Below are 255000 nucleotides of genomic sequence, written 5' to 3'. Positions count from 1 at the left end.
CATGCAAACGTCCAGCTGTCAACAGCGACGGTGTCAATACGAGGCTAAGCTCTTCGGCGAGGCGTCTGGGGCCTGGATCAAGCGTATGAGTGTCTAAACGTGTGTGTGTATGTGTGTGTGTGTGGACGGTGATGTATGGCTTCAACCTTGATTCCACCCAAACTGTGCTGCTGCTTCATCCCCATGCAGCTCTATCATACGTCTCACACACTCTCTTTCTCTCTCTCGACCTGATTTATTGGAGTGTGAGACGCCGCTTCGCTAGACCTTGAATCAAATCACTATTGCGTTTTGTACCAGAGCTCAAACACACACACACACACACACACGCACACACACACACACACAGGAAAGAGAGAGAGAGAGCATTCAGATTTCAGCAGAGACTGTATTAATGTCTTTATGAGAAAAACGGTGTAGGCGACACACACACTGATTTCATTTTGACTGCAACACATTTTCACATTGCAAGCGAGAGTTTTGTGCGCTGATTAGTTCCGTCTCCACATCCTGCTGGGGGCTGTGACCTCTTTTTACCTGTGAAACATTGATGCCGTCATGTGGCGAGGTCCTGTCAGGACACACACACACACACACACACACACACACACACACACGTATAAATAAGAGATATTTAGTGGAGCATTAATGGAGGAGAGATTTTCCTACATTATTAAGGAACTAACTCAGACTCCACACGTCAGATTTGTGCGTTGACCATCTGGTGAGGATTCACTTTCCCAGAGAGCTGTTGTCGCCCACTCGCAGAGCTCGGCGCGTTCCCTTTTCGCTAGCCGACTCTTTCAAATGTACTGCATGTGCGTGTTGCTTCTCTGGATAACCGCCGCCTTAATGCAACAATCTGAGCAGCTTGTTCTGGAAGCTTTCAAAGATCATATCTGATCGAAAAACCGGATGAAACCATTTCGGGGCCAAGCTTAGCCTGAGCCCTGAGAACCGGAGCAGAGGCGGGTTATGCTCTTATCTAAGGGGGCCCCCCCCCCCCCCCAACCCCACTCCTGGCATTTAAGGCACATGTCTGCGATAACATCATCGGTTTCTTTTCTCCCTTCTCTCCCTGGCCTTCGGAGGGGGAATTTCGGGAGCATCTTTAAATGTCACGTTAAGTGCCTCGCCTGTCCCGCGCCAGCTCCAAAGTGAAGCGCTCGCTGAATGTAAAAGAGGCGACGGGCGAGCTGGATGGCTGCCAGAGCTCAAAAGAGGCGGCGGCGGCGGCCTCTTTCCTGCTCTCTCCCTCGTTCGCTCACACAGAAGGAGGTAACATTTGGTCCCTAATAGGGCTACCCAGCGGACGGAGCCCACCTCCTCTCGCGTGCTCGAGTGCTGCACAACTCATCGGCGCTCTGAGGGTTCGGTTTCAAGATTGTAGTCGACACAACTCCAATGAGTTACAGTAGGAAATAAGTCTGAAAGGCGGCGAAGGCAAAAGCAGTGTCATAATTGTCCCTGTAACCTTAATAGTAAAGGGAGAATATAATGAGGGCCTCCAGGTAGGTAATCAGGAGGGCAATGGCGTGGAAACGATGAGTCCCTTTTAAATGCTAATGTCATAACAACGTGTTATTTTTGCTACCTGGAGCTGCGCCTGAGCCAAGGCGAGATATAAATTACATTCCTCCGTCGCTGGTTTCCTGTTAATGGCAGCTTCGGCGAGGCTGTTTTCATCATTGTTCACACCCGGGTCATTAAAACACGAGGTGGATGAGTCAACCTGGGGAAGCGAGCAGAAATATACTTCCTACATTACTTCACACAGTGCAAAGAGAAAACTGTCTGTTGTTCTCATGATTATTAGATACACATTTTATAGCGCCGGTTCTTCAAATGAACCTTTTTAAGGTTGCAGTCACAACTCAGTCACTCAATCGACCATAAACTACCTCTCAGACCTGCTTGTGTTCACACGACGTTGCCACTAGATGGTAGCAGAAAAACACAGTCAGATTAGAGATACACAGAAATACGCAGCCTGGCAAGGTGGAGGGAAACGTTCGGCCTTGGTGGAGGGTTTGGGCTCTGGATTTGGTAAATTTTGTTCTAAGAATCGATTCGTGAGATGAGAAGTATGATGTGTAATATAAAGGAAGTACAGCGCTGTACATTAGCACCACGCTGTGCTCTCTTCCCCCTACAGGAGCCGATGCTGCTGCTGAACCTGAGGCCTCCTGCTCAGGGGAGGAGGAGGAGGAGGTGGAGGAGAGAAAGGGTGTGAAAGTCGTCATTTGTCTGCTATATATACAATTCTTTACTGCCTGTACCACACCTGACCTGAACAACAATGCATGGGGACCATGAAAGGAAACAGTGGGATGCTTCTCTCTCTCCCTCTCTCTGTATCTTGCTCTCTCTTTCTCACTCACTCTCTCTCTCTGCGGTCTTTCATCTCTCCCTCCCACAAGGCTGATTCACCGCTTGCATGACCCCTGCGACGGGCTCGTTGAAAATAGACAACAAAGCGTCTGAGATGAAAACTGTTGGGCAGCTTCAAGATCACCCATCAGCTTGGAAGTTGGCGAGTCGCGAGCGCTCTCTCTCTCTCTCTCTCTCTCTCTTTCCTCTCTCACTCTCTCTCTCTTTGTCCGTTTGGTTGTGTAAAAGGAGCAGGTGGACAAACGCCTTTTTGACAGACCTGTTTTCCTCTGTGGAAACCACTCAAATACTTGGACAGAGCCGATGTTGTTGTTGTTGTTGTTGTTGTCTTTGTGATGCGAGTCGCTGTGGCAACCTTTCACTCTGCCCCGCGTCTGTGAAGCTGTGTCTCGTTGAACTGTTTGAAAGATAGAAAAAGTTTGAACGTAGCCTTACTTGATTGCACGCACACACACACACACACACCTTTATCCGGGTAAAGACGACATCATCTTCATAACTGCACAGCGTTTTTCACTACACAGAATGATGAGAATGTCCTTCATGCATAAAGATATTGGTGCATCCTCCTCTTTCTCTGTGTTGGATGTGTACTCGCCGTTATTTATAGTCCAGCAAAGACAGAGAGTGGTGTGAGTGGGTCTCAGGGGGGATTGCGAAGTGGAGCCACCACTACCTATAGAGGGAAAGATATACCACCTCGCCCCCACTGAGAACTTCTTGCAGGAAATGAACTCATAAATCAAGCAGTAAATTGAGTGTAGGGCCGCGCTTACTCATCTTAAGAGGTCCGCTCCTCTTCCTCCACACACTTTTTTGCCGTGTGACTAATGCAACAGTGTTATCCAAAAAAGTGTGGATTTTATCTTCACATAAACATCGACAGCTCCGGCCTCCAGGCTTCAGCGTAGGAACAACCAGTAGCCGCTCCAGGCCCACAAACAACACGTGACGCCGTACCGTGTTGTCCCGCAGCTGAACTTGGCCTCCTCATTGGGATGCCACCGGCAAGAGCTGCCTGTCTTTGTGCGGACACGGCCTGTGAAGAGAGTCTCCCCTGTCCGCCTCAGGCTATCCTGACAGTCACAGTCCCTGTCCAGAGGAATTAAAATCTGTATTTATCAGACCTGGCCCAGCGCTGTTTGATGATTGGCTGTGGAATCGGAAACACTGCCAGCCTGCACACAGCAGTGGGACTACGCCGAAGAACATTACATTTTCCCCAAACTTACACCAGTAAGTAACACCCGACCTCCATCCAAGCCTCGGCCCCTTCACACTTTGTTTCTTATTGTTTTTAGTTCCAACTCCAGCACTGCGCAGAATGTGAATCATCCCTTAATCTTCTGCTTTCACAGAACAAAAAGCACCCAAAGAACAGTTTTAGACTTAGACACACACACAGACACACACACACTGCGTGAATTGAAGGATGTGTGTGTGTGTGTGTGTGTGTGTGTGTGTGTGTGTGTGTGTGTGTGTGTGTGTGTGTGTGTGTGTGCGTGCGTGTGTGCATCCACCCCCGCTGAGCTCTGCTCCCTATTAAAGCTTGAGACTCCGCCGGCCTCCTGCAGCCGCGCTCAATCACAGCAGTAGTAGGCAGCATTTCCTCTGACAGGGAGGCAGGAGGACTCACCATCACCATCACTCGCCTTCTGTGGAGAAGCTCTGACAGCCATGTTCAGATCTCTGCTGACCTCTATTGGTAAAACACTGTCATGGAACCCTCATCTCAAGCCCTGGCTGCACTTCCCACACGTTTAGATAGATAGATAGATAGATAGATAGATAGATAGATAGATAGATAGATAGATAGATAGATAGATAGATAGATAGATAGATAGATAGATAGATAGATAGATCGATAGATAGATAGATAGATAGATAGATAGATAGATAGATAGATAGATAGATAGATAGATAGATAGATAGATAGATAGATAGAAATTCTTCATCTGATTTGGATCAAATCTGGCACGTTAACAGTGTTTTGTGTATAGACTCACAAACACTAATTCGCCAAAGAAAAATAACCCTGGAGGCTTTGATTAAAATTAGCTTGTTTATTTTCCTTCTTCTCCATCACTTCAATGCCACAGCAGCCGATCAGCAGGTCATGTTTGTGACTGATCCGTCCACAGGAGGGTGCCATATACGGAGCTAACACACCGACTTTGTTTTAGCCTCAAAGCTTATGGACCGTGTGCTTACGTCCTTGGGGCTTAATAACCTTTAACGTTCGTTATTCTTTGATCTACTGCATTACCTCCTCATATTTATTTGTGTTTATTCTGTTTAATCCATTCTGTTCAGATTGTCGTCGACACCCCATCTCCCTAATCCATGTTTGTAAACCCCTTTTTAAAACCCCAAATACCGGAAATATATAGCTTTGCCTTCAACATAAAGGTTTACCATAGCGCCTAGTCATAGCTACAGCAAAATGTTACAGAAAAAATGCGATTTTAATGTTTGCAACAATTATGATGATAAATTAAGAAATGCATTTAACAATAACATGAAATATAGCTGTTGAATTAAATACTTCAGTTAATAACAAAAAAGGCTACAAACAGCAAGCTTAACAACTAAATTGAGTGTGACTGGAAAATATACAGATGTGTATTCGAGAACAATATTCAAACCTACATTTTCAGCCTAGGTTTTAAATATGGAATGAATTTAACATTTGCATTAACAATTTGTACCATACATAAAGGAACTGTAAATAAGTCATTTTACGTCGTAAGTAGCAACCGGAAGTGATGATTTGTCCGCTCGCGCTTAACATCAGTGTTTGGGGATTTTGGAATGTGGGGTCCCGTCGTCAGGAAAACTTTTTAAAACTGCACCTTTATTACATTTATACCTCGGTAAGTCGCTTTAACGGAGTCCTGTAACTATAATTCAGCATTGAACGACATTCCGAACTGTCTGTGACGTACATAAATGTTTTAGTTCAACGCACCGGTCAAAGTTTTCCTAAAGATGTCCGTTAGCTAGCAAGGAGTTTGAAAAGTCGGGGCGAACCATGACGAGTTAGATTTTAGAAAAAGGGGCTAGTTCGTGTTTAATGTGTTACTTCTCGAATTAAGTCCTCAGATAAACATTTTATTCAGGACGTGACAAGACATTGAGCCGTCCCCTTCTGCCCAGGCAGGCTCAAACATGCCCGTTATTAGAGGGGTTGAGGTCAAACAAGCGGATCCCGACTTGAAGCGATTGTTTCGGGAAACGTGATGCCTGCAGATTAGCATTAGCTGCGTTTGTTATCGATACATTAACAACCATAGTTACTGTGAAATGAAGCGTGTCAGCTGACTGGCTGTGAGTTACCGAGGCTTTCGTTCGGTTTTATACATTGACGTCGTGTGCGAGGGCTCTTTCTGTTCTATAATATGCTCTAAAATTCATTGTTGTCTTTCCATCGGGACACAACTCATCTCCCACACGCCGAAAGGAAACATTAGCTGATTGCACGCCGTGTTTTCACAACATTTCTTCCCCCAGGGACGCTCGTTTCTGTCTCCATGGCGATGCTGTCGCGTTGAGCAGCGAGGGGCGGAACCCTACGAGGACCGACGGCTCGGCGGTGTCTTTCTTTCTCACATAGAGGCAGAATCAAGCGAAGATGGTAAGGACATCACGGCTGCATCGAGACAACCGCGGCACTAGGTAGATGGAGCTCCGCGGTGTGGGCGAGTGTGACTCGGCAGTGGTGGAATCTGTTCTCTGCGCCTTTCCTGCAGATGCTGCTTGTGCTCGTGTGCTGTTTTTCTCACTCTGTGTTTCTGTGATTGTGTGGTGCGATTGAGGCTTTTGATATTAGTGTGAATGACACATTTCCACGTGATGTATCTGATCTGAATTCTCTCTGATCTCTCTCTGATCTATATTGAAGCCATTTCAGGACGGAGTTTACTACCCCTATTCCAGCGATACCCAGGGGACCCACTCATCAGCAGGGATCCCGTCCCTCCTGAATTCCCCACAGAGCCAGCCCTCTTCAAATGGTCACTCTGCACCTACACCAGGCATGACTCCATCCAACGGTTCCCCCACCATCCTGCCCTTCAAGTTCCGTCCGCGGAGGGAGAGTGTGGACTGGCGGCGCATAAACGCAGTAGACGTGGACCAGGTCATCTGCCAGTTGGATGTGGATGTCCTGCAGGAGCACATCAACACCGTGACCTTCTGCACCTTGGATGGGGAGCGATGCCAGCGGTGTCAGAGCCCAGTTGATCCAGCTCTGGTCAAGCTTTTGCGTCTGGCTCAGCTCACGGTGGAGTGGCTCCTCCACTGCCAGGAATTTCTGACGCTAAACCTGCACGCGAGCGAGGACAGAATGGTAGCTGCGGGCAGGGAACGCGAGCAGATCCTGGCCCAGCAGAAGAAGCAGGAGGAGAAGGTGAAGACACTCATTACAGAGCTTAAACAGAGGAAGAAGATCATTCGCACTCAGCAGTCTCTGCTCACGCCACGGATCATCAGCAACAGCAAGGTACTGACAGCACACTCGACATTTGCTCTCTTGAGGATATCGGTTACCATTTACACTCATCATACACACGGCCAGCAGACAGCCAGCACCATCACACCCACCCACCCCCCCTCGCTCCTCCTACTCAGGGCTCCCGCTCCGTCATTGTTCACGAGCTCTATTCACAGCTCCTGCTTTGTGCATTTGACACAAGGGGTTGCAAAGGAAAACATAGTGTTCAAAGTATTTAAAATAACCAAGAGTTTTGCTTTTAAAACATTTATAACGTACAGGAAACACTGAAATGCCTGAGCTGTTTTGGTGTGGTTATAATAGGCTTTGTGTCCAGACTGGTAGGATAGGATTGAGGCGTGCAGAGCAGATGGTGTTGTGTGGTGGCAATTAGGTTTTTTTAATCCACTTACAAAAGGGTGACAAAAGCAGTAATCAAGAGGACAGACAGACTCACACCAAAGCCAAAGCCTCATACATGCTGTTCCTTCAATGGCTTGTTGTCCGTTTAAATATGTTGTTGAGGATATGTTTGTAAATCTCTTCATGTAAGATCCTTTAAATCTTTTTTTTTGTTGCCTGCAAATATTGCTTGAGGAGACGACGGAGCTCCAGATTATTTTTAGCACAAATCAAAACCCTCTCCCCCTCCTCCCCTCTCTCTGGAGCGTGGCTGCCATTGACCGGGCCAAGCGGTTGCCAAGACAACAGCTGTAGAGTGTCATGACAGCGTGTGTGGTTGCTAGGTGTGCACGAGTGGCTCGGCTAACACACGGCGCTAGCTGAGCTCAGCCCGGGTCAATAATTGATAAGAGTGTGTTCTTAGATGACTTTTGGCGCTTGTTGCGTCTGGCTGGTGAGGTCACTCTTTCCCTCATTGTATTTCAGTTCAGCCCGTATAAATGCTCCTCAGATAGAGATACACACACACAGCTCTTTGTTTGAGTCGCAGCACTGAGACTAATTTAATTTCACTCCCAATTTCCAGAATTATTCCAAGCCAGTAATATAATTGTCCCGCTGATAGACGAGTCACACCTCTCCAGATGATGAGACATGATAACACCAGCAGCAAGAAAAATACATTAGATGATGGTCACAAACACGATGTGCGGCAGTGTTAAATGTAGTGCGTGTGTGTGTGTGTGTAGCACATGTAGCATCAGTAAGCTGGAGTGCTGATGGCTGCTGCTTCTACTTCAGACATACATGATGCTAGTCTGTCTGTATGGAGCAGAATTAGCTGATTGGTCATTGATGAAGTCACCACCAAGCACATCAAGAGTGACTGGCAAAGATCATACCTTATTAATTTCACATCATTACAATCATTGTCCTCTCTATAGAAATGAGTTTGTGTCATGCTAACGCACGTCTTCTTTGTGTTTCCTCTAGTGTCTTTATTGTGATAAATCCTTCCTCAATGCCACCTTCCTCCAGAGTCACATGCAGCGCCGTCACCCGGATGACCATGAGAGCCGTAAGTCAAACAGGGGAGAACTAGGTCAGATAAATTGCTTACACCAGAAAAGAAATAGGTGAAAGAGAGTGACGGCTCATGGAGGCAGAAGATACATTTGCTTTTTCGTATTATTCCTCCCACATTTTTCCTCTTTTGCTTTGCTTCTGTAACTATTTTCCAGAATTGCAGTCAGAAAGTGAAAAGAAATCTCAACTCGAAAGCCTCAAGACGGAGATCACTAACCTGAAAGGGCAGATTGTGCAGCAACAACAGACCCTGGTAGCTAAAACGGCTGAGGTAGGAAAAGGAGTCCTCCGTTACAGTAAACTGAGTCTCCAAGGTGCTCTATGGATGAGGTTTTACAATGGTAACCTATTATCTTTACAGGAAAAGGAGCAGCAAACCCTGCACAAGGGCCTGCAGAGTGAGCTGGAGCGCTTCAAGGCTGAGGAGATGTCACGCATGGATAGGAAGATAGAGGACAGCAGAGATGGCATACGCAGGGAGATGGAGTTTCTTTACAGCCGGAACATGCAGTTTCAAAATGTATGAAACTGATCCTTTCATAATAGCTTCAGCAGCTCCTGATTACACACCATGAAGCATCTCGCCACTGTTGTGTGTAACAACATTAACATTTGATTTTCCTTCACCCACGCATTCATAGGAAGCAAATCAGACGGCCAAGCAGGAGAGAGCAGCGAGTCCCGTTCGCGCACAGCCAGAGAGAGACCTGGACGCCTACAAAGAGATCCAGGCCCAGGCAATCCAAAAGCTGGAGCACCAACTGAAGAAACAGGTCGGGCTTGGCAGATTTTAAAACCTGGAAGAGAAAGATTCCACATGTATCATAACACGCTTTGAATATGCTCCTCTAGGATAAAAAGTGGGAATCCAGACTGCAAGACATTAAAGTTCTACATGAGTCAGAGAAGAATCAGGTATTTGCATCATTACGTTGTGTGTCATGACGGTGATTGTGGCATTACAGCGGCTGTAGTAAATATCCATTCACACAACTCCTCTTGTTCCCTCCAGTTACGAAACGAGCTGAGCAGGATGCAGCTGACGGTGTCCGAGCAGCAGGAGCGCAGCCTGAGAGCGCGGGAGGAGATGGGAAGGAAGCTGCAAGAGAAGGAGCAAACCATCAAGGCTCAAAGGGAGCAGGTCCTGACACACACACACACGCTATAACCGCTGTAGAATGTGATTTCTGTCGGGAGAGGAAATAAGCCGGAGGGTCGGCCCTTGTTGAGGATATCCTGTATTTAGTCATTGAGCTGCTGATTGTGTTGTAGTGTGAAATGATGATACAGTATATCTGACAGGTTCAGACTGCACACTTTCCTGTACATTCATCCTTCCTGGCATTTCCTCACGCTCCACATACAGCTGTGTTCAAGTGAGGTCTGTTGTTTTTCCTCTCATCTCACAGATTAGGACCATTTCCTCAAATCCACCCACCAGAATAGTTGAGGTTCCAGGTATGAATCCCATTTAGCTGCTTTATGCTGAGCTTTGTTCTTCTCAGTAGGACACTGAACCTAACACAGTCATCATTTTCTGTTTTCAGTGAGCGTCGCCGCACCAGCACCGGAGCCCAAACCAAAGAGAGTTGTACTGGGTAAGTTAGGAAACCGAGCTGTTCAATTGTAGTAGAAAAGCCACGTCACTCCCACGCCATCCGAGCATGTGCTTAAACACACGGAAAGTTTACGTAATGCTGCAAACATCCAACTCCAAATAAATAACTGTCCCTTTATGTGACTCGCTGACCTCTCACCCTGTGCACTGCACAATTAGAGGAGCCCCCCTCTGCTCCTAAGCTGGATCCTATACAGGAGCTGTCAGAAGAGGACAAAGGTAAAATGGAGGCTAAAGCCCGCAGATTCAATCGACTGCATGCCCTCTGCATGGATGCATCAGTCTGTTGGAGCGGCCTTCTTTAAGTGCATCTGGACTAAGTCTCTGTCCTCACTGATACCAAAGGCATTGAGATGACCTCAGACTGCTTTCTGGAGAGTCTGCTCCTGGTCTGTGGCGATCCATGAGCCGTGTCGACATCAGTGGTCATTATGTGAAATCCATCTGCTGTCTTTTTGCCGTCTTTGTGGCAGACATGTAGACGTTCTCCTCTTCTGTCTGCTCCAATGCATTCATTATTGCAAATCACTCCATTCTGTCTGGCTCGACCTGTAGCATGGAGCTTGCTGTCACATGTGCATGTTAATGTCCTCTCTCATTTTCACAATCGTCTACTGCTTTGAATCGGCACCACAATGGCTAATTGAGTAAAAACAAAACAAATCAAAATGTGTTTTACAGACTCAAGCAGCGTCTCTGAAAGGAGGCCAGTGGAGAAGAAACCGGTTCTCATAATAGAGAAGAAGCAGAGGGCGACCATCAGCAACGGAAAAAGGAACACTGAAATCAATAAAAACATGCGGCCGGCCGTGGAGCAAACGCTTGATGAGAAGCTAGAAAAACTGGGGGTCAAAATGGTACGCAACATATTGAAAGTTCTACTGAATGGAGAAAGTAAATCCTTGAAGTCCTCTGCAAATGTAGTTTATTTCTTGGCTGAGTTCTCTCTTCTCCCTCTCAGGGTCAGGCTGGTCTGGCAAAGAAAGAGCTCAATTCCATCATGGCCAAGGTGCAGTCAGAGCGGAGGAATGTTGTCAAAGGGATGCCCAACTATGGGCGGCACCGGGAGGATCTGACCAACGTCATGGAGCAGCGACTGAGAGGGCGGAGAGACGAAAGTTCTCCCTCAGAGCTGCAGCCAAGAGCCAAGCGCTCAGTTCAAGGTGCTTTCTAGAGCAGAAGCATCAAAAAGCTGCTTCACACATGAGATTTCTAAACCCGTACTCTGCTCAAATCACTACCATCCACATACTCATCGCAATAACATTAAATGAGTTTGAAGTAATTGTATCATCTGTCTAAAGCTTTAGCTGTAAGCTCATAAGATGTTCGCTGCACGAGCCTCGATCACGTAAGCCGAGTTTAACTCAGCGACTGATCCGCTAACTGAGTATCTTTTTGTTCTGGCCTGTAGTGGTGCAGATCAGACCTCGATCCAGTAGCCTCCCCTCCAGGGCCACCCAGGTTTTGTCTGGACCCTCGGTCAAACAGCCCAAGACGCCCCAGCCGGCACCGAGGACGAGGACCAGCACCACGCCCAAGACGTCCACACCCAACGCTAAGTCTGCTGCACAGGTCTTCACATCTAAGTATGGAAAATTATCCAATATATGTCAAATGAAATAGTCTGATTAGTTTGGGGTGGAGACATGTACTATTGTTATTTGTAAGCATTATGTTGTTGTTGGTGTATCAGATCACAGAAATCCAGACACTTTAATTTTTAGTTAATTTGGTTTCACCCGTCTGTGTTTCCTCAGAACTCCGCCGTTCAGTTCAGATGGCGAATCTGATGAGGATGATTCAGACAAAGAGGAAGAGCAATCGCAAAAGCCCCAGCACTATCCGAGGGCCAAATCTCCGCAACCCAAACTAATCCAGGCCACGCCGGTCCAGATGAGACCCAGCATTTTCAGTCAGAAGCAATCCTCCCCTTCCGGCTACCTGAAGCCAAGTTCAACGAGCAAGAGGACCATAACCATGATGGACAGCGATGACGACTGGTCAGAGGTCAGCGAGCTGCAGGAGATCGACCCCAGGCAGCTTCAGAGTTACAAAGACCATAACGGTAACACGGACAAGACAAAAGCTGGCAAAGGTGAGTGAAATCAACATAAGATCCATATTAAGTTATGATTCACCTGCCTAGAAATTTAAAACCTGCAACACTTAGGCCACATTTCCGTATTCAAGCAATTGCCTTCTGGTTTTAGAGAATAAAATCAATGGTCTGGTCAGAAAAATGGAGAAGCAGTTTGCAGAGAGATCAACAAAGAAACCAGCAGGGGGCGTGAGCATCTTAGCGGAGAGGAAAGACGAGGTTCAGGAACTCACGGTGAGATGGCATTCTTGTATTCTTGTATAAAGCGTCTATGCGGTCTCATGGCATACTGGTATAGTCAGACTTTCCCTGCTCCATGTGGTGACAGAACACAGATCTGGAGGAGAGCAGTGACTTTGCCGTCTCCTCCTTGGAGGACGGTGTGGGACAGGATATGTTTAAACCGGTGCGGGACTCTGGACCGCTGAGGAAGAGCCTGGACTCACCAAGCACCAGCGCCTGGGAGTCTTCCACAGGGAGGGAACACAAACCAGGTCAGCGGCAGACACGGGGGCCCTGAGCTTTAACATACACACAGGGGCCGATGCTGCTCATGAACATACAGTGACATCTACGCTGCTCTGCTGTCTTGTGCCCGCAGGTCTAACTGAGGCAGGATCAGGCAACATCGCCCTCAGCGACTTCAGCGACGACTCTGAGGGCTTCTCGCAATAAATGCCACAGCTGATATCAGGTGATGCAGGGCAACGCCAAACAGAAAGACTGACTGACCTCCACATGCCAAATAAGCACATTTTCTACAGTTAGAATATGGAAGGCATAATACACACACAGCAATATTTAGCAAAGGGATTTACTTCAAAGATGCTGCATCATAAACATGTTAGACTTTTCAATCTGAAACATATTCCTTTTCCTTGTCACCATATGCCTTGTGCCAACCTTTTGCTTTCTTTTTTCAGTCTTCAGGACATAGAATGTCGTTGATACGTTTTGTATTTTCACTGAAATATAACCCTAAAGGTACTGTATGTAGTCTGTAAAGGTTTATCATATCATATTTTATAAAGGCATTGTGTTAAATGAGACGCTGGGATGTGATCTTTGTATAGAAAATATTTATACAAGCAATAAAATGTTAGTGAAAACATAGAATGGTTAATGTTTCTCATCTTTTGTTGAAAATTGTTTGATTGAACATCCACTACAATGTAGAAATCTATGGCCTCGTTTATTACAGAAGGGTCAAGTTGTCTTTTCTGCGTTTCCTTTCTTAATTGCAGGATGTTTGATTCCAGACATGCAGGACTTCATTAAGTCTTGTAATTCATGTTTACATTTAACCCTTTCATGCACGAATTATGATGCCCCAGTCAGGATTTTTTCCCAAGTGTTTTTATTTATCTTTAGGCATAAAAAGAACAAATACATTTTATTTATTTTTTACACCAATTATTATAATATTATTATAATATTATTTAAGGAGTTACTGAAATGTCCACTTAAGTGGACATTGTGCATGTGAGGAACAGAAACAGAAAACGTGTGTATTTAACAAATCAATGAATAAAATGATAATTGTTTTGATATAAACATTACAACATACATAAATTATAATTTATTTATTCTAAGAAAATCTGAAAACATTTATTTATATCATAAAAAGTTACTGTAGATGAAACATTTTCAAGAAGATAAATTCTTGCATGAATTGTAGTCACTGACGCATTGCAATGTCCACTACAGCGGACTACACTCAAGTGGACATCGTGCATGAAAGAGTTAATGTGTTCAACTTTGGCCTACTTGAAGGTAAGGGTAAGAAATAACAGAAAGGTCACATTAACTGACTATTCACCTTATTAAGGACAATCAAATGCAGTATTGTGAGTGCTTCACACACACTCACCCTGGGAACAAAGAAGAGATCTGCACTGCAGCTGGCACAACCATCCGGTGGTAATAATGCACTATACGACGTTTCCTTGCTGGTTAGCAAAGTCCCTAAAGTGGAATGTGACAAAGTGTTAGTATGGATGTAATGTTGGTGAACATCCCACGTGCCAGTTTTCAAAAAAAGGTAAGAAACTAATTTCCTTTAATTTTTACGATACAAACATAGCTAGTTATCAAATGTAGTTTGTCAGAAAGCGTCTTTCATACAAGAGAACACCGAAATCTTATAATGAATGAACCGTTTTACGCTATTAAGTCTTAATTAGCCCATCAACATCTCTAATCATTGTAAATGAACATTCAATTAAATGTTTTACCACAAGTGACGGCTCTGCAGTGGGCCATACAGGATTATTTGATACGTAAACCATGTTTTGCATTTATGAAATTGTAGAACTACAACAAAGACCACTTTTAAAAATTGTATTTCTCTTTCCCTCCGGAGCCACAGGTTGCCCACCCGTGATTTAGACCAAGCGCGCACAAACGAGAACGCGCTCACCTGGGATGTTCTCTCTTTTAAAGCGGTACAATGTGAAACGTGCCGTTCTGTGACGTCAGGGGTCATCTGGCGTCAGGTCAGGTAGGGCTGATAGCCGTCAATCTGTTTGACGTCACATATTTCTTAAATATAAGCGCGCTGTGAAAGTTATGAGCGCGTTCGCGTTTTCTGTTCGACTCGGTAAGAGTATTTACTAATGAATGTGGTCAAGCATGAAACGCGATACTGTTGTAACTTAAAGATAGATATCCAATAAATATGACTGATTGAATTAGTCATTACTTTTCACAGTAACACACGATGAAAGGAGTTTGTTTTTCAGAACAGGATATAGTGGATTTCCACAGATTCGAAAAAAGCTAAAGGTTCTTCCTAAAAGGTTCACGCACTCTGAGCTTGATGCGGGTTTGGACCGGATCGCACAGATTTCAATGAAGCGCGCTGCCCAGAGAGCAAAGGAACCGTGTGTGTGTAGTTTGTCTCTTCCGCGCTACTTTGTTAACACGGGGCAGAGGGACGTAATCACTGTTGGGTCAAAGTAAGACTTAGATGGTTGAGTAGAGGTGAGATGCAGCAGCTGCTGCTCTTCGGTGTTTCCCTTATAAACCAGCTGACCGCTTTCTGAAAGGGGCGTGGCCTCTGCATGTAGCTGTGTTCTGAACACAAAGTGGAGCTGCAACTATCTTTCTCCCGCTGAGCTTTTTGTTTTCATTTATTTTGGTTTGGTTGGGACTGAAAATTAAACTTTGTTTTTCTCATTCATTTGACTTAGGCATGAGCCATATACTGGTAGGGTGTCCCTGTTGAGTCAGCAGGGATCTCCACAGAGCCATCCCTCCTTTAAGGGAGCATGCCTGCTCCTCCGCCAGGCACTACTCCATCAATCAGTTCCCCTTCCATCCAGCCCTTCAAGTTCCGTCCACGGAGGGAGAGTGTGGACTGGCGGCGCATAAACGCAGTAGACGTGGACCAGGTCATCAGACAATTGGATCTGGATGTCCTGCAGGAGCACATAAGCACTGTGACCTTCTGCACCTTGGATGGGGAGCGATGCCAGCGGTGTCACACCCCAGTGGATCCAGCTCTGGTCAAGCTTTTGCGGCTGGCTCAGCTCACGGTGGAGTGGCTCCATCACTGCCAGGTATCTAGGACCCATGACCTGCATGCAAGCGAGGACAGACTTGTAGCTGCTGGCAAGGAATGCGAGCAGATCCTGGCCCAGAAGAAGAAGCAGGAGGAGAAGTTAAAGGGACTGAGGGCTGAGCTCAAACAGTGTAAGAAGATCATTAGCAGTCGGACGTCTTTTCTCACACCACCGATCGTCGGCAACAACAAGGTACTGACAGCACACTGAGCATTTACTGTCTGCAGGGAGCAAGTCTACATCATATGTACATGCTGTTAGTCTGCCTGGAAGGAGCAGAATCAGCTGCTTTGATTGGTCCTTGAGTTGTGGGTGAAGTTACCATCAAGCACATCAGGAGTGACTGAGGAGTGATTCTAGTTTGTACTTGTTCTTTCATGAATTAGTTTGTGTTGTATTACTAACACAGGTCTCTTTTGTGTTTCATTTATAGTGTCCATTTTGTGATATCGCTTTCCTCAATGCTGCTTTTCTCCAGAATCACATGCAGCGTCGTCACGTGGACAAGTATGATATCCGTAAGTCAAGCAGGAAAAAAAACTAACCACGGAACGAAATAAAGTAACAGATGTATCTGTGCTTAATTCTGGCTTTTGTGAACGTTGCCTTACAAATAGAACTAGTTCAATTTGCTTACATTGATGTTGATTAGAATGCTAATGATGTGTCAGAAATCTCATTTCCTAGTGACACATGAAGATCTCTTTCATCTTTGTGTATAAAAAGTGTAAAAGTGGTGATTAATGGTAAAAGAAAACTGCAAAACTTGCCGCAAAGTTCAGGAAATTTCAGCTGCAAAATTTGGTGATTTTCATCGCAACAACAACATTTGCTCGTTTTGCTACTGTAACCATTTCTAGAAGTGCAGCCAAATGGTGAGGGGAAGTTTCAACTTGAAAGCCTCAAGACGGAGATTATTTACCTGAAAGAGCAGATTTTTCAGCAACAACAGACCCTGGTAGCCAAAACGGCTCAGGTAGGAAAAGGAGTCCTATGTTTCAGTATACAGTACCTGTGAGCCTCCAGGGTGCTGTATGGATGAGGTTTCACAACATTCTCCTATTTTGTTATCAGGAAAAAGAGCTGCAATCCATGCACAGAAAATTGCTGAAAGAGATGAAGCGCTTCAAGGCTGAGGAGTTTTCACGCACAGACAGGAAGATGGAGGACGGCAGGGAGATGTACAGCCGCCATGTGCAGTTAGAATATGTACGGAACGGATCCTGTCATAATGCCTTCAGTAGCTTCATAATCAGTGCAGAAGCATTGAAGCATCTTAGCACTGTAGTGTGTAGAAACATGGCATGTGTTTCACCCTTACAAGACCTTACTACCTTTCTAATGCTGAATTTTAGTCATCCACATATTCACATCCCCACAAGCCAAACAGACGGCATAACTCACTTTAAATATTCTCTTCTAGGATAACAAGTGGGAATCTGTGCTGCAAGAACTGAAGGGTCAACATGAGACTGAAATGAATCAGGTATTTATGTTATTTAATTGTGCAGCTATATCACAAGCAAATATCCATACACGCAAAATATTACAGCCCCGACACGCTCCTCTCATTTCCTCCAGCTGAGAAAGGAGCTGGGCAGGATTCAGCTGTCTGGGGGCAAGCAGAAGGACCGCAGCCTGAGAGCGCAGGAGGAGATGGAAAGGAGGCTGCAGGAGGAAATGGAAAGGAGACTGCAGTTGGAGATGGAAAAGATGCAGCGGGAGGAAATGGGAAAGAGGCTGCAGGAAGAGACGGAAAAGAGGTTGCAGGAGGAGATGGCAAAGAGGCAGCGGGAAGAGACGGAAAAGAGGCAACGGGAAGAGACGGAAAAGAGGCTGCAGGAAGAGACGGAAAAGAGGCTGCAGGAGGAGATGGAAAAGAGGCTGAAGGAGGAATTGGAAAGGAGGCTGCAGGAGGAATTGGAAAAGAGGCTGCAGGAGGAGGTGGAAAAGAGGCTGCAGGAAGAGATGGAAAAGAGGCTGAGGGAAGAGACGGAAAAGAGGCTGCAGGAAGAGACAGAAAAGAGGCTGCAGGAAGAGATGGAAAAGAGGCTGAAGGAGGAATTGGAAAGGAGGCTGCAAGAAGAGACGGTAAAGAGGCTGCATGAGGAGATGGAAAAGAGGCTGCAAGAAGAGACGGTAAAGAGGCTGCAAGAGGAGACGGAAAAGAGGCTGCATGAGGAGACGGAAAAGAGGCTGCAGGAGGAGACGGAAAAGAGGCTGCATGAGGAGATGGAAAAGAGGCTGCAGGAGGAATTGGAAAAGAGGCTGCATGAGGAATTGGAAAAAAGGCTGCAGGAGGAGACGGAAAAGAGGCTGCAGGAAGCGACGGAAAAGAGGCTGCAGGAGGAGACGGTAAAGAGGCTGCAGGAGGAGACGGAAAAGAGGCTGCATGAGGAGATGGAAAAGAGGCTGCAGGAGGAGATGGAAAAGAGGCTGCAGGAGGAGATGGAAAAGAGGCTGCAGGTAGAGACGGAAAAGAGGCTGCAGGTAGAGACGGAAAAGAGGCTGCAGGAGGAGACGGAAAAGAGGCTGCAGGAGGAGACGGAAAAGAGGCTGCATGAGGATATGGAAAAGAGGCTGCATGAGGAATTGGAAAAGAGGCTGCAGGAAGAGACAGAAAAGAGGCTGAAGGAAGAGACGGAAAAGAGGCTCCAGGAAGAGACAGAGAAGAGGCTGAAGGAAGAGACGGAAAAGAGGCTGCAGGAGGAGACGGAAAAGAGGCTGCAGGAGGAGGCGGAACAGAGGCTGCAGGAGGAGACGGAAAATAGGCTGCAGGAAGAGACGGAAAAGCAGCTGCAGGAAGAGACAGAAAAGAGGCTGCAGGAAGACGCGGAGGGGAGGCTGCAGGAGAAGCGGGAAAAGAAGCTGCGGGAGGAGATGAAAAGGAGGCCGCAGAAAGAGATTGAAAGGACGCTGCAGGTGGAGATGGGAAAGAGGCCACAGGAGGAGATGGGAAGGACGCTGCAGGTGGAGATGGAAAAGAGGCCACAGGAGGAGATGGGAAGGACGCTGCAAGTGAAGGAGCAAACCATCAAGGCTCTGAGGGAGCAGGTCCTGACACACACTCATCCTCGCACAATTATCGCTGCAGAATGTGTTTTCTGTCGGGGAGGAAAGGAGCTGTGGGGTCGGCCCTTGTTGAGGATATCCTGTATTCATTCATTCATTGAGCTGCTGATTGTGTTGTAGTGTGAAATGATGATACCGTATATTTGACAGGTTCAGACTGCACATTTTCCTGTACATTCTGTAAATTCCCGGTAGACAGCAGATGGTTTCCTCACGCTCCACATACAGCTGTGTTCAAGTGAGTCTGTTGTTTTTCCTCTCATCTCACAGATTAGGACCATTTCCTCAAATCCACCCACCAGAATAGTTGAGGTTCCAGGTATGAATCCCATTAAGCTGCTTTTGCTGAGGTTTGTTGTTCTCAGTAGGACACTGAACCTAACACAGTCATCATTTTCTGTTTTCAGTGAGGGTCGCTGCCCCAGCACCGGAGCCTAAACCAAAGAGAGTTGTACTGGGTAAGTTAGTGTACGGACAGATATTATTAGTATCTTTGAGGCTCTTCTTCTTTGGGTTGGTGTCAAGCAAGGCACGGGACTACTTCTCCTTCTTTTGTCTTTATTAACTCGGCATTAACCGTGCCTTGCCTAAAATACTCCCCCGTCCTTAGCACTCTACAATTAACGTTCCTATGGACAGATCACTAGTCCCTTATAAATGTATTAAAATAACTTTCACAACAGGTATTCAACCTTAACGTCAGACCTTCCCATAAACAGAAGACAATATCATTACTAGATCAAGTTCCAACAAGTTAACAAAAACACCCGGTTTTCAAACAATACACACCATAAACATTTCCACAATACATCTAAACCATTAAGAGTTTCAGAATATATTTGTTGAATTGGAAATAATTTTTACAGCATTAATCGCTGTGGCTGCCGAACCACCTGGGCAGAACGAGTAGATTGTGTCTCAGAGTACTGTGCCCGATCAGCTTGTAAAGGAGTGACTGCTGGGGCCTGTACTCTAGGGACCCCATCTGGGGGTCTACGCAGCAGGGGCAGTGAAGGGCAAACAGGGGCAGAGTCTGGCCTTGTGTCAGGAAATCTGTGATTCAAGGAGAGAGAACCTGATAATGCTGAATATCTGGGAAGATTATCCCTTGGCCATCCACCGTAGTGAAGAGTGGAGGATTGTCCACCTGAAGAAGGGGGAAGCATTTCAAGTGTGTACCACCAGAAGACCGATAGGGCTTCAAACGATCATAATGAATAGTCTTAAAATCCAATTGGGGCTTCCTCAAATCCAATATCCTGTGAAGCAGTCCACTGTCATCTGAAGAGACAACTTCAAAAGGTCCACTCCAGTTTGGTTCCAGTTTTCATCTTTGTGTTGTGGGGACCTCCACCCACACAAGATCCCCACACTGATAGGGTTTAAATCTTGTATGTGCGTTGTAGTAATGCTCATGCTTCAACTGCTGCTCATCACAAGGAGAGCAAACCATGCGAAAAGCAGTGTCAAGTCTCTCCACCAGTTCTGACCCATAGTTTTGACAACGCTGGTGTGGAGAGATGCACATCTGCAGGTAAGCGAGGCTCTCTACCATGGGCAAGGAAATATGGTGAATAGCCTGTGCTGGAATGGGGTGTTGCGTTAAAAGAAAGTCCTACAGATGGTAAGTACTGGTCCCATTCGCCACCTGAGGCATTTATGACCTGAGCCAACTGTTCTTTGAAAGTTCTGTTAAATCTCTCAACCATGCCATTACCACAAGGATGATATGGCGAGGTCCGTTTCTTTTTAATATGCAGTCTCTTCTCCTCTTCTGTCTACTCCAATGCATTCATTATTGCAAATCATTCCACTCTGTCTGACTTGACCTGTAGCATGGAGCTTGCTGTCACATGTGCATGTTAATGTCCTCTCTCATTTTCACAATCCACTACTGTTTTGAATCAGCACCCCAATTTCTAATTGAGTAAAAACTAAACAAATCAAAATGTGTTTTACAGACACAAGCAGCGTCTCCGAAAGGAGGCCAGTGGAGAAGAAATCGGTTCTCATAATAGAGAAGAAGCAGAGGGCGACCATCAGCAACGGAAAAAGGAGCTCTGAAATCAATGAAAACATGCGGCCGGCCGTGGAGCAAACGCTTGATGAGAAGCTAGAAAAACTGGGGGTCAAAATGGTACGCAACATATTGAAAGTTCTACTGAGTGGAGAAAGTAAATCCTCTCCAAATGTAGTTTATTTCATGGCTGAGTTCTCTCTCTTCTCCCTCTCAGGGTCAGGCCGGTCTGGCAAAGAAAGAGCTCAATTCCATCATGGCCAAGGTGCGGTCAGAGCGGAGGAATGTTGTCAATGGGATGCCCAACTATGGGCGGCACCGGGAGGATCTGACCAACCTCATGGAGCAGCGACTGAGAGGGCGGAGAGGAGGCGGAAGTTCTCCCTCAGAGCTGCAGCCAAGAGCCAAGCGTTCAGTTCAAGGTGCTTTCTAGAGCTGAAACGGCATCGGACTCTGCTCAAATCACTACCATCCACATTCTCATCGCAATAACATTAAATGAGTTTGAAGTAATTGTATCATCTGTCTAAAGCTTTAGCTGTAAGCTCATAAGATGTTCGCTGCACGAGCCTCGATCACGTAAGCCGAGGTTTAACTCTGCGACTGATCCGCTAACTGAGTATCTTTTTGTTCTGTCCTGTAGTGGTGCAGATCAGACCTCGATCCAGTAGCCTCCCCTCCAGGGCCACCCAGGATATGTCTGGACCATGGGTCACCCAGCCGGCACCAAGGACGAGGACCAGCACCATGCCCAAGACGTCCGGGCCTAACACCAAGTCCGCTGCACAGGTCTTCACATCTAAGTATGGAAACTGGTCCAATATATAAATAAAATGAAATAGTCTGATCAGTTTGGGGTGGAGACATGTACTATTGTCATTTTTAAACATTATGTTGTTCTTGATGTATCAGATCACAGAAGTCCAGACACTTTGTTAATATTTTTAGTAATTTGATTTCAAACAAATAATGTGAGTGTATTGCATCATCGCCTGTCTGTGTTTCCTCAGGACTCCTCTGTTCAGTTCAGATGGCGAATCTGATGAGGATGAGTCAGACACAGAGGAAGAGCAACCACAAAAGCACCATCGGTATCCGAGGGCCAAATCTCCCCAACCCAAGCAAATCCAGGCCACGCGGGTCCAGATGAGACCAAGGATGATCAGTCCAGTCCAGTCCAGACGGGCTCCTCCGGCCAAGCAATCCTCCATGTACCGCCGCCTGAAGTCAAGGGAGCGCTCAAGTGTCCCTACCAAGACGGCCGCCAGAATGACGGACATTGATATCGACTGGTCAGAAGTCAACGAGCTGCAGGAGATCGACCCCAGGCAGCTTCAGATTTACAAAGACCAGACAGGTAAAATGAACAAGACAAAAGCTTGCATCAACATAAGACGATCCAAATGAAATTTTGTTACACACTGAACCAATATGGAGGACTAAAAGTGCCAAAATTAGATAAATAAATACGCCATTAAATAATTAATTAAAAGTGTCAATAATTAATTAAATGTGAAATAATTTATTTAATAAAACAAGTCATACAATTTAAAAAAAACATTTAATTATTTCAGTGCACATTTAATTATTTCATAGTTCGGTGTTACAGCGAACCATGAATTAATTTTATCCGTCAACCTCGCCCATCAAAGTCGGTGGGCGGGGCTAACGCGAATCTAGTCTAATCCACTGCTTTGGTCTGCCTTGAAGCAGAAAGTAGAAGAAGTTTTTTTAAACATGGCGGCTGTGTTGATGGAGGATCTCTGTGAACTTCTTAGAGAGTTGGTGAGAGATATTTTAGACCTTGCACAGTATGTGGAAGCAGGACCTGCTGACCCCGAGCATGTAGCGTGTAAAGCATTTATTAAAGCTTTGCGTCAATCCATTACCTGGAATCGATTTGCCTTGACTTGATGTGCAGGGTAACCGATCAGGCGTAAGAACCCGCCCTCTAACTTTGAAGGGGTACATTTGACAGATAAAATTAATTCATGGTTCGCTGTAACAACGAACTATGAAATAATTAAATGTGCACTGAAATAATTAAATGTTTTTTTTTAATTGTATGACTTGTTTTATTTAATCAATTATTTCACATTTAATGACACATTTAATTAATTATTGACACATTTAATTAATTAATGACACTTTTAATTAATTATTTAATGGCGTATTTATTTATTTAATTTTGGCACTTTTAGTCCTCCATAGAACCAGATCTAAATGCTACAATTAATTTAAATAAGACCTCAAAGATATGTTCTATGTGATCAATTATATAAAATCTGTAGAGCGTGCCTAATGAATCTATTTCAGTTGACATTTCTACATTTGGTAAAGGTGTTGCATTTATACTTTTGTTCATTTTGTTTAAGCTTCCCAGCAACTCATTCAAACCACACAAACTCATTTAAGCCATATTTACATATGTAATCAATTCTCTTCTGCTTTTGGTCAAAATCAAAAAATCAATGCTCTAGTCAGGAAAATGGAGGAGCAGTTTGCGGAGACGTCAACAAAGAAACCAGCAGGGGGCGTGAGCATCTTAGCAGAGAGGAAGGACGAGGTTCTGGAACTCCTGGTGAGATTGCAGTCGAGCCTTTTCATTTGCTGCATCTGTGTCGTCTGCAGAGCAGAAGAAGTTGGGCTCAGTCGTGTTGATTTCATTACAAATGTGGCACTTTCCTTACTGTGTTCTTGACAGAACACTGATCAGGAAGAGAGCAGTGAGTGTGTGATCTCCTCCTTCGAGTACTCTGAACCGCTGAAGAGCCCGGAGTCTAGCACCAGCACCTGAACATATGATGTGAGGCCATGAGATGGGATTTTTGTAGAGAAGATATTAACAATCATTTGCAATAAAAACTTAGTGAAATACATAGAATGTTTAATGTTTGTTTTATTATGGTGAAACTAATTTCAATGACCAGCCTCTTCAGAATTATAATGATGCATTTTTACATCATTTTGGACCATCAGCAGTTCTTTCTGCACTTCTGCTCGTAGTTCAAATGTGTCATGTTGAAGGTAATAACTTTTTGCTGATCAAATGTTTAACCTGTAGCCATTAAGGGCGGAGACAACACGGCACCTGGGGAAACAGCTGACGGGTGAGTAACCGCCTGTGCACCAGCCAGACAACACTCAACCTTATAACCATTTATGATTTATACACAGAGATGGCAAGAAACAGAAAATGTACAAATTTTATGCCGATTTTATGTCAAGACCGCTTTCGTCACAAACTGTCTCAGAGATGAAGATGAAACAAAGGGGAAATTTAGAGAATGCATCTAGCATCTCAAATGGAACCCAAGAGAGCCAAACCGAAATGGCTGCCACGGGAGTGAGTGTTAGGGACTGACATCAGCATTGAAACGAAAAAAAAAACCGTCATTGGTGAATAAGAAACAACCCAACTGAAGCCTGCAGGCAGTGTGCCTTGGTGTTGGTTGTATTGACGTACATACACGAGGATTGAACGTTGACAAAGCCCTAAAGTAGCCACAGCTCAAGGCCGATGATGGAAAGGCCAGAATCATAAGAAATTAGTTTAATAGTTCATGGACATGGACATGGTAACATCCAAAGATGAACTATATTTAAGAGTGTAGCGATGACATTTCCTTGTGAATTTAATGACATCACCTTGTAAGGTTTTATGACATCAATAATATTTTGATGATATCCATGCTGTGCTATCGATATGAAAGTCACTGTAGTATCTATATTATGATAAATGTGGATAGGAGACTGCAGTCGGAGATGGAAAAGAGGATGCAGGAGGAGTTAGAAAGGAGGCTGCAGGAGGAGATGGATGACATCAATGTTATTTTGATGACATCACTGCTGTATATAAAAGTCACTGTAGTATCTATATCCTGATCAATGTTCCCTCCACCATTTTCCTTCTTAGGCACAGGCGGCGGCACCACCCGATCCAGCATGAGCTATGTAAGTCCAGCAGGCTGAGGGGGAGAATATGAATAAATGAGGAAAAGTAGGATACATTATTTTAAAAAAAGAAAAAAATGAAAGCCACAGACACCTCATGGATGTAGCTTTCAGCTAACCTTCAGACAACACTTTTCCCTCTCACATTCCATGAATAATCTCTTCTTTCTTCTTGTTGTTGTTCATTTTGTGTGTATGTAACTGTTTCCCAGCTGTACGAGCGGGACTTGGATTGGAGATCTCAAATGAGAGTGGTCAAGACGGAGATCACTAATCTGAAAGAGCAAATTGTTCAGCAGCAACAGACCCTGGTAGCTTTAACAGGACATAGATGATGACACCATGACAACAAGATCATGCTCAGTACTATTCATAAGCTTCTTTTACTACATTCACAAGCTAGAAAACTGATAAGACACTGTTTTGTTAGTGGATCTGCGACGATGTGTGAGCCTGGTAGGTGCTATGTGCGGCATGGATGCGTTTACACAATGTTGACCTATTTGTTCAGGACAAAGGGCAGCAATCTGTGCACAAGGACCTGCTAAGACAGCTGGAGCACTTTAAGGCTGAGCAGAGCTCACGTGCGGATAGGAAGGCAGGTGAAGTCAGGGATGGCATACGCAGGGACATGGAGACTCTCATCAGCCGCAATGTGCAGCATCAAAATGTATGAAACTGAGCGCAGGAGTACACACACACTGAAGCATCTTAGCACTGTTGTGTGTATTAACATGCCATTTGTCTATTAACATTCCATTTTCATTCATAGGATGCAAACCGCACCTCCAAGCGTGCCAGAGCAGCCAGTCCTGTTCAAGCACAGCAAGAGAGAGACCTGGACGCCTACAAAGAGATGCAGGCCCAGGCCATCCAAAAGCTGGAGCAACAACTGAAGAAACAGGTCGGTTCAGCAGATAAATCGTATTTTACAACCTGCAAATTTCCGCATGTATCATAACACGCTTTCAATATGCTCCTCAAGGATAAAAAGTGGGAAACCAGAGTGCAAGACATGAGGTTTCAGCATGAGGCGGACATCAATCAGGTATTTGTGTCATTACATTGTGTGTCATGGCAATGATTGTGGCGTTACAGCAGCTGTAAATATCCATTCACACAACATCTCACAGCCCCAACATCTTGTTTCCTCCAGCTAAATCTCAAGCTGAGCAGCACGCTGGAGCACAGCCTGAGAGCCCAGGGAGATGGGGAGGAGGCTGTGGGAAGAGATGGGAAGGAGGCTGCAAGAGAAGTAGCAAACCATCAAACCTTAGCTGAGGTTACTGTGTATTTGACAGGTACATCTTTGCCCTTAGATACGCCGTTTCTGTACTTACCTGCCAACAGCAGATGGTTTCCTCATGGTCCACATACAGCTGTGTTCAAGTGTTGTTTTTCTCTCATCTCAAAGATTAGGACCATTTCCTCAAATCCATCCACCTAAACAGTTGAGGGACCAGGTATGAATCCCATGGTAGCTGCTTTATGATGATGTGTGTTGTTCTCTATTGGACACTGAACCTAACACAGTCATCTTTTTCTGTTTTCAGTGAGTGTGGTGTCACCAGCGCCTGAGCCCAAACCAAAAGGCTGGGATTTGAGATTTTGTATTGGAAACGTCTATGCAACCAATAAAACATGCATGCATAGCAAACTTGATTTTTGTTTTATTATGTTGAAAATGTCAACATCCACTTCAATCTAGAAACGAATAACCATTTCTCAAATCAATATCATGCTTTGTTCACATGAACAATCTTTATATGATCTTGCTTGCTAGCTGTTTATATTATAATCACAGTTCTATAATGGAGATGGGCCCAAGGCCCTGATAAGGATTTCACTATTGTTTAATAGAAATGCATCCTGAGTTTCATCACAAAGTCACATTTAATTCCCACAAAAACATTTTTATGTCTTCAGAATGGCTGTGTAAGCAATTAGATAAATCTGCATTTTTGCTTTTTATTTTAGAAATATGTGATGCAGTATTCGTCTATTCTACATTACTGAATGTCAAAGAATCACCACCTTAATGTGATGGAGCGGGAGGTGGAACGATACCAGCTAGATATAACCAGAGTGGTGCTTTGTAATTGGACTTCTCTTGGTCTGGTCATAACGAACATGTTTGAACATAGGGTGGCTCATAAGTGTACCTGGTACCGGAACACCCTACCCCAAACCTGGTTGATCGACTTTCATCTTCATCTGTGTCTCAGAGATGAAGAAGAAACAAAGAAATTTCGAGAAAGCATCAAACTAAAATGGAACCCAAGAGAACCAAACCAAAATGGCTGCCAGGGGAGAGAGAGTGTTAGGGACTGATACCAGCTTCTAAAGTTCATCAGTGAATGGGAGCAGGTGAATCTCATCTCCCGCACAACCCAACTGAAGCCTGCAGGCTTGTGCCCTGGTGTTTGTTGTATTGACGTACATAAATGAGACAAAGCCCTAAAGTAGCCACAGCCACAGAGAAGTGTGAGGAAGATGAATTCAGAAGAAAAAATGAAAGCAAGGAAGAATCACAAGAAATGAGTTTAATAGTTCATTGACATTAAGAGTAGTTTTGCCAAAATGTGATGGTAACAGCCAAAGATTAATCATATTTAGTCATGCGTGTGTAAGCATGACAACACAGATGAACTTTCTTATCAGATGACATTTCCTTGTGAATTAAATGACATCACCTTGTAAGGTTTTATGACATCAATGTTATTTTGATGACATCACTGCTGTATATATAAGTCACTGTAGTATCATTATCCTGATAAATGTTCCCTCCACCATTTTCCTTCTTAGGCACAGGCGGCGACACCACCCAATCCAGCATGAGCTACGTAAGTCCAGCAGGCTGAGGGGGAGAATATGAATAAATGAGGAAAAAGTAGGATACATTATTTTCACCAGAAAAGAAATAGGTGAAAGACAAACACCTCATGGCTGTAGCTTCCAGCCATCTGAGGATATATCTTCCAAAAAACACTTTTCCCCCTCGCATTCCATGAATAATCTCTTCTATCTTGTTGTTTTCCAGTCTTACGTGCGGGACTTGGAATGGAAATCTCAACTTGGAATCGTCAAGATGGAGATCACTAATCTGAAAGAGCAGATTGTTCAGCAGCAGCAGAACCTGGTAGCTTTAACAGGACATAGATGATGACACCATGACAACAAGATAATGCTCAGTATTATTCATAGGTGCTATGTGCGGCATGGATGCGTTTACACAATGTTGACCTATTATTTGTCCAGGACAAAGGGCAGCAATGCATGCACAAGGACCTGCTGAGACAGCTGGAGCACTTCAAGGTTGAGGAGATCACGCGCATGGAAAGGAATGCAAGTGATGTCAGGGATGGCATACGCAGGGACATGGAGACTCTCATCGGCCAAAATGTGCAGCATCAAAATGTATGAAACTGAGCGCAGGAGTACACACACACTGAAGCATCTCAGCACTGTTGTGTGTATTAACATGCCATTTGTCTATTAACATTTCATTTTCATTCATAGGATGCAAACCACACCTCCAAGCGTGCCAGAGCAGCCAGTCCTGTTCAAGCACAGCTAGAGAGAGACCTGGACGCCTACAAAGAGATGCAGGCCCAGGCCATCCAAAAGCTGGAGCAACAACTGAAGAAACAGGTCGGTTCAGCAGATAAATCACATTTTACAACCTGCAAATAAAGAAATACATTCTGCATGTATCATAACACGCTTTCAATATGCTCCTCAAGGATAAAAAGTGGGAAACCAGAGTGCAAGACATGAGGTTACAGCATGAGGCGGACATCAATCAGGTATTTGTGTCATTACATTGTGTGTCATGGCAATGATTGTGGCGTTACAGCAGCTGTAAATATCCATTCACACAACATCTCACAGCCCCAACATCTTGTTTCCTCCAGCTAAATCTCAAGCTGAGCAGCACGCTGGAGCACAGCCTGAGAGCCCAGGGAGATGGGGAGGAGGCTGCAAGAGAAGGAGCAAACCATCAAACCTCAGTTGATACCGTTTATCTGACAGGTTCACACATTTTCTTTTAAATACGCCGTTTCTGTTACAATTCCCGGCGAACAGCAAATGGTTTCCTTATGGTCCACATACAGCTGTGTTCAAGTGAGGTCTGTTGTTTTTCTCTCATCTCACAGATTAGGACCATTTCCTCAAATCCATCCACCTAAACAGTTGAGGGACCAGGTATGAATCCCATGGTAGCTGCTTTATGATGATGTGTGCTGTTTTCTATTGGACACTGAACCTAACACAGTCATCGTTTTCTGTTTTCAGTGAGTGTGGCGTCACCAGCACCTGAGCCCAAACCAAAAGGCTGGGATTTGAGATTTTGTATTGGAAACGTCTATGCAACCAATAAAACATGCATGCATAGCAAACTTGATTTTTGTTTTATTATGTTGAAAATGTTAACATCCGATTCAATCTAGAAGCAAATAACCATTTCTCATTTGTCTATTCTACATTACTGAACGTCAAGATTTTTGTCCTTTTGAAAAATGAATACTCATCACCTAGAAGTTTGAGCTGCAAAAAAACTCAACCAACACTGCCCTCTATTGTACATAACTGCTATTACTGCGATACTGAGCGAGAGGAACTGATCAAGAGGACGAGTAAAGTTATACTACAATGCGTGATCTTGACCACCAGCAGCAGTCAAACCAATGCAGTATCAGCTCTGATGCAATACAAAGATCCTTCACTCTGTTTAGGCCCATACAAAAACATTTATTCGGGATACAATTATAGGCATAAATTAGCAGAATAGACAAAAACACCCCCAAATGAGAGTTGTCCTTTACATATGTACAAAGTCTGTTTCTGAGTTCCTCTTTGGTTCAGACAAAGTCATCCCTGCTGAAGGTCCTGCTTGTTTTTGTCGTTGCTCTGGTCGCTCGGCTCTTCCTGCCCTCGTAAAAGAGGGGTGGCACGAGGGTCACGCGGGACGACGAGGGCGGCAGCATGTAGGTCCGTCTGGTCCGTCTGGTCCGAGCCGTGGCATAGGATACCGTCCTCCCAGTCCTTTTCGGCAAACTATAACACAAAGCAATACAACCCCACAAGATTCATGAACACGGCCTATAATGTGTCCAAAATGTACATGCTAGGATAAGGTGCTGTGTGAATGTGACGCAGGAGGCCATGGGGCGACACCAACCTGGAATGGAAACCTTCTTTTCCTGAGAAATAACAAAGCACCGCCGCTCCACTGAGGAGGAGGCTGGCGCCTCCCCAGCCTATGAACACCGCAGCTCCGATTTCAAATCTGCAGGATGATATTGAGGTAAAAACAAGTTATCAACAGTTGTAATAACGCGTAATTATATCCAAGAAAAGTAAAAGTCCTCACTTCTGAGCCCTGAAATGTGGATCCAAATATTCTGCTATGATTCTGTGGCCCCACCATGAATACGTGATCATACCACAGAATCCTATCAGGAAACAAACAAGACGAGCCTCCTCAGAGATTTGTGTGATGATAATTCATATTCTTAACCATCAAGACTGTGTTCCAAACATTCTCACCTGAAAACATGTATGTTAAGCCACCAGAAAAGGTCACCCGGGCATTGGCGAGCTCTGAACCTCCTATCTTGGTGCATTTCATCCCTATGAGTGTGAGGACGCCGCCAAAGAAGCCAGTGATGACGGCAGTGACGGCCAGAGCTCTGCAGGCTTGTAGGTACCCTGAGGGAAACAGTAACCAGGCCAGACCAGATCTTAAGAAGACAGATCATTTGCAATGTGAGATTTAACTCTTCCACGCGTCACATTCTGCTTTCCTACAGTCGGCAGATCCTTGTTGTCAGGACATCATACAGAGATGAATCTCATACCAGGCAGGCCCAGCATGGAGGGGTAATCCTTGCAGTCGGAGACCCCCGTGGTGTCCGAGATGCAGTCCTTCCACAGGTTGGAGTAGTAGTTGGACGTGGTCAGCACGATGCTCCCCACCTCGGAGAAATTCCAGTACTCGGTGGGCAGGGTGGAGCAAACCAGGACCCAACCACACAGACAGGTCACAAAGGAGCCGATCTCCATGTACATCACCAGGGTCCTGTACTTTGTGGGATTCATGGCGTCCCACTGTCAGGAGCAAACCAAACCCTCCAGAAGCTACGGGAACAAACACAAAGATCTGCAGCGAGGGGAGATCAACCTGTGTGAGTCACTCCTTCTGTCCCTGCCTCTATAAGGCATCGCCTCCGTGCAGGCGTTGGCCCCCAGTGTTTGTGGCACGTTGGGCTTATATGTCACCTTATCTTTGGAGTAGTTTTGCCAAGTAAGCGTTGTCACTTTCCCAGCACTGCGATGGGAAAGTGTCCATGGTTGCACATCACAGGTAACCATGACTTACATCATCATTGTTTTGGTAACACTTGCTTTGACTCACCTAAGAGTCAAAGCATTCAAAACAATAAGGCAATTGAAAGGAGTTTTATTGCTGTTTATTATTTCATGTTCAGAACTGATTTGACAGATCCGTTGGGCCTTGTGGGCCCGTCTAGCCCTGTGAATTACACAATTACAATTTCAGTCGAAGATATGTAGAAGTTGTCGGAGACACTTGACTCTTCTTTGCCTCTGATAAAGGGAACCGTTGGATGTCTACTGAGGGAGGAAACACAGTAAGCAGCACATTAGTATGAGTGTGGTAGTTTGCTGACATGTGAATAACAACTGCAAACCTGTTTTGTTCCAAATGCACATACAGGTCAGAGGAGGAGAGGCGTGAAATAAAAATAGATTCTTATGTAAACAAACCTTTTCGGGTGAGGTACACTGCATGCAGATGCGCAGTGAAGTGTGGAGCCGAGTAAAATGAAGAAACTCCCCATCAACCCAAGGTAGAGCGGCGCTCCCATGACGTAACTGGGGAGATGAGAGAGCAAACGGGGTTACTGCCTTGTTTGTAATCACCTTGATTGATCTGTTACCCAGGGATATACTTAGATCAAATCCTACCTCAGCTTTAAAGGATCTGCTTTGGCGTGTAGAAACGCTGTGGCAACTCTGTTTACATATAAACAGTATCCTGCCATATCTGAGACGCCTGCATGAGGGAGAGCAGAGGGTCAACAGAAGACAACAAAACCACCTGGCTTTCACCGACGTTTCAGGGCGTGTAAGCGCAAAGAAGCCGCGTACTCACAGCTGACCAGATGGAACGCCGACGATGTTAGTAAGATTTTGTCGTTGGTTCTCTGATCCGCGCCGATATGCGTGCACTCCATTCCAAAAAACGTAAGCACTGTACCGATCAGGCCCAGGCAGAGCCCGATCATCAGGAGCCCCCGGACAGCCTGGATATACGCTGCTCCATGACACAAGCACACATCCAGAAATGACTTGCAGTTATTCATAGTGATCTGTTTTTCAAACCCTTAAATCATGGATCCCCTTGTTGATGTACCCACATTTGACGCTCCACAGCACTCCCAAGTCTACACAGTTGACCAAAGCGGCAGAGTCCTCGTAGCAGTCCTTCCACAGGTTGGACCAAAACCAGGCCGTCACCACCACAGAGGAGCCCCCTTGGCCTCCAAACTGGGCCACCCTCAAGTGAAGACATACATCATCAAAGCGTGTGTCACACAAATCACATCTGTGTGTCTGACAAGGGAAACATTGATCGCTACATTACATGACATTGATCTATTTATCCATGTGTGGCCCCTGTAGTCCTCTGCAGGGTACATTTGTTGTTAGATAATGACCAGATGTGTTTCCTGCTTTCTATTTCCCATTTGCAGTCCACAGTAGAGCTGGTGTGGGAGGCGCTCTACTTCACATACCTCCAGTGGTCCATGGCGAGGGTACAAGCCACCGAGCCCCAGCCCAGAATGCACAGCAGCAGGCCCAGGATCTGAGCCAGTCTTCTCCACATGGCTTCAGTCTGGCACATACAGCAGAAGCTCCATTACAGAGATCCACTACTTTCAAAGTACAAGTAGGCAAAGCAGTAACCAAGAAGTACACAAATACATACTTACAAAGGAATGATCCAATGCTAATTCGGGTCAATTAAAGCCAAAAGCGCTCTGTGTGTCCCTTGCTGCTGCTCGGGTGGTGCAGAAAGCTTTGAGTCACTACAGTAAAGCAGGAAGTGTTTACTGTCAACCCTGATCAGGCTCGCTCTGCCTTTATTTGTCGTCTCAAACGCCAAGCACAACCAGACAACCATAACAGATTTGATGTGACGTTAAATTCTATTCATGATTTATTTAAATAGTCATTTCTGTGTATATGTGTTTTGTTTTATACGCTATTCAGTCACGATATTGCTCCTCAATCTCATCTGGTCATTCAATAATTGGCTCAGGTGTTGGAAAATAAGGACATAAAAAAACTTTATTGAAAAAGAACAGATTTGTCATTCTTAACCCCTACAAGAGAATCTGCACAATAAACAACAGAAAAAAGGAATACAAATCTTTATTAACACACACACACCACTAAACTTCATTTGGCCACAGAGCTGTAATGTGACGTTGATTCAGATGTAAGAGTTCTTGATGAACGGCTCCGTGTCTCCTCGTGACCCTCCTGAGTACGACGACACCGTCCGGCTGCTGCTGCTGCTCCTCGACTCAGACCGAGTGGACACGCTGGCCCTCGACGAGCGACCAGATTCTGATCCAGACACTGCACTCGACCCTGACCTCAACCCGGACCCTGACCCGGAGGACCCTGAGGACCCCGAGGACGCGACGCTTCGCCCCGACTTTGCGGATCGCTTCGACTTGGCCGAGCGTCCGGTTTTGGAGGAGCGCTCCGACCTTGAGGAGATGTCGGACACCTCTGAGTAGCCAGTCTTGGACGAGAGCTCGGAGACAGACGACACTTTGGTCTTGGAGGTGATCCCGGACACTGTGGACAGAGCCGTGGTGGACTGATTCTTATCTGGTTCTGGCCCTGCTTGAACGTTGATCAGTCTGGGGAGAGATGCATTTCATTTCAAAATGCAGCTTCACTCTCTATGCGCGTGATGATAAAGCTGTTGACCTTTGACCTTCTGGGTTGATTCCAAAACTCAAATCCATGCTTCCAAAGAATTTACATACAGTATGTGTGCACTCACACGTCCTCTCCTCCACACAGCGGCTTGGACACGGACCACACATAGAAGGCACCACCGGTCCCTCCAAAGGCAGAACCAACCCAGCCGAGGAACAGCGGGGTACCAAGGTCATACCTGCAGACAGAGACAGAGACAGGGACAGAGACAGAGACAGAGACAGAGACAGAGACAGAGCCAGAGAAAGGAACAGAGACAGAGACAGAGACAGAGACAGGGTTTGGTTTGCAGGTGTTTTGTTAGTTGTTTTTGTTGGCACAGTTTACTGAACTCACTTGAGGTCATCAAAGTCGGGGTCAAAGTATTCTACAGAGACATACTGGGCATAAACAGCATATCCACACGTGGACAGCAAACCTGGGAGAGAAAGGAGAAATTTTAGATTACAATAACTTGTGTGATCCCAGACTGTGATTCTACAGCCGCATATCAACATTTGAAATTCTAAACTTTCCTTTTCGAAAGTTTACACATTGAGTCTTTCCTGTTGATATTTACTGCTGACTATGTGGCACCATCCGCCGGCGTAGATCTTCTTCTGCTTCGGCCTCTCTTTCCCCCCGAGGAATGTGCACTCCATCCCCATCAGACTTAGCACGAAGCCCAACATGCCTGAGCTCAGCGCGGCCATCAGCAGGCCTCGCACGATCTGGATGTGGCCTTGAAAGACACCGTGACATATTTACCTTCACATGTAGCAAACATCCGCTTGAAAGACGCAAAAAACGCATCACCTACCCTCCACAGACCAGAGCACGGGGTAGTCGTAGCAGTTGCTGACGGCGGTAGAGTCTGTGAAACAAGATCTCCACAGGCTAGACCAGTACCAGGCCACCTTGATGATGGAGGAGCCCCCCATGCCCCCAATGGAGGTGATCTTCCAGCCTTCCATGGCCATAGTGCAGGCTACAAAGATCCAGCCCAGCACCGTCATGAGAAAGCCCCATATCTGGACCACACGGATCTGCATCGTTGCACGTCTGCCCTGTGCGTCCACACTACCAAGGTCCGCAATCACTCAGCCACACTCCAGCTCCTCTAGAGGTGTCTTGCTCGTGCAGAAGCCAAATTCATCCTTCTTGGTGTTGTTCTCAGATGTTGCGCTCTCTCTCTCTCTCTCTCTCTCTCTCTCTCTCTCTCTCTCTCTCTCTCTCTCTCACACACACACTCTTTTATAAATAATAAGGGACAAGCAGGAGGGTTTTGTTGTTCACAGGGGTTGCATGCAGGTGAGAAACAACTGTCCCTCGCGTTCCCAGGAACACGGCTGAGAGTTGTCACGTTTTGATCTCGTCTGAGAGTGCTCACCTAAGCACGAGTCTCCAATTACAAGCCACTACATCTCCCCACTGGACACTGCAGGCCTCGTTCCTCACAGCTTAATCCTGCAGCTCCTCTATGTCGTCTAAGGTCAACTGTACTTTCATTTTTCAGTCCTTTTACTTCCATAAAGATTACAGGGATTGTAAATCGATAACACCTCACAATATAACTCCATTTATTTGAGTTTAGATTAATAAGTGCCTGATTAAATTGTGAAACATCTAGCCCACTTCTAATTAATCTTGTGTACATTAACAGATATCACAGGAAGTTCATAAACCAGCGTACATTTCCGCATTAGTTAAGTTTATGTGTTCCATGAAATATGTAATAACACAGCGGTTGTGCCTCAAGCTATGTCAAGGATCATGTTTGACTTTGCCTTAGGACATAAGCTGGTTATTAGTCATATCACCAAGACCTCACTGTGCCACGGGTCTCATAATTAGAGCATAACGTCTTTGTGCTCTTATAATGAGCTTTTAAATCCATTACCCTGAGATTATGAGAGCTCCGGGGGAGTGATGAATGCTCTCATGGCAGGGATGAAAGAGCTCCTCTTTGCTGTAAAGTCCAAAGTTATTTGGTCGTGGTAGGGACATATTGAAAATGGTGGAGTGCTGGGTGGCTTTAATTTGTTTAGTGAGTGTGGGTTTAATCAATTTTAATTAGCAGAAAAATGTGGCTAAAGAACAAAGACCGCTTGTGAACAAGAACTGAGCATGAGGCTCTCTTCATTAAACGGTAGAAGACAAGGATAGTAAGGTTTAAAACTATACATACATATACATATATGAAAGTAAATAATCAATCTTATTCTCTACCTTCTCTTTTATTAGATTTGTGTGATGTTAAAGGTTAAGGCCTTGTATTTGTTTTGGTGGAGTTCCTATTAAAAGTGTGTGAAGACTGCCCTCCTGTGGTGGGATTATAAACATATTAAATTATTAAGGCGATCAAGGTCCAGGGTTTGTTTTCTCCACTTTCATTGACATTATGAGAAAGATTGTTTTGGCAATTTTTGGCATTTTTTTGGGTTTCTTACCCCGAGGTTATCTTCCTTTAGGAGAGATCTGGCACCTACACACCACAACAATTTGGATCTGGTAAAACTGAAATATGCTGATTCAGTAAAATGCACACACTGAACACAGTGATTACACAAAAATACATGCATCCTCCATTTTTTAGTTAGAAAGCTATAAATTGTTCATTTCTTGCCAGCAGAGTTTTCTATGTGTTGTTATAATAAGGACGCTGCCTCTTCTTCTTGTTTCTGCAGTAATGGCTGGCAGCAGCTGCTTAATCTGACATTGACCAGGATACTGCAGAGGAGCTCCTGAGTCAAAGGTACCAAACAACTTGTATGTTTTTATTACTCTAATAAGAAAAGATAAGAAGTTTATTATCCCGAGAGAGAAATGTGTATATGTGAGTAATCTCACAGTGAAGTACAGTTTGATGCAATGTAACTGCTTTGTCATCCCAATAGGTTTGCTAGTTTAGGCAATAGAATACATGTATAATTATATTATTGACCATTCTCAGGGACTTTGGACACCCGACACTTTTTTATGGATGCGAGGTGCCGGAAAAAAGCAAAGGGCAACTGCTCCCTGCCAGCTGGTTCAAGTATCCAAACCACTGGGCCAAGAGGTTTTGCGTAACATAGCCTTGAGTTCCTATTGATAATAATTCCTAGGTGGGGATGGATGGCTGATTGCTCCGGTCTGGCCTCCAAATCTGCGTAACCATCTCTGGGGTCAGACGTGCCCTGGTGACCCCTGGAGGTCAAATCAGGGAGAAAGACCTCCTGTATGTGACAAGGACGCCTCTCTGTGTGAGACATATGAACCCATGAGACTTTCAACTGAGAGGTGTGCAAATATAAGAGGAGGATTAACAGGGAGGATGTTAAAACTATCCAGTGTTTAAAAGTGATCTATTTCTTAGTTCAAATAATAAAATACAGAACAAATTGCAGATATCAGTTGGATGAAGATCATTCAGTACCATGTTTTCAATCATTTGGGACAGGAATAAAAAATACAAAAATACTTCGATTACATAACCAACGAATTTCCAAAACATCTCCTCTGTGAGTTCTATCTAGAATGTTCCATGGGGTAGAAACCTCGTGAGGGATTAGTAAAAAAAAAAACATTCCAGATTGTAAAGCTTAGCAGGTACAGGTATACGTCTTCTTCTTCTTTTCTTGGGTGTGAGTGAGGCGCTCGGTGAAGGGCAGAGCTCGGTGAAGGTGACCGGAGAAGTCTGAACAGTGTTTTGTGCCAAACTGAGTTTCCTGCTCTAAAGGGAAAAAAATCAATCTTATCTGATGTATCTTCGATTATCTGTGCGCTCTTGACAGCAATGACCCTGTAAAGTTACAACATTTAAAGAAGAATCTATCTCTCCTCCTGACCTGTGACACCTTGATTTTCACATTGCTTACTTACAGTTTTTCTCCCTAAATCATTATGTGACACTAATAAAACGTGCACTTTGCACCACTTTTCTGTTCCAGGAAGGCGAGAACATGAAGTTCTTTCAACGGTGCTGTTTGCTTATGAGCATTGGCCATCATCCTCTGCCTTCACTTGGCATGACAGTGTGTGTGTGGCGACGGTATTGCATACATCCAGGGTCAGCGGCTCCGTGTGATCAAAGGTTCAATCAGATTCTGGTTTCACACGTAGGCGTTCCGTCCAAACTGCCTCGCCGGTTCCCTCTCCGGCTCTTTGTGGAGGCCGGCGGCCGCCTTGCAGTGCTTGTTGCGCGCCGTTGCGAAAGATGCAGCCCCGGTGTAGGAATACTCGGCCCTGTAAAAGAGGAGGACAAGAGGGGAAGATGCCCGGCTTTAAGTACAAAAGACACTGAAATACGCCTTTAATAGAACAATGTGAAGGAGATGTGGTCAACAGCAAGTTATTTACACACACACACACACACACACACACACACACACACACACACACACAAGGATTTTAGAGTTTAGCCCCTTTGTTCCCTGTTTCACAATAAAGCAATTAGCCAGATCTCTGCACCCAGATCCCTGCTTTGCTGGGTTGGGATCACATTTCTTCAGTTCACTTCTTCAGTTTTCATAGCTCTCTAAATGAGGAAACTAAACAGGGTTGATTGACTGGTTTTGCAACTGATTGGACTGATTTAAACTAGTTTATAGATGCCCGTGTGCAAGGTGACTTTCACTTAGAAAAAGTTCTCATTGCTCGACTGCAACAAAGGAAACATTCAGCCCTTTCATTACTTATCTGAATCACTACCATACAATTTCCCTTGTAGGTTCAGCGATTATGAGACAAGATGTTGAGAGAGATTACTGAATGTTGTGGGCTTTAAATGTCTCCAACGCAGTTCAAGTCATTATTTAAATTGCCTGAATAACTCTTGAGTTCATCCAAATCAGATTTCCCTCAAATCAGCTTGCCCTGGTGGCTGACGACAGACGTAGGATCACGTTACCGAGCGTCAGAGCGTGTCAGTGAAGGGGAAAACTGCATGAACCAACTTGCCTGATAGTGAAGCCCTCAGACAGGGAGAGACAGAAGACGAGTCCTCCTAAAATACACAGCACAGATCCAGCCCAGCCGATGAAGAGGGCCGCTCCGAGCTCAAACCTGCAGAAAACCAAGGGCACCAATGCAAACGTGTCATTAACAAGACTACATTTGACACGTAGAATGCACACATTCCTTGCATTGTACTTCATTTTCATTGTGTATACCCACTTCTGAGCAACAAAGAGGGGGTCAAAGAAATTTGTTGTGATCCTGCGAGCATATATGGAGCATGCAGTCATGGAGCAAAGCCCTGAAGAGAGAAACAAAAGGTTTCTCATTTCAATTCTCACTTTAAATGAATGCAGAATTGATCCTGTAGCTTAATGGAACAAGTTTTACCAGTGAGAATGAAGTGGACGCCTGAGATGACGGTCAGGCGAGCTTTGGTGGTCTCTGAGCCTCCTATTTTTGTGCACTTCATTCCCACCAGGGCGAGGATGGCGCCAAAGAAACCCAGGCACACGGAACTTATCATGAGACCCCGACACACCTGGATGTAAGCTTCAGAGAAGAGACAAGAGAGCACACGGGCCACTGTCATCAGAGTTCTGTGCATGTGATGTTTTTCCTTGTCATCAACCAGTGACCTCTGTAAGACTGTATGACTTTCTCAGATTGCTTCATTAGGAGCCATTAGCAGGTCGTATCCGCCCAGCTCGGCTCCCTCACTGAAACGTGCCTCTCTCGGCCTTTAGCTCTAAATGGTGGCGGTGCTTCGCCGGTAGCCCAAGTCGGAAAAGCCAATATCAGGTTCATTTGTTTACAATGGGAGTCATTCATCCAAAGAAAACAGGTGTTCGAGATTTTGGGCATCGGTGTTTAGGTTGGACCGAAACGAAAGCAGTTGAACTGTTCAACTCAGAAACACACACATACACACACATAAGGAGTCTTGACTCTAAGTCTCCCTGCTTTGGTAACACAAACACAATACGACAAAAACTTCCACAGTCTCCACGCCACTTTGAACTCACCATCCAGAGCGAGCATTGACGGGAAGTCCTTGCAGTTGGAGACACCAGTGGAGTCGGTCACACAGGTTTTCCACAGGTTGGACCAGAAGGTAGCTGTGGTGATGACCGTCCCGTCCACAGAGGACACTTTCCAGTAGTCTGTCGGCAGCGTGGAGGACACAAGGATCCACCCGGAGATGGTGAGGAGAAAGGCCGTGATCTCTGTCGCCATATTCCCCATTTTCCCCACCTCCTCGTCCCCCCCTAGGTGGTGTGGACCAGGACAGGAACGGAGACTTTGGAGGTGAGACGAGCACTCTCTCTCGGTCTCTTTCTTTGTCTTTCTCTCTCTCGGCTTCTGCCTGTGGTTAGGGATGTTAAGTGAGAGATTTCAAGAGAGCGGAGACCCAGGAGAGAGGAGGTGGGAGGGTTGGGTCCAGGATAGGTACGTCAGCGTAGTTCGGTCCTCTTTGTGTCCAAGCACCTACGCCTGTCAGCCTCCTCTTGATACACACGGTCATATTGTGTGTGTGTGTGTGTGTGTGTGTGTGTGTGTGTGTGTGTGTGTGTGTGGGTGTGCGTCAGTCCCCCATCACTCCACACAGTCTGCATTTGGGGTCTGCAAGGGGATCTGCAGGAGAAGGAAGTAATTTGAAGGAACAAAAAGATGAGGAAGAGAGATAAGAAACCTGTGTGGTTGCATGAATGAATGAGTGAATGATGTTTGACGCTAGATCTATGCATCAAACCTTCTATTGCATAAGGTTTTTATTTCTAGGGCCTCAATAATTGAATTAAAAGATCCTTGCGTTATTTAAATAGCTTTTTATGGCATTATAGCGCCATCGTGTGGCTGGAAGGAGTAACGCACGCTTCTCATTCGTGCTGTAAATAGTACGAGATTATAAATTGACACTACTTGTTCAGATTTGTGAAGATTGAGGCAGCGAGCTACTTCATAGTTAACTACGCTCTTTATCGTGCAACAGAACTCCTTTCCACACACGATGGCCTCCCTCGTTTTATTGCAGAGCTTTTTAAGCAAGGACTAGCCTTCATATAAGCTAAGATCTGTACGTTGAGGGTGTTTCCCAGGGGTAAATAATCAATCCCAAACACCTGAACACTGTGGAGTGCATTGTGACCGTGTTCACACTGTCTGAGTCACACTTTCTTGACTAGGTCATAAGGGGGCACGTGAGGGACCTTTATGCTTAGTAAGCGTTTGAGGAAAGCTAGACCCATGAGTTTTACTGATAGCAGACAGTAGTGATAGCGTAAGCTTTGTTCTCCTGAGAGCTGAATCCTCCACGGGTGTCTGAGTGTGTGTGTGTGTGTGTGTGTGAGTGTGTGTGTGTGCGTGTGTGTGTGTGTGTGTTTCCACGGCTGCTGTTGCTGAGCAATCTGGACCTCCACTGCTTTGCATTGATTGGATGGTTAAAGTTGTGTCAGAGGGGACCTGAACCTGTAAACATGTTTATGAATGTGAAGCAGGTTGCTGCTTGTGTTTCCCTGCAGATGACACCTGACAGTGAGGCATGACTTTGACCATCTGCTAATTGGCGTTTTAGAAACTTGATTAAGAAGGGGAAATCAATCAGTACGGTGACATCATCAAAGCCATTACCGAAAATGAATCATCAAAGCCTGGCACGAGTGTTAACGTCTAACTCTAGAATAGAATTTGTATATCCTGATTTGTAGTAATAAATTACTGAAATACAGAGGTGTGATGCTGCAAATACAAATCTGCAGAAAAAATACCACACACTGCTTAGATTGTAGTAATAATTTGAAATGACATTAAATCATTTCAGTGACTGATGGAAAAATAAGGCCTATCACGCGGCTGTGTTGGCGTGGGAACGGAGCGCTGATCCCTCACAGATGAATGGTATTTGAGTTGAGCTGCTGTTAATAATCTCCTGCTGGCTTCTCCCTTATAGTCCTGGTCTCAGTCGGCACTGGCTAAACATCGACGGGGGGGAGTGATTAAATAACAGCGAGAGGAACAATGCTGCTACGTTTGGTCTGTTATGATAGGGTGGTCTGTGCCAAGACAATATGTTACAACACGTGACTTGATTCCTGAAAGTTGCCCTTGTTGCCGAGACAGGGGGTGAGGGTCTTTTATGTCAGTGCAGGAACCACCTGGACTGTGCCAGAGGGCATCTGTCATCTACAGCCTGCCTGTTATTTATAGGATATCCTGTCTCTGATGGGTGGGGAGCAGGGGTGTGACCCTGACAGAGAGAGGCACAGATACTCTGTGTGGGTTTTGGGCAAGCAAATAACACACACGACTACAGACGGAAAGATATTTTGAAGGGTAATTCTCTTTCTTGACACAAGACAGGAGTTTGTTGTCATGAAATGAGATCAGCCAGTAAGGCTGCATTACCTTCAAACTCAATAAGGTTCTTTTAGAGTGTGCGTGTGCGTGCGAGAGCGAGAGCGAGAGAGGAAGTGGGGAGTTCCCAATAAATGTTAACTCTATAATTACCACGAGAGACTCATTATAACAGAGGGAAATCTTGGTTAAAGATTAATTAGAGTCAAATATTGACCATTTCAAAAAGCGATCTTGTTTTACAACGAAAACAATCTGTGAATATATGTGAAATTTGTATAACAATAGATGATTTAACTCACCTACGATCTTACTTTAAATTGATGATAGATAATAGATAATAGATAATAGATAATAAATTACACTGCAGGATCCATTGTTAATTGTTTATGATTCCTATTAAAGCTATGTGATGGGAGTTATGGTACATTCTTGTATTCTTCACCACTATATCCTCGTTGGCTATCATTTCAAATGTTGCGGCTGATGTAAATGGAGCACAACATTACAATAGCGCAAAACATCTTCTCTACCTTTTTCCAAGTAATTCCAGACTCATTTTCACGTGTAACCTCTCTACAAACGTTTCATGTTGCGCAGCCAATACAATGTGATGCTACATCCTCAGCCAATCGGATGGAAGAAAGGGCTGGGCGAGACAGCCAATAGCGTGTCGCAATGGTGATTTCGCAGCCAGTGAGGTGCCTCGGAGGCGGATACAGCCAAGATGTCTCGTTTCTTTTCGGTGACTGTAAGGCAAGCTCGTGCACCCGTCCGGCTAAGAAGCCTAGAGTGTTATCGCTGTGTGAAACTCCCCGCGAAACATGTGTGAGCCGCCGACTTACACAACATAGCCAAGAGGAAACACTTTCCGGCGGCCAAAAGTTAGGGGCGAGTCACGCTGGGAGCGAAAAGCAGCATGGAGAAGGTCGGCAAAGATGTTAAAACCAACCCGGCGGCTACTGCGAATGTTTTCTCAAAGATATTCTTCTGGTAAGTCGACAAATTACCCGGATGCTGTTGCGGTAAGCTAGAGAGCGGGGTGATTTAAACAACACGGGTAGGATTTGGCTATTGTGTGTTGCGTTTAGCCTGAAAGAATTGAGACAAAGTGAAGGCTACAGCGTAAATGAAACGTTAATTTGCTAAGTGGAACCTGTGAGCAGTCCGCCAAGAAAAGTGGGACTGTTTTACCACTTCACGTTTACAATTCACACGGTCTTTCACCTTGGAAAAGTTGTTTTAAGAAATACATCGCTGCTGAACACTGATAAGCGTTGCAAGGCGATGGTGAAATATAAACACTCCATGCCTGTAACTTAAGCCTTACATCAAACATTACCATATGTTATTGTAGTTAATTATACTATGTTTACTTTACTATGTCTACTTTACTACAACTACTATTACTTCTATCATTGGAGTGTAAAGAACGACGAACACATTTCCTCCATGGCCTCCAAACTTGACAGAAACATTGTTCAGGGTATATGGTGAATAATGTGGTTCTTATATAGCAGTATTATTTTCTATTTGCTTCAAACAATTATGTTAGTGGGAGGCATTAATGATACCACACTAACAGCTCCCATATAACATACTGAATGATGTCACAGTTGTAAAAGGCCCAATGAATGATGTCACAGTTGACACACACACTATTTTGTAGACATGTCGGGTAAAATGGTTAAAGTATAAACCTATCCCCATTCCTTTTCAAAGGTGAACCATTTGCATCATGTGACTGTTTAGCGATTGTCGCCATCAGCAAGCCACAATGTCAAAGTTTCTCAAGAGGCTCGTGTGACCGAATCCCCACAGTTAGTTTGACCACAGGTCAACGTGATTTCCTGTATGACACAAGGCTGGGGTCAAGGGTAAAGAGAAGAGGGTGAAATATTGACTGTTTACTATTACTACTATTACTATTACTTATTTTCTATGTTAACAAAGGTCAAGGTTAAAAGAATGAGCGAGTTGCCGTCCACCTCCCTCAGCCTGAATACACGTCAGCTCTACTTAGCCTTCTCAAGGGGAAAGAGAGAAGGATGGAAGGAAGTGATGACGAGTGTTAGAGTGTGAGAACTGAGATTTATTCAGTATGGGGAAAGAAAACAAACAGTGCAGCATCTTCTTCACCCGAATATTTTACTTAAGAACAAAATCCTTGTGGGAAGTGAGAAGGCTGTACCCGGAAGAATCCCATGTCTTAGAGCATGTGACATCTTTCATGAACAGATTGGCAAGAGATGAAGGACTTGGGCCACTAAAGTGTAATATGATCTCTGCAGCATTGAAATGAGAGTAGATTACATTACGATCATTTTGGTGGTTACGACAGGTTCTCCCCTTTTTAAAAAAACAAGCATGTTTGTGGACATTTGTACCATTATTTTAAAGACTGGACCAGCTACAAACACCCAATTGATGGCAGAGAGTGAATTCTACTCAGCCTGGCAAAATGTGATGTAGCTGCACAATTCGATAAAGCGGACATCGAGGTTTCGTACGTTAAGCCATTGAAAAGCTAAAATCTTTGATGTGATTCCAGTGACTTAATTTTGCCTCTTTTATTAAACCAGAGAGATATGTCCCGCCAATTGATGGTATAAGGAGCACAGCAAGGCATGTAACTAGGTACTCCATATGCATTGATCCTAGTTTGAGGGAAAAATGTGTCGTTCTTCTTAATACTGTTTCTTGAACACTTATTTTGCCCTTTGCTGATGATCTTGACTCTCATTCATTCAGAGTTTTGCCTGGAGATCTGAATTTGCCAAGCTAGAGATCAATAAAGGGTCTGTTTGTGTGTAAACTTAGATCTTGTCTGTAGAAGTGATTATATATACATATACAGTATATAGTTATACACTTTATGCTGAAGGGATCTTTCCCCCTCATTTTTTAATCATGGGTTTTATGATTTATGCAGTTTCATGCTCAAAAGTGCCTTGTCATGTTGCTGTCAGCAGAATCTCTCTGCTGTTCTTTGCCCCCTGCCTTATTTTGGAGCCACTCCTCCTCCATTCACATCATGTGTAATCTCAAGAAACACTCCTGTCGGTGAAGATTTACCATCATAGTTACGAAGCACAAGTTACTGATCAAGACAGCTTTAAGGGTTCTGTGCCATATTTCTCTGGCAGACAAATGCTCTGGGACAATTTTATTACACCAGCCCAATGTTAGCTTGTGGTAAAAACACTTTAATATCTTGGTGGTGATAGTGACAAAATCTCCCCCTCCCTGCACATTTAAGCTTCTCCACAATGTTTCAAATTGTATGTCAATACATGTAATGGCTATTAGGAATGAATAAATGAATGGAGCTCATCATTGACATCATCATCTTCCTCTTCTTCCTCCTACAGGTGGTTGAATCCCTTTTTTCACACTGGGTCGAAACGCAGACTGGAGGAAGATGACATGTACGAGGTGCTCTCAGAGGACAAGTCAGAGAGACTCGGACAGGAGCTGCAGAGGTATGGAGGGGTTATGACTAACTTACAGCTCAATGTAGTTACCATGGTAACTTATAGATGTTGGATGGAGTTATGGACAAATGGGAGCTATTTTGGAGAGAGTGTAGGTCATTAGGTCAGGTGCTTTAGTTATCATTGTAGTTATAAATAGCAGATACAGTTACGGATAATGAAGTTGGAGAGAATGCATGTTCAATTAAACTGTGGACTAGTCCCAATGTATTCATAAATGTTTGGAATTGTCAGACAGACTAATGAGTTTCAGTCGAAGCAGATCATCACATCCATGCGGGAAGATTGTACAGACTGTGTTGTTTTGTTCTTTTGTGTGGAGATAAAATGTACAGTTCTCACGTCCATGTCAGGAAACAATCTCAGTGGTTACGCAATCACAACGACTCACTAGAAAACAGAAGTCACACTTCCAAATCCAAACACAGAACACAGAAGTTGGAGTTATTCCTCATTGGTTGCTCATTCCTGAGAAAAATTGACCAGTTCTTCATGAGTCTGGACAAAACAAAGAACAAACAAGTCCCTCTTAACTTAAAAGTGGTAGCATAACAAACCTACTGAAAGTGAAAGGAGTGAATGATTAAAAAATGGAGAGATTAAAATCTGCAGCGATCAAATTCCTCAAATGATGATCTCCTTGGAGAAAGACAAAGACCCAACTGTGCAGTCGGATTGATTTGGGGCTCGGATTTATAACGTCGGCGACAGCTCGTTGTTTTCCATCTACTACTCATTAAACTAAATGAACACAACTTCGGTCAAATGTGGTTGCAGATGATTTTTCACTACAGGAAGGGAACAGACTGGTCATTAGGTGTTAAATCAGGCCAGGAACATCTCTCTGTGGTTACCAAAGAGTTGGCATTAGCAACCAGTAAAGGTAACAGTACTGTATGGTAATTATCACTACAGGTTTGGACGTGTCTTTACCAATCAGATTCTGACTTTACATGGGATGGGAGACATTTCTTTAATTACCTTAAGTAGAAAACAAATTCCTTAACTACTCCCTCAGTGGATGTGGTTTTGATCTCAGATTCTACAAACGAATCTCGACTCATCTGGCTTTGAATTCAGGCCCTTGCAATGCTGAAATACATCAAATAACACAACATCTCCCTCTTGGACAGATGCTGGGATCATGAAGTTCAGAAGTGTACCAAAGAGCTGCGAGAGCCCCGACTCACCAAAGCCATCGTGAAGTGCTACTGGAAACCATATGCACTGCTCGGTCTCTTCACTCTCATCGAGGTCAGTGGCTGGAGAATGAATCCAATACTTTGAAACCAAAACGCTAACTGCAGTAGTTTCATATCCTGCGTGAATTTTCCCCAAATTCACCATCTCGTACTCTGCATATCAGGAGGTCATTAAAGTCATCCAGCCAGTCATCTTGGGGAAAGTGATTACATACTTTGAGAGTTACGACCCAGACAACATGACTGCGCTGTACGAGACTATTGGCTACGCGGCTGGGCTGGCTGTCTCCACCATCAGCCTGGCGGTGCTCCATCACCTCTACTTTTACCACGTCCAGAGAGCGGGCATGAAGATCAGAGTGGCGATGTGTCACATGATCTACGGGAAGGCGAGTAAGAGGGCATCTTCCTGTGGCCGTTGGTATTTGAGCCATTGTTTGTTTATTGCTTGGTGCTTTGTTCCATCACTGATTTGATTCTTGTCTTTCTCCAGGCTCTGTGCCTCAGCAGCGCAGCCATGGGAAAAACCACAACGGGCCAGATTGTCAACCTCCTATCGAACGATGTGATCCGCTTTGATGATGTACGTGAAATTACAGGCAAATCAGGCAAAGTGAAAGAAATTGCATGAATGGTGTTTCTGTTGTTGTACGTGAGAGGAAAGGTGACATCCTGTGGCCATGACGCAGTTAAGGGAATGAGATACTGTAGTTAAGCCAGCGTGGCACAGAGCCCAGTAATCTCACTCGAGTCGAGGTTTCACTTAGATCAGTGGGCCAGAACCTGCTGTGAAAATCGTCACAGATGTTGAATGTGACATTAAACAACCCATTTTAATTAAATGCAATGATTTGTAGTGACGCCTCTTTCTAGTTTGTTCTACGGTGTAGTGATTCCAGCCCTGTGTTGTTAAGAACCAGGGGTAACGGCTAAATCTTCCTTATAGTCTACCTGTTAACGTCTGAGCTGTACTGAATGTTTGAGCTGAGACCTCTAAAATAGACACAGATAGTTATGGCCTGAATTGATCAAAAGTCTTGTCCAGAATAATTGATCCTTACCATATGAAGTAATTGCGATCCATGCCTATTGTTTTCCTGATCATTCACGGCGGGGTCTCTTTAACAGGTCACTATATTCCTACATTTCCTGTGGGTAGGGCCTCTCCAGGCGGCGGTGGTTGTGGGGCTGCTCTGGGTGGAGATTGGCCCGTCTTGCTTGGCAGGCATGGTGATCCTCATGTTCCTGATGCCTACACAGACAATGTTTGGACGGCTGTTTTCAAAATTCAGGTAATGCAATATGAATGTAACCCGTCACCTCAGAACACCTTTGAAAGTGAGGCAGGCAAACTGAGCTGCAGAGGAAGTAGATCACCTGTTGTGCCATCTGTCTGGTTATTGAGGAAACCATTGATTTTTTCCCCTGTTCCTGTGTAGGAGTAAGACCGCCGCTCTCACTGACAACAGAATACGCACAATGAACGAAGTGGTGTCTGGAATGAGGATCATTAAGATGTACGCCTGGGAGAAACCTTTTGCTGCACTGGTGTCTGAGGTGCGAAGGTAAACATGAACGCATTTGTACTTTAGTAGCCAGATATTTTCTGAGGAGTTGGGGAGACAAAACGCCTTGCAAAAGATAAGCAAATGTGGAAACAAAGCCATCATGTTCATCTTAAACCAACTTTCTCTTACTGTTCCACTCAGTCTGCCATCAAATTAGCCTGACCCTGATCTTAAACTGTAAATATATAAACAAAGTACTGAGTTGTAATAGTTTAAACTGTGTTTGTGTAAACAGCAAGGAGATCTCCAAGATCATGATGAGCTCCTACCTGCGAGGCCTCAACATGGGCTCTTTCTTCTGTGCCAGCAAGATCATCCTCTTCGTCACCTTCACCCTCTATGTTCTTCTTGGAAACACCATCTCAGCCAGCCGTGTGTTTGTCACGGTGTCGCTGTACAGTGCCGTGCGACTCACTGTCACCCTTTTCTTTCCGGCTGCCATTGAGAAACTGTTTGAGACCCGCGTCAGCGTACAGAGGATTCAGGTAAGCAAAGTGATGATGCAGGCCTGCTGTTCTAAAGGCATTAGTGATTATGAAAGTGGGTGTTTTTAAAAAGAAATTCCATCTCTGCAGTTATTCAATTGTGTTTTTGTATTCATGCTGAAGGAGTTTTTGATGCTGGACGAGGTCACAAATAGTGGCTCTGTGCTGCCAAAGGAGGAGAAGAAGGACGTCTCTGTGGAGATCAAGGACCTGATCTGCTACTGGGACAAGGTTAGAGAACCTTTGTGCCTACTACAGCACACTGATGAATAGAACACACACACACACACACTAGGATAATAACAAACGTAAAAAAAACACTTCTGTGTTTTGAATCACACAAGGATAACAGGTTCATTTTCACTCTTGTTTGTGATTGATCTCTATTTTGCCTCATCTTTGTGCCCTTGCAGAGCCTAGATGCACCATCTCTGCAGAACATCTCTCTCTCCTTGAAGTCACCTCAACTCTTGGCTGTAATTGGACCAGTAGGGGCTGGAAAGGTCAGAGCTCTCTTGATGCAGCCACTACACATGAGAGAAGGAGAACTGGTCGTGGAATGATTTATATACTTTCATGTTTATAAGGAGGAAGAGCACTGAACAGGACTGATGATGTTTCTTTATGCTGATGTTTCTATCCAGTCATCCTTGTTGAGCTCCATCCTTGGAGAACTGCCTTTGGACAGGGGGGTGCTGAATGTCAAAGGTCAGCTGACCTATGCCTCCCAGCAGCCCTGGGTGTTCCCTGGAACCATCCGCAGCAACATCCTGTTTGGGAAAGAGATGAACCCTCAGAAGTATGAGAATGTGCTGCGGGCCTGTGCTCTGAAGAGGGTGAGTGGTCATCAGATTCAAATTGCTTGATTGCTTTTTATTGTAGTCATTTAATCTGTCTTATTGACTTTTTAAAGTCTTTCTGTGTCTGTGTGTCACTTGCAGAGTGGTAAAGGAACAGCTGCATCAGCAGTTGTTCTACATTACAGTGAAGTTAAAGATGCTGAAATAATGTGTTGCGCAAAGATAGTTACTTCAACATTGGTTTTAAAGGTTGAATCTGCCTTATTTTTCAACTTTACCATCCCAAGTGACTCCCACATTGGAAGCAATCGTACTATGACATGAATGTGAAAGGCCACAGCCGTATAGATAAGATCACATGATAAAAGATTATAAGTCCCCAGGCAGGGACATTTACAGTGTTACTGCAGCAGAGGATAAAAGATAGTATAGAGCAAACAAGAGTGTAATGCGCGTCAAACAAGAAATTGTAGTATCAAAAGAGGAAAGATAAGACAAACAAATAGATTTCAGTTCCTAGGCAGTATTACAGGTGAACTGTCAACAAATTAGGCATCCTGGTAAGGAAAGACCCTGCAAGAGGCAGAGGATAAACGAGTCGGGCACAAGTGTATCTAACCTGTCTGACACATAGGTTAGTTCACATAATTGCCCAATTTGAGCCTAAATCAACCAAAAATATAAATTCGCCAAAATCAATCAATCAAAAAGAGTACATGCATTCACAGTGCCAATTCCCCCTTTAGTTCCAGTTTTTGTGTAGAAATGAAAAAAGTTTTCTTGATGTGCCAGTAGAGGGGCAGTACCTACTTTCTATAGCTGTGTCCTCTGTAGAGCCCAAGTACTTCTTGTTAATTTTGTGTTTTCTATCGGGATAATATTCCAGTAGTAGAGTTGACACGTATCCATTATTGATATACAGATGATCATTGTGGCACCTTTAAGGTTTGTAGGAACACATTGATGCCTGTGAGTGATGCAGTGTTGTCCCTCTGATACAGGACATGGAGCTTCTCCCAGATGGAGACCTGACACTGATCGGCGACAGAGGAGCCACACTCAGCGGGGGGCAGAAAGCTCGTGTCAACCTGGCGAGGTATGAGGACCATCCAAACATTCAACATTTATGTAAATACTGCAGGGAGATAACACACTTGTCTTTGTTTGTGTGTGTTGTCAGGGCTGTGTATCAGGATGCCGACATCTACCTGCTGGATGACCCCTTAAGTGCCGTCGATGCCGAGGTTGGGAGACATCTGTTTGAACAGTGAGTGACTTCCAAGCAACAGAAAAAGTGATGGGCGCTGTTGTGGAGAATTTGTGTCTCTTCAGTAGCAACGTTTTCTGAGGTCATCAGTGAAAGCTCTTACCTCATCCAGCTTATTAGATTTAACAAGAAGAGGCTCTTTACTAGACTTCAAATGTGCCTGTATTTTGTTAACTTTTGTAAGTGCAGAATTAATAGCTTAGCAGAAACATCCTGCTCCATGTTCGCCCTCTGTCACCATAGCCCCAAATTTGTCTTAAGCATGACATTACATTACATTACATTACGATCATTTGGCAGACGCTTTTATCCAAAGCGACTTACATTACATTACCACCCTTCGCAGAGGGGGGAGCAATTGAGGATTCGGTGCCTTGCTCAGGGGCGCCTCGGCAGGGGCTCGAACCGGCAACCCTCCGGTTGCCAAGCAGAAGCTCTAACCACTAAGCCACTGCCTGCATGAGCAGATCAAACTGTACTATACTATACTGTAGCGAGGTAAAGTGTTATTCTTATTAAATACAAACATGTTTGGAGTGACGTGTCGATGTAAATCGACTGCTCGATTATGTGAATACGTCGACTTGCATAACTGTGGGCCGACGCGTCATAATGACGTAAGATGGCTGCACCAGGTGGAAGCATGCAGGCAACCAGAGAACAAGCTGCAGGGGAAAAAAGTCGCCTACGGTCTAATGTGAAAGCATCGCGGAGCACGTTGTCAAGGCAGCAGCACTTTGTGTCCCCCCCCCCGTTACACTAGGTCTAGGACAGGGGCAGCAAACACGTGGCTCGCGGGCTGCATGCGGCTCTTTGCTGGCTGACGTGCGGAAGCGCAAATTGACCTGCGTCTCAACCCCACCCCCTGTCCGACCGACTGATGGCGGAGCAAACTGACCTGCGTTTCATGTTTTTTTGTTGTTGAATGTAGATTGCGCTCTATCACTTTGACTTGAATTGAATAAGCAATATGTTGGATTGTAAAAAAGAGATAATCAGTCACAAGGTGGCTAGTTGTGGAATAATGCATTGCAAATCTTTGTTACATTTGTTTTCAAGAGAAGATGATTGAAGAAAATATTGAAATATTAATGAAATAAGTTTGATATTTATTTTGGGGGAAATCATTGCTATATTGCGTAATAAATATAATCTACAGATTAATCGACTAATCGTAAAAATAATCTTTAGATTAAAAAATAATCGTTAGGTGCAGCCCTAGTTTGGATACAGGAAGGGGAGCGGTGCTGCTGCTGTCAGGCACACAATGGAAACTGGTCCCACTCTTCCTCTTACAGTCCTCAGAGGTGTGTGCAACAACAGTGATAAAGGATAGGAAGCACAAGTCAAATGAATAAAGCCTGTTTGAAAATGTTGGCTTTGATTTCTGGTGTTTGTTTGTATTTTTTCATGTATTCTTGCTGAATCCTCACATGGTCTTGATGAGCTGTTTTGTGTCCATATATCAGGTGTATCTGTGGCCTGCTGAAGAAGAAACCTCGTATCCTGGTCACCCACCAGCTTCAGTACCTGAAGGCAGCTGACCAGATAGTGGTCCTGAAGGAGGTCAGTGAGAGCAAAATGATCCCCTCTTACCTGAGCCTGACGTACGATGGAGTGTTACGAGGGAAAAGAGACCTCATTTGTGTGTGTGAATATGTGATAGGTATGTTTTCCAATGAAGTGAATGTGTAGCTCAATGTGCACGTTAGGGTCACATGGTGGCAAAGGGGACCTACGCAGAGCTGCAGCGCTCCGGAGTTGACTTCACCTCCCTGCTGAAGAAGGACGAGGAGGAGGAGCAGCAGTCGTCTCAAGAGGTCTCCTATCGGAGTCGGACTCTGTCGGAGAACTCTGTGCTTTCCCAGGCTTCCTCTGTGCACTCACTCAAAGATGGAGGCGAGCAGCTGCCGGTTTGTATTTTGCCCCATCTTTGTCTATTGTAGATGTTGTTGTTGAGAGAGTGGCAGATTGATTTCACTATGGACACCATGCTCGTCTTTAATCTGGTGTCATCGACGCAGGCAGAGCCAGTCCTGAAAATGTCGGAGGAGAGTCGAGCTCAGGGATCCATCGGAGTCGGCCTGTACATCAAATACCTGAAAGCTGGAGCCAGCATTGCTGTTCTGCTGTTTGTGATACTCATCAACATTCTGGCTCAGGTATGCTAAACAAAGCCCAGTGCAATTTAGAGCACTAATGGCCCTCACTGACATATATACAGTGAAAGGAGCAACTGAATGAAAGGAAACACGCAAAGGCGAACATATTACTTTATAATGTACTTGGACCTTCATGAAAAGTTTCTGATAGAGGCTTTTCAAAGTGTTCAGGGGGTCCATAGGGGTCCATTCAAAAAACAATGGAGGAGTAAATAAAATGAGGAAATTGTAAAATCAGTGGCATATCATTTTAAGATTCCCTTTTTTAACCTGTCCTTAGAGAAAACAGTCAGAAGGAGGCAGGTCTCTTATCCATCTTGTTGAACTATTGAATTTAGGAAAAAGCTGAATAACTTGAATCGCATAAAAAACGTGCTGAGTGTAGCTGTGTTGCTTGAGTTAATTTTGAAAACACACCAAGACACTGTCTGCTTGTTTTGTAGGTGGCATACATCATGCAGGACTGGTGGCTAGCTTACTGGTAAGATTGAAAACCAGTAGACTGTCAGATGACCTAGTGTTTTTATTTCACCTCTATCTCATTGTTGAAACTGTATAATTTTGTCTCATCAGGGCCGACGAGCAAGAAAAGCTGAATATCAACAGCACCGTCATCCAAACTGCACAGAATGTCACCACAGAGCTGAACCTGGGGTTCTATCTGGGCATTTATGGAGGTAATCTGCTGTTAGCGTGTTCATGCTGCAGCCATGTAAACAACATGTCGGCTGTAGTGGGTTGGAGAATATTCTGGTTGTTTTACAGGTTTGACTGCAGCCACCATCGTCTTTGGCTTTGCCAGGAATCTGCTCCTATTCAATGTGTTGGTGAGGTGTATAGAAAACCTGCACAACCGGATGTTCAGCGCCATCCTGCGCACACCCGTCCGATTTTTTGACATCAACCCAATAGGTAAGATTTATCACCACCAGTTTTACATCTGTCTAGCACAAACATCACTTCTAACCAAAACCTTAAAGAAGGTATAGTATAGTATAAGAAAATGATTAATGTTATAATATATATATGTTTTATATATATGTATATATATGTATATATATATATATATATATATATATATATATAATTATAACATTAATCATTCTCTTAACCAAAAGAATTTCTAAATTGGCTCTTCCAGCTGCAATGAAACATAACTAAGTTCTTATTCCAGATTAGTATTTCCTCACACAGGCTTATGTGTTGTGTGACATAATCATGCATCTAGGACAGAATATTCACTGATTATATTCTCTCATATCTCATCAGGGAGAATTTTAAATCGATTCTCAAAAGATGTTGGCCTGCTGGACTCCAACATGCCATGGACATTTGTGGACAATATTCAGGTGAGAGACAGATCTCACATGTCTTAAAGCTGCATGAGTTAAGGATGTTTTAAGCGTGTTTTGGCATTTTATTCATGCTTCTGTAATGCTCATATGCCACTGTCACTGCCACACCTCAAAAATGTACAGACCTTCAATTTTTGGTGCACAGGTGTTACTGCAGATTCTTGGCGTGGTCGCTGTGGCTTCATCAGTGATCCCTTGGATCCTCATCCCTGTGGTCCCCCTTCTCTTGGTCTTCATCTACGTCCGTCGCTACTACCTGCAGACTTCCAGAGACATCAAACGCCTGGAGGCCACCAGTGAGTGTTCCACATCGCCATGGAGACACAGAGTAACTGTGTCTGTTTGATGTGCTTATATTAATTATATTCTGAGACTTTTGTGTACATCTGGTGTCACGTGCTCCTTTTCCTGCAGCTCGGAGTCCAGTCTTCTCTCACCTGTCTTCAACACTTCAGGGTCTGTGGACAATCAGAGCCTTCAGAGCAGAAGAAAGATTCCAGAAAACCTTTGACGCCCATCAGGACCTTCACTCAGGTTCTTCTTGGTCTGACCACCTCAAGCCAATTTAGTTTTCAGCCCAGTACTCACTAATAACAGCAATGAGAACCAAGAGATTGAAGTTCCCAGGATGTCACAGAATTAGGTCTCCCCTCGGGTCAATTATGTCTTATTTGCAGCCCTGCTTATACAGTAACTCGTGGTGATGAGGATCACATGATCTGAGCAGTTTCCCTCATGAGGTTTCTGTAGCTTTTTGCATTGTACGATTACGATACCATTGTGTTCTACTTGACTGTCTTTAACAGAGTCCTGGTTCCTGTTCCTGACCACCTCTCGCTGGTTTGCTCTCCGCCTTGACGGCATGTGCTCTGTCTTTGTTACCGTCACCACTTTCGGCTGCCTGTTGCTCAGAGACCGTGAGGAAGATTTCATTTTCATTCAATGAGTCAATAATGTGAAGAAGATATGAGTAAGAAGGCAACCCAAATCAAAACATGCACTTGAATATCTTGTGTCATTCTTTCTGTTGGCTCTGTTAGAGCTGGATGCTGGCTCCGTGGGTCTGGCTCTGACCTACGCCATCACACTGATGGGCATGTTCCAGTGGGGTGTAAGGCAGAGTGCTGAGGTGGAGAACATGGTGAGATGTTATCTCCAGCATTTTGGTTAAACTTGTAGGATTCATAAAAAATGTATGCACTGGACCTGATACATGCTGAGAAAGCCAATGGTACAAATAGAAGTCTCTGCCCTCAGATGACCTCAGTGGAGAGGGTGATGGAGTATACAGAACTGGAGAGTGAGGCACCCTGGGAAACCAACAAGCGTCCTCCTCCTGACTGGCCCAGCCAGGGCCTGGTGACCTTTGACCAGGTCAGCTTCTCCTACAGTCCCGACGGCCCGCTGGTCCTGCAGAACCTGAAAGCAATGTTCCGCCCCAAAGAAAAGGTCAGACAGTTTGTTCTCCAGAAGTCAAACTTGTTCTTTTCATTTCTGAATCAAACTTGAGGTTGCAGTGACATTTTGTTTTCTGTTGTGCAGGTGGGCATTGTGGGTAGGACGGGCGCTGGGAAAAGCTCGCTGGTGTCCGCTCTGTTCCGTCTAGCAGAGCCACAAGGAAAAATCTACATCGATGGAGTTTTGACCTCTGAGATCGGCCTCCATGACCTGCGGCAGAAGATGTCCATCATCCCTCAGGTGAGTTTGTACGTAGAGAGAAGAGAAGAGAAGGAGAACTGGAGGTAAGGGAGGGAAGGGTAGAAGAGAAGCATGATTAAGGACAGGAAAGAGAGACAAGTGAAGGTGAAGGAAGGCAAGACGACAGTGAGAGATGCAAAAAGGAAAACATGGCAAATTAGGAAAAGTGAAGAGGCGTGGAGGTAAGAGGGGCAGGAAGTAGAAAAGAAGGCAGAAAGAAGAAATTAGAGCAAGGCGGAGATGGCCATGAGAATTGTAGCAATGTGAGAGGAGTTGGAAGGAGATGATAAAGGAGCAGGGTAGAGGAAACCAGATTCTTTAAGAAGCACTGACCTCTGTCCCCAGGATCCAGTGCTGTTTACAGGCACCATGAGGAAGAACCTGGATCCTTTTAACCAGCACACTGATGAAGACCTGTGGAACGCTCTGCAAGAGGCTAGTAACACGTACACACAGTAACACACAACTTAGACAGCACTTAGAATAACACAAACCCAACACACATGTGAGAACAATCTTGTGTGTGTGTGTGTGTGTGTGTGTGTGTAGGTCCAGCTGAAGTCTGTGGTGGAGGAGCTGCCTGGAAAGTTGCACACGGTTCTCGCTGAATCGGGCTCCAACTTCAGTGTTGGACAGAGGCAGCTGGTGTGTCTGGCCAGAGCCGTCCTGAGGAAGAACCGCATCCTCGTCATCGACGAGGCCACGGCCAACGTGGACCCAAGGTATCTGGTTTAGAGCTTTCAGTTCATTTTGTGTCAGAAATGTGTTTTATACTGGTGCCCTACATGTTCCTCCTTGTGCTGTGACGTCAAAGGACAGACGAGCTGATCCAGCAAACCATAAGAGAGAAGTTCAGAGAATGCACCGTACTCACCATCGCTCATCGCCTCAACACCATCATAGACAGCGACCGCATACTGGTGAGTTACCATCCGTCCAATTTCTACCTTTTGTTGCTGATCCTCCCGTAACATGACATGTGCTGGGACATCATTCATGATTCTATTCATGTCTCGTTAATGCAAATAAAACTTGAATAAAATGTAAATGACATGAAAAGCACCTCATGCAAATGCTGGACTCCTGAACTGATCCAGTTCGCGCTCACACACACACACACACACACACACACACACACACACACACACACACACACACACACACACACACACACACACACACACACACACACACAGCCTCTTATTATAGTTGTAAAATGAAGAAACATCTTCAACCTAAAGAACACAGTCAAATTGTTGTTTTTGCTAAAATAATTCCACAACTAGATTTCTCTTTGTTTTTGTCTGTAGGTGTTAGATGCAGGAAGCATCCACGCCTACGACGAGCCTTACACGTTGCTTCAAGATCAAGCTGGGATATTTTACAAAATGGTGCAGCAGACAGGCAAGCAGGAGGCAGTCGCTCTGCTGGAGGCAGCTAAACAGGTAAGATCTCTGCTCGCTCACAGCCACATTCACAAACTCTGCCTTTGTCTTTCTTTACTTTCAAAGCTTATTTGATTGCTTTTTCAGGCTTATGAGAGCAGAAGCCGTCCCAACATACCTAATGGACACACAGACACGGGTGAGGTCAACTTTGTGATCTTTGAGACGGCTCTTTAACCTCAACGAGGCTCTTGCTGCTTTGCCTCAAAGCTACAGAAAGTGCCTTGGCTCACGTAGTGGCCTTCAGCTTGTGATGGCGGAGTGGACAAGAAGCCACAATCCCCTCTGGAGCGTGGAGGAAAGGATCTGCTAGGAACCTTGGGTGTGCCTGGCCTTAATCGCCTCAGCCAATTTACACACACTACGCTTTACACCCTGGAGTTTGAAATTCAATGGTGTAAAATGTATGTAAATTATTTATTTTCTGTAGTTCTTATTTATCATACATTGAACACGTTGCTGCTCGATATGCTGAGCTGACAGTTGATTGTTAAATGTTTTGACTGAACTATAAATTTCCTTAAATGCAAGAACAATCTACATAATCCTCGACCTTGAGTGCCTTTTGAGATTTAATGTTTCTTTGCTGTGAACACACCAGAATGTGCTTTGTTTGAGAACGATTAGAGTATTAATATCCAAATCTAACAATTTTCACAGAGGAAGACTGAAGGGTTCTGAAAGAATGTTTTGAATGTTTGCACCTTGAAAGTTGTTGTACCAAATATATTAATGTTTGTATTCCTCACCTTTAGGAACAATATTAAAGGGAAATTTTACTGCTACTTAAAGAAGTTTTTTTTGAGTGTGAGTGTATTTAGTGTAACTTCTCAAATAACGGCCAGGGTACAACTGAGTTGTGACCCTGTTTTCTGCCTTGGACTCACCATCTCTTTGCTCATGAATACATTCAGTTAATCCACTTATGCCACCATCTGGTAGAGTGATGCTTCACTTTTCTGTACAAGGGGTGTCCCCACATGTTGAAGTTGACCAAAAACGGTAAGTACTAAGTTCAAATATTATGGGCCAAATACAAAAGTGGTCATTTCAGTTACTTTGTTTTATATTTGTTTTCATGGTCATTTCATGGTCATTATTATTTCCATACTGTATTGTCACGTCTTGCCTTGATGAGTCACTTCCTGGATTACCTTGGCAAACGGCGTTCCTCACGCGCCCAACGATACCAGATGACTTGCTTAAAATGTTAACTTCACACATAAAAGTACAAAGTCCACGGTATATTCAGCAATACTTTCCATGGTTCCGTGTGTCACTAAAATTCCATTGTGCTTCCAATTCCTATATTTCTACCCAACTACTATGCTCTTAAGCCTTTCTGAAATAAACGTGTCATCAACAACAACAATTGATGAATGAATCGAAATACTACTAATCTGAAATACTTGGTTCATATAGAAATGATGTAATATTGAACAACTTCAGATTTCACGGTTGCGTGTGAAGTTTGCATCATATCTCAAGAGTAGCGTAATAAATGGACCCACGCCTTGTTGAGATGAAGAGTCCACCTGTAACCTCACTGTAACTGCACGCCGAGCAGAGCCAATATAATACGGCTATTACCACTCAGCCAATCGTGTAAAGGACGTTTAGGGAGAACCAATAGCGTTTCGGGGGCGGGGTTTGCATTGCGCGTCACCTTGGTAATAAAACTGCGCTATTAAGACAAGTTTTACAATATTCTCGTGAACGGAGTCTTCACAAAACATGTGTCAGCCAGAACAAAGTCGAGTGGAGACGGAAGAAGACGGTAAAGACTACAGTCCAGCCCCCTCGGGAGTGTAAAGCAGCATGGTAAAGCCTAGCAAAGATGCTAAAAATAACCCGGCGGCTACTGCTAATTTTCTATCCAAGTTATTTTTCTGGTAAGTCGACGAAGTACCCGGATAATAGGGTTGTTGGGTCCGGTTCAGAGCGGGGCTATTTAATAACGAGACTTGAGCTTTTTGTCTCGCTTTTGGCCATAAACCAATTACAAACTGAAGGCGACAGCTAAAACATTTAAGTTATTTGCTAAATGGTCCCCGTTAGCAGTTATTAAGCTGAGATATACTGTACATAGACGTTTACAAAATTTGTGGAATGTTACATAGTATAACCTATTTAGTTCACAAAGCTGATAGAAATGTGGTGTTCTCTTTCATGAACAAACTTGTTTCTGGATATTTGTACGTTTTATTTTGTTATGTTATTGAATGCTCACATTGTTGTCAATTCACTGAAAAAGTGGATGGCGCTTATCATGGACTTCCTCTTCCTCTTCCTCTTCTTTTTCCTACAGTTGGTTGAATCCCTTTTTTCGCATTGGGTCCAAACGCAGGTTGGTGGAAGATGACATGTACGAGGTGCTCTCAGAGGACAGGTCAGAGAGACTCGGACAGGAGCTTAAGAGGTATGGAGGTGTTATGACCATGTTACCATGGTAATTGTAGATGGCATGTGGAGTGATGGACAGTGAAGTTGAGAGAATGTATGAATTAAACCTCAGTCTAGTCAGAATGTATTCAGAGATGCTTTGAGTTGTCAGTCAGAATAATCAGTTTGAGTTGAAGCAGATCACATCCTGCTAGAAGATTGTACAGATTGTTGTATGCTGTGTTGTGTGTAAGGAGATAAAATGTGCAGTTCTCACTTGTCATTCTGACTGGTCACACCTCTTAATAACTCAGCAATTACCAAAACCTGATTCCGTTTATGATCACAATACAATTAATTTTCATTACAATTCCTTTGCTACTATTTCAGTGGATATATATGTCAGATTCTACAAACGAGTCTCGACTCATCTGGCTTTGAATTCAGGCCCTTGCAATGCTGAAATACATCAAATAACACAACATCTCCCTCTTGGACAGATGCTGGGATCATGAAGTTCAGAAGTGTACCAAAGAGCTGCGAGAGCCCCGACTCACCAAAGCCATCGTGAAGTGCTACTGGAAACCATATGCACTGCTCGGTCTCTTCACTCTCAGTGAAGTCAGTGTCTGTACAATTAACACTAATTAATACTCAAAATGATTAATTATGCAGTAGTTCCAAGTTCTTTTATTTATTCATCAACTTGTACTTTGCATATCAGGAGGCCATTAAAGTCATCCAGCCAGTCATCTTGGGGAAAGTGATTAAATACTTTGAGAGTTACGACCCAGAGAACATGACTGCGCTGTACGAGACTCTTGGCTACGCTGCGGGTCTGTCTGTCTGCACCATCTGCCTGGCGGTGCTCCATCACCTCTACTTTTACCACGTCCAGAGAGCGGGAATGAAGATCAGAGTAGCGATGTGTCACATGATCTACGGGAAGGTGAGTAAGAGTAAGAGGGCATGGTCCTATGGGAACTATGGGAGGCAGTAGCTCAGTGGGTAGAGCTTCCGCTTGGGAACCGGACGGTCGCTGGTTCGAGCCCTGCCGAGGTGCCCCTGAGCAAGGCACCAAACCCTCAATTGCTCCCCCCTCTGGTAATGTAATGTATTGGATAAAAGCGTCTGCCAAATGATTGTAATGTAATGTAATGTAACTGGTGGGTTGGTATTTGAGAACTTCATGTTAGGCCTGACCCTGAGTTTCAATCCTGTTTCCCATCCTAAGTCAAATAGACAGTGGTTCATTTGATTATTGGACATTTGATTATTTCCAAGCTACAGAAAGAGCGACGGGCACAGTGCTGGAAGATTTGTGTCTCTCTTCAGTAGCAAATTGTTCTGAAATCCTCAGTCAAAGCTTACCTCATCCACTTTGTCAGGTTTAACAAAGAGAGGCCTCTTTACTCTGTACTAGACTTCAAATGTACCTGTTGGAGTTGTCATCCAAATGTTATGGGCTATGGAAAGTTTATGTGTGCTTGCTTATACCTTATTACTTTTTGAAATATTTAGTTGGAACTCTTTTACCGTCACTGATATGATTCCTCTTTCTCCAGGCTCTGTGCCTCAGCAGTGCAGCCATGGGAAAAACCACAACCGGCCAGATTGTCAACCTCCTATCAAATGACGTGATCCGTTTTGATGATGTACGTGAAATTTCAGAAAAGTAAAGAAATTGCATTAAAGATGCCATTTTTGTACAGAAGAGGAGAGGTGACGACTTAAAACACAAGGGAACCAGATCAGTAAGTGGAGGCAATGACATAAATAGCTTGATCCCTTGTGTTAATGGATAGAGGTGAGTTCCACACTTTTGCTAGAAGCCTTGTATACATCTGTTTATCTCTATCTCTTTAACAGGTCACTATCTCCCTGCACTACCTGTGGGCCGGGCCTCTGGTGGTGGCAGTGGTTGTGGGGCTGCTGTGGATGGAGATTGGGCCGTCTTGCTTGGCAGGCATTGTGGTCCTCATGTTCCTGATGCCCACACAGTCTATGTTTGGAAATCTGTTTTCAAAGTTAAGGTAAGAGAATATAAATGAAACGGATCAGGACAGAACATCTTCATCAGTGAGGCAGTCGATGGCTGTGTAACATCATGCTGACTTGCAAACTCGTGCACAGGGAGAATATCTAAATTGGGTCCCATCTTTTAAGCGCAAATCCAATTATGTTTTTTTTGGTAGGGGAAGCAAACTGAACAACATTCCAACAATCCATTTAGAGAATCTCCAGGAGTTCAAAGAACACTGTGACACATGCAGGCTTTGATATCAATAAATGAGCATGCCAACAGCTGTGCTGTTGGCTGCTTAAGAAGTCCATGGAACTGAAAGCACATGGTCTTTGTTTTGACAGCTCATTCTCACAAAAGGCTTTTTTCCCTGTTCCTGTTTAGGAATCAGACCGCTACTCTCACTGACAAAAGAATCCTCACAATGAATGAAGTGGTGTCTGGAGTGAGGATCATTAAGATGTACGCCTGGGAGAAACCTTTTGCTGCTCTGGTGTCTGAGGTCCGAAGGTAAACATGAATGTATTTGTACGGTAAATTAGTGGCCAGATATTTTCTGAGGAGTTGCAGCAATCAAAATATTGCAAGAGCAAGTGAATGATTGTCTCCAAGTGCATGCTAATGTAGCTCTGTGTCTGCTGATGAGGAAAGAAAGAAACTCCTTGCCAACAAATTCATCTTAAACCAGCTTCATCTCACTGTTCAACTCAGTCTGCCATCAAATTAGCGGTCTTGATTATTGATTACATCTTAAACTGTAAATATATAAACCGAGTACTGAGTTGTAATAGTTTAAACTGTGTTTGTGTAAACAGGAAGGAGATCTCCAAGATCATGATGAGCTCTTATCTGCGAAGCCTCAACATGGGCTCTTCCTTCTGTGCCATCAAGATCATCGTCTTTGTCACCTTCACTGTCTATGTTCTTCTTGGAAACACCATCTCAGCCAGCCGTGTGTTTGTCACGGTGTCACTGTACAGTGCCGTGCAACTCACTGTCACCCTTTTCTTTCCGTCTGCCATTGAGGACCTGTCTGAGACCCGCGTCAGCGTACAGCGGATTCAGGTAAGCAAAGTGATGATGCAGGCCTGCTGTTCTAAAGGCATTAGTGATTATGAAAGTGAGTGTTTTTAAAAAGAAATTCCATCTCTGCAGTTATTCAATTGTGTTTTTGTATTCATGCTGAAGGAGTTTTTGATGCTGGACGAGGTCACAAATAGTGGCTCTGTGCTGCCAAAGGAGGAGAAGAAGGACGTCTCTGTGGAGATCAAGGACCTGATCTGCTACTGGGACAAGGTTAGAGAACCTTTGTGCCTACTACAGCACAATGATGAATAGAACACACACACGCGCACACGCACGCACGCACGCGCACGCACGCACACACACACACTAGGACAGGGGTCGCCAACACGTCGCTCGGGAGCTACCGGTCGCTCGCAAAGCCTTTCCGAGTCGCTCGCTTAAAGGTTCAAAGAATACGTACATCGTCACTTGGTATAGCTTTTTAAATTTCTATCCAATCAAATTCAAATCCCGCCTCCTTGGTCACAAAACAATTATAAGCCAATCAGCTGTCAGTTCAACAAATGACGCTGCTGTCAGGTTTGGTGACGTGACACCGTAACATCCGGCCAGCACGTGCGCGCCGAATTTGCCGATGACTGCCACGAAAACAGCCCCGATAAGAGGCAACAAATTGCAAATGTGAATGGGAAGTGTGTGCGTGTCTCATTGGCGGTGCTAACGCGTCTTTGGAGCGCCACTTCACCAAAGTCCACGGCAACTTTTCACGGGACTTTCCGGCTGCCAGCAGGGCGTCATGTGTCGTCAGCGAACGTACCGGCCCCGTAGTTCCCATATCATCCTTTTTAGCTCTTTTAGGTGAACGATGGGAGCCGGCTCCCGACCGAGAGCTGTTTTCATTTTTTTTGCAACTTAATACAAGACAGAATGATAGGATGGTCTCGGTCTGCAGTGCGCGAAAAGATGAGTGACAGCTGGGGGGGAAAGCAGCAATTGGATGCATTTAACAATTGTGATAACATAAAGGCAAAATTTGCAGAATTAAGCTGTCATGTGGAGCAGGGTCCACAAAAAACCTTCACAGACATGAGAACTGTGCATCCAACAGTTCAGTTGGAACTTGGAAGGAAAAATAAGCTCCACCCAGGCTCTCAATCCAGTGTATGTTCTTCCAAACAGGAAAAGACTGTAGGACAGAGAACGTGCTTCACTGCAAGAACATTCCGACATTATTTTAATTCCTTGTGAAAACAGTACCACACTCTCTGTCATCTCACTAACATCAGAACAGACTGAATGCATGTGAAGCACAGATGAGATGGGAACTGCAGGGATTCCCTGAATTACAGGGAATGCGAAGAGATATTGTGACTGATATGTGGAAATACAGAAAATGAGAAATATGAAAGGTAAAGTAGTAGTTAAATAGTAGAATAAGTAATAACATTGTTTTGTTTTTTATGAGATTAATATGATGTGAATTTATTGGTGTGAGCTTGACACTGAAAATGTATACATAAAAAAAACAAGCTGATGTTGCTGAATTGAAGTGCATTTTGATACAAAATGTGAGTGTTGAGTGTTGGATATCAACATTTTGTAAATGTTCTAGCAAAAGACTCTTATTCAGCTGGTTTGGGTGGAGAATCAGCCATGTGGATAAATGTTACGAATAATATAAAACATGAGTAGCTCTCCGACACTTTTATTTGTAAAAGTAGCTCTCCGAGGCAAAAAGGTTGGAGACCCCTGCACTAGGATAATAACAAACGTTGTGAAAAAGTTCTGTGTTTTGAATCACACAAGGATAACAGGTTCATTTTCACTCTTGTTTGTGATTGATCTCTATTTTGCCTCATCTTTGTGCCCTTGCAGAGCCTAGATGCACCATCTCTGCAGAACATCTCTCTCTCCTTGAAGTCACCTCAACTCTTGGCTGTAATTGGACCAGTAGGGGCTGGAAAGGTCAGAGCTCTCTTGATGCAGCCACTACACATGAGAGAAGGAGAACTGGTCGTGGAATGATTTATATACTTTCATGTTTATAAGGAGGAAGAGCACTGAACAGGACTGATGATGTTTCTTTATGCTGATGTTTCTATCCAGTCATCCTTGTTGAGCTCCATCCTTGGAGAACTGCCTTTGGACAGGGGGGTGCTGAATGTCAAAGGTCAGCTGACCTATGCCTCCCAGCAGCCCTGGGTGTTCCCTGGAACCATCCGCAGCAACATCCTGTTTGGGAAAGAGATGAACCCTCAGAAGTATGAGAATGTGCTGCGGGCCTGTGCTCTGAAGAGGGTGAGTGGTCATCAGATTCAAATTGTTTTAATTTCACTACATGAAGGATGATGACAGCCTAAAGCTCATTATATGTGACTGGTGCTGCTGGAGCATGTTTGTCTTTCCCCCTCGAAGGTTTGCCTGTGGGTTATGCAGTGTTAATGCCCTGTTGTCCCTCTGATACAGGACATGGAGTTGCTCCCAGATGGAGACCTGACGCTGATCGGCGACAGAGGAGCCACACTCAGCGGGGGGCAGAAAGCTCGTGTCAACCTGGCGAGGTATGAGGACCATCCAAACATTTTATGTTTGGATGGTCCTCATACCTCGCCAGGGAGATAACACACTTGTCTTTGTTTGTGTGTGTTGTCAGGGCTGTGTATCAGGATGCTGACATCTACCTGCTGGATGACCCCTTAAGTGCCGTTGATGCCGAGGTTGGGAGACATCTGTTTGAACGGTGAGTGACTTCCAAGCTACAGAAAGAGCGACAGGTCGTAAAGATTCTGTGTCTCTCTTCAGTAGCAATGATTTCTGAAGTCATCAGTGAAAGCTCTTTCCTCATCCAGCATATCAGATTTAACAAGAAGAGGCTCATTAATAGTTACTAGACTTCAAATGTGCCTGTATTCTGTTAACTTTAGTAAGTGCAAAATTAATATTTGTTATAGCAGGAACATCCTGCTCCATGTCTCACCACAGCCCTAAATTTGCCTTAAGCATGAGCAGACCTGTGGGGAGGTAAAGTGTTATTCTTATTAAACATGTTTGGATACAGGAAGGGGAGCGGTGCTGCTGCTGTCAGGCACACAATGGAAACTGGTCCCACTCTTCCTCTTACAGTCTTCAGACGTGTGTGCAACAACAGTGATAAAGGATAGGAAGCACAAGTCAAATGAATAAAGCCTGTTTGAAAATGTTGGCTTTGATTTCTGGTGTTTGTTTGTATTTTTTCATGTATTCTTGCTGAATCCTCACATGGTCTTGATGAGCTGTTTTGTGTCCATATATCAGGTGTATCTGTGGCCTGCTGAAGAAGAAACCTCGTATCCTGGTCACCCACCAGCTTCAGTACCTGAAGGCAGCTGACCAGATAGTGGTCCTGAAGGAGGTCAGTGAGAGCAAAATGATCCCCTCTTACCTGAGCCTGACGTACGATGGAGTGTTACGAGGGAAAAGAGACCTCATTTAACTCACAGTGTGTGAGGAATATGTGATAGGTATGTTTTCCAATGAAGTGAATGTGTAGCTCAATGTGCACGTTAGGGTCACATGGTGGCAAAGGGGACCTACGCAGAGCTGCAGCGCTCCGGAGTTGACTTCACCTCCCTGCTGAAGAAGGACGAGGAGGAGGAGCAGCAGTCGTCTCAAGAGGTCTCCTATCGGAGTCGGACTCTGTCGGAGAACTCTGTGCTTTCCCAGGCTTCCTCTGTGCACTCACTCAAAGATGGAGGCGAGCAGCTGCCGGTTTGTTCATCATCTATTGTAGAGGTTAAACATTGATTTCACTATGGACACCATGCTCGTCTTTAATCTGGTGTCATCCATGCAGGCAGAACCAATCCTGACAATGGTGGAGGAGAGTCGAGCTCAGGGATCCATCGGAGTCGGCCTGTACGTCAAATACCTGAAAGCTGGAGCCAGCATTGCTCTTCTGCTGTTTGTGATACTCATCAACATTCTGGCTCAGGTATGCTTAACATTTATAAGCAACAACAATTTTTTAATGTAAATAAATGTAAATATTTCATATGACTTCAAACTTAATTACAAGATTGAAAAATTAAAACTTGATATTTATTGTAAATGACCTCTTGCGGCCAGCCTATAGTACCTTCTCAGACCACCAAGGGTACTAAGGTACTAGGTATCTCTACTGTACTATGTTCTTGAAGAGATACTTCTACAGTATCTGATACTTCCATAGGGGTCCATTCAACAGACTATGGTCCGGAAGTTGAATACCAAATATCTCCAGAATGCAGCAAGCCTGCCGTCAGAGAAAACATAATCTTGAGGTGGCATGTCTGTTATGATCCTGTGGACCAACTGAATGAAAACAAAGGCTCAATTACTTATATTGAAATGTATAAATAATGCGCTGATGTGTAGCTTTGTTTTGTTTTGTAGGTAGCATACATCATGCCAGACTGGTGGCTGGTTTACTGGTAAGATTGAAAACCAGTGGCCAGACAGATGTACCAATGTTTTTATTTCGCTTTTATCTCATTGTTGAAACTGTATAATTTTGTCTCATCAGGACCGATGAGCAAGAAAAGCTGAATATCAACAGCACCGTCATCCAAAATGCACAGAATGTCACCACAGAGCTGAACCTGGGGTTCTATCTGGGCATTTATGGAGGTAATCTGCTGTTGGCGTGTTCATGCTGCAGCCATGTATACAACATGTCGGCTGTAGTGGGTTGGAGAATATTCTGGTTGTTTTACAGGTTTGACTGCGGCCACCATCGTCTTTGGCTTTGCCAGGAATCTGCTCCTATTCAATGTGTTGGTGAAGTGCACACAAAACCTGCACAACCGGATGTTCAGCGCCATCCTGCGCACACCCGTCCGATTTTTTGACATCAACCCAATAGGTAAGATTTATCACCACCAGTTTTACATCTGTCGAGCACAAACAACACTTCTAACCAAAACCTTTTAGAGAATATAGCAATATGTTAACAAAAGTCATTTTCTAAACCAAACTTCCTTTGGTTTCTAAACCAAAGAACTAACTCAGAACTAACTTCTTATACTAGATAAGTATTTCCTCTCACAGGTTTATGTGTTGTGTGACATAATCATGCATCTAGACTGCATTTTCACTGATTATATTCTCTCATCTCTCCTCAGGAAGAATTTTAAATCGATTCTCAAAAGACATCGGCCTGCTGGATTCCAACATGCCATTGTCATTTGTGAACTTTATTCAGGTGAGAGACAGATCTGACATGTTTTATAGCAGCATGAGTTGTATGTTTATTTATCCGCAGTGTGTTTTGGCAGTTAAGCAGCATTCTATGCTGTTTTTGGTGCACAGGTGTTACTGCAGATTCTTGGCGTGGTCGCTGTGGCTTCATCAGTGATCCCTTGGATCCTCATCCCTGTGGTCCCCCTTCTCTTGGTCTTCCTCTACGTCCGTCGCTACTACCTGCAGACTTCCAGAGACATCAAACGCCTGGAGGCCACCAGTGAGTGTTCCACATCGCCATAGAGACACAGAGTAACTGTGTCTGTTTGATGTGCTTATATTAATTATATTCTGAGACTTTTGTGTACTTTCTGACATCTGGTGTCACGTGCTCCTTTTCCTGCAGCTCGGAGTCCAGTCTTCTCTCACCTGTCTTCAACACTTCAGGGTCTGTGGACAATCAGAGCCTTCAGAGCAGAAGAAAGATTCCAGAAAACCTTTGACGCCCATCAGGACCTTCACTCAGGTTCTTCTTGGTCTTACCACCTCAAGCCAATTTAGTTTTCAGCCCAGTACTCACTAATAACAGCAATGAGAACCAAGAGATTGAAGTTCCCAGGATGTCACAGAATTAGGTCTCCCCTCGGGTCAATTATGTCTTATTTGCAGCCCTGCTTATACAGTAACTCGTGGTGATGAGGATCACATGATGTGAGCAGTTTCCCTCATGAGGTTTCTGTAGCTTTTTGCATTGTACGATTACGATACCATTGTGTTCTACTTGACTGTCTTTAACAGAGTCCTGGTTCCTGTTCCTGACCACCTCTCGCTGGTTTGCTGTCCGCCTTGACGGCATGTGCTCTGTCTTTGTTACCGTCACCACTTTCGGCTGCCTGTTGCTCAGAGACCGTGAGGAAGATTTCATTTATAATAATGTGAAGAAGAGTTGAATCCAGAGTAAGAAGGCAAACCAAACCAAAACATGCACTTGAATATCTTGTGTCATTCTTTCTGATGGCTCTGTTAGAGCTGGATGCTGGCTCTGTGGGTCTGGCTCTGACCTATGCCATCACACTGATGGTCGTGTTCCAGTTTGGTGTAAGGGAGAGTGCTGAGGTGGAGAACATGGTGAGATGTTATCTCCAGCATTTTAGTTAAACTTATAGGATTGGATACATACTGATACATACTATAGCTGAAGGCTGAGAAAGCCAATGGTACAAATAAAAGTCTCTGCCCTCAGATGACCTCAGTGGAGAGGGTGATGGAGTACATAGAACTGGAGAGTGAGGCACCCTGGGAAACCAACAAGCGTCCTCCTCCTGACTGGCCCAGCCAGGGCCTGGTGACCTTTGACCAGGTCAGCTTCTCCTACAGTCCCGACGGCCCGCTGGTCCTGCAGAACCTGAAAGCAATGTTCCGCCCAAAAGAAAAGGTCAGACAGTTTGTTCTCCAGGAGCCAACATGTTCTTTTCTTTTCTGAATCAAACTTGAGGTTGCAGTGACATTTGTTTTTTGGTGTGCAGGTGGGCATTGTGGGTAGGACGGGCGCTGGGAAAAGCTCGCTGGTGTCCGCTCTGTTCCGTCTAGCAGAGCCACAAGGAAAAATCTACATCGATGGAGTTTTGACCTCTGAGATCGGCCTCCATGACCTGCGGCAGAAGATGTCCATCATCCCTCAGGTGAGTTTGTACGTAGAGAGAAGAGAAGAGAAGGAGAACCGGAGGTAAGGGAGGGAAGGGTAGAAGAGAAGCATGATTAAGGACAGGAAAGAGAGACAAGAGAAGGTGAAGGAAGGCAAGACGACAGTGAGAGGAGTTGGAAGGAGATGATAAAGGAGCAGGGTAGAGGAAGCCAGATTCTTTAAAGAAGCGCTGACCTCTGTCCCCAGGATCCAGTGCTGTTTACAGGCACCATGAGGAAGAACCTGGATCCTTTTAACCAGCACACTGATGAAGACCTGTGGAACGCTCTGCAAGAGGCTAGTAACACGTACACACAGTAACACACAACTTAGATAGCACTTAGAATAACACAAACCCAACACACATGTGAGAACAATCTTGTGTGTGTGTGTGTGTGTGTGTAGGTCCAGCTGAAGTCTGTGGTGGAGGAGCTGCCTGGAAAGTTGCACACGGTTCTCGCTGAATCGGGCTCCAACTTCAGTGTTGGACAGAGGCAGCTGGTGTGTCTGGCCAGAGCCGTCCTGAGGAAGAACCGCATCCTCGTCATCGACGAGGCCACGGCCAACGTGGACCCAAGGTATCTGGTTTAGAGCTTTCAGTTCATTTTGTGTCAGAAATGTGTTTTATACTGGTGCCCTACATGTTCCTCCTTGTGCTGTGACGTCAAAGGACAGACGAGCTGATCCAGCAAACCATAAGAGAGAAGTTCAGAGAATGCACCGTACTCACCATCGCTCATCGCCTCAACACCATCATAGACAGCGACCGCATACTGGTGAGTTACCATCCGTCCAATTTCTACCTTTTGTTGCTGATCCTCCCGTAACATGACATGTGCTGGGACATCATTCATGATTCTATTCATGTCTCGTAAATGCAAATAAAACTTGAATAAAATGTAAATGACATGAAAAGCACCTCATGCAAATGCTGGACTCCTGAACTGATCCAGTTCGCGCTCACACACACACACACACACACACACACACACACACACACACACACACACACACACACACACACACAGCCTCTTATTATAGTTGTAAAATGAAGAAACATCTTCAACCTAAAGAACACAGTCAAATTGTTGTTTTTGCTAAAATAATTCCACAACTAGATTTCTCTTTGTTTTTGTCTGTAGGTGTTAGATGCAGGAAGCATCCACGCCTACGACGAGCCTTACACGTTGCTTCAAGATCAAGCTGGGATATTTTACAAAATGGTGCAGCAGACAGGCAAGCAGGAGGCAGTCGCTCTGCTGGAGGCAGCTAAACAGGTAAGATCTCTGCTCGCTCACAGCCACATTCACAAACTCTGCCTTTGTCTTTCTTTACTTTCAAAGCTTATTTGATTGCTTTTTCAGGCTTATGAGAGCAGAAGCCGTCCCAACATACCTAATGGACACACAGACACGGGTGAGGTCAACTTTGTGATCTTTGAGACGGCTCTTTAACCTCAACGAGGCTCTTGCTGCTTTGCCTCAAAGCTACAGAAAGTGCCTTGGCTCACGTAGTGGCCTTCAGCTTGTGATGGCGGAGTGGACAAGAAGCCACAATCCCCTCTGGAGCTTGGAGGAAAGGATCTGCTAGGAACCTTGGGTGTGCCTGGCCTTAATCGCCTCAGCCAATTTACACACACTACGCTTTACACCCTGGAGTTTGAAATTCAATGGTGTAAAATGTATGTAAATTATTTATTTTCTGTAGTTCTTATTTATCATACATTGAACACGTTGCTGCTCGATATGCTGAGCTGACAGTTGATTGTTAAATGTTTTGACTGAACTATAAATTTCCTTAAATGCAAGAACAATCTACATAATCCTCGACCTTGAGTGCCTTTTGAGATTTAATGTTTCTTTGCTGTGAACACACCAGAATGTGCTTTGTTTGAGAACGATTAGAGTATTAATATCCAAATCTAACAATTTTCACAGAGGAAGACTGAAGGGTTCTGAAAGAATGTTTTGAATGTTTGCACCTTGAAAGTTGTTGTACCAAATATATTAATGTTTGTATTCCTCACCTTTAGGAACAATATTAAAGGGAAATTTTACTGCTACTTAAAGAAGTTTTTTTTTGAGTGTGAGTGTATTTAGTGTAACTTCTCAAATAACGGCCAGGGTACAGCTGAGTTGTGACCCTGTTTTCTGCCTTGGACTCACCATCTCTTTGCTCATGAATACATTCAGTTAATCCACTTATGCCACCATCTGGTAGAGTGATGCTTCACTTTTCTGTACAAGGGGTGTCCCCACATGTTGAAGTTGACCAAAAACGGTAAGTACTAAGTTCAAATATTATGGGCCAAATACAAAAGTGGTCATTTCAGTTACTTTGTTTTATATTTGTTTTCATGGTCATTTTCATGGTCATTTCATGGTCATTATTATTTCCATACTGTATTGTCACGTCTTGCCTTGATGAGTCACTTCCTGGATTACCTTGGCAAACGGCGTTCCTCACGCGCCCAACAATACCAGATGACTTGCTTAAAATGTTAACTTCACACATAAAAGTACAAAGTCCACGGTATATTCAGCAATACTTTCCATGGTTCCGTGTGCCACTAAAATTCCATTGTGCTTCCAATTCCTATATTTCTACCCAACTACTATGCTCTTAAGCCTTTCTGAAATAAACGTGTCATCAGCAACAACAATTGATGAATGAATCGAAATACTACTAATCTGAAATACTTGGTTCTTATAGAAATGATGTAATATTGAACAACTTCAGATTTCACGGTTGCGTGTGAAGTTTGCATCATATCTCAAGAGTAGCGTAATAAATGGACCCACGCCTTGTTGAGATGAAGAGTCCACCTGTAACCTCACTGTAACTGCACGCCGAGCAGAGCCAATATAATACGGCTATTACCACTCAGCCAATCGTGTAAAGGACGTTTAGGGAGAACCAATAGCGTTTCGGAGGCGGGGTTTGCATTGCGCGTCACCTTGGTAATAAAACTGCGCTATTAAGACAAGTTTTACAATATTCTCGTGAAAGGAGTCTTCACAAAACATGTGTCAGCCAGAACAAAGTCGAGTGGAGACGGAAGAAGACGGTAAAGACTACAGTCCAGCCCCCTCGGGAGTGTCAAGCAGCATGGTAAAGCCTAGCAAAGATGCTAAAAATAACCCGGCGGCTACTGCTAATTTTCTATCCAAGTTATTTTTCTGGTAAGTCGACGAAGTACCCGGATAATAGGGTTGTTGGGTCCGGTTCAGAGCGGGGCTATTTAATAACGAGACTTGAGCTTTTTGTCTCGCTTTTGGCCATAAACCAATTACAAACTGAAGGCGACAGCTAAAACATTTAAGTTATTTGCTAAATGGTCCCCGTTAGCAGTTATTAAGCTGAGATATACTGTACATAGACGTTTACAAAATTTGTGGAATGTTACATAGTATAACCTATTTAGTTCACAAAGCTGATAGAAATGTGGTGTTCTCTTTCATGAACAAACTTGTTTCTGGATATTTGTACGTTTTATTTTGTTATGTTATTGAATGCTCACATTGTTGTCAATTCACTGAAAAAGTGGATGGCGCTTATCATGGACTTCCTCTTCCTCTTCCTCTTCTTTTTCCTACAGTTGGTTGAATCCCTTTTTTCGCATTGGGTCCAAACGCAGGCTGGTGGAAGATGACATGTACGAGGTGCTCTCAGAGGACAGGTCAGAGAGACTCGGACAGGAGCTTAAGAGGTATGGAGGTGTTATGACCATGTTACCATGGTAATTGTAGATGGCATGTGGAGTGATGGACAGTGAAGTTGAGAGAATGTATGAATTAAACCTCAGTCTAGTCAGAATGTATTCAGAGATGCTTTGAGTTGTCAGTCAGAATAATCAGTTTGAGTTGAAGCAGATCACATCCTGCTAGAAGATTGTACAGATTGTTGTATGCTGTGTTGTGTGTAAGGAGATAAAATGTGCAGTTCTCACTTGTCATTCTGACTGGTCACACCTCTTAATAACTCAGCAATTACCAAAACCTGATTCCGTTTATGATCACAATACAATTAATTTTCATTACAATTCCTTTGCTACTATTTCAGTGGATATATATGTCAGATTCTACAAACGAGTCTCGACTCATCTGGCTTTGAATTCAGGCCCTTGCAATGCTGAAATACATCAAATAATACAACATCTCCCTCTTGGACAGATGCTGGGATCATGAAGTTCAGAAGTGTACCAAAGAGCTGCGAGAGCCCCGACTCACCAAAGCCATCGTGAAGTGCTACTGGAAACCATATGCACTGCTCGGTCTCTTCACTCTCAGTGAAGTCAGTGTCACAATGTACAATTAACACTAATTAATACTGAAAATGATTAATTATTGCAGTAGTTCCAAGTTCTTTTATTTATTCATCAACTTGTACTTTGCATATCAGGAGGCCATTAAAGTCATCCAGCCAGTCATCTTGGGGAAAGTGATTAAATACTTTGAGAGTTACGACCCAGAGAACATGACTGCGCTGTACGAGACTCTTGGCTACGCTGCGGGTCTGTCTGTCTGCACCATCTGCCTGGCGGTGCTCCATCACCTCTACTTTTACCACGTCCAGAGAGCGGGAATGAAGATCAGAGTAGCGATGTGTCACATGATCTACGGGAAGGTGAGTAAGAGTAAGAGGGCATGGTCCTATGGGAACTATGGGAGGCAGTAGCTCAGTGGGTAGAGCTTCCGCTTGGGAACCGGACGGTCGCTGGTTCGAGCCCTGCCGAGGTGCCCCTGAGCAAGGCACCAAACCCTCAATTGCTCCCCCCTCTGGTAATGTAATGTATTGGATAAAAGCGTCTGCCAAATGATTGTAATGTAATGTAATGTAACTGGTGGGTTGGTATTTGAGAACTTCATGTTAGGCCTGACCCTGAGTTTCAATCCTGTTTCCCATCCTAAGTCAAATAGACAGTGGTTCATTTGATTATTGGACATTTGATTATTTCCAAGCTACAGAAAGAGCGACGGGCACAGTGCTGGAAGATTTGTGTCTCTCTTCAGTAGCAAATTGTTCTGAAATCCTCAGTCAAAGCTTACCTCATCCACTTTGTCAGGTTTAACAAAGAGAGGCCTCTTTACTCTGTTCTAGACTTCAAATGTACCTGTTGGAGTTGTCATCCAAATGTTATGGGCTATGGAAAGTTTATGTGTGCTTGCTTATACCTTATTACTTTTTGAAATATTTAGTTGGAACTCTTTTACCGTCACTGATATGATTCCTCTTTCTCCAGGCTCTGTGCCTCAGCAGTGCAGCCATGGGAAAAACCACAACCGGACAGATTGTCAACCTCCTATCAAATGACGTGATCCGTTTTGATGATGTACGTGAAATTTCAGAAAAGTAAAGAAATTGCATTAAAGATGCCATTTTTGTACAGAAGAGGAGAGGTGACGACTTAAAACACAAGGGAACCAGATCAGTAAGTGGAGGCAATGACATAAATAGCTTGATCCCTTGTGTTAATGGATAGAGGTGAGTTCCACACTTTTGCTAGAAGCCTTGTATACATCTGTTTATCTCTATCTCTTTAACAGGTCACTATCTCCCTGCACTACCTGTGGGCCGGGCCTCTGGTGGTGGCAGTGGTTGTGGGGCTGCTGTGGATGGAGATTGGGCCATCTTGCTTGGCAGGCATTGTGGTCCTCATGTTCCTGATGCCCACACAGTCTATGTTTGGAAATCTGTTTTCAAAGTTAAGGTAAGAGAATATAAATGAAACGGATCAGGACAGAACATCTTCATCAGTGAGGCAGTCGATGGCTGTGTAACATCATGCTGACTTGCAAACTCCTGCACAGGGAGAATATCTAAATTGGGTCCCATCTTTTAAGCGCAAATCCAATTATGTTTTTTTTGGTAGGGGAAGCAAACTGAACAACATTCCAACAATCCATTTAGAGAATCTCCAGGAGTTCAAAGAACACTGTGACACATGCAGGCTTTGATATCAATAAATGAGCATGCCAACAGCTGTGCTGTTGGCTGCTTAAGAAGTCCATGGAACTGAAAGCACATGGTCTTTGTTTTGACAGCTCATTCTCACAAAAGGCTTTTTTCCCTGTTCCTGTTTAGGAATCAGACCGCTACTCTCACTGACAAAAGAATCCTCACAATGAATGAAGTGGTGTCTGGAGTGAGGATCATTAAGATGTACGCCTGGGAGAAACCTTTTGCTGCTCTGGTGTCTGAGGTCAGAAGGTAAACATGATTGTATTTGTACGGTAAATTAGTGGCCAGATATTTTCTGAGGAGTTGCAGCAATCAAAATATTGCAAGAGCAAGTGAATGATTGTCTCCAAGTGCATGCTAATGTAGCTCTGTGTCTGCTGGATGAGGAAAGAAAGAAACTCCTTGCCAACAAATTCATCTTAAACCAGCTTCATCTCACTGTTCAACTTAGTCTGCCATCAAATTAGCGGTCTTGATTATTGATTACATCTTAAACTGTAAATATATAAACCGAGTACTGAGTTGTAATAGTTTAAACTGTGTTTGTGTAAACAGGAAGGAGATCTCCAAGATCATGATGAGCTCTTATCTGCGAAGCCTCAACATGGGCTCTTCCTTCTGTGCCATCAAGATCATCGTCTTTGTCACCTTCACTGTCTATGTTCTTCTTGGAAACACCATCTCAGCCAGCCGTGTGTTTGTCACGGTGTCACTGTACAGTGCCGTGCAACTCACTGTCACCATCTTCTTTCCGTCTGCCATTGAGGACCTGTCTGAGACCCACGTCAGCGTACAGCGGATTCAGGTAAGCAAAGTGATGATGCAGGCCTGCTGTTCTAAAGGCATTAGTGATTATGAAAGTGAGTGTTTTTAAAAAGAAATTCCATCTCTGCAGTTATTCAATTGTGTTTTTGTATTCATGCTGAAGGAGTTTTTGATGCTGGACGAGGTCACAAATAGTGGCTCTGTGCTGCCAAAGGAGGAGAAGAAGGACGTCTCTGTGGAGATCAAGGACCTGATCTGCTACTGGGACAAGGTTAGAGAACCTTTGTGCCTACTACAGCACAATGATGAATAGAACACACACACGCGCACACGCACGCACGCACACACGCGCACGCACGCACGCACACACACACACACTAGGACAGGGGTCGCCAACACGTCCCTCGGGAGCTACCGGTCGCTCGCAAAGCCTTTCCGAGTCGCTCGCTTAAACTTCAAAGAATACGTACATCGTCACTTGGTATAGCTTTTTAAATTTCTATCCAATCAAATTCAAATCCCGCCTCCTTGGTCACAAAACAATTATAAGCCAATCAGCTGTCAGTTCAACAAATGACGCTGCTGTCAGGTTTGGTGACGTGACACCGTAACATCCGGCCAGCAAGTGCGCGCCGAATTTGCCGATGACTGCCACGAAAACAGCCCCGATAAGAGGCAACAAATTGCAAATGTGAATGGGAAGTGTGTGCGTGTCTCATTGGCGGTGCTAACGCGTCTTTGGAGCGCCACTTCACCAAAGTCCACGGCAACTTTTCACAGGACTTTCCGGCTGCCAGCAGGGCGTCATGTGTCGTCAGCGAACGTACCGGCCCCGTAGTTCCCATATCATCCTTTTTAGCTCTTTTAGGTGAACGATGGGAGCCGGCTCCCGTCCGAGAGCTGTTTTCATTTTTTTTGCAACTTAATACAAGACAGAATGATAGGATGGTCTCGGTCTGCAGTGCGCGAAAAGATGAGTGACAGCTGGGGGGGAAAGCAGCAATTGGATGCATTTAACAATTGTGATAACATAAAGGCAAAATTTGCAGAATTAAGCTGTCATGTGGAGCAGGGTCCACAAAAAACCTTCACAGACATGAGAACTGTGCATCCAACAGTTCAGTTGGAACTTGGAAGGAAAAATAAGCTCCACCCAGGCTCTCAATCCAGTGTATGTTCTTCCAAACAGGAAAAGACTCTGAAGATAACATTCCAAAACTGTAGGACAGAGAACGTGCTTCACTGCAAGAACATTCCGACATTATTTTAATTCCTTGTGAAAACAGTACCACACTCTCTGTCATCTCACTAACATCAGAACAGACTGAATGCATGTGAAGCACAGATGAGATGGGAACTGCAGGGATTCCCTGAATTACAGGGAATGCGAAGAGATATTGTGACTGATATGTGGAAATACAGAAAATGAGAAATATGAAAGGTAAAGTAGTAGTTAAATAGTAGAATAAGTAATAACATTGTTTTGTTTTTTATGAGATTAATATGATGTGAATTTATTGGTGTGAGCTTGACACTGAAAATGTATACATAAAAAAAACAAGCTGATGTTGCTGAATTGAAGTGCATTTTGATACAAAATGTGAGTGTTGAGTGTTGGATATCAACATTTTGTAAATGTTCTAGCAAAAGACTCTTATTCAGCTGGTTTGGGTGGAGAATCAGCCATGTGGATAAATGTTACGAATAATATAAAACATGAGTAGCTCTCCGACACTTTTATTTGTAAAAGTAGCTCTCCGAGGCAAAAAGGTTGGAGACCCCTGCACTAGGATAATAACAAACGTTGTGAAAAAGTTCTGTGTTTTGAATCACACAAGGATAACAGGTTCATTTTCACTCTTGTTTGTGATTGATCTCTATTTTGCCTCATCTTTGTGCCCTTGCAGAGCCTAGATGCACCATCTCTGCAGAACATCTCTCTCTCCTTGAAGTCACCTCAACTCTTGGCTGTAATTGGACCAGTAGGGGCTGGAAAGGTCAGAGCTCTCTTGATGCAGCCACTACACATGAGAGAAGGAGAACTGGTCGTGGAATGATTTATATACTTTCATGTTTATAAGGAGGAAGAGCACTGAACAGGACTGATGATGTTTCTTTATGCTGATGTTTCTATCCAGTCATCCTTGTTGAGCTCCATCCTTGGAGAACTGCCTTTGGACAGGGGGGTGCTGAATGTCAAAGGTCAGCTGACCTATGCCTCCCAGCAGCCCTGGGTGTTCCCTGGAACCATCCGCAGCAACATCCTGTTTGGGAAAGAGATGAACCCTCAGAAGTATGAGAATGTGCTGCGGGCCTGTGCTCTGAAGAGGGTGAGTGGTCATCAGATTCAAATTGTTTTAATTTCACTACATGAAGGATGATGACAGCCTAAAGCTCATTATATGTGACTGGTGCTGCTGGAGCATGTTTGTCTTTCCCCCTCGAAGGTTTGCCTGTGGGTTATGCAGTGTTAATGCCCTGTTGTCCCTCTGATACAGGACATGGAGTTGCTCCCAGATGGAGACCTGACGCTGATCGGCGACAGAGGAGCCACACTCAGCGGGGGGCAGAAAGCTCGTGTCAACCTGGCGAGGTATGAGGACCATCCAAACATTTTATGTTTGGATGGTCCTCATACCTCGCCAGGGAGATAACACACTTGTCTTTGTTTGTGTGTGTTGTCAGGGCTGTGTATCAGGATGCTGACATCTACCTGCTGGATGACCCCTTAAGTGCCGTTGATGCCGAGGTTGGGAGACATCTGTTTGAACGGTGAGTGACTTCCAAGCTACAGAAAGAGCGACAGGTCGTAAAGATTCTGTGTCTCTCTTCAGTAGCAATGATTTCTGAAGTCATCAGTGAAAGCTCTTTCCTCATCCAGCATATCAGATTTAACAAGAAGAGGCTCATTAATAGTTACTAGACTTCAAATGTGCCTGTATTCTGTTAACTTTAGTAAGTGCAAAATTAATATTTGTTATAGCAGGAACATCCTGCTCCATGTCTCACCACAGCCCTAAATTTGCCTTAAGCATGAGCAGACCTGTGGGGAGGTAAAGTGTTATTCTTAGTAAACATGTTTGGATACAGGAAGGGGAGCGGTGCTGCTGCTGTCAGGCACACAATGGAAACTGGTCCCACTCTTCCTCTTACAGTCTTCAGACGTGTGTGCAACAACAGTGATAAAGGATAGGAAGCACAAGTCAAATGAATAAAGCCTGTTTGAAAATGTTGGCTTTGATTTCTGGTGTTTGTTTGTATTTTTTCATGTATTCTTGCTGAATCCTCACATGGTCTTGATGAGCTGTTTTGTGTCCATATATCAGGTGTATCTGTGGCCTGCTGAAGAAGAAACCTCGTATCCTGGTCACCCACCAGCTTCAGTACCTGAAGGCAGCTGACCAGATAGTGGTCCTGAAGGAGGTCAGTGAGAGCAAAATGATCCCCTCTTACCTGAGCCTGACGTACGATGGAGTGTTACGAGGGAAAAGAGACCTCATTTAACTCACAGTGTGTGAGGAATATGTGATAGGTATGTTTTCCAATGAAGTGAATGTGTAGCTCAATGTGCACGTTAGGGTCACATGGTGGCAAAGGGGACCTACGCAGAGCTGCAGCGCTCCGGAGTTGACTTCACCTCCCTGCTGAAGAAGGACGAGGAGGAGGAGCAGCAGTCGTCTCAAGAGGTCTCCTATCGGAGTCGGACTCTGTCGGAGAACTCTGTGCTTTCCCAGGCTTCCTCTGTGCACTCACTCAAAGATGGAGGCGAGCAGCTGCCGGTTTGTTCATCATCTATTGTAGAGGTTAAACATTGATTTCACTATGGACACCATGCTCGTCTTTAATCTGGTGTCATCCATGCAGGCAGAACCAATCCTGACAATGGTGGAGGAGAGTCGAGCTCAGGGATCCATCGGAGTCGGCCTGTACGTCAAATACCTGAAAGCTGGAGCCAGCATTGCTCTTCTGCTGTTTGTGATACTCATCAACATTCTGGCTCAGGTATGCTAAACATTTATAAGCAACAACAATTTTTTAATGTAAATAAATGTAAATATTTCATATGACTTCAAACTTAATTACAAGATTGAAAAATTAAAACTTGATATTTATTGTAAATGACCTCTTGCGGCCAGCCTATAGTACCTTCTCAGACCACCAAGGGTACTAAGGTACTAGGTATCTCTACTGTACTATGTTCTTGAAGAGATACTTCTACAGTATCTGATACTTCCATAGGGGTCCATTTAACAGACTATGGTCCGGAAGTTGAATACCAAATATCTCCAGAATGCAGCAAGCCTGCCGTCAGAGAAAACATAATCTTGAGGTGGCATGTCTGTTATGATCCTGTGGACCAACTGAATGAAAACAAAGGCTCAATTACTTATATTGAAATGTATAAATAATGCGCTGATGTGTAGCTTTGTTAGCTTTGTTTTGTTTTGTAGGTAGCATACATCATGCCAGACTGGTGGCTGGTTTACTGGTAAGATTGAAAACCAGTGGCCAGACAGATGTACCAATGTTTTTATTTCGCTTTTATCTCATTGTTGAAACTGTATAATTTTGTCTCATCAGGACCGATGAGCAAGAAAAGCTGAATATCAACAGCACCGTCATCCAAAATGCACAGAATGTCACCACAGAGCTGAACCTGGGGTTCTATCTGGGCATTTATGGAGGTAATCTGCTGTTGGCGTGTTCATGCTGCAGCCATGTATACAACATGTCGGCTGTAGTGGGTTGGAGAATATTCTGGTTGTTTTACAGGTTTGACTGCGGCCACCATCGTCTTTGGCTTTGCCAGGAATCTGCTCCTATTCAATGTGTTGGTGAAGTGCACACAAAACCTGCACAACCGGATGTTCAGCGCCATCCTGCGCACACCCGTCCGATTTTTTGACATCAACCCAATAGGTAAGATTTATCACCACCAGTTTTACATCTGTCGAGCACAAACAACACTTCTAACCAAAACCTTTTAGAGAATATAGCAATATGTTAACAAAAGTCATTTTCTAAACCAAACTTCCTTTGGTTTCTAAACCAAAGAACTAACTCAGAACTAACTTCTTATACTAGATAAGTATTTCCTCTCACAGGTTTATGTGTTGTGTGACATAATCATGCATCTAGACTGCATTTTCACTGATTATATTCTCTCATCTCTCCTCAGGAAGAATTTTAAATCGATTCTCAAAAGACATCGGCCTGCTGGATTCCAACATGCCATTGTCATTTGTGAACTTTATTCAGGTGAGAGACAGATCTGACATGTTTTATAGCAGCATGAGTTGTATGTTTATTTATCCGCAGTGTGTTTTGGCAGTTAAGCGGCATTCTATGCTGTTTTTGGTGCACAGGTGTTACTGCAGATTCTTGGCGTGGTCGCTGTGGCTTCATCAGTGATCCCTTGGATCCTCATCCCTGTGGTCCCCCTTCTCTTGGTCTTCCTCTACGTCCGTCGCTACTACCTGCAGACTTCCAGAGACATCAAACGCCTGGAGGCCACCAGTGAGTGTTCCACATCGCCATAGAGACACAGAGTAACTGTGTCTGTTTGATGTGCTTATATTAATTATATTCTGAGACTTTTGTGTACTTTCTGACATCTGGTGTCACGTGCTCCTTTTCCTGCAGCTCGGAGTCCAGTCTTCTCTCACCTGTCTTCAACACTTCAGGGTCTGTGGACAATCAGAGCCTTCAGAGCAGAAGAAAGATTCCAGAAAACCTTTGACGCCCATCAGGACCTTCACTCAGGTTCTTCTTGGTCTTACCACCTCAAGCCAATTTAGTTTTCAGCCCAGTACTCACTAATAACAGCAATGAGAACCAAGAGATTGAAGTTCCCAGGATGTCACAGAATTAGGTCTCCCCTCGGGTCAATTATGTCTTATTTGCAGCCCTGCTTATACAGTAACTCGTGGTGATGAGGATCACATGATGTGAGCAGTTTCCCTCATGAGGTTTCTGTAGCTTTTTGCATTGTACGATTACGATACCATTGTGTTCTACTTGACTGTCTTTAACAGAGTCCTGGTTCCTGTTCCTGACCACCTCTCGCTGGTTTGCTGTCCGCCTTGACGGCATGTGCTCTGTCTTTGTTACCGTCACCACTTTCGGCTGCCTGTTGCTCAGAGACCGTGAGGAAGATTTCATTTATAATAATGTGAAGAAGAGTTGAATCCAGAGTAAGAAGGCAAACCAAACCAAAACATGCACTTGAATATCTTGTGTCATTCTTTCTGTTGGCTCTGTTAGAGCTGGATGCTGGCTCTGTGGGTCTGGCTCTGACCTACGCCATCACACTGATGGGCGTGTTCCAGTTTGGTGTAAGGGAGAGTGCTGAGGTGGAGAACATGGTGAGATGTTATCTCCAGCATTTTAGTTAAACTTATAGGATTGGATACATACTGATACATACTATAGCTGAAGGCTGAGAAAGCCAATGGTACAAATAAAAGTCTCTGCCCTCAGATGACCTCAGTGGAGAGGGTGATAGAGTACATAGAACTGGAGAGTGAGGCACCCTGGGAAACCAACAAGCGTCCTCCTCCTGACTGGCCCAGCCAGGGCCTGGTGACCTTTGACCAGGTCAGCTTCTCCTACAGTCCCGACGGCCCGCTGGTCCTGCAGAACCTGAAAGCAATGTTCCGCCCCAAAGAAAAGGTCAGACAGTTTGTTCTCCAGGAGCCAACATGTTCTTTTCTTTTCTGAATCAAACTTGAGGTTGCAGTGACATTTGTTTTTTGGTGTGCAGGTGGGCACTGTGGGTAGGACGGGCGCTGGCAAAAGCTCGCTGGTGTCCGCTCTGTTCCGTCTAGCAGAGCCACAAGGAAAGATCTACATTGATGGAGTTTTGACCTCTGAGATCGGCCTCCATGACCTGCGGCAGAAGATGTCCATCATCCCTCAGGTGAGTTTGTACTTAAAGAGAAGAGAAGAGAAGGAGAACCGGAGGTAAGGGAGGGAAGGGTAGAAGAGAAGCATGATTAAGGACAGGAAAGAGAGACAAGAGAAGGTGAAGGAAGGCAAGACGACAGTGAGAGGAGTTGGAAGGAGATGATAAAGGAGCAGGGTAGAGAAAACCAGATTCTTTAAGAAGCACTGACCTCTGTCCCCAGGATCCAGTGCTGTTTACAGGCACCATGAGGAAGAACTTGGATCCTTTTAACCAGCACACTGATGAAGACCTGTGGAACGCTCTGCAAGAGGCTAGTAACACGTACACACAGTAACACACAACTTAGACAGCACTTAGAATAACACAAACCCAACACACATGTGAGAACAATCTTGTGTGTGTGTGTGTGTGGGTGTGTAGGTCCAGCTGAAGTCTGTGGTGGAGGAGCTGCCTGGAAAGTTGCACACGGTTCTCGCTGAATCGGGCTCCAACTTCAGTGTTGGACAGAGGCAGCTGGTGTGTCTGGCCAGAGCCGTCCTGAGGAAGAATCGCATCCTCGTCATCGACGAGGCCACGGCCAACGTGGACCACAGGTATCTGGTTTAGAGCTTTCAGTTCATTTTGTGTCAGAAATGTGTTTTATACTGGTGCCCTACATGTTCCTCCTTGTGCTGTGACGTCAAAGGACAGACGAGCTGATCCAGCAAACCATAAGAGAGAAGTTCAGAGAATGCACCGTACTCACCATCGCTCATCGCCTCAACACCATCATAGACAGCGACCGCATACTGGTGAGTCGTAGATCTCTACAAAGCTCAGTTATTAAATGAATGATCATTAATTTGGCATTGGAGACGCACTCACTCACACTTATTTTAAACTAAGGCTAGATTCCTTGTTTAGACAGGGGGCACCTGATGTCAGTAAGGAGTTAATGCGGGCTGGGCTATATATTGTTTATCTACAATTTCCACAGAAACGTCTGTTTAATCCAAAAGATACCTGAGTCTTCAAAATAACGTTTCTGCCAAAGTAATTCTACAACTAGATTTCTCTCTGTTTTTGTCTGTAGGTGTTAGATGCAGGAAGCATCCACGCCTACGACGAGCCTTACACGTTGCTTCAAGATCAAGCTGGGATATTTTACAAAATGGTGCAGCAGACAGGCAAGCAGGAGGCAGTCGCTCTGCTGGAGGCAGCTAAACAGGTAAGATCTCTGCTCGCTCACAGCGACATTTACAAACTCTGCCTTTGTCCGAGGCAGTGGCTCAGTGGGTAGAGCTTCTGCTTGGGAACCAAGCCCCTGCCGAGGTGCCCCTGAGCAAGGCACCAAACCCTCAATTGCTCCACCCTCTGCGAAGGGTGGTAAATGTAATGTAAGTCGCTTTGGATAAAAGCGTCTGCCAAATGATCGTAATGTTATGTAATGTAATGTAATGTCTTTCTTTACTTTCAAAGCTCATTTGGTTGCTTTTTCAGGCTTACGAAAGCAGAAGCCGTCCCAACATACCTAATGGACACACAGACACGGGTGAGGTCAACTTTGTGATCTTTGAGACGGCTCTTTAACCTCAACGAGGCTCTAGCTGCTTTGCCTCAAAGCTACAGAAAGTGCCTTGGCTCCATGGTGGCCTTCAGCTTGTGAATGCACAGAGACAGAGTGGACAAGAAGCCACAATCCCCTCTGGAGCCTTGAGGAAAGGATCTGCTCAGAACCTTGGGTGTGCGTGGCCTTAATATTTACGCACATTACACTGTACGCTTTACATCTGAGAGTTTGGAATTCGATGGTGTAAATGATTTATTTTCTGTAGTTCATATTTATCATATATTGAAAAACTTGCTGCTCAATATCCTGATCTGACATTTGATTACATTTTGTTAAATGCCAGAACAATCTACATAATCCTGAACCCTGTAGGGCCCTTTGAGTTTCAATGTTTATTTGCTCTTGACACATTCGAATGTGCTTTGTTTGAGAAGGGCGGTATGAACGGCCCGTTAAAGGTTTGATCACGACACCGAACTGCTCCTGATGTGCATGAACACTCCTTGCATGTTCTGACCCTTCCATCAGTGTGTGAATGCTGAATGTAAGGTCAATGTACAGCGCTTTGGATTAAAGAGATATGTAAGTACAGAGTTGTCGTTATTATTAATACAAGTACAGAAGAAATAATGTCCAAATCTGATATAATTTACTCAGAGGAAGAATGTTTTGTGTGTTTGCATCTTGAAAGTTGGTGGACCAAAAATGTCAATGTTTGTTATATTCGTCATCTTAAGGAACAATATAAAAAGAAAAATCTGTATTTACCTAAACTTCCCTTAAACACCCTTTGTTTTAGATTTTACTTTCTCCAACGCTACGTCTCATTTCTGCCTAAACAATGGATCCACGCCCTGTTCAGCTGATGAAGAATGTCCACCTGTAACCTCGTTGCAGCTACGTATCGTTGATTGGCCAATACAATGCGGCCGTCACCTCTCAGCCAATCGCGTGAAGGAAGAGGACGGCGAGATAGCCAATAGCGTATCGCGACCGTGAAGCACGTCATCTTGGTGATGGAATTTAATGCGCTCACCTTATAACAAAGTCATATTTTTCAGGTGAAAACCCGTTAAAAGACAGAAGGAGATTAAAGTTCAGTTACTACGGGAGTGTAAAGCAGCATGGAAAAGTTAAGCAAAGATGCCAAAAAGAACCCGGCGGCCACTGCTAATTTTCTATCGCAGCTATTTTTCTGGTAAGTCGACGAAGTACACGGATAATAAATTTGCCCTTACTCAGCGGGTCGATTTAAAAACGAAGCAGGGAAACTTTAGCTTTCTGAGTTGCTTTTGGCCATAAACCGACAGTTTGCAGAGTTATTTATCATTTATTTATCATTTGTATTAAGTTAATTTGCTAAGTGGTACGAGTTCAAAGTTATTTAGCTGAGGTATAAGTTGTTCAAACTAATCTAGTCGCTTGAGCACTGCTACGGTGATGACACGTTACAGGCATTATATATTTAAACTTGTTAAACCTTACAATTAGATATGTATGAAATGAGTCAAAGTAAAGAAACCCGTTGTGTGAAATGTTACTTATATAGTATATACTAAGTGAAGAGTGAAAAGTTCTCACGAAGCCACACAGGCAGGTGGCTTTGTTTTGCAGTTGTCAGAGGGAAGTTAGTTTCGTAACAGCTTAATCTTAAGAATAGCTGTAAATGAATGGGCACCTACACAAACCAGTGCAGTTTGACATCCCATGTCTGTTTAGTAGGAATAGGATATTTGCTAAAATAATCTTTTATTCGTCCCACAACGGGGAAATTCACAGAAATTCTGTTTTATAGGTCGTGCTGAAACAGTGCCTTATCATGTTGCTAAACCTCTGTGCTGTTCTCTAGTCCCTTCTTTATGGTAATTTATAGTTTAAGGTACCACCCAAATACCTTAAACCTGTTGTTCGACTAGACTAGAGCTCCTGGGCACGTACTCATGTTATCTCCAGAATTGGTGTTTGAATGCACCGCTCTCTGCTTGCATGAGCAGTTGAGCACACTCTCAGAAATGTGTCGTAACCGCAGGCTCTTTGTCAGGTAAAGTCCTTTTTGTTATTTTGTTATTACCTTTTGGTCGGTGGTTGTCGTGGCACATGTTGAATCTTGTTGGGAAGACAGGTTTGCTGATCTGTGCGAAACATTGGGTGATATCAGCATCAGATTGAAAATGGTTTCTTATTTGTGGTGTCTAAAGGCCTCCCTCCCTGTACATTATGCGTTTATATCATGTCTAAACCCCCCCTAAAAGGTGTTAAATGTTATTTAATGGGCTCATTGCTCTTCTCCATACATTGGACGCTATTAGGGATGAATAAATGAATGCTGGTCTTTGTAGGTATAATTTAGATCAGAAAAAAACAAGTAAACTTCACAGTAGCTTCTTTGGTGAAGTAAAATGACAGAAATGTCAGCTTGGTCTCCGCCACCATTTTGAGGCCCTACATCTTCATCGACAACATCATCATCATCTTCCGCCTACAGGTGGTTGAATCCCTTGTTTCGCGCTGGGTGGAAACGCAGGCTGGAGGAAGATGACATGTATGAGGTGCTCTCAGAGGACAAGTCAGAGAGACTCGGACAGGAGCTGCAGAGGTATGGAGGTGTTGTGACTAACTTACAGCTCAATGTAGTTACCATGGTAATTAAAGATGGCATGTGGAGTTATGGAAAGTGAAGTTGAGGGAATGTATGTTCAATTAAACTTCTGATTAGTCCGAATGTATTCAGAGATGTTTTGAGTCGTCAGTCAGAGTAATCAGTTTCATTTGAAGCAGATCGTCACATCCTGCTGGAAGATTGTACAGGCTGTGTTGTTTTTCCTGTGGAAATACATCAAATAACATGACATTCCCTTGGACAGATGCTGGGATGATGAAGTTCAAAAGTGTACCAAAGAGCTGCGAGAGCCCAGACTCACCAAAGCCATCGTGAAGTGCTACTGGAAACCGTATGCACTGCTCGGTCTCTTCACTTTCAGTGAAGTCAGTGTCTGTACAATTAACACTAAATAATACTTAAAAATTATTAATTGTTGCCCTAGTTCCATATCCTGCATGAAGTTCTTTCTTCATTCATCAACATGTACTCTGCATATCAGGAGGCCATTAAAGTCATCCAGCCAATCATCTTGGGGAAAGTGATTACATACTTTGAGAGTTACGACCCAGAGAACATGACTGCGCTGTACGAGACTCTTGGCTACGCTGTGGGTCTGTCTGTCTGCACCATCTGCATGACGTTGATCCATCACCCCTACTCTTACCTCCTCCAGAGAACGGGCATGAGGATCAGAGTGGCGATGTGTCACATGATCTACAGGAAGGTGAGTAAGAGTAAGAGGGCACGGTCCTGTGGACGTCTTGGGAGCTGGTGGGTTGGTATTCAAAATGTACCTGTTGGAGTTGTCATCCAAATGTTATGGAAAGTTTATGTGTGCTTGCTTATACCTTATTACTTTTTAAAATATTAAGTTGGATTTCTTTTACCGTCACTGATATGATTCCTCTTTCTCCAGGCCCTGTGCCTCAGCAGTGAAGCCATGGGAAAAACCACAACCGGACAGATTGTCAACCTCCTATCAAATGACGTGATCCGTTTTGATGATGTACGTGAAATTTCAGAAAAGTAAAGAAATTGCATTAAAGATGCCATTTTTGTACAGAAGAGAAGAGGTGACGACTTAAAACACAAGGGAACCAGATCAGTAAGTGGCCGCTGCAGGGTGAACAACACTTCACTCCCATTTGCAACTAAAAAAAGATGTGTGAACTGTAAAATGTATTAGGGAGGAAAAGATTAAGAAAAATTAATAATAATAATAGCAGCTTGGCTTTTTCAAAAAAAGGTTAATAACACAAGAGATGTTTAAAGTTACCTAGGAACATGAAGACGATAAATCAGGGCTGGCCAAACTATGGCGTGGGGGCCAAATGTGGCCCTCAGTAGCCCATGGTCCATTTTTGCCCTAAATCAACTGACCAAAATATAAGCTTATTATATATCCGCTGGGTCCTAAACAGAGTTTGTTACTTTGAAATGTATTTATATTCAGTTTTGTTTCACACCAGGGATGAGTCCATGTCATTAATGTTCTTTTCTAAGTAGGTTATATATGCATTCATTTAGGGCTGCACCTAACGATCATATTTTTAACGATTAATCTACAGATTATTTTTTTCGATTAGTCGATTAATGTAACGTTTAAATTTATTACGCAATATAAAAAATATTGCCCCCAAAATAAAAATCAAGCTTATCTCATTCATATTTCTATAGTTTCTTAAATCATCTACATCACAAATGTAACAAAGATTTGCAGTGCATTATTCCACAACTAGCCACCTTTTGATTGATAATCTCCGTTTTACAATCCAACATATTGCTTATTCAATTCAAGTAAAAGTGATGGAGCGCAATCTGCGTTCAACAACAAAAATATATGAGACGCAGGTCCGCGGCCAGTTGCGTACATGTTTTCACCTGACGCGGCCATCTTACGTCATCATGACGTGTTGGCGCATGTCGATTTATGTTGACGTGTCACCCAACCCCTCGATCATTGCTTTGATACATATGACATTTTTATTATTATTTTAATATTTTAATTATTAGTACTCAAATTGGTTGAAATCAATCCTTGGTGAAATTGTGGTGTAAATAAGTCATACACTTAAACTTGTTTTAGCATCTGTTGCAAAGGTTACTAATGTGTTTTTATTAACTTTAACCACAACTGTAGCAATGTCCGAGTGAATGGCCCCTGTTAAATAAAACTCACAGCATCCTTTCTTCGACAGCTCACCCTCTTCCTGCACGACCTGTGGGCCGGGCCTCTGGTGGTGGCAGTGGTTGTGGGGTTGCTGTGGATGGAGATTGGGCCGTCTTGCTTGGCAGGCATTGTGGTCCTCATGTTCCTGATGCCTACACAGTCTATGTTCGGAAGGCTGTTTTCAAAGTTAAGGTAAGAGAATATAAATGAAACGGATCAGGACAGAACATCTTCATCCGTGAGGCAGTCGACGGCTGTGTACAACATTATCTACCTTTGTTGAACGCACTTATTGGAAGTGGCTTTGGATAAAATGACCATAATGTAATGTAATCATGCTGATGACAGGGAGATAATCTAAATTGGGTCCCGTCTTTTAATCGCAAATCCAATTCTGTACGGGAAAGCAAACATTCCAACAATCCATTCAGAGAATCTTTTTGAAACTGAAATCATGTGGCCTTTGTTTTGACAGCTCATTCTCCGGAAAGTTCCTGCCCAACTTCAGATCCAACACACACCTATTTTGTCAACATCGTGCATGTCATTGTGGGTCAAACTGTCCATGTAGTTGTATCCTCAAGTGTGAGCCTCAAAGTGCAAACTCAGACCTGACAAGTGTGGAATCAGTGTCTTTCCTCCCTGTTCCTGTGTAGGAGTCAGACCGCCGCTCTCACTGACAAAAGAATCCTCACAATGAATGAAGTGGTGTCTGGAGTGAGGATCATTAAGATGTACGCCTGGGAGAAACCTTTTGCTGCTCTGGTGTCTGAGGTGCGAAGGTAAACATGAATGCATTTGTATGGTAAATTAGTGGCCAGATATTTTCTGAGGAGTGGCGGGAATCAAAGCTCTGTGTCTGCTGGATGAGGAAGAAACAAATTACTGCCCAACTTGTTCCTCTTTTACCAGCTTCATTTGATTGTTCAACTCAGCCTGTGTGTCCATGTCCAACTGTTTCCCAAATAAAGGTCAATATATTTGTTTAACAGTTGTGTGTCACAAGTTGTAACTGCGGACATTGATAACACACTTCAGGAGTGACACAGCTGAAATGTAAAACCAGCAATTTAACCAATTTTTTATTGTTTGCATATTATTCTAGATCGGCTGTCAACTGTAATTTTATGAATCTACCAGGAGTATCGGAGCATTATCTCACCCAAAAGCCCCTAAATACTAACCAAGATCCATTTTGTTTTGAGGCATGAGACATTTTGTAATTGTAATAGTTAGTTCTGTGTTCGTGTAAACAGGAAGGAGATCTCCAAGATCATGATGAGCTCCTACCTGCGAGGCCTCAACATGGCCTCTTTCTTCTGTGCCAGCAAGATCATCGTCTTTGTCACCTTCACTGTCTATGTTCTTCTTGGAAACACCATCTCAGCCAGCCGTGTGTTTGTCACGGTGTCGCTGTACAGTGCCGTGCAACTCACTGTCACCCTTTTCTTTCCGGCTGCCATTGAGAAACTGTTTGAGACCCGCGTCAGCGTACAGCGGATTCAGGTAAGCAAAGTGATGATGCAGGCCTGCTGTTCTAAAGGCATTAGTGATTATGAAAGTGGGTGTTTTTAATAAACATTCCATCTCTACTGTTATTCAATTGTGTTTTTGTATTCATGCTGAAGGAGTTTTTGATGCTGGACGAGGTCACAAATAGTGGCTCTGTGCTGCCACAGGAGGAGAAGAAGGACGTCTCTGTGGAGATCAAGGACCTGATCTGCTACTGGGACAAGGTTAGAGAACCTTTGTGCCTACTACAGCACAATGATGAACACAATACACACACACAGACACTTGGTTAAAAACAAACGTAAAAAAAAGTTCTGTGTTTTGAATCACACAAGGATAACAGGTTCATTTTCACTCTTGTTTGTGATTGATCTCTATTTTGCCTCATCTTTGTGCCCTTGCAGAGCCTAGATGCACCATCTCTGCAGAACATCTCTCTCTCCTTGAAGTCACCTCAACTCTTGGCTGTAATTGGACCAGTAGGGGCTGGAAAGGTCAGAGCTCTCTTGATGCAGCCACTACACATGAGAGAAGGAGAACTGGTCGTGGAATGATTTATATACTTTCATGTTTATAAGGAGGAAGAGCACTGAACAGGACTGATGATGTTTCTTTATGCTGATGTTTCTATCCAGTCATCCTTGTTGAGCTCCATCCTTGGAGAACTGCCTTTGGAAAAGGGGGTCCTGAATGTCAAAGGTCAGCTGACCTATGCCTCCCAGCAGCCCTGGGTGTTCCCTGGAACCATCCGCAGCAACATCCTGTTTGGGAAAGAGATGAACCCTCAGAAGTATGAGAATGTGCTGCGGGCCTGTGCTCTGAAGAGGGTGAGTGGTCATCAGATTCAAATTGTTTTAATTTCACTACATGAAGGATGATGACAGCCTAAAGCTCATTATATGTGACTGGTGCTGCTGGAGCATGTTTGTCTTTCCCCCTCGAAGGTTTGCCTGTGGGTTATGCAGTGTTAATGCCCTGTTGTCCCTCTGATACAGGACATGGAGCTTCTCCCAGATGGAGACCTGACGCTGATCGGCGACAGAGGAGCCACACTCAGCGGGGGGCAGAAAGCTCGTCTCAACCTGGCGAGGTATGAGGACCATCCAAACATTCAACATTTATGTAAATACTGCAGGGAGATAACACACTTGTCTTTGTTTGTGTGTGTTGTCAGGGCTGTGTATCAGGATGCTGACATCTACCTGCTGGATGACCCCTTAAGTGCCGTTGATGCCGAGGTTGGGAGACATCTGTTTGAACGGTGAGTGACTTCCAAGCTACAGAAAGAGCGACAGGTCATAAAGAATCTGTGTCTCTCTATATTCTTGGCAAAGTAGCGCTTTACGACGAGATGTGTGCCAATAAGGCCAGGCAACAATACACCCCAATGGGGCTATTTTTTTCCTTTACTCCTATCAAAATGAAACTTTACACAATGAAAGTACCCATGAAAAGTAAAATTACAAGTTTCTTTGAAAATGAATTTTTTATATGCAAATGAGCTATACACTAATCGAATATGCCCAAAATACACCCAAATAGGCTTAATGTTTTCCTTTACTCCTACCACAATAAAACTAAGAAAATCCTAGTTGAGGAAATATGTTTAATTCTCATCAATCCGAGATCTGTGCCAATAAGGCCAGGCAACAATACACCCCAATGGGGCTATTTTTTTCCTTTACTCCTATCAAAATGAAACTTTACATAGTAAAAGTATACATGAAAATTAATCAATTTTTTTGTATTACAAGTTTCCTTTGAAATTAATTTGAATATGCACATGAGCTCCACACTTACTGAATATGTCCTAATTTGCATAGGCAGAAACAACATTCGTATGTATGACAAATACATCGGCCCAGTCTTCATCCAATCATTGTACTGCCAATGGGTGATGGCAATGCTGCTTTTAGACTGGCCTCTAACCTGAAGACTGCCTGGCTTGGTAGTACCTGCCAGGGGTATAACCCCCGCCAGTAAAGTCTTCAGGGTCACGGAGGCAACACAAGCCTCCCCACCACGACAAGGTAGCAACAACAGGGGAGTTTTTTTTTGTGTTTTTTTATTTTTTTTTATTTTTTTAAGTTTTTCTTTTTTAAGTTTTTTTTTATGTTTTTTTTTTAATTTTTTAATCCAGCCTGGATCCTCAACCCCTTCTCTGTGGCTCTTCGTTCTGGTACCCCCTATATCAGTTCCTGGTTTGTTCTTTGCTTAGTTGTTCCCCTCTGGGTCATATTCATCTGATAAATCAGGCAACTTTGAGTTTCTGCAGCTAGTACCACGACATTCTCCACATATGGCAATGCAAGGGAGTCCATGTTTTTTGCATGTGCATCTCTTTGTGCTGCAGTCTTTCCTGCAACTACAGCGGACTACATCTAGTATTTCTGGTGGTGCCGCAGGCTGATCGGTCATTATTGGCATAAATCTCCCATCCAAAACATGCCACCCCCAGTCTTTTGGGTCCATATGTTCACTTCCCCCTTTCCACTCCAGTATTTGGTAAAAGACCCGAAGACTATGGAACTTTGCAGCTGTTGACGTTGGAGGGAGAGTTTGAGGTTCCACTGGAGATGAGTTCTGAGTTACTTTATCACAGAATCGAAAAAAAAACCCTCCCCTGTTGTTGCTACCTTGTCGTGGTGGGGAGGCTTGTGTGCCTCCGTGACCCTGAAGACTGGGTTTTGCGAGGGTTATACCCCTGGCAGGTACTACCAAGCCAGGCAGTTTTCAGGTTAGAGGCCAGTCTAAAAGCAGCATTGCCATCACCCATTGGCAGTACAATGATTGGATGAAGACTGGGCCGATGTATTTGTCATACATACGAATGTTGTTTCTGCCTATGCAAATTAGGACATATTCAGTAAGTGTGGAGCTCATGTGCATATTCAAATTAATTTCAAAAGAAACTTGTAATACAAAAAAAGTTAATTTTCATGTATACTTTTACTATGTAAAGTTTCATTTTGATAGGAGTAAAGGAAAAAAATAGCCCCATTGGGGTGTATTGTTGCCTGGCCTTATTGGCACACATCTCGGATTGATGAGAATTAAACATATTTCCTCAACTAGGATTTCTTAGGACTTTTAGTATGTTGTTCTGGACACCTCATAGAAATGATCTATGCTGAAAGAAATTCTTTTACAATTAGTTCTATTTTTGGCTCCAAAATGAGTTACTTTGGCTGGACTACTAGCAATGTCTGAAGTCATCAGTGAAAGCTCTTACCTCATCCAGCTTATGAGATTTAACAAGAAGAGGCTCTTTACTATTTACTAGACTTCAAATGTGCCTGTATTCTGTTAACTTCAGTAAGTGCAAAATTAATATTTGTTATAGCAGGAACATCCTGCTCCATGTTCGCCCTCTGTCTCACCACAGCCCTAAATTTGTCTTAAGCATGAGCAGACCTGTGGGGAGGTAAAGTGTTATTCTTATTAAATACAAACGTGTTTGGATACAGGAAGGGGAGCGGTGCTGCTGCTGTCAGGCACACAATGGAAACTGGTCCCACTCTTCCTCTTACAGTCTTCAGACGTGTGTGCAACAACAGTGATAAAGGATAGGAAGCACAAGTCAAATGAATAAAGCCTGTTTGAAAATGTTGGCTTTGATTTCTGGTGTTTGTTTGTATTTTTTCATGTATTCTTGCTGAATCCTCACATGGTCTTGATGAGCTGTTTTGTGTCCATATATCAGGTGTATCTGTGGCCTGCTGAAGAAGAAACCTCGTATCCTGGTCACCCACCAGCTTCAGTACCTGAAGGCAGCTGACCAGATAGTGGTCCTGAAGGAGGTCAGTGAGAGCAAAATGATCCCCTCTTACCTGAGCCTGACGTACGATGGAGTGTTACGAGGGAAAAGAGACCTCATTTGTGTGTGTGTGATGAATATGTGATAGGTATGTTTTCCAATGAAGTGAATGTGTAGCTCAATGTGCACGTTAGGGTCACATGGTGGCAAAGGGGACCTACGCAGAGCTGCAGCGCTCCGGAGTTGACTTCACCTCCCTGCTGAAGAAGGACGAGGAGGAGGAGCAGCAGTCGTCTCAAGAGGTCTCCTATCGGAGTCGGACTCTGTCGGAGAACTCTGTGCTTTCCCAGGCTTCCTCTGTGTATTCGGTCAAAAATGGAGGCGAGCAGCTCCAGGTTTGTTCATCATCTATTGTAGATGTTGTTGTTGAGACAGTAGCAGATTGATTTCACTATGGACCCCGTGCTCGTCTTTAATCTGGTGCCATCCATGCAGGCAATGGCGGAGGAGAGTCGAGCTCAGGGATCCATCGGCTTCGGCCTGTACGTCAAATACCTGAAAGCTGGAGCCAGCATTGCTGTTCTGCTGTTTGTGATACTCATCAACAGTCTGGCTCAGGTATGCTAAACATTTTTAATTAAACACTTTATATTTATTGTGAAAGACCCCTCAGGAGGGGTCAACCTGCAGTGCCTTCACAGCCCACCCTTTTGGAAGCACTGATGTATCTCTACAGTATCTCTTAGAGCACTGGTTCCCAAAGTTCTATTGCCGGGGGGGGGGGGGGGGGGGGGTCGGAGGAGGAGCGATATGAATAAGTACAGCCTCAGGTAAATGAAGGAGGCCATACTTTGTTTCGTCCATAGAGGTCCATTCAACAGACTGTGGTCTGGTAGTTGTAGTGCCAAATATCTCCCGAATGCACTAACTTACAAAAAACAACATCAGTGACTTAGGGCTTAAATAAATGAGGAAGTTTGTAAAATCAGCGGTGTATAATTTTTTTTAACCTACCTTCAGAGAAAACATAATCGGGAGATAGTAGGTCTGTTATCATCCTGTTGAACTATTGAATTTAAAATACGGCTCAATTACCTTACCTGAACTGCATAGAAAACGTGCTGACTGTGTAGCTGTGACATCTTTAGGTCTAAAGAAACACACCAAGACACTGTCTGCTTGTTTTGTAGGTGGTATACATCATGCAGGACTGGTGGCTAGCTTACTGGTAAGATTGAAAACCAGTAGTCTGTCAGATGACCTAGTGTTTTTATTTCGCTTCTATCTCATTGTTGAAACTGTATAATTTTGTCTCATCAGGGCCGACGAGCAAGAAAAGCTGAATATCAACAGCACCGTCATCCAAACTGCACAGAATGTCACCACAGAGCTGAACCTGGGGTTCTATCTGGGCATTTATGGAGGTAATCTGCTGTTAGCGTGTTCATGCTGCAGCCATGTAAACAACATGTCGGCTGTAGTGGGTTGGAGAATATTCTGGTTGTTTTACAGGTTTGACTGCAGCCACCATCGTCTTTGGCTTTGCCAGGAATCTGCTCCTATTCAATGTGTTGGTGAAGTGCACACAAAACCTGCACAACCGGATGTTCAGCGCCATCCTGCGCACACCCGTCCGATTTTTTGACATCAACCCAATAGGTAAGATTCATCACCACATTCTTGCCGACAGTGATGTTTGCTTCCTCTTTTTCTTGCCAAACATCTTCCCATAATATTTCCCCCCCTTCACCACAGCCCTACCCATCACCCCTGACCCTCCTTCCTCCTCTCTGAAGCAGGTTGGGAGGTGATTGAAGGAATGGTGCTGGCATTCATTAGTTATTAAATCGACCTGAAAATTCAAGCCTCCACCAGTCAAATTAAGCAAGTCGCCAAACACTTCTGAGAAATAGAGAGTTCTATAGTGGGGAAGCAAAAATAATGTCACATTCTTTTGTTTTTATGTGGGAAACATCCTTTAAGGTCTTAGTAAAATTGATGCATATCTTCTTAAGAATTTATGAATTGAATTGTAATTAACAAGAAATGGGAAGAAATGGGTTTTCTACAACCACATGCACTCTTGATACTCAATATTCACGGCTTTAACCAATGACACCAGCCCTGACCTGTGTGATAAACTTAACCTGGTGACAGAGGTGAGTGGTGGACAGCGGGGGTAGTGCCAGGACGCTAGCGTTACCGTCGGGGCCCCCCTGAGACGCCATGGGCTTAAATCGGCGAAGCATGGAAGAAGTGCGCTGCCGTTTTAAAACCTGCAGAAGCCACTCAACTCATGTCACTGGCTCACAGGTGGAGCAGGGGTGAGTACCTGTAAAGGTTAGCTGGTTGTGATACCCTATTGTAGTTAGCATGTACTGTACGTACACGGTCGCCCATAAGGTTGGAATAAAAAATCATTCCAACTTTATGGGCGACCGTGTATATATAGGTGTTGCATATTAGTTTTTGATATTGTTCCTCACACAGGCTTATTGTGATGTAATCATGTTTCTAGTATTTTTAATCATTGATTTCTCTCAACTCTCCTCAGGAAGAATCTTAAATCGATTCTCAAAGGACATCGGCCTGCTGGACTCCAACATGCCATGTGCATTTGTGGACTTTATTCAGGTGAGGGACGGATCTGACATGTTTTATAGCAGCATGAGTTCTATGTTTAATATTTTATTGTGTTTTGTCAATTAACTCTTTCTTAGCTGTTGTAATGCTCACATGCTACTGTTAGAGGAGGAGAAGGCCAAATGTACAGACTTGATCTGGCCTTTGACTTTTAATTTTTGTTTTTGGTGCACAGCTGTTCCTGCAGATTCTTGGCGTGGTCGCTGTGGCTTCATCAGTGATCCCTTGGATCCTCATCCCTGTGGTCCCTCTTCTCTTGGTCTTCATCTACGTCCGTCGCTACTACCTGCAGACTTCCAGAGACATCAAACGCCTGGAGGCCACCAGTGAGTGTTCCACATCGCCATGGAGACACAGAGTAACTGTGTCTGTTTGATGTGCTTATATTAATTATATTCTGAGACTTTTGTGTACATCTGGTGTCACGTGCTCCTTTTCCTGCAGCTCGGAGTCCAGTCTTCTCTCACCTGTCTTCAACACTTCAGGGTCTGTGGACAATCAGAGCCTTCAGAGCAGAAGAAAGATTCCAGAAAACCTTTGACGCCCATCAGGACCTTCACTCAGGTTCTTCTTGGTCTTACCACCTCAAGCCAATTTAGTTTTCAGCCCAGTACTCACTAATAACAGCAATGAGAACCAAGAGATTGAAGTTCCCAGGATGTCACAGAATTAGGTCTCCCCCCAGGTCAATTATGTCTTATTTGCAGCCCTGCTTATACAGTAACTCGTGGTGATGAGGATCACATGATCTGAGCAGTTTCCCTCATGAGGTTTCTGTAGCTTTTTGCATTGTACGATTACGATACCATTGTGTTCTACTTGACTGTCTTTAACAGAGTCCTGGTTCCTGTTCCTGTCCACTTCTCGCTGGTTTGCTCTCCGCCTTGACGGCATGTGCTCTGTCTTTGTTACCTTCACCACTTTCGGCTGCCTGTTGCTCAGAGACCGTGAGGAAGATTTCATTTTCATTCAATGAGTCAATAATGTGAAGAAGAGTTGAATCCAGAGTAAGAAGGCAAACCAACCCAAACCAAAACATACACTTGAATATCTTGTGTCATTCTTTCTGTTGGCTCTGTTAGAGCTGGATGCTGGCTCCGTGGGTCTGGCTCTGACCTACGCCATCAGACTGATGGGCATGTTCCAGTGGGGTGTAAGGCAGAGTGCTGAGGTGGAGAACATGGTGAGATGTTATCTCCAGCATTTTAGTTAAACAAAAAATGTATGCACTGGACCTGATACATGCTGAGAAAGCCAATGGTACAAATAGAAGTCTCTGCCCTCAGATGACCTCAGTGGAGAGGGTGATGGAGTATACAGACCTGGAGAGTGAGGCACCCTGGGAAACCAACAAGCGTCCTCCTCCTGACTGGCCCAGCCAGGGCCTGATGACCTTTGACCAGGTCAGCTTCTCCTACAGTCCCGACGGCCCGCTGGTCCTGCAGAACCTGAAAGCAATGTTCCGCCCCAAAGAAAAGGTCAGACAGTTTGTTCTCCAGAAGTCAACATGTTCTTTTCATTTCTGAATCAAACTTGAGGTTGCAGTGACATTTTGTTTTCTGTTATGCAGGTGGGCATTGTGGGTAGGACGGGCGCTGGGAAAAGCTCGCTGGTGTCCGCTCTGTTCCGTCTAGCAGAGCCACAAGGAAAAATCTACATCGATGGAGTTTTGACCTCTGAGATCGGCCTCCATGACCTGCGGCAGAAGATGTCCATCATCCCTCAGGTGAGTTTGTACTTAAAGAGTGAGAGAAGAGAAGAGAAGGAGAACTGGAGGTAATTGAGGCAAGAGTAGAAGAGAAGCATGATTAAGGACAGGAAAGAGAGACAACAGAAGGCAACAGCGGCAAGGAAAAATTCCCCTTTAATGGAAAGAAACCTCAGGCAGAACCGGGCTCTAGGTGGGCGGCCATCTGCCTTGATCGGTTGGGTTTAGAGAGAAAGATAGAGAAAGTAGAGAGAGACACGCAGAGAGGCACAGAGAGACGGTACTATGAGCTCTTTAATGTATGACGGAGCCTGACCATTAAGACCATTTAGAAGCGAGCAGGAGGCTTTTAAGTTTTTTTTTTACTGGAAACCAGTGCAGCGAAGCTTAAATAAGAGAAATGTGATCCCTTTGCCTGGACAAGTTTATTTGATTGACCGGACTCATCTGGCCTCATTGACAGGTAAAGTTGGCTGTCATCCGCCTAGCAATGAAAATTCATGCAGTGTGTCCGGATCATTTTACCTAAAGGGAGTAAATATAGAATGAATAGTATGGGTCCAAGCATTGAACCTTGAGGAACGCCGTGTCTAACTAACTATACGTGTGTATGGAAGATCCTCCACCCAACAAAGGTTTTCCCGCAAATTTCGAAGCAAACTTGCTCTAGAGCAGGGCTGTGCAGAAAAGAGCAGAATAAATGAGAGCAAGGCAGAGATGGACAAGAGAATGCAAAGCAAGAGGAGAGAGGAGTTGAAAGGAGATGATAAAGGAGCAGGGTAGAGGAAACCAGATTCTTTAAGAAGCACTGACCTCTGTCCCCAGGATCCAGTGCTGTTTACAGGCACCATGAGGAAGAACCTGGATCCTTTTAACCAGCACACTGATGAAGACCTGTGGAACGCTCTGCAAGAGGCTAGTAACACGTACACACAGTAACACACAACTTAGACAGCACTTAGAATGACACAAACCTAACACACATGTGAGAACAATCTTGTGTGTGTGTGTGTGTGTGTGTAGGTCCAGCTGAAGTCTGTGGTGGAGGAGCTGCCTGGAAAGTTGCACACGGTTCTCGCTGAATCGGGCTCCAACTTCAGTGTTGGACAGAGGCAGCTGGTGTGTCTGGCCAGAGCCGTCCTGAGGAAGAACCGCATCCTCGTCATCGACGAGGCCACGGCCAACGTGGACCCAAGGTATCTGGTTTAGAGCTTTCAGTTCATTTTGTGTCAGAAATGTGTTTTATACTGGTGCCCTACATGTTCCTCCTTGTGCTGTGACGTCAAAGGACAGACGAGCTGATCCAGCAAACCATAAGAGAGAAGTTCAGAGAATGCACCGTACTCACCATCGCTCATCGCCTCAACACCATCATAGACAGCGACCGCATACTGGTGAGTTACCATCCGTCCAATTTCTACCTTTTGTTGCTGATCCTCCCGTAACATGACATGTGCTGGGACATCATTCATGATTCTATTCATGTCTCGTTAATGCAAATAAAACTTGAATAAAATGTAAATGACATGAAAAGCACCTCATGCAAATGCTGGACTCCTGAACTGATTCAAGGAATGGTACTCGTTGCCACACATACGCGCGCGCACACACACACACACACACACACACATACACACACACACACACACACACACACACACACACACACACACACACACACACACACACACACACACACACAGCCTCTAATTAAAGTTGTAAAATTAAGAAACATCTTCAACCTAAAGAACAAAGTCGCTCTCAAATTGTTGTTTTTGCGAAATAATTCCACAACTAGATTTCTCTCTGTTTTTGTCTGTAGGTGTTAGATGCAGGAAGCATCCACGCCTACGACGAGCCTTACACGTTGCTTCAAGATCAAGCTGGGATATTTTACAAAATGGTGCAGCAGACAGGCAAGCAGGAGGTAGTCGCTCTGCTGGAGGCAGCTAAACAGGTAAGATCTCTGCTCGCTCACAGCCACATTCACTTGTCTTTCTCTACTTTCAAAGCTTATTTGGTTGCTTTTTCAGGCTTACAAGAGCAGAAACCGTTCCAACATACCTGATGGACACACAGACACGGGTGAGGTCAACTTTGAGAAGGCTATGTAACCTTGGTAATGTTGTCGCTGCTTTGCCTCGGCCCACGAAGTGGCCCTCAGCTTGTGAATGCACAGAGGCCGAGTGGACAAGAAGCCACAATCCCCTCTGGAGCCTGGAGGAAAGGATCTACTCACAACCAAGCCTCAGCCAAATAAAGGCGCTGCATTACACTGTGCTAGGGCCGCACTTTACGATTATTTTTTGTAACGATTAATCTACAGATTATCTTTTCGAATAGTTTTAAAGACCAAATAAATATTTATTCTCAAACCACATCATTAATCTGTATTAGCTTTTAGTTTACCCAAGGTTTTTTGAAATAAAGTTTAAGAATATTTTGTTAAGTAATTGGATGTTGAAAATTGTAAAGAACTGTAATGAGATCTGTTTGTACAGCAAAGTAAAGGATGAACTCAATTCTTATCTTAGAATCTGTTTTATGTGAAGACCTGATGTACGATGATGCTGTATCCTTCCTGTTTGTATGTATGGAGTTTGTGTTCATGTTTCTTACTGTCAGAGGGAGAAATTAATTTCATCTTTGGGATTAGTTGAAATGTTGTTTATTATTGTTGGTGTTATGAAGTCTAAGCCTTGTAGCATTTTATGATCATTTTGTTTAGATTGCATTATGTATCTTTACTGTAGTTCTTTTTATATTTGACAAAAGCGGATTTCTACTCATACTATTGGTTTTCAGAGGGCTATCACTGGGTGAGGCGGAATCGTAGAACATTTTGGGGATTATATACAATATCCTAGATAGCAGTAGCTTGTAATTTATTTTTATGAAATAAGAAAAATAAGTAAGCTCCTTGCAGCAGCTGGCCTGGATTCATCTTCGAAGCCCAATCAATCCATCGGCAAAAACATCGGCACCAGTGTTGCTTCCTCCTCCCCAAGACACCAACATCCATGAACCCAACATCTGGAAAACCTTTAACTGAATATCTTTAACTCCAAATTAGGAGGATTACTCCACCAACAGTACTTTTGTTTCTGGATTTCAGCCTCTGACCTTTTAAACATTTGCTCATAGGCCCAAAGTATTACAACACAATATACTCCAATACGACACAAGCATTCATCAAAACCCCAACAACAGAGAGCCCCAACAGAGAACACACAACAAGAAATTCTTTACCTGGTTTGAATAAAAATTCAATTAGGGCTGGGCAACGATTATAATTTGTAACCGTGATTAATCGCATGATTTGCTGCGATTAATCGCATTGTTAAAATGTTTTTATAATTATTATTATATATTGTAATTATCCCATAATCTGGAGTTTTTAAAGTTTGTGTAACAATATATGTACCGCAAATCACCAGTAGAGGGCACACACAGCCCATTTATGAAGTGCTGTTATGTTTCCAAACTAAATGGAAATGACTGACACTCAAACTACACTATGCCTTACAGGGAAAAGTATAAAATAAATGCATAAAATCTGAAAATTTTGCATGTTCAAATAAAGGGCTTAACTTAAATAAACTTAAATAAAATAAAAAAAAAGGGAGCAAAAGCCTGAACTTCCCATTTTGCTGAGGTTGTGCGTAATGAAGGAGAACTCGACACCACCACCCTCTTCCACCACAGACAGACAAGGAGCTCTCAAAGAGGGCCTGGCCAGCATGTCTAGAGACCCCCTGGGCTTCTTTACACACATTAAAGGAGGTTTGTTGTTATACTCAGTTATTGCCGTCAACAACATGAAGCATCCGCCAAGTACATTTCAAGATGGCTCATCAACCGACAACATATACAGACCTTTTGCTCAGTGCGACATGTCAAATGAGAAATTTGACCTTAAAAATTGCCGCTATTCAAAACAGGGGATTCAAACATGCACTGGGAGTTACATACGAGTTACGGAGTTACAGGCTTGTTGCCTGAAGATGAGTGGGAATAAATGTAAACTAATAAGGAACTACAATTTTAGTGATGATTGAGCATTTTATTTTACATTATAATTTACTTATTACATTTAAACAGGGTCTAATTTCAAGCACCTTTCATTTCAATGTGTCACTTAAATAAATACAACACTGGAAATAAAACTTGTCTGATGAAAATGCATGAGACAAGATCTGATTAAATTAAATGACATCCTTCTTCACTCACTCACACCACACACACACTCCCATGTGGTCGGTGCCCGGTCCTACCAGAGTGAGCAGAGTCTGTGGATTGTGTTACATTGGAGGTGTTCAAGTCCGGGCTCGGCCGTCATCATTGGCTGCTCGAGTCCTGAGCGCCGCCCTCATTCGGCGTCGCTCCAAGAAGCTCCTGGATCCTCTGCAGGTCCTTGCTGGTCTCCTCTGCCATGGAGCCGACGCTCAGATCGCCGATCAGATCGTCCGTCAACTGCAGACGGGCCGACCTGAAGATTTAAAGGAAGGAGAGCGACGCTAAATGAGCAACGTAACATTAGCAGCTTAAATGGAGCCTTTTAAATGTGCAGGTTTACCATTCTGTGAGTCGGAGTTCATAGAGCTCTCTTTGTTCCCTCCTCCTCCTCTCCCGCTCCGTTTCTCCCGCCAACGACTGCATCCCAATGATCAAAGCACCAATGGGAATCCTGAGCACAAGTCGGGCCAGTGCGCATTAACGTCAACATGTTTTGTAAAGAGGACTGCGATAGAAAACAAACATGCATACACAAGTGGTATTTGTTAGACCAGGTCTCCTCCTGGACCCACAGGCCCCGGACAGGTGGAGGAGGTCTGAGCAGAGATCTGGAGCGTGATGCGCTTTCCGATTAGCTGACCACTTTCATTTCGCCTCCCCTTCCACCCCGGCTGCACCTGGCATTGCCGGGGCTGTTTGCACACATCAAACGCTCCAGGTGGCTGGTCACCGAGAGAGGGAGGGGGAGGAGAGGAGGAGGAGGAGGAAGAAGGGGAGGCGAGGATGGGAGAAAAGCCACGGGGGGTCGAGCCAACGGAGCTGACGATCACAGAGACGAGTCCAGAGCAGCACTTTAGTCTGTTAACTTACACCTCCAAACTACTGACACTCAATCTCCATTACGTGATCGCAGCAGAACAAAGGAGGGTCGAGGACGGGGAGGGGACCAGATGAGGGACCAGACACCAAAGCGCGGGTCCAGATCGGATCACAGCGGATGGAGATGAGAGGCTGGAATAACGGCCGCAGCACAAACGAGCAGGGGGGCAGCTGGGGCCTTGGCCTGCTTTCCCCCCCGCGCTCGTACCCACAACACGGCACATGAGTCCCTCTGGCACCCAGTGCAGAGGTGGGGTGTGTGTGGGGGTGTGTGTGTGGGGGGGGGAAGGGTTCAGCTGGGCGACAGAGAGTTGCTGGGAGGGGCGCAGCTGGCAGCCAGAATGCTCGGCGCTCTGAGCCGCACGGGCGCGAGGACCGACGCACGTGCAGAGCATGAGCCGGAGAAGCGCGTCGGCCAAAACAAAAGCGGCAGTGTGCGATGAACCCTTGCGACGCAAATCAACCATTAAGGGATGCTTCATGACGCAGACACACACAAGGACATCTAAGGGTTCAGATGGGTGAAGGATTAAAACTCAGGGTCCTAAAAAAATAGTTTACAATCATTTGTTTCTCGCTGCGACAGTTGGCCTGTGTGTGTGTGTGTGTGTGTTCGGTGTGCGTGTGTGAGGGAAGTGACTCTTACCCCAGCACCACTCCGATGACCGACCCTGCCACCAGACCTCTCAGGCCCAGGTTCAGTCTGAAGAGGCCTCCTGTCACAGCTGCCCTCAGCACGGCACATATGGAGACAAACAGATTCAATGCTCTTTGCTGCCATCTGGTGGTAAAGCGGTGTTGGGAACAGGACAAGCAGTCTGAATAGTTGTGTAGGTCCAGTTTCTCTCCACTGACTCACCTCCTGCTGCGGCGTAATGACTGATGGTGGATTTGTCTCTGTACACCGACAGGCCTGTGCTGACAGTGCTAGAGAGTGTGTGTATGTGTGTGTGTGTGTGTGTGTGAGAGGGGGGGCAGAGAGACAGACAGGTGAGACCACAGCAAGAGTTTTTTTCCCCCCATTAACTTTGGAGTCCGATAACGACGCTGCTGCTTACTTGAACAATGTGACGAAGGCCGTCACCCTCCAGCTCCACCTCCACCCGTACCTCACAAACCCACGGATGGCTGCGTTGTGGGCCGAGCGCTGATTCAGAACAAAACAAAGACAAAGACGACGATAAAGACGGTGGTGCTGCTGCTTATTCCAGCTGAAGGTGAATGAGCCGCAGTTCACAGCCCGCTCACCCACACACACACACACTCACCACAGCGTCCACCCGGCTGGTGTAGATCTCCGCCTGGCTCACTCGGATGTACGACTGTCTGGCGTGACGCGCCGCCGGCAGGCCTCCGTAGATGAAACCGGCTAAAGCGGCGGCCATCCCGCTCTTTACGATGTTGGCCAGCTCCTCCGGGCATCGCTGAGTTGGACTGCAGGGACACAGCAGGAGTAACGATCAACCACCAGCTCAGCACTCAGATGGGTGCAGTAATGAGCGTTTAAGGACAGAAAGAAGGACGATGTGTTGAAATATTTAAACTTAAGTTGTTGTTGGTGATGAGCTGTCCATCATTCTGTCAGAGTTTAGACGACAGAACAAAGTTGCCCAGAATAATCTGACAGTAGTTTGTGTTTACAGCAGTCAGGACAGAGTGATGTAATGCAAAGATGATGAGGAGGAGTAATGATGATGAAGAGTGCTGTAGAATGTTTGCTTCTGTGATGTAGCTTCTCTACTGTGACCACAAAGAAGTCATGAACACTTACTCTCTGTCGAAGAGGTCCCTGATGCGGTCCCATCCTGAGTCTGGGAACTCCGGCTTGGCCATTCGGCTCGGCATAGAGCAGGGAGCAGAGGAGGAGAAGGAGGAGGAGGGCGGCATCTGAGCAGCAGCCACATCAGCTGCATGGACCCTGGGGAGCAGGAAGCAGACGGAGGGGGGTCTGAGGCCCCGCAGGAGGCCGGTGCTCAGCGCGGCCCGAGGGCTGAGTCCCGCTCGCCGCCTCTCGGGACGCATCAGGCTTCAGCTGGAAACACACGGAGGAGAGACGGGATGATCCTCCAAACAAACAGCCTGAAGGAGCCAGACGCAGTGACACACACACACACACACACACACACACACACACACGAGGGAGGCTGAGGGACTGATCCAAGAATATGTGTGTATAAATGTGTGTAATCTGTCAGTCACAACACTTTTAACTCTGACCAGCATCTGGTTTACTTTAAATCTTTCTAAATGTCCTGTACTGTATATTTGTTGAACTTTGTTTATGTTAATAAACGTCAGACTGTAACAAGACCAAGACAATTACCTCACTTCATTTCAATAGTTTGTCAAATGCAATCACAACATATTTGTTCCTTCAAATTCGATATTTATTACATCAATAATAATCTGAAACAGAACTTTAGGGGTTTTGATCGTTACTTTGATGAATTGAACAAAATAATGACATATTTATATGATAGACACATATTATTTGAAGTCTTGACGCTGCTCAGGAGGATTTATTTCTGTAAACATAACCGAAAAATCTACTTTTTGAGTCTCAAAGCCAAAGCTAGCTGCCGTGTTCAGTCTCCCTGATAGCATGCAGTTTTCCTTTAATCTCTACACTTTAATAAACCCCAGATTAATTTTCAAAATTTACCAATTAAGTTATTTGGCAGATGCGGACATACTGACTTTAACAGTTAACACGTTGTTATTTTTAAGTAACACGAAATAGGAAACAAATCAGATCCGTCCGATAATGGAAGCATTATCTCGTAGCTTTCCGCTAGCCTCTACATATCAACACATAGCTAACACAGCGCTTACCAGCAAGTGACGCGGGATTCCTGTACAGTTTTATTAATGTCGGCAGCAGCGGCGGTTAATCTGCATTATCCTCACTTAATGGTAACTGTTATTGACAACATGTGTCCTTCTCTGTGACTTTCTACGCGCTACCAAAGATCACGGCAGAAAACTTAGAAAGGGACCACAACGCCCCCCAGCGGACGGAGGACCTCAACTGCAGGCACACGAGCACATGACGCTCGAGGGTTCCTTCACCTTTAGAGTGAGCTTCTGCCTCACAGGTGGTGTGTGTGTGTGTGTGTGTGTGAGACGGAGAGAAATGATGTCTTATGAACAAACTAAAGTTTAATGGTTCGAAAATAACAATATTGTGCAAGAGGTGACGTCACGCATGGACCACAGCTCGACAGTCGAAGCTTTTGGGCCAAACAAACACATTAACACACAAAAAGTGTACAAAACAATATCACAGCATCACAATTAAAATGTGAATACTACAACATATTCAGCATTATTCAGTACCGAGGTTGAATAAAGGTCAATGCACTTATGTAACAATTGAGTGTTATGAGTTATTCCAGTTTTGTCATTATTGCTTAAGTTGGCACTTGGTATGGAATGAGCAGAGGATTATGGGTAATTGCTTTGTGTTTTCAAGTTGTAATAAAGTCTGACTGAGTGCATCCAAGTACGCAAAGAGGCTAAACAAGCCAATCACACATTACACTGAGAAGCTGTTGTGTTTAGTGAAGATGTTAGTTTGTGTTGCAGTGTGAGGCGTTGTTCAGTAGAGGGCAGTGTAACGTAAACAGAAGCAAACTGACTCAGACGTCCATACCAACAAACAAACAAACGCAAACATTTCAGCATCTGGCTATGAAAAAATAATAAAAATTCCAGCATGTGGCACAAAATAGGAAGAGTGAGCTCAGTCAGTCACCTTAAATACTCTAACAGAGCCCACAGCGCTGTGTTAGTGATGCAACAATGCCACTTTTCCGTCGCTTACACACTTTCCAAGCACTAAACATGAAATATGAGCTCATTTTGTCGCAGGTTTGCCCGTTGCTTTGTGTGATGAGCTCAGATATCTAAGGTGGAATGCTCTTATATTGGTCATACGTGAATGATTTAGTTTTCTGAGTGTGTGTGTGTGTGTGTGTGTGTGTGTGTGTGTGTGTGTAGTGTAATGTAAAATGGCAGTTTGCAACCTGACAATACTATTAAGAGAGGATGAGGCTTTTCCCTGAAAGTGTTAAGGAATAAAAGCAACACTTCTTGATCGTTAAAGTAGAAAAAGGCTGTGGTGTGGTTTAGATCAGAGGGGGGTAGTGTTTACATTCATTATCTATTATTTCGTCTGGGTTCCGTCTCGTCCCCGAGCCCCTCAGAGCTCCGTCCTGCTGGGTTTGTGGATGACCTGGCTGTAGTCAGCGTTCCTTTGAGGTTTGTAAGCGAGGAGTTTGCCCAATTCAGCCAGGAGTCTCTCCCAGTAGCAGGAGATGTCGTCCATGCGTAGGTGGGCCACGATGAATTCTTTGCCCCTAAGTTGAGGGATGGGGAAAAATTGGAATTTGGATTTTTGGAAGCGGAGCGCGAAAATTCGACTCGTAAAAATCTAATCTGTTACCTTGCGGCAATCTCCTGTGCGATGTCATCATTCTCTTTGACAAACTGCAGAAGCTCCCTGAGGAGACGAGTGTGAGGAGAACATGTAAAGGCACATTAACACTTCACACACCAACAAACCTGTGGCATTTTAAACACCCACACCTGAAAATGAAACCATCTGCATCCATTTCTCCACTCGAGTACAAACCTGCACATTTGCATTTTCTCCTAAATTCCATGTGAGCTACCTGAGGTCAGACAGGTCCTGTTTGACCGGGATGTAGTGGACCCACGGCTCCAGCTGCGGGTAGAAGAACTCCAACCATTCCTCGCCAACGTGGAACACCAAGGACCCGCAGAGGAAAAGGTGCTTCAAGCGGAAACTGGCAGCGACGCCGCGGAAGTTGAACAAATACCTGAGAAAGAGACGAGGCAGCAGAGGACAGTAGGTTTGGTCTAACGGTGCGTTTTTTTCTCGGGGCCGAGCCGGGCCGGGGCGCAGGTACAGGGGACTTACTTGTACTTGCAGTGATCCACTAATGGGATTTCCTTGGCCGGGGGTCTCCCTAATGTGTCCTGAGTGTGAGGGGGGGGGGAAACACAGATTAGTGATGGATCTCTCAGGAGCCATGCGTCTGGAACATTGCGTGCATCTAAACCTACTGAGTGGGACCGACCCTCTCAGACTTCCAGGCCTGGTTCTTGGTGTACTCGGCGTCCACCAGCTCCGGGTCTTCTCTGGAGAGGAGGACCAGAGGATCGCGCTCGGGACTGGTCCTGTCCCAGAGACAAGAAGAGGGCAGAGGAAGCTTATTAACAAAACTAAAAAGTGCAGGTTGGCGAATAAAGGAACCAACGAAGTCACATGAAGGACAATAAGATGAAGGCCACTGACCGAGACCCTCTGAAGAACCCTTTGGACTCTTTCTTCTTCCATGGCCAAAGTGCTGCAGACCTTAAGGACCGCATCACAGTTGTCAGTGTAACATTCATCACACACAGCAGACCGCACACACGTCTGTCTGACACACTCTCCTTCTCTCTCCCCAGGGATCTGACACTCACTTTTTCAGATCGTCCCTCATCAGATCCCATCTCCCCAGCCCGGTGGGATATATGGGCCAGACGGCGGGACCACCCTCCCAAAAAGTCCAGGCGGGGTACATGATGTCCTGGTAGTCTGGGGTCTACAACACAGAGCCACTGTTACAAACACATCCAAACGCTCGCTGATATAGATGTGTGTGTGTGTGTGTGTGTGAGTGTGCGTGTGAGCTTCAGATCTAACCTTACTGAAAGAGAGGATGGGCAGGGTTGGCTGCACCCAGCCGGGGACCTGAGGGTAATCTCTGACATTTACGACCATCTCCATGTCAGGCAGGCGCTCAATCACCTCCAGGATGAAATGCTCCACGCCGCTGCACCTGGAAACAGGAAGCGGATTCAGCCAAAAGAAAATGCGCTCGTGTGGTAAAAAAAAGAGAAAAGGCTCGGCTGCAGGGCTCTCACCTGGCAGGGAACATGCAGTTGCGCTCTCTGTATAACTTGTGGTTGATGATCTGGTAGTGTGTGCCCACCCCTCTGCGGAGGGTCTCTGCCATGAGCGCCTCAGAGACGCCTGCTTTAAAGGGCTGCAGGTCATTCTGGAGGACGCTGGAGAAGAAAGGGGGAAAAGAGGGTCCTTATTATGTGACAGGAAATAAACCCTGACGTAGAAAAAATAAACCCAGGTAGATGTTTGTAACACACACATACACACTTCACACTCACCTTAGATGGCAGCCACAGTCCACAGAGCTGCAGGGAGTGTGTTTGCTCACAGCTTGGGAAACTCTCTCTCTGTATCCGAGCCACAGGTTATCTGCAAAGGCACAGAGACATCAAGGATCAAGCTTGTATTATTTTGAAGACACACGACTGATAAGTTCTGAGCCCCGCATAGAGAGATGAACCTATATTCCTCCTGTGCTCACCGCCTCCTACCAGGCGCAGAACTTATCAATCAGCCCTTGTGCGACCCGTGATTTAACTCCCACGTAGAACAAACATGTAAAGTAAAAACGCGTAAGCTCGTAGAAGTTTATCCACCGGGACAAAACGCTGACGTCATGTCGCAAACATGTAAACAAACCTGTTGCTGTCCCGTTTACGGACACGAGCATTAATTCCATAGCAGCAAACCACGCCCAGTCTGATGAATATTTAAGTGTTGTTTTTCTAAAAAACTGTTTTAAAGTTACACGGCAACAAAAAAGGACAATAGACAATGAGTTCAATCCAAGAAGCCCTTTAATCTTGACCCGGGAAGCTCGTAAGCTAACAGGCTAACTAGCTATTTTAATGATGAATGAGTTAAGCACCAAAAGTTGCGGTGAGGAGGTAAAGCAGAACAAAATGCAGCTGCGCGTTATTGACGTTCTGTTTCATACATTAAAGCGTTTCACTCCCAAACATGTTTTACCTGAAGCACCAACCAAACATAAATCACAAAGTTGGAACAACAGAATGAAGCTACGTGGCCATGAGAGCTCCATGTTTCTTTCAGTCCGCTAACTTTGTCTGAAACAAAGCCGCGATCTGTAATCGTCTACTTTTGTCTGAATTACGTCATTACGGTAATATGGCACAGCCCGATTCATTCAGAGGGAAATTACCGCAAAATAGGGAATAGTCGCGCATTATTATTAAGCTCTGGCTATATGGAATTATTATTATTATTATTATTATTATTACTGTTATTATTTTTTCGATCTTATAACATTATTTAAAATACGGAATCTTGGAATTACTGTGTTTTTCTTTTCTGAATTTCACTTATTTCAAGCAAATAACACATTTAATTCCAAGTGCCAGTATCATTTTCCTCCCTGATAGGAATCATCTAAATGCTGATTAAATGGAAAATGGAATTCCCAAAGCTCCTGTGTTCTTATTTCTAACTAATTTAAACGACATGAAAGATTTGCTCTCGGAAATATGCAGCGGTAATAGACAGATATTGTCCGGAGTGATGATTTGAAGGCAAGTTTCTCTTTTAAATACAGTCAATCAGGAAGAGAAAGAAGGAGGGAGAGCCTCATGGGAGATGTGGGCAGTAGGAGTGACGGAGAGAGGAGGAGACAGTGTGAGAGAAAAGAGGGGGATGAAGACAGAAGGAGAGAGAAAGAATACAGATGACATATCAGGGACTAATCTATCGAATTTGAACTGCTCCCTCTCCTCCTCTGAGAGCTTTTCCCGTCTTATTTCAGGCATTCAGGTTTACAAACAACCCCAAAATTGGAGAAAATGCAGCAAATCAGTCTGTCTCTACTATCAGGCCTTGTCCTGCAACTTATTTTCCTCTGCATCGCCGAAGAAGGTCTTGAGTTCCCCAACTTTGACGGGAAGGACCGAGTGCTGGACGTCAACGAGCGCAACTACAAGAAGGCTCTGAAGAGATACGACCTGCTGTGTCTCTTCTACCACGAGCCTCTGCTGGCCAACAAGGGCCTGCAGAAACGTTTCCAAATGACAGAGCTGGTGCTGGAGGTAAGAAATGACACACAAAGGAAATTAGTCTGATTACCCCCTTTGCTTGGTCCTTGATGACCCCTGACATCCACTGATGACTGCTCACAGGAATGTAGAGGAATCATACTGGTGAGACAGAGACGTGGTGTTAAGCCATCTGGTGTTTTTAGCCATTTTTACAATTAAACTAACTAGAGAACTGCACTGTAGACAAATCCCATACTGTAAGTCAATCAATAATAATAATAATAACAACATTTTTTAAATTGTTGTTTTTTGTAATTTTTTTAATAATTTATTTCTTTAAATTATTTGTATTTATTTGATTTTTTGTATTTATTTCTAGATTTTTGTCACTCACAGGTTTAGTTTTATAATAAATTCTATACAAATGACATTAGGCCTAAGATCCTGAGCGCTCCTATGGTAGATCATTGAAGTGGCCCCGATTGGTTTCACATGCAGCTAAGAAGGCCTCACTAGCAGATCAAAGCAGAGACCTGGAGCTTAGAGTTGTTGCTGTCATGGCATTAAGTGGCTTCATTGATCTGATTTCACTGATAAACGTAAGAATAACCTGATAATCTGCAGCTCAAACCCCCTGTGGGTCAGATTTACAGCCTCACCACCGCTCTGCTTACACTGCGACCTGTCACAACAAGTCACTCAATCGTCAGTGAATGCCTCACTCCCCCTCTGCCTCCTCCAGGTGTAGATTGTCTCCTCGTCCATAAGTGGAAGTGAAGGAGGTTTTGAAGATGTCACGCTTTGATAGATGGAGTCAGTGTGTTTCAGCGACACGCTCCTTTGAGTGGCCAGCAGCAGCTTTCATCCCATTATGTGGATTCCTCTGTGGTTCGTGTGTATCTAGGGATTATTTCTAGGTCATCCTGTTAATTTTAGCTTCTTCCCGAAACTCATTGTGAACTAGAAATAAGAAAGTCACCCGAGTCTACTTTAACTTGCCTTTCCTTCACATGAGCTTGAAGATTAAAAATGCTGCAAAAATGAGTCTGGAAAAGCTTTATTTTTTCGAAAAAGTGCCGAATGTGATTGAATTAGGAATAAGGAGTAATGTCTGTGTTTGTGAACGCTCAGCTGACGGCTCAGGTCCTGGAGAACAAGGACATCGGTTTTGGGATGGTGGACTCCCAGAAGGACGCCAAAGTAGCCAAAAAACTGGGTATGAACCCTTACATCACCACCATGTTACCACCACCATCATCATCATCATCACCATCATCATCATCATCATTCAGGGGCTGACGTACTGATCTTGAGCTTTAAGCACGTCCAGGTATTGGATTCTGTTCACAGAAACAGAACAATGAAATCTAATTTGGCCGAAATCTGATTTGGTGTTGGTAAGAAATAGCAGGTATAAGTTAGACAGTAAAGTCACAAATTCAATCGGTCTCTCCTGGTCTTTTGCCTTCAGGTCTGGAGGAGGTGGGCAGTCTGTACGTCTTCAAGGACGACCGCGTGATCGAGTTCGATGGCGAGCTCTCAGCAGACACGCTGGTGGAGTTCCTGTTAGATGTGAGTGAGTGGGTTAATGTATCGTTTTGCAGGTAGACGTAGTGGAGATGGGGGTCGATTGCCTCATACTCCAACTCTGCTTAAAGCCAGTGAAGGCAGTTGTGTTGTTATTTGTTAAGGTCAGCTGTGTCATCCCCCCATAGGTGCTGGAGGACCCTGTGGAAATTATCAACAGCGCCATGGAGCTGAGGGCCTTCGAGAGGATGGAGGAAGACATCCGCCTCATTGGCTACTTCAAGGGCGAAGACTCACGTCAGTCAGAATGACACTCTGAAGTCTGGGGTCATATTTTAGTTCAAGTAGACTTTTCTCTCTGATTTCCCTCTGAATTTGATCCTGTTTACAGCCAAAACAGCAGCACTGAATTCAACATTTTTCAAAATGTCTTCTTCAGTTTTGACAGATTTAAAAAAAAAAGAAGTAATTCTAATTAATGAAAGACACATTCAAAGAGAAGTTAAATTGTCAAACATGACTTGAGACTTTAGAGGGTCAAGCAAAAGATATGTATGAATGAGTGTGTGTGTGCTTCAAATTTGAGTTTTACAAATGCTTCTGAGATGATGTCACTGGTTAAAGCCCCCCCACCCCAGAGCTATGTTATGGATGCCTGATTCCAGACGGTGGCGCTCTCACTTGGCCTCATGGGACTCTTCCTCTAGCTTCCCTTTCTCCCTCTAATAGGTCAAACTACAATTATAGCTCCTCTGAAAACAGGTAAAAGCGAGACGGTGAAGATTTGACACAATCTGAAGTCGTTCTGGGTTCCAAGCTTAATTTTGTCACTCAGGTCGCCCGTGTGTGTTTTGCTACTCCTCTTCCTGATCGCATTGTGTAGATTTCTCTCTCCGTCTCTTTCTCAGACTTCAAAGCTTTCCAGGAGGCGTCAGAGCGTTTCCAACCTTACATCAAGTTCTTCGCCACGTTTGACAAATCTGTGAGTTTTCTGGAGCTTTAGTCACAAATCCTCAATCCTGTGTCAAGTGTGAACCTCCTTCTTCTCCCCCTCAGGTGGCCAAACATCTCTCCCTCAAGATGAATGAGGTGAACTTTTACGAGCCGTTCATGGAGGAGCCAGCTGTCGTACCCGGCAGGCCTCTGTCGGAGATGGACATCGTCGAGTTCGTCAACCAGCACAGAAGGTTCATTTGATTTCAAACCGTTCCAGGAATGTTGTATTCGCTTCGTTTTTGTGGTCTGTACCGTAGCCTCTGGACTAGGACACAGGGACAGACACTAGGACACAGAACAAGCATTCTGAATGGTTGTCTATGGCCTAAAACTGATGTCTTGTTAAAGTCTTGAGGAATCTTATTTAGTAAAGTCACACACACAAACCCAGTGGAAAGTTGTGTGTGATTTAACGTGTGTCGTCTCCAGGGCGACGCTGAGGAAGCTCCGTGCTGAGAACATGTTTGAGACGTGGGTAAGCGCTCGTTTGGGTCGACTCTTTTTCACATATTTATGTTCATGGAATCCGATAGATAGCGTCAAGTCTTCCGACAGTAAAGAAGTAAACATACAATCTCATGACCTCTTTGCCTCTTTTCCAGGAGGACGACATGGAGGGAATTCATATTGTCGCGTTTGCAGAGGAGGAAGATCCAGGTGTGGGCTTCCTCTCATTTCCACATCCAAGCTTGCTCGCTTGCTTAATTTAATTAAGCTTAACTGAGCTCAGGCACATCTGCTCTTCTGTCCTCAGATGGTTATGAGTTCCTGGAGATCCTGAAGGACGTGGCCAGGGACAACACCAACAACCCGGACCTCAGCATCGTCTGGATCGACCCGGACGACTTCCCTCTGGTTCTGCTCCATCACCAGATAATGATGATTTCATAATAAATGTCTGCTGCTAAACTGTTTGTCTCATCCATGCAGCTGACGACTTACTGGGAGAAAACCTTCAACGTGGATCTGTTTAGACCTCAGATCGGTGTGGTCAACGTCACAGATGTGAGTGACTGGAATCCAAAAGTACAAACAAAGTGATGTTTACCTAGCCTGACCTTTGAGCTTCTCGGTTCTCTACATCCCAGGCAGACAGCGTGTGGCTGGACATGTCCAACGACGAGGACCTGCCCACTGCGGAGGAGCTGGAGGACTGGATAGAGGACGTCCTGTCAGGGAGGGTGAACACAGAAGATGACGACGAGATCGCAGGCGGTCGGGAGGGCCCTGAGGATGACTACGAAAGTCGCGATCCAGATGAGGAGGATGACTATGACGGTGACGACTAAATGGAAGGTTGAAGGTTCATGTCCTGGTGCTTTAGATGAAGGGAACACAGCAAATGTAACAAAATCAACGATTGATAAATGCAGAAGATTCCAAACCATTTAAGAGGAAAAAACAAGATTCTAACATGAAAAACTACTTAAAATACGACTTTTACACTGTTTGCCTATTTCCTGTAGGGTGGAGCTTAATTTGGCAGTCAGCATCTCATATAATACATCTGTTGTTAAGGAGACCCGCAGAAGTAAATGCAGAAAATTCAAAGTATAGATTGTTTAGTGCGTCTTGAACAGGCAGAAACTGGGACTGAAACCTCTTTCAGTGGTTAAATAATTTTTAAAGTGAAATGTGGGGGTTTCTGTCCCAGTTTGATCCTGAAGTTAAGATTTCTCCTGTGTCGATCTTTAAGTGTCTACGTTTGCGACAACGGCTTTAAGTTTGATGTTCATGATAACGCGGAGAACAGATTCTTGTAAACGCATTACCCTGTAATAAAAGTAAGTGCTTTTGTCTTTCTTTCAGTGTGTATGTGCAGACAAACACACACACGCACACACACAAGCACACACACCATTATAAAGCTCCAGAACCGACGCTCTGGACAGCAGAGAGGCGCGTTTTCTCTCTCCGTCAATGAGTGTTTTGACCTTGAATTATTCAAACAGAAGTGAATAATTCAACATTGTTATGCTTCCTAATGGGAGCGGGGACCTGGACTGAGGAGCCGAGGGGGGGCGAGGGGCTCTAAGCGACCCACCGGGGCCCAACAAACTGCATAAGGAGCGGACACACTGCGGGCCATGAATTAATAATGCGGGGGCCATGCAGAGATCATTATGCCCCTGGAGGTGAAGGAGGCGCAGTGTGTAAACAGGATGTTTGGGTCGCGGCGAGGGATTCAAACATCATCCAGGTCAGATTTAGACACAATGTGGGTAATTGTGTGCACTTATATGCGCCTGAGGCAAGACGACGTGTCGCGTTCCTCCTGGGGACAAAGACGTGGTGCGTCATGTGGAGTGTGTGTGTGTGTGTGTGTGTGTGTGTGATACTAGTGTGCTGTGAGGTTCAGCGAGGCCTTTGGCTTATATAATTCTGTGGATGGCAGTGTTCAGGTCCGACACTCAAATTTGTCAGGTTGAACTCGGATTTTGCCGTAATACAATCGAGTTTTGATTCAAAACATCATGGCAGCATATCAGATTTGGACAGCCCTCCCAGGTTACAGGTCCGGGTCGGGTCATCCAGAACCGGCGCGAAGGTCCGACAGGTTCATTGTAAAGGAGATGCGACTAGAACACATTAATGCAGAGACTCCTCGCTGACGTCCTTTAGTCAAAAGTATCGATACAGACGCCGGTGATTTCCCCTCTGCACATAATCAAGTCATTACACAACAAATGGAGACAGCGAGATGAAGAAAAACATTCCATTTAGATGCAAATACTCATTTTCCTCTCCTCTCCGCCCATCCCAGTCCTGCATTGAGCGAGGGGGGAATTAAACCCGGGACAGATGAGTTCTGACAGCCCGCCTCGTGGCCCCCCAGACTCGCAGAGGGATGAGGCTGTTTGGTTTGCGGCTCCGGACACCGACATTCATTTACCCGCAGAGGCCCAGCTGCGCCAGCTCTGACAGGCTGACGGCGAGCCAATTACCGTGACAACAAAAGCCTCCAAAATAAGCCTCCCCAAAAAAAAAGACATTCTGCACCGCCGTTTGGAGCGGCGAGTCCGGGGCGCTTAATGGGCGGCGACAGAGGAGAGCGTGATCCCCAGGAAGGAAACCGCCGCATATGGAGATGCTGAGGAATTGGATGGTGGACGAGTTAAGTCCAAGAATGACAAGAGGAAACGTTTGTGTCTGAAACAGTGAGTCTACGTGTCACTGTTTGGGGTCAAGTCCTAAGTCTAGTCCTAGTCAAAGGGGAACGACTTTATTTCTAGACCATGTAAATGACGTGAGCTGCCATTACATTAGACCTGTAGGGAAAAGGTCAAGGGGTGAAAGGATGGAAACTCTTCAGCGTCAGAATGGAGCGCGTGCAGCAGATTTACAAATGTTCATAAAAACGTTTATTCTTTTACAAATGCTAATGCTGCGAGATTGAAATATGCGTTACATTGCGTCATGTCACGTCCCAAAAAAACAACAACAACAACCGTTACCATTACAGAGGAGCGTAACCTGGCAACGGTGTGACAGATGGAAGGAGAAAGGGGCGGGGCAGCAGGGGGGGGGGGGCTGGTCATGTGAACTGGAATGGCATTCATACGTACACACACATGCTTGTTTACATAAATAGATACAGTGTAAAAACAAGAGAGGCACAGTCACATCAGGGCCTAAAGTTCACCTAAGGTTCAGTAGGTACAGAACATGAACAGAGTGTTGAGAAGATGTTTCTTTTCTCCTCCTCCTCCTCACGTGGGGAAAACAAAAAACGCCAAGAAAAGGTTGGGAAACATTTACAGACGGGATTGATTGAGATTGATGATAGCAGTTGCAGTTCCAGGTTTACCAGCCAGGGGGCAGTAGGGCACAGTCCTGCTCAGATCCAGAGAGCCTCAGGATGAACACTGTTCTCCTCCAGTATGAGGTCAGTGTGCTTCTATTTTACCAGTCAGGGTCTTTCGCACCGTCAGAAACTGAAGCCTCCAACCAAAACAACGTAAACCTCCAGGGCGACGGTGTGCGTCAGCTGGGCCGCCGTGAGACGAGGTGGAAGGCAGCGGTGGCGGCCAACCAAACGGTCCAGTTGGGAAGGAGGTTCCACCCTGCGGCGTGTTCTTCACACATCACCTCTCTGTTCAATCTAATGATTAGAGCGAGCAAGATGACGTTTACACTCACTGCCCATTTTAAGGGGGAATTCCGGGTTTTCCAAATATTGAAATCCAAAGACATGACAGCCCCAAGAAAGGGTATGACCCAATGAGCCAGGAGGGTAAACGTTCTGGTTCATGCAGACTTCAACATAAGCTGGTGTTAAAGCGACACTCGATTACACCGTCTTCAGGTCATTACGTCCAAACAAGGTCACCGACGCCGTTTCCTTTGTACGTTGGAGCATTCTGGCCATGTGTGGCCTTCATCTCCCGGGTCTGTAGGCGTTTGAATGGACCGGGATGGATCCACAGCCTCCATTAAGCTCCACTACATGAAGTTAAACCTCATGTTTAACTTACAAAGAAGACTGTCCCTGATCTTGTTTGGACATAAATGAGTGTAAAGTGTCACTTTAACTTTGCACAGAGTTCTACTGGCACACAGGAGATGTTTGGATGTTTAACACCTGGTGGAGCTTTACAGATTTATGAACACTTACAGAAATATAAACCCTCTTCAACAACCTTTCCTAGGCATATTTACGCCATTTACAAACATATAAACGTGCATTTGATGCAAATTCTGAGCGGACTTTACTTTGATCTGTTCATCAAATACATTTCACTTGGTTTGCTTTCAGAGGAAGGTTTGTAAAAGGTTTGTTTCATTTTCATGTAGTCCAAAAAAGGGGAATGGGGACAAAACGGGAGCACAGGTGGGAGGTTTGACAGAAGGCGTCCGAGTCGTTGCCCGTCACAATCCTTAGTGGTTTTTCCGTCTACGATTCCAAGCGGGAACCTCATGTTTCCCCACATTGTTTGGCTTCAGCATCACAAACGGAATATAAACAAGTGATTGTGCTGACACAGATGTACACACACTCACACTCACTCACACACTCACTCACTCACACGCACACACACACTCACGCACACACACACTTACGCACACAACCACTTCAGTTTCTCATTTCATGTCCGAGCTCTTCGGATCAAACGGATTAACGATACTTTTCATCCCAATCAAACACGATAAAAAGATCAATATATTCAAACGTGTGTGTGTGTGTGTAATATATAGATTCATATATAATATATAAAAATTCCAAAAAAATAAAAACTGCAAACCCAAAATGAAAACATCCGAGCGCAACTAAAAACTGGTGAGGAGTAAAAAAAAAAAGAAGAGGAAGAAGAAGAAGAATAAGAAGAAGAAGCTGGTCGTCCTACACCGAGGTCTCGGACTGTAGCCGCAGGACGAACTTGTGCGACTTGGGGTCGATGTACTCCTCCGACATCTGGATGTACGGAATCTTTTTGGCCGTCACCACCAGGTTGAAGTCCACACACTTGAGCAGGAAGACGCCGCCGTCCTTCAGGCCGCTGGTGACCGACGCCTCGCTGATCAGCGTCCACTGGCGGGAGAGCCAGTGGTCCCGGCTGTACTGCAGGGTCGGGCCCGGGGCCAGGTAGCTCTCCAGGAACGCCTGAGCAAGGGAGGGACACACACACACACACACACATGTTACACACAGGTGAGCAGAGCGTTTTGCGTGTTTTGACCCCTGGGTGTGAGCGTCTGACCTTGGGCGTCATGTTGTTGGTGATGCAGAAGGCGAGGTGCTGCTGGATGCTCTCCATGCTGTGGCAGTGCTGCTGCCTGGTGGTGCGCAGGTACTTCTGCAGGGCCCGGGCCATGGAGGGGAAGATGGCCTGCGCCGCCTCGCGGGGGTCCATCACGTCCCCCGCCGCCTTCTTCTGCTCCTCCTCCTGCATGCGCTTGACGTGAGTGAACGCCTCTTCCACCGCCACCACCAGCCTGGGGGGGAGACAAACCACAGGGATTCAGGTCTCGCCTCTCTGAACAGGTTTACATCATCATCATCATCATCATCATCATGAGTCTCACCGCGCTTTGCGTTTGCGGACGCGGCGCTCGTGCTCCGCCTCTTCGTAGTACAGCTCGTTGTGGCTGGTGTCTCTGCGTCGGGCGGCGGCGGCGATCATGGCTCTGGACTGTGAGTGAGCCAGGCCGGTCGCCACGTTGTTCCCCGGGCCTGCAGTCACACACAAACACAGCAGGAAGGGTGAGTGTGTGTGTGAGTATGTGTATCACACACACACGGGCACACACACAAACACACACACAGATCAAGGTAACGAACTGAATCACAGGCATAGCATATCTGGTGATGACATACAGTGCAGTGTGAGTGTGTGTGTGTGTGTGTACGAGCGAGGTGACTGAATACTTTTAGTGTGTTATTAACGCATATAAATCTGGGGCATTTTTCCTTTCATCTTCAGTCTCAAGAGCTCACACACACACACACACACACACACACACACACACACACACACATTTTTGAATATTAACTGTGATCATACCAAAATCTTAACCCTTGAAGTCCACACACACTGCTCACACACATTTGGACATTTACATTCCTGCTCCATCAGTTTGGCCCTGGGTGCCTCTCGCTCTAATGAGGATCTGAGGCAACTTCAAAGTTTACACTGTGATTACACGGGGGTTAGGGTTGCAGGGGGGGCGGGGGTTGAAGATGAAGATGAAGGGGAAGCTTGTCTGATGTAAATGTGGGTTAAGAGAAGGCAGAGGTGGTTGATTATTGATCAGGCAGGGAGGGAGTAACTCATGCAGCGCAGGGATGAAGAGCTGCTGCTTATTAGTGCGATTTACATGGGAGTCTTTGTGGTGGGAGGAGTTTGTTGAATGGCCACTAGGGGGCCGGGACAGAAACCCCCCAGACCTTCATCTGCCACCGTGCCACACACTCTACCTGCTGCCACTCAGCCCAGACTGAAGAACACTTCCTGTCAGGAGGCATCACAATCACATGAAGCCATTTGAATGCAACAAAACGGAGCGTTACGGCCATGTGAGGGCATCGCCGTGCTTTAATAGAGGGAAGATTAAACGCCATCCCTCAGTTCTACTTGCCGGTGAGTCCGCGGGAAACGAGAGAAAGAGAGCGAGAGAGAGAGAGAGAGAGAGAGAGAGAGAGAGAGAGAGAGAGAGAGAGAGCGAGAGACATACACAGAGGTCCCTTGGCGCCGCCGCAGGACGAAGATGACGGTGGAGAGGAAAAAGATGGGGCGGTGGGCGTACTGTCTATCGATTTAACAACATTTCTGCCAACTTCGGTGAACGAGAAGGAACGGAGAGGCGAAGGATGACAGCAGAAGACAGATACACCAGCAGAAGAGGAGGAGGAGGAGGAGGAGGAGGAGGAGGAGGAGGGAGTCAACTTAGTGCACTTAAGTGAAAGCTGAGTGTGCTTAATGGATGGTGTGTGTTACGTCCTGCCAACTGTGCTGACTGAACTCAAAAAGAAGGGAGTGAATCTGACGACATGTGTGTGTGTGTGTGTGTGTGTGAAGGAGAGGAGGTTAAGGTTTGGCGGTGAACATTAGCAATCCGTGTGGTTACTTACTGTCTGATAAAGAAGCTCTGAGTTTAGCTTTAAAGGCCTCTTAACGTAAAGAGACAGAGAAGAGAGGAGAACTTGAAGGATTGCACAACGTCGACACATTACCCACAAACCAATGCGGCGTCTGCCACTCACCCTCGGTGGGGGCTGCTGGGAACTCACCATCCACGTTGTAGACCTTGAGGCCGGCCAGGTGCTTGGCCGCGCGGGACTTGGAGGCGGAGAGGAGCGCCGGGTTGTGGACGGGGAAGTCGCAGTAGTAGTGCTCGATGATGGAGAGCGCCGCCCGCTGGATGCTGAGGAGAGGGAAGACGGGAGTTAGAGAGAGAAGACAGGATGGACGGAGCTATGAGAGAGGGGGGGGGGGGGGGGGGGGGAGAGAGAGAGAGAGAGAGAGAGAGAGAGAGAGAGAGGACAGGATGGATGGAGCTATGAGAGAGAGAGGGGGGGGGGGGAGGGAGAGAGAGAGAGAGAGAGAGAGAGAGAGAGGGAGAGAGAGAGAGAAAGAGAGGACAGGATGGATGGAGCTACGAGAGAAAGAGAGGGGGAGGCGGGGGGAGGGAGAGAGAGAGAGAGAGAGGGAGAGAGAGAGGACAGGATGGATGGAGCTACGAGAGAGAGAGGGGGGGAGGGAGAGAGAGAGAGAGAGAGAGAGAGAGAGAGAGAGAGACAGAGAGAGAGACAGAGAGAGAGAGGACAGGATGGATGGAGCTACGAGAGAGAGAGGGGAGAGAGAGGGGAGAGAGAGAGAGAGAGAGAGAGAGAGGATCTGGCTGGCAGCTGCAGGAGGACGTGCTGCGTCTTGTCCCCCTGGTAACACGACCTCCTGAAACTAAACGCTCCTCCAGTCGTGATACAACACAAACCTTAGATGTGTGTGTGTGTTCAGGGAAACTGACATATAACACACACACACACACGTGCACACACACACACGCACACACACACACACACACACACACACACTTAGTTTATTTAAATATGTGTGTGTTCTGAACTGCTACATGCAGCAATGACACGCTCTCTCTGCTGTCACACGTCCCCCTCTCTCTCTCACACACTTTCCTTTGTGTGTGTGTGTGTGTGTGACAGCCTTCAGCAGCCGTTGGGACGACAATGACTCATCTGGTCTGACTTGTGTGTCTCTTGTCGTGGCCCCAGATGTGTGTGTCGTGGCCGTGTCCCGTGTCAGACATCAGGTCACACTAACTCAATAAACACAAACAGCAGCACGCGCTCAGCCTGCAGCATGCTTCCCATTATCCCAGAGGAGGAGGAGGATCGCAGCACGACCTCTGACCCCCACGATGAGGGATACACTCTGCTCTTCCTCGTCTTGTACTTCGCTCCTTCCACGGTGAAGAACAGAAACCACAGCAGGAGAGCCGGGAGCCCGAGCGGCGTCGTAGTTCAGAGCCTCAGCGAGACGCCACATTCTGCTCTCTGCGTCGCTTCCACACTCTGACATTCTTCCAGGCCTCCATCATGCAGTTGCACCTCCACTTAATGACGTCATGCCGCCTTTGTGCTCCTGCATCACGCTCTGTAATCACGCCGCTATGACAGATTCCTCCAGACGATCATCATCACCATCATCATCAGGATTCTAATCCGACCGGGACAATCAGTCAGACACCGGCACAACAAACCCTCTTTCCCATTAAACGTTCCCAGCGCTGCAGACGCCACCATTGTGCGGCGGAGACTTGCGTAAGTGCTGAGTCAGAGTCAGAGTCCTCCACCATCAATTATTAAGCTGAACAAACTAAGGTGAGACGCCGCCGCCGCCACACACACACACATCCAGCGGTTCATCCGGCCCACGCACACGCATCTGTGAAGAGTGTGTGGAATGTAAACTCTGTCTTACTGTGCAACCGCTGCACTGCTGTCCTTGAGCAAGACATTTTACTCTGGTGCTACAGCTTAGGAGAGACCTGTCAGAAGAATGTGGCGGTGGGAAGACTCCAGCAGGGGAATGTCTCTAACCCTCGTACCGCTGTGAGGAATGTGTCCCTCGTCAGCTCGTCTGCTTTGAGGGTTAAAAAAAGGCTTCCTCTGTCCTCTGATTGGCATCAAAGGACACAGGCCAACAGACGAGCCAGCCTGAGGGGCTCCGGGCCTGGATAGGGTCCCGAGGCCTGGGACCTGGGGCCTGGGGCCTGGGCCCTGGGCCCTGGGTCCTGAGGCCTGGGCAGGGTCCCCGTCATGATAAGGCAAAGGAGGGTTGCCAGAAAAACAGGAATGTCAGCACCAAAGGGGAGAGAAGAGAGAGAGAGGACGAGAACACACAACCCCCGATTGTTTCTGGCCTCTGTGTACGTTACACTGTCTGTGTGTTTGTGTGTGTGTGTGTGTGTCACGCTGACCAGATGCTGCACTCCGGTCTGCAGGGAGCACTAATGAGCTGTGTGTTTACAGCCACAGACAGAGCGACAACAAGAGCGACAACGGAGCGACAACGGAGCGAGGCCAGGCGCGCCACCGGCAAAGCTGCCATGAATGGCACCGCTTACAAAAGGACAACACCCCCAAGGCTACAGGCACACACACACACACACACACACACACACACACCTGGTTCTGCCAAAAGGTTCAATTCAGTGATAAGTTTATAGATCCATGTTGGCTTTTGTGCCTGATCAAGTCAAAACTGTATTTATATCAATCATCCAGTGAAGCTCCGCCCACTATAGGCTGATTTTGAGGCCATAGACGTTCAGATGTCTCTCTCCCCTCGGTCGCTCCTACAGAGAGGAGAGAACCTTCAGCTCTGCAGCAGGACAGAGGCTCATGACTCATCCTCCACTCAGTCGCTGGAAGAGGGTCATCAATAAACCCACCGGCGTTTTACGGCAGCCCTTGAGCAAGAGTGTGTGTGTGTGTGTGTGTGTGTGTGAGAGAGGCAGGAGAAGATCTGATCTGTTTGTCCTCAGCATGGCGTCAAGACAGTAGGGTCATAAAAACCTGGTTAGTCAAGTCAGAGCTGTTCCTTCTTACACACACACACACACACACACACACACACACACACACACACACATCTCTCTCACATACATTTTAAGATTCTGCCACATCACCTTCCATTAACTATTCATCTCTCCCTCTGTCTCTCTCTCTCTCTCTGTTTTCTCTCCTCTGAAGTTTCTTTATCCCTGCTCCTCTTTTCTCCAGGCGTGCTGCTTCCTCTTCACCATCATCCTCTTTCCCTGCAGGCCCTATTGTTTTCACTTTCTTCCTTCACTCCCTCCCTCTCTGGCTCTCCTCCGTCTCTCTTTCCCTTCAGGTTCGCCTCTCTCTTCCCTCTTCTAACTCGAGGTGTCCCAGTTTCTCCCCTGCCCTCCCAGCACTCTGCACTTTATTCCCTATCAGCCTGCTTCCTTCAGTCTTATCTGCTCCTCTCATGCCCCCGCTTCTTCATCTGTGCGTACACATGTCCTGATAACATTCCTTCATGCTTCTTGGCCTTTGTGAAGCCTTTGACTGAACACATTCACCAGCAGAGAAACATTAAGAGAGCGTGTCAGAGTGGGATCTCACCTGAGCTGGCCCAGGTTGTAGTGCCTGGTTTCTCCGTCTGTGGAGCGCATGACGCACACAGAGAAGCACGGCTGGAGTTGCCGGAGTTCAAGTAGGACAATGGCCAGGTAGTGGATGAAGAGCAGCGCGTCCACCAAGGACACGGCGTACTGCACGATGCCTTGATAGTTCTCATCCTGGAGAGCGGCATGGAGACAAAGAGAGAAGGATGCAGTCAAGGCCGAGCAGGTTACTGTAAATGTAAGAGCAGCTCCTCTCCTTCGCTCACCTGTGAGTCGAGTATCCTCACGCCGTAGAACAGCCAATAAGAGACCACGAACAGCAGCACCAGCACGGCCAGCAGCGCCCGGAACACAAAGACCCGCGGAAGACCGGCCCGCGGCGGCCGGAAGAAGAGGGCCCAGACGGCCAGCAGCAGGATGAGCAGCTTGAAGGCTACGGAGATGAAGAGCCCCTCGCAGGCCGTGCCGCAGCTCTGCAGCTTCTCCGGCCACAGCAGGTGGGGCAGCACGAGGAAGGCCAGCGGGGTGAGGAAGACCAGCAGGCCCAGGATGACGGCGAGGGTCAGGGTGAAGTAACGGCGGCAGTCCAGTCCCACGCTATCTTCCAGGTCCTTGGTGATGCGAACAATGTCCTCCTGGGAGAGGCTGTGCTCCGACGTGCCGGTGACCGCCGTCGTGGTCTCGCCCCAGTTATCATCCTGGAAAAGGAAACACACAGTTACTGTTACGGCGCCACCCTCAGGTCGACTGGTGGATCTTTTTTGGCATGAGAAGTGAGGGCAGTGGTTACGAGAGACTAATCTGTAACAGCAAATTATGACAAAACGGTGAGGAAAATTTAAAACAATAGCAGAAAATCCAGTCAGGAGCAAAATGAGTGTGGCCTCTTTGTTTTCTTTGCTCTGGCCTGAAGCGTGGGCTCAGCAGAGGGGAGGTGAGGGAGGGCAGTTTCCAAGCACGTGAGAAAGAAAGGGAACAGCAAAATGGGAAGTAGGAAAAGTAAACAGAGCGAGCCGCCAACTGGGCAACGCTGACGTCGGAGTCTGACTGCATCCGCATGATAATGAGGCTCAGCGGCGGCGGAGCGGAGCGGCGCGTTAGAACAACACGAGATAAGAGACTCTCTTACAGCGTAGTCATAACAAGCTGCCCCGTGTTAACCGGCGAGTATCTGAGCTCCGCCCCCCCCCCCCCCCCCCCAGAGCAGATAGTGACCCTCTCTGTCGGCTCGGGGAAGCATTAAAACCTTATCGCCGTCGCCAGCGGTTACAGCGGTGACATCAGCAGGCAAAGCAGCAGCAGAGAGCAATGGGGATCAGGGAGGAGGATGCATTATGATCAATTTGGAGTAAGTGGGGAGATAGAGATGAGGAGGAGGAGGAAGAGGAGGAGGAAGATGGTGCATTGGGGCGGGGAGTAGACGTATCCCACGGGCCTCAAGGGGGGGAAACAGCAGAGAAAGCAATGAAGCAGAACAAAGGGAGGACGTACGCAGAGCACTCAGGTTGAATCTGGAAGGAAAACCACTGAGCGCACTGGCGTTTCTATTAATAGAGCGCTCTGGCTAATACACACGCGTGTTATCAACCAACGCCTGTACGTACGGCGGTCGAGGGAAGAAGAAGCAGCGAGGAGTTAAACCACGTCCGCTGCCTCAAAGCCACGTCCAGACCCAAAATGTCACCACTTGGAGGAAACCTTACATCCCTAACTGGGTCACTGAGGTCTGTGTTCTCCGCTCTTCCTCCCTCTTTCACACACACACACACACACACACATCTCACCCCAGCTGCTCTGAGGTGGATCGACCGTGGGAGCTCGCTTGTTCCGTGCAGTAATTTAGAGCTGCTGATTAGATTTTCACCGAGCCCCTGAGAGTCGTTTCTCTTCCTTGGTTCGGGGGCATTTTTACAACTCTGCTCTCCGGCCTAATGGAGCTCTGCATTTGTTTAATCATCTGTACATCGGCGCCTTTACTGTAAATCGAATTAAGGATTCCCCGTAGATGAGACTCTGAGCCTCGCCGAGCCTCTTTCTGCGTCTCCGCCCGGGCGGCGTTCGCTACGTCTGGCCCGTGTGGAGTCTCTGTGATAAAGTCCAGCCTCACTCTAACTCTGTCTGACCTTCTGAGTCGCTCTAGATAACCCGAGGAAAACATGCAGACTGGCGGCCGACGGACCTCATGAGCAGTAAAGCAGACGGGAGGAATGCACGGGTTGGGTTCAAAAGGTCAAAGGGTGAAGATGTGGCCCGGTCCCTCCAGGGCCGTGACATTTCACTGTGTTAAGATACAAACAAACCTAATCTGCATTCATTTAAGCCAAAGGTTCCACGGCTGAACGGTGAACCGGCTGACCTTCGCCTGCAGACTTAACTGCTGACAGATCAAGTCTTAATCCTGTCTGACTGTCTGGTGAAGGCGAGCCATGATCTGTGTGTGTGTGTGTGTGTGTGTGTGTGTTAAAGGAAATCAATAGCTGTAGCAGGGAAAAGTGTTTCTATGGACTACAGCGTCTGCCTACAGGTCACCTGGGGGAGACGGGGCTCGCATCTGGGATAAGCCAATCAGCACCCGTCACTGGCTAATGCCACCGCCGCCGCCACCGCTGCTTCACGCCCTTTTATCTTGCGGAGGAAAAGGATTTACAAGCCACACATCAGCTCGTTGGGTCCCTACATGTACCTGGGCTTCCCCTCTGCCAGGTTCACTATAAATATCCAGCAGTGACCCACATTCTCCTCCTGGGATTAACCAGTCACCGGAGCAGCGCCGGCAGGCTCCCATTCATCAACGGGAATGTGGGCGGGAGGAGCGCGTATGAGCGAGGGAACAAACAAGAGAGAGGATGAAGGGCAAAAGGATGACGGGAAGGGTTGATAACAGACAGCCAATTACAGGAAGAGGAGAGCGATTGTTCCAGACAGCGAAGCCAACGCAGGGGGCAGTGGAGCGCCGACCGCCGACCGCTGCCCACACAAACCCACATATAACCAGATATGGCGTGTGTACATGCACACAAGCGTGAGCGCACACACAGCGGCACAAACACCTGTCAGGCTCCCTCCAAGGCCAGCAGTGATTTATTCAGGCGAGAGAAGCTTTTCCAGCAAACCCTCTGCCACGGGAGGCGATTCAACATGGCTGTAAGCAAGAACTCACTACACAGCTCCATCATTAGAGGGACGGGAGGAGGAGAGAAGGCCGAGCAGCGAGGAGCAGAGGGAGGGAGACGGGAGCGCCTGGGAACACGGGAGTTCTAAGAGAAACCTTAAACTTCCGCAGGTGCACGGATGGTTTGTTCCCCGGGTCGCACTTTCTCAAAAAACACTACAAGCATGAGCACGCCGCGGCAACGGCGACGTCTTAAATGACGAGGAGGCCGTAAAGCTGGAAACCACTTCAAAGCGAGTCGGAGGCAATTTGTTCAGCCACCTGCAGAAACTGAAACCAAAGGGAGCGTGGAGAGCGTTTAGAGGTGAAACCTGAAGAGGGGAGGGGAGGGGGGGAAGCTCCTCAACGTCAACAAACACCAATTCTGCATCGGCCCATAACTTCTACACGGCATTCCTTCCGGCCTCAGACACACGGCCGCGTTACGAGCCGTTTCAAAAGAGAAGCCTGATAAGACAGAATGTGCCATCAAAGTATTTGTACACTGAGACTTTGCCAGGGCTGCAAAGTAAGTACTGCAATATGATAGCTGCTGGCTGGGATTACACACAGACACACACACACACACACACACCCGCAGAGACGCTCGCCTGGACGCGAAACACAGCAGTACAGGCGTCCATGTTGGGTTTGACTGATTTGTTTATAAGGGTTCTTGTGTTCAAAAGGCTCGAACACCCTGAAGCTCAAACTGAAATATGATGAATATAGACTGCAGCACGTGAGGCAGGCATATATAGCACTCACACACACACACACCCACACACACACAGTACATGCACGGTCACGTAGCCGCTGTGCTCCGCCTGTCAGAGTGGATTTACTGAGCTTTCACAAGAGAATTTCGCCCGCGTTCCTTTTTCCACCAAAGTATAAATAACAGCCATTGTTCCTCGCAGTAAATCAAAAAGTCCACTAAGAGGCTGCTTTCAGTTGTTCACAGCCCTCACACAGTGCAGGAACAAGTGCACTCTGCTCACTCCTGGGAGGCAAGAGATATGTGTGTGTGTGTGTGTGTGTGTGTGTGTGAAGACACGCACTTGAAAGTCCTCAGCAGCATTTGACGAGGCAGCGGACAGTGTGAGACGCTGCCAAAGACTTGTCAGGACAGGGACGGGGAAGCACTTAGACGAGTTCCTCCATCTGATATTCATGATGGAGGAGTGACTTGGAGACGGTGGGAGGAGAGAAGCGGAGCAGCAGCGCAGGAGAGGAGAGATTCTAAGTACGGAGAGCAAATTAGCGACGCACAGAGAGGACGCGTTGATGCAAAGTATAAAGATATCAATGAACTGCGGCGGTGAGAGATCAGAGGGACACAAACACGACCCTCTTACATCCAGAGGCTTCTCCAAATAATCATCACAAAGAAGTATCCCTGCCGTGCCGCTGGAGTTAACGTTGCAAACACTACCAGAGCCTGTGGGTACATTGGTAAAGCAGCGGGACAGGAAGCTGGTGGCCCGTCTGCTCGCTCAGTCCTACCTGGCAGGGTTTAGGTTCCGTGCCATACGTGGCCGGCGGCGTCACGAAAGGATTGACGTTGTCTTCCACGGCGGTAACTATCACTTCCTTCATCCCCCCCGGACTCTCGCAACCCTCCAGCACCTGCAACACTTCATCACTATCCTCCATCGGCGGCAAGGGTGGTGGCGACTCCATCCCCGAAATCGACGGCTCGCCAAACTTTACCACGACACCATCCCTGCGTTCAGACGCTGCTTCGCCTCCCTTGTTCCATCCCGGAGAGTAAGAGAGCGAGAGAGTGAGTGAGAGCGCGCAGCTCATGTGACCTCCCCCCCCCCCACCCCACACAGCTCTCTGCTGATCTGCGCCTTGACCCTGCGTTATCCGTCTTTAGATAGAAATATCTCCCATCATGCCTCAGGAGGTACTGCATGGGACTGTACACTCACTTTGGCACATGATGAAAGGGGCTTTGTGGGGAGAGGCAAAGAGAGAGAGAGAGAGAGAGAGAGAGAGAGAGAGAGAGAGAGAGAGAGAGAGAGAGAGAGATCGCGGGGGAGGAGAGTGAGGAGACGATCACATGGGACGTCCTAACAGCAGGAAGGATGGAGGGACTGAGGAGGGGAGCGAACGAGGAGCTGGAGAGTGCATTAAATAAACATCTGAGTACCCCCACCCTCCTCAACAGAGTAAACACAATAACACACCAATTAGGTGCCATCACCATCCACTCATTCACCCTCCTCCTCCTCCTCCTCGCTCTCTCCATCACTCTCTCTTTCATCCATCTCTTCCCTCAGGGCATCGATCTAATCTCATCCGCCTCCTCGTTCTCTTGCGTCTCTTTAGCCCGGCACCACTCTGCTGCATTGCTTCTGACCCACTGAGCACTGCACCGTCATCCTGCATGTGTGTGTGTGTGTGTGTGTGTGTGTGTGTGTGTGTGTGCGTGTGTGTGTGTGGCTGACTTCATGGTCAAAAGAACAACAAGTGACTTACTCACATGTGCTAGCTGAGGTCGTTGGCTTTGTGACTTAGTGATCGGACATTGGGACGAAGATCGGAGTACAACTGCTGTTCCTTCATATTTAAAGCAATCAGCTGAGGTGGCTCAGGCATCTAATCTGGACGCCTCCTGGACGTTTCCCCCAGGGCCAGACGTAGAATACGCTGGGGGGAAGACATGTCCCATCTGGCCTTGCGATATAACTTGGGATCCCCCAGGAAAAAGCCGGAGAACATGGCGAGGAAGAGGAACATCTGGGCTACTTTGCTTAACATGCTGCCTCTGCGACAAATATACGGACCGATGCTACAAAGATGCGATACTTTCACATTGTGCCGATACACTACAGCCCCGTAACTCTGTTCTGAAAAGACCCTGAAGCATTCAAGCAGATCCCAAAGTAGAGTTCTTCAAACTGAATGGGAAGCACATCCAACCCAAGTGCACAGCAGTACACGAATAAGAGATACAGCATGGAGCCTCGTCATTAAAGCCCCTGGTTGTTGATCGAAACACTGCATCAATAAATCCTCTTGAGGGAGAAAGAAACTCAGTGTGTGGACTCCCTCCCTCTTTGCTTCAGGCCAGAAAACTTTGCCCAAGTTCAATCATCTTTGTTTGTCTTACCTGCCGCCACCCACAACGCTCAGGCAAGACGAGTAGCTTAGAACACACATGGGCAGTCACGCACAAAGCGGGATAAAGGATGAAGCTCAGGAGGATGGAGCTCAGGATGATGGAGCCCGAGCCAAGAGGCACTCACCACAGAGATCCCAAACGTGAGCGCAAGTCATCCGCTTCCTCCAGGAGCTCGCCATGGCTAACGTTAGTACCTCTCGGACAAGGATGGAATGCCGATGCAGACGTACCGTGTTCGAGCCACGGTCAGTGAGCAGCTGCTGATTATAAGCAAGCAGCTGAGGTTAATTGGGTGGAATGAACGGAAGTGTAGGAAGGGCGAGAGGAAGGTCAAAGAGTCGAGGTCAAAGGGCAGGAGGTTGGGGAATTGAGAGAGATGAAAGTTGTTGCACGCCCATTTTCGAAAAACACTGCCTTCTCTTCTTTATACTATCTAAACTTTCCAAAGTATACCATTTAGTTACCTCTTAAATGAGGTAATGCTTGTGTAAACACAGCACTGGGCTGGGGTCAAACGTATCAATGTACCCAAAACGACGGATACTGAAGTTTTAAAACCATACCAACATTCACTTTCTACAGTAGAGTATGCTTCAAGGCTACATATGACAAGTGCATTCTCCTTTGTACAGAATGTATACCTCATTGTATAAAAGATTAGCTGAAGAGTACAACACAACAATACCTTACGGACAGCGTTGGATTCTTTGTCTCTAGACCGTTGCGAACGCCCACAAGCGGTCTATAAATAAACTCACTCATGGCTCTGCTTTCTCCTCCGTTTGTTGGGATAGTACGTGCTAATTCCCAAAGAATGCTTAATAGATTAAGCGTGTCGCGTTCCTACTCCTTGACACCTCACACAATGCCGTCCCACAACACACTCATTAGCTCCAATGCTGGCAGCCGAGGTGAACCCGAGCTACTCCGATTCAACTCTGACTCTCGACCCCCCCCGGTATCCACTTACGCACACTAACACCGGGGATGAACTGACCCAATTCCTTCCGTTACTGCCCGTCCACCTATAGATCCATACCTCGCTCCGGGCTCTACTCACCTCCATTATCCTTTACCCAGGCAGGAAGACACAGAAAAGGTGGATTCCTAACAGACATCGAGCTATATCTCTCTGTCTTGGCCAGAACTGTCATCGCTGTGAGAAAAACTCTGAGTGTTTAATTTGCAGTTGAGCATTAGCATACAGCCTGGAGCTTTGGCCTGCGTCCACAAAAGGTGAGGAACCTGCTGCTAGGGCTGTGTTGAAACATATCGAAACGGTTTACAGTGAGCTGAACAGCAGCTCGTGCTTCCTCTCAACTGGTCCAGAACGCTTTTGTTCTCTCTCGAAAAGTCTCTTCGCGTTACAAAAACACTCCGGCCTCCGCTCTCTAATCAGTTCTAGACTTGGTTCTTACATAATTCCCACGGCGAGGCATTGGCGTCACATCGCAGCCATGAGAAACTTTTGCGCCGGATTGCGAGGACATCCCAGCCTGGAGCTATGCGCCGCGCTGTCAGCCAAGGCTCTGATTAACTCTCAGCAGTGGAGTAATGAGCTCGCCGCTGCATCGCAAGTCGCTGAGACGATGCTGATGATTACTGACATGAAGTTCACACACACACACACGCAGAACATACGCCGAACACACACACAGACAGACAGAGAGAGAGCAAGAGCGAGCGAGACGGGGATTTGTGCTGACTGAGCCTCTTACTCAGTGGAATTGGTGGCCCTGATTACTCAAACGAAAGCCAAACACTACCCGCCCTGTCAGCGGCGCTCCTGCAGGCCACGGCATGAATAAGACATGAACAGCAAAACACTGAGGACGGCTGTGCGCTGTGGCAAATCTGGTCAAGTGTTAAAAATCACACCCACAAGCAGACAAAGGAGCACAGTCACACATTCATACGCCTGCTAACGAGTCTCACCAGGACCAAGGACAGGTGAGGGGAAAGTGGGAGGGCAAACGATGGCGAGAGCTGGATGTTCTGTTCTGACTGTGCGAGCCTTTGTCATCTTTCGCCCTTAGCGTTACGAGGCCTGACACGTGATGACGGCCACCGCTCTGGGCAGCTGTTAGGCGAGCAGAACAAGGGTCACTCGTGGGGAAACCCAGGCTGCGTTTCTTCTCTCATTAAAGTCATTCGCTCTCTGTGCCCAGAGATTCCAGCTTGAGAGGCAAACTGGGAAAAATTACAGGCTTCATCTCACAAAGACAGACAAACCGCTCGTCAACACCTGATGAAAACATTCATCTGGAAGCATCTGGTACTACAGAGCAGCAACATCCAAATTGTCTGCAAACTGTTAAAAGAAAGCGACAGGCAGACATAAAGGAGGGGGGGGGGGATCCTCTGACTCATTGTGACCCAGGAGACTACAAGCTGTCAGCGTCAACTGAGACGAGTTGTCTCCAGCTGGAGACGAGAATCATCACATGTCTGGGTGATGAATTGAAACCCTGAAGGAAAACTATGGAATCAATTGTGTCATCCAGTCTCACGCCTGCGTCGCTGTCTGCCTCACTGAGATGAAACGCAAGCCAGCACCTCGGCCAAAAATGAGGGAGATGAAGTTGTGCTGACCGGCGAAACAGAAACATCCATATCCTGTTGCTAACAGATTTCCTGACAGTGACGGGCTAGAACTTTCCCTTTTGGCCCTGGAAAGCCGGATGGCCTGAAGCGCTCCATGCAGATCAACACTCCGCCTCATTTTGACAACTGACTGATTAACCCATTGTGCTCCGACGCTCGTCAAAATCAGTCTAGCAGGGTTGTGTTATGATACACGAGTGTGATGAAACATTAGGGCCAAATCTGTCAGTGCAGGTCATGTGTGCTCGGCCCTACCTGAACCTGTTCGCCCCGCACAGATGAGTCGCCCAGCAGGGGTTCTGCTGGCGGCGTGTTGATCGTTACCGACTTTTCTGAGCGACTGTCTTTACTGCGAGACTTGTGCCGGTCGCGGCTCCGCTCCCTGGAAAACACAAACGCACAGAAATAAGATTAGTGATGACACATAGAACAAAAACATCACATTTGACCTACATATTTGTCATTTGTCATTCCTGAAGAGACGGAGAACAGGGATATTTCAAGTCATTTACGACTCAGCAGCTGAACGCCCGGCCTTATTCTTCTTCTACTTCCTTCTCCGCATGCTACCGGTCACCAAAGCAGCTTTTTGTTGTAATGGGACGGAGGGGAGGATCAGGGCCTCTTGTTCAACTGGGAACTTCAGGGTTTAAGAAAGAGCGTTGTTGTCGTGGCGATTGTCCTTCCACTTGGCTGCGAGTGCGGAAGGGGGAAGTGGGCGAACATTCCAGCCCCAGGTAGTCCTGCTTTGTTCTGGTACATGTGAGCGGAAAGGGGCTTTTATCGTCTCTAACCCCTGTAAATGAATCAAGCAACTTAATCCACAATGACCTTAATACCCGCAGCCTTTCGACCTCTCCGGACTTTTGTTGACCATATTCTACCATAATCTCACAGGCCTTTTTTTTTTCAAACATACATGACCGAACAGAGAGACATAGAGAGTCTGTTAGAGCCAGATAAGACCGGAGCTGCTCCCCACTGCTGTCACCACAAAAGTTGGGTAAATTAAACTCTCGATACTATTTTTGATGAACCAATGCGCCAATGAAGCCCGTGTGACCTCTGCTCCACATAAACCCCCCATCCTTCCCTCTCTAATCTCCTCCTCTCCATCGCTGCATCACTTTCTCTACGAGGCCGTGAGCTCCATATGAGCTCCGTGAGCCAGGCTGACACTCGCCGCCCTAATCCCGTGTAGCCTACAGCACAATGAGGCGAGTCTTCTGCATCCTCCGCTCAGCATCTCTCCTCCATAGCTCCATTACCGAAGGGGAGTTCAACAGCACCATTACGTCTCTAATCTCTGCTCATCCCCACCTCCGGCTTGGATGTTGTATAGAAACACAGTATATATAGAATATGGGTGAAGGAAATTGAGGTGAAAATGCTGCAGAACTGCTCAAACAGGAAAAATGTAAAATACCTCAAATGGTTGGTGTTTGTGTGTTTGTGTGTGTGTGTGACTGAGCACACTGTGTTCCCTGGGTATTGGTTATGAGAGCTGTCAGATCTAATATAGATATTATTTACTCAATATTATGAGGAGATAACTGACAAAATATATTGGACATCAGGAGAAAGACACACACACAGCAATTCAAAATACCTTTACGCGCCGCACGTCTCAAGGAGATGAAGGCTTTCTCCCCGACGCTGCTTTTCTTTGTTTTGCTGAATGCTAATTGCGTTTCCCGCCGCCTGTAAGCGTGCTGCTGAATGGTAATGGCCTCTTTTGTGTGAGCGACATTAGAACAGAAGTGTAACAAATCTAATTTACACAACACAGGAGGGGTTTTGTACCGCCGCTGCTTAAAGGCTTCATTAAGGCGCTCTTAAACACTCGTGAGCTCAAGGCGCTGTGTAAACTGCTTCCATCAACATTAATGGATTTAATACATATTTAAAAAGAAATAAGGAAATGAAGTGTGACATCGCTGATTAAGATCTGGTGTCTGCAAACAACAACAGTGGACTTTAAATGGCCGCTCTCTCTCACGGTGACATAACACGTCCATAATGTGCAGGATATCCTGCCTGCAGGGCTAATAGAGGAAACCGGGGTGATTGACAGCTGTACACATGCGCCGGCCCAATACAGCTCTATTGGATTTAAGTGTTTCCATTAAAAGGGAGTTAACCGCTCACGTTTCCGCCTCTATTCTTGTACTTCCTTTCCAGCCTTGGATATGAGAACACACATTTCCTACAGACGATCACAACAGCAACCAACTTCTCGCACAATTTCAGTTTGTGGACAAGAAATCCTCGACCCTGAACAAACATGTCTCTCTTACTTGCAATAACACCCAAAACCTGCATTTCTGTGTGTGTTTTGACGGCTGGCTGTACCGTCATCGGTTGAAAGACAAGCCGTCTGAGTGGCTGTCTATGGCCTTAAAAATATGGTTAAAAACATAAATAAGTTCATAATTGATCATCTGGATCCACCTCATATTCTCAAGGGTAATGTTACTTGGCCCACCTCGCCACAAAACGTAAAACACACACACACACACACACACACACACACACACACACACGACCGTCATCCCATAATTACTCCTGATATTACTCCACAATTTAGAGCTTAAACAGCGAGTGTGTATTATCGTCCTGGCTTCAACAAGCACACAATCCTTTGTGGGAAAAAAAAAGAGAAGAAGCCTTTTCCATTAGCGGCTCTTTCACTGGAGCCTGCGGCCGTTTACAGACTCCTATCTAATAAACCGGGGAAGATCGGGAGATTGATGGCCGCCTTTAAATATATGACAGCTATCATTGTTACTTTAAATATTATTATGGCCATCATCATAACTGGAGCGACGGTTATTCCTCTGGGAGGGATCATCAGTCAGATGCCGTCCGATGATTAGGGTCATTAATTGGGCGGCGGAGGGGAAATGAGCGGAGAGTGGAAGAAGGAACAGCCGACCGCCATCTCCGCTTCAGAGTCATCAACAGGATAATGAGCCTCAGCTTCAGGTGGAGAGAAACCCAGGAGTTGGGAGTAATGTTTACTGTTAGTGTACCTATGGCATGACACATATCACTCGTCGTGGGTTGTTAGACAAGGATGTGGGATATACTGTACACGTATGTGTGTGTGTTTTACTTCAGCCTACTTGAGGCATGATTCATGATGGAACACCTGGTTCTCGCCGCCGTGCTGGTGTGACTGTGTACGCGTTTAAAGAAAAAAAAGAAAAAGTGCCCAGATGTTAAGACTTGGGAGGAAAATGGGAACAACGGGCGTTTTGGATGGGAAACAGCGTCTGAGCCGTTCGGCGTGCAGACAGGAAACCTGTGGGGCAGCCAGGGAGCGGCGGGAACAGATTGGCCTCTATGTACCAAGCCCCTCCCCTCCCCCAGCCTGGGGGGGTGGTGGGGGGGTTCTGTGTGGAAACCTCTCTCCCAAAACACACACACACACACACACACACACACACACACACTTTCCCAACCTTCCTCCCCCTTCCCACCACATCCTCTTCCTGCCTCATTAGCATGCAGCCGCCTCATTGGTATTCTGAAAGCGTGCCGAACTATGATTTGATTAATGGAGTTTGACTTGCAGTGTGAATCTCTGAAGGGGGTGGGGGGGAGGGGGGGGTTGTGTTTGGGAGGAGGTGGCTGCTGTGCCGGGGTCCTGTGAGGGCGGAGGAGCCTGGCATGACGGGTTCAGAACCCTGCCAATTAGGCTCTGGAAGCGCCGTAACACCTGAGGATGAGCGCCGGCCTGAGCACCGGATGAGCACTGGCATCAGAGGCAGGACGGCGACTGAAGGAGCCGAGCCAGCTAGAGCCGCGCGCCAGAGTGTGTGTGTGTGTGTGTGCCGGACCCATTTTGTTCTCTCTTGGCGTGACCAACAGGGCCAAACCCACACACCTGTGAGATGCACAGCATGAAATCAATACACACTGACCAGCTGTACGTTTACATGCACACTCTACTTTACTACTTTACTTAACTTGTCTACACTATTCCATACGAGTGACGGGCTCTGGCAGAAGCATGTGTGTGTGTGTGTGTGTGTGTGCGGGGGTCATGTTCATGTGATAAGCAGTACTGTGGCCCGGCTGCTCCCTGTTAGATTAACTTCACACAGATACAGTAGAGCAAGGTGACACATTCCAGCAGCGACGTGTCACGGAGATCAGATTTAACACCACCGGCCGTCTGTCAGACATAAATGAGACAAATAACAAGCGCACTTCACTTCTAGAGTAACAATAAACATAAATGCCTCTATATGAATAAAAGTATAGAAAATGTCTCTTGCACAAACCCTTGGAGGAGAGGAAGCGGCCCACGGTTTCATTACTGTCAGGGAATGTGCGTAGATGACATATTTGGTCCCGTGTGAACGCTGTCAGCCGCCCCGTAATTGGAGTTCTCCTCGATAAAACGAACCAATTTTCCACAGGAGTAGCTGCTAACACGAGATTTGGACTGTAATTACCATTTAAATATTGTGATTTGACACGGTGGTGGCACTTTTAAAGGCCAAACTGTGGAAACTTCAAGTACAAAGCTTCATGTTTCTGAACGTGTATTAAAACATCGTCAGGACACAAATTCTTCCTCACAGTTTCACTCTTAACTACTGCGTAAAAAAAGCAGCGGTTTCTTTCCCGATCCACATATTTAAACCTTATTCTTAGGATTTACCTTGAGAGACATATTCTGCAGCGACAGAGCCTTTCAAGAGGACACACACACACACACACACACACACACACACACACACACACACACACACACACACACACACACACACACACACTCATGTAATGACTTAGGATCAATGACAGAAAAAAAAATCTAATTAGCTTCCATTCCAGCTCCGGTCACATTCCGGTCAAATCGTGCAGCCCTGGTTTCTCTCACACGCAACGCTGCCTCGCCCAGAAGGTTGTTCACTTTTGTTTTGCTGCGTTGGGCTTTTACAATCAGAGGGGCATTGAAAGAATTTACTATGTGTGTGAGGGAGACAGAGATATTAGTGTCATCAACAAGTTTTTGGCAGGATGGAGCGGCCGCAGACGAAGCTGCCATTCCGCCGTTACCCATGAGGCAACAGGGATTTTGTTGGTACACTTATTTTGGACACGGCGGAGTTTTGTCTGACACAGGAGGGACGACTCCACTCCCATCACCTTCTGTTACCGAGAGCTATTAAAACCAACGCCAAACTCATTCCATTCTTCCATTATAGCCTGACAAATTACATTTAAGATTGTTTGACACACACACACACACACACACACACACACACACACACACACACACACACAGGATATCAGGACGCTGCGGCCCGTCTGTGTGATCGTGTGCCTGGGTCTGTCCGTGGCATCAGCGTAATTAGACAACAGCGATGCGGCGCCGCCTCGTGCTCATGCGGGGCACCCCTTGGCGTAAAAGGATTACTTTCAGATGAGGGCGACGTGGGGTTTCAAAGGCAACAATTTCTTTTTTTTGTAAATCAAATTAGAGGCCAGCCGGTGGCTTTGGCACAGCGGTGGCAGGAGTGGAGGAGCAGGGGAGCGGAAAAAAAGCGCCTGGCAGGGATGCCCATATGCTCCTCTCCAATTTCCTGTCACTCACTTGAAGGTCTGCAGAAACAGGGAACGAGGACTTGGTAGAGAGCCCCCCCCTCCCCCCTACACACACACCACCACCACCACCAACTGCTCCAACCTCTCGTTCTTTGATTAGAAACCAAGTGAGACCACTTTTGTTCTGTGTAAGTTTGAGCTTCAAGGGCACATTCTTGCCCTGGGGAATGCAGGGGAACAAGTGATAGGCCTGTGCCAAACCATCCTCACAGGGCAGCCAGGAATCCATTTAAAGAGGGGGGAGGTGGAGAAGCGGGAGAAGGCGATGAAGGGGCGCGGAGGGGGGTCGAGTGGAGACGAACGTGAAAAGGGGGGCAGCTGCTGCGTTCACATCACGCCGGACACATGTGGGCGAAACATGAGCGTCAGAAGCAAGAGGCCGCAATGTGGGGAAAGTGAAAAGAGAGACAGAGAGGAAGGGAGCGAGGGGAGATGGAGAGGAGACGACGAAGAGAGAGCGGCTGACGGCGAGGCGCGAGGGGCACCGAGGAGGAAGAACCCCTCCGGGTCTCTGCCAGATCCCCTGAAGGGAAGCGGAGGCCCATCGCCTGCAACAGGTGGCAGAGAGAGCCGGAGCGAGAGAGGAGAACGCAAAAAGATATATGGCGAGAAAGCGGGAGGGGGGGGGGCTTACGAGAGCTAGGGAGGGGCCGGTCGGGGAATAGGAGCCTCCTCTCACGCGCTCTCATCTCCTCGCAGGCTCTCCACGTATCCGCTGAGCCATCAGTCAGCCGGGCCTCTTCAGCACCTGTCTCCTGCCGCCTTCCTGAGGCCCGTCAGCCACAGCTATTTCACTGCTGACAGACTAATGGGGCCTTCAGTGGCGGTGGGCTCCACGCATACTGGGCCCCCGACCAGCAGATAGAGACACAGCAGGGCGGAGGGGGCGGAGGGGGGTCTGGGTGTGTTTGCTTTTTCAAATAATGCCATTCTGTAAGTATTGCAATACTTTGCTCAAGTGAATGTTGCTCAGAAATGTTCACTGAAAGAGAATCGTGTCTACAAACTTCTGACATCTTAAACAATCACACACACTCAATGTTAGCGTTTGTGTCAGTCCCACACAAAGAGACAATAACTCTAAACAAACTAACAGCTAAAACCCTGACTCCAAGGTTCAGCATCACAGATTTAGGCTGAAGTGTGTAAACAATGTCAGGGAAACTGGGATTGAGTCCTTCAGAAAGAGCAGGACGACGTGTAGCTGGACTTTTATTTTGGCGGGTCACACATCTCAGTTAGTGGCGGGGTCATCCTGTCATGCCGTGAAAAGAAACCTGATGATAAATAAACAGTATACGCAGGTTTTGGTCTTACCCGTGCCTATGGGAGCCCCGGGAGCGTCCAGAGTAGTAGGAATAGCCCGAGTAGGTGGACTCCGTGTCCATTACTGAAGCGGGTCCTGCTCAGGCGGCGGGGTGTGGGGGCGGGGGGAAGGGGGGCCCGGGCTGGCAGGTGCAGCGGGGGGAACCTTGGGCGCGGTCTTTGCTGGGCCTTAGGGCGATCGATGGGCTCCCTCAGGAGATTGACAGGGGCGGGGAGCTGTCGGTAGTCAGTCTGGAAAGCGACCCCGGGGGCACCCAGTGAGGAAACATTAACCTGGGGGGAGAGAGAGAGAGAAAGAGAGGGAGGGAGAAGCTAAATCAACAAGTCCTCAAGTACTCATGTATGTCATTTCATTTCATTTTTGCTACACCCGCGTTTATTTCCAGCCGTGACAGAATCAGCATCTTCTCACTACAGGCCGTCAGAGTGACACTCTACGCCGCACTCGCCACATTCCAGCTGAAGTTTAGGAGCTTATGAAGATAAAAGGGAGCCGCTGCCATGAAGCTGCAATTTGCTCTTATTCCCACGTGGCTGACGACTCGTTTCTCACAGTCGCAGTTTTAAATCTCCCAGCAGTGACGAGGTTTGAGGCCAGGAGGAGAGAGAGAGGGGGAGAGAGAGAGAGAGAGAGAGAGAGAGAGAGAGAGAAAGAGAGAGAGACAATCCAGCAAAGATCAAACCCTCTCTTCTCCTTCACAAGAAAGCTTTAACGAGCCTGAGGAGCAGGAGGATGAGGAAGATGAGGAAGAGGAGGACGTGGTGTTGCCAGTTTGGTAACTAGTGTCAGGGAGTTCCAGCTCTTGACACATGAGAGCAAACACAATCTTTCCTTGTTTTACTTGTGTGTGTGACTCTAAACACTTGTTGTATTGTGTGACAGTGCTGATGCTCGATGTTCAATCACTGCACCAAGAGTGACTGAATGAATTAGATCCACATGCTTCACTTCAGCGTAATCAAACCTTTCCACTGATGCACTAAATGATCTGTGACTCCACACAGCGTCTTTGCTTACACGAGCTGGAATCACAGAACTGGGAGACACAAGGGAAGCAAGGTTACGTAGGAATAATCACGTACAGTCTAACTTAGCCCGGGTTAATCATCCTCATGTTGTGCCCTTCTGCAAAGGCCGTAATGGCTGCGGGCCGCAAGTGACTGACGTGTTTGCTGGCCTATCACAGCTCATCTTTACAGGGACGGAGAAATGTAAACAGAGCACATTGGCCAGCAGAGTCAGAGCAAAAATGTACACACTGTAAGCTGCAGTGTCTTGTTGTTGTTGGTTATAAATTGGCAGTTTCAGTAGGCGAAGTGTTCAAACCTTCTTTCAGAGCAAACAGCAAATACTTCAACCCTAACAGTGATTAGGGCCGGAACATAATCATGGGTTACTGATGGCTTGTTGTGTTCTTGCCTTCTTTCTGTGCCACATTCCTTTCAGGTGACACCATAAGCGGCGATACCACAGGTCAGACACGTGAACAGCACCCCACCAACAAGCTTTAAACACCTGCCAGAGAAGCTGTTCTAGACGCAGTTTATACCGATTTCATCCAAAGTGATTGCATCGATTATCATCAGTGACCGTTTGTAGGAAACAGCGCCGCGCTAAGCCACTTACAGGCGTTTCCTCACATCAAGCTGCATTCTTTTCCCAAGGGGATCAATGTGCGGAGAAAGATGAAAAATCAACTCAAGCGGCAAATCGCTCGCGATATCAAAGAAAGCGTGGTCGAAGCCAACGAAACCGATTAGAAGGAGATACTGGACAGAAGAGGCCTTTTTTAGGGTGATCTTGACTCTTTTACAAGCCCGGGAAGAACAGGCAAAGCTGGTTTGTACAGGATCTTACAGGCTGAGGGATGAAACGGGAGACGCAGAAAGATGTTTAAGATCCATTTGGATCAAAGAGAGCGCCGATTATGTGCCGACGAGCGACGTCACAAAAGGAGAGAGGGAGGGAAATGTGAGCTATAGGTAGCCCGGGGCACACTTGTAAACAGATTACTCACTCGTGTCTTGCACCTGCATGACTGCACACACACACACACACACACACACACACACACACACACACACACACATATACTCTTAAACTGCTATTGGTAAGATGAGATCTTTGTAGTTAAATCTTAACTGAAAAAGGTCTACATCAAAATCCAGGTAAGATAACACACACACACACACACACACGCTCCCTTATACATGTGCACTTTGAGCCGGTCCGCCTTCTGGCATAAACTCTGTAGAGTGGAGGACAAACCGATCTCTCAATAAATGGCAAAAAGGAAAAATTACCTTCCCGGGTTAAGACCTGTTGGGGTTAAAACGTGTAGGTTGAGAGAAGAAGAAGAAGAAGAACGTGGTCCCTAATGTTGGTCCCAACATGAGCTGAAGCCGCGGTGTGTTTGTCTTTAGGATCATGAGCTGAATCTGTCAGGCACAAACACAAAGAAGGTGATGATTTATGGCCAGGTTCACAAATTAGACCCTGAGAAAGTGAGCAAACCGCCGCGCCCATACGTTAACTTCTGGAGCAACAATGACACGGCCAACATCCGGCGGCCTGGAGAGCCCATCCTTATCTGCCACTTCAAAGCGGTAAACACACGTGACCACACCGTCTTAAAATCCAGAGTGGTACAAAACATTTAGCGTGACCCAGTTCTGGAGAGAGGTGTGTGTGTGTGTGTCGCATGCTCCACTTCCTGAAAACCCTTTGAAGGTTGCACAACTGCATATTTGGATATGCTCACCGTGCGCATAAATGTAAATGCCTGAATCACCCTCGTAAGGTGACAAATCCTCCCTCAACTGGTTCTCCGTCGTCTCGTCGCCAGCCAGCAGCTTTACTCAGCGCGTTAAGACTTCCATTATGTTAGTGGCGTCAGTAGTAAAATGGTTCTAAGCCCACAGAGTGTTTCAAAAGGTATACAGCTTGTACGCATAAAACCTGCCTGCACCTTTATGACCGTCCCCAACTGTGACAAAAGAAGCACCAATCCCTTTCAGAAAGGAACATTTCTTGAGGCCATTCCTTGGTTTTAAGAGTTCTAAACCAGGACAGCAACTCCCCGGACTATCCTTCCGCTGTACCACAGGAACGTGGTCGTTCCGAAGCAAGGTGATAGGCAGGTTGGACGCCTTTACGCCGGCATTACCATCACCTGAGATAATCCTCTTAGGAGCGAGGGCACGGGGCCAAATGGGGGATTAATAGAGCAAGATGAGTGCGTGAGAGAGTGCGCTGACGAAAGAGAAAGAGTGAAAAGAAAGGAGGCTGTGTTCAAAGCCCATCGATCAAGTCCCACGTTACTGGAGCGACACTGAAGCAGGAAGCGGCGTCTGCTTTGTGTGCAGCCTCAGGGCGAGTTGGGGGTTCGTGCCTACTTCGGACGAGCAAAGTGGACATCCACTCCCCGCAATGCGCCCAGAGGCCCGACTGAGGTCTATGCTGGACTGAGGGAGGATATACGAGCGGTCTCACATGTGGTTTCCGTCTTTGCCTGGCCAGGACGATTAGTGAGTAGAACCACTTCAAGTGTACAAGGGAGGGGGTGGTGCGGTGGGAGTACAAGGCTGAAATAGGAATCCCCCCCATCTCCCCTCTCCGCTCCAGAAGGATGGGAGTCCGAGCAGGTTTTTCACAGCAATCCAAGACCCTTGCTAAGCTGCCGTGGCCTTTTCCATTTGTGCTGGCAAGCGGTGGCAGCGACGGGGAACAGAGGAGAAAGAGCAAAGTCATATCAGAGAAGCCGAGCATGGGGAAAACTTCTCCATCCGATAACGAATATCTTTTTCCATTTCCTTCGAGGAAACGGCGCAGAAAGGGTATTCTGGGAGCCGGTTCTTAAAAATGTAACTACTTGGAAAGCGACTTCATTGCGCCTTTATGAAAACAAACAAACAAACACAAGTGAGCTGGTGTGAGCACAACCCGAGCGTGGAGCTTTGAGGAACGACGACAAAGTAAACAACCAGAGCGCTAACAAACAGCGGGAGAGGATACGGACTCGCACGCTTTCAACGCACTCACTATTCAGCGTCACCTTGTGAATCCACACGCTTTTACGCTCTCTTGCACCTTTCTGTCTGATTCATATGCAGTACAACATCTCAAACATTATTATTTATTTATCAACAAGCTGGGTGTACATTCTAAAGAAAACCTCACCAGGAATACTCAGATCCTCTTTTCGGCCAGGGTAAACAAACTGCATTATTGATCATTAGCTGATCGTGGTTATAAGATAGATAGATAGATTTACTTTATTGATCCCAAACTGGGAAATTGTTCTAGTTAGTCTAGATTGATTCAGATTATTCACAAATGTGGTATTACTCTTGTCGGATTGAGGGTTTGTTACATTACATCATGCTTAAAACACCAATTAGCACCAAAGCCTTTGAAACAGGATTCCGTTTGTTACCTACCTTTCTGAAAGTCTACTAATGAGATAGCGAGGATAATCCAGTGTCTGAAATTCCGGTTTTTGGTTCAGGTAGGTTTTGTTCATTCCCAGTTTGCCTCCAGGAGCTCCAGTGGTACTGATCCAGTCAGACCAGGCCTTTCAGGAAACATAATGATCACACCACTTTAAACAAAAGAGGAAACAAAACCAAACAACACCCTGCTCTCCTGAGTACCTCGCTGACCCACTTTTCCAGCCTTACAACACATCCATGCACAAATATTCAGGGAACAGAAATAGCAGCCGGAATTCGAGCCAACGCCAAATTAAATCCACCATACAAAATCTGCCCGTGTCACACGGTCCAAAGGAGAAAACCTCCACGAGTGAAAGAATGAATCTGTGAAGAGACTCATTCCAGCTGCGCGCTTAGAGGCAAATTAAGCATCTAATGAACCGTGATGTTTCCACGTGAATCCTACTTTCAGGTGAAGCCATCGGCAATCATTAATCCTGAAATCCCACTCCCACTCATGAACCAAACAGGAGTTCTCTACCACGCCAAAAGTAGAAACAATAGACACTTGAAATCCAAACGTTAAAGAGGGAAAGTCAAACTCTCAGCCAGTAGTCACACGCTAGCAATGTTGCCGCTTGTGACCCAGCGAACGAGGCCTATTAAATCCTTGGAATTCTATCAACATTCCCTGAGTGTGTCCCACTTTAACCTCCGCAGACACTCGCTAAGATCTGAAGCACAAAGATAGACAGGGAGACACCTCAGGCTTATCAGCGGCTTAAGGGGAATTCACTCAAACTGATCCGTGAGAGGAATAACAATGGCGGCCTCAGGTCCCCAGTGTGTTTCACTATGTACAGACTCTGGATCATTAGATGTGCTCCCTTGTTGACAAAGGTGACGGCTGACGTGCCCCCTTTGTGCTGATGGAGGTGGGAATTACAGATCGTGATCTGTTTTCCTTCTTTTGTTCCTCGAGCGGCGAGGAGCAGCGGCGGCTCCAAACCTTACGCTGGATTCACAGTCGGCCTCGTTTCGCAGTACCTGTAGCTTTTTGGCGATGCTGTTACTAGGCAACCACAGACAGCCGCTCCTTAGTGGTCACTCACTGAGGCATTTCCTTTAATCCGGTAATTTCACAAGCTGACTCATGGTTCAGAACAAGCAGGGCGATAACAGGGAAATATTTATATCATACAACGGAAATACAACTCAAGTAAACAAGATAATAACAAGTAATGGGAGCCAGAGGATAGTCTATAGTCTGTGTAAAAAAGTGTCTCCAATAAAACAAAAGTTGAAAAATCTAACAAATATGCACACGTGATGGCTGAACTTCTTGTTGATCAAGCTCACCTCGGCAACAGGCGTTGCAGCTGACTGACATCCTGCAATGCCCACACACTGTACTTTGCATTATTATGCCCCGCAGATATTAAATACTGAGCTCCAATTTAAAAACACATCTAAATTCAGTGCCCATAGAATAAAAATCCTTCATCCTGAAGCTTTGTTCGCAAGCAGGCTAACCTATGCATTATTAATAGCAGCATATGTTCACTATACGATAACACTCACTTACTCACTTCCTTTCTCACTCAATACACACCTCGCACCACGGCGCTGTCGACAGGTGCCATCATCATCACCATCTCTAAAGTATTCTCTCTTCCGCTGCCACACAAATCTGAACCTCGTATTGCAGCAGAAAGTGGAGATGTTAAATAGTTGAGCGCTCACACACACAATTCTCAGACCTTCAAAGGACCTTATGATAATAAGTCTCCTGCATAATTTATGGAGAGGAAGAAACAGTTGTTGTAACCATTTAATGTTGCTCTCGGCTAGCAGCCTATTTCACTGTAGAGCTTTTCCAATGCGCCCTGACAGGTGTCATGGATCGGAGATATCAGTGTGTGTGTGTGCGTGTGTGTGTGTATGTGTGCGCACGCTGTAACCAATTTGACTTTCAGTGTCATTTCAATTTCATTCTTTTGCTTGGAATGATAAATATTTTGCTATTAAATAATCATTCCATGCACAGCTGTGTGTCAAACATGTTAATTCTGCCCTTGTTCAATATTCAGCTGATGCAACTGTATTTCACTGCAAGCTACACATCAGCAGCATCAATGGAACTACAGCAGCTACACGCAGCAGAACAGGGGCTGCCAAAGCTTTGCATATCAAGGACCTCTGAGCTGATGCTGTGTTCTTAGACCCCCTGCTGTGCTCCAGGGAAGACATGCAACCTGAAAGTCACATTGGAATTTGGGAACTTATGAGGACAATTTTCTTTTTTTTTCTTTACGTGTACAAAAAAAACGTGTTGATCAACAGCAGTGGTACTAGTGTTTTATTTAAGTATTTCAGCAATTAAAAATATAGTGAGCACTTATACTATATGTTTATCAATCAGTTAAATACATAAATTAAGTATTTGATAGACAAATCATGTAACTTGACAATGCCCAAACTTCTCTAATGTGAAGATTTGAAACTTCTCACAGTTTCGCGAGTGTAAATTGAGGTCTGGGCTGTTGGCATTACAACAATGAGCAATTGAAGGCATGGTCTTTGGAAACGTATTACATTTCAACAAACTAAATAATCAATCAAAATGAACGGTGACATTAAACAATATTGAAAATAATCACTTGTTGCCACGTTAAATAATCTCTCATGCTGTGTGTTTGATGAGGTCTGGTAGCAGTTAATCAATAAATAACACAAATTAATTCAACTAATGAGGAAAAAAATATCCTGATGTTTATTGATTACGTGACACTCGTTACGCATGCGCAGCAGGAGGGGACACGAGCTGGTCCTGTTTAACCAGGCACAGCACCACGCAGACGCATTGGTCTTAAGCACGAGTTATGGTAATTAACCATATTAGAAATAAGGAGAAAATGGAACACGGTTATACGAAAGTGATGGTTTCAGGTCTGTTTTAAAGTAAAAATGAAAGTACAGGTGGTATCAGTGGCGGAGCTCCAGCCCCCCCAGCGCGAGACTTACCTGTGACCCGGCAGACAGGCGGTCCTGGCGGCAGGAAACTCCCTGGTCTCACCGTGGCCTCGGTAGCCCCCCTCCCCTCTGCTCTCTGTATCACTGGAACCTGAACGTGTCTGGGTGGTTCCACGCGGACTGCCTGGTGTGTTTTCTCGGGGTTTTCAGCGGGGTTACGAACGCTACAACAACGTGTCCGCCCTCGACAACTCAGCCGCAGGTTTCTGTTCCAGTGGAGCTGCGGTGGAGCAGCCAGCCGGGGCAATGCGGAGCCAGTCAACCGTGAGAAACATAGTTGACTTTCTGCGTCTCTGGACGGGGGGGTGAACCGAAAAATAAACACGTCATCGTTTAAAAAAAACCCCTGACCGGAACAAACTCGTAACACACGAAAAATAAACAAACGCGGTTAATGTTTGTTTGTTGGTGCGGTTTCAGTTTGGAGGCATTAAATGAAGTTGAAAGGCTCCCGTACAGGTAGGAGCACAGTAAGGGCGTGTTCCTAAGTGTTCCCTTCAAGCACAACCTGACAACACCGACAAACACGCTTTGTTGCGGCTGAATAGAAACAACCAGAAACGGTAACCCACATTTTAGTGTGTTATAAGGACCAAGACAGGACGTTATAACACACATAAGGCAGAGCGTCACACACTAGTAGTGAACCCACACACTCACACAACGCCACATTTCCACGTCCAACTCACCCCGCTCACGGAGATTTCATTCCCGTAGTTGGTAATTTATCCACGACTGATAGAATAGTTTCCCCCCGGCGCAGAGCACACTGTGAACCGCACTACAGTGGGAAGAAACCCTGGTAACCGGAGGAATCACCCGGGCTGGGAGGAATTTCACAGGGGGCAGAGCTTCGCTGACTGTGAGGGGGCTGCAGTACGGAGACGCGGCGCTAGAGGGCGCGTTCACCAGCAGGCAGCAGGCTGTGGAACCCCAGGTTGTCAAAAACCGGGGAGCAAGAGTGAACCTGCAGTGTGATGATTGTGTTAATGAATGTGTTGCAGAGACCATTTCGTGACCTCAGGACTATAATTATCATTCTGGAATTTTGGTCGTAAATGAATCAAATTAGTGCGATTGATTGACTGATTGATTGTACCAGTGAGACAAGGATTTACAAGACACCAAATATTCATTGCAGTGGTTAAGCAAAGTCTGTAACAAAAGAACTACACAAGAGACTCTAAACCTTAAAACAGCACAAAGTTATAAACATAAACAATACACATTGCCTATTCCCTCAGGCATTACACACACACACACACACACACACACACACACACACACACTGCAAGAGCAAACGTTCTCTTACCAAAACAGACATTGAGCCTTTTGTAATCATCCATTCAACAAAAAGAGACTGAAGACATTTTACTAAAGAATAAATTCCTAAAGTTATCGTAAAAGGGCAAATAAAGCATAAAATGCACATATTAATGCAGCAAATGTCTAATCTGCTATGTGTTGATGAACAGTTATCTCTTAAAATAGAACGTGACAGAAGCCACGTGTGTGATTGGCGTCGCTCTAAATAAGCAGATGACAATCACAGCGAGTGTGTCACTGCAGGATCTCACACAGTTGCTGTCGCATCAACAAGTTTTAGATTTGCACTGTACAGATGTCAAGCGTGACAGCCGGGATGTGACAGAGATGTGGGTGCAAACTAGCCGGTGCCATGGAAACAAGCTGGAACGTCTCCTGTCCCTGAAGACAGAAGGCGTTGGTTTTAGACAATCGTGTAGCAGCTGTACAACAGTGAAGTGTCTTTTGAATGTTTGGACAGGAATGGAAGAGGACCAGTTCTTCCTCTCACACACATTGTTTTTATCACATCCCCAGATCTTGAATAAGGTAAACACATCTCAGAGATACAATCGCCCACTGGCTCAAAGCAACAAAACAAAAGAGTGAAGAGATAACTATCTTATGCCTCCAAGTGTACCTTTGTGGCCTGGATACAGCCAGCAAAACAACACAAAGGACTCACTCAGGCCTCAAATCCGCCTCTTATAATGAAATGTAAACAACTGACACTTTCCCTTCCTTTCATAAAAGAGAAACTCATCCATCTGATCCTCACAAGCTCAACCAGACTACCGGCTTAATAAAGGTGACACAAAATAAATTAAAGGAAATATTCCAAGCAATAGATTCACTTTTCATTGTTGTTGTTGCTTCCATTCTTCCTCTGTTGAATCATACAAAAGGGAGGCGCAGGCCAGTTCATTCAGAATCCAAACACACATCAAAGTTCAAACCAAAAGGCAACAGATGCCTCCAGCAATTACACGGTAGTATATGAATCAATATTTTGCCCTCCTTTGAACTGCATCCCTCTCTCCAACACACACACACACACACACACACACACACACACACACACATACACACACACTCAGATATATCTCATCCTCTCCAGAACACAATGGAGGTCATGACTGGGACACGACCCCTGAGCCTCCCCATGTCCCTGGCCACCGAGGGCCGTATAAACAACAGCATTGTGTGAAGGATGAGAGGAGGAGGGGTGAGGGGGGGGGGATGTTTCGTTAGTCAGTTGTCTGTCAATATCCAAAATGGCAAAAATATGAAAAAAACCATGAGGAAGCAAAGCAATACAAAGACAAACCTGAAAATACATCACTTTAAATTCAGTATCCTCCATATCTAAACATAGATATATATATATATAAGATCACTTTATGCTTGTCTAACCATGGGATAAACTACGTGTGATTGTGATCTGTTGCCTTTTTCAGACGCCGTAGTTAAAGTGGGTGCGCCACCAAGTGGTCATCTGCGGATATTACATCACTGGAAGGTTCAACACGCAACTCAAACTGTCCTCCATCTGGCGGACAGATGGATCCTCTGTCATGAAACAGAGAGTATTTATTTAAAAGTTAGGCGTAATTTGACGTTGACTGATAGGGGGACTTCAATATTACTTGTCTTTACGTTTCTATCCTCTTTATAAGGTCAAAATATAATAATAACCTTTACAATAAAGCTCCATTTAGTATGTTTGTGCTGTTATGTGCATTTCATTGGGTAGATGTATGAGCTTTTGCATAGATAGATAGATAGATAGATAGATAGATAGATAGATAGATAGATAGATAGATAGATAGATAGATAGATAGATAGATAGATAGATAGATAGAGAGGCCATAAAAGTAGAAAGAATAGATGAAGTGACAAAGCACTTTTTCAATCAATATGGGATCTTTAAGTAAACAAAAGACCCACGTGCCCCAATGTGTGAATCAATCAGCTGCAGTGAAAGCGGAGTAATCAGATTACACAGTTGTACGCGTGTATGTGTGTGTGTGTGTGTGTGTTGGGGGGGGGGGGGGGTCGTGGCACGCGTGTTGTACGACGGTGGCAGCACGTGCTGTCACTTTGACTTCTTTTTTCACCCCCTCCACGTTTATTCAAAGGGAGGAGCGCGTGCAGATGGCCCCTATTGAGGCGGCGAGGTGGGGCCCCTGAGATCAATTCAATTTGGTGTCCTGAAGATGGATGGATTCCTCCCCAAAGACACCGAGTTTATGAGTTTAGGGGGATTTTTTGGTAAATAGAGGAGAAAAATGAAAGCGCGTAAAAATGAAGACGAAGTGGGAAGAGATGTGGTTTATGAGACCACACACACACACACACAGAGACACACACACACACACACACACACAGGCATTCAAAGAGAGAGAGCGAGAGAGAAAATGTGAGATATGTGAGAATCTTCAGAGGAGAAACCACAGCCAGATGAGCTCCTCTATTCAGGGGCCAATTACATTCAGAGGGTGACAAATTATCAGAGCAAGGTTTTAAAGCCACACTCCGCATTTTTCCATGGCATGTCTGCTTCATACATCAGTAACCGGTATGCTTGGGATGTGTGCATGTATAGATCCCGGTCATTTAATAAAGTGACAATCACAGTAAGCAACCGTATATTCTAGTTTATCTGTTTATGTCAAAGTTTTGTATCTGAATTTGTAACTGGTGTGTTTTCTCTAATAGGGTTTCTCAGGATTCTGCTGTTCTCCAATAACACAGGATTTCTTGTATAAATCAAATGGACAATCTATTTCATTTGACAAAAAAAAAGATTTGGATTTATAGTTCAACACTCACATCACAAGTCAGTGAGTGAACAATACAATTTATTTTGTATCCTTCAATTCAAAAGTCGTAATTATGCCTGCGCATCTTGTCAGTGTGTGTGTGTTTTGTGTGTGTGTGTGTGTGCTGCCTGCAGAGATCCAGAAGACAGACGACCGAGTGTTGAACAAACTCTCAGTGACTCATAATGACTCACGACCAATGAGGCATCCCTGCGCCCGCAGCGCAACAAAGGCCCAACAATTGGATTTAAAAGATCTTAACCAAATTGAAACCCAATGAATATCGCAGTTTTTAACTCGCCAGATTGGTCCGAGCACGGGGGCCCTAATGCATGCGCGCACACCTTATGACGGGCCGGCGGTACAGATGGTCCGAGCGTGAGTCTGAATGAGAGGGGAACCATCCACGGCTGCTGACGCATTGTGGGGGGACGTCTTCTTCAATACACCACTTAATGAGAACAGACTGACTCTTTCTCCCTCCCCTCCCCTCTCCCCTCCCCCTTCTCCTTCCGTCCATTCTACAGCCCCCCCCCCTCCGCCTCCTCCGCCCCACCCCTCAGCTCTCCCACTCTCCACCTCTCCTCTCCTCTGCCCATTTCCATCTGTTTGGAGACAAAGGGCCACGAGCCAGCTCGAGCCCCGGGACCCTGCTGGTGAAGTAGGCAGGGATAATGCGGCCCATCCCGGGGGCTGCATTTCAACACATGGACCAGGCTTTGTACCGCGACTCCTTCCCTCTGCTGCACGAGCACCCTTCAGTGAGTTAGTGCAGACACCGAGGCGCGCACTCCCACACGCACGGCCTCGGCAAAGGTGGGGGAGAGGGAGCTGCAGCATTGATGGGGAGAAGGGGGGGGGAGCATGTTGGGGGAGGCAGGGGAGGCTCTTACCTTGAACATGAACTCTTTCATAATACCCGACGACGTGAGGGATAAAAGACAGCGAGGAAAAAATGAGGCAGCACAAAAAAGCCCAAATGTTATTCCTCGTCCTGTGAACATATGGCTGTTTGTTGTCCTGCTCTTCCTCCCTCTCCAATTTACACAGAGCGGGTGAGCTCTCAGAATTAAATGGGTGTGTGGAGAGGAGAGTGTGTGTGTGTGTGTGTGTGTGTGTGTGTGTGTGTGTGTGTGTGTGTGTGTGTGTGTGTGTGTGTGTGTGTGTGTGTGTGTGTGTGTGTGCTCCACTGGGCTTTGAGTAGCCCTATACCTGAATGATGATGAGGAGAAGGATGTCCAAATGCTGATAATGGCCTCTGTATAATCCCCTGCCGTCTGCACACACCTCCTGACATATGGTCACTCCTTGGCCTCCACCATTACATAAGCCCACAGTGCAGGGGGGAGGATGGGGTAAATGTGGTACTTTCTCACACACACACACACACATAATCATGCACGGGCCCACTGTCAGGCAGGCTGTTCAGTGCCCTCAGCAGTTTGGGCTTTGCCTGTCACTTTCCTCTCCCTGCCCCTTCTGGGCTTTGTAAAGAATAAATTGAAGAGGACTGATGCTACGGAAGCTTTTGGGATGAGGAGCACAAATGGCCTTGTAGTGCTTCACAGCGATGTACAGATGGACTCCTCCATTCAATAAGCTTGAGCAGAAGTCTGTCTCCACGCCATGCCAGAATCCAGGCGCTTGTTTTGTGTTCTGAAGAGAGGACAATCTGTTGATGCAACATATTGCAAAAGAATTGATAGAGCGGTCTGAAATATTGGACCAGTCAGGTCTGAATAATGCAGGACAAATGTTCAAGCTGAAATTAAATGGTTATCAAACATTTCAGTGTTTCAAAGTGGCTCTTGTGTGAGGCCCAAAGTCGCGTGGGGATGCGAGCACAGACTGGAACGAATCCCTAATCTGTATTCAGGTGAATCGCCTCTGCTTTTTTAACAGTTTCTCAAACGAGGTGGTTCCAGTCAATGGAGTTAAAACGTTGAAATAGCGACATTGCCGACAAGGCCGACACAAGTAAAGAGGCCAGATAGAGAAGAGGAGACAAGGTGGCAAGGTGGTAAGGTGATAGCAGTCTGTTGTTGCAGGATTACACAAAAAAGTCAAACCACAGATTTTGATCAAACTTGGTGGAAGGGAGGAGCCCAGGGACAAAACCATCGGATTTCCACGCAGATGTGGCTCCAATCGGCGAATCCAGGGATTTAAAAATCAAATAGTTAATCCCTAATGGTGAGGCATTCTTTGAGATGTGTTTGTCGAAGGTACCACACCAATCTCAGTCTTTAAACAATGATCCCATGATAGGCTGTCAATATGTGCAGATCTGGATAAGGATCTGGGTCTGGATCTGATTGTGTTTGTCGCTGACATCTTGAGCGGGACTAGATGAAGAGCTGCTGTATCTCACTGGGAACTTCCTGCTCAAATAAAGGATCAATAAAATCAACTGAAATCTGTGTCTGACGGGCTGGGATATTTGCTGGAGCGGGAGCTAGTTGGGTTTGTATCAAGCATTGCTGCAGCTTCAGTTGGAACAGCTTAGCCATGGCATTGCCAGGGCGAAAGGGTTCCATTCCCACAGGGGCCACCCTGTGCCGGGGAGAAACTACACACTCTCCGTAATCTAATGTGCCTCGGATGAAAGCATCGACCCTCCCACACACACCTTCATCTCTTGTTTTGTAACTCAACTACAAGCTTTTTATAGCCCAATCGATTGGAATAGGCCTATATTGCAAATGAATATAAATATTTGGATCTTTTGCTCATACCATTTGGCAATATTACATCTCGGCTCGCTTGCTCATAAATTTCCATCCCTCCCATCCCTCCTCTCCCTCTCTCTCTCTCTCTCTCTCTCTCTTTCTCTCTCTCTCACTCGGGTTTCCCACGGGAGGTGCCAGACGGCCAGTAATTTGGTTGTCTTGGCTCGTCTGGAGTAACACCTGCCCCCTCTCTGGGGAGAGAGAGAGCCTTTCAGCCAGGAGCACACATGTAGGCTACCACTGCCTTTAGCTGCTGACCACTCAGTGTGTGTGTGTGTGTGTGTGTGTGAGTGTGTGTGTGTACAGGGGATGTGTGAGTTTCCAGCATCTCCAATCTCCTGCATGCAAATCTTGGGTGCACTTTCATCGTGTATGTCTGTGTGGTGTGTGTGTCCCTCTCTCTCTGTGTTTCTCTCTCTCTGTATGTGTGTGTGTGTGAGTCAGCCTGACGTCATGTTCTTTATCTGTCAATGCAACCTGCTGAATATTAGAGGCAACCATCTTTTTCTTCCCCACATTGTGATGACAGAATGGAGAATATTTCCAAAATAAATAACAATTATGTATATTTTTTCAAGTATTTCCTTTTTAATTAAAAATAACACCGGAAAATATGAAAAGTTTGTCCATTAGAAACCAGCTGTCACACAATACCTCTACTACAAAAGATCTGCATAAAGCAACAAGTAGCCTACACAACCCTGAAGAGACAAAAGAATCTTTGGATAGAGGATATGTTGTTTTTTTTCTTCACTATAAAATTACTTATTGAATTTCCAAATACAAAGCAGAGACAAAAATAAATAAATAAATAAATAAACAAGCAAATAAATAAATAAATAAATAAAATAACATCAAGATAAATCAAAAAACATTGAAGATAATAAATTCTGACTATTTTTGAAATCATTATTATTATCAGTATTATTAATATTATTATTATTTGGTCACAGCAAATACGAGGTTTGCCTCTGAATCGAAAGAAAATATAAACCAATAATTCCTCACGTGATTGAGATTATTTCACTTAGCAAAACAAATAGAAATCGAATAGAAATTGGAAAATTTGGAGCAGCCCAATCTGTGAAGTATTCATCGAGCAACCTCGAAATAAGATAAATCAACATTTACAGGGGAGTTTTAAACCCCATCTTGAAGTGCTTATCGTTGCTATTGATAGACAATAGACGTGATATTAAAGAACAAACAACAAAAACGTGACAAACATCCAACGTACATCGAAACGAATAAGTTATGCTATGAGAACAGAAAGTGCCATTATTCTTAAGAAGTATAACACCACCACTTTCCAAATTCAACTCCACGGCCTAAAATATAGAAGCAACAAACAATATACATTTATACAAAAAAACAAATCAGAGAGAGAGACGCCAGCCTATATGGTACCAACGTAAATAAATTAGATTAAATATTAAAACACAATTAAATAAATAATTCCCAAACACTTTCAAAATGATTAAGGTCACAATTATATGTCATAAGTGGCACTTACGCATTGAATCCTTTTTTTTCTTCCTGTATGGAGAAACATCGTCTAGTCTAGAGCTAAAGCAGCTATATCGCCTTTACATCCTTACACCTTACGTCATTTTATACGTCAAAAAGACCCGGATTGGGTGTTTATTATAGCGCGTGAAGGCCTCATATTCGTGCTTTTTAAATTTTTTTCCAACACATTTTGAGGTGAAATTATAATTCAGACATTGCAGTCAGGTCATTTGTGTGTGTGTATGTGTGGGAGGAAACAAATGGAAGTTTCTCCAGAAATCAGGCCGAATAATCGCTTGATCGATGATTCTGTGGCTCGTGCATACACGCGCACACTCGTCCATCATCGATAAATGATCGTTATTGCATCTGAGAGCTCAAACGACTCGGCGCTCGTTGCTTTTTTTTTAGTTCGGCGGTGTCTGGATCGGAACGGGCTCTGGGTCACTTTATACGTGCTGGGTTCGCAGCCCTCCCGCCCGCCCGCCCGCACCCACCTGCCCACCCACTTGGACCCACGCTGGGTGTCACAGGTACGGATGGCAGCAACGTGTTGAATTTTGAAACCCTCAAAAATCCGATTTAAAGTGATAGAACAGAGCCAATTAGACCAATGGAGCCCATCAGCCACAATTTTGTATCGATTGATTATTGATTGGGTGGTTGGGGTTTTATTTACCACTAAATTCCGACATTTTAATCTCATTTGTGTGCAACTTCAGAAGACTATAGGGCGAATTATGGGATGTCTGTGCCACCCTCTCCATACCCAGCTGACTCCCAGCATGCCTCTGTGTCTAACAACCCAAACCGAACCATGTCTGTCTTGAGGGGGGTATGGGGGTCTTTTCTTTCTCTCTTTCTTTGCTTTCTTACTATTATTTTTTTTAGACATCCAACACGTGATTGAGATAGGAGATGTAGCATATAGCCAGTCTGAGGATCTCGATCTTGGAGAGTTTCTTGTCCGGGGGCAGCGTGGGGAGTAATTTCCGGAGCTCCGCGAAGGCCACGTTGAACGCCTCCACCCGGATCCGCTCCCTGGTGGCGTGGGCCGACCGGTACTTGGCCGTGGCCCTCCGCCTCCGCCTCTTCTCCTCCCGGCTCAGCGGCTGGTCCGACTTGTGTTTGGGCCTGTCTTCCCCCTCCGTCGGCTCGTCCGACGTGCAGCCGGCAGACCTGAGGCCGTTCAGCAGCGTCTCCGGGTCGGACTGGGACCAGGAGAGGTCCGCCTCAGTTTGGTCCGGGCTCAGCATCATTTTCAAACCTCTGATATTAGCGCTCACTTCTCGATATGAACCTGTTGTGTACAAAAACAAGCATTTATGCAATTTATCCATTGAAAAAGTGGATTATTATCATCGGTTTATAAGCATTTATTTCAGATTTCTTACGTGTAAGATTAAAATGTGAGTCTGTTGTGGATCAGAGCGTGCAGATAAATTCCAAAATAAAACTCATTAATTGAATAATTTTCCGTGTTAATTTTATCTCTCCACCCAGGGGCCCACAGTCCCACAGCGGGCCCCATGGTAACACACAACCATGGTGACCAAATCTAGTTTCCTTTCTTTCCTAAAAACACTCCCATCAATAATAAATGAGGCCGAATTTCGTTGAATGGTTTGTTCATAAACACATTTCTGCTTCGATCTCAATAAACCGATCATTGTTTTAACTCCATATTTAACATTAAACGGAAGTGTGATCATTTCTTGACGGAGAAGCTCTTATTTTGCATTAACATAATCAGAGTTGGCCATCTGTCACAGTGTGATGAACACATCTGCTTGGCTGAGGCCACAGTGACTTGACAGCATGGAGGCACAAGACGGCAAAATATAATGTTGACATCTGCTGGACATGAAATCAGAGCAGCTTTAGTGTTTCTATCGAGGAAAAAGTAGAATATACGTTTAGCAGCGCGGTATAAAAAAGATACAAATATAGAATTATAACGAGAAATGGTCTTTTGAGGGTTTCTGACTCTTTTACAAAACACTTTTTTGACACGTTTGAGACTCACCTTGACAAAGAGTTGCGAAGCGAAATTGTTGCAGTATTGACTGTTAAAGCTCTTGAACTCCAAATTAACTCATATTCCACCATCTGATGTGTCAGACGTCTGCGAGATGCGGAGCTTCAGGTGGAAGAAAAATAAAAGTTTCTGTTGTTGTTGTTTCTTCGTCTTCGTCTTCTTCTTCTTCACTCTTCTCAGCCGAGAAGTTACAACGTGGGAATCTTAATGGGTCAAACGTCAGTGCAGGGGAAAGGGAGGGAGGGAGGAGGAGGGGGGGTGGTCGTGTATTTGTGCGGATCAAAAGTGATCAAGCCCCGGTGAGATGATAAGTGCTCGGGCTGATCAGGGGCGCAGATAAGGCGGTGCAGGGGACCCTTCAGCCCCCTCTGAGAACCCCGACGCGGCGCAGAGACAATAGGCGAGGAGGTGGACAAGACAGTGCAGAAAGTGCAAGGCAGGCGCGGGGCGACTCGTCCGGATGAAGATGAGGAGGAGGAGGATAACGGGGGGGAGATAAGCGAGGGTCTCCCGTGTCAGGAATCGGCGGATCGGAGGGCAGTTTGGCGGATAATCCCCCTCTTTCTTCCCGTCTTCCACCGAGTGTCATATGCGAGATAAGATCCAAGCGATCCCGACTAATAAAGGCTCACATGAGGGACGGAGGGGATGGAATATATTTGAGGAATGGTATTGTCTAACGCCGCCCCCTCCCTCTCTCTCTCTCTCTCTTTCTCTCTCTCTCTCTCTCTCTCTCTCTCACACACACACACACACACACACACACACACACACACACACACACACGCACGCCTCCTTCCTCCCTCCCTCTCTCCTCACGCCCCTCAGCCCTCAAGCGCTCTCGCTCCCGTGGGAGATGCGGGCAAAGGGAAAGCAGAGATGCGCGCATGATAAAGGATGGAAAAAATATATAAAGGTGTGTGTGTGTGTCTGTGTGTGTGTGTGTGTGTGTGTGTGTGTGTGTGTGTGTGTGTGTGTGTGTGTGTTTTGTTGAGTGGTAATGATTACAAAATGGTAATTCCTCTTTTTCAAAAGCGCACAAGAGGAAGAGATTAGATTGAATATAAAAGTTCAAAAGCTTTTTGAGAGGTCAGATCTTAAAACTGATAAGATAGAAAAGAAAACAAGCATTTTGGTGAGGGGCTATGATGTAAAAATGTTAATATGATATTAACAGGTAGAGAAAGGATGATATAAAAAGTGAAGTGAAGTAAAATTGTCAAGTGATTCAAAAGTACAAGTAGAGAAGCTGAGAGAAAACTGATAAGATAAATTATAACATGAGACTTTATTGTTCATTATTTCATGATTTGCAATAAAGGCTGAATGCTGCTGCTGAGAATGATCAATATAAACCACACACACACACACACACACACACACACACACACACACACACACATTCACTATGTGTCCATGAAAATGTGAGAATATTGAAAAAAAAGTCAGGCCTATTCCAAACTCTTTGCACATAACTGTAACACACCTGCACCTTTCATTCAAAAGCTGAACACACACACACACACACACACACGTTCCTCAATGGAGCACAGAAATGAGGAAACTCCTTCCTGTGACAAAACAACAAATGAAATGTTTTGTCTTTTACAACAGAGTCAGAAGGTCTGTGTCCTGTGTCCGTTCTCCCCTCTTCCTCCTCCTCCTCCTCCTCCTCCCATCATGCATCCCTGTGCCCAGTGGCAGCACCAGTGTTGGGTCAGGAGGGCAGGGTTCCAGAGGAGGCGCAGTGGCCAGTAAGTGTGGGTACTCGCTGCGCCTAACGAGGTGATTAAAACGATAAGAGGAACCACGGATGACTTGCCGTGGCCCACAGCCACTGCAATGCTTGCCACACACACACACACACACACACACACCCACACACACACACACACACACACACACACACACACACACAGTGACCGAGAGGGGTACTTCCACACTGCCAGAAGGATCATATCAGTAGAGGAGAAACTCTAAATGTGTGTGTGTGTGTGTGAGATGACGGACAGCTTGCCGTGGGCTCTGCTCGGGTCCCGGGAGTGTGTGTGACATGGAGAGACTCACAGTGGGGTGTATCGGAGACATGTCAGGACCAAGAGACAGAGGCCTCCTGACAGCTGGAGCCCAAGGACACACACACGCACTAACACACACACACACACACACACAAACACACAAACACACACACGCGGCCAAACAACTAATTGCTCCATAGCTGGAGAAGCGTAGATGGTCCGTGCTTGGTGGTCTGGGCTGGCTGGACCCCTCCTCAGTCCGTGCGGCCCTTGGCCAAAGACACGAAGGACCCCTCCAAGGCTGTTTTGTCTGTGCCTGCTGCAATTACGTCCCGCAGCTGATGTACCGACTCGGTGGACAAGGATGAAAACTGCAGGGTGCTCCAGCCACCGGAGAGCAGAGGGTTCATTGTAAAGGACGACCTTCTGTCTGGTCACCACCGTCTCTATCGTTGTCTTAACGCCATCGTACCTCAGCTTTAAGGGGCTAGACGTGGTTGTCATGACGGCGTTAGAGGAATGTGTCAGCTCCAAAACAAATAATCAAGCGTTAAGTTTTGTTAAAGCACCAACGCAGACGAGATGGAAGCCTGGTTGGTGCTTAAACTTATGCTGAAATTAATGAAGCCATGCACATTTTATGGCTCCAAAATGGATCAAATCTCCATCCAATGACCTCGTTTACTCATTTTAGGAAGGATTATTCATCAAACTACTTAAGCCTGGACGGACAAATGCGACATTTATACGGTCTGCATGTTTCTTGTTCAGCTGAGCTCATTCTGGCAGTCAGCATTGCACATAATACATTCTGTTTTTTCCATCCAGGAGACCAAAAATGGAACGTCCACAGTGAAGAATGTTCCGTTTGAAACTACAAACAAACACATATATTTGTCTAAATTCGGTGGCACATTTTCTGGGTAAGGACAGCAACTACCCCCCTTCCTATCCTGTCCATTTATCCAGCGCTACAGCGGCACTCAGGGTTACAGCCTTTATTTTCAGGAACCTGGAATTCCACTTTATCATCCAAAATGTAATTATTTTCCCTGTCATTTATATTGTAGCCCCATAAAAGCAAACACAAAAACACTGAGCCCCGTTTGTTCCAGTTCAGCTCCATATTTATTATTATTTTACAGCTCCAAAACATGTAAACACCATCAGACGGCTTCATTTATTGGTTTTAAGATGAGGTAATGGTTTCAATCGACGCCCTAATGAGGAATTCAGGCGTGCAGCAGCTCTTGAATTTGTGTCATTCCATCTGCGGGAGGTGACAGTGGTCTAAGTTGGCGTTACAGGTGATGAACGCGTGATTGGAGAGCACTCGTCTGGCCTGGAACGCTGATTGCGGTGGCTGTTACGATTTGTCTTCCCGTGCCAATACAGCTGCTTCCTAATATCGGAGATGTCCCAATGACATAAAAAACAAACAACACGATCAAAAATACTAACAAATAATCTGTTTTGAGCGGGTGGAACGTTTCTACATCTGTCTACGATGAGGAGCCGGTTTCATTCCCCCTCCAGACAGGAAGTCCCGTCATTCTCCGCCGTCCGTAATGGAGTTATTCCCTCTAATCAGTCCGAGCTGGGTGGACGCCACAGCTGTGTGAACCTCTAGTTACGACAAAAAACACCTTGAACTCCTGTGACATGCTCTCGCCTGTCAGGGACGATCACACCAGACATGGCGGCCGTGACACATACACACACACACACACACACACACACATACACACACATACACACACGCACGCACGCACGGCTACTTTTGAACATTCCCGGGGAGCAGTGGGATGGAGCCGTGAAATGGGAAGGATTAGTCACTTTGTCAGGAGATGTATGAGGCGTCTCTCAGGTGGACGGGAAGCCACAGGGGGCATCTGGGAGAGGGAGGAGGAATTAGGGGAGGAGAGGCGGACAGAAAGGAACAGACGCCAGCGAGGAAAAATGAAAAGCGTGCAAAAAATGAAGACAAAGCGAGAGGAAGTGCGGCGAAGTTGCGTCGACTGATCATTTAGCCGAGCGAGTTTGGGCCAATTTGCTCATAACTCAGCAGCAAGTGCAACTCTGAATGTGACAGTGATGTAACGTGACTCTTTTCGCATTCGCATCACTTACATCACTGAAGTCACTCACACACACGCACAAACACACACACACACTCACACACAGACAGGAAAACACTCTGGGCACTGTGTGAAAGCCAACTCGTCCATGTGTTGTGTTCCATCTTTTCTTCCAGGGTAGCGAAATAGGCAGCGGCCTGGACCCTGGCCTCGCGCGTGTGTATGTGCATGTGTGTGTCTGTGTGTGTGTGTGTGTGGTGGGGGGTGTTGGTTCAAGCCTGAACAGGAGGTGCGGGAGCCAGAAAGCTGGGGGTCCCATGTGAGAATGTGGCCATCGCCGGCGCTGCCGTGGCAGGCCTCAGCACCATCTGTGCTCCCAGCAGGACGCCCAGTGCGTTCACCGCCACCCAGACACATATGGACACACAAAGGTGCTCCCTCTCTCTCTCTCTCCCTCTCTCTCTCTCTCCCCCACCCCCCCTCTCTCCCTTCCTTGGACACACAGTCACACACACCCTTGCTCAGAGTGAAAGGAGAACTCTTGGGATGGAGTGGTGGAAGATGGGAGGAAGGATGATTTGAGTTGGTTGATTGTGCAGTGAGCGGGATGATGATGATGATGATGACGAGCGTGTCCTGGTGATGATGCTGACATAAGTGTGATGACTTCAGAGAGAGCGAGTGAGCAACAGAGAGAGAAAGAGCGAGAGAGAGAGAGGCACTATTAGTCAGCAAATGACCCAGCTGTGTTTTACAATTCAGCCAACACTGCATTATCGATTTCACCAACTTCCCCTCATCTCCCTGTCACATCCTTCATCCTTTCATCTGCTGCCCGTCTCAACTCATCGGCCGCCGCCCCGCGTTAGGACCGCGGCGTCACAAACCCGGTCTGTTTCCCTCTCTGTCCTCCTTCCTGTTTACCTCAGACTCTCATCCTCCGTCTCCTTCTCCTCCCCTTTCCGACGCCGCACCTGCATCATTTACCACGACGGCGAGTTATCCCTCGGCCCCCGCTCCTCCCCCACCTCCATCTTCCGCACGTCCCCGCACCTAGCGCCTCGGCCTGCTGCTCCTCTCCCTCCCTCCCTCCCCCTCCCTCCCCGCCTCCCGAGCGGCCCCTGTCCCTCCGTCCAGGGCCTCCAGCTGGCTGATGAGTTCATTAGGCCCAGGGCTCTGCCAAGGAGCACTGAGCTGTACGGGCCAAACCAGGAGGGCATCAGAGGCCCCTGGTGGCCACTGGGCACAGGCCGCGGCGGTTGGAGGCGGGACAGAGACTCGCACAACGTCCCACATGGCGACATTGGGCCCCGTTGTTGATGATGTCCAAAAATTGGAGCCGGAGACTGTTATTTCCTACATTAGCAATCTGGTTTGGGCTCGTTTGTCGCCGGAACTTCGTCGGCGTGGCGACTTCTGAAGGGCTCCGCGTAAACAATGAGGGAAACAGATTTCTAATAATCCCCACAGGTCACAGTGACATCTGGCCTCACACTCCAGCGTCGGCTCAATTAATTCAGAAAACACAAAACAAAAAGCGCCAGGGGCAAAGATCCCAGGGACTTAACAGGCCGCTTTGTATGTGTGTGTGTGTGTGTGTGTGTGTGTGTGTGTGTGTGTGTGTGTGTGTGTGGGTGTGGGTGTGGGTGTGTGCGTATAAGAGTGTGTGTATTGATTGTGGCCATTTGATCAACTTAAGTCAGTGATTATGTATGCAAGCACGTGTGTGTGTGTGTGTTTGTGTGTGTGTGTGTGTGTTTTGGTCAAATTAGTTGCACATCTGCTTTACAGAGAAGCACCAAGTAAAAGTAAAAGTAAGCAAGACATTTTGGGGAAACATGACAAATATGCTCCCATAGTGTGTGTCTCTCTCTCACACACACACACACCTACTGTACCTTTACCTCAGCGTCTTGTCCTCCTTCCCCCCGCTCTTCACCTTTTTTCCCTCTTCTCTCCTCCACTTCCTTCTTCTCGACGGCGGGTCAGCCGGGGTCGGGGCCTCCGTGGCTGGGCTCAGGTGTAGCCTCAGCTGGGCAGGGGGGGGGGGGGGGGGGGGGGGGGGGGGGAGAGATGAGGAGGGAAGAGGAGAGGAGAGGAGAGGAGAGGAGAGGAGGAATAAAATAAATAAACAGGGGCATTCATGGTAGGAAGAAAGACAACAGCTTTGTCCCTCACCCCTTCGTCCACACCTCCCCCATCTCCTCTCCCTCGCTCCCTCTCTCTCTCCCTCTCCCTCTCCCTCTCTCTCTCTCTCTCTCTCTCTCTCTCTCTCTCTTGCTCCTTCTCTCCAGGGAGAGGCCTGGCCGGGCTTGGCCTGAACGCCATCTGCTGCATAATGTAACGGGATGGAACTCCAAATCCTTCATTTCCACTCACTGCCTGTCATCTGTGTGTTTGTGTGCGCGCGCATGGGTGTGTGTGTGTGTGTGTGAAAGAGATAGAGAGTGTGTGTGTGTGCTCACTCATACAGTTGCATATGCACACGTACACTGAAGGGTGTGAATGTTTGAGCGCGTGTGAGATCTCATTTTACGGATGTTGTGACACCGACTCGTCCAGCGATGATGTTGAGTGATGGGTTTGATGATGTCTGGCAAAATACGAGGTGAAGCCAAATGTGTGCGTGTGTGTGTGCGCGCGTGTGTGTGTTTGTTTTCTCTTTCTTTGTTAAAGGGTTGTTCTGATGTTTTGAAAATAGATTAATTGTAACCACATTGAGATAAGGGTGGCGTTGTGCCAAAAATGTCAGAAATCTGTTTACAAGTTAAACAAAAGTGCACACACACAAACACACAGAGAGAGAGACAGAGAGTCGTGTTTAAGTGCCCCCCCCTCTGCACGGCGCTGGTTACCCGAAGGTGCAAAGAGTTGTCCCTCCAGGTCCCTGTGGGGCCGCTGTGAATTGGGGGGCCATCTGTTTTCTGGTAATAAGCTTTCTCTTCATTCATTCTTTCTTCGCCTTCTCTCTTCTGCTCGCCGCCGCCGCCGCAACAACCTCTTCCCCAAAACACACTTCATCCCCTCTGTGATGTGCCTGTGTGTGTGCGTTTGTGTCATCTCGTCTCGTACGACTTTTGTTGCTGGAGGTTTTCGGTCTCTTCTCGCCTCACAAAGACATGAAAAGAGAGAGAGAGGGAGAGAGAGAGAGAGAGAGAGAGAGAGAGAGAGAGAGAGAGACAGAGAGGGGGAGAGAGAGAGAGAGAGAGAGAGAGAGAGAGAGGGGGGGGAGAGAGAGGCCGCGTCGCTCCTGGATACAAACACTGAGATGTGAGTTTTCGGGGGGGAGACATGGTGAAATATCACAGCATGACCTCTGACCCCTGACCAGCTCTCCACGGCTGTTGACATAAAGTAAATGTGACACGTCCCTCCTCTCGTCCCCTCCAGCAGCTGGGCGGACGGTCAAGTCTGGATCAGCTTCCCTCTCCTCTGCAGCGTTGGAACCTCAGACGTGCTTTATGCCGATTTAACTCCTTTCAATCCCGTTTAACTAACTCAGCGACACCATAACTTCATTTGAGCAGCGGTGGATGAAGAAGACAACGAAGGACCCCTGAAAGTGAACCTCCTCCTCAGCCTCCTCCTCCTCCTCACCCTCCTCTTCCTCCTCCTCAGGTCCTCGGTCTCAGTCAAGAGCGAGTCGTTCACAACCGCCTGATTGCTTAAGTTTTGATGTGGAGAAACATTTGTATTAGACGGCGCCTGGATCGATTGGAGTAGTTGCCATGGCTACGGCAATGTGATGGGGGGGGGGCAGGGGAGGGAGAGGCTGAAGGCAAGGGGAGCAGATGAGGAGAGGAGAGAGGGTGCAAGTTCACGAGCACACGTACACACAAACACACACACAGACACGCACAAGCAGCGACGCATCTTGAGTTGAGAGCTGTCCAAGGTCCTGCTTTAAAAAGTGAACAGCTCATTCGATTTTCATCAGCTGTCTCACACACCGTATGGATTGGCCCGTGTGTGTGTGTGCATGTGTGTGTATGTGTGTGTGTGCCGTACACGTATGTGCCACGCAATACATATTTATGTTTCATTATGAGCCGCGCATGACACCGTCGATATGTCATCTGATATTGTTCATTACCCGCCTGTAGCATTATCCGATTTATGTCCTCCTATGGCGGCGTTGAGCACAGGAGCAACAGAGCCGAGTGTTATATCATGATTATGAGCGGTCTGGGCGCTGGGATGCTGTCTGCATCTCATTGAGGAAGAATGAAGTGGATCAATATACCAGCTCGGCATGTGTGTGTGTGTGTGTGTGTGTGAAGGCAGACAGCCTTGGGAGATCAGAGAGGTTTCCAACACTTCCATCACCGCACAAATACAGCTGAGATTGCAGATGAATGTGTCCGTGATGATGTTTCGCTGCCCCGGAGGCTTTTTTGGGGAATGGCACAATCACACACACACGTACACACACACACACACACACACACACACACACACAAACACACACGCCGTCCATCAGCCTGGCGTCGCTGTAACAAACTTCCCTGAGCCATATCTCTTCCAGCGACACAGCAGGCGGGCAGGCAGGCAAGAGTCGGGCCTCTCGCTTGCTCTCATTTAAGAGCAGATTTACAAGCTGAGGTGTGTGTCTGGTGTGTGTGTTTTGTCTTTAAGTACGTCTGCCGTGACACCCGTGTGTGCGTGCGTGCAAGCTGTCGCCTCTGTGCGTTATGAAATTGAAAAAGAGTTTGGCTAACAGCTCGGCGGTTTTGTTTTGTTTGCTCGGTGATTTGCTCAGAGGAAAAGGATTCATTCTGCCTGCGTCTGACACAGAGGGAAACATTTTGTTGTTGTCATGTCACAGACACGCACACACGCACACACACACACGCACACACACACACACACACACACACACACACACACACATATGCACCCACTACTGTTACCTCACTATTAAACTAATTTAATGCCCCATTCCCCTCTATTAATCCTGAATTCTGTCCACATTTCCATTCTGGTTTTAAATGAAGGGGCTGCCACACGCTTCACCCCAAACAAAAGGGAGGTTAGATTTATTCTTCATCCGGGGCAGGGGGGGGCGGTGCAGTATGGGTGGGTGTGTTGTGGAGGTGGGGGGGGGGGTTCATGCATGGGCATAACCCGGCCCCTGAAGGAAAAGGGCCCCCGCTGCCAGCTGCCAGCCATAATTAAGCAGCCCCGCCGTGTCTATCACTGATTATGTTTGACCTGGCTAATAAGCCGAGTGTGGTGCCACCTACGTGTGGCAGCAGAGCACCGCGCCCTCCGTCACAAGCTCCCATTGTCCTCCGCCGGACCGGGTTATTAGTTTGATCTACGTGTGTTGCTTTGATACTTGAAACGCAGGAAGATGGGATTTTTGGTTTAAGTCTAACAAAAATGGCAACAGGAACTCATTAATAACGTGAGTCAGCAGATCCAGATCCTCCTATTGGGACCATGAGGGAGGATCTGGATCACTGTCTGTATGTATATGCTGATGTATTTTAGGACACACTCACATTTCAAACGTTTAATTACACCGAAGAAAGTCTGATTCCACTTGTGTAAAGATCACCGTCTCCCTAAATGGCAATCCCAGAGAGGCAGATCCTTCAGTCGCCGCCTTGGCCTGCATGTACACCAACAGTGTAGCGATCATCGTAAATTAATAATAAGTGAAATCAAAGTGCTTAAATTAATGGAGGCTATGAAAGATTAATACTTGACATTACACAAGCTGCTGTGCTTTAAAGGAGCCGCCCATGCCCGAGGTAAACCAATCACATTTCTATGAATATGACATTAGATGCATTGATTTGAAGCGTTACATCAATGTCAGCCCCCAAGTCTGGAGCGCTGGGGGAGTCCGGCTGGTAAAGTCCAGACTGTGATCGGTCTATTTACTGTCCCTGTCTTGTCTCAGTCCTCTGTCTTGTCTCTGTCTTGTCTCTCTCTCTCTCTCTCTCTGGGTCTACGGGCAAGAGATCACTTCAGTGTGGAGGAGAGCTGGTGTTTGGCCTCGGGGGCCCTTGGACACAGATTCTGTCATTGTTCCACAGCTGCCACTCCGCCCCCCCTCACCTCCCACCTCACCCCCCACCTACCCCCCTCTCTCAAACCCCTCAGCCGTCCCCACCTTAAGGGCGTCCCCTGCTACCCCGCCTCGCTAATGAAGAGTGACACGCGTCCGGAGGATCTGATCTAGTCCGAGACCGGGGCCCTCGCCTCTCCTGTTTTGTCTCCTATTATTGACTGCGGTGGCTCACACTGAGCCGGGGTGATGAGCGGGGCGATATATACCCAAGAGGCATCGCTCCCCAAAAAATGAGGGGGGGTAGGGGGGGAGAGAGGCGCTCAAAGGGCAGATGCAATTGTATGAAATCGCGAGGACCTAATTGTCTTTATTCATGAGCTGTGTGATTGATATTAGGGGGAAATGAGATACTCTAATTGTCGCTTATATGAGGAATTTCTTGGAGGCCCACAGTCCGGACAGCGTGTGTGTGTGCGCATTGTGCATGCACGGCGTGGGCGCTATCGGGTGAGATATCAAACTGACAACTCCTAAAGGGCATCTATGCTGCGCTCACCAAACATATCACATGAAATAATTCATATTCTCTCCTGCTTTCTGACCGTTTTCCCGGACTTACACACATCTGGAGGCTTTGCGGGAAAAAACCCACAACAACAAGAAACTGATACGCAGCCTGTGTATTCCTTAATTGCGAGTAGACAAAAAACAAAAATGCTATTCAAAGACTTTCAATTACAAACAGTGCTGCAAGGATGTGGCACATCGGATACCAATTAGCAGCATGTGTCAACGACAAAGGACGTCTGGCATTCAGCACTTTGATATTTGAGCTTTCAAGGCGTCAGATTGTCTGTGGCGACGCTGCAGGTGGTGCAGCAGGCAAGAAACTGCGAGATTATTGAAAACGTCAAGGGCAGCAGCCTGGAAAATCATGACATCATATGCTAAACACAGACAAATTGCCACGACAAAGACGAGCAGCAAGCAGGAGTGGGAAACCAGAGAGCCACTTATTCAAATGCATACCACCTCCAAGGCCAGAAAAGCAAAGAATAATTTGTCTAGATTTGAAAATATGGAAAAAGCTTTAATAAAAACATTTCTGTAAGTATTTTAGAAACATTTAACCCTTTGAATGCGACTGAATCAGCATCAAATCAACTCAGTCATGGCTGTTTCATGTCTCTGCCATTTTTGTTGCTGTACACAGATGTCATTCATGTGAACCCTGGGGTCCACAAGAGCCAGAGCTTTCACCTCTTCATAGACCAATATCGGCAAAAGATAAAATTACAGCAACAAAGTTCCAGATCTGACCACAAGATCAGGATAGGCACCAAAAACCAAACCAAAACTTCATCCAGTCCCAGATCCAGATCCAGATCTGGACTAAACATTACATACTGTATCTTCATTCAGCTCAAATCAACAATGCCCTCACACACAATCATTTCGTATAAAGTTGTATTTAAAATTGGTTGCTACATTTTGAAGTAATCCAGATACGAAACAAATCACCCCACCGAGAAATTCAGCAAGACACCTCTCACAAATGAGCAGGGATATAAGCACAGGAAGTGTTGTCAGGGAGGGATGGACGTGGAATTGAACTAATCGGTAAACACAAACCATGAGATCCAGGAGCCAAAGCTGCTCAGCAAAGCAGCTCAGCAAAAGCAGTCCAAGTCCATCCCTCCATTCTCCATCCCTCCATCCCTCCATCCATCGCGTCACGTGATGCGTCTCCACTGAACCGTGATCAAAGCCCACAGGGGAAAACACCTTGACTGGCTCAGGTAAGCACAAATAGAAGCGGGATGTATGCGTGTGTTCATGTGGGCCAGCGCGCACACACACACACAGACACACACACACACACACACACACACCACCCCCACCACACCACACCTCCCTAACACAAATGAAGATGAAAGTAGGGTGTGAGCGTTTTCCTGCATGTGAGTGTGAGTGTGTGTGTGTGTGTGTGTGTGCACCCACCAGTGTAATGTGATAAGCTCCAGCAAAGCACATACCTGATGCCATTAAATGCAATTTCCCCCGTGTGTCAGCTGAGCCATTTGTCAGCTGCTAACACTGCACGCTTTATTAAAAACCTCATCCGCTTCAATTAACTGCGCCCGCAAAGCAGTTTAACTCCACTCTAATCCTGTCAAGATGTTTAAACAGGCCGTACGTACAGTAGGTACATCATCTCAAACCCCCTTCTTTTTTTCTTTTTTTTAAAGCTCTTTTCCGTGTTGCGTAGTTAGGATCCAGTCCTGAGGGGGAGCAGGTTTTTCCGTGAGTGTGCAGGTTTGACAGAAGTTCACTCCTCTTCCAGATGTGACATGAAGGGAGGAAGAAGGAGGCGGCAAACTTCCGCAAAGATGACGGGCCGGAATATGCCTCGAGTCCCGGTGTGATCCTGCTGCCGAGAGGTGTATCTCCGAGTGTTCCACTGATGCGACAAGCCATTTCATATCCTGGATCCATAGACATTCCCTGGAATAAGGTGTCGTTTCTAAAGGGTGGTGTCTTGTTTTGAAAATTTCCCAACATCAGTCCATCCGGGAAAACAACTCTCTCCCCATTGAGCTTCATGGAAAATGAATAAGCACAAAGTAAAAAGAGCAATGACAGCGTACTCGTTTGGACCAAATGCTTCATTTTGTCTAATCTTGACCCCATTTCCTGGGTCGGTCAATGATGACATCATCAAAACAACCGGCCCAAGAGAGTGGTTGTGTTGTTGTTATCGGTGTCTTTGGGCTTCTCTTGTTCTGATGCAACAAATCACATCACATCTTTACTATTTGAGTCTAAAACCTCATGTTGATTTGATGTCATGTTTGGCATTAAATGGGACAGAATGTGTGCAGGAGTTTGGTCCAAACTAGAATTTGTGTTTCTTTGAAATGTAAAGTGTGAGTGGAAAATCACAGTGACACGTTTACAACCTGTGCAGAGAAGAAAGGAGTCAGAGAGTGACCTCTCTCTTCAGAAATGTCCTCGGTGTGAAGGTCTTGAACACAAACTGCTTGCTACAAGGATAAGAACACCTGCACACACACACACTCACACACACTCACACACTTCCATTCTCCTGCAATCTCACATCCAGACCCCCCTTCACTCCCAAACACACACTCTCTCTCTCTTTTGCTTTCCCTCTTTCCCTCTCTCTCTCTCTCTGTCACACACACACACACACACACATGCAGCAGTGCCAGCAGGGAGGTGACGGTTAGCATGGTTGCTGTCACCAGGGGACCCTGGGTGGGGTTTGCAGGGAAGGGAGAGGTGTAAATTGAGTGAGCGCTGGGTGCAAAGCCTTCAGTGAAAGCTTGGTACTCTTCCTCCTCCATTTCTTCACTACTCACACACACACACACCCCGCGAGAGATACAGGTGGTGGCTGAGATGAAGATTCATAAAGCGAGACAGACCAGTGTGCATTATTTTCACTTTTCTCTGTGGTTTTGTTGTAATTTCCGTCCAGGGAGGGGAAGGGAAGGGAAACCACAGAAGCGAGGCGGTGACCAGGAGTAAACAGCTTTCGCCCATAATTTCATATCTATCATCTTGATGTTGATGAAATTTGAAAGTGTAATCAGCGAAACGAAAGCTAAAGGCGAGCAGGTGTGACTTGCCTTTGATCATAACGGAGACCAATTGCAATTAAACCCAAAATGGCTTGACGGCGCCACCGGGGGGGCCGTGCGCAGATTATGTATTTTTAATCAGAGTTGTTAGCATCTGTGATGGACGCCCATTCTGCTCACGCCGGCCTCTGATGGCGCACGTCATGTTTGCTCGCCGCGAATTACTGCCGCCTGTGTGTGTGAGTGTGTGTGTGTGAGTGTGTCCGAGCCACCACGTCACACACACACACACACACACACACACACACACATACACACACTTCCTGGAACATCAGGTGTGTGTGCCCGAGCAGAGAACACACACATGCACTTCCTGAGCTCGTTTGGTATTTGTTAACTAGTTTATGAGCTCCGAACGTTTTCTTCCCCGCTGTTAATGAACCATGTGACCGTGCAACATATGAAAGTGACTCAACTTCAAGGTTGAGCGCAAAGGGCAAAGGTCAAAGGTCAAAAAGCAGCTCACCTCTTTATTCTACATGTTTGCCCCTCGGAGCTCTAATAAAGGTCAAGGAACGACATCTGGTTCAAAGAAGCAAAAGAACTTGTGTCCGTATGGAGGGACATAATCCTAAAGACGAAGACTAATCTCATCTAAGGTGTTGTCTTCCGCTGTAATAAATGTTTTATTAGATGAGAAGACAAACTCAATCAAACACTGCACCTGCTTTCTCCTTCAGCAACGTTTCAAACTCGCTGATGTGAAAATGATCGCAAATGTTCCCGTTAGTGCACAACTATAGTTTTTACGCGGCATAAATGTGCCACATTTACAAAGACCAAAGGCTGTGTTTGTCATCTGTGTGTGTGTTGGTGTGTGTATGTGTGTGTGGCCTCTAACTCGACCATGTGCTAACCTCACACAGCTGCAGAGTCCCCCTAGAGGGTTTGTCGCACAGGCAACAGAGGAAGGATTGGAGGTGGGGGTGTGTGCATGTGTGTGTTTGTGTGTGTGTGTGTGTGTGTGTGTGTGTGTGCACGGTCTGAGTGCGGCAGCTCTCATTTCCATGCCGCGATGCTGAGGATGTGCGTCGTCGCCACTGCTCAATCTTTTTAGGCCTGTCAGTTAAGGTTTCCATCAGGCAATTCTCTGGGCGCGGAGGTCGGAAAACTGATTGTGTACTTCAGTGTGGCAAATGTGTTTTAGTGTGTGTTTGCGAGTGCGCGCGTGTGTGTGTGTGAGGGGAAAAGAGAGAGAGGGAGAGAGAGAGAGAGAGGGATAGAGAGAGAGAGGGAGAGAGGGAGAGAGGGAGAGAGGGAGAGAGAGAGCGAGCGAGCGGCTGCAAAGGAGACTTCACACGCAACAAAATCCAATTTTTCGTTCATGGAGCTCACAGTGCCACGTTTGAAATGAGTGTACAACACGACTGCAGCATCTGACAGACGCCAGCTCGTAAAACTCAAACAAATGTGACAGAACAACAGCTGGGGGAGGCGGGGAGGGGGGTGAGGGATCATCAAGCTACAAGTAGTGAAGCTACTATCTGAACTACTTTTCCAGTCGCTTGGCAGCTGCTCAGGTTTTGTCAAAGCCATGTATCTTTTCTTTACAATGATACCCACCCACGTTCAGACAACAAGGACTTGATGGGTCAGTTGGTTAGAAAATGACACACACACACACACACACTCACACAGAACTGAACTTTCAAACACACAGCTACCAGCATCACTACTCCTGTGGAACATATCCCAGCATGCATCATTCTTCCCTATTGCCTGTTTAGCCTTATGGGAAATGTTGTCTATACAAACACATTCATCACTTACCTACACTGCTTTACCCTTTGATTTCACATTGAGCAAAGATGATTTTCCATGAAGATTTATAACAAACATTGAAGTTTTTTGGTTTACAAATAAAAATCTGGCTATTTTGGAATTGATTCACCTTAAATGTCCACATTTTCATCATTTGCTTTGAGAATAAAACAGCAAAAACCATCATATTGCCCCTTCAGGTAGCTTCTATGTAGTTAGTTACTTTTTCACGAGTATATAGCTACTTAATCAAGAGAGTAGCTGGGGTGCAGCTTACATACTGTGGCGTCGCCCGCATGAAAACAGGAGCGGAGAGGCCGCGGACTCTCCGGCTCCTCAAATCTCCCTGTCAATCAAACGCCGTTTCCTCTGAGTGCGTTTTCTATCTGTCAAGGGTCATAGAGAGTGAGGATGAGACCCATTCCCTCCCCCATCCTCCATCTCCTTCCACCGCCCTCCTCCTCCCCCTCCGCCGCTCCTCAGAGGTGTATCTCTCTACCTTGTGCATCTCGTCTGGGCATGACCTGTTGCTAGGTAACCCTGGGTCACAGCTGCACACCATGGCAGACCCTTTTTTTTTATTTATCAGCGAGTTATGTGGGAGACGGGGGGCTGTAATTTATTAGTTTGATATTGGACGGGCAGAGCAAGTTTGGGATTGTAAAAAGGAAGCGATGGCCTACAGCTCATCAAAATGCTTATTCCGATCCCGGGCCGCCGTCCGCCGGAGAGATTCACAACAGAGAGCATCACGACATTATAAATTCATCTGCTTTTTACTAAGAAAATCAAGCATCGCCAAACAACAAAGCCAATGGTAATGCACTTTCCATGCTGGTAATTGAACAGATGTGGTCAGAGCTTAGAGGGCCGAGAAAAAAGGAATTCATCTCAGTACAGTATGTGACTGATTCATGTCCAAGGATGAAGTGGGTGCAGGCAAATATCATTACCCAGCTTTGTAGTGAAACAACCCTCTGCTTTACACGTTACAGGAACAAATCGCTCATAAACTCTATCAGGCAGAAATGGAGGATTTTCTATTAAAGCCTGGTAGCCTTCTGGTCTTATCTTAAAGATTTGTGCGTCCTTACTCTTAAACCGTCCCTCTCTCTGTGTCGTTGGGTTTGGTTTTGAGAGAAACATGATGCAGAATACTGTCATGCATTTTGAGCAGATCATGAAAGAAAGATTTTCTCCCAAAAAGAATTAATCGATTGAGACAAATCTGTCCTCATCTCATTGTTTTATCTCTATTCTGCAGCTTCGTAACACAGATTGACCCCCGGACGTGTTTGTTAAAGGTGCAAAAAATCTGAAATCCTTCCTCTTTTTGTTTTTGCACGTTGCCGTTTCACCACTAAACACCAAAAATAGGTTGGATGAATTTTGAAAAGGGAGCCATCTGAAAGTTCAACAGCTTTTGCAACACTTCAGTGTGATATTAATTTGTGACGCATCTGCTGTTGTTGTGTTGTGTTGTGTTGTGTTGTGTTGTGAAGCGGGAGCCGCACACCTCCGTCTCTGCCACCGTCCACGTTCACGTCTCTGTCCTCGCCCCCCCCATTTGTCGGACGCTTTGTTTAACTCTTTCTCCCCACAAATGCGCGGCCTGATGAATATTTCTCAGATGCTTCCTCCAGGCCATATCTGATCAAAACAAATGCACCTGCACTTTTTTTTCCCTTTTTTTTTTTTGCAACTGCAACTCCCCCAGGACGGGTAAAAATTGACTCCCTGGCTTCCTCCACCAGGCAATTACGTGCCATCTGTTCCCATCTTGGTTGTTCCAGCTCGTTTTGTTTCTGCGATTGTTCCGTCTAATATCATAGGCCTGAAAGTGTTAGGGAGGAAGGGGGAGACATGTTGGGGGGGGGGTGGACACACACACACACACACATACACACACATGCAAAAATGAGGAGTGGCATGAAGAGGAATTAATCGAATCTAACAGCAGAACCAGATCTTCCCCTATGAAAGGAGATAGTCCCACTAGAATGAGGACCATTACCATATTCATCACCTCATATTGCTGCTGTATGCAAAGTGGGAGAGAAGAGTGCAATATGACTTTCTTGACCGCTTTTCTAATTCCATCTGTGAAAGCTTTCAGACTTATTTTTAATTGTTTGTCTGCAACAAGTCCACTTTGTATACCTGGCAATGCTGCCATTTGTTTGGGAGGCGTAATAACAAGCCATTAGCCTCGCTGTCATATTGTGCTGATCTATATTTATGTATGTGGTTGTTATTCTGCCAGGCTGAATCACGTTATTGTTTTGTTACAGTTACTATTGGGCCCATTACTCTCTGCCACACACACACACACACAAACACACAGACGCACACAGACACACACAGAGATGCGTATGGGGTGGAGGCCGCATGTAGATTTAATTGCAGTGATGTTGGAAGCAAGGCGAGCAGCTGCATTGAGGAGTTTTAACAGTGATATCAATAACGCGGCGAGCCCCGGTGCCACCTTAGGGCCGACGTAATTTTCCATCTCTCCTGACAGGGCGGCAGATAGAAATAATCAGTCACAACACCAGCCAGGCAGCCTGTAGGACCCCGCGTGACACCCAGCAACACTGATGTCTCAGGACCCATCTGTGTCCAGGGGGCAAAGCTGGGTGTGTGTATGTGTGTGTGGGGGGGTTGAGGCTGTATGGTGTGGATAATTGGTGAGAAGAAATCTGTTACACTTCGTAAAGGCTTATGGACCCCAAAAAAATGGCATGATCAATGAAATTCAGGCTTCCCTCCACTGACATTTCACTGTTTAGATCAAAACCACAGTTTTAAAAAAAAACATTTAGCCTTTTTTATGCTTTATCAGCAACTCCCAGAAAATAATACGGAATATTTATTTAGTGTAATTCTCTTCATGTATACATTCTTAAGCATTTGTTGTCTGAGAAGTCTCAACCGTCTAAACAGGATCAAGTTTGTGAAAGACTTTTGAGTCAAATAAATTATTCAAGCTAAGAAGGGAGAAATCATTTGAATGTATTTATCGCTGGATGTGGCAGGTCGATGTTCACCTTCAAGCATCAACTAAACACCTACAAATCCACGCCCCACTGTTTGTTTTTCACACCGATTCTTAGACCAGTATGCACACATTTCTTGAGCATCTTCTGCACACACCCCGAAGTGTAAATCAGTTTGGGGCCTCAGAGGAGAACGGTGCCGCTGGATTTTCACCTCGACAAAAAGGTGAACATGTGACGGTTTAATTAGGGACCAAACCTCGTCAGAATCCTGTCCTGTGCAGGCTTGCAAGAAAAGCGGCACACAGGCACAACCAGCTCAGCGGAGAGAGCGCCCCCTGTAGGAGAACACGCTACTGACAACTCCGAAACATGAGTTGCAATAAGCTCCATTGATTCGCTGATGGAAGAGAAGACAAAACATGACACCATTAAAGTGGGTGAAGTGTCATGTTCTGTCACTAAGTGCACACAGATAACTTGACCTTATCTGACTATAATTCTATAATCTATAATTTTGCTTTTATACATATTAGAATGTTACATGATGGCACACATTTTTTTTAGATTCTGTTAAATAGAATGGCTCGTATAAGACATTTTGATGGCTGTTTGTCTTTGATCATCTCCCTAACAACACCGTGATCAGGCCGCCTTCACTATAAAGCTTTGAGTTTGCTGACATCTAACGGCGACTCGGTGTATAACAGGTATAATTCAACGAGGATCTGCTTGGAAGTTTGAAGTTCACGTTTTTAGTCCTAATCATGAGACAAAACAATGCTTCTGTTAGTTAAACATACAACAGAAATAAACAAACAAGCACTGAACAACCATTTAACAATCAATGTGAAGGAATTAAGAGGTGAAGTCATCAAAGAAATCATTCAATGGCAAAAAGACAAAACGTGTATATATATCATTTATAGTTTGCTAATATAAGGCTCATACAGCTACCATGGTTTTATATGTCCTGTACATCACAGTTCTCATACACAGTACACTTACTTCATCACAGTTACAGATACTGAGAATGGAGGTTTCATTTAAAAAGTCACAGCAGAATTGTTTTTAGTGTTTGGAAGAATCACTGCTGATCAGCTGCTCAGCAAATTCTTCATCTTAGTGTCTCTACTGATGCTTTTCTAACCGGTACAATGAACCACCAGATCAATACTGTTGTCCCATCTTGACTATGGGACGATGGTGAACACGTAACCACAGTGCATATATGTTAGAACAGACACCTTTGTTTGATTTTGGCCATTTTCTGATACATTATTCTTCACACAGTTCATACTAGCAGATCAGAACATCCTATCATTGAACCGTTTGATGTTCGTTTGTAAATTAAAAGGTGAAATCAAATGCGCAAAGTACTTTAAAAAGTGCTGCAATGGCCTAAAGAGGATCTGCTTCTATAACAGTAACACTAACAGTACAGATACTGTTTGAAACGAGCTTGTATCTCATATTTCGGGACTGATACTCGGTGAACTTGCCCGATTGAATCATTCAAGAAGGTCAATAATGATTTAAATATAGCAAATGATACAAATTGATATATATATATATATGCACATGTACCTCTTTTCTGTAGGTGTGTACAGGGCAGTGCTCTCACCTCCCACTGCCCTTCTTCACAGTCTGAAACATAAGAAGACTCCCTTCGTTTCCCAGCATGCATTTAGAAAACTGTAGGAGAAACACTTAGCTGCATACGACACAGTTTCTTATTGGTTTAAGTGCTTGAGGGTGGATTTTTCCTTTAACTAACCGTTATCACAGAGGACGCTAGACATCTGACTGGTCTCCCCTCCTGTGATTGGTTGACTGAGGGTGAGCTTCTCTTGTTGAAAGTCAGTTATTATTACTAAGGATCCTTGTTATATGATCAGAGCAGCTTCATGGATCCAGAACTTTCACAGTCGCCCTTTGCTAACCCATGACCTGAAACCCAAAAACCCTTCAGACGCAACATATAAAAAAACTAGAAAACTACTTAAAACGGCTCAGAAAGTCTTAGGCGATGATTTAAAAAAAAAAAAGAAAAAAGCACAGTAGGATTTGGCCTCATTGCTTTGCTTTGATTGTCTCGTGTCTGGCTTGCTAGTCTGGATTTGAGAGGGTGCGGTGGAGGAAAATGGGCGTTACGAGAAGTCCCACACTGCCTCGGCGGGGTCCAGGGTGGGCGACATCGCGGCGTGACAGGACGGGGTGGGCGGGCAGGACACTGGAGGATCCTCGGGGCTGGCGAGGGGCGCTGCCGGGTACAGGAGGCCGAGGAAGGCGTCCCTGGTCTGCCTCTTCACCTGTCACACAGCAGTTTGGTCTTGTCAGTATAAGAGGTCACAACATATAACAGAAACAAACCGCAACTAGGAAACCCACCTGCTTGAAAAAGGCGTGAGTCAGCAGTGCAGACGCTGATGGTCTGCGGAAGGAATGAAACAGGAAGGCTTTTACTTGAAACAGAGACGGCAGGTGACCAGAGTATCAGATCAGTGCTGGGTGCAAACGGGACCGACCTGAGCTCGGGCTGCTGCTGCAGACACAGCTGGACCAGGTTGTGCAGCGTGGGCGAGTGATTCTTGGGCCCGGGGCTTTGAGGTCGATCTGTGGGCGGGGCGGTCGCGCTGTGTGTCAGGCTGCCCGTGGCCACGCTCTCGCCGATGCCCGAGTCCACGCCGGAGCGCGACACCTTCAGCCCGCCCAGCTCGCCCAGCGGGTAGGGAGTCACGTCCAGCAGGCAGCAGTGGGAGCCGCGCAGCTTCTGGAGCAGCATCTGAACACGAAGATGTAGAGATCTGTGTGAGCTAAACCAACACACACACACACACACACACACACACACACACACACACACACACACACACACACACACACACACACACACACACACACACACACACACACACACACACACACACACACACACACACACACACACACACACACACACACACACACACACACTCTTGTGACGTACGTGTGTGTGAAGAGCGAAGGTTACCTGAGTGGGTGCCATGTCCTGGAAAGGAACGCGACCGCTGCCAAGCTCACAGGCCACGATTCCCAAACTGTAGATATCAGACTTCACTCCGTACCCGTGCAGGTCCTGCCGAGGGCAAATTGGGTTTTACTCATATAACACTGGGAGGAGGCGGAGCTTGTGCCATACATGAAGGAAGCGTTTCATGGATTGAGGCGAGGCCCTGACCTGTCGCAGCAGCTCGGGGCTCAGCCAGGGCAGCAGGGCCGGGCTGTGGTGGGGCATGTCGAACACCGCCCTCATCCTCTTCCCCTCCCGCATCATACTGTAAACGCTGTGGAGGCCCGAGAGGTAGACACGCCCCTCCCCCGACAGCAGGATGTGACTGGCCTTCACCCCCCTGAGAGGAGAGGAGAGGAGATGAGAGGAGAGGAGAGAAGAGGAGAGGAGAGGAGAGGAGAGGAGAGGACAGGAGACAAGTTAACGTCCTGTAGCTGAGACACTGGGACACATTTCCATTCTCTCTGCTGTTCATCCTGTGTGCCACTGACCGGTGAACGTAGCCCATCTGGTGCAGATACTCCAGCGCCTTCAGCACGCCGTGCAGCAGATACGCGATCAGGGATTCGCTCATTCCATCCGGGAAGTACGTCCTCAGTAAGGAATCTGCAGAGCCTGGAGACAAGAGGACAGGGGGACACTGGTCAGGACAGCCGGCATTCAAACTCAAACACTCGACCCAGAACAGTTCAACCATTATCCGTCTTTGAGTCGTGAGGCGTGTGAGGTGTCTGACCATAGGACATGAGCGGCGTCAGCACCCAGAGCTGACAGCAGGAGCTGAAGACCAGGCGAGAAGTCAGCAGGTTGGGGTGACGGAAGAGCCGAGACAGCAAAACCTCATTCTGCAGATGGAGACACAGCGAGACGAATCATAAACTAAGGAATGACAAAATAAAGATGGCATACATTCCCACTGAATTTCCTCTGGTCTCCCTCACCATGAGCTGCAGCAGTTCGTCCTCAGTGCACTCGTCCAGGTTGGTGTGCTTGAGCGCCACCAGCTGGCCCGTGGGGCTGTGGCGCGCCATGCTCACCTGGCTCAGGTTGTTGAAGCCCCTCCCTGATGACACAACAGGTTAAAGGCTTCAAGCTTAATCTGGTCACGCATGAAGATAAATATGAACTGATAACAATCTATAACTCCATGGGTGATGTAATGGATGAGAGCCCAGATAAGGGGCTCAAACCACCGTGTGATGAGAGGCTAAGGGAACGAAGTGTGTGTATACTGTGGTTGGTTCTCACCCAGCTCGCCCAGTAGCTGGTAGTGGGCCGGCTCAGCTGACAGCCCTGTGATGTCATCACCACCCGCCGGGCCTTGCAGGGTGTATTCAGAACCGTCAGAGCTCTGCTGGGAAAGGGACAGACATGCGTGAACACACACACACACACTCATTTTACACTTCTCATATTTATGTCTCATGTTACACAGATTCTGGCAGTATGACTCATTCAGTGCATGACAGAGGTGCTATGACACGGGTGCCCAGAGGGGGGCACTGTGACATCGCTGTACAAAGAGTTCTTGAAACAGAGGACAGTTTGCTCCTAACCAGAAACTGATGGCTGGTGTCCTCATAGCGCTCATCTATGTCCACAGGCTGGACCTGAGCGTGGGAGATGCAGGAGCAGTCCTGAGAGAAGGGGGGAGGGGGAGAGAGAGACAGGTCAAACACAACACAAAGGACGAGGGGACACACTGTTTCAAGGAGGTTTGGGTGGTCAGAGAAGGAGACTAAGGAGATAGCAGAGGCACTGGCAAGGCCTCGTATCAGCAGGGAGGAGTAGGTGTCGGATTACAGCTACAGCCGATGATAGCGAAAGAAGAGCAGCGAGGACTGAGGACAGACTGATGTGTCCCAACAGAGCAAACGAAGAGCTGTACACATCCATAATTTAATAGGCTCGTTGTGAGGCCTGCACCAATACGGTTTGAGATTTAAGAGTTTTAAAATAAGTCTTTGTCTGCTTAGAGGCGGTGGCTGTGATGATCGGATTTGGTTTGCAGTTTCACAGCTACATTAGGTCAGAATTTGTCATTGTGCTGCTCGCCTTCAGCACACACACACACACACACACACACACACACACACACACACACACACACACACACACACACACACACACACACACACACACACACACACACACACACACACACACACACACTGAAGTCAGACTCTCAGAGACTTGCAGCGACTTTGGCAAGAAATGGGTTTCCATTTTCTACAGAGGCACGATGGAATTTTCTGGATGAGCGATATGCAAATGAACAAGTGGAGCCTTTTTCCCTCTTACACAGAGATGGTGGGCCAACTTTTAGATATAGAACCCGACGGTGCGTACAGAGAGGACGGAGGGTTTTAAATTGCAGTGATGAATAATAAATAGTACCTAAGGGAGAAGAACATTGAGGCAGATCCATATACTATGTTACACAGACAGACAGACAGGGAACGCTTTGTGGGGAGTATTGGTTACACAAATCTGAATCTGAATCTGAGCTCCATCTCACACTAGCATGAAGAAAACACACACGTAAGCCTGATCGGTCTTACCAAGAAAGACATGGAGGCCCTTTGGTGAGGGGAAGATCACTCATCAGATCATTCATCCGCTCAGAGGCTGCAGGGGGAGGGAAGATGGAAACATTAGAGACAAAGTAGGAAGCATTCATCCATTCATTCATCCATTAAACCCGCATACCAGCTGCTTACCTGGCTGCATCGGCGCACCACTTCATCATCGGCTGAAACGAGTCTAAACATCTGGAGAAATTGTACAGAATCCACTTAGTTACCCAACTAAAAATAAGATTAGAGCCCAAAAATAACCAATGTTTATCGCTGAATTCGACCCCGCATCAATATCAGCGACAAAAGCGCACATTTATCCGGGTTTGGTCAAATAAATTCCAAGTAAATATTCATTACAGAGGGAAACCGGACAGTCTAACGAAAAGGCAGTATTTTACCTCTTTAGTTTCCGTTCATGGACCTAAATGTAGCTTTATTCGCCGCACTGAAGCGATGCGGCTCTTGTTTATGTGGTAGATGAGCGGAGCAGCTGTTTACCTTCAGTGGGCAGCAGTTCCTTCGGTGCGTAAACAAGTTAAAAACACGAAGCGCGCTCCGGATTCTTTAACATTTGTTTCGAAGCATTCACGTCATTTTCTTTTCGTGCGCAAATGACGTAGACGAGGCGAACCAGCGGCGAGTTTCACTGAGATCGCCGAGCCGGGGAGAGGAATCCCTGACAGAAGGACTATTAGATTTGACACAGGCAGCCGTCGCGTGTTAATGACACTCACCGTCGCCGCTTGATGACGCGATGAGCTCATCATCGACGTCTCCCTTCCTCCCGTCTTATTGTCTTAGATTCCTAGCGACGGATGTCGCCATGAGCAGCCAGGAGGACCGCTCGCGCTGTTGAATAACATCAACATCGGGTGAGTTCGGCGTCATGATTCGGTTCCGGTCCGGGTTCGTGTCCTAAAGCTCCGAGCAGCGGAGAGAAGCGTCGCTGTTCCGAGTTCCCGTTAGCTTGGTGTTGTTAGCATCGTAGCTGTCATATCGAGCATCCTCCAGCGTGACACACGGAGAGAACAAACACAACCAAACCTAACAAAAATACCGATTTAACGCCACGAGCCTGATTTACTCACCCGGCTGTAGATTTGTTTGTATTCAAATTAAATCTCAACAGCTAAATATTCGTGTTTTCATCTGAAAATGGACAACTAGCGCTAATTTGCATATTATGAAGTGTTGATGTTTGTGACTGACTGTTGTACCACATCACAGTCATCAACCAGCTACTGAATGTCAATACAGCCTGTAGTCTTACAAAGTCCTCACGTTGGCAGAACTGCAAAACTGTACAGAAACGTGTGTATCTAAAGGTCAGAGGTTGTTTATGAAGTTGCTGGTCAGGGGGTCAAGGGTCACGTCACATGCAGTGTCAAAGCCCAGATGTGAGGGTACGGATCCTGTAATGGGGAAATGAAGGCCTGGCTTTGAGGTCAACTGGTCTGGGAGTTTCAGTTGTAATGGAAGGAAAACTATTGATTATGGCATCCGGGAGATGATGATGATGATGATGTGTGGGTGTGTGAGGGAGAGAGAGAGGCTGATGTAAGCTTGGCTGTGTGAGAGTGTTGGTGTTGCTCTCACTGGTCCACCTGGTGTTTGACATCTTAACGACATGTAGAGTAGAGTACTGTTCTGTCAATAACATCAAGTGGGTCGAGACTCTAATGAGGCCTGATGAATATGGATCCTGCCACATAATAAGAAAAATATCACATTTCACACCACAGGACGGATCGGTGTGACGAACAAGCGTCTGTCTGGCTTGGACTGTGCTTTGGGATGACTCAGGCCCGGACGAGATCCGCTCTGGCATTTAAAATGGGGGACAAAGGGAAATCGGGGACACTGCTGCTTAGTGGCGCCGGTGGAAGGAGGAAGATGACATACGCTGTGTTCACTATTTTTTTGGCTACAACAAAAGAAACACTTGATTTCTCCTTGTTGATCTAAACACCTGTCACATACACACACACACGCACCGTCCAGCACTGAGCTTTATACTGTATGTGGCACGTCCTGTGGCGCTGTTTGGCTGAAGCTTTGTTCCTTAAGCTGCAGATTCAGCCTTTCTGTTATGCAAGCAGTATGAAGGACTCTCTGTCAATGACACACACACACACACACACACACTCCAAAACCCAGACACGGATCCGAGTTTGTCTTTGCATGGACGTGCCAAGGTCAGGTCTCACAACATCTTCATGGTTTAGCAAAGCGCCTTGGAAAACGGCCAAGGCGGTCTCCTGTACCAGTGTTTGTACCCGGGGTGTGTTCCTTTAAGAGGGCGCTTCCTGACTCATTCCTGAAATCATCCCTCTAAGCCCGGGGACATTCCTCGCAGTGTTGGTCAACAGGATGCGGGACAGCCCTGTCTCGCTCAACATGTAACAGGGAAAAGACGGGCCGCAGTATTTTGACAGTCTTGTGTGCCAGATGACAAAGTCCAGATGTTTGTGTTTGGAGATAGAAGAGGAAGTAGTTTCCGGACAATGAACGGTTAAAGTGTCCAGCTGTGAGGAGAACTTTTATCACGTGGGTCTGAATGTCAGCAAAGGAGCGGGAAGGGAGCACAACAGAGGCAAGATGATGAATGTTGTCAGCAGCCTGGAGTCACACACACACACACACACACACACACACACACACACACACACACACACACACACACACACACACACACACACTCTGTGGAAACATCTGTAACCTTTTCCATCTTAACAACCACACACTGCTCAATGTGGAGCTTTCATCGGCCCATGTAGAATAGAGAGAGAGAGAGAGAGAGAGAGAGAGAGAGAGAGAGAGAGAGAGAGAGAGAGAGAGAGAGAGAGAGAGAGAGAGAGAGAGAGAGAGAGAGAGAGAGAGAGAGAGAGAGAGAGAGAGAGAGAGAGAGAGAGAGAGAGGGTGCGGCAGAGATAAATTGCACAAATGCTCCACATTTCTGCCTCCACACACTAAAATAACTGCGATGTAATGAACCGTTATGAATGAACACATAGTTGTAATGAATGGATGTGAATGAATGACAGAGAAAACAAACACAGCTGATGTGTAACCTGTTTTAAATGACATCGCCTTTAGCCAGCTCAGCATTTTCTGGCGCCGATCACGTCACTATCGATCATTTAGATAATCCATTGATTGTTGTTTGCCCCCCCTCCACCCCCCTTGGGCCTCTCTTCTGACTTCTTCCTCTCTTGCAGGTAAACATGGTCGTGTGTGTGTGCGGTGCCTTCCGTCAGCGCAGGAACAGGATGTGATGTCGTCGTGTTAACAGGCGCCGCGTTTGTGTTTATTTGCGACGGGCCATGTTTGAAGTCAAACCCCGGGCGGTGGAGAAGAAAGAGTCGAGCACCGAGACAGGTATGTGTGTTCACGTGTCGTGTGTGTGTGTGTGTGTGTGTGTGTGTGTGTGTGTGTGTGTGTGTGTGTGTGTGTGTGTGTGTGTGTGTGTGTGTGTGTGTGTGTGTGTGTGTGTGTGTGTGTGTGTGTGTGTGTGTGTGTGTGTGTGTGTGTGTGTGTGTTGACCTTGCCATATTGCAATGCTACAAATATGTCTGTGTCTTGGTGTTGTTCTAAACTTAGCCCCAACTGTCCCAATAAACCACATATTTACTCAAGTGGGAAGTAGTCAGCTTGTACAGACCACACAGAACACACACACACACACACACACACACACCCAGGTATCATCACCCACCTGCCCTCTCTCCCCAGACGAGGGCCTGGGCAGCAGCGTAAAGCGTTATGGCTCCGGCTCTCTGGGTTCGGGCTCGGCCGGCTCCGGCTCGCTCTACCTGTCCGACAGCCAGGACTGGGTGGTCTCCCCGAGCTGCTCGCCGGAAGAAGCCCCAGGTCCACTCAACTCTATTTCCCCCGTGCTGGCGGAGGAGACCTTCCGCTACATGAGTAAGTGTGTGTTTCTATTTCGCCCTGTATGGATTTTGGCTCTGGTAGTGTGTGAGGGTTCTAAGATTTTAAAGAGATTTGCTGTCTAAACACTGGCATCCAAATGTATCGCTGTCTTTGATTGGTCAAGCCTGTGATGACATCGGGGAGCAGATGTGTGTGTGCATGTCTGTGTGTATGTGTGTGTGTGTATTAGCAGTGTGAGAGGCTCATTTTATCCAGGGCACATCACAGGGATTTACCCAGCAGGTTATTAAAGGGCGGTGGATCTAGCGGCGCATGAGCACAGAGCGACCAGGAGAGAGTTAAGTCCAGCTGAGACCAGAGTCACGGGACACAGAGTGACAGGGAGAGAGGGAGGAAGAGGAGGGAGGGAGGGAGAGAGAGAGAGAGAGAGAGAGAGAGAGCACAGTGGGCAGATAGAGGATGAAGACGGGGCAGCGGGGACGGAGAGGAGTCAGGTCATGCCGGTTACAAACGGCCACAATGAGGAGCTTTATGATAATTTCGCCATGGAGGGTGAGTGGAGGTGTAACGTGTGTGTGTGTGTGTGTGTGTGTGTGTGTTGAGAGGGGGGAGGAAGGGAGGCGAGAAGCATGTGAGCTGGTGTCACGGTCGGATAATCTCCCGTCATGTCTGCAAGGTCAGGTGGAACAGGACAGAAGTGCAGAGTGGAGGAGAGGAGTGTGAGAGTGTGTGTGTGTGTTATTTCCGTGCAGCCAGTGTACATGCTGTGAGAAACAGGAAATGGGGGGGGGGTTGGAGTGTACGTTTGTTTACATTCAAACAGGTCTCTTGATCTGGTAGCTAAGACTCTTCCCTCTCTCTCTCTCTCTCTCTCTCTCTCTCCCTCTCTCTCTCTCCCTCTCTCTCTCTCTCTCCCTCTCTCCCTCACTCACTCCCTCTCTCCCTCTCTCTCTCTCTCTCTCTCTGTGTTGTGACTAATCTGCCTCTTCTTCTCTGACCCACATAAATTGCTACAAAGTCACATTTAGTTTGTGCCGTTGTGCATTTCTCAGCGTTCGCTTTGGTCCAAATGAACCAGTTTGGATGTAGGGCGACTGTAAGACATTAACTTCTTGATCTTAAATTGGGTATTAACTTTTGACCCTCCTGTCCTTAAGAGCCTTGGCGTTCCCCTGCCTGATCAATCAGTAACTTTGGAGCTTCCACTGAATTTCATCTGATCCCAGTTATGAAAGTGAACTCAAAAGTTCATGTACACTGTAATACAGAGGGTGTGTGTGTGTGTGTGTGTGTGTGTGTGTGTGTGTGTGTGTGTGTGTGTGTGTGTGTGTGTGTGTGTGTGTGTGTGTGTGTGTGTGTGTGTGTGTGTGTGTGTGTGTGTGTGTGTGTGTGTGTGTGTGTGTGTGTGTGTGTGTGTGTGTGCGTGTGTGTGTGTGTGTGCGCGTGTGTGTGTACGTGTGTGTGTGTGTACGTGTGTGTGTGTGTGTTTAGAGTGTGTTTGTATCTGTGCACGTTTCGACCTCAGCTGTACAGTAAAGGAGCCTGGGTGTCATGTTGCTGCGGTAACGGCCTATTCATAGTGCCCGATGATATCCGAATGCCACCATGCTTTGTTTAACTCAGCACCCAAAGTGTGTGTGTGTGTGTGTGTGTGTGTGTGTGTGTGTGTGTGTGTGTGTGTGTGTGTGTGTGTGTGTGTGTGTGTGTGTGTGTGTTTGACATTCTCATAGATCTAGACTGTGCCAGCATATTAATCTTTCGGTCTATCACGATTCACGTATGTCAAGATAAAAACAACATGGTGCCCTTGACTTCTAACCCTAACCCCACATTACTGTGCGCACCTGTGTGTCTGTGTGTGTGTCTGTGTAACACTAACACACTTCTCCTTCCTGTATGTAAAGGGATATCAGCGCACGGCGTGGATCAAACGGTGCACAGTATGGAGAGAGACGACATGCACGCGTCTACATGAAGATAACTGAGGCTGGGGGAGGTTATTTTTAACCTGCTGGGGGTGGGGTGTGTGTGTGTGTACGTGTGTGTATGTGTGTGTGTGGCCTCCAGAGGTCAGCCATGGTCTCGGGTTGCTGCGCGGCTGCGTTGTGGCGCTGCCTCTCTGCCTCTCTGCTGGAGGCCTCTGGTTCTGTCAGTGACTTGAGTTGCCCCTTGTCTTCTAACAGGCTGACGGGGGAGCGGTGCTGGGCTGCTCACACACACACTCAGGTGCTCCAATCAGAACCCCGACTCATGTCATCTGTAGATTTGCCTCTCAACACACTAATGGTCCTGCGTGACGGCAGTTTATTAGTCTGTTAGTCTCTTTCCCCCTCCTGGTTTCCATCTTTCTCTTCATCTCATCCGCCTTCACAGAAGCTGGATGCTCGACCTCTCTGATGTTCTTCCTCTCCCCTCTGTTTCTCCCCCGTCTCTCTCCAGCGTATCTCGCTTTGGAGCCCTCCTCTTACTCCCACCCGGGCTCTCAGAGGCTCTCCAAAGGTATCTGTCTCTCTCCTTCTCTCTCTCTCTCTCCTTCTCTCTCTCGCTGTCTCACTCTCACTCTCTTTTTCCCTGTCCCTCTCTCTCTTTTTCTCTCTCCCTCTCTCTCTCTCTCTCGCTCTCGCTCTCTCTCTCTCACTCTCTTTTTCCCTGTCCCTCTCTCTCTTTTTCTCTCTCCCTCTCTCTAGCTCTCTCTCTCTTTTTCTCCCTCCCTCCCTCTCTCTCCCTCCCCCTCTCTCTCTCTCTCTCTCTCTCTCTCTCTCCCCCTCTATCCCTCTATCCCTCTCTCTCTCTGCTTGTTCCCACTCCCATCTTGTAGCTCCAGTGTGACAGAGGGGCTCCAGTCCTCACTTTGGCCCAGATTGCTGCCCTCTAATTGGGATCAGACCCCGTGTGTGCGTCTCAGATCTGGAGCCCCTCTCTGCTTTTTGCATGTAGCCTTATAAGATAGACCGAGTATAGATCTGCTGTCTGTAGAAGCTTGAAGTGGTTTGTGGTCTCTATAGGTTAACTGTAGCGTTTAGCACCTGTAGCGTCTCGTAGTAATCAATGCCTTAACGCCACAGCCGCATGCCTACTACTGCATCTGCAGAAGAGGAAGTGGCGAATGCGGTCGACGCTTCGCTGCAGAAAATGAAGACACCTTTTAGCGAGCTGCTCGTGGTCACAAGATATATAGTAATAAGGGATTATTTTGGGACATAATCCTCCTTTAAATGTGTAATTAAGTCTCCATAGTACTATTTGTGAATTCAGTGAAATCAATCCAGTCCACTCATGTTGGAAATGACAGAATTCTGCAGCGAATCGTTTCCGAAATCAGACTTAGACCGCTAATCTGTAGTTATTATTGTTGTGTTGTGTTTTTATTTCATCCCAAATCTCCTGTGTTCGTCCCTGAATGTCTTCTGCACGCTCGTTTGTGTCCTCAAGTTAATGTGGTCCTTGTGTGTCTCAGTCCTCAGTGGCGACCGCGTGGAGCAGATGACCAAGACGTACAATGACGTCGAAGTTGTCACGCACCTTCTGGCCGAGGTAGGTGCCGCTTCAGATGTTGCGCAGTCGGTGGTTGTTTTACGAAGAACCTCCGATTGGCTGAACCCGGAGTGTGCTGTGTTCTCATTGGACAGCGGGACCGCGACTTGGAGCTGGCGGCGCGGATCGGTCAGTCGCTTCTGCAAAGGAACCAACTGCTGCAGGAGAGGAACGGGGCCTTGGAGGAGCAGCTGGCTCAGGCTCTGGACCAGGTCAACCAGGTGCAGCACGAGCTCAGCAAGAAGGATGACCTGCTGCGGATGGTGGCGAGCGCCTCGGAGGAGAGCGAGACCGACTCCAGCATCTCCACGCCGCTGTGCCAGCCGCAGCCAGCGGGGGGAGCCGGCGCCACCCTCAGCCAGCTGGAGTCGCTGCAGGGCAAACTGCAGGACCTGGAGGAGGAGAACCTGGCGCTGAGGTCTGAGGTATGAGCTGCACACACACACACACACACACACACACACAGGAGACGGGATGGAGCCTATGATGTATGACTCTCATGATCTTAACCGTTTGTCAACCCCAGGCCAGTCAGCTGAAGAGAGAGACCATTCATTATGAAGAGAAGGAGCACCAGCTGGTGACCGACTGTGTCAAAGAGCTCCGTGAGTGAGACACACGTACACACAGGCACATGAGTATTTATCAATACATTGGAATGCTCAATTTAATTGGTGTGTGTGTGTGTGTCTTGTTTCCAGGCGAGTCCAACAGCCAGATGGTGTCTCTGACAGACGAGCTGTCTCAGAAGAACGAGGAGCTGCTCAGGCACCAGGAGGAAATCGCTCAGCTGCTCTCACAGATCGTGGAGCTCCAGCACAGAGTGAAGGAGGTGAGGGAGCGGAGGTGAAGATTACCAGAGAGTGTGTGTGTGTGTGTGCGTGCGTGCATGTTCACATTGTGCATGGTCCCTCCACAGCTTGCTCTGGAGAAAGAAGAGCTGAGGATTCACCTGCAGGCCTCCAAAGAGTCTCAGAGGCAGCTCACTGCAGAGGTGAGGCCTCATCTACACACACACACACACACACACACACACACACACACACACACACACACACACACACACACACACACACACACACACACACACACACACACGTGCTCTTACACTCTTTGTGAATAACCCCTGCTGCAGCTGAACGAATTGGCAGAGAGGAATGCGGAGTGTGTGGAGATGCTTCACGAGTCCCAGGAGGAGATCAAAGAACTGCGTTATAAGAACACGCCCTCTGCTGGGCTGAGACGGCACCTCTCCTACGGCCCGTATCCCATGGTGAGACGCCCTGAGGACACATGTCAGCAATATGTGGTGAGGAATGAATGTTCAGATAAACATAAAACCTGTGTGTGTGTGTGTGTGTGTGTAGGACTCCCTGGCAGCAGAGATTGAGGGCACCATGAGGAGAGAGCTGAGTGTAGAAGAGGAGACGGCCTTTGAGGACCAAAGGTCAGCGAACTGGATTTAAAAGACAATCGCGACTCAAGCTTGATAGGTCTGTTTTATCTCTCTGACCTTTGACCTCTACCCTCCGTTTGCAGAATATCCCAAAAGCGAGTCTTCCAGGCGGTCCGCTCGGTCAACGCCTCGTCATCGCGGCCAGCTTCGGCCACTCCGCCCACGCCGCCCATCCCGGGCTCGGGGCAGAGCTCGCTGTTGATGACCGCACAGCCCTTCCTGTCCGCTCAGGGGTACGTAACAAGCGCTCCCAATCCTCCATCTGCTCCCAGTGCGTCGAGGTGGAGTCTGATCCTGTAACCTCCGCTTTGCAGGGAGGAAGTGAGGCTGGGTCGGCCCGGGTCGCCGGGAGGCAACGACCTCAACAAAGCCCTCCACCGCCTCTCGCTGCGGCGCCAGAACTTCCTCTCCGAGCGGCAGTTCTTTCAGGCTGAGCGTGACAAGAAGCTGCAGGTCGCGGCGGGGACAGAGACGGACGTGGAGAGCAGCGCGTTCAGCTCCCCGATGGGCAGCGCCATGTCGTCCTACACCAACCTGTCGGAGCTCTCCTTCGGCTCCTGCCTGTTCAAGACCTTCCTGCCCGAGAAGCTGCAGATCGTCAAGCCCATGGAAGGTAAAGGGTTAATCTGTGTAATAAGTGAACGCTTTGCCCGTATCGATCACGCTCACAACATGACGTGTTGCTTTGCAGGCTCGCTCACACTCCACCACTGGCAGCAGCTGGCCAAGCCGCACCTGGCCACCATCCTGGACCCCCACCCCGGAGTCGTGACCAAGGGGTTCCGCCCGCTGGCTCAGGACTCTCCGGACTCCGTCTACCGCTTGTCCGACATGGAGGAGGACGAGGAGGACGAGGAGCAGAAGGAGGGAAGGAAACCGGTGCTGGAGAAGGGTGCGGCGGAGCACAGTAAGGAGGACGAGGACGAGGAAGAGGAGGAGGGCGGCATCACCTTCAAGGTTCACTCCTCCTCCACGCCAGAGGAGAGGAGAGACAGGAAGCACTCGGCGTTGCCCTCCACGGTCTCGCCGGTGCCTCCCAGCCTGCCCACGCCGCCTAAACCCTCAACCCTGTCCTCCTCGCTCAGATCCGACCTCTCGCTGACCCCTGGGCCCCGCCCCGTGACCGTGACATCCAGCCTATCAGCACAGCCCATTCCAGCAGCAACGGTCCAATCACAGAGCCAAATCTGCACCTCGACGTCGATCACGACATCGTCAGGTAAATATCTGTAATAAGACTTAAGACAGTTGGTAATGGTTGGTTGGTAATAAAATGGAAAAAGTGTGTGATGTGATTTTCCTCCGTTGTCTTTTCAGTTCCAAACCCAGGGAAGTGTCAGAGCTCCACCTCCTCCACCTACACCTTCACCACCTGCCGCATCCTGCACCCCAGTGACATCACTCAGGTCACGCCCAGGTAACTCCTCCCCCTCCACAGGATCAACTCTCCTTTTGTTTGTGCGTCGCCACCTTGCATGGACGACAGGTTTGTTTGGGAGATCTTGCCCCGAGTTGACGTTGTCATAGTAACAGGCGTCTCTCTTCTCTTCTCACCCTCCTCCTGTTTTCAGCTCCCGGGCCTCTGCCAACGCGCCCAGCTCCATGCGGACGGGTCCCAGTACCCCCGTGACGCCCTGCAGACTGAGCCTGGGCGACTGCTTCCCCCCGCGTCGCCCCACAGCGCCCCCTGGCGGCCTGGCCAAGCTGGTGCTGGAGAGGGGCATCTCCGCACAAGTCTCCACCGACACCCCCCCGCCCTCCCCCAAACCCGACCCCCGGCAGCCCCTCTTCCACATCCTCCCGGGCACGCCTCCTAACTCCCCCTCCCACTCGCCCGCTCCCTCTCCCTCTCCCGTGCCCACTGAGTCCCGCCAGCACCAGGCCGATAACTTCCTGGCCTCGCGGCCGGCGGAGCTCTTCCTCCAGGACGTGTACGGGTTGAATCTGGGCCGGGCGCCGCACCCCGACCTGCCCAGCCCCTCCCAAGACACCCCGGCCCTCGTCCAGGCCGCGAGGTCCGGGCGAGCCAGGCCAGATCTCGCCAGCGTTGGCCTGGTAGAGCGGCTACGCAGACTGGGGTTCGCTCGGGTGCTCCAGGGGGCGGAGTCAGAGGCGCTGCCATCACGCCAGGATTCATCCACTTTTGTTTCTGCCAGCGGAGGCAGCTTATTGGACGGACTGAGGCGCAACCAGAGCCTCCCGGCGCTCATCGGCGCACGAGCCGCGAAGTCAGTCGCCACGCCCCCCCTGACTCTTCTCCCGCCTCCTCCTCACCCCACCTCCCTGGCCCTTCCCCCGCCACCGTGGGGAGATCTCAGACAACAACAACAACAACGACGCCGGCGTCCCGCCTCTGTCTCCCACGCCATGTCGGGTTCAACCAAACGCTGAGGAGGCGAGGATGAGGACGGAGGGACGGAGGGCAGACGCTCCTCAACACAGACGTCCTCCATCTCTGCCTCAGCCGGCAGAACAATCCTTCCTTTTTAGGAATTAATTTGAAAGCACAATGTCATTGACTTGACTGTTTTTTAGCGATACTGCAGTGTGTGTCTTTGTGTGCGGGTGTGTGTGTGTGTGTGTTTGTAGGGTTCTAGTGAAAGGCCTTAGCTCGCCCGTCAGCAGGTTTTCAGCTCTCATTACCGTCTCTGTAGTTTACGCTTTTTAAAGTGAGACTCTGGATGTTCACGCACAGGACGCCGCCGAGGCAGGAAGTGAAAAAGGGACAAAGGGCAAGTGGGCGAAGGTTAGAGGAAGTCGGGGCTGGAAGAGAGGAGTTATTAATTTGCAGTTAGAGAGAGAGAGAAAGGAAAGAGAGAGAGAAAGAGAAAGTATGTGGTCTCTGCATGTTCATCCATGTTAGAGGAGAGAGCAGGTGAAGGAAGGTGAAGGGAGTGAAGGGAGTGAAGGGAGGTGAAGGGAGGTGAAGTCGTGCGTCCAGAGTCCTGCTGTCATAAGGGCTTGTTGTGTAGAGTAAAGGGATTGGAAAAGCTTTATTATACTTTAGACAAATGCTGTCACCCATAACACAGCGAGCGGGTTGTACACCAGAACCAGCGAGTCAAACCTGAAGGGATTCACATTTCCTGTCTATATTTTATGTTAAACTAAAGACTGCCATGCTGCTTTTACTATTTACATGTCCAGTATTAAGATTTGAATCGATATTTGTTGCTCTGGTGATCGTCCACATGCTTCTTTGTCTGCCTGCCTGCCTGCTTGCCTGCATGTTAAAAAAAAAAAAACGCGACCTGCTATGTGCCTACCGGGTCCCAGCATGCACCTCTGCCAGTAGAAGACGAGGGGGGGCCCAAAGCCGAAGAAGAGACGAGCTTCTCCGGGGCGAGTCGGGTCTCTCTTGGAGCGGCCCCGCCCCCCTCGATGTCCATCAGGTTTCACGCTTGTTTGTTTGTTTTTCAATGCGAAGAAGCCTTACAGGGATGCCGGCGCCATTCTGTTAAGCCATGTTTACGTCGTGTATATACAGTATTTTAAGTTGCACACAGTTGGGGAGGGGAGGGGGCGGGGCTGGAGTCATTTCACCGCTGAGGCTCCTTTGACTTTGCCATGGTTGTTTCCATTTTTAGAGCCACCTGGTTGATCTCAGGCCCACGGAGCGCTGACACCTTATTTTCCTTACTCAGTCATTTGTTTTTGGTGTTAGAAAAAAAAAAAAAAAAAAAGCGTCGGGTTATTTCAAGGACACACACTTTTCACATCGGCCACTAGGAGGAAGTATTGCGTTGCGTAACTTCATCACACAGGAAAGAGAATGACACCTAAACACACACACAGCAGCTTGGCCTTGAAACCCCTGTGACCCCTTAGCACTTTGACTTTTTCTTTTTTTAACCCTTTCTTTTTACTGACACCAATATAAGCATAGGAATTCCGCTTGAATTAGTATTTAACCCTTTGGTATCACCACTGTCTAACATTTCCTCCAGATTTTATTAATATATGTAGCAGTTTTGTTTCCTTTGCCATCCAGCCAAAACAGTTTTTTTTTTTTATTGTGTGTGCGCACAGTATACGTGACGCACTTTGTGGTAATTAGGTAACATACATGTATATAACCATGAAGGGGGAGGAGCTTCAGTGTAAGAGATGGAGAGAGGGAAGGAAGTGTGAGCCCTCATTAGCTGAAGTCTGTGGTAGTTGTCATTTCTACCGCGTTATGGCGTTATCGTGCCAGATGTCTTTTTTGGTAAAATAATGTCTCGTCATCTCTTCCTGGCTCCCCTTGAAGAATCCTTTGTAAAGTACTCAGTGCTCATACTGTTGCTCAGTTGCCTCTTTTTTTAAATAAAGCCATGGAAAGAAAATGACACTCGCCGATTTGTTATTCCTCCTCTTTTTTTCCCTCAGGATCTTGTAGCTTTTTCCTTCCGCTTTTGTCTCCTTCACTAAGGATACGAGGAGAGAGGAGCTGACGGGCTGTGAGTTCAGGGTCACCACTAGATGGCAGCAGAGATGCAGGTTCTGGCTGTTATTTGGAGGAACAGAGTAACGCTTTCCTACTCAGCATGTTTTATTTAACAGATTGTTGTTATGGCGACATAAGATGAGTTCATTTATTATTTTATTGTTTTTTTTATTGTTCAGATCCACACTGAACACACATCAGTCATTTTAACTTTTGCTTATTGGCCTTGAAACCCAACTTGACCCCTGTGACCCCATAGCACTTTTACTTTTTTCTTTTTTAACCCTTTGTTTTTACTGACACCACTTTTCCAAGTATGACTTTGGATCGGTTCCAATTCTGAGTTCAATCGCAAGTACAATCAAGCTGAGTACAATCGAAGGCACCAGAAGAGTTTTGGAACATCCTCTAACATGGTAGACCAGATAGACTCCCTAGTCACCTGGGGGTTTAGGATCAAGCTGTGAGAAACAATCACATAAGAGCTCCAACCCAGAAACACCTCAGTTCCACACAGTCATTTCCAAATCTCACTTTCAATAAGCTTAACCCAGCAGTGGCGACCCTCAGACGGGACAGATCCTGATGCTGTCAGAGCTCGTGCTGAACTGGCCCAGGGCGAAGTCCAGCCCCACCCCGACGCCGCTGCCCACCCCGAAGGCTGCGTAAACCGGCTGGGTGAAGTTCGCCCTGAAGCTGTGGAGGTGCGTCATGCTGCCGGCCACGCTGTAGAAGGACAGCAGCCCCGCGGACAGGTCCAGGTAGATCCCCACACGGGGGGAGTACGTGACCTCTATGTCCCTCTTCTCGTTGTCGTGCATGGCCAAGCAGCGGGTGTCCGACAGCTCCAGACTCCAGGACTGGGCGTTGTAGCCGAGTCCCGCCCTGGCGTCCGAGCCCTTCCTGGTCAGCGCCCCGTAAGTCACGCCCATGGAGGAGCCGCGCCCTCTCCACTCCACCTCCCAGTAGCACTGCTGGGCATTGAGAGGGCTCTGGCACAGGACCTGGGTCCAGCCGTCAAAGCGCTGGGGGATGTCGGGGTAAGGCTGCACCGCCCCCTGCAGGGTGGCTTTGGTGTTGCCGTCGGATATAGCCAGACGTTTGTGTGCAGTGTTGGGGTCAAGGGTCAACATCACAGAGTCTAGGAGAGAGAAGATGGTTGTTAACTGGATAAAAAAAGAGGAGATGTGGCAACTCGAGTACGAGTAGAAATATTTTTGACTCAGTAAGGATTAAATTTGACACTAATGAAGTATTTCCCCTTTGTTTCTTTGCCCTCATGTTGTTTAGAGATGTTTGGTGAATGACACTCACACTGTAGGAACTCCTCTCTGGTCCTGGGCTCCGGGGCCTGGATGCTGTCCAGGTTGATCTCCCTCACTGGAAAACCAAAGGACCCATTAGCTCATATTTGAAAGGAAAGAAAGAAGTAAAAAATAAACTGAGGCGGTGAATGAACTCACATGCAGGGAAGATGGGAGCATCATTCATCATGATGTCAGGCGTGGGGGAATCCAGGAAGAGGTTTGGGTTCACTGTCCAATGAGAAAACAATGAGGATGACGGTTTTGTTATGAAAATATGCGTTTTGTGGCTCATAACTCATTTGTTTTTTGCAGGATTTCACCATCGTACCATCTATGGGTGATTCAGGCACAGCGCCCATCCCCCCTGTTGAGAGAAAACAGGAAAACAAAGTTCATGAGTTCCTGGCAGGTCAGGAGTGGGAAAACAAGAGTTGGAATCAGGCCTTACATGGGCTTCCTCCTGCAGGCAGTGTGCTGTTGGCCGGCGCAATTGGAGTGGCAGGAGTGGCAGAACGCCGGTTTGAGCGGAAGAGGCTGCTGATCGATGCCATCCGGCTGAAACCTGAACCAACTCCAGGATGAGGAAGAAGAGGAGGACAGAAAACAAAATCACTCTTAGAATCTAAAGAGAGTTATCGGGATCGTTTTTTTTCACTTCAGATAGACGCTGTACCTCCTGTCGATGCTGGTGCAGGAGTTTGGGCTGGAGCGGGAGGTGGGCTGGCTGGGGTTGGAGCAGGAGCAGGAGCAGGAGCTTGGGCCGGCGTTGCCTGCCTGTGACTGGGCCTGGTCCAGAGAGATGGGGACTCCCTGCGGCTGGGAGTTGGGCTGGGCGTTGGGTTTGTCTCCCTGACTGTTAGGAGGAAGTATAAGATCGGGATCAGAGCTGAAATGTGTCAAATGAGCCACGTCCACAGCAGAATGAGTCTTATACCCGGTTCTCTGTCGTCTCTCCTCTGCCTGTCCCGAGGTCTGGAGGCATTTGTGACTCCTCTGTCTGCTACAAGGGAAGAAGCAAAAGGTTGAAAACTTACATTTCTCTGGTTTGATAGGATTTAGGAGATTTTGCTTTCATTCTCGCTGACCGACTTTACAAAACGGCAGAGTAGACATTTAGCCTGGAACCCCTGATAGCTTTAAAACTACGTATAACCTATATTTAAGCCGCGTGAAAATGGATTCATTTGGTTTAAACTGTGAAAATTGTAGCAGCAGATTAAAATGATTGACTCATGAAATACAGATTTTGCAAAGCAAACTCTACTGTGTGTGTGAATTTAGCTCAAATTCACTCTGTAGACCCGAGACTTAAAGACCCGAGTCTCTAAGTCCCCCCCCGCCCCCGGTCTCACCTCGTGGCGTGTCTCTACTCCTCACGTCCAGACTTCTCAGGCCTCCGCCCACTCCTCGCTTTTCTACCTTTCGACCTACCACTGAAAGGTTTGGCGTGGAGGCAATAAAGACAAAACATTACGCATGAAATAAGGAAGAAACGACATAAGAGCGATGGTAGAGAATGGAGTATTGGACGTACTTGGGGAGCGGCTGTTTGAGCTGCGAGCGCCCAGACCAGAGAACACTAGAGAGGGGAAAGAGCCGTGAGTTCTGAGAATGAGGGAAACTTAAAATGCTACGATGTCACCCAAAGAAGTGGAACCTCACATTTTAAAAGGCTTTTCTGTCCTCCATTCCGGTTGGCTGGATGAGAGAAAGACGCTGTTAGAACTCTTACAACTGTTATTAATCATGGTTACGTTCAAAAGAATCCATGTCAAAACTCACCGTCTCCCAATGTGAACATGGTCGTGTCATTAACTGAGAAAGAAATTAAGATAAAAATGATGTAACTGCACAAATTTAATAAGTAAATATGAATTATTTTTGTGGGACAGACCTGTTTTGGTGATCTTGTCCAGCTCCTGGTTGCACATGTCCTCCACTCGCTCCCTGAGGTCCAGGATGGCTTCTCTTACGGGCTCAAGCGTAGCCTCCTGATTGACCACCACCTTGGGCAGATCCCCCGACTCCAGGGGATTGCACAAGGACTCGTACGTCTGGACGAAACGCCGCACATCAGTTAACGCTTTCAGAAGAACCTTCTTGGTCTCGACCTCCTGCTCCTCCACCTCCTTACCTGCAGATAGTAGATGTGGTCCTCGCAGCTTCCCAGGTCCTTCATCTGTGCTTCCCTCCTCTGCAGCTCCTTGACCTCCGTCTGCAGGCTGTCCACCACCTCCTGGGCCTGGTTCATCTTCTCCATGCCAGCATGTTCCAGCACCTCCTCCAGCAGCTCCTGCAGGCGCTCCACAGACTGCTTAAGCTCAGTCAGCACCAGCTCCGTGTCGTCATGCACCCTGACCTCAGAACGCTTTGCGTGCAGGGAGAGAGACGGACAAACGGATCCCATAGGTGATCATGTCCAGCAAAGGTACAAATCATCTTTTAATTTATTTTAATTTAATGAGTGCATTGGATTATTTGTTCATTTTTATTTATTTATGTATATTTTTATTTTATTTTATTTTATTTTATTTTATTTTATTTTATTCTATTTTATTACTGGATTGGATTTTTTTGTATTGCTGATTTTCTAGTGTTGTTTTCTATATTTGGTGTATGTTTATAGTCTTTAACACCTGAATTTCCATTTCTGGGGCCCAATAAATGATCTCATTTTATTCTCCATTGAAAGCAGACCTACCTTCATCACCTCCATCACCTTCTTCATGTCCTTCAGCTCCTGCTCCCTGTCCCTCAGCCGCTGGTGAGTCTCAGTGTGCAGGGTGGACAGCACTTTCTAAAGGGAGGACACACGAGGACACGACGTCACAAACAGAGAGACTCCACCTCACACACATGCGTGAAGCACGAGGAAACGCTGCCCTGCGGGCGATGACAAACTGACACGGAGAGTAACAACAGAGGGTGGAGAGATCAATCTAGACTGGAATGTTGTTAGGAATGTTCTCAGCCTAGACTCAAAAGGAGCAGCAGTTACCAGCTGGGAGCGGGTGCCACCTTAAATAGAATCCACCTTAAATAGAAAATAACAGGCTTTTTATGTTTCCATGATAAAATGGAATGGTTGAGTCCCGTTTCATTCAGGCCTTCGCCCCTGCCTACCTGTTTCTCGATGCGCTCGACCTTGGTGGACACACACTCGTGGTCCTTGTGGAGGTTGCTGGTGCACAGCCAGCAGACGAACATCTTACACTGGCGACAGTAGAACTCCTCCAGGTACTTGTGCTGGGTGCAAATCTTCTCGGCCAAGTTTCCCGTGGGTGGGATAAGTTCGTGCTGCTTCAGGGACTTCTTGGTCTGGTGGGGCTTCAGGTGGGCTTCACAGTATGAGCTCATACACACCAGGCAGCTCTTGATCGCCGCCCGCTGCTTGCCTTGGCACATGTCGCATAGTACGGTTGATGAAGACAGCCTCCGACCGCCTTTGGATTTGGATGAGGAGGCCGATTTAGCACTTCGCATGGACTCACGCACTTCTGACTTGCTGACGCCTTTGCGGAGCTGCTCCACAGCTTCTGCCAGCATGGTGTTCCTGGACAGAGCGGGCTTGGGGCAGAAGGTTTGCCGGCATTGGGGGCAGCTGTAGATCCCCTTGGGGTCATCCTTGCTCCAGTAGTCCTTGATGCAGCCCATGCAGTAGCTGTGCCCACAGGGGATGGTGACCGGGTCATTGGGGAGGTCCAGGCATACGGGGCAGTTAAACTGCTCCTCTGTCCACAGCGTACTACTCATCCTGACACAGTGGAGAGGAGAAACAAGCAGGTAGATAAGAGAGAATAGAAAGATGGAGGGGTGGAGGTGGGTTGAATGAAGAGAATCAGTCAGAGCAGGAGAGAGAAGGAGAGAGAACCACAGAGATGAAGAGAGGCTGTGATTTGTCCTGGGCTGTCAGAGAGGAAATGCTCTCTTTTTTACAGTCACAGGTGAGAGCAGTGAGAGGACAGGTGGGCGGGGCCAGAGCCACCAGGCAGGTCCAGCAGGGAAAACTGGTGCTGGGGGAAAACTGCTCAGTGTCAGGAAGCTGCAATGGAAATGGATATTAGCACAATTATTTGATCAAGCCCAGCCTGAGCCAATAATGTGTAAATATCTGCAAATCATGATTCCAAAATCAGAATTCAAAGACATTCTGTGGCTAAAAGGTGCTTTAAATTACTTCAAATGCAGCATCATGGGCCAACAAACAAATAAACAGACAAAAGAAAAACATATCAATGAGCAATGGTTGTTTTGCTTGGTTTTCTGTACATTTTATCCTCCAACTAAAACATGAGCCCCTGTAGACGAATCACCACCGGCCACTAGGGGGCAGCAAATGCCTGCAGCCACATTTATACTTGACTAAGTTTTACTGCAGATGTTAGTAAACGGTGGGGAACATCGGCGAACAATCCACCGAGTGTTTCGTTCGGTTACTCCTAGATCGCTCTCAGCAGTCACGAATCGAAAATAGCCCAAGAATGACGCAGGTAACATCACTGTTTTACCATCAAACCATTTCCGTTTGGTTCCGTAGCTTGTTGCTAAAAACTAGCCTGTGGGTAAACATGTCGTCTCCTCTCAGTAAACGCGGCTCATTTCGAGAACAAAAGTAGATTTAAGTGAACATTAGGCACTAATATCGCGTTTACTTGTGTTTAACTCTTTGTTTCTTTAGCACCACGTCACCATACAGGCAGGGGGGCAGCGGCCGGCGGTGCAGAGATGCTCGCAGTGCTGTGTGTTGTATCACTGTCCGCTGTGCAGCCCGGACGTGTTCAAACCGTCACACCGATGCAAAGTGCTCACACACCTCCGCTGTCACCTGTCCAGGGCCGTTCACTTCAAAGGTACCAAGGAAACATGAACACATCCAAACAAATAATAAATACAATCTGAATTAGCTATGGATTTCCTACATTAAACACAATTACGGCATCCTTCTGAAAAAGACCCTTCCATCGTGAATATTAGTCTTAACAAATGTAAATATTGCTGATGAATTGAGCAAATTCTGATGGTTCCTCTGTTGTTTTTGTTTTCCTTTAGTTATGTTACGTCATGTTTCATAATAATTGGGGTGATGAGTGCTGCTGTGATGATGAATGATGTTGATACGTGTTCTTGTTCTTGTCTCCTATTGTCTTCCTCCGTCCATTAAGCTGCTCATTACTGAAGCACCACAGGGTCGCAGTTTCCCAGATGTCTAATTAGCAGAATCAGCACTTTTTATTTAAATGTATATATTAACGAGGCTTCATCTCTCCTCCCACAGGCTATGATATTTATAAGTGCAATCTGGGCTGCAGGCCTCAGGCTCATTTCCACTGTTTCTGCACTAAGCTGTTTCTGAACCGTAACCAGTTCCTCCATCATCTGAATACAAAGCATCACTCCCTTCCTCCCGTGGATCCGTCTGTCTGCCTCGGCGTTACAGATAACGACGGCGACGCGTCTGCAGGGGTGACTAACGCAGGTTTATCTGATGCTGATGCAAGCCTGACTTGTGATTGCGCGCTGAGCTTGTCTGCGGCGGAGGATGAAACGGCGTGGACATCAGATAATTTCTCAAATGTAGACGCGGCCTTTGCGAGCGAGGGGCCCTCAGATGATGTTCAGATGAGTTCACATCCAGCGAAAGCCGGGCCGAAGGAACGCGTCACATGCCCACAGTGCAACCTGGGAATGAACAAACGAAGCGCACACATGAAACGGAAACACTTCAACAGAGCGGCACTGAGTTCACTCATCAGAGGTCAGAGCTTCTTTATTTATGATTCACAATTGCCGTGCTGGCTTGTTAATTACGTTGTTTTATTCTCCATAGATCCCAGTAACGCACCAATAGAACTACTGACCGATGTTGAAAGAACTGACCGCCACTTGGCCCCCACACGTAAGTAGAAATATCCACAGGAACACAGGCCTAAAATTGTAATATGTTGAGGAAAAAGTCTAAATGTTCCACTGTTGATCTGTGATGACCCCCAGTCTGGGTTTAGGGCTCAAACCGTTGTTTTGATCAATCCACAGCCGTGCAGCTGGAGATCTTGACCCAGCTGAGAATAGTCCGCGAGCAGCAGAGCCGAATCCTGCAGCTTCTTCAGAAACTCGCCCGTGCAGACGATGACGGCGAAGCTCCTGACTCCACTCCAGACGTTGTGGCAGCCATGTTCCCCATCGCTGATGAGTCTGGCCTCGCTGACTTGGAGATGAAGCTCGGTCAAAGCCCAGACTGGAGGAATCGCATTGTGAGCGTGATGCAATGCTCGATTGTCCATTCAGGGTTTAAGCTGAAATCTTCTCAGTTTGAACTCACTTTGTGGTTTCAGCTCAACTTCTTTGGGAATACTGAAGGACTCCCCATTGATCAAACGGTGCGGAGAATACTGGAGAGGATGCTGTCCAACACATTTGCAAAGAGAATGACCTGGAAAGGGGAAAACAATACCGCCTCCTTTGCATCTTCATGCTTAGTGGAGATAATCAATGGTAAGCAAAGAACTTGTTGGCAGCTGCACATTAAAAGGAGCCAGTCTGTAAGTCTTGTGTGTTTGTGTTCCAGATGCAGTGAGGAGGAACAGCCTGTGTGCCCGAGCTGCAGACACAGCGGTCGCTTATGTGATGAAGAGGTGGCTGCAGCAGGCTGGAGAGTGTGATGAAGGAGCGAAGGAAGGAGGAGAGAGATCAGAAGAGGTGAATGTTTCTCATAGAAGCTCAACCTGCCTGCTTTTCCCAACACTTGCAGACACGTTCATGTATTCCTAATGCTCATCAATCAATATGTAGAGACATTTCTTGTTGACTGAAATATGTGTTTTTTGCAGCATCAATGACCTCCACACTCCAGGCCAAGAATATTGCTAGTAAGCGAATGTTTCAGATTTACAATCTATTATCTCTGTATTTGTGCGTGTGTGTGTGTGGCGATTGAAATAATTCATTTAAATCTAAATAAACGATGAGGAAGTCATGGGAATGCGTGAGTATTGATCTCCTCTGGTGATGGCAAACTGAGTTTTTAGAAGAAAAGAAAGATCTAATGCTTTCAAATGGATTAGCTTCCTGAACTCTTTCCAGTCAACAATGAGCAGCAGATGTCCACACAGCCTTCATCTGGTGAATCAATGTTCATGGACCTCTAGGAAATTCTCAGACAGAATTTGTATACAAAGGTTAAATAAAATTGCTGATTGGATCAATACTTATTGGCAGGTTTCAGTCGGTCTGATGCGCTCAAATACGATGGCTCTCAGTGAAGTTTAGCCAGAGTAATGCTAATGGCCATGTATACACTGACAGGGAGTGTTACCACTGGTTTTATCTGGTTTATATTGTCCAATTCCAACAATGTAATACTACAATACTACAACAGTGACACATTCTCAAGTCACGTTGTTGTCAAAGATCATATAAGTTGTCAAGATAGGTATCAGTAGCCAATCAGATCAGAAGACTCAAGTTAATTTAATGTCTTTGCACAATATATTGTTATGATAAATTACCACATCTTGGATGCCCGGAAAACTAAAAGTACCAAGTGTATTATTTTCCCACAATATACCCAAACTATAACCACAATATGGGGCGTTAAGTCGTCCCCATCGTCACCAAAGCGAGAACGGAAGTGCATCCTCTGGTTTCTCCTGCGCTGCTGCACTCTTTGTTTACGGTCTTCCGGTTACGAACCCGGTCTGTTGTCAGCACGTGGTTTTTGCTCATTTTAAAGTAATTTTACGGTTTGAGCAAATGTCGGAGAAGACCGTGAGGCGTCCGGTGGTCGGGGTCGGGGTGCTGGTGACAGATGAAGCCCACCCAGGCTGCGTCCTGCTGGGAAAGCGAATAAGTGCGACGGGCAGAGGGAAGTACCAACTCCCCGGGGGGCACCTGGAGTTTGGGTAGGCGGGTAACATAAAGCTGCTAGTTCACTAAATAACACATTAAATAACATTTGACGTGGCCACAACTCTAATATGACTAAACGTTTACTCCTAATCATTTAAATACAAAAGTTACTAAGTTACAGGGGGTAGCTACTGTATCAAAACAATGAACAATAAATATAGGTTACATTTACATGAACACGTTTACACTGAACAGGAACGAACCTCAATCAAATCCCTTTAAAGGTGAGTTATTACGAGATTAACATACTACACACATCTATCTAAATTATACCTTCATTGGCAGAGATTCAAAAACAGGCTAAATCGGGGTTTAAGTAAAAATATGATAAAATGTAAAAGTACATGATAAGAAAGAAAACTAAGAATACATTGATTAAAATTCAAACAGAGATACATATCAGGGAAAAAAGACGAGATAAAATGTGTAAAATGAATATATAAATGTAAATTAAAATTAGAAAGCAATAATAATAAAGTAAGAGCCTAAATGACTTCCTCCTGCTGATGTTGACTCTTTGATTTGTGTTTGTGGCCCACAGAGAGACGTGGGAGCAGTGCGCCCTCAGGGAGGTGATGGAGGAGACGGGCGTGCGCTTGGCCAACGTCCGCTTTGCCTCAGTGGTGAACTCCATCAAGCTGGAGGAGCAGTATCACTGCGTCGGCATCATCATGCAAGGAGAGCTGGACAGGAGACACTCAACAGAGCCCTCCAACCTGGAACCAGAGAAGAACGAAGGTGCAGTATGTGTGTTAGACGGGCGCCTGGAGCGGGCTCTGTCGCCCAAAACCGCCTCCGTTAACCGTGGGAATCATCTTGTCTCACTGGCAGGCTGGACGTGGACGCGGTGGGAAGAGTTTCCGCCCGAGGAGCAGCTTTTCCTGCCGCTGGTTGAGCTGAGGCAGCAAAGCTTCCAGCCCTTTTCAACAACGTAGTAACACACACTGAACGCAACGCAGTAACACACACATCGCATCCTTCAATGTTTACGTCAGTGGTCAGTTTTCATCACGTTTCTCTCTTGCTATACATTCTGTAACATCTTATACCTGTTATAGTAGTAAATGTTTATTTCTCTATTTAGGAATTGATGAGATTTGAACACGAGAGTTTGTATTAAAAGATGTTAATAATTTATTGGTATTGTGAGCATTGATGAACATACATGTAAGTCGGACATTGAATGTTTTCAAACAATTTAGAACCAATGTTTTTTATAGTATTAGTAGTATTATGTTTGATTATAGTTTACACACATAAACACATTTCCATCGCACTTCACTTACTCATCAATGCGACAATACTGCATCAGTTGAGGATAGAAAATATTCCTGCAAACCACATAATGATGTGCTTAATTCATATTAAAAAAAAAGTATAAAATGTATCAGACATATTTCATAAATACGATTATTTTTGGATGGAGCCTGAACACAACACAGGTGCTCTGTTCCCCTCTTGCACTCTCCCCACATCACATCACATCACGGTGGTCATGGTGACGGCCAGTGCCAGCAGCGCGGTCCACAGGGTGGCGGCGGCTGCCACGGCGCCGCTGGTGTGAAATAGTTTGTCGTGCACATGCTGGATGATGTGGCGGGCGCCGCTGTAGGCCTCCTCGCACGCCGGCTTGATTTGGTCCTCGGGGAGCTCGAAGCCGTACTCGCCGGTGTCCCTCAGCTCAAAGGTGTAGGCGAAGGGGATCCCCTGCAGCCGCGCCCAGTCTCTGGACGAGCCAGAGTTTGGGTCTAGTAGGGGAAACATTTGAAACGGGTCAACTCACTGATCCGGCTGCTATCCCGTAAGATTCCAGGGATGTCTGTACTCACACAAAATATCTGGCGACGTTCCCACTCTGTACTCCTTCCCGTGCACCTTCTTTATGGCCTCTGCTGCAGCCAGGCCCACCTCCATCTACGGAAACACACACACATACAATCTTTGAAACGGCGAGTGAAATAGCTGGCTTGCCAAAAGAAGTATACATGAGTGCAGGTTTCCATGACGACTGTGCTGTAAAGATTGCATACGTGCTGTTCATACCAGCTCGTCGTAGTTGGGCGCCGCGACGTTGGGGTGTCCATAGGGAACCAGGAGCAGCTGGCTGTAGGAGTGGATGGTGAGGAAACACAGGATGTCATTCTTCCGCTGCCGTACGAAGTTGGTGACGGCCTGCGCCTCGGGCTCGGACGTGGGTCTGCTCCCGGGGAAAATGTTTGAGCAGCAGTTGAACGATACGCCCTCCGCTGTAAGAAAGGTAAGGATTATAGTCCCTCCTCAGCCACACCGGGGATGTAAAGCCTCCCGTGGCGTATCGGTTTACTCACTGCCCCAGTTGGCGTCGAAGTTTCGGTTGAGGTCGGTGCCCAAACACTCGCAGCCTTCCGGCCCTGGAGATCTGGACTTCCTCCACAGCCGAGTCTAGAAGAAAAAAAACGTCAAGAATTGTATAAATTGGTTGTATCTGCGTACTTAAGATCTCCAAAGAGTTTGTGAGAAAGCCTGCGATGTCTTTACAGTGTTGTCTTTCCAGGAGTAGATGTAGCCGTCAATGTTCAGCACAGGGGTGACGTAGAAGTCCAAGTTCATCATCAGCGCGTTCATGCCGGGGTCTGTTTTGTACGTTTCCAGGATCTAGTTTGAAGGAGAAAGAAGATGAAACGAATGCTCGTAATTCCCCCATTTTGTGACTATAAAGCAGTCATATTTGGAGACATTAACGCCAGGAACTCACCTGTCCGACGAAGTACTGACAGAAGGCCGGGGCGATCCATTCCCTGGCGTGGATCCCACAGTCCATCCATATGGCCTTCTTTGGCATCCCAGTGTTATTCATGCCAATCTACACACACACATGCACATATGTAACACAGACACACTCGTCTGATTGTGCCGAAACGCTTCCGTACGTTCAGGATTTGAAAGGTTTGTTACCTTGAGCAAGCTGATGGTTCTATTCTCGTAGGTTTGGCCATAGTCCACGATTGATACGACGTCACTGTGCGCCTTTTGGATCTGAGCCATCCAGGTGCTGATCTACAGGGTGAGTGAGTGAGTGAGTGGGTGGGTGGTTAGGTGAGTGAGTGAGTGAGTGAGTGGGTGAGTGAGTGAGTGAGTGAGTGAGTATTGATCAGGGTTCTCACCTCTGCCATTGGGTGGTATTTGTAGTAGTTGTACTCTTGGCTGTTACACACACACACACACACACACACACAAGAGAAACGGTGTTTTCATGAGTGAAATTTAACATCACAATTACAAACAAACAACTTTTTGCCCATTTTTAGCGTATGTAAAGGTCTAATGTTGTCTTTGGTCTTGCTTATTTAAGCTAGTATAAGCTTATGCATGAGACTTTAGTATACATGCAGTAAAGTACACATTTGAACCTCCAGATTGTGTAAAACTACATTTACAAAACTACATAAACATTTAGAAGCGCACAGGGAAATTTCTGCAGAAGCACAAGTGAATATTTCACATTATCGCAATCTCAGGTGCTCTTATTTTGGCATTTTGGTGAAAGATCGATACATTTACATAAAGTTGTGAGGTGACCTTGTAGGGTTACTTTTGTATTTTTCAGATCTGTGAGTTTAATATTGTAAAAAGTCAAAAGTTGTGAAAGGACAGCTGGATGAAGCTCCGTATCTCAAAGTCCTCTCATACATTGCGGAAGAAAACATTCATATCTATGGCATTTAGTATTAACTCTCCTTTTAAAAATCCTCATTAGAGTGGAGAGAGACGGCCACTGTGGACAGAGTTACACAAGCAGCCAGGACTCTACAATACCAGGAAATGTTTACAGGAAATGGGCTCCAGCACCCGACGACATTAGGAGTCACACATGTAACCTGAACAGAACCTGAAGAAGATGTTTCCTTCCAGTATGATACATATTCACTACAGCCATTTTCCAAGCATCACACATTCTGCTCTCACCTCTGCACGGTCGGCGCTCCCATGGCCGCCAGCATCACGGCCAGGCTCAGTCCCACACAGGTCAACATGTTTGTGATGTTTGAAACAACCTCAGGATGCTTTGAGCCTTTTTATAGAGGCGGTATCTGATAGCGACACAACTTTGACTCGTCTTACGCACCAGCCGGCGTCACTCGGTTAATGTGTACTTGCAGTTTATGACTTTATGACTTTTTGCTGAACACAGACATTTTTATGACTGAACTCTATGTCATTTAGACATGTTTACACCATTATTGTGTACTTGTTAGGGTAATAGTTAGAAATGGAGTGGAGCTTGTTCTGGTAGTGGGGTGTACATATTTTGGTCCCCATACCCCACTTTGAGAACCGCTTGACGAACTATTCAGTGTGGATGAATGTGTTCAAGAAGTACTGAAGTAGAATTACCATATTGTACAAATGGGGAAAACAATAAGAATACTATAGAAAGATAATACTCCAGATACACAAATAACAATACAAGAGTAAGTATAATAGTAATAATAAAAGAATAATCCAGTAATATCCAAGATTGTAAAGGAACAGTGGTGTTAATGTTGACGGGATCAGAGGTACATATGTGAAAGAGGGCGGAGGCAGACGAGAAACACATGAGAAAGAGAATGAAGAAGAACAAAGGTCCACCCAGCGATGTCATGGTGTCGTAAACCTGCACGTTTCACTCAGGGCCATTATAGATGAATAATTACTTTTGATCTTTAAGCTTGATTCATTTTGTACACAATCACCCTTTAAATGACATATTAGGCGTCTTATTGGATCGATTCACTTGATTAAGATCAGGTGATAGGAATCTGTGGGATATGTTGCCTTCAGTGCTAAACCTTGACCTCTCCGCTTGTTATTCAGTCTGTAATTAATGTTTGGTTGTAAAACGCAGATGAAGAGAACATTTGATAAATGTGACGAGTTTTCCCTATTAGTTTATGATTGAATCACTTGTTCCATTACATCAAAGTCCTATCTTATCACGCCGAACAATGATTATATAAGATGACTGTCTGATAGACTTCACCGTCTTGTGCAACGTCTCCATTTTTTACCTGTCCGTCTTTCTCGCGCTGTTATCAGTGACCGGCGCTTTTGACATTCAAAGCAAACAAAAGCCTCATCCGCTTTATACCGGAGACGCCACAGAGACGGAGACACCAGTGACACCAGATCTCTGCTGCAGAATCTGTTCAGTGAGGGAACCTCCGTCAATGAGCAGATGATGTGTGTATGTCCTCCATCTGACCACTAGAGGGCAGTGCCGTGCTGATATTCTATGATACCTGTACCGCAAGATGATCAGAGGTGAACAATACGGACACAGGCAGGTGAGATTGTAAAGAGCCAATAATGATAATGAAGGTGATGATACTTGAGTCTTTACTAAAGGCTACATTGTGTGCAGGTGTTCCCTTGTGGCGTGTTGTTATCAGGATTCCCCTCATGCCGGCGTCTTGGCCCGTTGACTTTAACTTGCTGCAGGAGCCTAGTTGTTGTTTCCTCAGCCGTGTCTGTAGGCTTTATGTTAATGCTCAGGCAGTAACACGCCTGCATGTTAATGACGCATCAGCAAGGCTCTGTACCCGCTCCTCTGCTGACAGGCGCAGCGTGTCTCTCCGCTAGTTGTTTTTAAGATAAAAGAACAGGCCTGTGTGTGTGTGTGTGTGTGTGTGTGTGTGTGTGTGTGTGTGTGTCTGCCTACCTGCATATACTCGCATGTGTGTGTGCATCATAGATAGAACATCAAGGTACACATCATGGATGGTTTCTTTATAATGATGGATGAAAGCATTAATGCTTTTGGATGAGAGAGGCAGGTCACACTGGCTCACAGACACAACCTTTTCACTGTATTCGTGTGTGTGTGTGTGTGTGTGTATTAGAGAGAGAGCGAGCGCATATTACCTTTACCCCACTGACAGCAACCAGGAAAGTCATTACTGCTGTGATCTTCAAAATCCGAGCTGAAAGTCTTCACCGTCTATACTCAACACAACACAAACAAATGATGCTAAACGCTGCACCATGGCAACAAAATAGTCCGACGCTACAAAATCGACAGGGCAAGTTTAGCAGCTTCACATGCTCACAGTGACCACTTAGTATGTGCAAAACACTCGAGCTGTCCATCTCCAATCTAAATGTAAAATTTAAAATACAAGAAAGTTCCCTCTAGCAATCACCCAGAATGCATAGCAGTATTAAATATGCGCAAGTCAGCCGTACGTGACAGAGGATTGTTTATTTAATCATTATTGTCATATTTGGTTGTGGAGGAAAGTGACCATCAACATATTTTCTGCCGTGGTGCAGCTTTAATCAGCACTGAAGCAGCCAGCATCCTTAATGTTCAAGTTCATTTGGTGAGGGAAATGCAGAGTCGACATTCAGACAGGCTACAAAATAGAAGACACACAACCCTGCAGGACCCAAGGGTGCTGACAGGGGCTAGAGGAGTTTCCGTTGTATTTTCAGTCTTTGATGAATGGCAATAGAGAACTGAAAGGACGGCGATGAGGAAGTGGTGAGGGCACGCTGGCATCAAATGTGTGTTTCTACCTGACTGGGGTTTTGCGTTCAAACACAAAGGGGAATGTAAGCTCAGTGAGTCAAATAGCTTTTCGACAGGTGACAGCCCTGTAGTGTGAACAGCATCCCGTAGAGGATTATGGGTAGATCCTCTGGCAACACAGAATGCATAACAAAAACACGGCTGTCAGACGCTCTCACATCACCGAGCCACAGACGCACACCAGGCAACTCTGGTGTTGGATCTGATTTCCTCCCAGGGACCCTAAAGCAAAGGTTTTCCTTGTTGGTGTTAATATAAACGGCGTGTCCGGGAGAGGAGGTAACAATCACGGCGAGTCGTTATTATGCTCACGCCGCCTGAGACGTTAAGCGGTCTCTTGAATTATGCCGTCGTAGAATAAAATTATCGTCTCGTTAGGCTGTCGGGCCTCTAAACCCCTTTCGGAGACCTGTGGCGATTCGGGGACCACACTTTGAGACTCTTAAATAGATACAAATGAGACTACAGAGCCCAATTTGTGGAGTGTGTGTCCTGAGGGATGGCATTAGATTAGATTGTATTTTTATGAGTGGATATGACCACATGGCTGTTGACCTTTTGACCGCCTCAAGGACCCCTATAGGTCCCCAGACACAGCTTGGGCACCATTCGCTCCTCTTATTACATATATTTTTACTGCATCCAAATCCAAATCTCACCGGGGTATAATTATGCACACAATATATTACTGACTGAGTAATTGCCACACATTTCAGTTTGCTATTTTTGGAAAGGTCACAGTTTGACCTTTGCCCCTAAGGGAAGATCCCACCACTCAGAATTCCTAGGCAGGGCAGCACAATCCATACAGACGCGCCGCTCAACGCAAAGAAATATCTTACGAGGTCATGGATCGATTCTTTACTCTGTGGCTTTTGGAGAGAGAGGCAGGTTAAAGGTCATTGGTAGAGTTTGACAGCAACCTGTTGAGGCGCTCCCTTCAGTTTGCCCTGCATCCCTCCTGGAGCGTTTCGATCCTGTAACCACATCTGTCTCCGGCTGGCAGGTGGGCGGCGGTGGACATGTCGCTGCCCATCTGCGCCTGGCTTCTTTCCGCCTCCTTCCCCCATCCAGCGAGCCGCTTCGTCAAGCTCCAGAGCAGACGGCAACCTCCAAGTCGATCTTGTCGGGAATCCTCCGCAGCCGAATCGCCGCGTCAGCCCTCCTTTCTTCTTCTCTGCCACGCATGTTTTGCTTGTCTTGGGGACGACAGTCTGGCCCCTGGCAGCAGATTGGATCAGGCCTCTGGTTCTGAAGTGCCGTGGTGCCCTCCTTGATGAAGATGAGCTGTACCTCTGCCAGCTGCTCTCTACTCACTCCTCTCCTACTCCGGTGAGTTGTGTGTCAGCGAGGCTTCGTCTTTTGTGTTAGTGTGTCATCATGTCACAATTACAGCAGGTGCGAGAAATTCTTATGTGCAAACTCTCCACAAAGCAGTTAAGCTGATTGTTTAAGAAGCTTAATAATAATGTAAAAAGTCTACAGAGGAAGTTTCTACCACAGCCAGCAGATGACTTCCTGTTGCCCCCGCCCATACGGTTCTCCAAAGCACCAAGATCATTCCTCCAACAGTAGCACCTGCTCTGATCACTGGGGCGTTCTATGATCGTCCCCCCGGTCTGCCAAAGCCACCGTCTCAGACCCAGCAACGCTCTACCCTCGTGTGTGTGTGTGTGTGTGATGTGAGGGAAGAAAAACCATATCCTGTTTGCAGCTTATAAATGTCCTTCCCCGTAAATCAGCAGACGTGTTGGAGAGAGGAAGCTGTCCCAGCCGTCTCCATCACTCTCCCTGAACATCCTGCAACACTCTGGCACAACTTCTTCAGACCCTCAGGTTCTCCTCGTGCTGCTGGCCCTGTTGCGGATAATAAACCGCCAACCCCGTTTCCATTAAGAAAGACAGTGAAACCTATGGAGCACGTAGAAAACAACAATCATCCAAGAATACACCATCAAACAACCCAGAGCACACACCCAGTACAACACCAACACCACCTGGACTCTTAACCACCTGGTAACAAGGTGTCAAGATGTTTACTGAAGCCAGAAAGCAGCTGAGTGTGGAAACAGCTGACTTCACCCCCTCTCTCTCTCTCTCTTTCTCCCCCTCCCTCTCTCTCTGTCTCTCTCCCTCAATCTCCATCTCTTCCCCCCCCTCTTTCTCCCTCTCTCTCTCTCTCTCCCTCTCTCTCTGTGTCTCTCTCTCCCTCTCTCTCTCCCCCTCTCTTGCTCTCTCCCTTTCTCTCTTTTGGCCCCTCCCTCTCTTTCTCTCTCTCCCTCACTCTCCTCTCCCTCTCTATCTCTCGCTCTCTCCCTCACTCTCTCCGTCTCACTCTCTCTCCCTCTCTCCCCCCCTCTCTTGCTCTCTCTCTTTCTCCCCCACCCTCTCTATCTCTCTCACGCTCTGTCTGACTCTCCCTCCCTCTCCCTCCCTCTCTCTACCTATTTCTTGCTCTCCCTTTCTCCCCCTACCTCTCCCTCTCTTTCTCATTTGCTCTCTCTTCCCCTTACTCTCTCTGTCTCTCCCCCTCCCTCCCTCCCTCCCTCTCTCTCTCTCTCTCTCTCTCTCTCTCTCTCTCTCTCTCTCTCTCTTTACTTCTTGGCAAAGCAGCAGCAGCAAATAATGGAAGCTGATAATTGGCTCTTGTATACATTAAGTGTGACAGGCAGGTTCATCCGCTTAATTAAAAACAAATGACTGTCTCACCTTTTAGTACCTCGCATAAAACTGGAGTTAGTCTCAGTGTGTTGTTGTCTCACTGACCGACCACCTAGTAACGCCGTGCAACTACTTAGCAACAACCCAGGAGTTAACCCAGGATTATTATTATTAAAGCTTCATTGTGTGCATTTTTATTATTTTATTTGATATACAGAGAACATTACCCCAGATTGAGAGTCTAGAGTGTTTGTTTAAATGTTTATCAATGGAATCATGGGGGAAATGAAATCATCTTAATCGTTTTAAAGACTTGACACACCCGTTAGAACGCACACACTTCATTCAACAGCCAGAGGGACAATTCACTCAACAACTACCTGACATATAGGTATCTATTTACTTTACATCAACACACACACGCGCACACAGGGGGGTGGAGAGAGGGAGGGAAAGAAAATAGAGAGAGAGAGAGCTAGTGAGTGAGAGAGAGATAGAGAGAGGGAGGGAGGGAGGGAGGGAGAGTGTGTGTTTGTAAGAGAGAGAGAGTTGCCTCAGCGCCTCAGCTTCATTCCTCCACAGTCGGGCCTCAGTCCGCCGGTGTGTGTGAGCTCCGTGTTTGTCTCCTCCTCGCCTCGTTAGTTTTCCCCGTCACGCTGCAGTCTCTGCGCGGCGTTAGATCTCCCCGTCGGCGCCTCTCACCCCGGGCTCTCCGGGGCTCTCCAAGGGTCTCCCAAGTTTCCAAGCGTGGTTGCGCGTCCCGGTGTCGTCTCGCCGGGGGGGAACGTCCGCTTGAATCGCGTGCAGAATCGACTGACCAGCAGTGGCGAGAACATCCGAAGAAACAGTTTTGATCAGAGACATAACCAGTGTAGGAATCCGCCCGAGTCACCTCGGAACATGGCCCTGCAGGCGGCGAACGTGAGCGTTGTGGAGGTTCCTGCGTGTGCGGACCTGGGGAACCTCAGCATGGAAGTTAGCAACTACAACGTTAGCGACTACAACATCAGCTGCAGGAACTCATCACACCTGCCAAAACCTGGGAGCAGACCCAAAGGTAAGAGTTCTTCTTCTTCATTCCCTTGTCTCTTCTCTTCTCTTCTCTTCTCTTCTCTTCTCTTCTCTTCTCTTCTCTTCTCTTCTCTTCTCTTCTCTTCTCTTCTCTTCTCTTCTTCTCTTCTTCTCCTCATCTCCTCTCTGCAGACCCAGATGTCTCTCATGAGTCACCCAAGCTGAGGCGTTAAATTGCTTTCTGTAGTCTTCTTTCCAAAAAGCAACATCTGGCTCCAGACAGATGGTCTACAGACAAACACAGTGAAGAGACTTATTGTTTCTGGTTGCTGCTGATCTGATCTGACCATCAGGGCTGAAGGTCTGTGCTCCGTCTGAGGCTTCGATGTGGAGAAATGGAGCTGTTCCTACAGAATAAAAGCACCAGAGTAGAACAAGGACTCTATTTGGACTTGATTGGAGTCTTCATTAGAAGGTTAATTATGAATTGCCACATGCGATTGATTCTCTGATTGTAATTGCAGGCACAGTGGCTCTGATGTAAGTTGATTGCAGACCATGATGGCTCATCCAAAGTGCACTTTTCAATTTAAAACCTCACCGTAAGCATCCAACTGACACACATTTTCTGTCCCACATTTTTTTTTTTAAATCACGGGATTACCCAGCAACCAGAATCGTAATGATGTGCAATTAAGCATTATGTTTAAATCAAGTTATTAAGTCTCAGTGTGTGCAGTTAATCACCAAACAGCCTCATTTGTGGCTGCTGCTGCTCCCTCACATCGATAATTCCCAAATCAGAATGCAGAGCCGTGTTGGCAGTGCAGTGCAGTGCAGTGAGCGGCTTGCACAGTTTCATCTGGAGCACTTCAGCAGGGCTCAAACATCACACCAGAGGGGGGTTCAGGCTCTACTGTATCTGCTGAGCGATCTGCTAATAAGCATGTTTAAGTGTGAGATGTGGGTGAGATGTCTATAATCCCCCCCCCTCCTCCTCCCCCCGACACACACACTTCCTCCCACCGTTGCTGCAGTCTAGAGAAAATTTAAAATCTTCACCCGTGCTAAATAATTCAGGGCCGTTCCTCCTCCTGTGCTGCATTACTTTTATTAACCTTGTATAGTCGCCGTTTCAACTCTCAACCCAACAACCAACCACCATGAGAGCCATCAGCGGGGCGTGTGCTCTGGCTGAGAAATGTCCCGGTGACAGATGCAGCATACTCATACAATTGTGGACACACGACACGCACACCCCGACACACACTCTCTCTCTCTCACACACACACAGACTGCATTGTGTTATTTACCTAAATCCCCAGTGGAGCCATTCGTTTTTTTTTTGCTGACTTAACCGTCTTCCGCCAGGCCAAAGGAGCGTGTATCCATCTGTTTACTTGCTTTAAAATGGGATTCTTGAGTGCTGGGACAGGAAATTAAAGCCCCAACCCGCTACTCGTGGAATCACTGTTGACCGCTTCACTGAAATGCAGATTTGTTTCCGTTTTGCAGCCTTAAAATGTGCAGATTTCCACGCAGTAATCCCAAGTTTTACATGTATTTTAGGCTCTGAAATAGAGGAGGAGAACATCTGATTTCAGTTAGAACAACAATTAATCAATTTCAACTAAATTCATTAGGATATCATCATAATGCATATATTTTAATGAAATTTTAATGAAATTTGGTGGCATTTTGATCATGATTAGAGAACTTAGTGAAATAAAAAATGAGCATCTTAACCAATCAGAATACAAATGACAGCATAGACTCGGGACCCTTTTTATTGAGTCAAACTGACGTTTCTTATATTTTAAGAAAATACCTCAAGGTTACATTACAATTGTTTGATTATGCAACTCAATTTAAGGGTGTTTATCATATTTTATCAGTCAATTTATTTAAATGATTAGTTCATACTAGTGATGTGTGTTCCAGTCTGTTGTTAGGGGCTGAAATATAGATTATCCCGGGGATTCGTGGCTATGCTTGTCTAAGTAGTGTATGGAGTGTAGAGTGTTAAAGCATAATACAGCAAAACAATGACCGATTAGCACCATCTGTGTGCCACATTTAATTATTGTCTGGACAACTCTAGCCTTCAAAATAAAAGCATTATAGCACTGGATTTGTCTGTGAAGGATTTTGATGCAGATTCTTTGTATTGTGAAAATTCATCAAAAACACGAGAAGATTGAAAAATTCTATACAGGATGAAAAAAAAGACTGATCTCTTCAATTGGTTTACATATTGATGATAATGTAAATAACACTTTTAAGGCTTTAAGACACTTGAGCTCACCTGGACCTTAGGTGCTGTGTGTGTTGGGTGACACGGTGCACAGGCACCGTTCTTTATCTGTAATGACTCCATACTGAACGATAATAATCTTCAGGCCATATATCAAATTAATTAAACACTGAAAAAGGACTTCCACAGTTTCTAATGTCAGTCTGTCATTTGCTCTGTTGAGTACATATTTCAGCCTTTTCATTAGAAACCAGACAGTAGTTATTAATCTGTATTTTGATGTAGTGGGCATGATGGTGAAATACTGAATGACATTTATTCAGAGCGACTTCTCGAAATTAAAATCCCTCCCTTTTATTTTGAAGGTCAGGCAGAAATAACACTTCTATTATTGCCAGAGGGATGAATTTTGATGCTGTGCAACTTGCTTCTAAATAAATATTCCTCTTCTCATGGCTCTCATTACAGAGAGCTATGCCAGGCTCACTGAGGTCCGCATCAACAATTTTTGTTATACAACATCTGAAAATCCTCGTTAATGTATACAATTCAAACCACATCTTGTGTTTGTGATCATTAAATTTTAAGTTATGGTTGCGAGATCAAAAAATACCTGTGTACACCCATGAAAAGTTTCTGGCAAGATGTTAGTAGAAGTTTGTGTCGTCAGTGTGGATATTCAGACATGTCCAATCATTTGCAGTTAAGGTAGAAAGAGGGACATTGTGCAGGCAAGACCAGAGAAGTGAGTCATTACGCCGCCAAATCAGTCAAATGGATCATTTTAATGAATCTGAAAAAAAACGTCCACACTGCTTTAGCTCTGAGAACTGGTTGAATGCTTTTAAGGACTCATTAAAGATGGAAAGGGCTCCATCTTCTCTGCAAGACCAAGATAATGGAGATGATGGTCTTTTGAGAAGCTATCTAGAAAATAGAGCCATTTCTGTAAAGGGGCAACCTGTGGTGAATCGTGCTGGAGTTCAGCAAATTTATTTGATAAGGTGTTCCCCCGGTGTTAAACTGTACTCTAATCTGTGGCATCGTCGTCATCATTGGAGTGACGATAAGAGTGAAGAGGAAGTGTCACTTATACAGAACAACATCTGGAGCTGCACCTCAGCTTGCGCTCTACATTTCCACGGATCTAAAGTGGCACTTTGTTGAGCTCACCTCGTGCCATTATCACAAAGTGGATCTCAGAAGCGTCAAATGAATTCAATTTCATTTTTCATCATGAAAACATTGGCCCAGGCTTCTGACACAAAGAGGCACAGAGACTTGTTACTGCAGAGGAGCCGTGCTCTGCACAGCAATGCTGCGGGCTCGGGAGTATCTTAAAAACATCCAACCGACTCCATCAGCGAGGAAATGAACGTTTTGTTCCTGGCAGGCGTGTAAACGGTGATGTAGGCCGTCGTAAACATGATCACCGTAATCAGATCAAATGTTTGGATGAATTCTGAAACGACCTGCTGGGATGGAACAGACACATAAACACCTCCATGCCAAGTGTGCAGATACGCATTTAGCAAAGGGGAAACCCTGAAGGGACGGGGGTGTTTACACGGGGTTACAACACGTGGAGACGTTCACATGTGTCACAGATCAGAAGAAGCCTGAATAAGCCTTTGAGTATGACTGCAGATCTCCTCTAACATACGCAGCGCTCCCTCATCTCTGCAACGTTGCTACTGACTTAAGCAGCCCCCCTGGCTTTATTAACTCACTATAGAGCAAAGGAACGGAGGGAGGCAGAGCCGGAGTGCAAGTTAATGAGGTGACTCAATGCTGCTGGCTTTTAACACAGGGAATGCAGTGACCAGAAAATAGAAACACCTGTACCCTCTAATGCAGATTCAGTGCGTGGTGAGTTTTAATCGGACATTTAATTCAGCAGAGGTAGGCTGTCGCTTTGGAGTTGTGTTGGAGCTCAGGTTTTATTGGCTTCAGGTTCCTGCAAGCCAATTGGGATAGAAGGTGAAACCAATTAATTAGACGATGCAACATGGTCTCGCAGGGCCTCTGAGCTGTAAGGGTTGCTGCATTTAGCTTCATGTCTCTGAAACACTTCAGCCTAAGTGGACCCAGGACAATATAGATAATTTGCTTCAAACTGCGAAAAAAGATGATTCAGGGGATTTCCAGGTTCCATGATATAAAGACCATAACCCAGTGAAGACGCATTCAACAATCTTCGCTGGGAATGTTCCAGATTTATTACTGCAGGTATGTTAAGAAAAAGAGATGTATTAGATGTGATGCCGACTGCCGGAATGAGCTCAGTAGAACAAGCAGTATGTATACAGTGAAGAAAGCTACATCTAATTTTTAAGAAGTTAAGAAGCAGCTCTCGCTCTCCTCACAGATATGCTGTATTATTGCCTCATTTAGTGCTGTTGTGTCTTCACATTGTCTCCTCCTTGACTATGTAGCCATTACCAGCGGGCATTCAAGCGTGCAGAGAGCCCATAGCTTGCTAATTGTTATGCAGGTGGCACCACTCACAGGCACAGGATGGTGGAATCTATGGGAACACGTCGTCATGTATAGGTTGCAGCAGGCGTCTTTACAAATTAGCAGAGTACTTCCTCATTGTGTTTGAGGAGACAACGGAGCGGACCAGGATTTATTGAGTTTGTCATCTACAGCTGCGGTAACTCAATCTACCCTCAGTTTAGCTGCTAATGCTTTGCTTTTAATAGACACAGAGATCAAACATAGCCAAGCGTGTCTGGCTTCATGTCCTCCCCTGCCCTATCGCTTCAATATCACCTTCACCATTTTCTAATCGTTGTACGTAACCGTCTTTTGATGTTCGATAGGCTTGTGTTACTCCAAGCTACGACATCCAATCGAGTGCCTTGAATTATGTCTACAAAGGAAAGTTTAGTTGGAGAATTCATCAGCATCAGAAGTTCACCGACTGTCCTCTCTTGCCAGGGGCCTCGTAGGTAATTGATTATGTGCCGCGCTTGTTCACGCACGACAAACAAGCTCTCTCCTACTTCCATAATTCCAAAGTAATGTCGGATCAATACTGGCAATACTTTGTTTGGGGCGGCATGGTGAGGAGACTAATTGAGTTGAATTGTGCTGACTGCAACAGTAACTCAACTCATAACGGTGATAAACGCTATAGAGACAGTGGCCTTTTTGCACATTGGGCACAATAATAAATCGCCCTCAGAGGATTCATTTACCACCACTCTCTTAGTACTTGCTAATGCAGTGCGGTTGTATGTGGCTTACAGAGTTGAAAACAGGATCATGTTCTTTCAATTAAATGAACAAAACCCATACAACTGATTTAGACCAAACCAAGTATTAAAGGTTTAGAAATCCCTGAGAGATCAGAGTTGGCATGCAGTGATTGAAGTGTGCGCTTTTGAAAGAGGCCCCAGCTCGCTGCCCTGATCTGCCTGTGGGTTGAATGTTTTAGCGTTCATGCCACGCTGTCATCTCTCTGATTTTACCTTAAAAACAAAGCAACTCTGATTGGCTGAGACAGCATGAACCCAGCAGGATGAGAGCCACTAAATTACATCTTTCATACTGACACTGATTTATGAAAACAAGAACACACATCCTGCCTTACAACCACCCCTCATACCTTGGCACAGCAATATGGGTTTGAGGAAATGGATATTGATGTATAATAAGCGGCAATTTGTTGTACTTTGAAAGCCAATCAGAGTAGAAGAACCACAGTCTGTCCTCTGTCTTGAGGAGTATTTCTCTTGGGGATTAGGGCCATATAAGGTAAATTATAGCAGAGTGCAGACAGGTCCAATCGTTTATGTAACAGACTGGACTCAGATTCCCTTTCATCCCTCGTCTTGCCAAACTCTAAAACCTGCTAGAATTACAAGTAATTGTCTTTATCACACCTCAAAAGCACCATTTACATAATCTAGTCAAACTTCTTAAGTCAGAGCTTTCCTCTCTTCGGATTCATTTAATGCTGCAAAAATTCTGCTCTCGTTCATTTTCCACCCTTCACCCTCCAGACACACATCTCCACTGAATTCACGGCTTTTCTTTGACTGTCAGATGAAGCATAGCCTGACATGACCTGTTTTCACTCATGGCGCACTGTGGTGTCACAGCAAAGGAGAGCGGAGCAGAAGTGCAAAGTCTTGTTTTTTTCCACATCAAAGCATTGCAAATAAGGCTTCAGAGCAGAAATGAAAACAAGAAGACGGAAACCTGAACATGTTGTTGTTTTCATTTTAGAAGGATTAACAGACAGTCTCTCAGCAGAGTGCGACTCAAAATGAGGCGGCCTGATTACTGTATTAGATCAGCCCTTTGAAGTGTTGTGTCTTAGAAACACTCAAGTTTGAGGTCAACATCTTAATGGCTTACACATGAAAACACATATTAGAGTTTATATATCAGAGTTGATGTTTGTAGTTAATCACTGCTGACGGTGTAGCAGGGAAAGTGCTGATCTTACTAATGAACATTGCTTGATCAAAAAGAATTTCTTGCCTCTCCCAAATGTTCAGGACTCCTTAAAGATTCAAACCTAGGGGTTTGTCCTCTTGTGTAGTTAGATGAAGCATCAGGTTTCAATGGCGTGAACTTAGTTTTCCTGCAAATGTGAACTTTTCCTCGCTTCATGGGGTCTCTTCTGAATTGTGCCCCACCGCCGGGCCATGATTAAAAGGTTAGATCAGAACTCTGCGGCTGTTCTTGCAGTGCAATCAAACCACCTCAGAGCGTACGACTCTGCATTATAAATGATCTTTGTGAGACTTTATTAAAAGGTTCAGCGTGAGAACCGAGCCACTGAAACCTCCGCCTTGGCCACAATTCAACCAGAGCCCAACCTTTCCAATGTATTCTGTCCCTGTGAGGTATTTGCTATTCCTAATCATTTCCTAAAGATGCAATGAGATGAAGATTATGCTGAAAGTTAAATAATCCCTGAGGGGAAGCACAGTTTCTATTTGCACTGCGACAGATAATGGCAACAAGAAGAGCAAACAGAGGTTACATCAACAAACTCAACACCAACAATAAGTAGGTATGCTTCTCGTCTGTCAGGTGCAAATGTTAGTCGTGTTTAGTCATTCAAAGTAATAGCCTTTCATGTTTGTGTATTTATAGATGGCGGTGGATTTGGGGAACACAGCTGTCACACTTGAGGGAGTCGAATGAACCCTAGTGGATTGTAGTACAGTATTTAGATATGGATAATTCCATTTTCACTCCGCTGTTTCAAACCAAATCCAATACAGTGTGAACAAGCCCAGTGTGAGCTCGCTGCCACGGCTGAGTGTGTGTGTTTGTGGTTGTTAGGAATATCCAACAGGTCCTGTTGTGTAACTGAAATTCAAAGTCATCAAAATGAAACAGATTTAAAGCGTGTCGGTAGCGTTAGCCTGCAGTGATCAGACTGTGGGAACGGCTTGTTGGATTCCTTTGCGTGATTACTCCAGAAGTGAGTCGACTTTCAGAAAACTTTGTAGAAGCTTGTGATGCGAGCCAGGGAGAAACCCACTTTGGTGCTGATCCAGATCCAGAGTGGCATCTCAGAGTTATTATTTTTAATGATTGTAATCAGCATCAATTGGTTGTTTTTTCAGGCACGCACAGGGATGCCAGCCATATTATTCATCACACAAGCCAATACAGCTCTCATGTGGTCCAATGGTTTGCATCCCAGCTTTTCATTCAGGTGGCCTTGGGTCAACTCCCAGTATGGGGAAGTGAGTCAGATAAATCTGCTCACACAGTCCTAATTCATAACGCACAATGGTGCTCTAACTCACAGTCTTTTTATTTTCCCTGTCTGGGCTTGTTTATGTTCCTCAGAGAGAGAGAGCCTGCAGCCTCTAGCCTCCAGCCTCCAGCCTCCAGCCTCCAACCTCTGGCCTCCAGCTTTGATGGAATACCACGAGGTTCCTGCTTGATTGTCAATTAGATGCAACTGAACTTAACAGCTGCTTCGTCCACTCCCCAGGCAGATACACTAACCAGCCGCAACCTCGGACTATTGCTTGCACACAATACACCAATTATTAATCCACTCTGCGACCAAAGCAAAAACGCAATTAAGAGATGTGCATGGATGTAATGTGACTTTTGAAAGAAATCACAATATTGCCTTAATGTAGATAAATGATTCCTTGAGATTGCAAGTCAGTGTTGTTCAATGTTTTTGTCAATTTCTGCAAAACTAATACACCAAGCTCGATGAAATAAATCAAGCGTATTCGCCCTTTGATAGACAATCAGCAGGTGATGTTCTTCTCTGTAGGGCAGCATACAGTGGTTAGTGCTGTGCTCTCACATTAACAAGGTCATTGGGTTGCAGCCCTTCCATGCAGAACTGATGTTATAAGGGCCAGACCATGCTGCTGAGGCTTGTTCCTTTGTTAGAGCTACAGTTCCTGCTAGATTTTGTGCAGGAATCCCCCTCATTCCTGATTCTCAAGTTATTGACCGAATGAGTGAGGTCACACGTCCACCACGTTTGGTTACAGTGGACTGATTCACTTTTTGAAGATTGAGCCACTCCCAGTCAACTTTGACAGACAATCGAAGCAAAACGGTGAGGAAAATCCAAAAACGAAGATAGAACTTTTGTCAAGCTTGGTTTTAACATTTTATTTGTAAAATGGTGTGATGATTGAGGGAATATCATAGGAGGCAGAAATGACAGAAAGTCATTATTCATTCTCTTTCTTGGATCGTGTCTCACATTCTCACCATGTTTCATCGAGATCCGTCGCTGACTCTTTGACCCTGTCCTGCTAAAGGACACACAAACAGCGTGTCATCATTAATCACCTCAGTCTGTGTCCGGTGTGAAGACGTGTCTGTCCACAGGCTTCCTCCTGCAACTCTGTCTTCAATCAAAAAAGGCTCGTGGCCTGATCCTGTCAGGCGCTATCATCCTCAGACAGGCTGCAGGAGAAGAGATGCTGTGGGGTTGTTGGTTCTATTCCAGCCTCAGTGTTTTGCTTTAAGAAGGGAGACGTGTCGATTTCCGTGTGGATTAGGGTTTGCATTCACATCTTGCATACGCTGAACCTCTTCCTCTTCCTCTTCATCAGTCTCGCTGTGTCGTCACTTCAATCATCGTTTGGCTCAGAAAAATAACAAACATCGGCTTAATTTCAAGATGTTGATCGTGAAAGTTAATAGTCAACACTGAAGCAGATTTTGGTTTCGTTTCGCAGGTTTTATTTCCCAGGTGTTCTTAATGCTGCTTTTCATCTGCTCATTTTTCTTCATCATCCGTTCATCTTCTTACTGTTCCATAACGGCTTCCTCTCGTCTTTCTTTTTTATTCTCCTCCTCCTGCTTCTCCTTCAACTTCATCTCTGCTTTTGTATCTTCTTCACGTTCTCCTCCTCATCCCCGTCTCCTCCTGCGTCGTCTCTTCCCTCCTTTCCTACTCCTACTCCTCTTTCCCCTCCTCTCCCCCTCTTGTTGTTGTTTTTCTTGTTGTTCATCTTGTTGTTATTGCTCTCTTCTCCTGCTTCTTCTTTAGCTTCACGTTCTCCTTTCTCTTGCTCCTTTGAACTTTCCCTCTATTGTCTCCTCTGAGAGATGCTGATGAAACAAACTTAATATGCTCTGTTGTGAAAGATGGACAGGGTTTGTTGTTGCCCTCCATTAATGCTATGCCGTGTAATGAACTTAAAACTGTTCTTCCTCCCTGGCATTGATCAGCTGAGTGCCGTACCAAATCACATTTTGTAAACGATTTCCTCTCTCTTCTCTGACAGAGATGGATGCCGTGCGTATCCTGCTCTACACGCTCATCTTCCTCCTCAGCGTCATTGGCAACCTGCTCATCGTGGTGGTCCTGGTGATGAACAAGCGCATGCGGACCGTCACCAACTGCTTCCTGATGTCACTTGCCATCAGCGACCTGATGATGGCCATCTTCTGCATGCCCTTCACGCTCATCCCCAACATCCTGGAGGACTTCATCTTCGGCGGTGCCATGTGCAAGACTGTCACCTACTTTATGGGTAAGAAAGCATCAACCCTTCACTCTAGGACCAAATCTTGAGCTCATTGTGCCACTCAGCATCAAACACAATATGTTTGGTTTGGTTCGGTGAGTGCATAATTACGATTCTGCGATCATTTGTACATGCAGAAATCTCAAAGAATACAAAGCTTTCTCATAAACAACTTTACCTGTCACTGTAAATTCAGATTTTACAGAGAATTAGCAATAGAAAGTGTAGAGGCGTAGAGTGAGAGGCACTGAAACACTGCCCCCTTTTGGCAGGTGTAGTTTGATGCAGCTAAGCAGTTTCCCTGGCCAACTGCCGAATCTCTACGGACCTTTCCAGCCTGCATTCCCAAAATGTTAAAACATTTTTAGGGTTGTGGTTATGTGTGGAATTGTGTTGCCTGAATTTCCAACAATACAACCGTATTCATCCAAAAACGCGGAAAGAAGTACAGCAGAATCTAGATCAGAAAAGTCCTTAGAGAGATCTGGTTTCCGTCCTGTCCTAAGGAAGTATGATGCACCTGGAAATTCATCACTGGCTGTACTGGCAACCTCAACATGCCACAGCCTCTCGAAAGAGTCCAAAGAGTCTCTCCTTCCCCTTTCTCCAACATCTTCACCAGTGTGACTTAGCAATGAGCTGGTTCCCATCAGGGACGAGAGTCACGCCGGCCGCCCGCGTCAGACAGGAGCTCAGGGAACCCGAGCGTCCGTGCCGGCGCTGGTTCTCCCTGAACGGTGGGGAAGAGCTATTGAGCGGTGCGGCCCACAATCCTATTATTGTCCCCGATACTGGGCTTTCTGAATTTACTTTTCAATTACTGTACTCTCTGAGCTGCGATAAGTGCAAGAAGGACTTTTAATGTGAAGCTTTTGTTATCCTGTCAGTTTTCCTTATCCTGTCTTTTGTCGTTTCAGCCCAGGTATGAGCTGTCAAGAGTTTTATTATGTGCTCGCTGTGGAAGGAGGAGTACTTTGGCTTTATATTATGCAATAGAAGTCCTATAGGCTATATGCATAAAACCTCCAAATGTGTGTTTTGTTTCCTTCACACAAGATGAATGATTTCAGGAGTCTTGTTTGTTCCCTGTGATGATCCAAACGCTGTGTCGGGGGGAATTTTCCCCATCGGAGTGCAGCATCATCACTTTAATTTAGCTGATTCATGAATTTAATACAGTATATCCTCAAATATCTGCTAAAAAAACATTAGTATCAGCCTTTAACAACCCTCCTATCGCCCCGAGTAACAGAGAACATTCATTCACTCGAGTGCTGAGCTCTCTAGTACACTTCTGACATACTTGTGCCTCACTTGAGTGTCTCCATTTTGCGCTCCTTTTTACGTCTACGCATCTACTATGAACCTAAGAGAAGCTGTGAGTCATTCAGTACTTTTTTTGACCTTACGAAAGGTGATGACGCTGCACACACACATACACACACACACACAGAATCAATAGGATCTCGCTCTACCCGCACAAGCTGAAATGCAAGTAGAGGCTACGAACTCCTGATGAAGACGTTCCCCTGCCTTAACAAATCCTTTTACAATTGCGTACTCCAGCTCTGTCACCCGCTCCTGAACGCACCACGTTTCACTCAAGACTGAGACGTATCGGTGAAGCAGCAGCTTCCCATGAGCGAGGCTTTCTATCAGCTCAAACCCAATCAATAGGGCAGGATCATCTTCCGATCCTCCGCCATTGATTTTGCAACAACTGGTTTGGCACGGTCATCTGTTAGCACGCGCCCATCAGACATCTAATACGCCATCCGTCTTTCTATTCGCCCTTTGGTGCGTGAGTCCATCCATCTGCCCCGGCTCGATAATCATGTGAATCATAGCTGCTCTGCCGAGGGGGTGGCAGTTATGAGATCGATGTTGTAATATTCCGCGCGTGTGTGTTTTCATCTGCAATCGCATGTATAAATCCTCCTTTTGTGTTGCTGTTTGTGTGATGTCATTATCAGTTCACTCCACTTTGGGTGTTTTGGCTTCACTTTTACCAAACTCGCTTCGAGGCCGTCTGCCACTTGCGCCGGATTAGTTGTGTTTGTAAAAAAGTTTGTATTCCTTTAGGCTTCTCCAGAGACAGAGTTAAGGAGGAAGAGCGGTAGAAACAGGTCTGTAAGTCTCCCAACCATCTCCCGGAATCGAGGCGTGCAGAGCCTCCCAACTTCTTCCTGAGCTGGTTATCAAACCAGCGTTTACAGACCTGCGATTAATGAACCAGGAAGGGGATTAGAGCTTGTTGATGTGAGGGAGGGGGGGAAGGGGTGTGGAGGAGATGAAGCACAGGGGAGACAAAGTGAGCATTTGGTCCGGATAGTTGACTGCTAATTAAGTTGGCGGAGCGGCGTTCAGAGGCGCAGTGGAATCTCCTCTGCTCAAATATTAGCCTGTCAGGCGCCGGGGAGGCTTTGATCATCGCAGCCGTCTGAATGTTCAGCAGCCAGATGGGACAGCGGAGTGCAAAAACACCGTCCAAATGGAAATGTGTCCATTCTGTGTACGGCCATGTTTTCAGGAAAAGGAAACATCTGAACCTGGTCTCTCGCATTGTTGTATTCTGGAGACGTGTTGCGTTCACTTACCAGGTCCTTGGTGGGTTTATTTAGACCCCATGTGCTGCATTTGAAAGCATTTGTGCGGTTTGATTTAAGACTACACGTGTTGTTTGCTGGCTCCGGCTGTGCTGCAGAGGCTGTTTGGACCCTGAGCGCTGCCTTCCAGCTGTAATGAAACAGATGGTCAAGTGGACCTGGGCTGATTGATTAATTTGAGACTGGGGCTCCTGGACCAAAAACCTAATCTTTCATTCTAGAAGCACATTTACCAGGCTCTGTGTTTCTGCGAGCCGCCTGTAAACGTAACACGCCGGCCATAGATTCATCTCCCGTGCTGATGGAGGGAGGATGGAGTCCAGGAGTTGTCTGGTCATCAGCAGCAGTGGGCCTTTTCCAAGCAATCTCCACAAATAGAGCTTAGGCTGATGATGACAGTGGTTGATGATGACAGTGGTTGATGATGACAGGGGCTGATGATGATGGCTCCATGCTGATTGGTGGCTGATATTCTTTCATATCATCTCTTCACCCATGGCGGCTGCACTTTGCTACCTGGGCCTTGGTTGGCCGGACCTCAGCTCACACTCTCAGGGTTACAGAGCGCAGCCTCGTCTTTTAAATGTCAAAGCCTGTAACAGCAACGGTGTCATGTTATTCATTATATTTCTATAGATATATCATTGGAAAACTGAATTCTGCACGTTCTCCCTAGGCGCCGCATGTAGACCATCAATAATCCAGATTATGACCAACATCAAATTGCCATCAAACCCTAATCAATCTTCCTAACTTCTCTCCGGTGACATCATCACTAATGACACATTGTTTGTTTCCCCTGAAGTCGTATCGTGTTTGGTTGCCAGCACGCCGCGTCGAGTGATTGCAACATTTTCTTGTGCCGATTTCCTAAAGGCCGACAGTAATCAGGCGGTAAAAAAAACTCAAGATCCCGCTAAACGTTGCCTCTCCATGTTTCGCCACTTTTCTACAATCAGCCCAAGTCAACATTGTTCCCTGAGAACGACGGCTTTCAAGCATCAACAGCATAAACCGTCTCTCTGAAGGAGGAGACGCGTGGGCGCCAGAGACGTATTGTGCGAGACGACAGCTCTGGTGCTCTGTTGAGATCCGTGTTGACTGCCTCCCACCTCCTTCTGCTTGGCTGGAGCTGCAGGTGGGGAGCTGAGGGGAGCGGGGGGGGGGGGGGGGTTGTTGTACGGTGGTCCACAGTCCACAGTCAATTATGGATGTCATTTAACGTGATTGGGCGCCTTTGCTTTGCTGGTGGGAGAGACGAGGGGAGGGGGTGAGGCAGAATCACAGCAGGAGGGGGCGGATGGAGGAGGAGGGGGCGGGCAGCTATACCAGACCTGACCACCTGAGCCTGTAGAGCCTTGTGAACAGGTGCAGTCCGATACATAGAATCAAGCCTGTATCTCCTAAATGATGGAGAATGAATGAATGAAGTAGGTGAGAGCTGCTTCATCACTGAGCAAAGCCCCCATCTCTCCTCCATCTCCCCTCCATCTCCCCTCCATCTCTCCTCCATCTCCCCTCCATCTCTCCCCCATCTCCCCTCCATCTCTCCCACATCTCTCCTCCATCTCCCCTCCATCTCCCCCCCATCTCTCCTCCATCTCTCCTCCATCTCTCCCACATCTCTCCTCCATCTCCCCTCCATCTCCCCCCATCTCTCCTCCATCTCTCCTCCATCTGGGCGGCATCTGGGAGGCAGTAGTCGAGTGGGTAGAGCTTCCGCTTAAGAACCGGAGGGTTGCCGGTTCGAGTCCCTGCCGAGGTGCCCCTGAGCAAGGCACCGAACCCTCAAGTGCTCCCCCCTCTGCGAAGGGTGGTAATATAATGTAATGTAAGTCGCTTTGGATAAAAGCGTCCGCCAAATGATCGTAATGTAATGTAATGTAATCTCCCCTCCATCTCCCCCCCATCTCCCCTCCATCTTTCGCCCATCCTCCCCCCGATCTTCCCGCTGTTTCCCATAGAGGATTTGTGATTATCGGTCCGACGGCTCTGCTCTCATGCAGAAAACGTCTTAATCGATGGTGAATTTTGATGAGCTACTTCAAGTTAACTCTTCCCATGCCGCCACAGACGGCTGCTGTGTCCCACCGCACGGATCTGTGTGTGCTGCGCTCATCCTGTCCGTCTTTGTGTCTTCAGGGAGAACCTGGATTTTTCACTCACGGTTACACAATCATCTCAGAGCGTGAGCATGCAGAGCGCACAAAGGAACAAACCAACAATAGTCAGAGAAACATTTTGTTCTCTTGAGTTCAGCCTGACTCAGTTATCCTCAGGGAGACACAAACAAATCTTCCTCCTCTTCTTCTCATTCTCCTTCTTCTTCATAATGTAGATGATGGAGTTGGGGTGGACGTGTGTGTGTGTAAGAAGGTGACGCGCGGAAAGTGGAGAGGACTTTGGTTTAGTGCCTGCTGAGAGCTGCTGTCAGCGAGCGTCCAACCAGACTTACGGCGTATAACTTTCTCTGTCTGAGTGCGTCTTTGGCTTAGTGGGTTTGGTTTGATGAAGCACACTGTCAGGCTTCATGTCAGAGTAGCAGCAATCAAAAAAATTACTCTCCTCCCAGAGAGCTGAAATGCTTTGAATAATGCACAGCAGAGACTCTGACTGCCGACCGAGCATGAAAAGCAGTCAGAGAGCTTTTTTTTCAGCTTTGGAGCTTTGTTCTCTTTCTGTATTCCTATAAATCGGCTCCTTTGTTGTGTTAGCGCGGGTGTCAGATAAAGCCACTCTGTCTGATCAGATCTCGTCCCCGGCTACTTCCCCTGTTCTCTTTATCAGCTCTACATTTCTACCCTTTCCAGGTTTCTTCCCCCCCCACCAAATGCAAGCTAAACCCCCTCTGAGATCTTTACCTGCTGATAAGCGCGGCCTGTTGTACATCGCTCTGTAAACTGCATCTGCACGAGCCAGCGAGCACAGCCAGCTACTTACTCCAGACAGGAGAAATGCTTCAAATCTCCGCTGTCCCCTCTCCTCGCACACACACACACACACACACATATTATGGTTGCTGTAAATTGAATTGGGCCGTACGGAAAGGACGATGCATAATGACTTCCTCCTGTTGAGTAATAATGCAAAGCCGTACTTTAGACCGGAGGCGTTCTTCTCCTTTGCAGAGGGACAATGCCCGGGAATTAATATTACGTGACGGGGAAACATTGGAGCGAAGCTGTTGGATCTCTCAGGGACGCAGGATCAGCCGGGTGAATTTATCCCCTGTTCCTCCTTTATGGCTGCTGCTGACACGCAGGTATGCGTTTATTAATGCTATTCGTCTCACACACACACGCGCGCGCACACACACACACACACACACACACACACACACACACACACGCACACCTCAGAGCACCGGGCTGAATCTCACTCTGCAGCTTATGCATATTCACACATGCAAATCCAGTTTGGCCTTGGGTTGTCTTTAACAGAATTTCACTCACGTCGAAACGAGCAGACCGAGCGTCCTTGGAGGCTTTGAGGAAGAGGAGGAAGAGGAGGATCTCATGTCCGTTCGCAGGCAAAATTGATTTTCTCTGGTTCCCCGATCCTCATCTGTGATAAGAGCCTCTTCTTTTCTAGTTTGGATCGTGAGCTGATGGAGAAGATGAAACGTTCCACTGCCATTAAAGCAAAACATCAAACAAGTGTGAACAGATCTGCATTTAGTCGACTCATTCAAACATATAAACGTCTTATTTGCCGCCTCCTCAATGCAACATCTCGTGTATAACTGGAGAACTGCAGACTCCGACTCATTCATCTTCACGTATATGTCTGCGTATTTCTTTTAATCGCTGTACAGGACGACGTCATAGTTCAGTTCCATTTCCATAGCTTGAGTTTAGTTTGATGAGTTTCCATTTGTTCGCCATCATTACTTTAAAGTTCAGAGCAAAATTGATTTCACATTGCTTTCAGATTTATGTAACAATAATAAGGCTGGTAGGGACAAATGAAGAACAGAGAGAATGTTTCAAATGTAAATGCCGCAGCAGTAATGGAGAGATGACTGATGCTTCTATCTCAGTGTGATTAATCAATGTGGGGCAGCTTCATTTAACCTCACTTAAGACTCATTTCCAGCTGAACAAATGACCTTAATGAGGTCTGCCACGTCCTGCTGCCAGTGCTAAGCCGCTGTCATTCCCATTCAACGTTTAGAAGAATTCTGCGCGTTTTCTCTTGAATCGGAGTGTTGTTATCCATCTGAATCAGGGATCCGACTCACTCACCCCCGCCGGAGTAAGTGGATGAAATGTGCAAGTGTGTGGAGCTTGTCGCATAAAGCAGCGGGCTCCGAAGCTGCAGGGTTCGTGACTCATGGAGATGCGAAAGCGATACAGTGGCAGGAGTGTTTCCTGTCTCACCCCAAGTGACCTTTTAGGAGCGACTACATCCCCCCTGCGACCCTGATGACGGACGGACAGAAAAAAGAGCATGCTGCAGTCTGAGCAGTGAGCGAGGCGCTTCATTTCAGGCTGTAGGTTTGTTAACGTTAAATTGGTTCATCCTCCAGGGAGTATGACTTCGGCGCTGCGCTGGAAACTGTCTGCTGTGTGTTTGCCTGAAGAGCGTTATGTGTTTTGGGCCTCAGGTATGACTGCACAAACATGGGAGGAGGACATGGAGATTCATTCAGATACGTGGTAAAACTGATTTGACATTGCTGCAGGAGAGGAAACTGAGCCGGTGTTTTTACCACCTGTGAGAAGAGAAGCAGGAGTAAACTTTGCACAGCAGCTAATGAAGTTTGATCAAGCAGACAGAAAGAGATCCGATAACTCCGAGGGATAAGTAAATATTTAACTTGTTCTTCCTTCTGTGAAGAGACGCGTGTGCTCCACTGCCGAGGCGGTGGCGGCGTCTTTAAAGCGTGCAGCAGCTAATCCTCTGACGGGGGGGGGCGCTGGAATAAGAATGTCCTCTTGTCTTGTCGTCCCTTTAGGCATCTCTGTCAGCATCTCCACCTTCAGCCTCGTGGCCATCGCCATTGAGAGGTACAGCGCCATCTGTAACCCGCTGAAGTCCCGCGCCTGGCAGACCCGCTCCCACGCCTACCGCGTCATCGCCGCCACCTGGATCATCTCGCTGATGCTCATGGTGCCCTACCCCGTGTTCAGCATGCTCAAGACTTTCAAGAGACCAAACGGCATCGTGGCCCACATGTGCCGCCTGCACTGGCCCAGCATGCAGGCTGAGCAGACCTGGTAAGAGAAACATCTGGAAACATCTCTTTTTCTTTTGCATATCAGGGGTTTTAAGAAAATGACAAAGTCTCTTACAAGATGTTATCTTCCTCCAATGGGGACCTCCAAACATCCCAGAACCGTACTCAGATCTCTAAATGGTTCTATGTCGATCCTACTGAGTTTTCATTTTGTTCTCCTTCCTGTTAGATGCGATGATAGCACTTTCTGGAGGGTCTGCGGTGTAAGAACACACAATCGCATAGAAGGCATAACACCAAAGCGGTTCATGAAGATTCTGTCAGGAGTGTTTTGCCGGCCTGTAGGAGAAGGCTAAGAGGGTTAACTGGAGGAAAGGCTCATTAATTCCTGTCATTTTAGGACTTTTCCACTCCAGGCTGGTTGGTTCTGGAGGTTGTCTTTGAATAATGAATGAGGTCATTACGGGGAAGCCTGTTGGTTTTTGTTCATTAGGTTGAAATGAAAAAGTGTTGGGGCAGCTTCTGTTAGGGATTAATTAGATGAAAGAAGCACAGAGGGTGAAATTGGTAAATTTCAGAGCATAAAGGGAAAAAATAAGGAGGTCGTTTGGAAATCGGTGCCGAATACAGAGATGGATAAACAGGTCCGTCCTCAGTATTGGCACCTGTGAGTATTTTGCCTTTGTTGTGAATGGATGTGATCGTTACTCTCCTCATGAAAGGTCAGCAGAGGGAGGGATTATTACAGTCCGGATTGGCCGGAGTTAGGGAAGTCATTTGTCTGTCTGGGTCGCCTCCAAGGGCTGACAAAAGCTGCTTTGTCACAGAGAATCTATTGTCCAAGGATCAACTCGGGGATGTTCACAGATCCGCTCGTAAACAACTCCAGGTTTGGGTTGAGTGCAATTAAAACTGAGAAGGAGTACAAAGTGACTAAACCTGCCGCGTGCATGGATCTCTTCTTCTCTCCACAGCCCTTTGTGGTCGAACACTCTGAGTCTTTCTACAGACAGTCACTCAAACTCTGAGGCTCCTCGCCCAGGGAAGGAGGAAGTTCAGGACGAGCGGTTAATTAGTGTGTTCTCATAGAAAGAGAAAAGTTGAAGCTCACTTGTCAAACGTCCGGACGTGTCAGCGAGTGGAGTGACCCTTAAAACTGTAATCCGCCGCTCGTTTGTGACCACTTTCTAATAAGTGGACGAGGTCAAGTCAAATCTTGACAATAACATCTTATTTCTGCTGCCTCTCTCTTTATTAATGGACCCATTTTTGTACCTAATGAAGCAGCGCATGGAGTTATTGAAGCATCCATTTTCACGCTGAAATCCCAGTCTAATTCCACGCTTCATCATAAAATGAAGACACATAAGAGTCCTAAAGTGGTTAATAATACAGTTTGTATAACACAAAGCCAAATGAGTGATTTTCTAACTTCAGAATGATGATTATGCGTTGGTGCACCGTGCCATTTTGGTCGAGATGACATAAATCACTGGACCGGCTCAGCTCCTCTGCCTGCAGTGCAAGGAAAACCCAAGATGCTAATTTCTCCTCTGAGTAAATTCAGATCGTGATTTGAAGTATGGAAATCACCTTCGACCCATTGATCATGCGGTTGTCAGGCGGTGTGAATATTCATCATCTTCTTATTTATCTCACTTCCGTCCATCTGGGGCTCTTCCTCTGAGGTGGAACAAGCCGCGGAGCAGACGGGGGCCTGGCGGACGGGGAGACGCCTCCTACGCTCTTTCCGTTTCTCTCCCGACGGCTCCTCTCTTTGTCCGCCCGCTATCAAACGGGCAGCTGGCGACGGGCCTGGACTGAAGCGGTGTTTTAAAAGTGCCGAGAGACGTGGAGACAGAAGGGGACGAACGCGGTTCACAGGATCACCCGGGGAGACATTAGAATATCAAGAGCGCCGACACAATCCCGCCTCTTCGTCTCCGCCGTCACTTTCCTGTGCTGTGATGGTCGGCGCCATAAGAGAGTTTATCACCATCAAAGTGACATCCGTACAATTTATAGACCTAATTTATGCGCAGCTCTGGTACAGTTTGTTGTGTTTCCTCCTCTCTCTCTCTCTCTCCCTCTCTCAATCACTCAGTCCCTTGCAGTATTGAAGTTCTATATGAGGAGTGTATATAGAATAATGCACAGATCTCCTTCGCTTTCCTCTCAGGTGTTTAACAATCAGGTGTGTGTGTGTTTGCACACATTCAGAGCGTCCGCACCGTGTGAGTAAATGGTTCTGACAGCACTGTTGACCTTTTCAACCTGACCTTACGCCTGCAGCCAGAGCGTGCAAACATTGCCTCGCTGAAGTCTTGTTGACGTTCAAACTTTTTTATTAACAGCGTTGATGCGTTCCGGCATTTAACAGTGAATACAGCAGATGTTGTTATCGTAGATGAAAGCGGCAAAAAGGTGTCAGATGTTCCTCGAGGTCGACTGTGCTTTCCATTACCGCCTCGTTTTTAGCTCAAATATAGAACTATCTGACTCTTAGAAGGTTTGGCTGATCTTGCGAATCGCTGATGTTCCTCTTTGGCTCACTTTATGACGGCGAGAGGGTTTGCAGGGTCGCCAAATTAAGATCGAACTTCCTGTTGGATAGCTGCAGTTATGGCCAGTCGCTTTATTTGACGCTGCTCTTTGTTTTGGTACCGCGCCGCCTAACGTATGTAAATGTCGTCCGTCTTGCTCAGTATTGTTAATGTGTTTTGTTCCTGTCTGTTCTGGGCGGAAATCTAATATTTCTCTTTTTAAAAAATTGAGCTAGAACACAGCTGGAAGCAGAGAGAAATGTCTCAGATTGATGGTACGGCACATTCATATGCTGATGTGTGTAATCATCAAGCAAATGTCACCTGACAGCCGTCGCATTGATTCCAGGGGAAGATTTACAGTACAGGTCCCGATGTCCATTTCTGGTGTTTTGCCTATATTCCGTTCTGCGGCCATGTTTTCATGGCGCGTTACTGATTACAGGATTATGTTTGTGTCTCCTATGAGGTCCTGTTGCTGCCACGCGTGTCAACATGCACCGCGTTTCTGTGTTAACTGTCAATATGTAACCAGCAGAGTCTAATGGGCTGGTGCCGAAAAGCATCCTTGTTAAAAAGGACGGTTAGGGTATTTGCTCAAAGGAGATTAAGCCAAAGATAACTGGTTCGGTTGGTTGAACTGCATCGAAAATGTATTCCAGAATGTCTCTCTTCATGTTTTGGAGATAGAGTATGGAAGCCAAATATTGTTCTTCCATCCTGCTGTGGTGCTTGCAGGTCTGTGTTCCCCCTAATCAATGGGCCCAGTTCCCATTCTGAGACAAAACCCGGAGGAAAATCACCTTTGCTTTAGTGACAAGGAACTAAAATAAAGATCAGGTCAAGTCATGCATGTTTGCAGGTTACGCGACCTCTTCTACGTCCTGTTGTAAGGGAAACACAGGATGACGTGATCGCCCTGAAAATAAACAGGCTGATGTATCACAACGTCTACATGCTTACATTCCTGGATGCAAACAGAAGGTCGAACCCATTCCTGTTTGATCAAATCAGGTCCTAAAATAATTTGTCTGCATGTGTGTGTGTTTGTGTGTGTGTGTGGGTTGATACACTGTTTGTAGGCCGGTCAGCCTGAGGGGTAAATAAAGAGGCTGGAATCCAACCGGCAGCCTTGGTGGGGAAGCTGAGCTAGCCTGTGAAGGCACCTGGACGCTGTGTTTAGAGGGTTTAGGTCCCGAGTGGATTTACACTCACACATTTTTGGGGTTATTCCGTTCCTGATGCAGCCTCCTGGCTTGGGTTTGATGTCTTCTTTTCTCTGTACGCCTCCCCCCCTCTTTTATCCTGGCTCTTTTTCAGGTATGTGATCCTGCTGTTCACTCTGTTCTTCATCCCGGGAGTGGTGATGATCATAGCCTATGGTCTGATCTCCAGAGAGCTGTACAGAGGCATGCAGTTTGAGATGGCCCAGACCAAGAAAGAAACCACTGGTGAGATCCGTCACATCTTCATCCAAACTCTGAGGCCTTTTTGTTCCCGATGCCTTCCCACATGGATGAAATACAGCTTTGTGTATCTAACCTGTAGTGAAGGGAAACAGATGAATCTACGTCTTTTTAATCGTCATAAAGCCTTTGCTCCAAACTTACATCTTGCACTTCCTTTTAAAGAGTAACTCTGTCAGACTTTAAAGGTGTTGTTCCTTCAGTGAGTAATAGACGTGTAGGCATTGAGCCGTCAGTTTCCATGGAGTCCGTTCTTGTCTGTGATTCATCAGGGTTGAGGGATTCTGAAATAGCCTGTGGTAGAGACTTTTGATCTTTTACTTTTGATCCGTGCTGCACGGTAACAAAATTCTGTTCTTGGCATTTACGCAGTGTTTTCTTTCACCCTGTAATCTTGCGAGATTTGCTTCGTTTCTTCTCCACAGGGCAGAAAAACGGTGGGAGCAAGGCCGCCGCGGCATCCAACGACGATGACGACGGCTGCTACCAGGTGTCCAAAAAGCCGGCGTCTGCCGTGGAGCTCCAAACCCTGGCTACCTCGGCCGCTGCAAAGCCGGCCAGCTCCCGCAGCAACACCTCAGAGGCCAAGCTGCAGGCCAAGAAACGCGTCGTCCGCATGTTGCTGGTGATCGTGGCGCTCTTCTTCGTCTGCTGGATGCCCCTGTACTCTGCCAACACCTGGAAGGCCTTTGACCTGAAGTCGGCCCACAAAGCTCTCACGGGCGCTCCCATCTCCTTCATCCACCTGCTGTCCTACTCCTCGGCCTGCGTCAACCCCATCATCTACTGCTTCATGAACACTCGCTTCCGCAAGGCTCTGTTCGCCACCTTCGCCTGCTGCTGTCGCCACCGGATCTGCCGCCAGTGCTGGTGCTGCGGGAAGAAGGAAGGAGGAGATGACGGCCTGGCTGCCACCTCCATGGCGACCACCATGGCTACCTCCGCGTCCAAGATCAGCTACACCACCGTCAGCACCGGCGGCGCCTACTGAGCGGCTGTAACGAAAGCTGCTATAAACAGCAGCAGTTATTGCGCCATCTGTTTTTTCAATCCTGTGTTTGTCACTGTTTGTCTTAATATGCTATGAGTCATGCGCTGAGTAGTATTCCTGCACCCTTTCGAGGCCTTTGTGAGGGGTCTTCTTCAAATCCAGCATGCACGGTGCGACAGGAGGAGGACGCCGTTTCATTTTGGTGTCATTACTTTCTAGCGGCTAATTAGCTGCATCCGCTTTGTCGTATCTTTGAATAGAACATCAAGTGCCTGTGCACGGCGTGGCTTCTCTGTCAGGACTGTGTCAAATGGACATTCCGGTGAGAAAACTTTGGGATTCCATAAAGGTTGTGTATGTGTAAATACCGTGTTTGTGTTCTGACTGTGCCAAAGTTTACAGATCATTTCCCGACAGTGACATATTGTTGAGCAGCGATCATGAATCAGTATGGATTTATTCTTCCTTTCACCGTCTATGTCTTTCTGTTGTGCGCTCTGTTTCTTTCCTGCCTTATTTTGAAGCGTTTGAGCAATGAGCAGAAGTTTGTCTTGGCACAGTGAAAGTGTCGTATTACTGCCAAATGAAATGTAGGCTAAATACTGAAGGCTAAACAAGGCGACTTTGCACATTGCTGGGGGAGTACTAACCCAAAACATTTCATATCCTCTACATGCGCCTCATGATTTATCAACCCAGCAGCTCAGTAGTACTTTACACCAAAGGATCTTATGATTTGGTATATGTTTTTACTTTCAAGTTATGTGGTGGTAGCAGGGAAAAGCGGTCAGACGTTTTGTTCTGTGTCTACAGGAAATGCCGAATCTCCAGTTTTGGGAATCATAGAAGAAAGGGAAGGGCACAAGGAAAGGACAGAAGGGTACAAAGAAAGACGTGATGAAGGATGTAGGTGGAGAAAGGTGATGATGGCGGTTCCTCTGACCTGGCGCTAGCGTGACACGAGCCCGGATCTCTGCGGTGGTGGGCGGGCTTTTTGACCTTTACTTATGTGTTTAACTATAATTCCGCAAAGTAAGTAGTTACTGCAGCCGTCGGATAAATGTAGACAATGTTTGAGTTGATTGTAAACGGCTGCTTTTGACTCTTTTGAGGCTCCATTTTGTGAGAATCTAACAAAGTGCTCTCCTGATGTGGCTTAAAAGTGTAAGTGTTAAGAATGTGGTGAAAGTTGTTGTTGATACTAACTGGTCTTTAATTTAAAATTCGTATCACGGTGTTTGAGTATTGATGCAGTCGTTATCATCAGTAAATGAATTAACAGGATGGACGCTCCGGGCAGGTTTGCCTCGTTTGTCTTTATCCCACCTCATCCCTCCATCCCTCTGTCTCTCCATGCCTGTGATCTGCCCTGTGCAGCCAATTACACAGAACGTCACCCAAGCACATGGCTCCCATCCTCCTCAGCCTCAGACTAACGAGGTGTTTTCTCAGGGATTCGCTCCCGTAGGCTTTGTTGGAGTAGACACCGGGACTCCGCAAACACAGCCCGTCCCAGCCCTCTGGTGCTTCAGAGGCCGGTTTGATCACGCTGCCTTCAGGCTCCTTACTGACTGTAGGATTACAGCGATGTTGCATGTCGCCCTCACATGCACTCTGAGGTTTTCTCTGTATGTTGAGGGAATTGATAAGATACTTACTGTATATGCTGATGAAAATAAGACAAACCCAAGGCTCTTTAAACTTCATTTGAGCGTGTGCTACTGTAAACTACAACTACGCTTATCGCTCTTTCACGCTTTTGTCAGGGTGTAGAGATTTAAGATAAGTCTTAATCATAGTATAATGAAAGTTTTAAGGTGTTTGTAAGATAAGACGTGGCAAACTGTAGCACTGTGATAAGCGGGAAATGGTTATGTGGGAAATCTTCAGAGAAAAGTGGAGCATGACGGTGATGCGGGCATGTTTGAACCCATTGCTCAACTCCTTCCAAATTCCATATTGGCTTAAATTGCCTTTCGCAACCTTTTCGCAACTGACAAACATTTCCAGATGAAGGGAAATAAAACCTCATCAATTTAATATTCCAGTCCTGTGGTGGCACATAGACCTCCAAGGCCATTTTGGAGGTTTTGTGTGATTTCGTTTGATTTGGTGTGACATCGTCTGTGTTGTGGTTTGACCAGTGACAGAATTGATCCCGATTCTCTCACGGTTGTTACCAGCCCAGAGACTCCAGGGGTCTGTAGCGACGGGGTCCCCTTGAAGCTGTTGAGCTCTCCCAGAGGCTGCAAATCTCCCAGCCGCTGGATTATTCATGACTCCACCAGATATATTGGACCAAATACTGTCAGTGAATAATTTAACACCGTGCAAACAAAGAGACTATGATGGTCCGGCCTCTGTCTATGCGCCTGCTGTCATCCGACATCCCGCCTCTCCTCCACCTACAATCCCCTTCTTCTTCTCTTTAGCATGGAGGCGTATGAATACATGAATGACAACAACTTGTGGGCGACAGCGATTTGAAGGCACAAGCCGCTTCCGAGAGCGTTTGACAGGCAGCGGCGGAGGTTCTACTTGCAAAGAGACAATTTGGCAGCAGACAAAACAATCCCCATCTGAGCTTTACTTGGTGTTTCATTCGGTGTGCAGCCATGCTGAGAGCTTTTGTAATTAAGACTGAAGACTGTGGAGTGATTGTCTCTGGATTTATCCTCTCCGCCATGGAGGCTCTGATTTCCCTCCCGATTGTTTCTTAGCTAGCAGGTGACTGAAAACTTCCAATTTGACGATTTGATGTGGTGGGAAAGCAATATTCCATTAACTGTAGAGTGTATCTGGATCCAAATTATGCCATGACGTGACGCTCTTTTTTCTTTTTTCCACCGTGAATTAAGGACTAGAGCTAAGGTTTTGAACCCCGCACAAACCTGTAACCTGATGGTGAATTCCAGCCTTCGTTACGCTTTTGTAAAGCCCACAGAGGCTATGCAGTATCTTCAACTAACCCGTCAGTATGATTCTGTTTCAATATGTGCATTTTGATGCTCATATTGATCCATTTTGATCATATTTAGATGTTATCAGTGTCATGAAACATGGTCTGCTGTCTCATTTCATGCATTCATGCACACTTCTCCCCTGAATGAAACTCATATGGAAGTTACTGCTTTTTTCAGACATGATTTGTGTACAAATTGTGAATTTCTCATTTTCTGGATGAGATATTTACTTTTGTATACTGGGAAACAGATCACACAAATATTTGTTTCAGGAAAAGAGTTTGTTTTGGTATCAACTCCACCGCTGCGCCAAACTCTCGTGCTGGCTGTTCTTCAAACTTAAACTGAAAACAGAGGAATCATTTTGGGCTAACTGCCTTTTTAGGTGGAGGACATCTGCACAGAACAAATGTCTCCTAAACCAAACAAAAACTATTTAATTACAATAAATCTTCTGTAAAACAAGGCAGACACGCCACGCTGAGGTGACTAATCTAATTCCTGACCCTGTCCTGGAACGAGACCTGATGCGAATTGAAAGCGAGCTAAGGCCGAGCGGTGCGAGCGTGCAGGCAGTGTGTTTCTCTTATCTCCTCCTCCCTCAGTGAGATTCCCCTCAGGTACTTCTCCCACTTTGATTATGCGCTGAATGCAGAACAAATTCCAATTGTCACAGGATACAAATGAAGCTGCGGAATAACATAAAAAGCTGTGTAATCTGTCTTAAATGTCACATTTCTGGGGTGCAGCATTCCGCCTGCTCATACGACTAAAAGCCTTGCGTTTCCAAAATGTCAGCAGCTTTATGTTAATCCGGTGGAAGAGCTTTCTCATGGCAGAGAGGTTTTCACTTGACAACGCTAGGATTTTCTTCTTCTGCCCTGGGCTTTCAAAAATCCCTTTTCCACTTTAAAGTACATGTTTGCTGCTTTTTACTACCGAAAAGTTGACATTTGGTTCAAAGTACAAAGCTTTGATCCAAAATCCAGGACCGGGAGGCAACTCACCTCAGCGAGGCGACGTTAGTGTTGTCACAGAGCCAAGAGCTGTCAGCAGCTTACCAGCATCACTAGTTAGCTATATACTAGTGCTGCTACCACAAACTAGTGTCACATAACACCAACGGGTGTCCTGCGCTCGACACCTCAGGGTTTTAAAGTGAATTAACGCCCCAGAATGCCCCAAAATTTCTCTTAGCTCATGGAAATGTGCGATTTTACATTATCACTACATGGGCTGCCACTATGTAGCTAGCGAGTGGATTCTATTGTTTACGTAGCAGCACAGTTGCTAGGCTAACGCAGAGTAACGGCAAAGGGACTAATTTTCTCAGTGGAAGCTTGTAAACTAGTCAAATTTATTATTTGTGTGAGATTATTTATTTTTGTTGCTCTGTCTGGGTTATTATTCAGTGCTAATCCCTCGCTGACAACATCTTTATAGGGGATACAGTCAGTTTTCAGAATAATTCATCAGTGAAAGAAGAGTTGTCTGGAAATGTTGGTTTTGGGCCTGCGGTTTCTGCAGTGTTACAGAGATATGTAGTTATATAACTTGTGGGGGAAAAAAGGGAAAATGTCTTGTGGATAGTTTGTTGTGGAGAGGTTGTGCTCCAGATGCTTCTTAACACCCTGTATGGAAGCATCTGGCGTGTTTGTTTATGCGCAGGTTAAGCCGTAGCTCCTGGGACGCGGACACTGTTTGATTCTGGCAAAAAAATACAACAAAAAAACAAGCTGAGGAATGCAGAGGTAATCTCGTTAGCATTGGAACGTTCTCTGATAGTGAAGCTGTTTGTGTTTGTGTGTCTACGTGTGATAAATGTTTACCAGGGCGCCGTTTGGGGCTGCTCCATTACTTTAAGCTTATTATTTATACTTTGGTTTCACTTTGACCACATCTGGTGCCTGCTTGTGCTACACTGTAAGAATATAAACGATGATAATTGTCTGTTAGTTTGAAAAAAGGATAATATGATAAATGTCCTGTTGAAACCATGCATCTCAAAAACAGAAACTGCCTTAAGCTTGAAGAGGAAGCTGGAAATGATACAGATTTAAAAGATTATTAAATAAAATCAACACAATTGGAGATAAATGGTTTTCATTATTGGACTCTCTTTTTAAATGTGAGGTAATTCATATTTGTGTTGTTTTCGCTGTATATACTTTTCATGGTTGGGTTCACTCTGCAACAGGTCCAGTATTCTGCTGCTTCACACCAAATGTCCATAATATAAGGAAATAAATACTGGGAAAAGCCAACAATGCTTCCTGTGATGCCTTTCATGATCAGTCACTGTGGTACGGGGACATTGCCTGCTGATAACAGAGCCGTGCGGCGAATCAAGCATTCAGCTCTCAAACATGAAAAGCGAGAGGAATAATAAAATCATAAACAATGACAAGTCAGCGTCCCCAGTAGAGACTCCTCTGAATCAAAGTGCTCAGGGGCTCAGGAAGCCCTGTGGAAGCATAGCCTCCCATTTCACAGACAGAGGCATGTTGCCATAGCAACGTGCCCTGCTGCAACTTTAATGTGTCATCTCCCGACCAGAAAGTGAGGAAAATACATTTAAAACTAAAAGATTTTGCCTTTTTGTAAAAACAGTAATCTGTTCTTTCAAATCACAAATCACAATCACAGGCTCCAAACCTATTTATTTTATTTTACATCCTTTATTTATATTTTTTTGTCTATTTTGCGCTCAGTCCCTCATTTAATCTCGTATTTAGGGAATCATATTCACAATTAAACCTAAAACTACAGACTATGCTACTCATTTATTTGTTTATTTATGCTGTGCTGATCTTTTTTTTTTTATCCTCAATCATTCATTCATTCATCATGAAGTATCGAATATTAAAATAAATCTATTTATTAATTCACCCCACTCCTTCGCTCGTGATTGGCTGCAGCTGCGCGCGGGGGGTCAAAGTTCACCTAAGTGGGACTCGATAGTGCGACACACCGCACTTTCAAAACAAACAATCAAACAAAAAACGCTTACGAAATAACGGAGGAGACACGCAGAATGTTTATCTTCCCCTCACGGAAATAAACGTGTCAGCGCGACCGGCACGCGCTGTAACGGTGCGTGCTCACGGTCACACGTGCGTGACGCTGACAGAGGAGCAGAAGTTACAGTGTTTGGATCCTGAGGCACTAAGAACAAAAACAACTATAGGCCATGAACGCACCACGCACAGGTGGGTGCTTTGATGTCTGATGTTGCGTTTGCTGTAATCAGGCGTTTGTGCTGCTTCGTGCCTTCACACAGCGTCTCACCCTCTCTCTTTCTTTACTTTAATGCAAAGGAAATGTTTATGTTTATGGTGTTACATTGCTGAGGTGAGGCTACTAAAACTTTCTGCGCTAAAATAAATGGGATGTGACTTTGATTAATAGCTTTATTTAGCAAATGTAAACAACAAAAACCAGCAAATTGTAATTGAAACGTGTTCAGAATCACACTGGTAGAACATCTGCTCTTGCGCTAATACGGATGTGCTACCCATGCTTGTGTTAGACTTTTACAAGTTTACTCTATAATGTTGTAGTAGTTGTTTGTTTACCTGTGAAACACACCCTGATTGCAAACTCTCCCCACAAAAGTCTCACTCGCCACACTTCTAAGCGAAAGAAATCAGGCGAACGTGGTGGCGCATTCATGATGTTTCCCAATATGGTCACATTGGAATTGAACGCGGGGGCTGCATTCCAATCGGTTGCTTGTGACAGATGTGTGTTTGCTGGCAGCAGTGTGTGTCTCAGGCCTGTGCGCTGGGCTCCGTGTGCCATTAGCCTGCTGTTTTTGCAAAACTATTTGTCATGGCAGCCTTGTGCCGCAGGGTTCAGTAATGGAAGTCAACAGCGGCGCATGGAGTAAATGGACGTCGCTCCTCTGTAGCCCCTCCCAATCTGCCACCCACCGGCCGCACGCCACACAGAGACGGCTCGTTTATCTTCCTTCCAAGCCTCCACCAGGTATCCCTAATGACCTATCCCCACCTCCGCTGCCTTTCTTCTCCGGCTCGGCCTCGTGCTGAAGTTTAACAAAGAAAGAACATAAAGAAGTCCTCACACTGCCTTGGTTTCATCCTAAGCGGCAGCCGAAAGGTATTAAACAACTTCAGAGCTTGCATACGATCCCAAAGGAAGTTGCTCAACAGATAACTCCCCAAGTGCATTCGCTTTATAGAACATATAGGCGTATTCGTCTCAATGCATGGATGGCTTTTGGAAAGGAAGCCAGCTTCACTTTAAAGCCCTCAGGCCATCAATTGTTGTTCCCTCCTTTCTATACAGATTACGCACCAGCCGGTGTGAGCAAAGCTGGCACTCTGATGAAAGGTGCTGGAGAGCCCGTGGTGTCCCAGTGGGCTCATTCATACATAATGAGAGTGCTTATATTTACAGTTTACGGGTTTAAAGGTCACCAAAGACAAATGTGCAATTCCAGCTTGTTAAAGGTCTAAAAACGTAAAGCAGAAACCTCCCTGAAGATCATTGTGCGTTTAGTCGTGACTGTACCGTAGGCCTGGAATTGTGTTGGAAAAAGATTGAAATATTCCTAAACATTGTGTGAAAATGATCCATGACAAGTGAAGCTAGAGCCGGAGAGGGAATAACAGTAATTTATTTCCTCAGGATCAGTGATTGTGCCATCTTGCGAAACCAGCCAGCAGCGGTTGCTATGAGACCGTGAATCATCTCTTGTGTGATTACAGAATTTGCTATCGTTTGCTGCACAGACCTATGTGGCAATGAGTCACCGTCACAATGCCAGACAGAAGTTACTTCCACCACCGAAAATATAAATTAGGGCTGAAAGATAGTGGAGGACACAAAGTTTGTGTGTCTTGTTCTTGTGTAAAAGTTGAGAAAAGCTACAATAAAATGCCTGCGTTAGAAATCCTGAGTCCTGTGACCTTCGACACTAAGTTCCGGAACACAAACAAGGTCAAGCCGTCCCGTGGGTTTTGTCCCGTGTTAGTCTTTGAGCTTTGATGGGTGTTAATGGCTTCTGTTGCAAAGGAAAGACACACTCACACCTTGAACACGACGACCTACAAACCTGCCACGTCCTTCCATCTTTCACATTTGAGGGGCTTTATGCTCGCGTGATATCTCATGTAGTTGCTAAGTAACCAAACTATTCTTATAAGGATACCTCTGCTGGCATGCTTGGTTTTTGTGAGGGACGTGAGGGGGCGGTTACACGTGGACAGCATGGGAACGAGACGCTTCAGAACATATATGGGCGTGTTTATGGATATACTGTGTGTGCGTGCTGCTGATGAAAAGGTGCCCGTAGGTTTGCACGTCACTGCACAGATCTGGAACGTGGCGACTTGTGAGAATCTCCTGGGATTCGCCGTTTAGCACCAGCTTGCACTTCTGTCTCCGCGGCCAACAGCTTCATATCCAGCAGCACTGGGAAGTGTTACGGGAAGTCTGCTTTGGGACTCCGGGCTTTCATTTCGGTGCGTTTTCCTCCGTTCTCTGTAACGGTGCAGTGACATTTGTGCAAAGTTCAGCCTGGCACGCGTTTAACTCCAACAGATGGAGCAAGACGCTCACTGGAGGAATTCTGTTTTCGTGATTATTACAAGCTGACTCACCTGGAAGCTGTATAACTTTAACTTAAGTCCTTTCTTTTTCCCCCCAGATATGCAGCACATATGTTTCTGCTTTGGACCTTGTTACGTTTGATCCATAAAGCAGATTGTTACGCAATCAAATGCACGGGTTTGGGCTAGTGTTCCACATTTTATACTAAGAAAATACATAAGAAAAATCACCGAAGAATGTGTGCGTACGTGTGTGCGTGTGTGTGTTGCCAGCATCTATATAGCATGAAATCACTTCAGCTTGTGAGTAATGGGCCACAGTTCCCGTAGATATTAGTTGTTTGGATTCTCCGAGGGCTCCGTTGGCGATCTTCATCTGTTTATAAAATGCGCGAGGTGTCGGCGTCGCATTCCAGGCGCATGTCCCAACTCCCACTCAGCTAACGAAGGAGAAGAAGAAGAAGAGGGAGGGAAAGGCGAGGCGGGGAGAGGTTTGTATGCCATCAATGCCTCCCCGCTGCGCACATTACATGTATGCAGAGGACCGACAAGTGTAAAATGGGTCAAATGAGTTGCATCTCCGCGATTCGTCTCATCGATCTATGTTAAAGTCAGCAGGGACCAAGTGAAGCCGAGTGAGCGGAAATGAAGCAATTAAAGAAAGAAAGACAGAAAGATTGTATGTTTCTCTGTGGAATCTAAATATAAACGCACACATTCAGAGAGCGTTTACTGGGGAATGATGCTATCAGTTTATCAGTGTCACCAACTGGGGGAGCAGGAAGCATCATTACTGTGGCAGTAGGCAGCAAGTTCACACTCATGCTGCACACATAGACGTAGAGTTTGGGGTCTTACATGTCTGAGTCCCCCAAAGACCCCCTCTCCCCATCCTCTCTCGTTACTCGAGGATGATTTTCTAATCAGCCGGTGCGAAGTAATTAGTGGGCATAGCTGTGCTGTGCAGAGTGTTTCACTCTGTGGACGTCACACAGCAGCACCGCTCACCCTCGATAACGACACACACACACACGCTAATAATTGGATTGTAATCTAATAACATACATGTAGCCTGGTGATGATTTATCATAATGAAGGCCGTGATGGGTGAACGGGTGTTAATGATGTCATGCGTTGGCCTGTGTGTGTGTGTGTGTGTGTGTGTGTGTGTGTGTGCGAGCATATTGAACACCGTGGACACACAGGCGAGGGGAAATCCTCTGCTTGCTTTTCTGCGTCAGTGTGTGTCCAGGGCATCAAAACTGCATTGTTAGAAACACAAGAAGTGATTGATGTGTTTAAATGGAAGCACCTGTAACATCAGGACTGTGGGAAATCAACCGACTGAGTTATTGGATGTCAGAATGTTGTTTGCAAAAATCTCTTCATTGTCTCAATCGCAATATACTAAAAAATGTCCTATTAGGCTGTGAATGAAGCTGATGTGTTGATATTTACAGAACCTTGTCGTGACACAAACGAGGTAATGCAGCAGACATCAATGGATAAAGTGCAGTTATTGCAGCAGCAGCAGGTGCTTTGTTTGAGTGGCCCACAGCTACAAAAGCCTCAAATGTAATTTCAAGGTGTTGATATGTTTTTGCAGTCAGTGAGTCAGAGAGAATCAGATTATCAGAAATTAGCAGATTCTGCTCGTCCTGGCAGCCTGTGGCACTTTGCTCAGCGTGCGTCACATGGCGGAACACGTGACTAAATCACGCTGCCCACATCTCCCACATTTCCCTCTTCTGTCCGACTTCCTCCGTCCCGTTTGCCAAGTCTCCCCACCTCAGAGGGTGGAGAGGCCGTTCGTCATCCTCGCTGACACGTCATTATGAAAATGGCGATGGCCCCACATGCCGGCGTGGCGCGAGGCCGCGGGGCTGCTGGCACCGCTCGCCCGCCGTGTTTGAGAGCCAGAAACCCCGGCAGCCAGAGAATATTCTTCAGCCTCGGGGACGGGAAGACAATGTGGGAGAACGTGTGTGACGACAGAAAGAGATAGGAAAGCTTTCAGGGCGTAAATCAGCCTGAAAAGACGGCGAAGTTGGCAGTAAAATACAAACAAGCAGTCTGAAATATGGCACGCGTCATCCAAGCTTTTACCTCAGCCAAAAGGGTTTTTTTACGACTCCGTCTGACGCGGAGCGGCTGGCTGAGATGGCTCACGAACGAGCGGGATCAAAGCCGCAGGCTGAGCCGCTGATTGAGCTTGACGTAAACAGAAACGGCGGCTTCAGTCTGCAAATTTCACATCAGGAGCCACGACTTTAACGGGGCAAAGATGGAAACATCAGCGCCGGTCCACGTTTATTGATTCCAGAGCACTTTAACACGTTTATAGGCGGAGAGAGTCCAGTTTTGAGTTCAGTAGGTCGATGTAAGAAATTTGCCTCGTTTGGCAGCCAGTTCTCTGAATAAAGAAGTGATTTTACTGGAACAGATTCTTTTGGCCGGGGCGACTTATTGTTTACTGCACGGACTGAGCTGGGCAGAGATGGCACCGATTCAACGCGCTTCACAATAACCTGAAAGTGGCCTCATGCTCTTTATCTTCCTTTTTACAGTGTATATACAGCTCTATGTGAGAGTCAAAGCCTAATATCAGCCTGTCCACCACAAATTGGATGGATTTTTGTGTGAATGGAGGTCAGAACATACCCCGTTTTCACCCAGTGTGCACCACGTAGCAGCAGCAGCAGCAGCGAGGTGTTGTGGTTGTTGTTTTTTACATAATTCATCATTGCCAAGGCTTCAAAATCCCCTCAATGAAACAAGAGCAAGGAAATCTGTTTGGTTCATCTCCAGATTTATGAGGTGAGGTTCAGAGAGGCGAGCAGCAGCCAGGAGGAGATTTTAAAACCTCCTACTCTCTTTTGTGTTGCTCAGATTTCCCTCTTGGGTAAGCTGTCAGGAACACAGCCGCCTTTCTAAGTGAATTGGATATTTGAGGAGTTAAATAGTTGATAAACTATTTTAATTCCCTGAGGAGGAGGAAGAGGAGAAGGAGGAAGAGGAGTAGGAGGCAGCCTTTTGGACGGGAGTCGGCTTGTCAGTCATCCTGAGAGACGTGGGGCCTCCAGGGACGGCGAGAGAGAGGAAGTCGTTCAGAGTGAAGCGAAGGACCATCTCAGGCCTTCACACTCATCATCCTCCTCATCATCACCATCATCATTACATGGCTTGGTAAATTTACCATCTAATGATTCCGCTACACTTCATTTGCGACTGCTGCTCCCTCGTTAAAGGCTCGTCTGGGAGCCAATCAGCTGCTAGCGAGTCGTAGCTCCTCTTTAACCCTCACCTGCCCACGTGTTCCTATTTCCTTGCCGTTCTTGGTCATGTTTGAGCGCCGAGCGCCTGACGGCTCACGTGGTAGCGTTCTCCTTTCACTGTGCAAATGTTTTTGAGCGGCACGCCGCGTCACACAAAAACACTCAGACCTCTGTTATTCAGCAAATAATAGGCAAATGTCTTCAGTCAACAAGCCTGTTTGCTTAAAAGATTTGTAATGCTGCTCGTCCTTGGAGCTCCGTTGGTGTTAATGGCCTGCACGGTGAAGTATAATTAAGTGTGAACACCTCCCTTTAACTCCACACACACCATCCAAACCCCTGAAGCTGCTGCTGCTGTATCTAATGGCATTCAAATCACTAAACTGAGAGTGTACAGTAAGACTAGGAGGAGAGAGGAAGGAGGAGAGAGGAGAGCCCGCCACATGAGTCAGGCGGCTGAGCCTTTACAGTGGCTCGTTGCTTCATCCTGCGTTTGAAGCTCCCGGCGTTGCGTTGCTTTCTTCCTCTGCAGTGTGACATTTCTTTGTTGACTTTGCTTCGCTCCGTCCCTGTTTTTGATCGCGATCACATGGCGGCGAGGACGGAACAAAGCCGAGCAGCGGCAGCCGAGTGGAAAAGCTTGTTTTACTGGCGGGTGTCAAACAAACAGAGAGGCCACGCCCCCTTTTGGAACAAGACGCATTAAGTTCATTTAAATTCTTAATCCTTCCCTCCATTTCCATATTGTTGTCGTTCTTCTTCGCCTTCCCTCCTTTCTGCTCTACTTACTGCCGTTCTCGTTCGCACTCTTCTCAAACAAAAGCTGTATTAGCGTCTTCTCCATCCATGTTTATACTTCTGTGTTCCGGCCATTTCATCCGAGAAGAACTTGAACAGGGGCCTGTACCACTCCGAGAGATACCGATGAACGCTGCAGAACTGATCATTACAGAGAGCCGTATAATAAATGATGATGATGATGTAGCTGGGGATGAAGGTGTGCAATGAAACGGAGTGCTCGTGTCTCTATGGGCCTCTCTACACTTCTCCCATCATGCTGTTCACCTTCAAGGCCAACTGCTGCGTCCTTGAGCTTAGCGGTGATGTATTGAGCCGCCGCCGTCGTTCCCTTCACAACGCGAGACCTCACGCTCTGACCCCGCCTCTCATCCTCCATTGATCGTCGGGCTAATATCCTAAACCCAAGTTCCCTCTAAAATAAGCGCTCCCCTGAATAAGTTCAAGCCCCACGGTTTGTGAGAGAGAAGCACGATTACGGAGGCGAGGCCGCAGCAGCGATCACCTCCCTCTCCACCTTGATGTCTCTGTTTGAGCCCTCAGATGGCAAACAGGGCCCGATCTGTGCCTGTGTGACACGTGTTCCATACTGTGTGAGCCACAGCTGCTGGGGAAAGAGAACCCAGTGGAGCGTTCACTCCTTCTCTCCTCCATTCCTCCACTCCTCTGTCTTAAAGGTGCTCCAAGTCAACCAGACTGTGAAGGGAACAGCAGCAGGAAATAAGCTTTCACACCTGAGTGAGCCTGAATCCTTTCTGAACTCAAAGTACGGAGGAATTAAAGTAAACATAAGTGAGGGAATGAAGGAATGAAAAGTGTCTGTGGGAAGAAGTCTGAAGCTGCGTTGATTGTTTGGTGGATTTGCTTTCTTCTCTTCGCCTGGAGACCAAACCGCCTCCTGATTGATCTGCAGCTGAATTAATCTAGCACCAGCAGAAAACTCCACTAATTTTGGGATTAATGGGCGAGCTTGTGCTCACACCCGGAGGTTAGGAGATGCTGATGATGAGCCGCTCTTCCTCTCTGTCACTCCCCCTCTCTGCCGCTCTTCCTCTCTCTCTCTCTAGCCCCTGTCGACCTCATTATAATCAGTAGGCGAGGATGTGGAGGGTCTGCAGCCCCCCTTCTCCCCTTGCAATCCACCTTGAACAACATTGACTCTGTGTGTGTGTGTGTGTGTGTGTCCGGTTTTCACCTCCTTCTAATTTTACAACAAATGAGCCAAACCTCTCGACTGTTTTCCCTCCGTCAGCGCATCTAACTATAGAAATGGATTTGTTGCCGAGCGTCTGTTTGTCTCTTCAAGTCGCTGCTCAACTCAACGCCGTCATTTCTCTCTCCTTATCTCAATGAAGTCGTTATTGTGAAAGTTTTGCGATCCTCAAATGCCCCAAAACGGCAAACTTTGATGAAATGGAACTTATGACAGTATATGGAGAGAGAGAGAGAGAGAGAGAGAGAGAGAGAGAGAGAAGAGAGAGAGAGAGAGAGAGAGAGAGAGAGAGAGAGAGAGAGAGAGAGAGAGAGAGAGAGAGAGAGAGAGAGAGAGAGAGAGAGAGAGAGAGAGAGAGAGAGAGAGAGAGAGAGAGAGAGAGAGAGAGAGAGAGAGAGAGAGAGAGAGAGAGAGAGAGAGAGAGAGAGAGAGAGAGAGAGCTGTGTGATGAGGATCAATAATGTTGTTAGTGTTTCCCAGAAGTCTTTGAGACAAATTTTGGACAGAGCTAGCGAGCGCGTTGAAATCGATGGTCTCCATACCTGCATGTTCACGAAGACACACACACACACACACACACACACACACACACACACACACACACACACACACACACACACACACACACACACACACAAAGTAGTTTTGAGATAATGCTGCTTGAGTTTTACTGCAGTACTTCCTTCCTCCCCTCCTCCCTCCCTCCCTTCCTTCCTTCCTTCCTCCTCTGCTTGAAACGAGTTTGATAACAGGAAAACTCTGAGCTATTGGACTTCTTTCAACATACACTCACACAGACACACACACACACTTTATATACATGCATATTGTGCATGCGTACAAATCAATACCTATGTGGTGATAAAGTGAAATGTAGCAGCCGGTCCATGCGTCTCACACACAATAGAAGAATATCACACCCACAACATGATTAAATTTTCATGTGTTTCTGCAGCGTGCAAGTGTGTGTGTGTGTGTGTGTGGGTGTGCAAGTTGTTTTTCAGCCGCTCGGATCGAAAACGTGGCGTCGCTGGCTGGTTGATTCGACAGCACGGGAGACTGATGGGAAGTGACGCGAGTGTCCAGAGGGCACAGAGACAGACTGCACAGTCACTGGACCTCTGTGTGTGTGTGTGTGTGTGTGTGTGTGTCTGTGTGTGTGTGTGTGTGTCTGTGTGCAGCCTGCCGAAACGTTTTATGGTCGCAGATACTTGTTTGTCAGAAAATAAACTGCAAGTGTGTGAAGAAAAGTGTGCAGCAAGAGGACAAGGACGTGGGAGGGGTGTGTGACAGCAGGAAACCACATTGCGCCTGTAGGTGCTGCTGGTGGTGTGTTGTTTGGTGTATACACACACACACACATACAGTATGTACAGCGCAGAGGTACGGCGGTCTGCTGTTTGATGTATATACAAGTATGGAGACAAGAGTTTGCTGCCCGTGTGTGTGTGTGTGTGTGTGTGTGACCTGAAGTTCTTTTATCTACCTTTGTTGAACACACTTATTGTAAGTCGCTT

At 46.4% G+C, this 255000-nt stretch overlaps 21 protein-coding genes across 36 annotated transcripts; 10 read left to right on the top strand and 11 right to left on the bottom strand.

Moving 5' to 3' along the window:
* Positions 1 to 5173: 5173 nt before the first annotated feature.
* dzip1 (DAZ interacting zinc finger protein 1) lies at positions 5174 to 13186 on the top strand. Of its 2 annotated transcripts, none has more exons than XM_076148768.1 (18): positions 5174 to 5264; positions 5902 to 6025; positions 6293 to 6892; positions 8279 to 8363; positions 8527 to 8642; positions 8733 to 8891; positions 9013 to 9144; positions 9224 to 9286; positions 9384 to 9512; positions 9781 to 9829; positions 9919 to 9969; positions 10671 to 10846; positions 10951 to 11152; positions 11404 to 11578; positions 11750 to 12087; positions 12203 to 12324; positions 12419 to 12584; positions 12692 to 13186. In XM_076148768.1, exons 2-18 carry the CDS (start codon positions 6023 to 6025, stop codon positions 12763 to 12765), a joined length of 2640 nt encoding a protein of 879 aa, XP_076004883.1. In that variant the 5' UTR covers positions 5174 to 5264; positions 5902 to 6022; the 3' UTR covers positions 12766 to 13186. The 2 variants fall into 2 exon arrangements, with proteins under 2 accessions (XP_076004883.1, XP_076004884.1); XM_076148769.1 differs by having other exon boundaries at positions 5902 to 6066.
* A 2173-nt stretch (positions 13187 to 15359) lies between these two features.
* LOC142999313 (cilium assembly protein DZIP1-like) lies at positions 15360 to 23539 on the top strand. The gene is made up of 15 exons (XM_076148805.1): positions 15360 to 15845; positions 16087 to 16171; positions 16514 to 16629; positions 16728 to 16862; positions 17077 to 17139; positions 17235 to 17292; positions 18637 to 18707; positions 18996 to 19044; positions 19133 to 19183; positions 20687 to 20862; positions 20960 to 21164; positions 21386 to 21545; positions 21753 to 22118; positions 23191 to 23323; positions 23447 to 23539. The coding sequence occupies exons 1-15, from the start codon at positions 15360 to 15362 to the stop codon at positions 23537 to 23539; spliced, it is 2247 nt and encodes a 748-aa protein (XP_076004920.1).
* A 5552-nt stretch (positions 23540 to 29091) lies between these two features.
* On the bottom strand, positions 29092 to 31043 carry cldn10d (claudin 10d). Its single transcript, XM_076148762.1, has 5 exons — positions 30558 to 31043; positions 30247 to 30408; positions 30071 to 30152; positions 29879 to 29986; positions 29092 to 29754 (listed from the first exon to the last, which is right to left on the bottom strand). Exons 1-5 carry the CDS (start codon positions 30796 to 30798, stop codon positions 29559 to 29561), a joined length of 789 nt encoding a protein of 262 aa, XP_076004877.1. The 5' UTR covers positions 30799 to 31043; the 3' UTR covers positions 29092 to 29558.
* Positions 31044 to 31153: 110 nt separating this feature from the next.
* Positions 31154 to 32828, bottom strand: LOC142999288 (claudin-10-like). Of its 2 annotated transcripts, none has more exons than XM_076148763.1 (7): positions 32715 to 32828; positions 32517 to 32617; positions 32139 to 32278; positions 31874 to 32035; positions 31687 to 31774; positions 31486 to 31593; positions 31154 to 31332 (listed from the first exon to the last, which is right to left on the bottom strand). In XM_076148763.1, the coding sequence occupies exons 2-7, from the start codon at positions 32606 to 32608 to the stop codon at positions 31239 to 31241; spliced, it is 684 nt and encodes a 227-aa protein (XP_076004878.1). In that variant the 5' UTR covers positions 32609 to 32617; positions 32715 to 32828; the 3' UTR covers positions 31154 to 31238. The 2 variants fall into 2 exon arrangements, with proteins under 2 accessions (XP_076004878.1, XP_076004879.1); XM_076148764.1 differs by having other exon boundaries at positions 32711 to 32815.
* A 236-nt stretch (positions 32829 to 33064) lies between these two features.
* Positions 33065 to 35046, bottom strand: cldn10e (claudin 10e). Its single transcript, XM_076148810.1, has 5 exons — positions 34538 to 35046; positions 34298 to 34459; positions 34075 to 34156; positions 33803 to 33916; positions 33065 to 33656 (listed from the first exon to the last, which is right to left on the bottom strand). Exons 1-5 carry the CDS (start codon positions 34767 to 34769, stop codon positions 33218 to 33220), a joined length of 1029 nt encoding a protein of 342 aa, XP_076004925.1. The 5' UTR covers positions 34770 to 35046; the 3' UTR covers positions 33065 to 33217.
* A 2765-nt stretch (positions 35047 to 37811) lies between these two features.
* Positions 37812 to 40119, bottom strand: cldn10a (claudin 10a). Its single transcript, XM_076148803.1, has 5 exons — positions 39681 to 40119; positions 39046 to 39207; positions 38875 to 38956; positions 38659 to 38763; positions 37812 to 37944 (listed from the first exon to the last, which is right to left on the bottom strand). Exons 1-5 carry the CDS (start codon positions 39898 to 39900, stop codon positions 37812 to 37814), a joined length of 702 nt encoding a protein of 233 aa, XP_076004918.1. The 5' UTR covers positions 39901 to 40119.
* A 2650-nt stretch (positions 40120 to 42769) lies between these two features.
* LOC142999310 (ATP-binding cassette sub-family C member 4-like) lies at positions 42770 to 58270 on the top strand. Of its 3 annotated transcripts, XM_076148799.1 has the most exons (31): positions 42770 to 43002; positions 45381 to 45491; positions 46637 to 46757; positions 46870 to 47094; positions 47199 to 47288; positions 47834 to 47997; positions 48145 to 48270; positions 48509 to 48758; positions 48882 to 48989; positions 49172 to 49261; positions 49403 to 49594; positions 50560 to 50654; positions 50739 to 50825; positions 52295 to 52391; positions 52538 to 52738; positions 52850 to 52987; positions 53431 to 53468; positions 53561 to 53664; positions 53753 to 53899; positions 54257 to 54336; positions 54488 to 54638; positions 54757 to 54876; positions 55149 to 55259; positions 55383 to 55483; positions 55600 to 55791; positions 55885 to 56040; positions 56386 to 56475; positions 56590 to 56762; positions 56855 to 56960; positions 57351 to 57485; positions 57573 to 58270. In XM_076148799.1, exons 1-31 carry the CDS (start codon positions 42929 to 42931, stop codon positions 57660 to 57662), a joined length of 3963 nt encoding a protein of 1320 aa, XP_076004914.1. In that variant the 5' UTR covers positions 42770 to 42928; the 3' UTR covers positions 57663 to 58270. The 3 variants fall into 3 exon arrangements, with proteins under 3 accessions (XP_076004914.1, XP_076004915.1, XP_076004916.1); XM_076148800.1 differs by lacking the exons at positions 42770 to 43002; positions 45381 to 45491; positions 46637 to 46757; positions 46870 to 47094 and adding an exon at positions 47096 to 47116; XM_076148801.1 differs by lacking the exons at positions 42770 to 43002; positions 45381 to 45491; positions 46637 to 46757; positions 46870 to 47094 and having other exon boundaries at positions 47208 to 47288; positions 47865 to 47997.
* Positions 58271 to 59154: 884 nt separating this feature from the next.
* On the top strand, positions 59155 to 71858 carry LOC142999319 (ATP-binding cassette sub-family C member 4-like). The gene is made up of 31 exons (XM_076148812.1): positions 59155 to 59377; positions 59794 to 59904; positions 60368 to 60488; positions 60592 to 60816; positions 61433 to 61522; positions 61737 to 61900; positions 62275 to 62400; positions 62706 to 62955; positions 63079 to 63186; positions 64792 to 64881; positions 65023 to 65214; positions 65383 to 65477; positions 65570 to 65656; positions 66211 to 66307; positions 66463 to 66663; positions 66749 to 66886; positions 67327 to 67364; positions 67457 to 67560; positions 67649 to 67795; positions 68055 to 68134; positions 68242 to 68392; positions 68519 to 68638; positions 68911 to 69021; positions 69140 to 69240; positions 69356 to 69547; positions 69639 to 69794; positions 70004 to 70093; positions 70202 to 70374; positions 70467 to 70572; positions 70939 to 71073; positions 71161 to 71858. The coding sequence occupies exons 1-31, from the start codon at positions 59304 to 59306 to the stop codon at positions 71248 to 71250; spliced, it is 3963 nt and encodes a 1320-aa protein (XP_076004927.1). The 5' UTR covers positions 59155 to 59303; the 3' UTR covers positions 71251 to 71858.
* An 866-nt stretch (positions 71859 to 72724) lies between these two features.
* LOC142999294 (ATP-binding cassette sub-family C member 4-like) lies at positions 72725 to 101892 on the top strand. Of its 5 annotated transcripts, XR_012963301.1 has the most exons (32): positions 72725 to 72978; positions 73395 to 73505; positions 73969 to 74089; positions 74198 to 74422; positions 75039 to 75128; positions 75343 to 75506; positions 75881 to 76006; positions 76313 to 76562; positions 76686 to 76793; positions 78430 to 78519; positions 78661 to 78852; positions 79021 to 79115; positions 79208 to 79294; positions 79849 to 79945; positions 80101 to 80301; positions 80387 to 80524; positions 80974 to 81011; positions 81104 to 81207; positions 81296 to 81442; positions 81702 to 81781; positions 81889 to 82039; positions 82166 to 82285; positions 82558 to 82668; positions 82787 to 82887; positions 83003 to 83194; positions 83286 to 83441; positions 83650 to 83739; positions 83850 to 84022; positions 84115 to 84220; positions 84502 to 84636; positions 84909 to 85560; positions 85778 to 86039. XR_012963301.1 is itself a non-coding variant. In XM_076148775.1 (31 exons), exons 1-31 carry the CDS (start codon positions 72821 to 72823, stop codon positions 101482 to 101484), a joined length of 4038 nt encoding a protein of 1345 aa, XP_076004890.1. In that variant the 5' UTR covers positions 72725 to 72820; the 3' UTR covers positions 101485 to 101892. The 5 variants fall into 5 exon arrangements, 4 of the variants coding, with proteins under 4 accessions (XP_076004890.1, XP_076004889.1, XP_076004891.1 ...); XM_076148775.1 differs by lacking the exons at positions 84909 to 85560; positions 85778 to 86039 and adding an exon at positions 101404 to 101892; XM_076148774.1 differs by having other exon boundaries at positions 84909 to 86039.
* A 446-nt stretch (positions 101893 to 102338) lies between these two features.
* On the bottom strand, positions 102339 to 107490 carry timmdc1 (translocase of inner mitochondrial membrane domain containing 1). 2 transcript variants are annotated; one of them, XM_076148781.1, is made up of 8 exons: positions 107318 to 107490; positions 106257 to 106564; positions 105754 to 105919; positions 105544 to 105632; positions 105345 to 105412; positions 105132 to 105210; positions 103947 to 104057; positions 102339 to 103859 (listed from the first exon to the last, which is right to left on the bottom strand). In XM_076148781.1, the coding sequence occupies exons 2-8, from the start codon at positions 106505 to 106507 to the stop codon at positions 103709 to 103711; spliced, it is 915 nt and encodes a 304-aa protein (XP_076004896.1). In that variant the 5' UTR covers positions 106508 to 106564; positions 107318 to 107490; the 3' UTR covers positions 102339 to 103708. The 2 variants fall into 2 exon arrangements, with proteins under 2 accessions (XP_076004896.1, XP_076004897.1); XM_076148782.1 differs by having other exon boundaries at positions 106257 to 106517.
* A 134-nt stretch (positions 107491 to 107624) lies between these two features.
* On the bottom strand, positions 107625 to 111484 carry poglut1 (protein O-glucosyltransferase 1). Its single transcript, XM_076148840.1, has 11 exons — positions 111372 to 111484; positions 110681 to 110771; positions 110420 to 110563; positions 110199 to 110334; positions 109976 to 110097; positions 109806 to 109865; positions 109588 to 109687; positions 109428 to 109486; positions 109159 to 109326; positions 108930 to 108986; positions 107625 to 108843 (listed from the first exon to the last, which is right to left on the bottom strand). The coding sequence occupies exons 1-11, from the start codon at positions 111442 to 111444 to the stop codon at positions 108687 to 108689; spliced, it is 1167 nt and encodes a 388-aa protein (XP_076004955.1). The 5' UTR covers positions 111445 to 111484; the 3' UTR covers positions 107625 to 108686.
* A 714-nt stretch (positions 111485 to 112198) lies between these two features.
* On the top strand, positions 112199 to 116694 carry LOC142999311 (calsequestrin-2-like). Its single transcript, XM_076148802.1, has 11 exons — positions 112199 to 112441; positions 113522 to 113606; positions 113862 to 113962; positions 114106 to 114214; positions 114826 to 114899; positions 114974 to 115104; positions 115343 to 115388; positions 115516 to 115570; positions 115668 to 115768; positions 115844 to 115918; positions 116002 to 116694. Exons 1-11 carry the CDS (start codon positions 112199 to 112201, stop codon positions 116200 to 116202), a joined length of 1221 nt encoding a protein of 406 aa, XP_076004917.1. The 3' UTR covers positions 116203 to 116694.
* Positions 116695 to 118619: 1925 nt separating this feature from the next.
* On the bottom strand, positions 118620 to 150182 carry vangl1 (VANGL planar cell polarity protein 1). Of its 5 annotated transcripts, none has more exons than XM_076148814.1 (10): positions 150012 to 150182; positions 149314 to 149615; positions 141847 to 142128; positions 135166 to 135292; positions 126289 to 126720; positions 126021 to 126196; positions 122616 to 122776; positions 120938 to 121085; positions 120613 to 120847; positions 118620 to 120515 (listed from the first exon to the last, which is right to left on the bottom strand). In XM_076148814.1, the coding sequence occupies exons 3-10, from the start codon at positions 141915 to 141917 to the stop codon at positions 120255 to 120257; spliced, it is 1611 nt and encodes a 536-aa protein (XP_076004929.1). In that variant the 5' UTR covers positions 141918 to 142128; positions 149314 to 149615; positions 150012 to 150182; the 3' UTR covers positions 118620 to 120254. The 5 variants fall into 5 exon arrangements, with proteins under 5 accessions (XP_076004929.1, XP_076004930.1, XP_076004928.1 ...); XM_076148815.1 differs by lacking the exon at positions 149314 to 149615 and adding an exon at positions 144160 to 144294; XM_076148813.1 differs by lacking the exon at positions 149314 to 149615.
* Positions 150183 to 158574: 8392 nt separating this feature from the next.
* Positions 158575 to 158946, bottom strand: nhlh2 (nescient helix loop helix 2). Its single transcript, XM_076148770.1, has one exon. The coding sequence runs from the start codon at positions 158944 to 158946 to the stop codon at positions 158575 to 158577; it is 372 nt and encodes a 123-aa protein (XP_076004885.1).
* Positions 158947 to 179173: 20227 nt separating this feature from the next.
* On the bottom strand, positions 179174 to 184625 carry stradb (STE20 related adaptor beta). Of its 3 annotated transcripts, none has more exons than XM_076148787.1 (13): positions 184292 to 184625; positions 184035 to 184085; positions 183876 to 183942; positions 182871 to 182951; positions 182563 to 182668; positions 182256 to 182377; positions 182051 to 182159; positions 181806 to 181929; positions 181483 to 181654; positions 181276 to 181380; positions 180791 to 181047; positions 180654 to 180696; positions 179174 to 180574 (listed from the first exon to the last, which is right to left on the bottom strand). In XM_076148787.1, exons 3-13 carry the CDS (start codon positions 183885 to 183887, stop codon positions 180413 to 180415), a joined length of 1293 nt encoding a protein of 430 aa, XP_076004902.1. In that variant the 5' UTR covers positions 183888 to 183942; positions 184035 to 184085; positions 184292 to 184625; the 3' UTR covers positions 179174 to 180412. The 3 variants fall into 3 exon arrangements, with proteins under 3 accessions (XP_076004902.1, XP_076004901.1, XP_076004903.1); XM_076148786.1 differs by having other exon boundaries at positions 184392 to 184624; XM_076148788.1 differs by having other exon boundaries at positions 182563 to 182665; positions 184392 to 184624.
* An 18-nt stretch (positions 184626 to 184643) lies between these two features.
* Positions 184644 to 197099, top strand: trak2 (trafficking protein, kinesin binding 2). The gene is made up of 15 exons (XM_076148783.1): positions 184644 to 184765; positions 187112 to 187271; positions 187626 to 187817; positions 191242 to 191318; positions 191414 to 191743; positions 191845 to 191923; positions 192020 to 192150; positions 192238 to 192312; positions 192454 to 192591; positions 192686 to 192765; positions 192858 to 193007; positions 193089 to 193387; positions 193466 to 193993; positions 194092 to 194191; positions 194346 to 197099. Exons 2-15 carry the CDS (start codon positions 187217 to 187219, stop codon positions 195163 to 195165), a joined length of 3054 nt encoding a protein of 1017 aa, XP_076004898.1. The 5' UTR covers positions 184644 to 184765; positions 187112 to 187216; the 3' UTR covers positions 195166 to 197099.
* Positions 197100 to 197339: 240 nt separating this feature from the next.
* On the bottom strand, positions 197340 to 202441 carry trim25l (tripartite motif containing 25, like). The gene is made up of 15 exons (XM_076148784.1): positions 201631 to 202441; positions 201209 to 201304; positions 200642 to 200875; positions 200402 to 200561; positions 200290 to 200322; positions 200170 to 200205; positions 200042 to 200086; positions 199860 to 199940; positions 199442 to 199507; positions 199181 to 199360; positions 198956 to 199078; positions 198836 to 198871; positions 198664 to 198735; positions 198515 to 198580; positions 197340 to 198341 (listed from the first exon to the last, which is right to left on the bottom strand). The coding sequence occupies exons 1-15, from the start codon at positions 202258 to 202260 to the stop codon at positions 197767 to 197769; spliced, it is 2433 nt and encodes an 810-aa protein (XP_076004899.1). The 5' UTR covers positions 202261 to 202441; the 3' UTR covers positions 197340 to 197766.
* A 404-nt stretch (positions 202442 to 202845) lies between these two features.
* On the top strand, positions 202846 to 205468 carry LOC142999323 (uncharacterized). The gene is made up of 8 exons (XM_076148820.1): positions 202846 to 202997; positions 203186 to 203357; positions 203783 to 204262; positions 204335 to 204403; positions 204541 to 204758; positions 204840 to 204999; positions 205073 to 205203; positions 205335 to 205468. Exons 1-8 carry the CDS (start codon positions 202989 to 202991, stop codon positions 205341 to 205343), a joined length of 1248 nt encoding a protein of 415 aa, XP_076004935.1. The 5' UTR covers positions 202846 to 202988; the 3' UTR covers positions 205344 to 205468.
* A 692-nt stretch (positions 205469 to 206160) lies between these two features.
* On the top strand, positions 206161 to 207547 carry nudt15 (nudix (nucleoside diphosphate linked moiety X)-type motif 15). The gene is made up of 3 exons (XM_076148836.1): positions 206161 to 206405; positions 206954 to 207150; positions 207244 to 207547. Exons 1-3 carry the CDS (start codon positions 206257 to 206259, stop codon positions 207345 to 207347), a joined length of 450 nt encoding a protein of 149 aa, XP_076004951.1. The 5' UTR covers positions 206161 to 206256; the 3' UTR covers positions 207348 to 207547.
* A 208-nt stretch (positions 207548 to 207755) lies between these two features.
* On the bottom strand, positions 207756 to 210774 carry LOC142999336 (carboxypeptidase O-like). The gene is made up of 9 exons (XM_076148835.1): positions 210358 to 210774; positions 209556 to 209595; positions 209347 to 209448; positions 209147 to 209254; positions 208930 to 209046; positions 208740 to 208833; positions 208456 to 208658; positions 208242 to 208326; positions 207756 to 208160 (listed from the first exon to the last, which is right to left on the bottom strand). Exons 1-9 carry the CDS (start codon positions 210423 to 210425, stop codon positions 207892 to 207894), a joined length of 1086 nt encoding a protein of 361 aa, XP_076004950.1. The 5' UTR covers positions 210426 to 210774; the 3' UTR covers positions 207756 to 207891.
* A 5376-nt stretch (positions 210775 to 216150) lies between these two features.
* On the top strand, positions 216151 to 240237 carry LOC142999325 (cholecystokinin receptor-like). The gene is made up of 5 exons (XM_076148822.1): positions 216151 to 216680; positions 226634 to 226882; positions 234440 to 234701; positions 238525 to 238655; positions 239096 to 240237. The coding sequence occupies exons 1-5, from the start codon at positions 216524 to 216526 to the stop codon at positions 239659 to 239661; spliced, it is 1365 nt and encodes a 454-aa protein (XP_076004937.1). The 5' UTR covers positions 216151 to 216523; the 3' UTR covers positions 239662 to 240237.
* The last annotated feature ends 14763 nt before the right edge of the window (positions 240238 to 255000 follow it).

The sequence above is a fragment of the Genypterus blacodes genome, unplaced genomic scaffold, assembly GCF_046128005.1.
Source record: "Genypterus blacodes isolate CSIRO-AG114 ecotype Tasmania unplaced genomic scaffold, CSIRO-AGI_Gbla_v1 ptg000043l_1, whole genome shotgun sequence".
In the NCBI taxonomy this organism is placed as follows: domain Eukaryota; kingdom Metazoa; phylum Chordata; class Actinopteri; order Ophidiiformes; family Ophidiidae; genus Genypterus; species Genypterus blacodes.
The sequence above is the reverse complement of the archived record's forward strand: the minus strand, read 5'-3'. Positions and strand labels throughout refer to the sequence as shown.

Excerpts from the sequence above, each read along its gene's own strand:
- LOC142999319 (XM_076148812.1), top strand. The coding sequence starts at position 59,304 with ATGGTAAAGCCTAGCAAAGATGCTAAAAATAACCCGGCGGCTACTGCT. Across the intron at positions 65,657-66,210 it reads GGGAGACATCTGTTTGAACG|GTGTATCTGTGGCCTGCTGA; the intron begins GTGAGTGACTTC and ends TCCATATATCAG. Across the intron at positions 67,365-67,456 it reads GACTGGTGGCTGGTTTACTG|GACCGATGAGCAAGAAAAGC; the intron begins GTAAGATTGAAA and ends TTGTCTCATCAG.
- nudt15 (XM_076148836.1), top strand. The coding sequence starts at position 206,257 with ATGTCGGAGAAGACCGTGAGGCGTCCGGTGGTCGGGGTCGGGGTGCTG. Across the intron at positions 206,406-206,953 it reads GGGGGGCACCTGGAGTTTGG|AGAGACGTGGGAGCAGTGCG; the intron begins GTAGGCGGGTAA and ends TGTGGCCCACAG. Across the intron at positions 207,151-207,243 it reads GGAACCAGAGAAGAACGAAG|GCTGGACGTGGACGCGGTGG; the intron begins GTGCAGTATGTG and ends TCTCACTGGCAG.
- poglut1 (XM_076148840.1), bottom strand. The coding sequence starts at position 111,444 with ATGGAGCTCTCATGGCCACGTAGCTTCATTCTGTTGTTCCAACTTTGT. Across the intron at positions 109,487-109,587 it reads AGGCCTGGAAGTCTGAGAGG|GACACATTAGGGAGACCCCC; the intron begins GTCGGTCCCACT and ends CCTCACACTCAG. Across the intron at positions 108,844-108,929 it reads GCACAGGAGATTGCCGCAAG|GGGCAAAGAATTCATCGTGG; the intron begins GTAACAGATTAG and ends CCCTCAACTTAG.
- LOC142999294 (XM_076148774.1), top strand. The coding sequence starts at position 72,821 with ATGTGTCAGCCAGAACAAAGTCGAGTGGAGACGGAAGAAGACGGTAAA. Across the intron at positions 75,129-75,342 it reads ACGTGATCCGTTTTGATGAT|GTCACTATCTCCCTGCACTA; the intron begins GTACGTGAAATT and ends TCTCTTTAACAG. Across the intron at positions 81,443-81,701 it reads TTTTGACATCAACCCAATAG|GAAGAATTTTAAATCGATTC; the intron begins GTAAGATTTATC and ends ATCTCTCCTCAG.
- timmdc1 (XM_076148781.1), bottom strand. The coding sequence starts at position 106,507 with ATGCGTCCCGAGAGGCGGCGAGCGGGACTCAGCCCTCGGGCCGCGCTG. Across the intron at positions 105,633-105,753 it reads CCAGCCGGGTGGACGCTGTG|CGCTCGGCCCACAACGCAGC; the intron begins GTGAGTGTGTGT and ends GTTCTGAATCAG. Across the intron at positions 105,413-105,543 it reads GCCTTCGTCACATTGTTCAA|CACTGTCAGCACAGGCCTGT; the intron begins GTAAGCAGCAGC and ends CACACTCTCTAG.
- LOC142999313 (XM_076148805.1), top strand. The coding sequence starts at position 15,360 with ATGCCTGCTCCTCCGCCAGGCACTACTCCATCAATCAGTTCCCCTTCC. Across the intron at positions 17,140-17,234 it reads ATGAGACTGAAATGAATCAG|CTGAGAAAGGAGCTGGGCAG; the intron begins GTATTTATGTTA and ends CATTTCCTCCAG. Across the intron at positions 18,708-18,995 it reads TCAAGGCTCTGAGGGAGCAG|ATTAGGACCATTTCCTCAAA; the intron begins GTCCTGACACAC and ends CTCATCTCACAG.
- dzip1 (XM_076148768.1), top strand. Across the intron at positions 9,830-9,918 it reads CAGAATAGTTGAGGTTCCAG|TGAGCGTCGCCGCACCAGCA; the intron begins GTATGAATCCCA and ends TTCTGTTTTCAG. Across the intron at positions 11,153-11,403 it reads AGCCAAGCGCTCAGTTCAAG|TGGTGCAGATCAGACCTCGA; the intron begins GTGCTTTCTAGA and ends TCTGGCCTGTAG.
- LOC142999311 (XM_076148802.1), top strand. The coding sequence starts at position 112,199 with ATGCAGCAAATCAGTCTGTCTCTACTATCAGGCCTTGTCCTGCAACTT. Across the intron at positions 115,571-115,667 it reads TGCAGAGGAGGAAGATCCAG|ATGGTTATGAGTTCCTGGAG; the intron begins GTGTGGGCTTCC and ends TTCTGTCCTCAG. Across the intron at positions 115,769-115,843 it reads ACCCGGACGACTTCCCTCTG|CTGACGACTTACTGGGAGAA; the intron begins GTTCTGCTCCAT and ends TCATCCATGCAG.
- LOC142999323 (XM_076148820.1), top strand. Across the intron at positions 204,263-204,334 it reads ACTGAGTTCACTCATCAGAG|ATCCCAGTAACGCACCAATA; the intron begins GTCAGAGCTTCT and ends TATTCTCCATAG. Across the intron at positions 204,759-204,839 it reads CAGACTGGAGGAATCGCATT|CTCAACTTCTTTGGGAATAC; the intron begins GTGAGCGTGATG and ends TTGTGGTTTCAG.
- cldn10a (XM_076148803.1), bottom strand. The coding sequence starts at position 39,900 with ATGGGGAATATGGCGACAGAGATCACGGCCTTTCTCCTCACCATCTCC. Across the intron at positions 38,764-38,874 it reads CCCCTCTTTGTTGCTCAGAA|GTTTGAGCTCGGAGCGGCCC; the intron begins GTGGGTATACAC and ends GGTTTTCTGCAG. Across the intron at positions 37,945-38,658 it reads TCTGAGGGCTTCACTATCAG|GGCCGAGTATTCCTACACCG; the intron begins GCAAGTTGGTTC and ends CCTCTTTTACAG.
- trak2 (XM_076148783.1), top strand. The coding sequence starts at position 187,217 with ATGTTTGAAGTCAAACCCCGGGCGGTGGAGAAGAAAGAGTCGAGCACC. Across the intron at positions 187,818-191,241 it reads GGAGACCTTCCGCTACATGA|TCCTCAGTGGCGACCGCGTG; the intron begins GTAAGTGTGTGT and ends TGTGTGTCTCAG. Across the intron at positions 191,924-192,019 it reads CGACTGTGTCAAAGAGCTCC|GCGAGTCCAACAGCCAGATG; the intron begins GTGAGTGAGACA and ends TCTTGTTTCCAG.
- trim25l (XM_076148784.1), bottom strand. The coding sequence starts at position 202,260 with ATGAGTAGTACGCTGTGGACAGAGGAGCAGTTTAACTGCCCCGTATGC. Across the intron at positions 201,305-201,630 it reads TCGAGCGCATCGAGAAACAG|AAAGTGCTGTCCACCCTGCA; the intron begins GTAGGCAGGGGC and ends TCCTCCCTTTAG. Across the intron at positions 199,361-199,441 it reads GAGAGACGACAGAGAACCGG|TCAGGGAGACAAACCCAACG; the intron begins GTATAAGACTCA and ends TCCTCCTAACAG.
- LOC142999310 (XM_076148799.1), top strand. The coding sequence starts at position 42,929 with ATGGAGAAGGTCGGCAAAGATGTTAAAACCAACCCGGCGGCTACTGCG. Across the intron at positions 48,990-49,171 it reads TGATCTGCTACTGGGACAAG|AGCCTAGATGCACCATCTCT; the intron begins GTTAGAGAACCT and ends GTGCCCTTGCAG. Across the intron at positions 56,763-56,854 it reads ACGGCCAACGTGGACCCAAG|GACAGACGAGCTGATCCAGC; the intron begins GTATCTGGTTTA and ends GTGACGTCAAAG.
- vangl1 (XM_076148814.1), bottom strand. The coding sequence starts at position 141,917 with ATGGACACGGAGTCCACCTACTCGGGCTATTCCTACTACTCTGGACGC. Across the intron at positions 126,721-135,165 it reads TGCGGGGCGAACAGGTTCAG|GATGATAACTGGGGCGAGAC; the intron begins GTAGGGCCGAGC and ends TTCCTTTTCCAG. Across the intron at positions 121,086-122,615 it reads CCCAGCAGCCCCCACCGAGG|GCCCGGGGAACAACGTGGCG; the intron begins GTGAGTGGCAGA and ends GTGTGACTGCAG.
- stradb (XM_076148787.1), bottom strand. Across the intron at positions 182,378-182,562 it reads CCAGCTACTGGGCGAGCTGG|GGAGGGGCTTCAACAACCTG; the intron begins GTGAGAACCAAC and ends TTGTGTCATCAG. Across the intron at positions 180,575-180,653 it reads CTCACGCCTTTTTCAAGCAG|GTGAAGAGGCAGACCAGGGA; the intron begins GTGGGTTTCCTA and ends GCTGTGTGACAG.
- LOC142999288 (XM_076148763.1), bottom strand. The coding sequence starts at position 32,608 with ATGTGGAGAAGACTGGCTCAGATCCTGGGCCTGCTGCTGTGCATTCTG. Across the intron at positions 32,279-32,516 it reads CTCGCCATGGACCACTGGAG|GGTGGCCCAGTTTGGAGGCC; the intron begins GTATGTGAAGTA and ends TCTTCACTTGAG. Across the intron at positions 31,594-31,686 it reads GCAGATCCTTTAAAGCTGAG|TTACGTCATGGGAGCGCCGC; the intron begins GTAGGATTTGAT and ends TCATCTCCCCAG.
- nhlh2 (XM_076148770.1), bottom strand. The coding sequence starts at position 158,946 with ATGATGCTGAGCCCGGACCAAACTGAGGCGGACCTCTCCTGGTCCCAG.
- cldn10e (XM_076148810.1), bottom strand. The coding sequence starts at position 34,769 with ATGCAGATCCGTGTGGTCCAGATATGGGGCTTTCTCATGACGGTGCTG. Across the intron at positions 34,460-34,537 it reads CGTGCTCTGGTCTGTGGAGG|GCCACATCCAGATCGTGCGA; the intron begins GTAGGTGATGCG and ends GTGTCTTTCAAG. Across the intron at positions 34,157-34,297 it reads ATGGTGCCACATAGTCAGCA|GTTTGCTGTCCACGTGTGGA; the intron begins GTAAATATCAAC and ends TTTCTCTCCCAG.
- LOC142999325 (XM_076148822.1), top strand. The coding sequence starts at position 216,524 with ATGGCCCTGCAGGCGGCGAACGTGAGCGTTGTGGAGGTTCCTGCGTGT. Across the intron at positions 226,883-234,439 it reads GACTGTCACCTACTTTATGG|GCATCTCTGTCAGCATCTCC; the intron begins GTAAGAAAGCAT and ends TCGTCCCTTTAG. Across the intron at positions 238,656-239,095 it reads GACCAAGAAAGAAACCACTG|GGCAGAAAAACGGTGGGAGC; the intron begins GTGAGATCCGTC and ends TCTTCTCCACAG.
- LOC142999336 (XM_076148835.1), bottom strand. The coding sequence starts at position 210,425 with ATGTTGACCTGTGTGGGACTGAGCCTGGCCGTGATGCTGGCGGCCATG. Across the intron at positions 209,449-209,555 it reads AATACCACCCAATGGCAGAG|ATCAGCACCTGGATGGCTCA; the intron begins GTGAGAACCCTG and ends CTCACCCTGTAG. Across the intron at positions 208,834-208,929 it reads ACTCCTGGAAAGACAACACT|ACTCGGCTGTGGAGGAAGTC; the intron begins GTAAAGACATCG and ends TTTTTCTTCTAG.
- cldn10d (XM_076148762.1), bottom strand. The coding sequence starts at position 30,798 with ATGAATCCCACAAAGTACAGGACCCTGGTGATGTACATGGAGATCGGC. Across the intron at positions 30,409-30,557 it reads CTCCATGCTGGGCCTGCCTG|GGTACCTACAAGCCTGCAGA; the intron begins GTATGAGATTCA and ends TGTTTCCCTCAG. Across the intron at positions 29,755-29,878 it reads AAAGAAGGTTTCCATTCCAG|TTTGCCGAAAAGGACTGGGA; the intron begins GTTGGTGTCGCC and ends TTTGTGTTATAG.